This window comes from Bactrocera dorsalis, chromosome 2 (assembly GCF_023373825.1).
Source record: "Bactrocera dorsalis isolate Fly_Bdor chromosome 2, ASM2337382v1, whole genome shotgun sequence".
NCBI classification, from domain to species: Eukaryota; Metazoa; Arthropoda; class Insecta; order Diptera; family Tephritidae; genus Bactrocera; species Bactrocera dorsalis.
In genome coordinates, this window is record NC_064304.1 from 105,811,127 (window position 1) to 106,054,919 (window position 243,793).

The 243,793-nt window shown below is 35.7% G+C and overlaps 24 protein-coding genes across 49 annotated transcripts in view; 10 read left to right on the forward strand and 14 right to left on the reverse strand.

Moving 5' to 3' along the window:
* The window catches only part of LOC105227067 (mucin-5AC), a 39,128-nt gene extending 14,142 nt beyond the window's left edge, over nt 1-24,986 (forward strand). For 2 of the 6 annotated variants that reach the window (XR_007421499.1, XR_007421500.1), the window contains one exon: nt 1-792. This exon is cut by the window's left edge. Coding sequence is in view for 4 of the 6 variants with exons in the window: in XM_029550535.2 (XP_029406395.2) it covers nt 18,700-18,741; nt 20,301-23,072 (2,814 nt within the window). In the remaining 2 variants the exon portion in view is untranslated. The other 4 variants (XM_049447256.1, XM_029550536.2, XM_029550535.2 and 1 more) reach the window with 4 other exon arrangements.
* A 520-nt stretch (nt 24,987-25,506) lies between these two features.
* LOC105227065 (metallo-beta-lactamase domain-containing protein 1) lies at nt 25,507-26,329 on the reverse strand. The gene has a single exon (XM_011206233.4). It carries the CDS (start codon nt 26,254-26,256, stop codon nt 25,576-25,578), a length of 681 nt encoding a protein of 226 aa, XP_011204535.2. The 5' UTR covers nt 26,257-26,329; the 3' UTR covers nt 25,507-25,575.
* Nucleotides 26,330-26,558: 229 nt separating this feature from the next.
* On the forward strand, nt 26,559-41,519 carry LOC105227064 (8-oxo-dGDP phosphatase NUDT18). 6 transcript variants are annotated; one of them, XM_019990598.3, is made up of 3 exons: nt 26,559-26,662; nt 40,082-40,371; nt 40,434-41,519. In XM_019990598.3, exons 2-3 carry the CDS (start codon nt 40,095-40,097, stop codon nt 41,204-41,206), a joined length of 1,050 nt encoding a protein of 349 aa, XP_019846157.2. In that variant the 5' UTR covers nt 26,559-26,662; nt 40,082-40,094; the 3' UTR covers nt 41,207-41,519. The 6 variants fall into 6 exon arrangements, with proteins under 6 accessions (XP_019846157.2, XP_011204532.2, XP_029406393.2 ...); XM_011206230.4 differs by having other exon boundaries at nt 26,589-26,701; XM_029550533.2 differs by lacking the exon at nt 26,559-26,662 and adding an exon at nt 34,730-36,335.
* A 1,876-nt stretch (nt 41,520-43,395) lies between these two features.
* Nucleotides 43,396-62,321, reverse strand: LOC105227061 (putative tricarboxylate transport protein, mitochondrial). 2 transcript variants are annotated; one of them, XM_049447268.1, is made up of 5 exons: nt 62,300-62,321; nt 45,968-46,238; nt 44,969-45,095; nt 44,676-44,899; nt 43,396-44,612 (listed from the first exon to the last, which is right to left on the reverse strand). In XM_049447268.1, exons 2-5 carry the CDS (start codon nt 46,167-46,169, stop codon nt 44,209-44,211), a joined length of 957 nt encoding a protein of 318 aa, XP_049303225.1. In that variant the 5' UTR covers nt 46,170-46,238; nt 62,300-62,321; the 3' UTR covers nt 43,396-44,208. The 2 variants fall into 2 exon arrangements, with proteins under 2 accessions (XP_049303225.1, XP_011204528.1); XM_011206226.4 differs by lacking the exon at nt 62,300-62,321 and adding an exon at nt 57,102-57,261.
* Nucleotides 62,322-64,006: 1,685 nt separating this feature from the next.
* On the reverse strand, nt 64,007-66,225 carry LOC105227062 (tricarboxylate transport protein, mitochondrial). Its single transcript, XM_011206227.4, has 4 exons — nt 65,947-66,225; nt 65,749-65,875; nt 65,456-65,679; nt 64,007-64,641 (listed from the first exon to the last, which is right to left on the reverse strand). Exons 1-4 carry the CDS (start codon nt 66,059-66,061, stop codon nt 64,211-64,213), a joined length of 897 nt encoding a protein of 298 aa, XP_011204529.2. The 5' UTR covers nt 66,062-66,225; the 3' UTR covers nt 64,007-64,210.
* A 1,155-nt stretch (nt 66,226-67,380) lies between these two features.
* On the reverse strand, nt 67,381-72,413 carry LOC105227063 (probable fatty acid-binding protein). Its single transcript, XM_011206228.4, has 3 exons — nt 72,163-72,413; nt 67,968-68,239; nt 67,381-67,899 (listed from the first exon to the last, which is right to left on the reverse strand). Exons 1-3 carry the CDS (start codon nt 72,233-72,235, stop codon nt 67,849-67,851), a joined length of 396 nt encoding a protein of 131 aa, XP_011204530.1. The 5' UTR covers nt 72,236-72,413; the 3' UTR covers nt 67,381-67,848.
* Nucleotides 72,414-72,971: 558 nt separating this feature from the next.
* Nucleotides 72,972-80,359, forward strand: LOC105227060 (methionine synthase reductase). 6 transcript variants are annotated; one of them, XM_049447264.1, is made up of 5 exons: nt 74,893-76,663; nt 78,522-78,689; nt 78,761-78,931; nt 78,984-79,052; nt 79,116-80,359. In XM_049447264.1, exons 2-5 carry the CDS (start codon nt 78,525-78,527, stop codon nt 80,109-80,111), a joined length of 1,401 nt encoding a protein of 466 aa, XP_049303221.1. In that variant the 5' UTR covers nt 74,893-76,663; nt 78,522-78,524; the 3' UTR covers nt 80,112-80,359. The 6 variants fall into 6 exon arrangements, with proteins under 6 accessions (XP_029406405.2, XP_049303220.1, XP_049303221.1 ...); XM_049447265.1 differs by having other exon boundaries at nt 74,897-76,663; nt 78,761-78,922; XM_029550545.2 differs by lacking the exon at nt 74,893-76,663 and adding an exon at nt 72,972-73,541 and having other exon boundaries at nt 78,984-80,359.
* LOC105227059 (tetratricopeptide repeat protein 1) lies at nt 76,840-78,170 on the reverse strand. The gene is made up of 2 exons (XM_011206223.4): nt 77,414-78,170; nt 76,840-77,329 (listed from the first exon to the last, which is right to left on the reverse strand). The coding sequence occupies exons 1-2, from the start codon at nt 78,010-78,012 to the stop codon at nt 77,041-77,043; spliced, it is 888 nt and encodes a 295-aa protein (XP_011204525.2). The 5' UTR covers nt 78,013-78,170; the 3' UTR covers nt 76,840-77,040.
* An 864-nt stretch (nt 80,360-81,223) lies between the features above and the next one.
* On the reverse strand, nt 81,224-112,768 carry LOC105227058 (serine/threonine-protein kinase PAK 1). Its single transcript, XM_011206222.4, has 3 exons — nt 109,645-112,768; nt 81,634-86,031; nt 81,224-81,460 (listed from the first exon to the last, which is right to left on the reverse strand). The coding sequence occupies exon 1, from the start codon at nt 111,806-111,808 to the stop codon at nt 110,093-110,095; it is 1,716 nt and encodes a 571-aa protein (XP_011204524.1). The 5' UTR covers nt 111,809-112,768; the 3' UTR covers nt 81,224-81,460; nt 81,634-86,031; nt 109,645-110,092.
* Nucleotides 112,769-113,522: 754 nt separating this feature from the next.
* LOC105227056 (angiopoietin-2) lies at nt 113,523-116,313 on the forward strand. Its single transcript, XM_011206221.4, has 5 exons — nt 113,523-113,911; nt 113,999-115,298; nt 115,410-115,739; nt 115,801-116,011; nt 116,093-116,313. The coding sequence occupies exons 2-5, from the start codon at nt 113,999-114,001 to the stop codon at nt 116,280-116,282; spliced, it is 2,031 nt and encodes a 676-aa protein (XP_011204523.2). The 5' UTR covers nt 113,523-113,911; the 3' UTR covers nt 116,283-116,313.
* Nucleotides 116,314-120,594: 4,281 nt separating this feature from the next.
* Nucleotides 120,595-125,622, reverse strand: LOC125776217 (probable serine/threonine-protein kinase DDB_G0275165). Its single transcript, XM_049447258.1, has 6 exons — nt 124,986-125,622; nt 124,793-124,900; nt 122,304-123,246; nt 122,157-122,235; nt 121,425-121,570; nt 120,595-121,350 (listed from the first exon to the last, which is right to left on the reverse strand). Exons 1-6 carry the CDS (start codon nt 125,597-125,599, stop codon nt 120,601-120,603), a joined length of 2,640 nt encoding a protein of 879 aa, XP_049303215.1. The 5' UTR covers nt 125,600-125,622; the 3' UTR covers nt 120,595-120,600.
* A 486-nt stretch (nt 125,623-126,108) lies between these two features.
* Nucleotides 126,109-242,183, reverse strand: LOC105227053 (uncharacterized). 5 transcript variants are annotated; one of them, XM_019990601.3, is made up of 7 exons: nt 134,286-134,699; nt 133,219-133,663; nt 129,707-131,267; nt 128,480-129,632; nt 127,966-128,391; nt 127,697-127,857; nt 126,109-126,658 (listed from the first exon to the last, which is right to left on the reverse strand). In XM_019990601.3, exons 3-7 carry the CDS (start codon nt 130,851-130,853, stop codon nt 126,153-126,155), a joined length of 3,393 nt encoding a protein of 1,130 aa, XP_019846160.2. In that variant the 5' UTR covers nt 130,854-131,267; nt 133,219-133,663; nt 134,286-134,699; the 3' UTR covers nt 126,109-126,152. The 5 variants fall into 5 exon arrangements, 3 of the variants coding, with proteins under 3 accessions (XP_019846160.2, XP_011204513.2, XP_049303211.1); XM_011206211.4 differs by lacking the exon at nt 133,219-133,663; XM_049447254.1 differs by having other exon boundaries at nt 133,219-134,699.
* LOC105227055 (bifunctional methylenetetrahydrofolate dehydrogenase/cyclohydrolase, mitochondrial) lies at nt 136,082-147,411 on the reverse strand. Of its 4 annotated transcripts, none has more exons than XM_011206220.4 (3): nt 147,148-147,411; nt 137,124-137,911; nt 136,082-137,062 (listed from the first exon to the last, which is right to left on the reverse strand). In XM_011206220.4, the coding sequence occupies exons 1-3, from the start codon at nt 147,162-147,164 to the stop codon at nt 136,920-136,922; spliced, it is 948 nt and encodes a 315-aa protein (XP_011204522.2). In that variant the 5' UTR covers nt 147,165-147,411; the 3' UTR covers nt 136,082-136,919. The 4 variants fall into 4 exon arrangements, with proteins under 4 accessions (XP_011204522.2, XP_011204520.2, XP_011204521.2 ...); XM_011206218.4 differs by lacking the exon at nt 147,148-147,411 and adding an exon at nt 144,563-144,916; XM_011206219.4 differs by lacking the exon at nt 147,148-147,411 and adding an exon at nt 145,042-145,199 and having other exon boundaries at nt 136,849-137,062.
* LOC125775261 (nuclear factor NF-kappa-B p110 subunit-like) lies at nt 139,576-143,588 on the reverse strand. Its single transcript, XM_049447255.1, has 2 exons — nt 142,025-143,588; nt 139,576-141,963 (listed from the first exon to the last, which is right to left on the reverse strand). Exons 1-2 carry the CDS (start codon nt 142,922-142,924, stop codon nt 139,828-139,830), a joined length of 3,036 nt encoding a protein of 1,011 aa, XP_049303212.1. The 5' UTR covers nt 142,925-143,588; the 3' UTR covers nt 139,576-139,827.
* On the forward strand, nt 147,819-150,418 carry LOC105227049 (pre-mRNA 3'-end-processing factor FIP1). Of its 2 annotated transcripts, XM_029550555.2 has the most exons (7): nt 147,819-147,933; nt 148,009-148,373; nt 148,438-149,425; nt 149,489-149,774; nt 149,826-149,976; nt 150,037-150,110; nt 150,167-150,418. In XM_029550555.2, exons 2-7 carry the CDS (start codon nt 148,038-148,040, stop codon nt 150,324-150,326), a joined length of 1,995 nt encoding a protein of 664 aa, XP_029406415.2. In that variant the 5' UTR covers nt 147,819-147,933; nt 148,009-148,037; the 3' UTR covers nt 150,327-150,418. The 2 variants fall into 2 exon arrangements, with proteins under 2 accessions (XP_029406415.2, XP_011204508.2); XM_011206206.4 differs by having other exon boundaries at nt 147,929-148,373.
* Nucleotides 150,400-151,321, reverse strand: LOC105227051 (hypothetical protein). The gene has a single exon (XM_011206208.4). It carries the CDS (start codon nt 151,222-151,224, stop codon nt 150,595-150,597), a length of 630 nt encoding a protein of 209 aa, XP_011204510.1. The 5' UTR covers nt 151,225-151,321; the 3' UTR covers nt 150,400-150,594.
* Nucleotides 151,549-152,243, forward strand: LOC105227048 (uncharacterized). Its single transcript, XM_011206205.4, has 2 exons — nt 151,549-151,709; nt 151,769-152,243. The coding sequence occupies exons 1-2, from the start codon at nt 151,651-151,653 to the stop codon at nt 152,049-152,051; spliced, it is 342 nt and encodes a 113-aa protein (XP_011204507.1). The 5' UTR covers nt 151,549-151,650; the 3' UTR covers nt 152,052-152,243.
* LOC105227047 (pre-rRNA-processing protein TSR2 homolog) lies at nt 152,545-153,397 on the reverse strand. The gene is made up of 3 exons (XM_011206204.4): nt 153,237-153,397; nt 153,018-153,156; nt 152,545-152,964 (listed from the first exon to the last, which is right to left on the reverse strand). The coding sequence occupies exons 1-3, from the start codon at nt 153,351-153,353 to the stop codon at nt 152,636-152,638; spliced, it is 585 nt and encodes a 194-aa protein (XP_011204506.1). The 5' UTR covers nt 153,354-153,397; the 3' UTR covers nt 152,545-152,635.
* Nucleotides 153,790-154,777, forward strand: LOC105227046 (DNA replication complex GINS protein SLD5). The gene is made up of 3 exons (XM_011206203.4): nt 153,790-154,026; nt 154,079-154,532; nt 154,595-154,777. The coding sequence occupies exons 1-3, from the start codon at nt 153,928-153,930 to the stop codon at nt 154,714-154,716; spliced, it is 675 nt and encodes a 224-aa protein (XP_011204505.1). The 5' UTR covers nt 153,790-153,927; the 3' UTR covers nt 154,717-154,777.
* LOC105227045 (cilium assembly protein DZIP1L) lies at nt 154,734-158,021 on the reverse strand. The gene is made up of 5 exons (XM_011206202.4): nt 157,611-158,021; nt 155,897-157,552; nt 155,674-155,815; nt 155,420-155,582; nt 154,734-155,292 (listed from the first exon to the last, which is right to left on the reverse strand). The coding sequence occupies exons 1-5, from the start codon at nt 157,708-157,710 to the stop codon at nt 154,873-154,875; spliced, it is 2,481 nt and encodes an 826-aa protein (XP_011204504.2). The 5' UTR covers nt 157,711-158,021; the 3' UTR covers nt 154,734-154,872.
* LOC105227044 (acetylcholine receptor subunit beta-like 2) lies at nt 159,197-182,107 on the forward strand. Of its 2 annotated transcripts, none has more exons than XM_011206200.4 (11): nt 159,197-159,415; nt 159,913-160,106; nt 163,563-163,691; nt 163,954-164,139; nt 167,884-168,016; nt 168,225-168,352; nt 173,174-173,349; nt 173,478-173,630; nt 177,576-177,658; nt 178,306-178,412; nt 181,385-182,107. In XM_011206200.4, exons 1-11 carry the CDS (start codon nt 159,358-159,360, stop codon nt 181,598-181,600), a joined length of 1,563 nt encoding a protein of 520 aa, XP_011204502.1. In that variant the 5' UTR covers nt 159,197-159,357; the 3' UTR covers nt 181,601-182,107. The 2 variants fall into 2 exon arrangements, with proteins under 2 accessions (XP_011204502.1, XP_011204503.1); XM_011206201.4 differs by having other exon boundaries at nt 159,198-159,415; nt 177,579-177,658; nt 181,385-182,106.
* Nucleotides 188,341-189,563, forward strand: LOC105227107 (uncharacterized). The gene is made up of 2 exons (XM_049447270.1): nt 188,341-188,563; nt 188,735-189,563. The coding sequence occupies exon 2, from the start codon at nt 188,777-188,779 to the stop codon at nt 189,434-189,436; it is 660 nt and encodes a 219-aa protein (XP_049303227.1). The 5' UTR covers nt 188,341-188,563; nt 188,735-188,776; the 3' UTR covers nt 189,437-189,563.
* Nucleotides 192,383-194,256, forward strand: LOC105227043 (tenascin-R). The gene is made up of 4 exons (XM_011206199.4): nt 192,383-192,613; nt 192,736-192,848; nt 192,928-193,902; nt 193,990-194,256. Exons 1-4 carry the CDS (start codon nt 192,461-192,463, stop codon nt 194,120-194,122), a joined length of 1,374 nt encoding a protein of 457 aa, XP_011204501.2. The 5' UTR covers nt 192,383-192,460; the 3' UTR covers nt 194,123-194,256.
* LOC105227042 (acetylcholine receptor subunit alpha-like 2) lies at nt 207,262-230,322 on the reverse strand. The gene is made up of 7 exons (XM_011206198.4): nt 229,056-230,322; nt 225,789-225,943; nt 221,900-222,080; nt 221,556-221,715; nt 215,239-215,833; nt 214,902-215,103; nt 207,262-207,838 (listed from the first exon to the last, which is right to left on the reverse strand). The coding sequence occupies exons 1-7, from the start codon at nt 229,287-229,289 to the stop codon at nt 207,644-207,646; spliced, it is 1,722 nt and encodes a 573-aa protein (XP_011204500.1). The 5' UTR covers nt 229,290-230,322; the 3' UTR covers nt 207,262-207,643.
* Nucleotides 242,184-243,793: the final 1,610 nt, after the last annotated feature.

The following is a 243,793-nucleotide window of genomic DNA, read 5'->3' on the forward strand; positions in this document are numbered from 1 at the left end:
CTAAAAATGCAGCGTGTTTGCGCAGTGCAGAAATATAATAGAAACTGAAAATAATAAAATTAGAAATCTTTATTTTATGAAGTTCGTTTCAAAATTTACACAAATTAAAGAAGAATTCAATATTTATTAATTTTTTATGTTTCTATAGCGTTTTTCATGCATTCGTAACACCCTGTCGCTGGTGTAGCACACTGCAGCACAACACAGGCACCGCCTGAGTTTAATTTTTTCATTTCCCTTCACTCATCACACGCCAACAACAACGGAAAATTTTATTCAGCTACATCGCACTGTCATTTTGCCATCGCCTGGCATATTTTTCCCCCAACACACATAAAAATCTTTCTTTCTTTCGATGGCAACTACGTAGCCAGTCAGCCAACCAACCAACCAGCCAGCCAGCTAGCAAACAAAATATAGCTTCGTTATACAGATAGATATTCCATACAATCAAGCTGAGTGTACTCTAAACCCTCGTTGCATTTGCCTTGCCATATAAAATATACCAGCATGTGTATCTAGCACACCCGAACGCACCGCTACACAACCTAAAAGCAGTCACTCTTTCCTCATCATTTCAATTCACCGGTATTGTGGCTGAATACTTCACATCACGCGCCCCGCTTCACCATTACAACCCTGCACTGCTAATACTCTGCTTGCTTGCTTGCTTGGCACTTTATTTTTATCTCCACTGCGACGACTGTACTTCGTATGTATTCGGCACATTGGTGTTCTTTGTGTTACACGTACATATACAGCTCTCTGCTCTGTTCATTGTTATTGCTACATATAGTGGTTGTTGTTGGTTGGTTGGTCGGTCGGTTGGTTGCCTGCCTGGTTTGGTTTGGTTGACTGGCTGTTGGTGCGGTGCCGTAGTTTGCGCTCGGTACATTGTGCTCGTTTTCTTTTTGTTAATTTGCTCGCTTGCTGGCTGCCTGATTGCCGCCACAGCTCGACTCGTTCGCCAACTTATTGGACTGCCTGGCTGACTTGCTGGGACGTATACACATATACACTTATATAAGTACGTATGTATGTGTGTGTGTGCGTTGTTGATCATGATGTCGGTGATATCGTTGTTTATGTAGTTGTTGTTTTTATTGTTGTTGCCGCTTTTGATGGCATTCCATTTGGTTGCTGCCGCCTTCGACGTTATACAGCGCAACAACAAAACGCAACAGCACGGACACATGCATACATACTGCTGACTATATAAGTTGTTTCTGCTGTTGTTGCCTGTTTCCATTTGGTTTTAATGCGAGTCAGCAACATTGGATGTGGAAATACTCCGTAAATTTAAGCTGTATTCCGTAGTGTAATAATTTTGCTGGCATACAGCGTGTTTTTCGGGGATCCTTTAGAAATTATTTTATTTTATTTTTTGTGTTTAGAAATTAATTTTTTTTCCAAAAATTAAATTTTAAATATTAAAATTAAAATAATTAAATAACTAAAATTAATAATTAAGTTTTATATTCATAATTACATTAAATCTATAAATATTTTGAGAATTTTGACTAAAAAATGTTTTAGAAAAAAAGTAAAATACTTAAATAAATAATAAAAATATACTTTTTATATATTATAAGTATAGTTAAAAATGTAATAATATATTAATATATAAAAGTTTTCCGAATTACATATTTTCTAAATATTTTTGAAAATAAATTTTTAAAAATTTATATTTAAAAATTCGAGTCATGTAAAATAATGCTATAAATTAGTTCACTGACTAACTATTTCGAAACAATTTTTAAAACTTGTTTTCGAAAAATTTTTAAATTTTACCATTTTTTGACTTAAATTCTTGTAAAAAATTAAAAAAACAAAATATTTTACTTGTTACTTAACCACAGTTCTTATAATTTATACTAATAATGAATTGTTTCTTTTCTTTGCAGGTACGTATTTTAAAAAAAACTGAAAAATTTGCCACTATGAAAACTGAAATTTGAGGTTAGTTGTTAAAATAATAACATTAATAATTTAAAAAAAACAAATGGGTGTCTCACATTACTCTTAATTTATGCCGCAACATTTTTAAAAATATTTTTTCGAACTTAAAAAAATATTTATTAAATTTGGCACAAATAATGGTAACAAAATCGAACTGAGACATCGCTATCGATCACTTTGAATGCGCCAAAATTTGACCACAACTACAAACAGGGTTCAATAACTTTGATCTAGAAACATAATCTTTCAAATTATAGACAGTTTTCTGTTTCGAAACTCCGTTGATAACAAGACTCTCACAGAATTTCCTCTACACCGAGTATTACATCAATGCGATTCTGAACTGCATACACCCTGTATAATATTTTATTTTTATTGTTATTTTTGTAGTGAGTGAGTAATTTTGTGTTTGCCATGAGACAAAGCAGAAACGGCCGTCGATCCGAGCGACCGACTTGCAAACAGGCAGGCACACAGACCGAGTCGTCAGGCAACATGAATCGCAGCCAACAAAAACACACATACATATATATGACATATAAATATACTCACACACACACTTGCACTCATATATGTACATTTTGATATTTCGAACGCTGCTAATGGTTGTGGCGGCAGTAATGTTGAATCGACCGAACGACAACGAAACGAGGGAATGGCGGCATACATATTGTATGAACAATATAGCAAACACATGCATGCGTGTGTGTGTATGTGAATGTGAAAATTTGTGTATGCAGGGAACTGAGTGAGGAGGGTTCAAAAACACGCCAACGCGCTACGGAGAGATCGAACGAACGTACGAACGAACGAACGATGAATGTAGCGAAGCGAACGACGAGGGCAAATATAAAATGTGTGTTTGCATGCATGCATATATGTGTGTGTGTGTGTGGTTGTGCGCTATAATAAATGTAGGTGATGGTATGCTGAGGCGATGGCGGCCAGCAGGGAATGCAATGATGGATGGAGCGCAAAAGCAAGGCGAAATGGGAATGTGAATACGAGCGAATGCATTTGTCTATGTATGTGTGTGTAGTACGTGCATAGGTGTGTTTGTGTGCTTGTGAGAAGTGAATGCCTTGATAAAGCTGACATGACGGCGGCAACAAAAGCAACAAAAACACAAAATAACAAAAAATCATGGCAGCAACAGTAACAACAACAGCGATGCGAGCAACGAACGTAATGAATTCACACAACCGCATATACATATGCTTGTGTTTGTGTGTGTGGCTGAAAGTTTGCCCGAATGTGCACATTAAATCGGTCGTTTTGAACGATTGGACAACCGCTCCAACGGCCATCAAAAGCGCTAAGCGGCCACAGCGACTGCTAAGCAGTACGTCGTACTTACAATTTCTGTGCTGCACTGGTGCTGGCGCTGGTGCGATCGAACATCAGCGCTGATGGCACTAAAAGTTACGGTGGAGGCAAACGTTTGGTTGCTGTTGCTGCAGCAGCGTTGGGAAATCACCAACAAATTCACCGATAGTTGCACGCACTAGTCGCTTGGCAAGGCATGTGACTGACGGCATTTTCATTGAAAATTTTTTTAGGTCTTCCATTTTGCCTGTTATACACCAATTGCTGTTGCATGCCACAGAATCAAAAATAGTAGCTGCTAAGCATTTTCTACAGTGTACACTGGCATTGTCGCATTTGGCTGTGAGAAAAGTCGGTGCTGTGCTGTTGGCGTTTTCATGTGCAGCTCAGCCAGCAGCCAGCACCACAACACAGCAGTGAGGCTAACGGCGCTACATTACACTTGGCGAACGCTGTTTGGTCGAAAAGATTTCTAAATGCAATGTCGAAAAAGAAAATATAGAAAGTTTGTGTGATCAAGTCAACGTTTCTTTCAAATGATTAGCAGCGCTCGTTGTTAGAGAGCGCGAGTAAGCGAGCGATCGCCACTTTTGCGTTCATGCTGTTAATTAGCTGCGTTCTAGGCTTGCTCAAATTAGACTTTGTGCGTTAGCTGTTATGCTTTTGATCTAGGAAGTCATAAGCAAGAGATAAGCAAGCAATGCTTCGTAAAGGCGCGCTTGAGTATATTTTTTTTAAATTCATGGAATTTATTTTAAGAATGTATAAACATATAACAATAAATAGATTTTTGGAACTTACTAGACGTATGTATATATATGCTTATTTAAATTACAGAACTGGAAACTGTGTGTTTGAAGATTTTGAATATTCCTTTTCAAAATTTTCTAACCTCAAAAATTCATATTTTTTTTTTTTTTTTTATAAATTGAATGAGATTTTTTAATGACAAAATTAGAAAAAGTGCATTTGAACTTTTAAAATTTCAATTTCTAAATTTTCTAACCTCAAAATTGCATACTTTTTCGATTGTTTATAAATTAAAAGCGATTTTTAATACTGGCTGGCATACTGGCTTAAACTCATAGTAAGTCCCTGTTTTAAATTTGGCAAAAGCGCGTTAAGCCAGTTTAGTGTAACTGTAAAGGTAGTCTCAAGCGTTTTGAAACTAATTTAATAAAAAATTATCGTTTCGTGTTAATATGTTTATGTAAACAAGTAATTTACAAATATTTTCCGATTTCTTTTTAAATTAATAATTCAATTTTTTTTTTAAATTAATAATTTCTGTTAATTATATAATCTAACCTCAAAAAAAATTATTCATCTAGCTGTTCGCTTTTACGCTAAAATTTTCAAGAGCGCATATTTTTACGTGACTTCTAATATTTTTTCTAAATTAAGCACAAATTAATCAAAAAAATCAATGCCTAGTCTTAAAATGTCCAAATAAAGCGCCAAAATAACGGCAAATTTCGCTTGAAAAGTTCATTTCTAATATATTAATATATACTAATGTATATACATATGTAAGTATATGCTATTGTATGCTTGCAAAAATTTTAAAATAATTCTTCCACATCGAATATAACGGCGAATTCGCGCTACTTTTGTTTATTTTTGCATTTTAAATTTAACGTTTAAAATGTTTAAATCGCTGCTTTTTGCGCACAACGAATCAGTCCATACAGTATATATGTACGTATGTATGTACATATGTATATCTATACGTATACATGTGTATGAAGAACGTAAACGCTGTGGTGTGGCGAATGAAAAGTCAGCGATTGACGTCATCGAACGCAATGCAAACACTTGTTTCGCCTCTAAGTAAGCGTGTGTGGGTACAAAAATACATACATATGTATGTCTACAACGAATATAAAAATACAAAAAATATTGTATTTGTGTGTGTGTGTACGTTGTATACGTAGGATTGCCTTTTAGCCGCTTATCACAACTGACTGTAGCCCATACGGCAAACGATTGATAAGCGCTTCTGCTCGGCTGCGTAGGCGTTAAAGCAGAGTTCTAAAATAATACAGTATAATGCCGCAATGACGATGGCAAATAATAATACAGCATTACAAAAGAACGTACCAGGAGGTGGTACATACATATTTACCGAAGCAGACTCATAGACAATTGTATGTGAATGTTTGTATGCACATGTCTGTATGTAGTTAGTAAATAACTCATGTCTCTAGTAAGCAGCTAATCATTGTCGATCGCTTAAAATTGCTAGTTGCTGATATCTTGATATCTTATCACTAAAAATTGCACCTAAACCTTCGTCTCTACGCTCAGCAACAAAATTAATCAGTTTTTTCTGTTTTTATGCGAAAAAAATGTACAGAATTATTGTCAAAAAAATATAAAAAACTATAAACAAAAATATATGAATACATATTAATTTTGTAAAATTAAAAATTATATAAAAAATATAAAGATTAAAAAGGCAAAAACAAAAAATATAAAAAAATTAAAACTGCAAAAAATAACAGAAAATTAAAAAAATACCATAATGTAAAAAATTATAAAACTTATACAGTAAAATAAAAGTAATAATCTCAAAAGAAAAATTAAAAACAAAATTTCTAAGTACTTATGTATAACATGTGTGTATGTATAAAAAAAATTTAAAAAAATAAAAAAAAATTTAAAAAATATAAAATGTATGTACATACATATTAAAATACAACCTCCAAACTCAAAAGAAAACAAAAAAATTAAAAACAAAATTTACTTTCAAAAGAACATCCAAAAAAATGTGTGCCATGCAAAACTACTCATATATAATTTTTACCTGCGACGACTCAAAAGATAACAGAATCCTAACGGTTTTTTTTTATTATGCAAATACACACACACCAAATAATCCGCACCTTTGTTGGCGAAAAGTACAAAAGCAACAGAAAACACATAGAAAATGGACGTCTTAAACAACAAGCAGGCACACATATACACACAAAAGCGTTGTTTCCTTGCCGCTTTTCTGCTTCTCACAAGCATAGCTATTACTTTACAGCGAACAAAAAAGAGCATTTGCATTAATGTACATGTCCTTTAACAGAAATTCAATTACAATAACTTTTTCCGCCAAACAGCACACACAGCAACCCTGCCTATAGATACCGTGTGCCTTTTCTTTGCCTCGCTGCGTATGTATGCATGTGTGTATCTCAGTCCCTTGGTCAAATAGCCTTTATGCGCCTCTGCCTATGTTGGTCACACAGCATTCTATGAATTGTGTACAGGTACTTATGTAGGTTAGGTCGCCGATAGTTAGATCAATAGGATCTACGTGTCCTTCATGCGTCGCTGTGCCTTTATAGCCATTTCGTAAATGTGTCTTAACGATTATTTCTCAATCGTCGACTGTAATTAGAATGTTTGCATGCGACAATACATTAATGTGTGCTATGAACGAAGAAAATTGTTCGACGAATTTTCAAGCAAAAATACCCGAAATGCAAAATGTATGCTATACGCTTTGGCTAATTTTCAATACAAATACAAATGTATGTATTTATATGAGTGTATGCATATGTTAAACGCTATATGTTTGTATTGGGTAGTGTAAATTTGCTGTTTATGCTATTTTGGTGCGTTTCCTTTGCTCTGCTATGCAGGCGCTATTTTCAGACATTTGCAATGAAAACTTCCAACAATATCAACCTTACAATATGCTGAGGACTATGAAATTTTTAGAAAATATTATATGTACATATGTACATATGTATTTATGCATGCAGTCGTTAGGCATTGCTGGTTCGTTTTATTGTATTTTATGGACAAAAACTGTGTAAATCCTATTTTTAAATATTTTTCTGGTTAAGGATAAATGTTTCTAACGGTATTTGTAGGTACATAATATTAAATATTTGACTGGCCCGTCACCTTTTAGCTATAAATATATAAATTTAATTATAAATATATAATTTAACACTACTAGTGAAGAGTAATTAATAGTGTTTAAAACAGGTAGGAGCTTCTATGACTTTATTAAGACATAAATTAATTATAAAAAGTAAATTTACCTCGATTGCGCTTGATTAGACCAAATGTGAACATACAAACCACTGATATAACTCTCTTACTTTGATAAAATTAAATATATATACAGACAACTGGTATAACTGGCATAAACTGGTATAATGAAATAGTTAACATACACGTATACTTTAAAGTATAACTTTCGCTTGGCTTTGAAGTAAAGCGAATCGAACAAGCAACTGGTATAACTCGCAAAAACTGGTATAGTCGAATTGTTAGCATAAACAAAGTACATACGCTGTAAAATGTTAAATTTCACTTTACTAACTCTGTTGTTGCTTTCGCACATCAAAATTTTGACAGGAGAGCAGTGCTGAAACGTATGAAAGAATTTAGTAGTTTTAATAACGAAATAATACTACCAATTACTATTAAAACTAATAATTACAGTTATTAAATATTTCTACATACATACACATGTCACCACGTCTCCTATTTGTCTTTAAAAATTAGGTCAGCAAGCACACATTTTATAAGAGCAAAGTGACGTCATACCTGAATTGCGCACGCACACACAACAATACCATAAAAATTTCGCTGCCTTTTATTGCTTTAAAGGCATTAATTTAATAGCAGCAAAGGTTGCAAGGGAATTCCCAACTATTTGTCTCTGACCCATAGACGCACTTGCTGTCAACAATGCATTGCGGCCAAAGCGTTTAAGGTACATGGCAATTATGGGCGTGAGTGCAATACACTTTTGCGCACATAAACAAAAATGCTCACACATACATACATACATACATTTGTATAGATATGTGCATGCCACGAGCCCATTCTTAACTCAAGCGTTTTAATGCTGCTAAGCTGTGTTGCACACACTTTGCGGTTGCCAGTTCAGTGACCACAATAATGCAAGCGCAACAAAAACTACAACAGCAACAAACATCTTCATATGATATGTGCATACAAGCAGGCAAACATATGTATGTATGCACATTTATGTTAACATACAGACATTAATTATATGTTGGCAGCGAGCAAGGGGTGCTGTCAAAAAGCATAAAGGCGCCTCGCCGCAAAGCATCACATCACACACATATACATACATATGTACATTCATATATGCATTTAAGAACATACATATGTATGTGTGTATGTTGGTTTAGTAGCTATTGTGGCATAAACCTAACTAACCAACAGCAAACAATTAAGCAAACAAAAGTCTGAGATTCGCCAATCAATAACACGAATAACAAGAACAACAGCAAGCACACATATGTATGTTTGTCGGAATTTCAATGTCAACCAGCTGAGCAGCGCGATATGGACGCTAGTCCGTTATTGTGTTGTCTGTCGGTCGATTTTCGCAGCTCATTAAGTGCATCATCATCGCTGATGCGCTTCTTTTAATGGCTTTTGCTCGACAAAGAATGCCACACACTTAAGTTCAGCGAGTATATAGCATTGACACATGAGTATGTATGTATGTATGTATGTGAAGCGCCAACAACAACAACATTGGTAACCTAATTAATGACACAAAATCAGCTGTTTTGGCGGCAATACTACTATGCGCGTATTCGTAGTAGTATTCCCGTGCTACGCTGTTGCATGTACACTTTTGTTGCAACAACTTTTTTCTACGGCTTGTTGCAGCATCCTCGCGAACTGTGGCACCCTAGGCACCACTTTGTTGTGTAAATTTGTGTAACGAAATTGTTGAGCAAAACGTGTGGCTTTTTCGTCAATGACTTGCTTGCAACAACATTTCACACCAAAGTTGCACAAATGATGCCCAGTACAAACAAAATACATGCATATGTTTGTAAATCGCGCCGCGTTGCATGTGCCTAGTAGAGTAGAACAGCAATAATTTAAAATGCAGCATTTATTTTTGTGTACTTTCGCATCTTGTCTATTGCCTAACGCATCTGTAACAACAAAAACTCATAGCAAACATTTATTTTATACTTTCCATTTTTAATGCGACCAAATTGTTGCATATTGTTGTTGTTGCCAAGCTACTTAGCTTAGTCGTTGTTGCAGCTGTTGACGCTTCGTGATGTTTTGCTGGCGTATTAATTATACATATGTATGTATGTGGGTATGTATATAGAAACAGCAGATACTTCATAAGGCTCCTCCAGCCATCAGCCTGCTACTCATACTTACCACATACTATGTAAGTACGCATTTCTACTGAAATTTCAAAGAATCTTCCAATTAAGCTCGCGCACACACACACATTAACTCTTAATGTTTTTAAAGCTTAAAATTTTATAAGCAACATTTTTCGAGGTTAGTTCCTCCTCCCCCTAAAAAAATCGCACAGAACTTACACCTTTGCTACATGAAAACGAGTATAGAAAGCATGCCACATTAGCCAAGGGTCTTCCGCACCAAAATCAACTTTCTAATATCAGAATCTGAGTTTGAATCTCGCGCCAACAACATTGCAGCGCTCAGAGCCTACAAGATCCACCACAAAAGTCGCGCTTACAGCTGGGCTTTTACTGCTGTGTAATTTCAACGCTGTTAACACTTTGACAATTACAGCTGCTGCAGCTAACGGTGCAAAAAAAGCGTACAAACTCAAAACATTTGCTGCTGCGCGTGTTGCATATATAACTATTATTATTATGGTAGCTTTCGCCGCCTAATTCTTCACATTGTTTTCATTTGTATTTTCTTTCATTTTTTCGCTTTTCGATTGTGTCGAGTGAAGTGGGACTTCATGGCCGTCACACAGATATATGTATGTGCCTATGTATGCGTGTATTTACGGTCGGCACAAATGAAGTGAAGCGCGTGTTGGAACGGCATTTGAAAAGATCCAATCAAAAGCGTAGACCAACGGGCCAGCAAGCAAAGCTATGAGACAGTGAAATAGCCAGCCAACCAAGCGAGTACTTTTCACAGCCAGTCAGTCAGTCCATCAGTCAACAGTAAAGTTGGTTGACAGCAACGACGAAAACCAAGACTTGAGTTGGCTTGACTTCGCTTTTGGCTTGGCATGGCATCGCCTTCGAATGCGTTTTCGAAGCGCACGAAAGCAAAGATGAAAACTTGACTGGCTAAGCAGGTTTGCGCCGATATGTTGACTATGTTGCCGTTGTTACCTTTTGGATTACTTTCTTGAATACGAGCAAGCTCGCGCTATACGAAGCAATGTTGTTTTGCTTAAACACTTAGTTGATGGTCCGTAAGCCAACAACATATCGCACTAGCCAGGCGTTGGCACAAAGACGTAGAGGCTGTAAAAGCATAAAGCAATAAAAATAAAAAATTATACAAGTGACGACGGCACTGGCAGCGCTGACTCGAGCAACAACTTGCTGCTGCGTGGCTTTCAAGTGTTTCGTGTTATAACTGTAGAGTTGAGCCGTGTCTATGGTAGTTTGTAGCACGGGCTTGGTTGTTTGCTGCTGCAAAACTTAGCTTTAAAAGCTGCATATTGCTGTTGTTGATTTTATATGGTGTTCGTTTTTTTGTGTAATATTGCTTCAGTTTGTTTCTTTTTTGAGCGCACATCGGAATTTGAAGGTAAAGTCAACAGCGACAGTAGACACTAACGCAGCGCATATGTACATAGAAATAGCATTTTATTGCGTACAGCTTAAGCGCGTACACACAGCGTGTTGGTCGCACACTGGTTTCTAGATGTTAACCAGCGCTCGGAACGAACTGATCAACTGATCGTTGCGCTACAAATACCAAAGCGAGCGCTGATTCAGCACTATGCAGTTAAGTATGTACGAGGTGGTATCAGGGCACTTAAGTCTTTTTGGACCGTTCGTGGCGACGTTGTGCTTGGCTGCGTCTTTGAGCTTTTACGGCCAGTTTTTATTGCTGTTTTGTTTAGGGTTTTTCTTTGGATACACCAGCTGCAGGCAGACAATTCTTAGCGGCACTATGGTGCCACCAAAACAAAGCTTATATGCTATTGTTGCTTGATTTTTTATTGCCGGCATTAATGCTGTTGGCAGCAAGCAACAACGTCTCGCCCTCAATTATGCCAAAGCCACCGCCGACAGCAGGCACTTCGCCAGCAGGAGAAATACTTATGTAATAAGCGTTTAAGCGTTGACCGAACGCTTTAAGAAGTTTTAGTTTTATCCGTGATTTTTAAGCGCTCCACGCGCTTACTCCATTTCTTGTGAGTTAATGTATGCAAGTTGCCGAAAAATCTGCTGTTAATACATTTTTGCAGCTTCTTAGTTACTTATAAATTTGAAAAATGTTCAAATATTTGCATTATTTCACTCTGTCGTTTTTTTACTAATTATACTGCAGCTTTTGTATATAGTACATTATAATTGACTTTTACTGCTGCCTAATGTTTGCCGATATTGATTTTTATAATTTCAACTGTTTACTATTTTGCTTCATTCCGTTATTTACTTCAAACGTAAACAAACGCTGCTCTTAACAATTAACAATCGGACCAAATCATTTAATGATGTGCCAGTGATTGCCGATAATCATTTTTACACACACACACACTTAAACGCATGTATTTACATTCCACTACTGAATTCATTAACTTTGTCATTCCGAAGGCAAGCACACATACATATGTATGTATGTTACCGGCGGCCGCACCGCAACATCTCCCATTCAACAACACTACTCATGCGTGTGTATGTAGAAATGTCTGTCTTGCTGCAAACACTTATATGCGCTGATGGGATTTCCTTAATTGCCACCACCTGTTTCGTCATCGTGCCATTTGTCTATGCTCTCTCTCAGTTTCGTTTTCAACAATGTGCTCATAAATTTAATCAGCTGTCAAAGTTGTGGTGCCTTGTCGTAGTTTGCTTTCCTGTTAAACATACAGACATTTGTCTACTTAAAATACATACTCGTACATATATTAATGCCGTTATTGAATTCACAATGTGATGCGTAACATTGGCAATGTCATTAACAATAACAGCTACGAGTCATATACATATGTACATATATGACAATATAAACAAACTATGACGTTTGACTTTTCTTAAACGGCCAACAGTAACAGCTGTTCTCTTGTTTATGCCTGTGCCACAAATTCGTTGAAAATATATAAAATTTTATTACCATAAATTAATGTGCGATTAATTAAGAGATTGTAGGCAAGCAGTCCGTCGCGATTTGAATTATTATTTAATTTTAATATTCGCAAAGCAGCAATGCCTGCAGTTGGCGTCGCGCAAGCACGTGCTTCTCAGGTTTTGTCTTGTTGCAGCTGAGCTACCGCCGGATTTTTTTTTTGTTTACTTTTATTTACGCGGCGAGAGTTGTCTGAGTTCTGTTTGTTTGTTTACTTCTTTTTAATTACATGACTTCATGCAGCGTTTTGCGGTTCTTATAAGTTTGGTAGGAATTATTTTACAAACTGTTACTGTTTTGCTTCTTCCATTTTGAGCTGTCAAAATTTTGTTTGCTAGAGGTGTGCATTCGTCACCTTTTATCATTTATTTAATGCCGATTAAATGCGTAATTGGTTAAATATACGAATAAAATTATGAAAACTATACTTTATTAAAGAAAAATATGTATGTATATGCTTTCATTGAAGTGTAGTATTATAACCACTATTTGATAAATTCATTAGGCACACATAATCAACTTTAAGTGCACAGACATTAGCTTGCTAAGAGCAAATAATGACAACGGCAATAGTTAGCAACACATTCCGGGTCAAAATGCACCTTAGACAAATATGTACTTACATATACATATGTACTTATATCACCTGCAACGTGTAGCTTGCAACTATTTAAATGTACTATTCTTCACATTTTTCTTGCCGCAAACTTTTCATGACTCAATGACAGCTTATTGCAGCATTTTACATACAATGTAATGACGTGCAAAATATTACTTATATCTTTACACTATTTCAGCCCTTTACTTTTCAACACTTTTGTATTTTTATTTACTTTTGTTTTATTTCGCTTGAATTTACAAGCGTTGCCATCGCGCTTACTTGCGACGGCGCAGAGACAACCCAAACCCTTTCAATACATCATTTCTTGTTTGTGCTCGATTCAATCCTCTTTTATCGCCGCTGCGTTATGACAAATTTATGCAACGACCTTCAAAAGATTTGACGTCTGCGCCGGTGTGTCTCTCTCGCCGACGTTAACTTAAAGGCGCAAGATAGTCATTATAATTGGTGTGAGAATTATTTATTTTCTTTATTTTTAAATACTATGGCTCTTCGTCAACGCTTTTGTCTTGATTGCGCCATCATGCGCCACTGGTGCAATTTGTAGTTTGTGCACTTCCTTTTTTCGCATAGTTTCCCAACTAGTCATGTTGTTGAATTTTACATTGTCTTTGTCGCCGTTGCTTTTTGTTTAACAAAAACAAGAAAGAAAAAACACTTGTGGCCATACATACTTACATATTTATATAAAGTGTAGTGAACGTGCTTAAGAGCTTCATTTGAGAGTGGGAGAGCATGCAATTGCTGTGTAGGTGCCTGAACGTGTGTGTGTGCTTGTGTAAGTGAAGAGCGAGATTTCGCTTCCTTTAATTACATTTTTCTTTCCGGGTTATTGACTTGGTCGCTGCGCTCACAACTAGCGCCCACACAACATTCATTGACAAAAATGAAAGTGTTGCAAACAATGTTGAGAATAACAACAATTACTACAACAATATGTATGTAACAACTAGATTTTTGAGCGTGATTTGGTAGACAGAAAACAGTTGTAAATATAATATAATCGACCAAAGTACGGCGATTTTTTGGCAGACAAAGTTTAAGGTACATGCTTCAGTACATACTCGTACATACATTTGTAAATATGTATGTAAAGCTTGTGCCAAAAAGTCATAAAAATATTAATTTATATTGTGACGCGTCAGTTTTTTAACTTTTTTCGGTCAACTCACTGTGTGGCGAAACGCGCGGATGTAGTAAGCATTGGTCTGAGTAGCAGTTATTAATGAAGCTGCTTTTTGGTTTGTATGTTTTTCTGACGCTAAACGCCGATTAGGTAGGCACCTTTTTCCTTGCTTATAAACCATTCATAAAATTTGCGGCTTAAATTCTTTTTTTTTTTCTTTGCGCTCGCACACTTCAAGCAACACGAAGTTTTCATGCACACATATATTATTATCTACTAATATTTTGTGGTTTAATTTGCATTGTTTACTTTTGTGCCGCTTTGCCATGCCTTAGCGATGCAGAACTTGTCACTTGTTTAAGGAAATTCATTCATCCCCGACAATACTTGTTTTCAATACAACAAAAGCAATTGAAGTTTTAGAAACAAAAATATGTACATACATATACATATGTATGTACATATGTACGTATATATTTCTTTTACTATTGTGCATTTTACTATTGTTCATGTATTTTTGTGTATGTGTGACAGCGCGTAAAGCTACCCTTGAAAATTGTACAATTTTTGTTTTATTATTGCACTTACTGAAACGGGATGCATGCCGAGATGACTGCAAAGATAATAGCTGAGGGTGGGTGATGCTGCTCGTACGAAAGCGTTGGGAGTGTGTGTGACGTCGTAGTAAGTGCAGAACACGTGCGCCAAAAATTGCTTTTTATTGTGCTCTCAGTGCTTGGTGCTACGGTGGCGCCTACGCTTTTGATAGCTACTTGCGTGCGCCCCCATACATACATACATATGGTATATGTAAGCTATTATTATTCTTATTTTTTTTTGTAGTCGCGTGAATATGCGCGCCGGTGATGTCTGGTCGTGCAGCAATAAATCAGCGTGAATCAGGATGACAGCCACATAAAGATGTACATATAGACATGCATACTGGTGCATAGTCACATTTGTTGCATGCATATGTATATGTATGTATGTACATATGTGTATGTTTGTATGTATTAAAGAGAATTCCGCAATGTCATCAGCGTCTTCAACTGCGTTTATTTCAGGCTCATTTTATTTTCGCAAGACTTATTCATGCTCCATACATATACTACGTACATATATGTATATATAAACTTAAACTTATAGCAGAAATTAAGAATTTCATTGGGCTGACTCGGCCACAGTTGCTCTGGAAATTGTGGAACCGCCACGAGCTGTGGGTAAACCCTTATTACAAAATCACTTAGAACTCTGTAGTCTTCTCATGGCAAGCAAAAAGTCGCCAGCGATTCGCAATAAACGCTGTGACTCAGCAATGACGCATATCAGGCGGTGGCGAAGAAATAAATACAAATAAAAACCGCGAAACAAAAAGCACAAATATTGAGAAATAGTATGAGAAAGAACTTCAAGTGAAGCAAATAAACGATGTTTATACATACATATGTACATATTTATACGAGTATGTACATACATACATATAAACACGCGAAGGTGTGCACAAGAATGTCGAAACGGATGAGGAATTGTGTGGAGAAATAATCGGGTGTGAAGGGAATAAATACAACAGCATACAATGGAGAATAAAACAAAAATATATAAAAATTAAACGAAAATATAAAAATAAGTAATACGTAAATAAAAAATATAAAAATAAAAAATATTGAAAAATTATAAAAACAAAATATATAAATATTAAAAATATATAACTAAAAGTATTAAAAAAATAAATAAAACATTCAAAAAATAAAAATTAAAATAAAACAGCAAAATACAAGTCAAATGTTCATAAATTTTCATTGAAGAAATCAATTAATTTTATTAATAACTTTACATTAAAGTTTATATAATAAATGAGATATAAATAAAACAATATTATTAAAAAAATAAAAACATTACAAACAATATAAAAAGAGTTTTGTATAATTTATAAAATTAAATAATAGTTATTTGATTAGATATTAATATTTTAAATAACTAATTTTGTATGGATATAATTTCTAATATTTGCAATAAAAATAAATGCTCTTGCAATTAAAAAAAAAATAAAATAACAAAAAAAGTTTTATAAACAATATCACAATGGTATAAGGAATTAAAAAAGAAATAAAATTTAAAATAAATTTAAAAAAATATGTATTTATGTACCTAATAATATCAAATACTTTTTAAGCACATAAAAAATAGTATTAAAAAAACAAAAACTAAAAATAAAAACAAAAAATACTTAAAACTAAATCAAAAATGTGTCATAAAAATAAATAAATAAAATATAAATCAATATAATTTTAAAATTTCAAATGTATTTTGCATAATACAATATATAAACTATTAGCTCTAGCATTTTCTACCAACAACCTAAATCAGCGCCAAATACTTGTATAAATCCACACTAATCACTTCCCACTGGCAACAACACTAAAACTAAATACAGCAATTGTGTTAATGCACTCCGCAGTGACATCGAAACAAACCTCGACCCAAAAGTCGCAAAGGCACCAAAGAAAAAAGTAAACAAATGACGAGTAGCAAAGTATTTATGTACATACTTATGTATGTATGTATGTTCGTTAGTTAGCCAACAAACTAAGTGCAGGCAACAACAATGAGTTCAAACGCTAAGGAACGCTTAGCCGCACCCACCCACTAGCGAGCATAAATGTACAAACTTTAATACAGATGCAACCACACCTCAGCAACACTTGGCTAAAGGTCTCATTTTGTATGTATGTAAGTATTTTGGGGAACGACGCACCACAGTAAACACAAAATATATGTATGTATGTAAAAATAATAGAAAAATGTGCATACATACATGCACAGAAAAAGTCTCAATAACTAAAATATACTACACACTTTTAACTTCAACAACGTTGCCGCCGTCACTGCTATCGTCTTCGCCATTGAGAATACACCAAGTAAACAAGAAATGCTTCGAAAAGAATCAAGCACGCACATATGAACACATACCCACACACATGCGCAAGAAATGTAGCATTCTAAAAAACAGGAAAAGAAAAACTGAAAATAAATTCGAGTAAATTTCGAATAGCAGCAGCAGCTATCAACAATAGCAACAAGGCAATGCAAAGCAAAGCAAACGAAAATGGAGCGTGGGCACCACACCAGCAGCGGCTATATGTATGTAGTTGGCGTTGGCGCTGCAAATTGAACCTGAAAATAAACCAAGAAACGACTGTTGGCGAGAGAAATTTTTCTATGTCAGCAGCAATGACTACATGCTTGAGTCATAACACATACAAACATACATTTGTACATGTATGCATGCGTTCATATGAATATGCATACTGTTGCTGTGCGATCATGCCACTTATAGCGCGCTGTTGTGAGACCGGCAATAATATAGCCTACATATGTATGTATGTATGTATGTATATATATGTATGATGATTTTGCTGAGAAAGCATTGGTGCGTCGAGGCAAAATTATCAGATCAACACTCTCGAAATTGCAGCTTTTAGAATATCGCATTAATATTTACATACTTATGACCTTCAGTAAAGCTACAAGAGCAAATTTCAAATTCAAAAATTATATTTTAAAATTACAATTTTTGAAACTAATTTGTGAACTAAATTTAATAAATTTAAAAGCTTTGTCGACTTTGTGTTGCCAGTACAAACACTCTCTACAAAAGCCACCAAATGCTGCAAAAAAGTCCCAAAAAAGCTCCAAAAAGCTTTTCTTCACTGCGCCGCTCTAAGAACACATCAAACTATTTGGAATATTTTGAATTTAAAGTAAGCTGAAAATGCAGCATTTACTTCCCCTTCTGCATAACAATTACAGCTGAGCGTTGAAGAACACACTCCAGCTGTTCGCAACATATTGTCAAGCACAAGCAGGCCTACATACTCACCGACATGCATACATATGTGTATTGTACATACAAACATACTGTATATTCTTATAAGTAATATCGACATATGGAGTCGACGCACAAGCACTTCAGCTGCACAATTCCAAACACACAAACAGACTTAAGCAATGACAAGGCAAATGCTTTCCGCTGTAATCCACAGCAGCGACAACGATGAGGGCGGCAAGAACGTCATACATGCCGGCGTGTACCCTCTTCAACATTTCCAGAATGCATGCTTAAGTACGACGACGTACCGCAGCACTGCACGGACGGGTCGTTCGCTCCATAAACACACATACATTTGTATGTACATACATACATCGGTACACATTTGTTTGCGTCTGTCAGTCTTCCTTATTTTGGGTTTCATTCATTTCATTTCGGGTTTCATGGAAGCGCACAAGCAACCGACCAACCGTTCAACGTGCAACATCAATGCCGCCACCATTACCACCACCACCACTATTACCAAAAAGGGAACGTACAGACCGAGCGCACCGAACGAAAAACACATTTATAAATATCAGATGCCAGCCGCCAGTGCGTCGCATTTCGTATAAATGCAACCAGACGCGCGCATTCATTTCTACGACGGAAGGACGGTGGGAGCGGCGGCAACGGCAACGAGGAACGTTGGTTGTGAGGCACGGCGACGTTAAAATAATTTTCTAAAAATATACGAAGTATACCAACATGCAGGCAGGCAAGCAAACGGCCAGCAGCAGACAGAATAAGGTAGGGAGCGTACGCTGAAAAGCAGAATACTTTGCGCTGGCAGGCAAGCAGATACACGACAGTAGACGACGCACATTGCAACGGCAGTTGTTTTTCTTATTTGTTGTTGTTATTGTTTTGTTATGCAGCGGCTTGCGTAGAGTCGTGTCGAGTCGAGCGGAGGCCACAGCGCATATGACAATTTAGCAAGCACCGGCAAAATAGCGCACATTTCATATGCGCTGCATCGAAGGGATGAAATGGCAGCAACTTCCACCACCACATTAACACCGATTGTCGTCCTCTGAATATCGCTTGGTAGCGCAATGCCTTTCGTTAGCACCACCGTCAACGTCACTTTCACAGGCGAAATGCACGTGCAACCCCGGTGTATTTGTATTTACAGATGTGCGCTGAAGCAAGCACTGAGTCAGAGTTTTTAACAGCACAGAAAAAATAGAAAAGGGACGCATAAATGCAGGAACCGGGATGCACCCTTATGTTGTATTTGTTGCGTCGCTATACATGCGTGAAAATATGGGTCCGGTTTGGAGTATCTGCTTGTGTGCGCGTACGCCGGATAAGACAGCATCAGCGACGACGACGACAAATGTCTGGCTAAGTGTCTGCAAGCGACCAGTTGACAGTTGGCTGCTGTTTCCTGCGTCTCCCTTGACACTTTTGTGTGTGTGTAAGTGTGTGGCGGAAGCTACGCTTTGAGAATAGCGCTAGCAGGCGGGTTAAGAACTCAAATGTGGAAAAGCTACAGCCCCAGCAGCAACATGCAAGGCCGGTACTTCATGGAAAGCTGAGCTTGGTGAACATTTTTGGATACGCTTTAGATTTCTAGCACTTCTAGCGAAGGAGAGAGAGTCTCTCAGAGCTTCTCTTAACTGTAAAAAGTCGCATAAACGCTTCAAACCAGTATTCTAATCAAACAATCGATTTTATACAGTAAATTCATGGTTCTCTGTTCACTTTTTGTCCCTCCCGCTACTTGCTATCATATCTACTCACATTTAACGTAGTATAAACTCTTCCCCTTAACTTCGCCATTTGCTCCGAAAATCTCGGAAGTTCGCACAGTGCGAGATTCTAATATAAGTGTACACTTTTCTGTCCTGATTGTCTTTGTCTCGGTTTTTTTAATTTTAAAGCAAGCGGACAGGAGTTGCAGATAAGTTTCGCTTTAGCGCGTCAGGATGTGGCACAAACCGGCAGCGTGAGCTGAAGAGTTGAGGATAGAGTTATAATAGTTTGTGTAAGGCATTTGTATACATTATGTAAGTCTTTTTATACCGTTAGAGTGAGCACGGTTTTAAATTTGTTGCCATTGTTTAGCCAAATTTGTGAGTTGAGTCTTACAGAGACGTCACAATGATGGGGTGAGTGGTCGCTTATGTTGTGAAGAGACACTTTGAAATATTTTGTGCGTTATTTGGTGTTTGAATTGAACTTTTCAATATTTCAAATGAGTTTGAATTGAAAAGTGCTTAACATAATTTTAAGGCTATGAACAATACAATAATAATACATTCCTCAATCAGAACTGATATTAAACTCTCTTCTATTGCTTACAGGTTAATTCAGCAATGGGTCTACAAGCTACAGCCGCTACCAAGCGGAAACATGAGATTACATTCGAAGCCAAGGATGCTAATACATATACCAACAGTCCGCCACCACTGAAGACAGGCAAATGGTCAATTAATAATAACAACTACATCGAAGCCATTGAGGAGCATCAACTGAATGGCAGCAATATTAAAGATACAAACGCCAGTTTGCGCGCACTAACGAGTGCAACAGAGAGCACGAAAAGCACAACAACAACAACAGTGAATAGCAATAGTAATAGTATTAATAGCAGCACTAACGGCCTCAATAGTATTAGCAATGGTAAAGAAGTTACTAAAATCGCTGAACACACGAGCGCTCCAACTGCAGCCACCACAATAGCAACATTGCCCTCCATGGTCGCCACGCTGCTGCCAATGTCCAGCGAAATGGCTGCCACGACGCCATTGCCACCCACCTCCACCACACCCGTACCAGAAGACAGTATTGCCAAGTTGGAGGAGGTCGCGGCCGTGCCCTGTTGTGAGCCCTGGACTAATGCGGCGACAGAACCGGTCGATTGCATTTCCAAATTGCAGGCTGTTGCAGTGCCGAGCGATCCATGGGGTAGCATTGCGACACGTTCTACTTTGGCGACAACACTGCTCAGCGCCGATGAGTTAGATGATGACGATGATGATTTTGAGGACGACTATGAAGAGGAGGAGAGCATAATACCGACATATTGTCCACTGCGTTATCATACTTTTCCACCGCCACCAGCAGCGAACACGACAACGCATCAACAACAGCGACTTGGCAGTTATGCACCCGCGCCGCATGGTTATGGCTCGCGTCCCAACTACTACTCGGAGCCATATCCACAACAGAATTGTTCACGTACCGGCAGTCCGCAACATATGCGTATGGCTGGCAGCAATGGTTTCACACAATGGCAGAGCACAAACGGTCCCTCCGGTGGCGGTCAGCAATTTTATGTGCCACCCGAAGCGTCATACCCGCCGCCACAGCAACAGACACCACAACCGCCACAACAGCAGCAGACTATACGTTGTGCAGAGAATGGTAAATCGTATTTGGAGTTGGGCTGTAGCAGCCCGCCGCCCCATGTGAATAGTTCGCCTGTTGTGCCACCACCGCCCTTCGGCAATCTTCATGTGACCGCCGCGAATCTCGACGCGCGTCATCCTTTGAAACGTTGCTGTGATGGGCGTGGCACATGGTGCAATACAAATAAGAATTGCTACAAGGATCTGCGTCTGAAGATACGCAACCTATCCATGTTTAAGTTGTCGCGCTTCCGACAAGTATCCGAACAGTCACTCTATCGCTCGGTGCTGATCTGCAATACACTGAAACGCATCGATCGCGAAATCGAAACAGAAGCTAAGGAGATGCATCAAGCAGCGGCGCAGGCAGCGGCCGCACAACATCAATACCATCAGCATCTGCATCCGCCGCATCATTTGCAGCATCACTTAAATCCGCAACAGCCACCGCAGCAGTTGTTGGTGCCACAGCAACCGCATACCATGCTGCATCAGCAGCACCAAGACTATGCGCCGCCAGTGATAAACTGTGCGCGTCTCGCCAACATGGACTATCAAGTGCAACATCAACCGCCAACGCTGCTGCAACAGCAACCGGCACAGCACTTCGCACAACATCTACCACACTACCAGAATCAGCAACCTGAACGGCTCGACACGCCGCCACCATACCTGAGCGCACCCACACAACACCTTCAGAAACCCACAAGCGGCGGTTTTACACTCAACAATAGCATTAGTAGTATTAATGTAAATAACTGTGATTCTACGAATGGTGCAGCGGCAATACACCCTTTCGACCATTATCCCTTCCGGGAATCGCAATCTGGACGCGCAACGCCATTTCCCTGCCAACCGCTAATGTCGCCGGCGCCGCCTTCAACAACACCAACCCCAGCGACGACGCAATCGCAATTGCATACCGTTGCAACGACACTTAGTGCATCCAATACAACAACGGCAGCGCCCATGCAAAACGCTAGCTCAACGGCGGCATTGACAAGCGCGCCCAGTAGCATTAGTACAACACCACAAGTAACTACCGCCACGACGTCCATTGCCACCACCGATAACAGCGATTCTGGTTACGCGGACGATGATTCAACACGCTCCATCAACTGGAGCTCGGTGCTCAGCTTGTCATCACAATCCGCGTTGGATCCACTCAACAACAACGACCTCTTCGCCATATTACCGCCTGCGTTATCGATAACCAGCCCAGCCACCGCGACACCAGTGCCCGTAACAGCCGCTTTAACAACGAACACCAGCGCGTCGGATAGCACAACGCAAGCATCGGCTGTTGCCATTAGCGGCACCTTCACCACCGTGCAATCCACGTCGGCCTCCAGCAATAGTGCCAACGCATCAACTACCAGCAGTAGCAGCAATAGTGCAGCATACAACACATGTACCTCTTCGTCGACGGCAACATTCACCACGCTTTCGACCATCTCCTCGGCGACGCATTCGCTCACCTCATCGTATGTGAGTAGCATGAGCGCTAATGCAGCGGCTGCGTCGGCATCCTCCACATGGGAGTACGGTTTTCTCGATATGGAATTCGGTTTGGGCTCAGAATTCACTGAACTTGTGCCCAGTTGTAAACTGAATTCAGATGAGCTCTTCAAGAGCAGCCTAACACCAGTGGTGGCCGCATCACGTTATTCCTCCGTACATGACAATGAGCTGGAACAACCGGCACACATTATGGTCGGCAGTTAGTATCAATTGTAAAGCAGCGAAACAATGCAGGAGACGTGGTGCCGAGCTTTATATTACTGTGACGGCGGTACGTACTGCAACGCCAACAGGTGGCCTTGCTGGTGTTTATGACCGCTAATTGGGGTGCTGGGCGCATGGTGCCCATGGAGAACAAGGCATTCATTGTGGCGAGTAGCAGGCGCGCTAAGCCACTGAGCAACAAGCAGCGGGAACACATAACAGCCGAAAATATGTGAAAACACATTGTACGAGCGTATGTGCATACATAGCAGCAATGTGGGAGTGAGCGCAGCGCTTCGGCGCTGTTTTACTAGCATACATATACATATGTACATACATATATTTATTAGAAATGTAAAACCATATATGTATGTATGCTTCTTTGTATTAGCAATTTTACTACAAGCTAAATTAATTCGCTTAAGTATGAAATGCTCAGGTTGTGAACTTTTTGTTTAAAAATTGTGAAAAAACTGTATGTGCAGCAAGTAGGGAGCAGCAGCTAGGGCGCATAGTTTGAAAAGAAATTGTCGCTTTTGCCATTAAAATGTACTTATTTGTGAATTGAAAATACTTAAGCTATCGCTAAAAAGTACTTAATTTACTATGTTTTAAAATACATAATTGCTAAAAGATATGTTTATACCTTAGCAATATTTTAGAGGCAAGATTTATTTTGCAAATATTGCAAATGTGTAAAATATATCGATAATTGATTTTTGTTGGTTTTATTTGTGAAATAATTCGCGCATATTTTTATTTTATTTTTGAATTAATTCATTTTCTTTAAAAGATATTTTAAATTATTTCCAATTACAATATACATATGTATGTATATACAAAAATTTCTTTCGAATTATGCGCCGAACAAATGCAGCTCTTGAAATCTTGTTAGAATAAATTGAAGAGAAATTATATCTTTAATTTTTTTTTTCAAGAAAAAACTCATGCTTATTGACTTTTTTGTGCAACTTTATGCTTTAAAAAGCGGTTGCATTCAAAACTCAATAATCTTTCAAAACAAAAAAATTTTAATTATCTTTTTGGACACTTCAGCAACTCAATTGCGTTAAAAACTTTTAACATTTTGGTTTCAAAAGTTATTTTGTCGTATGTGTCTAAGCAGAACATAGACACATACAACATTATAACTTTGAACTTTAAAGTTTTACATTAGTCTAAAATTTTACTTATGTATTTTGTTCATACACAAACATTTATTTACGTTTTTAACGTTTTTTCACTCAAAACTAACTGTACTACATACTCGTAAGACACTATAGGAAAACTAGCTGAATTCTAAAATGTATATAATAAATACATAAGTTATATATGTATGTAGTAAATAAATTTTATAACTATGCAAATACATATGTACGTTACATTGTATGTAATAAGATTTTGGCATAATTCTTAATATGTAACTGCGTTTATGCAAATAAATAAAATGTAAAGTATCTAAAGTAAAAATTCAAAAGTCAAGCTAATGATCAAGAAACGAATGTGAAATCAACTAGAATATATTTACTACTCATGTGTATTTTAAATCATGTGAGACTTACATATAGTTGTAATGAGTTCTTGTGTATATGTATCTATATTTAAAGACAATTCCTTGTACAATACATAAAAGGTTATGTTTTGGCATTTACTATGTCACTACAAGTGCGAATTAAGGAATATGCAGATCTTCATGATAATGAAGAAAATTATTATTATTTCTATAGAGTAATGCTAAATATTATTAAAGTATTTCATAGTTTAGGCATAAGTATTAGTATTTTTATTTGTAAATGGAACAAATATTAAGAAATAATAATTATAATGTTTTATAAAAAGAAAGTATAAAAAATGTGGTGACCAAACAAGCAAAAGCATTGCAAATATATGAAAGATTTGTTTTTTAAAATTTAACCATTTGACTTTCATTTAAATGGATTGCATTTTTCAGGAGCGTATTACACGTAATTAGCTTTATAAGTTGTTTTACTAATCAATATCTAAAGTCTATTTGAAGGAAATCTAGGATCTCCCGTGTTGTTTCGATGGAGTCAGACTATAGGGAAAACGAGTGTTAGATGAGTTGCTTTCGATCTAAGGTATATTATGCCATATTTGGCATTGAAAGAGATGTCATGGGGTTCGACAATTAATCAATTTGTTCGATCAAGTGAACTGAAATGATAAACCCAACAAATTGGTTCGCTAAAAAATATCATGTTCCCTTAAACAACGAATTGATTAAATCAATTGGAACATATTCCTTAAATCTTTCGAGAAAACAATTTTAGCTTTTGAGGAACTTTTAAAGGGTATAATATTCACATATTCTATAACAAAATATCTGATATCTGATTAAGTTCGCTTACTCCAGAGCTACTCGCTGAAACTATATGACAACCAGGATGTTGTAAATATAACTAAAAAATCTTACTAAATTTTCTAAAGCTGTCATGCATTTGTTTTAATAAAATCTTTAAATATACATCGTAATGTTAAGCGTTCATTTAGTATTGTTCGAATTCACTTGTTGTCGCAGTAGTTCTCGCATATTTTCTGTTACGGCAAAACCCTGACCATGACCTGGTATTATATAATTGCACATCTCAATCATTCGTAAACGTTGTATTCGCTGAGACTCCGCATTTTCACTACCTGCTTCCAGCCAAATGGTTGGATCCATAATGTCCTCGACACGTTCGAATAAATCACCACAAACACCTACAACTTCCCCCAGATTAGTGCCTCGCACCAATACCGACACACAATTCAGTGTATGGCCTGGTGTGCGTACCACGACCACATCATCCCCACACAATTGAAAAGGTTCCGAATCACCACGGGATAATGGGCAATCTAAATACTTGTCACGATTGGAAACACAGGCGCCCATAAAATGCCATTGCGCTGAACGAAAGAGATAGTTACAGCCGGTATGATCGGAATGACCATGTGTACAAACAACAACATGTATATCCTCTGGCTTGAGCCCATGTAAGTTTTGCAGGGCTTCGGTTAGTCGTTCTCCATCCCAGGCGGTGAGTGTATCAACGATAATGTTACGTCCATTTCGTGTACGTATAAGAGTACAGGTGCAATTGGCACGCATGGCGCTGGAATCATTGCTATCCGGTCTGGAATAACCCGTGAATAAAATATGAACATCATTTTCTTTAATACTCATTATAAGGGGAAGTGGTTTCAGAAATATTATTATTTACTAGAGTAAAACACCATCTGACGTTTGACAAATTCAATATAAATAGTGTCGCTGAATAAACAAATTTATCGAAACTTAATTTATCGAACTCTCTTCAGAATTCTGAAACTTTTACATATACATTTAAAGTATATATAATTTTAAATTAATAATATACCTATACATTATTTAAAATTCTATTTGTTCATTAAAATAAATGGAATTGCATAATTAATTTCAGATTTCTTTTTGTAATGATTGTCACATATTCTTGAAAGAAGCTTACTCGATAATAAGTCGATATATGCAGATAGTTTCACCCACATACCTATCATCAGCTGAGAGTTTTATTGACATTTCACAAAAATAAACAATCCCTTGCAATTGCACGGTATGTAAAAACTATATAGGATAAATAAATAATCAAATTGTAAGTATATAATTTGTTTAATAAATTCTACTTTTTATAAATTTACAGTTAAGATTTTATAACATACGTAATTTGCTAAAAAAAATATTAAAATTAAAGAGCTTATGTGAAATTGTGCGATTTAAAAAAAAAAAAACAACTTGCTAAAACTAAAACTACTGCAAAAGTGAAGTGGTAAGCGTTCCAGTGTCCTTTATATGTATACAGTTGTGAAAACTTAATATATTTTTAGACTTGTCGCATGCCGCCCCATAAACGTATGAAAAGTTTACTGAACGAAAGTGATGCAAAAAACAGTAAGCGCCGAATACGATGTCTCACAATAGATGTGACGCCATCACATTTCCATGATTGGCTCTAATTATGGAAATGCCAGAACGCTATTTACTTTTATTAAGTAGGGGCATGTGACAAATCGTGCTACCAACATACGATGAACTCTTTTTACAATGTCTCGAACAAAAGACCCAAGCGAATTTGTACAAAGCAAGGCAAAAATACTCCATCATCGATGCTATTGAAAACATATCATACATGAAACATTGGAAGACATCGGTGCTGAATGCTGGAACAGTGGATGGTATTTTTGTCCGAAGGTAAGCTCAATGTGATGTTTGCCGATATTAGAATAAGAAATTAAAAGTATTATGTTTTTTTTCAGATTGGAAAAGAGCCAAGACATAATTCATAAATAGCCGATGAAATAACACATATTGAAATGCAGATGAAGAAGTTTCAGACCTGTCAGAATACTGCACTCCGGACTTCGTAAGGATGCATCTTGATGCCTTCTATCGAGCACCTGCATAGTGAGGCCCATATGTTCCCAGTTAAGGAGAACTCCTCTCCAGATAATTCCTGATGGAATGCTTGGAGCGAAACCGCCTCCTAGGAACATCAAAAGGTCCTCAACTACGTCGACGACATCAGACAATACGTCGACCAGACTTCGGACCCAACAAACTTCCGACAAGCACTGACCGCAATTCATAGTGCAGCTATCAACACCTTCACCGATTTCCTTCCAGTGAATGGCATACTCAGAGTCAAACCACCACCCATTGCAGACGAAGAGCTCGAGTGGCCCCGAGAAACGGGAGTGACCCTTGCGCAGTTTCGTTCTGGATACTGTAGTAGGTTAAACTCCTACTCATCTAGAATAGACCCCGACGTATTCAATATATATGGCCTGCGTGTAATGAGCCTCCGCATGACACTGGCCACGCCTTTGCCTGCCCCACCAACCCAACCCATTTGACACCTTTCTCCCTTTGGTCCGACACCGTCGAAACAGCACATTTCTTGGGCCTTCCTTCCTTCGACGACAACTTAGCTGATCGCTGATATGACTAGAGATGATATAAAAGAACAGCTGCCGAAAGCAGATTAAGCGAAGAAACAGAAATACTGCTAAAGTCCACACAGCAAATCAGTGGATCTAATTTTGAGAAACTTCGGTTCGAAAAGTCTACGGTACCATCAAATAAGAATGGAAATGATGGAAACATCTTTGCAAATACTGGTATAAAAGGAGTTGGTGATGAGATATCTCATCAAGCAGCAATAATCGAATTTCATCAAACTGAAGCCTTCAGTGAAGTTAAGCGTAAAACTGCACAACAATGCAACAATTATTACAAAAAAGAATAGCAACCAAGTGTAAAAGACTACTTGAGATAAGATAGCAGTCTAAATTTGTACAGCTAAATAGATGCAACTATGTTGTTGTTGTATCTGCAGAGTACTACATTCCTCAAATAATTTTGAGAGCTGCTGCCGTTTTGACAGTCATTGGAAGGATAATTTCCGGATTGGTGATATCAGGCGTAAGAATTCGGTCCTTTTGATTAATGGAAAGGAAAACCTCGTAACTCCCGGAAGCACCATAGGGAATTTTCATTGAATTATCCTCAAATGATTGTTCGAAATTGACGTCAGACAATGGAATTAATAGCATATGTTCAAAATTAAGCCTCTATCCCACCGATATTTATCGCCTAACCCTCTTCCCCACTAAATCTACAGGGCGAAAGAGTACAGACTGGACTTTGATATCACAGTCGATCTAGTTAAAATTCCTACTTTCAACAGCCTTAAGGTTTTAAACGTTGCACTTCACAAGTTGCTAGCCGGCAGTATCTGGGGAAAAGTTAAAGAAACGTTAATGGCAACCTTCAGGTAATATGATTGCAAGCTAAGAAGCTTCAGACGTGTCAGAACACTGCAGTCCGTACGATAAAAGAATGCTTCTTGATAGGTCTCGTCGAACACCAACATAATGAGGCCTGCATGCTTCCTGTTAAGGAACACAACGTACTGCATTCTAAGCAATTTCTGCGATGTTTTCGTAAAAATCTGCTTAAAGCGGAGGTGCCTACTATGAGCACCAAGAGGTCATTCCTTGATTATGTTGATGAGATTGAACAGACTACGGATGCAACTAACTTTAGACATCTCTGACTATCATCTACAGTCAGTTGGAGTATTTAACACATTTATCCACTCCTTCCTTGTGAATTACATACTTCTGATTTAACCAGTACCCATGGCAGACGAAAAGCTTGAGTTACCCCAAGAATCTAGAGCACCAAATATACTTATGTCCAATGATTACAGACATGCTTCTAGCTCCCTTTTTGGATGCTCATTGAACCACACTCATTTTTCTGATTCCATCGAAATAAAACGTTTCTGGCCCCTACCGTTAGATGACTTCGATGGCAACCAACTTGAATCTTACAACCTAAGCGGGAATTAGATAATCGATACAACAACAACAACAAAATGTCGAAGAATGCTTGTGGTGACTGCGTTCAACTTTTTTAATAAAGAATGGATTTCTTTTTTTTTTTTGTTATAAGGATTTTTTTAAGGCAAAAAATGGTACTATACTATTCCACGGTATTCGGGCCTCCGTGACTGGAAGGAACCTGGATTTTTTATCCTGCCCAGGACTTTCACCTCGACAGCAAATCTCCAATTACTTTAGCCTTAATTAAAAGCTTGATTATTGACAATTCGACGCAACTTCTGGAGCACCGGCAACTATAAAAATGTTTTGTAAACATTGAATAAATAAATAAAAGCTCAAAATCATATTTACAAACACCCACTGGTTTATAAATCACATCATTGCTGCGTTTGTGGCGAAGAAACAAATTTAAAATTCAAGCAACTAACAACATCTTCACGAATAACTATTTAAAGCGCATGAACGAGTTAAAAACAATGCGAAACTCGCACAGTACAAAAAGAATTACAAAGAGATGTTGTCAGCAACGTGATACTGAAATGCAATGCAAATCAGTTCGGCGGTCTTCTTCGATACGCGACGAGCTAGCTGACCTTGACCGCCAACCGAGATTTGTGCACGACAAGATATACATATGTATGTTTCTTTTTTTATAAAAGTATAAGTAAGCCACAAACTGTTGGCACGCGCAACACATGTGAAAATTACATTTCCATGCGCAGTTGTGTGTGATTGCGGTGAAAGTGAGAAATTCAGCGCATTCACTGCCAATTAATGTGATTGTTAACTTGCTAAATACTCCACTAGAATTTTTTTATTATTCTTAACAGTTGTGTGCGGTATTTAATTATAAAAATGAAAATATTATTTTACTGTTCTTGATTTTATGCATTTGTCTACAATTTTACCCAACTCACGTTTATAATTTCTAGAGTGCCAATCAGTTTGAACTCTAACGGGGAACGTGCAGAAATGTTTCTATACTCTTGCAACATGTTGCTTCAGAGTATTTTAGTTTTGTTCACATAACGGTTGTTTGTGACACCTAAAGCTAATCGAGGTACTTCAGAGTTATATGTAGATAAATAAATAATCCAGAGGACGATTTAAATTCCAATTGACTATACTTCCGTTGTTGTACCGGCAAAAACTACTCGTGATGTAATCTGGAAGGAAGGTGCTGAATTGACAGTGCGGGGTATAAATCCAGGTCCGTTGTGGTTATTTAGGCTCAGGTGTCCACGGAACGATCTGTCTCATATAACGGTTATATTGAAAACTCCTAAAAGTGCGTTAACTTAGTAAATAAATACGTCAAAGACATTAAATTTTACATCCGAGATGGTACGGAAGGGCTACATAATACTCAATGTAAACATTGGACAGTAGCCTTGAAACCCTCCACTTTTTTGCAAAATTTAATATCTCAGGAACTCGTAGACCAATACTTCGTAACTAAATTCGGTGTATAATATAATCATAATATTCTTATGTTACGATGTGAAAATTACTAAAATCAGGCAATCATCACGCCTATCTCCCACAGAACACTATATTTTTCACTAATATGCTCAGTATTTATACTATGAACAGAGTATATTAGCTTATCAAGAAGTTTGTTACACCTAAAAGAAGACGTCCAAGACCCTATAAAATATATATGTATGTACATATATAAATAATCAGCATGACGAGCAGCATCGATATAGCTATGTGCCTCTGTCCGTGTGTATCTACATTCAAGCTAGTCCTTCAGTTTTTGTGATATCGATCTAAAATTTTACACACGTTCTGTTCTTTCTTATTTGTCGAAATCGCCGCTATCGGACCAATATAGCATATAGCTACCATACAAACTGACCGTTCAGAATCAAGTGCTTGTGTGGAAAACTTTTTCATTTGACGAAATATCTTCAAGAAATTTAGTATGGGATATTATCTAAAACAATAAGTGAAGAAATCGCTAAGATCGGACCACTACTACCTATAAATACCATTCAGTCGGTCCGTCAAAAACGAGTTCTTATAAGGTTATATTTAGTATTTGTGAAGCTTCCGTGTAACCGAAGTCAACATTTTGTTTTTGTTTAAATTTCATTTAAGTTTATATCACATACATATATTACATTTAAGTTAATTAGTTGGTTTAAATACATATAATTACTCGTATTTGGGTTGTAATCCATTCCCTGGGATTTGATCTTTGCACATTGCAAGATTATAAAATGATTGGTTACACGCGAAACTTAGCACCTCCTTACTTTTTATTTTTACCTCTTGATGCTTATATATGTATGTATGTATGTATGTAGATACGTATGTATACGGGTTATGCATACCTTAGAAAATAATTGCTACAATTTATAGCTTTTCGAGTCCGTTGTAGGTACTCATAAAGCGCATAGAAAATAGAATCATCAAGTCTACTCAACTAAGCATAACTAGTGTTTATACGCTTCAATTCATTATTTAGCGTTTTATTATATTTATGTATATCATTGTGGTTTTAACCGAACTTTCCTTTTATCAGTGAATCGAAATGAATTTTTTCGTATTAAAATTTCGAATTTCTAACAATTCCTTTCTACCCTTTACTACTGTTATAGAAAATGGAAATAATATATTAAGATTTGCAAGACTCTCTTGAAAGCATATTTCACAGTTGTAGGTATGTATGGGTTAATATAGGAAGGTAAGCATATTTTGCCGCATGCCGCTGTATCTCATAGACGCGCTTTAATTAGAAACATTTATTGTTTAAATGTCTTATTTTATTAGTTCAGAACTCTGATCGTACCGCAAGACTCACACATAGCAATCATTAAAATGGTAACCGCGCTCAATCACCGTGACCAAGCAACGACTGTCAAACCAGTAATCTAACTCTGCAGAGAATAATTATTTCAATTAAACTACAGTGTTGTGCAAAAATAAGATTAGTGCAAAATCGAGACAAAGTGGTTTCACAATATCTGGGCGGTCCGTGGTCGTAATGTTGGCAACTTCAGCAAACCCTGAGATGTCTTGAAAATTTGGATCACCCAGGCTCCTCAATGTTCAATTTATTGTAAATGAGTACGTCAGGAGTTGATGATTTCCGTTTCCAGAGCAGTTGGGTCTACGTAACCTAGTTCTTTCTCTGGTCAAGGACCGTTAACTTAAGAATCTTTGCTTTAGAGGTTATATCCACTTGTGAAAGTCGAAAAATAAATATTTTGAATTGTTATACATATGTACATCAGATGTACAAATATGCATATATGAGAATCTTCTTCTTTGTTGGCGTAGTAGTTGCTTCCAAGTTTACAACAGCGCGCCAGCCGTTCTTCCTTTGTGCAAATTGGAGATTCCAAATATAGCCAGGTCCTTCTCCACCTGGCCTTTCCGATGGAGTAAAGGGCTTCCGGTCCTCTGCTTCCCGTCGAGTACTGCCTCGAATACTCTCAGAGATGAAGTTTTCATCCATTCGAACGACATGACCTAGACAACGTAGCCATGGTCTCTTAATTCGCTGAACTATGTCAATGTCGTCCTATTTCTCGAACAGCTCGTCATTCCATCGACTGCGGTATTTGCCACCTTCTCTCGAAAACACAGAACGCCGACTCATCACATGTTGTCATCCCCTGCACCATAGAGCAGGACGGGGATGATGAGTGACTTGTAAAATTTGGTCTTTATTCGTCGAAAGATTACTTCAAGAGTTATTCTGCGTTGGATTTCGAGGCTAACGTTGTTGTTGGTGTTACTGCTGGTTCCAAGATAAACGAAATTATCTACGACTTCGACGTTATGACTATCAACAGTTTTTAGGGAGATGACCGGAGATATTTCCTCGTGCCCTCGTTCACTACCAATCCTATTTGTTTCACTTCCTTATCCCTTATCATACTGCAGGGAGTCGCTTTGTCTAAACCCTCGTTTGGTAGGAGCTTTTGGTATTGCTCATCGTCAGTTTACACAGCCGCATTAGTTTTTCGGGGATACCAAATTTCGACATAGCGGCATAAAGCAAATTCTTCTTGTGCTGTCAAAAGAATCGACGAAGAATATGCGATGTTGAGGGGGCTTATCCCACGGTAGTTCGCGCTGAGAGACCTTTTTGTGGGCACAGCATACTTAAATTACAATCTTCGGGCACGCTTTCGCCCAACCATATTCTACAAAGAAGTTGACGCATGCTCCTTATCAGTTTTTCGCCGCCGATTTGTTGTTCTTCAGACGGGTAATTGCTATTCGAACTTCTTCATGGTCGGGAAATAGAACATCTGCTCTCCATCGTCATCGATTGGGAATCGGGTTCACCATCTCGTGATGTTATGCCTTCACTGCCATTCAGCATGTTTGAGAAGTGTTCCCTCCATTACTTTAGTATGCTCTCAAGTTCCCTGGATAGACCCCACCAAATATTTATTACTTCTGTAACTCTCTATACAGTATACATCTTTCAGAATACTTATAGAACAGTTTATTCAGGCAATATAGTAAGAGATCTACATTTTCTTTAAATTCCGAAGTATAAAACATTTTGTACACGTTTGCAACTAATTAGCTAACTTTTCATTAGAGAAAGGGAATCAAACTCACAGGTGTCATCTGAAAAATTACAAAAAGAAACAATGGTACAAAAGAATTCAAACAAAAAGGTACAAATACCTTCTATTTAATTTCTGACTTCGCATTCCAAGCTGTCATTCGCATACTCAGCTCTCTTCTCAGTCATTAATTTGTTAATATTTCGAGTAAAACACACACGAACTCCCATGACATACATAAGTACATATATGCACAGATCAAAACAAACTGAAAACTTGTTACCAAAGCACAACAGGTATTTACATATATACATTCATATGTTGTTCACAACAACTAAATACTCCACTAACCAACCAAATAACCTGCTAGCCTGTGATACTTTAGACTCCCTTGTAATATAGTTTATTCGCTTACAACTAATGACGGCTTGCCGATCGCATTTGTGGAGCTGCAACGAGCATAAGTAAGTCATGTGTGTATACGGTGGCTTCTGATAAATTGGTTCAGCTGAGATTTACCACTTTTTATATAAATTTAGTATTATTCAGTCTTCCATATTTAATGGAACCGGTGAAAAGGGGGTTCTTTTATTTCTAACGATTTAAATATTTTTATTCGTATCCTCCATTTTACACATTTTTTATACCTAGACCATGCCCGGGTAGACTTTAGTTCCAACAGTGATTTTTCTTACGACCTCTATTGATTTATAAGGAATACAAGGACTTAACTAGAAAATATCGCGTTGTGAATAAGTTGTCTTAGCGATGAGATCTTGTTTCGTCATCGACTGTTACTTGTATGTCATCTACTCCTTTTTTTTTGAGTTTTTGCTTTAAAAGCTCAAAAGCTTTCCAAATCGCGAATTCATAAATGAAGTTTCTCGAAAAAACTATTGCTCTATACAATAGTACTATCATACTTTATACTTGTACTCCATATAAATCACGTTTGGGAGAGGAAAATGTTTTTAAGTGATATTTTATTTTTTTAGAAGCCCAAAAGCTTTCCATATCGTGAATGCACAAATATGTTCTCCCTAAATTCTATGATTTATGTTGAGTTTTTTTCTAAAGCGTTTTTTATAGCACATAATTTCGCAATTATCACAATTAATACGGGAAAGCAATTATTTTCTTTGCACTGCTTAGAGGGGAGGTGAAAATATATTTTTTAATAATGTTTGTTTCCTTAAAAGTTCAAAAGCTTGTTAGCCTGAATTCACAAAACCTTTCAACAAACCAAATCGACTTAACCTAGACAACCGAATGAATTGTTGAGATATTATCGCGCTCTGTACAGGGCACTGCAGACTCAGGAAGCACTTGTCCATAGTCTCTTTCGCAAACTGTCGGTTCTGTTACATGGAACAGGAAACCCCAGAACACTTGATTCTGGATTGCCCAGCAATTTGCAGAAACAGCCTAAAGGCCCTAGGTTCCATCTAAATGGAGAGGGATCGCATCACCTCAGTCGCGCTAGTTATATCGTCACAACAACCCCCACCAAAACCCACAAGACACCAATAAAACAATAACAACAAATCATTAAATTTATTTTCTTATTGTACTTTATTATTTTTATTGACTCATCAAATTTCTTTTACTTATTTACCTTCATGTAAAATTAATTTAAAAATGAAGATTAGTATTGGTGAAACCTTCAAGGAGATAAGGTGTTTTATTTAACGAAGGAACATAGTAACATAACTCGCTCAGCAGGCTTCTGGAATTGTTCAGGATGCTGGACCTTGGAGACCATATGTGATATAGGGGAGGGCACAATACAGCGTAGGTCGCGGTGCAAAACCTCAATTTTTTTACTATCTACTACCTTAGGAGACCAAACAGTATTTGTAGCACCTCCGGAATGATATGACAAATGGAATGAAAAATGTTGAATTTTATAAAATATGACGTCACGTTAGTAGCATTCTCTCTGAGAAATTAAGCGACATGCTATAATAAGAAAGCATTTGAACATGTGAAGAAGCGAAGAGCAGCTTATAAAGCTTCTTCATATGTGCACATAAGACATTTCCATAGCAAATTACAACCGGTATTTTACACTGTTACCCTATGCCAGCAGCAGCGCTTGGTGAAGAAGCAAACAAACCGCATAAACAATTGGGGAAACAGTCACGATTCAACATTGTACCGTGTCTCGCGCAGAGCGCGCACCGCAGTGAACCAATACGCGCAATAGACGGCAAAACTTCGAAAACAAAAAGTTAACAGGAATTATTAAAGTCACCCAGAAAAAATAAAAAAAGAAGGAAAGAATTTATAGAAACAAAAAATTAAAAAATAAATTGTGCTACAAACAACAAGAACAACAGCAAAAGCGGTGGGTCTGCATGTAAGTGTTATGTGTGCATTGTTAGCAAAAAGACGTTAGCTACGAACGCGGGGCATGCCAACGAGTTCGATTGATTGTTTTGGTGCGATGTTATTTGAAATTTGCATAAGAAATACCAAACATTCTACAACAAATTGTGTGGGTATAACATTCCTGCGTCTAAGCTTACCTGCATACCTGCGCGCTTAAGTGTAGATGTATGTATGTGTGTAGGAGTTGTCATAATTTTTGAATTTTTTGGCAAGCAAATTTTGATGTTTCTGCTGTTTGAAAATGTTTGAACTGAATTTTCATTTAAACACTTCGTTTTGTGTGAAACTGCTGTGGAGAGGTTACTGGCCGCTGGTTTGTGCGCACTTTCACATATCCACGTACATACATACAAACTTAGTGAAAATTGTGACAGTCACATCCTAATGCTGAGCGACAGACTTTGTCGTCCGTCTAATGACTTTCTTCTTTCACTGCGCAGGCGCACGTACGCGGGACGCGCTATTCTATAACATGTTGTTTCTCTATTTTCTTACGATTTTTTTTTTGTTTTTCTTTTCCTACTTGCATTGCTTTAGCATTTTTTGCAATTTTTTTGCATCTTTTTTGCTTGAGTCACAACGCAACATGCTGTCGTGCTGACCACAACTGCCTGCGGCAAGTGTTTACAAAAGCTCTGTCATCCAGTCTGCTGAGTGCTTTATTTACCGCTTCGAGACCATTCACATTGCAACTGCATCCGCTTGCAACAGTCTCAGCTAAATCGCTGAAACCGTAATTATCGTTAAAGCCACAAATAAACACGCTAAACGCGTCTGTCTCCTATTTCTTTATAGCGCACACGCAGCATGCAGTTACAACTCCTGCAGCAGCCAGCCCCTGCCAACTGTCACATATTTTGTTTTGCCTCACAACTCACCTTTGTGTCCCTCCTCTGCGCACATTTGTAATTTCTCAAGCTTCGTGTGTCAGTGCCACTTTGGAGTCACTACTTCGTTGTTAATGGCAGTTTTCTTCGCGTAACTGTTGTTGATCTCTGTCGCTTTGCTGTGCTCATCATTTCTATCTTTCTTCTCAACTAATTAGTATGTGCACTCACCACTTGTCTATAACCATTTAGTGAAATATATCTATAGAGCATCAACTTCGACACTTCTTGTAATCATCACCGCCATAATTGCCGCTTATTCTACTTACTATTTTATCCACCTCCCATACGTTCTTTATATTGTAATTGGTTATATTCTCAAATTTTCGCATAGTTAAGCGTGTTATTGCCGCTTGGAGGCACTGAAAATAAGGCGAAGTGTGTCATCTCCTCTGCGTTTTGTTTTTGTTTCCATTTTTTTGTAATCACTGCCTCTTTCTTTAGTGTGTTAATGTCATCTCCAGCACGAATAACAAAAAAAAACAGAAAAAAAATGCTCATCATTATATGTATATTATGTAAATATATTTATAAATTTGTATGTTAATTAGTTTGAGACTAGTTTTAAGTCAGTTAATGTTCGCTTAACACGAGTCGATTGCTTTAGTAATTTGTATTTCACTCAAAATAAAGCGTGTGGATTCGACAAAATTGATCAAAGTGCCGGTTTAAACCACCTCGAAAGAGCCGATTAGAGCAACATTTTCACGAAAGTATATATATAGTGAGTGGTATTGGAAATTTTTCAATATTAGTCAGTGCAGGTATCTGAAGGCCAAATAATACTCAAAACCTTAGTATACATATTTACAAAATTACTATTTTATCGCTGGAGAGCTTAATGCAAAGTCGACATCAGAATTACTGCAACGGAATCGTAAACACTACTTACATTTTCAGCCGCCGGCCTTGTGTTTACATCGTTATCACTGATCACTTTGCTGGTGTCCATCTTTGACAACTCAAACTATACTAGGCGAAGCAATTACAAAACTGCCAGAGAACTTTTTCCAATACGAAATCGTTCTAACGTCTTACCCTGCTTACCCCGATCGCATTTATACAAACCGACATACGTCTATTGGGAAAATATACTACATACTATACATATGTATGTATGTAAGGTTATAAAATCTATCTGACCAGAGATCGACAAGCCGACAATTTCTTCGGAATTTGGCAATTGCCTTAGACAATAAATTTCTTGAATATATCTCGGCAAATGAAAAAAGTTTTCCATACAAGCAGCTATATGCTATAGCGATCCGATCTAAACAATTTCTTCGAAGATTGCATATCTCGCCAAATAAAAATGCTTTCCATATAAGCATTTATTTCCGATCGTTTAGTTTGTATAACATCTATAAGCCGTAGTGGTTCCGAGCAACCTTAACATCCTTATGGAGAGAAAACAACGTGTGCGAAATTTCATATCGATATGACAAAAGCTGAAGCCCGGTTCGTGTCTATACTGACGGACAAACTGACGGGCTAATAGACTTTCTAAATCAACACAGCTCGTCATGCTGATCATCTATAGTATACATATATAATTTTCATAAGGTTGGCAAACTTTATATACCTTGATCAGGGTATAAATATGTCTCTTGTATCCACTCAGATAGAATCAACAAGAAAGTAAATGAGTTGTCCAAGATAGGAGTAGTATGGTATAAGACAATTCAGAGAAACAAATAAAAGGTGATCCATTTCGAGGTTCCTTACTTTTTTAAAGAAAAGAAACTTCAAATTTAATGGGGAATGTTTGTTAATATTCACAAGAACATTCTTTGGCATTTATTATTTGAATTTCGATTGGTAACTGTCGAATGACATGGGTGACGTTTTGCACCAAGGTCTGAATCGAAGCAGGATTGCCCGCATAGTTTTTAGATTTTACATACCCTCACAAAAAAACGTCTAAAGATGTGATATCAAATGAATTTAATGGCCAATCGACCGGCTCAAAACGTGAAATTATCTGCTTACCGAAGTGTTGTCTCAATAAATCCATTGATTGATGCGATGCGCGGAAAGTGGCGGCATCTTGTAGAAGCTAAATATCACGAGCTTCAATTTCAGTCATCAAATAACGGTCGGTTCTTTGGAGAAATAGGGACCGATGGTTCCAACGGTCTACAAACCACGCCAAATCGTTGTTTTTTCTGGATAAAATGCCAGCTCTTGAATATCTACAGGTTGTTCTTCGTTCCAAATGCACCAATTTTGCGATGTCGCTTGGGAAGATCGAGCGGCTTCAGTTCTTGCACGAGCTGTATTTTGTTCGCTTTCAATTTGAGATCTCGACGTAAAATGCGCCAAGTCGTTTCATACGTCACCGAATCGACTCTCCAATGCGTGCAGGACGTGATCTATTCGGTCGAATATTATCCCATAATGAATGTTGAGTCTAAAAATGAGTGATGGTGTTACGAATAGTACGTCAATCACGTCAATACGTTAACCATAAGTTGAGCGAAGCGCCCGAAACCCATTCGTTACAGAAGAGTTGCCAATTTTCTCATCCAATTTTTATTCTTCAATGCTTCGCCGATTTCCCATAGTTATAATAAAATAATTTTGCGATTCACTGCTGTGTTATTGTGCTATTCAGATAATAATTTATAAAAAGAAAATTTTGTTATTCGAGGAATGGATTTTTGACATACAGTTCTCTTTCGGTCTCTCAAGGTAATTTCTTGCAAGCATATAGAACCTATTCAAATTAAATTTGGGATAACGGGATGGGATATTCTGATAAATTTCATTTCGTTTTACAAATTAAATATTTGAAATAAAATAATTTATTTTCTAGCCTGCGCTTCAAAATGCCCCAAACCAACTCCCACAATGCCGCCGACAGCATTGAGCAAAAGCTGCTCGGAATTCTCGCTGCTCAAGATCTGGGCGATATAACGCAGGAGCTGTGCGATTTCTCACTCGAAGAACAAAATGCCACAGCCGAGGCGCAGGGCATACAACCAAGCACCTCCGCAGATTACATACCTGTACTCGGAAAATCGGTGACATACATAGTCGCTAGCGTATTGTTCAACGAGAGGGATGAGGTGCTCATGATGCAAGAGGCTAAGCAATCATGCGCCGGTAAGCAATCATGTATGTATATTTACCGTGATAGTATTGACTCTGTAATATTCTCATTCCAGGCAAATGGTATCTACCAGCTGGGCGGATGGAAAAGGGCGAGACCATCTGCGAGGCTGCTGTGCGTGAGGTTTATGAGGAAACTGGTCTAAATGTTGATATCACAACTCTATTAGCCATCGAAGTGGCGGGCGGCTCATGGTTCCGTTTTGTGCTCACCGGTCGCGTCACAGGCGGTCAGTTGAAGACACCCGCTCAGGCGGATAACGAGTCATTGCAGGCAAAATGGATCGGCAGACTGTCTGAGTTGCCGTTACGCGCTAATGACATTATAAATTTAATCGACATTGGCCGCTCATATAACGAACGCAACTCATCACCGCAGGCACCACCCTATCACCCGGATGTTTTGCCAACAAAGTACTCACATCACAAAAATTATTTGCGTGTCGTCGCGGTGATACGCAAACGTGCCACCAATTCGTTGAATGTGCTTGTTAGTGAAAAGAATGTGCATCATTTCCCCACGGTCGAGGTGCATCCACAGCGCAGTCTTCACTCGACGCTACGCAAATTTATGATCGAGCTATTCGGCGCGGAGTTGCCACAACATCGGCCCCACGGCATTCTCAGCGTCGAACACTGTCCCTCGCCAATGCCATACACGAGCGATGGTATTTGCCTGAATGTGTTGGTAGTATTTCGACCGCCTTTAGAGGAAGTGGCGCTTATTGGCAAATGTACATGGCATGAGTTGAGTCGTCCGCTCGAGGAGAAATTGGGGCGCATACTGTCGAGCAAACATTCCACAATCCCTTTGAATGTCATACGGTAAACAGATGCGTTGGTGTGCTTGGGGTTACGTTTGGGGTCTGGATTCGGGAAATGCAAGTGAGCAGGATTCAACAAAGAATAAAACAAATAATTAGGTGTAATATTTGCGCACATTATTAAAGTGAGCTAAATTACAAACAAACGTGTTTAGTGGAATCTACGGAGCTGCAGTGCTGCGCTACAACTTATACTACTTATTTGCAATAATATTTATTTTTTAAATATTTTGATTTTATATACACCAATCATTGTTTATTAAGTTGCTGTTATACAAATTTTTATGTTATAAATAAAAATTTCATGTTAACTACATACTCACGTCGATAACAAGTAAGGAAAAGCTATGTTCAGGTTCATTTTAATATATGTGTACATATTATATATAACACTGACAGACACATAATGTTTGTTAGAAAAAAGAAGATCATTATAAATAGTATATGGCAGTTGGGTTAGTATCGATTAACATATCACATACTAAAAAACAATTCATATAGAGTAAAGTTCGAAAATCTTGGTAATAGTTATATAGGGGCTAGGCCAAGCTTTCGCTCAAATTTCAAACACTGTCTTACGTTCCCTCATTTTCATTGAGATAACTCAAATATACTACGAGTATATGCGATACAAAGGCACCCGGAAGTTCAATTATCTTTTTATTATGTATATAGGGGCTAAGGGAAGTATTGGTCTATTTCAACGCTTTTTTAACATACAGACACACCATTGTCAGAGAAGTATTATCCCTTAATTATAATTATATATCTCATACATTAACCGATATTTTCGATCAAAAATCAACTATATAGTACTTCCAAATATTCGGTACCTAAGGAACATGCATGCGCTTCATCAGGATCGGGAAGGACCTTTGCGAGCAGTTCGATACCAAACGAAGTTTCAGACAAGGCGAATGCCTATCGTGCAACTTTTACTCTACTGCTGGAGAAAATAATTCGAGCTGAAGAAATAAAGGGGTCAGTAGGGTAATATCGCCCAATTTTTTGCCATTTTTGTTTTCATAGAAATTTTTATTCGACAATAGAACTTTTTTCACATATCATGAAGTATATCGTGGAATATACAAAACAATTTTTTCGGAATTTTTTTATGACATCTGTCGGAGAAATGGCTGGGTGAATGAGATGCGTTATTACACTGGCGAACACGATTTCTCATGTTTGGATCATCTGAAACACAAAAACCCAAATTATTCTTCAAAAGTACGTGAATGGTTATCGTCCCTTCTAGAATCGTTGATAAATGTTGATAAATAAAAAAGTAATTAACGTTTTTTTTTTAATTTTCCTCTTGTTTTTTATATAAATATTGTCATAACATTGTCAAAATAAAATTATAAAGGGACGATAGCCAGGCATTTTGTGAACATTAAAAAAATTAAGTAAATCTGTTGAGAAAATCGACCGGAATCATGTCCGTCAGTTTAAAAAAGTTTGTTTTGAGTAAAACGTGTTTAAAGTTTGAAGTGTGCACTCCGAGCGCTCCGAACGTCGGGCGGTATTATTATTTTGGGCTTTTTTCGAAGCCTTCCAATGGTAAAGTGGGTTTCTACATTAATTCTAAGGGTATAAAGGAACAGAAAATGCAAAAAAAAAATTGGTCCAAGAACTACTTATGCCCCCAAATACCTGAATATTATCACGCCTTTGATTTCTACAAATCGCTTAAAAAATGGCTAGCTGGAGAAAGATTTCACTCACAAATGGAGGTGCTCAAAATGGAAACAAGCAATAATTTGGAAGATTTCGAATTTTTATATGATAACCATATCGCATTACCGTAGGTCCTCTTTTACTGTACTAGGATAGACACCGAGTTTACAACAGCGCCTCTTTCGTTTATTCTTTTCGCAATTTGACGCCAATTCGAGATACCAAGTGAAGCCAGCTCCCTTTCCACCTGATCTCTCTAGCGGAGTGGAGGTCTTCCTCTTGCGCTGCTTCTCCGGCCGATTTCGAAGCAGACATTGTGGTTGGTGATTAGGTGGCAGAATAATGCCATATATTCTTTCAAAAAGCTCTTTTCTTTATTACAGAGTGCAAAGGGTTTGCAGGCCAACAACATATAAGTATGTACATCGGCTTCCCTACATATTTATAAATTTATTATATATTTTTTTAATAAAAGCAGTTTTAATATATTTTTCTTTTAATTTACAATTAACAGACATAGATTTGTGTCGTTTATTTTACAAATGTTTAAGTAAATGCATCATCAAATCAAATTACACCATATAAATAATTATAATTTACAAATGCAGGAGACTGTGTACTATTATATAAACACATATAGATTTATAAAAAATCGCTAGAATGTTTCAAGTAACTAGAGACACGTTTTGCTATGCTTTCGTTTATAAATATTTATGTATATGTGTACATATACATACATATATGTAGACAACAATTAACGGTTGAAGTGGCGTAATGACACTATTTAATTTTTAAGCTACATTAATTACTAAAATGCAACTTCTTCCAGTTTTGCACTGCGATCATGTATGTATATGTAAGTATATATGTATATGATATATGTGTGTATATTTGGCCCAAGCTAATGTTCAGTTCAACTGTCCTGCATGTACATATGTACATAAGTAAATCCGTTGTAAATTCTTCATATTTGCTTAATGACGAAAATGTATACGTTAATTTGTCCATTTAAATTGTTGTATGAGCCCGTTAGTTGGCTAAATTGACTAGGAAGTAATTGCTGTATATATTCACATCTGCATATACATATGTATGTCTGTAAGTATGTAGGTGTGTAACTTCCATTCATTTAAATCTACTCTACATTTTAGCTAATTTACAATTGTATCTTCATACACTTATACACATGTTTGTATGTATGTATATGGGAGAGCTACAGCACGTGATCGCATATATGAACATGTTCTAGTTTACTAAATTATTTTACAACAACTTTCTGTATATAAGTATGTTCGTTAAGTTGCTAATGCTGGTGCCATTTTGTTGTCTATTATTTCCAAACCTTGTTGAAAAGATCCATGAAGGAGTCGTAAATCATAAATGTAATGGCCACATCCAAGCAGACGCGACCCAAACGTGGCACCGTGCCCTTGTAGAATGCCGTTACACCCTCATTGCGCCAAATTTGCAACGCACAATCAGCAGTGTTTTTGTACTTGGACGCCTCCAAACCCTGCATACGTGTCTTCACCACATCAAGTGGTGTATTGCCAAATACCGAGGCGGCACCAGCGATCGCACCAAATGCGCCCACTACCAGCTTGGGCACGGTCTTTTCGTGATCACCGCGCTTGTAGAGATCCTTTAATGATTCCATAACGAAGAAACGTATCGCCTGATTCGAGCCCTGTTTAAGTATGGTAGGTGTCAGACCCTTATATACACCGCCCAGACCTTGAAGGGCAAAGAAAAGTTATCAAAATAATATAGAACAATAAAATAAATTTTAATTCTCACCTTCCTGCTTCACAATTGTACTGACGCCATGGAAGAAACCGCGATACTGTGGATTTGCGCTCCGCTGATCATTGATGAATTTCACTTTGACAGTCTCCATGGGTGTGACGGCCAAAACAGCTTCGCACACGCCAGCACCAAGACCACATAAAAGTTTGCCCGAATTACTGAGCTGATTATTGGAATCGGCCATATTGCTGCGCAGGAACTCGAATGCACCAAAACTGTAACACAAAATACATTAGTAAAAGAAGAAAATGTAGAAAAAGGAATTGACTGTAATGTAAACCCACCGCGCTGCAGATTTGGGAATACTGCCGTAGATCAGCACACTCAAGCCACGATACAAACCAAAGAAACCATTAGATTTGATAGTCTTCTTGACGCAGTCGGCAATGCCATTGTACTTTTTGTTGGCACCTGTAATTGAGTAAGGCATATTTAAAGTTTATTGAATCTTGTTAGGTTTTAGACCTTATATTGAGGTTATGTATTATATATAGAGGTAAATTCGCCGCGATCTGAAAGTTAACACTACTTTCTCAGAACCTGGAATTTACAGAGAGTATATGTAAGAGCCCTAGATAAGTGGCACACGATCATGTCAGTTTTTTTATGAATCCCGTTCAGTTACCGCGAAACGGTTACCAAATAGGATAAACTGACAAAAGTTCAGAATTTCGTATTGACAGACAGTAATTACTTTGAAATGGTGTGAGGGGTGTCAAGTTTGCTCATTCCGGACTACAAGTGCATGGGTGAAACCAATTCACAGTAATAATAGTTGGACTTTTTCTGCGAACCTTCTCTACAAAAGCCTAATTGGAATGGAGATAAACACAGCTTCCTGGGATCTACATCGACTAGATGGTAAATTGAGAAAGACAAAATGAACAAGCTCTACTATACCGAATTATTTCACCGATTCTATGCCAAGTTACAGAAATAATGGGGATTTGGGGAAAGGAATATGCTTTTCTACAATGAAAAGGAACTGGTTCATAGCTTGATCTTAAGAGACGCTATATTGGGAAATATGTAAATCGCAATGTTAAAAATATGTTCGTATATTTTTTGCAGGCTATGTACTCATCGGAACGACAGAAAGTCTTGACCCTTCTAGTACTGAAGGCGCGACCACTAGTAGTGAAAAACAAAATTTAAAAGAATTTATTATTTTTATCTTGGTTTTCAGCACCCAACTTCAAGCTATCACATATTGTCAAATGACGCCTGACACAACCATTCATGGATACCATTAAACCTTCAGCCAAACGTTCACTTCAACTTACCCTTTTCGTCCAACTGCAATTGTGTCTTCACATATTCGGTGGGAAATGTAATACAAATTTCAATTCCGCCAGTAATACCGCCCGCCACAATACCCTTCAAACCTTTGTTACCCGCTGAAGGTGCTGCTGCGCCAGTATTTGCCATCCAGGGTCGCTGACCGAAAGGGTTTACAAAGGCTGTTGTTAATCCTCGGCGCTCCATGATTGATTTGTGGCTCTGCGAGTTTTCGAGTTATAAAGGTAGGTGTTTAAGTGGAGGGGGATAAGTGGGCTATAAAGAAAAGAAACGAGTGGATAATAAGTAAAGTGTAGATATGTACAAGAAATGAACTTCTCTCTTGTTTTTTTGCAGAACATTTCTGGCTCTCGGCCAATTTTTAAATTATACGTATTTTTGTTCTTGTTTATGATTACTTATTGTTGTTTTCCTGCCTCTACAATCTAATAGAAAAAGAGAGATGAAGAGAAAAGTTTGAATTCATTACTTTCTAAATTTATTTTCAAAAGTAACCTTGAACACCTAACCCGGAAAACTGCCTGCCAGCTGAGCAATATTTTGAATTTAAGAGTTATGATTTTCTGTTTGTTTGCTAGAAGAATTTTGCTGCAGTAATATAGACTTTGACATATACTAAATTTTAACGCACCCATTTTTCAATTTTCGTTATATTTATTTATTTCCCAATGTCTTAACAGAAGAGCATTTAGATTGCAAAGAAAGTTACCAGACAAATAATTTTATATATTTATTTTAAAGTCTTTGAAATTCTTAAATTTTTAAAGGATTTTCGTAATTTTACATATTGTTATCCTCCCAGTGGTATAACTATCTTTAACAGCGAAGATACGCGCCCGCCTCTGTACAGAAAAAAACATCAGCAAATATGTTACAAGAAAACTTCTACCTCGAGAAGCTGTATTCACAACAGACAGACAAAGAGAGAGGTCGAAATGCATGAGTTCGAAAAGCTTGACAAGCTGGCCTAACCATGAAGAAGTTCGAACAACAATTACCTGACTGAAGAATAATAAAGCGGCAGAGGTCGACGGATTTCCGACCGAGCTATTCAACTACGGCGATGAAAAAATGATAAGGAGCAAACATCAGTTTTTTTTGTAAAATATGGTCGGACGAAAACATGCCCCATGATTGGAATTTAAGTGTGCTCTGTCCAATCCACAAGAAGGAAGACCCTACAATCTGGGCTTACTACCGTGGGATAAGCCTCCTCAACATCGCATATCGTTATATCGAACGTATTGTTTGAAAGATTAAAGTCCACCATCAAAAAACTGATTGAATCTTAACAGCAACTGACCAGATATTCGCCAACGCGAATCCTCCATTAGGATCGGGAAGTACATCCATTCATTCGATACCAAACGTTGTTTCAAACAACGCGAATCGCTATCTGGGGTTTATTCAATCTACACCAGGAAATAATAATCCGAGCTGCAGATCAGAGTCGACGTTACGAGTTTTCAAGAAAAAATTTCTGCGAAAGATTTATAGTCCTTTTCTGTATGAGATATACGACGACATTAACATAGTTCAGGGAATTAAAAGACAGCGGCTACGTTGGCTAAGTCATGTCATCCGAATGGACGAAAACACTCGAGCTCTGATTCGACGCATTACCTGCCGGGGAAAGCTGAGGAAAAAGAAGACCAGGTGGAGAAGGACCTGGCTTGTCTTAGAATCTCCGATTGGGTATATGGATTCGAGAACTACTATAACCATAAACTATAAAAAAGTTGTTATTTATCAAAAAGACATTGAAATTTACGTCGAATAATTAAACTTTTGCTAAGTTATTAAACACGCTTTTACTAATCTTTTAAAGTGCTTTATTTTCAATTATTTACTTTTTTCTTAAAACATTATTTTATATGCACCACTTAGTATACAAATATCACATATCAATTCACATAATTATATCAATTTGTGATAATCTTAGAACCCCTTATTGATTTCGTTTAAGTGTTGTTTAGTACGGCAGTAATATACCGCAGTTATACAGGGTTATACTAAATAAAAAATATTTTTAATTTTTTCTTGCCCAAACAGAGAAAGAAGACATTATGGTATATTATGTATGTATATATGTATGTATATATATATTAAATTATTTTTAAAAACTCATTGTGGACAGAGAGACACTACTAATTTCAGTTTTCTCATAGTTCTCTTCATTTTTCGTGTATACATAACAATATTTATTTCATATTTGTAGTAGACAATGTACGAAACAATTCCGAATACAACCACGCCCACTTCCCATATAACAATAATTTTCAAATCATCTTAAAGTTTGACAACTTTTCAACAAGCACTGCTATCACGGAAATGAAGAAGCAGTGAGAAATATGAGGCGTTGGTGCGTCATTTCAATATTTGGTCCGTGTGGCAGAGCTCTATCGTTGAAAAATTCATATCTCATAAAGTGCTTGAACAATGTAAAAGGAAAATTGTGACGATAAACAATATGATGCTAAAATCAAGCCCTTTTTCTATATGATAATGGCCGATATGTGCTGTATAAAGTCACTCGGAAGTTCGAAAATCTTTATATTAGGTCCTAGCAGCCCGGGGTAGACAATTATTTATTTTTGGAAATTTGGATATAAAACACTTTTTTCATAAATACTTTTATTTGTATTAAAAAAAAATCCCACAGTTATGTTTGTATGTAAGTCTATTTATGTTCAATTTCTTTGATGGTTTAAGTGGCGGCCACTTTTGAAAAATTAAAAAATAAAAATAATAATAATCAAAAAATTAAAATAACAGTAATAAATAATGAATTCAGTCGTTTTACATATTAAATAAAAATACTAATTATGAAAAATTAAAAAATAAAAATAATAATAATCAAAAAATTAAAATAACAGTAATAAATAATGAATTCAGTCGTTTTACATATACATATTTTTGCCACTGCACGTGCTCAATTCTGCTAAATAGCAGCGACAACGTCGAATTCCTTACTTTGATTCTATCGGCTCTGCTAGCCGCCAAATTGAACATCATACAGAATTCAATTTGCATCTTCTCTACACTTTACATTCTCTGGCCCGGCGCGCTTTTCAGAATGCATCGCAAACAACGGCCACGGCGCTATGGCGGTTTTGTTTATTTTATGAATTTTTTAATTCGTAATATCTTTTGAAAGGAAAGCCCAATTTAAAAACTATTTTATAGGTAGTTAAATGGTCTTGACCATAAAATAATTTATTTGGATAAGGATTAATATGAGCACATAAATAGCATGGTTTGAATTTGGTTAGCATTTTCATTAATGTTAATGTTAAATGAAAAAAGTGGTTTTAGTGGCATAACTACAATAATTGGACATATGCTACCTCGGAGTTTTTTGTAGACATTATGATGTTCTTCAATATTGTTGTACATTATTTTGTTCTGTCGCTATTAGTTTCGGCAGCGCATTCGACGAAAGACATTTTAAGACTAATTTTTCTACTCCTTCGGTTACATTGTTCAAATTTTACCAAGGATCCCGAATTTTTTTCAATGTGAAATGTAGCCTATGTCAAATTGGAAGAATGTAGCATTCTATTGGTGAAAGAATTTTTTAAATCGGCCCAGTACTTTTTGAGCCTATTCATTACAAACATACAAAAATAGGTACAAATCTTTCCTCTTTATAATATTAGTATAGATATGGAGCCTAATCAACCCATTTGTAGCACACAGAAATACTACTATCAGGTAATGATTTTCTCTGAATTTCAAATATATTTATATATAATATCATCATTAACTGATATTTTCGGTAAAAATTCAACTATAGGCTCTGGGATCCAGATATTCGGTACCAAGGACCCTGAACAGTTTTAATTCTATTTATAAAATTTTAGTCAGAAGATGGCATAATTTAAATGCATTATTCGTGCTAAATTTTATGCCATTATATTAATTGCTTCTTGATTTGTACACAGGAAAGTGAAAGAATTAAGTAGAACTTAAAATTGTGTTATATGGAATAGGAATGCCAGTGAAATGCCATAGTACACCGAATTTAGTTAATATCGGTAGCACGGGTCTCGAGATATGTGATTTCACCTAAAAGTAGGCGGTACCACGCTCATTGTCCAATTTTGATCCCGGTTCAACTAAAGCCCTGCCTTACTAAGGGTAAAATTTAATGCCTTTGGCATATTTAGTTATTGATTTACTTTCGCGTTTTTAACAGTACCGTTATATGGGGAATAAGCGGTGTTATCATCCGATTTCATCCATTTTCATACTGTCGGTATCCAACCGAATTGGAAACTAAAAGGTCTATATTGACACATTAATGCAGGCACTTATGGATGGAAATCAATAAATAAAAGGTATATAACAGATGAATATATGTATATATATATACAGTGTTGTCAACTGAATTATTGATTAATTTTCTAATCGATCGCTAAATTTAATCTGTGAAGTACTGCAGAAATTTAATGAAAGTTTACATATACAGTTTTATACATATTAATAGCGAGGAGTTGTTAGACATATAATTTTGTAAGCAAATATCTTGAATAGGTTCTAATTTTCGACTATAATCGCGTAAGCGATGCCTACGCCAATTAATAAGAAGAAGGTTCGAATTTTTATAAATATTACCATAATTTCTATATTTTACACTTCCCTATAAACAAACCTCTATCCAAACATCATCTGACTTTATAGAATAAGTTATCTTATATTTACAAAATAAATCAAAGCAACATTAACCGTCTTAACGAGAAAAATTAAAAACAATATTTACTCTACTAAGCTCTTTTCAAACCCGAAAAAAACTATCTACACAACACACCTGTTATCGCAATCTTGTACAGCACCTGTCTGCAATGACGAAAAACAACCCAGAAAGATATACTATAACAAAATAAGTAGTGGAGAAATGGATTAAGCTACATATTATAAACGGAAGATTACTTTATTAGTGGACTTTATCGGCTAAAACTAACAGCATTGCGATAATTTACAATTAAACGAAGTGTTAATTGGCGCTACAAACATAAACTTAATATGTGCAATTCGGCCACTTGTTAATTGCGTCTGTATATAAGACTTGGAAAGCTTAGTTCACAAAGGAGAAGCCAAAAATTTAGCAGAATTTGTGTGTTACTCTAGTTATCTTAGTCAAAATCTCAACCCAATGACATTGGAGGATGGAGCCCTGTGTAGAAGTTAATATACGAGTAAGTGAAGAAAGTACTCTGAGCGCCAATGACTTGGGAGTAGTCAGAGCGATTCTTTTACATAAGACTCAAGCAGCTCCCGACTTCCGGTCTCAGACCAAGTATCCTGTGGGTAGCCAAAAAACATCCATTTGAATGCGACGTAAGTGAGAAGGCGAAACATCCCTCTCTAGAGTTTGCGCTGGGTCCCGCCACGTAAAGAACATCCCCAACCAAAAGGACAAAATAGCTTCGAATACAATTGGACAATCTTCTACAAGAGTGTACATGTGCGGGCGTACGCCTGAACAATGAAGCAAGGCAATGGGTAAATGGGCAAGACGAAATATCTCCTGTTATCAAACAAACAGTCTTCGCACTCACGACTTGGCTCCCACGGCACTGTTGACAGTCATAACTTCAAAGTCGTAGGTAATTTTAATCTTGGAACCAGAATTAACACTAACAATAACGTCAGCCTTGAAGTTCAATGCAGAACAACTCTTGCCAACAGGTGTAGCACCTGGACTGAGTACGGACTGAATATTCATCCCCGTCCTGATATATAGTGCAGAAGCATGGACGATGACAATAGGTATACCATGACATAATTCAGCGAATTAAGAGACAGTGGCTTGCTGGCTAGGTCATATCGTCCGAATGGATAAAATCACTTCGTTGGAAATACCGGATTTAGAAAGACCTGGCCGCACTAGGTATCCCGAAATTGGCGCCAAATTGCGAAAAGATTAAGCGACTGGCACGCTGCTGTAAATTCGGCTATAACCGCGTAAGCGGCGTCTACGGCAACAGAGAAGAAGAAAAATTACATTAGATTGCACTTAATGTTAGCTCAGGAAGATACGAACGTCGTTATCCACAAACGTATCAAGAGCATTACATTATTCCCACTACAAAAAAACTGTCGAAGAATTCCATTTTCGAAACATTTATGCCGAACTTCATTAAGGATTACCATTGTCAACAACGGCTTATTATTTATGGCAACGAAAAATATTTTAACTTAGCTGTCGCATCTACGTAAACGGAATTAACCCGCTTAAACTATTTGTAGAGTTATCTATGGGGTTATGACTAAAAGAACAACTCAACTATGCCGTCTAGAAAGTTTCGGTCAATAGCCATAGATGTCAAAAGAACATACATACCTATGTATGTATGTTTAAGAATTCTAAAAGACACCAAGGTAAATAAATCAGATGGTGCTTCATACATATGTATATGTATGTATATACTTGTGTACATACATATCTATAAATTTTATTTGTTCTCGCATTTTACAATTCTCGACATTGCTGAGTCACTAATCAGAAAAGGGCACCTCTAACGATCACTTCTACGTGGCTCAAATAGAAATTCCAGATCAGTTGTGATACTCCGTTAATAAAAGTTGATGGCTGCATAAAAATTAAAATATTTCATATTGAGCGGCTTCTGTGGATATTTTCAATTGTCTTTTATATTTTTCCGTAATTTTCGTTGGTGAATTTTTCACAATTTTTACCCTCACTAATAAAGGCTCATTACACAAATAATTAAAAATATATTCATTTTTTCATAGTATTTACTTTTTTTCTAAATTATCTCACCTGAGAGTGACCTAACTAGATCTGGCTTTCAAACAACCTTACACTAAATAAAATCAATGAAAGTTTGTGCTGTTTGCAGCCTTATAAAACATAGAGTTTTGTTTTGTTTCGGTAAAACCTGCCCTACTTTTTTCCTTTGAAACAGCTTTCATCAGTTCATTATTAACGTTTATCTAAATTCGTTTATTACTGTTATATATTTGTTTTAGTATCATGGTGATTTGTTTACTGTGACATTAGCTAATATTTGTTTAATTTATTCAGCATTATTCAAATGCACACATACAGCTTATCCTTACAAATACTAACCGCTTTAAAAAATTCATGGAAATTAATTTGTCTACGTGCATTGACGTGCAGTTTAAGGTAGAGTTGTTTGGAACAGAATAGTGAGAGCACATAATCGAAGATTTCTACTCAAATATGCAGAGGACGTTAATGAGACTTTTGATAAGCATTAAAAGCCAAAACTTTGGTTATCTCCTTCAAAAACTAGTCAAGGTTATTTAATGTGCATATTATATAACTAACCAACGACAAAGTTTCGAAGAGCAATAATTTAAATGGACATTTTTTGATTTTGTCGCAAATCAGCATCGACAAAAAACTGAAGCAAATAAACTTAACTGATAACGGGCACGCAAAATTATGTGTCTTTTCCATGTGACATACCTACAGAGGTACATAGTATGTACATACATGTTGGAATAAATATGACCATCTATTTACTAAAGTAAACAGACATACTTTCCTAGTTGTACTATACATATGTATGTGCGTAGGTAACTGATTAAACTTACATTGATATACATTAGGGCGGATCGTTAGTAAACAGCAGTCAAACAGATTTCAGATAAATGTTTGTCACCAAACCCCCATTAGCAACATTTCATACAACAATTAAAATGATGTTTAGATTGCTTTTAAATGCAATAGAAATAAACATTACTTCGATATTAAATATTTAAAATATAATATGAAATTACTAAAATAATAATTACATCAAAGGAGAAGTTGGCGAAGTTTAAACACTATTCTGACTATGTTTTATATGAAATTTTGGAACTGCGGCCGCCAAGCTTTTATAATTTTTGAAATATTGTTCAATAATGAAGTGTAACGCTCCATTTTTACTAAGCCCTACCTGTGAGCTGCCAATATACATACCTATATTTTTAGAGTTGTCAACACTTTTCTACATAAATGGCGACAAGTTAAAAGCTTGCGTTAATTTTAGGATACGCTTTATAAATAAATATCTTTTAACACAATTACTGACAAAAAAAATTTTTTTAAATCCATTTTATCCGCATAGTTTGTATCATAAAACCTACTGAAATCGTTATAGTGCCTTGAATATGTAACCAAATTTTTGCGCGTAACCAGAAAATACTATCAAATTCATTTCGTTATACTCGTATGTATGTCGCGTCACACAAAAAGCATTACTAATTTTAATGTCGAACAACCCGTGTAGTACGATTTCCTTTGACCCGGCAGCCAATCTGTTAAAACTTGTTCGAAACCTTGTATGCTTTTACCAAGAGTATAGCCACATACCCACTGATTATCACGCCTGATCTACTTCTCTCGCTTTTTCTTCATTTTATTTATAGAACTTCTCGCAAATGAGATTGAAAATTATAAATTTATTATATTTTTACACAAAAAAAATGAAAATTTATAGATACATTTTATTTGCATTATCAATCAGAACCAAAATTTATATGTGAAATGGTCGACTACATTTGTATCGATCTGCTTTAAAAATATTTCTTTTCACCTTAAGCACCACCCTAATACTTGTATGTAGATATGTAAAAGTTTATAAACAGGGTTAAGCGTCACAACATACAAAAATCGTAAGACTAGTTGATACATTTATTTTTCATTGCTCAGCTGTTTGCTTAACAGTTTTGTTTTTATTCACTTTTTTGTTGGTAAAATACTGGCCGACTGTTTGAACGAACCGCCAAAGGACGGCTGCCAAGATAAGCTTAATGTAAGAAGCTATTTTGTGCAAGACGAAGCTATATATTATATTTTATATTCTATAATATTTTTATTTTTTCGCATTATATAATTGAATTGGAAATTTAAATATTTATATGAGTATACAATATACCGCATGTGTACATATGTACATACATACATATATATGTACATACATACATGTGTTAGGTAGTTATGAAATATGGCGCTCATGCTGAAAAAAGCTACAAAGTACCGTGGTCATGCAATTTAAGGTAAAATTTTATTTTATTGATTTCCTTTTCATTATTTTTCCATTTTTATTATTTTTCATTTACCATTTCACGTTTTTCACTGTTTTACTTTTCTCTCTCTTAGCCGTTAATGAATTATGTTGTCTGAGTAGATAAAACATTTCAAATGAATTTAGTCTCTGTTTGTTGAATACAAATATTAATTTGGAGTTGACAGTGGGCAAATGACTAAATTGCTGGAATTTTACAATGCATATCTATGTCACTCTACCAATGGATATGCAGACATACAGCATAGCTTTATGCAACTACGAGAATTAACAGCGACATGACACTTCTGTGGAATACTCAAGAATTGAAATAGATATTATAACCTTTTGAGCTCTAAACAGTCTTTTCTCATCTTTTAATCCTGAAGGATCATTAAAAATGCTTGACTGATATGGATGTGGTTCTCTGCAGTAATGCATACATACGTATGTACTTATATTACAAGGGCAGTTGAAGTTAGATTTTGGTAAATATTATTTTTCCGCAGTTCAAATATTACGGAAAAACATACATATATTTCCCTCATTTATGTACATATGTACATATGTATATTTCGCAGCAGGATTTTGCTTAATGGTCAGTGGTCAACTTCAACAAGAAGGCGTGCTTAGAATGGAGTTAAAAATCGTTTGAAAATGTTACGGCCGTAAAAACGATAACTTCACAGATGCATTTCTTAGTGCAGCTACTTATATGTCTAATTAAATTCTTTCTAACCACGTTGTTTAATATGAACAACCTTTAAATCAAATGAAGGTTACTTTATAAGGAAAAACAATATTTTATGAAAGTTTTTATCTTGATTTTGATCGGTCAGTTGATATGGCAGCTTTGTATATGTTACAGTGTCCCGATCTTTGAAATTTGTTCGGGAATTATAGCGGTGGTTTGAACAATAATCTATTGGCGGTTCAGACGAATTAACAGCTTCTAGGAGAAAAGAACATGTTCCAAAATTCAACTCAGCTCGTCAAGCACATCATTTATGAGTACATATGTATATGTATATAGGTAGTTTACAGGATCTCTGACGTTTTCTACTGGGGGTTACAAACGTTCGTGGCAAACTCAGTATACCCAGTTCAGAACATAATTACATAATTAAAGGAAAATTACTTTACAACTATGGAATAGTTTGTGAATATCTGCTTCTGCTGGAGCCAATTTATGCTTCTCTTTAAGAGTGTATATAAAAATTAATATCTAGAAATATTAGTGATTCGATGACAAGAGTAATTCTGCACTTTGCTTAACATTTACATATTTATAAGGCCGTTGCAATTCCTGCAGTAAGCGGAAAATCTCCACTATATTTAGTGAAATTACTAAATTACATTTTTTCTTATTTTTTATTCGCAATTTGTAATGATTTATAGCTATATCGGCACCTAAAATGCAAAACAACGTATCATCAAAAAATCTAAATTGAGTTTTTTATTGCTTACGATTCACTGCATTATATTTCATAAATGTAGCATAAAATGTTCAGCCTCCGCTGTCAGATAAAACCAATACATTACCATTTTCTAACCAAAACTCAAATGTAGTAGTTTCTATTGTATCGTTTTTCCTTCGCGTGCAAACTTATGAAAAGTGATGTTACGTTATTTTGCACTTTAGGTGACGATATATTCATAATAATTCTCATTTTATTTTTCTTGGCTAAAATAGTCACGTTTTCTGTGAACTTTTCAGGACGTCTACAGAACTCGTTAAATAAAAAAAAAAATATTCAAATATGCGCTCGTAAAACAAAAATTACAAAAAAAAATTACATAACGTTTCAAATACATTTCGCAAACGCGACACTTTGTACCAGATTGCAATGCAAATTTTCCGGTTTTGTTATCACTCTCATGCAGAACTAAGCAATGTACTAAGTACATACAAGTATGTGTGTATGTATGAGTATAAGTAGAACTCAATTATTTTACACCTTTGGTAGCTCTATATTGTCTTTCACTCAAAACGGTTGTCAAAAACAAAAAAAAAATATTATTGTAAATTTGTTTATTGAAAAAGTAAATGATAAAAATAAGAATACTTTTCACACACCTTCCAAAGGTTGATTACGAAAATCAATTTGAAATCCGTCCGAACAAATTGCGCGCGCTTGAGTAACCAAATAAATAGCACACGCACCGCTAGTTTTGGCGATCGTACGATACACTGTACTTGTATGAAAGCGACTGTTGCTGCTAAGGTCCCCACACCGCTTTGAAATTGGAAATATTCATACGAAACTCTCCATAAAAATATATACATACATATGTATACATGAGCGCTTGTACATAGGTATTTGTGTAAGTTTGCATGTGTGGCAGCTTGTTATTATTATTGTATTGGTCAGCTCTTTCCAATTCCAAATCGAAATTTAAACACTAGGGCGCATGCATACATATTTACACTCACGCACTCATACATGCACATATATATAAGTTTATGTTTGCTTGTATGCTTTTCTCTACTCACGCTGAATTCGATGCAAATGTGTGGTCACAAAGCCAAAGTGACGACCACTTAATACACGAGTATGTGCTCATGGAAAAGGGAAAACAAAAATGTCAACAAAAGTCCAAGTGGCTCTCAATTCGATAGCCATATGCGCCCCAATTTGCCATAAGCAATCATACATCACACATACAATACACATGAGTACACACAAGTACATATGTATGTATGTGATACATACTCAGGCAAAGCTACAAATACAACAAAAGGTCTGTCTGTATGAAGCGACTTGCTTGTTGACTTGCCGGTCCAAGTTCAACAACTCAAAGAGCAGCATGTCAACGAGCGCATCGTTCCTATGAGAGAGTAACACAAATCGACTGGCAAAAGCTACCTGCTGGTTGGTGATCGTCATTAGAAATACTGTAGTCGACAGCACGTTTCAGAGTTGGTCCGGAAAGCTTATACTTTAGCAACCAGAGCCGCTGGAAAGAGCATAGTGAGTTCGGTGAGATATATGTAATACAGCTGCCCAACCAAAACTTTGTTTTTGTAATTCCATTGAATGTCTCTACTCAGTCGTTGCATTTGCTTTTAAATATGTGTTCAAGTTTGTACGAGTTTTTGGAGAAAATAAGGCGTGCTTTGTGTGTTTAAATATTAAAGCTTTTTGCTTTATTGCACAGTAGCACATTTCGTAGAAAACTGTAATAAATTTTTTGTTCTCTATGAATCTGAAATATTTCCAAAATAAATTTGTATCTTCTTTAAAATACATATGTTATCAGTATATGAACAACAAAGAGAAAGAGCAGGAAAACGTAGAAACCTGCTACGAAGATGGACGTAGGATATTCTATCGCTGGCCATGCTTCTTCGCAATAAGTGCTGTGTGTCCACTGCTTGGAAAAGGGTCGATTCGTCTCCAAATTTCCAGAAAACATCATTTTCTACTGTGATAGCACATTTGTTCATACCTCCGAGCTCGCCAAGGTCTCTCGTGCAACAACATTATCTCAAGTACAGCGTCTACCAACAGGGATGATGTGATTTTGACAGCTTGTGGTGGCCATATGTTTACGCATTTGTGTCAAATTTTGTCAATGTGTTCAGTTCAACAAGAATGTTCAAGAATATTACGCAAACTTACGTTCTCCGGTGGTCCCCCAAGATAAGACACATTTCTGTCTTAACAAGCAAAATTGCCGCCATTGCGATGAGTGAAATCCTCGTGTGGTTCAGGAAACGCAATTGCATTCTCAAAAATGTACCGTTTTCCGGCCCCTATTTCTTTCGAAATTAGGCAGAAAATGCCATTACAGTCAACAACGAGTGCTATAATACGATGTTGACCGACTTTTTTCTCGTAATTTGGTTAAATCGACGATCTCTATTTCCAACAAGACGGTGGGCCTCTTTCATGTCTAAACATGGACACATTGCGTACAAATTCTGGCGACTCGTTAATTTCGAAAAATGACACACTAGGGGTATGTTAAATCAAGGCTTTACGCTAAGCAGCTAGCAACGCTCGAGGAGTTCGAAAACAGCATTGAGCGCAATATAGCCAAAATTACTGCCGAATTGCTGCACCGGGTCGTTGAAAACTGGCATAAACGGGAGAGATATGCAAACGAAACCGTGATGGTTATTTGGCCGATATTTTGTACAAATCATAAATGGCTTAAAATTATGTGCATAACCAAAAAAAGTCAGAACTCTTTTTAACTCTTTTTTATTAGAGTTCGTCGTATGATTCCTATCTAATTAGCCTGATTACCCTCCAGTCATGAGTGGGGAGATAAGGATAGCAGTATCGCGAGATCTATTTTATTTATTCAAAGGGTTGAGGGTTGAGCTGGGAACCAGATACTACTCTGGCCTCGCTCCCTTCCAAACTTCTTCTACACACAAATGGCTCCATTTTCTCTATTCTACATATTCAGTTTGCAAGTTTGACGATTTTGCTAAAAGTTAATGCAGCTCCATATTTTGGCTTCATAACGAGAGATGATTCCTTCTAATGCGTCTTAACTAAAGATTCAGACTCGTACAAACCTGCAATTATGTCGTCCCCTCTGCTGCTCAACATTTCAATGCACTGACATGCCCCTCAGATTCTCTCTCACTCTGCCTGCTACTAAAGTGTTCTAAAATCTTAATAAATACACGACACAATTTTAATTTCCCGTAATTTTGAAACAACTAGTTATGATTCAGTTCCAGACAAAAGTGGGGTTAAGTAGGTTTCCTTTTATATAGGTAGTCGAAATTTGTTTCGTGTTTCGTCAATAGATGTTGTTGCAGTCGTATATCTCCAGTGCTACCAAACACATACCATATAGTGCGGGAAAGGTGAAAAAAATTAAATTCGGGGAAGTTGAAAAAAGTTACAGCTGTTCAAAAATGAGTGAAAATAATGGAGAAATTCGCTGTATTTCGAAATTTTTGTTTAAAAAAGGGAAGAATGCCACGCAAACCACCAATGAAATTTGTGAAGTTTACCTAGACGATACTGTATCAAATCGCGTAGGAAAACAATGGTCCACTCGCTTCCGTTCTGGAAATTTCGATGTGAAAAGTGCATCTCGCTCTGGTTTTCTGGAAAACAACGCTAAGGAACTTAACATTCATCATCAAACGATTTTAAACCATTTAAAAAAGGTTGGCTACAAAAAGAATCTCAATATTTGGGTACAATATGAATTGACTGTCAAAAATGAATCAAATACGACGGTGAAGCTCAACAAATGGTCGCAAAACCAGGATTCATGCCTCGAAAGATTATGCTGAGTGTTTGAAGGGGATGGAAAAGAATCATCCACTATGAACTGATCCAGCCTGGTCGACCGATGCATTCTACATTTTACTGTTAACAACTGATAAGATTAAAGAAAGCAATCGAAAAAACGGGCGGAACTAATCAACAGAAAGGGCTCCGTCGACCATCAAGACAACGCTAGATCACACACATCTTTGATGACTCGGCAAAAACTGAGAGAGCTTGGCTGGGAAGTTTTGAAGCTTCCACCATATTGCCCTTGCACCATCGGATTACCATTTGTTTCAGTCAATACAGAACACCCTTAATGAAGTAAAGTTGGCTTCAAGAGAACCCTGCGAAAATTACTTGTCGCAGTTTTTCGGGAGAAACCAGAAAAGTTTTACACTGATGGAATAATGTCGACCAAAATGGTACATATTTAGTTCATTAAAGTTTATTATAAATAAAAAAAAAAATAAGTTGAAATTTGATTAGAAACTACCCAATATTTTAGGACTTTGCAAACCTAATATTACAATCTGACAACTTGATCGTAAAGTTTGTCATTTTTAATGTTAAACATACTCTGAACGTTTTGACATACGGCCGCTACTTGTGTTGTTAACAGTAAATTAAAATATTCACCTCGGCCAAAAAATGGATTAAATCGGAAACGTTTTCGCGCTATTATTTTTTGTAACGAGGATTATTCCAGCAACAGCGCATCGATGAAATTAATTCTTTTTTTTGCCGATGAAGCTTAATCAAAGGCCAGTGTTTATCGATGGTATGGCGTAATCAATCGACGTGGCTGATCACTTCAAGAGGGATTTCTTGAAGGTCGCCCATGATCAATTCTTGCTCCGAAAACTACTGATGCTATACACAAAGTAATATTGCCAGATCGTCATGTATATAACTATAGGTATTAGTGGGACCAGCATATATTCAATATTGCATGGCCATTTGAATATAACAAATATGTTCACGGTGGAGCCCACACAATTTGGCGATCCCTCAAACGGCTCGGGGGATTGCTCGAGAGAAATGTTAAAAAAGTACGATAGCGGTGCTTCGAAACACGTCTATGAAATCGTGACAGATTATGAAACGTTGATTTGCGCGTATGCGCCCGAAAGTACAGAGCCGACGACCGTGAGATCGATTATCTTCTTTTTATTTTCGTAAATTTTCATAAATTTCCGTAAAAGGTAAACTAATAGGGCAACGTTCTTAGAGACCTAAACAAATATTTTGGAGATACCTCAACAGAGTGACAAAAGTGCTTCGAAAATTGGTTCAAACGCAAGCAGATGAACTTAGATCTTAATGGAGAATATTTTGAAAAACAATAAAGCGATTTTCGATTACTAAAATTTGTTTTTGTTCCCTAATTCCGAAATACAAAAGGGAATCTACGTATCAAGGTGTCTCTTCTTACCATTGAAGGCGAAAATAGTTCGTCTTTAGGAAGAGTTTCATAAAAGGACACGCAATACTGTATATCTCAGCCAAGTAACTGTGATTCCAATGTATTAAATTAAAATTTTTTTTATGATATTTTATAAACTCGATTACTAGAGGCTCATCATAACAGTAATATATTTAATATAATTCAGTCTACAAATTCACGAGCAACACGTTAACTATCAACTACCCACTTAAATTGCACAACAATGCAACCAAAATATAAAATGCTTAGAAAGTAAGTCAGCACAAGGGAGAAATAAATAACCGGCACTAGAAAGACAGGCAACGCAATCCAGAGGACCGCGACAATAAACCAGTCAAGCACTCATAATTCACTTGGGAAAAATTAGCAACGCATAATTGCACATTTAACACATACGAGTATGTATACATTTGCATATGTGCTTATGATTAATATTCGCATAATTAGAAAAAAATTTGCAAATATGTATGTATGTCGGCGCTCTGATCAATTTCAATGCCAATGTCACGTTACGTATACGCCATGACAAGTTCTTGCTTATGTGAAACTGTAACATTACACTAATTAAAAGTTTTGGAAACTTACTTCTATTTTATTTTCACCCGAAAAAATATGAAAAAATGTAGAACCGCCACGCAAATCCAACCGGCAGTTTGATACTAACGCCTACAAGCAATGTTTATAGGTGGCCAGAGGTAAGTTATGCATGTAGGTAAATGATGAGTACACTCAGTGATTCTCAAACTGTAGCAATGTATGCGCAACTCAAAAAACGAATAAACGAAATGCGCTCATCATAGAGCGTAGTAATGTTAATAAATATTTTGAACCCCTGCAAAATGTAATGACAGTCAAATCACATACACTTTTAACTCTTACAATATGTAAATGTGTATAAACTAATTTGAAGACAAGACGGCGCATGCGTTAAAATGAGGAATACAGCTGATTACTTCACGGACCCAGTAGCAGCAGCATGAATATCAATCAGTAAAAATATCCTCAGAGGAAGCACATATGAGCTAATCGCCGAAAGTTTACCTAATATTATAAAAAAATAAATCTAAGCGATATCAAAATAACCGGAGTAGATAATTTTCGAATTCTTACGAATGAAGAATAACTAAAAAATACATTTAAAGCGTAATTTTTTTGCTCACTTATTGTAGTATATTTTGATAAAAAAATTCTATGCGCGGTGCGGACACATTCATTATTAAAATGTTTTATTTTCAAACTTTTCATTAATTAATTCCATATATCGATTATTAAAAACTTTTTAGTGCAAAAATTACATACAATGGTAAAGGTATTTTTGAAGCTAAAATTATATTGGAAGTCTTTCTTGGGATAGTTTTCTGTTAAATAATTCTTCAAAATTAGAGTTAAACAATTTTCATATTAGGGTTCAATTCAATGCTCCACCAAAAGATCTCGTACGATTTTTCGTAAACGTAGCCGTTCACAAGATTTTTTTGTTTTTCAAGCTTAACTCAATCAATGAAAAAAATCATAAATCGGAAAACCTAGTTTTGTAGGAAATTTAACAAGTAGTAAAACCGGTAAAAGAGAGTATAAAAAAGGCAATATCGTTAAGGGGGAAATAGAGTTTTGATTTTCTTAATATTTTTTATAAGCATTTTAGGCTTTAAATCTCAATATGATTGTGTCTAAATTTCAAGTCGATTGGAGCAAAATGGACCGTGTAAATCATATTTCAAAACTTTAAAGTGTTTATCCCACAATTCACGTTTTCAAAACTGATGCCTCTCATAACTTCAAATATTTATAATATTCAAAATAACTGTCCGCAATTCTGAATTGTGGTCGCTAAAGTGATAACAATCTAGTTATACTAATCTTATGCCTATTTGTCATTTCGATCATTCCTTGCTAGCAAAAACGATTATCAGTGGTTTGCTCCGGATCATCTGCGTCTCTGGATGCGCAGTTCCGTTCCCCCGACAGTCGGGTCTACGTATCCGGAACGGACCCGGATTTTTATTCGGCCAAGGACTATCAACTCGACAGAATTCTCCGCTACAATAACAACAACTGTTCGTGGAAATAAGATCAATACAGCTCCAATTCTGCAATGACAATAAACATACATATATATAATATTTATAAGCTTTTACGCTTGGTTCTAGTTACCTAAGTATTTTTCTTTCTTTGTTTTTATTATTGTACCAAAAAATAGTTCCCATGCAGTATTTGTTTTTTAAACATCATCATTATAAATTTAATATTTATTTATAATTTAAACATTTGTATCTAGTATCAAAAATTCTTGTTATCAAAAGCTACAGCTTTGTGTATATCCAAAAATTAAATTTGACATTTATTTTTAATTTTTTTAGCACTAAATGAATTCAGCAAACCACTGTTTGAGTATTCAAACAATATAATCTCGCAATATTCTAACCATTAAACAACACAAATATATTACAGCAGGTCCAACATCGGTTGGAACTCAAAATTAAAGTCAACACCTAATCAACTTTTCCCTCTGTTTCCTTTCAACATTTCTTCCAATGCATCAAAAGCTTCCATATATACATCGTAAAGTGTAAAAATTACGCTAGCTTGTAGAGATAAACGTATTAGTCGTGGCACCATGCCTTTATAGAGTGCTAATACTCCCTCGTTACGAGATATTTTCAAGATGCAATCGAATATGTTTTTATATTTAGACGCTTCCAAGCCCTGCATGCGTGTTTTTAATGTATCAACGGGAGTATTGGCAAGCACAGCAGTACCGCCGGCCATAAATCCCACCATAGCTATCATCCATTTAGGCGGCTTCCGAGTTGGGTCATCACCTTTATAGAAATTTTTAAATGTTTCCATTATAGGGAATCGTATTGCATGATTTGAACACTGTCGAAGCAACGTCGGTGTAAGACCCATGTAAATGCCATGAAAACCTATTTATATGAGAATTTAAATATTAAGAAGGAATTAACAAATATTCATACAAATATACATACATATATATATATATATACATATGTATATAGTATGCAATAAATAAAATGATTCAACAATGTAATAGAAGAGATAAAAAGAGGACAAGGGAGTAGTAGCTAAGGGTGCATTGGAAAAACGTAAAGGATTACATTCTGATTGGTTGTCTAATATTCTTCTTAACTCAAAACCAAACTGTTTATTCCAACTTTCCAAAATTTGGCATTGATTATAGTCCAAAGCACCGGTACAATCCCCAAATATATTGTTCAGATCAGATTAGTATAGCATGTAGCTGTCTTACAAACTGATAGATTAAAATCCAGCCCTAGTAGGGGAAACTTTTATATCTGGCTTTTCCTTAGCAAAGGTAAAATATCAAAAAAAAAAAATAGTTCACATCGTACTACATTATAGCTGATATACAAACTGGCATATTAAATCAAATTCTTATATGTAATGTTGTTGTTGTTACAGCGGCAGAAAACATTCCTGATCTAATTTGGAGGAATGCTTACCATTTGACAGTTCTTAGCCAGATAAAAATCAGGATCCGTTCCGGTTACGGAGACCTGACTGTTGCTGGAATAGTCTTATATGGAATCGTTACTTATGAAGGGAGATTATTGCTTCGGTTGAACCTAAGTTCAAGTTTCTTATTGTTTTACGCTATAATTTACTACAGTTAATAATAGTAAATCAACCATAAACAGAATAACATAAAAAGTTAATATAAATGAAGGGTGATATATTTGCACATATGTATGTACATACCTTCTGTTTTTATAATGAGACGTGCAGCATGAAACATTCCATGAAATTTTGGTTTCTCACTACGCCGATCATTTATAAGTTTGACTTTCAAAGTTTCCATTGGTGTTGTCACAAGTATGGATTCCACTATTCCGGAGCCCAAACCACATAAGAAGCTATTAAATGTTGAGAGCGACTTCTTTTCGTCAACAAGATGTGACTTGAAAAATTCAAAGGATCCAAAGCTACAAGAAAGACATAAATTGTTTTTATATGCACATATCTTGAATGAATTCTACCTACTGTTTGCTTACCATACGGCAGTTTTTGGCATGCTTCCATAAAGCAATGTGCTCATTCCACGATATAGCCCTAAAACACCATATTGTTTTGTAGTTTTCCTAAAGCAATCTATCACCCCGCTATATTTCTTTTTGTCACCTGGTTTGAAAAGACTTCTTGCTTATAAACATATTTAAGTTCCGTGAATTCCTTGGTGATATTTTGTATACCTTTTTCATCTAATTGCAGTTGTGTTTTTATGTATTCTGTGGGAAATGTAATAAGTACGTCAGTACCACCAGCCATGCCTCCGCATAAAACACTTTTCCATCCTTTATCACCCATTGAAATGCATAATAAATTCACTTATTTTTGAAGTTGTCGAAATTTTTTTACTAATACTTCATTTCATAATTTACTTATATAATTTTAGGAGTGTAATAGTGATAATCCATAGGACCATTTATAACATTATATTTGTTATCACAGTAGAGTTTTACTATTATCTAATATAAAAACAAATATGAGCTTTTATGCAACGTAAACAAAGCACAGCTGATTTGCTTTTGTTAGTGATGGCAGTTAATTAAGAATAAGAGAATGCAATTTACAGCCATGTACAAAAGTATTGCATAACTCTATATTAATGAACAAAATTGTATTGTACATTTAAGAAAAAAGAAAGAACACTAGTGCCGCCGGCTTAAAATAATTGTTGTTAAGATCGATAGAAATCTGTTAAAAAAAATCGATTTCGTTTAATTCAATTAACTTCTTCAAACTTATTGCTGAAGACGTAACGTAACAGTAACGGTAGCGAATAGCATATTAACTATTATTGTTAACAATTTAATATCCTCAGTTATGATTGTTAGTAACTAAAACAATATACACGACATAAGAACAGCGTACAAGGACATGTATTTGACCATTTCGATTGTATTTATCTATATGCTGCAGCTATCCGATATCAGCGACTCAAAGAAATGAGAACATGGTTTAGAGACGAAAAGAGCGTGTTCAAAGGTTCAAAGTATCTTAACAAGTAAGGAAGGGCTAAGTTCAGGTGTAACCGAATATGTCATACTCTTACAACTTGCCAGGGAAATACCTCAATGTGCACATAGTTTGTAAGTTATGTGAGGTCCAAGGCAAGATTTTACCCCATTTAAGCACAAAGATGCATCGTTGTTAGAAAAACAAACTCTCGCAATTTTATTAAAATAACTCACACATATGTATGTAGTCCGATATTTACGGGAATAAAGTCAATATTTCAATTAGGCATATGGGGGCAAAAGAAATTATATATATATTGAGCTATAGGTTTTCACCGAAATGTGGGCGGTACCACGCCCATCGTTCAATTTTGATCCCGGTTCTTATAAAGACCTCTTGTATTATCCTTGGTGTGAAATTTAACGTTTTGTTCAATTTTTACAGTGTTTTTGTTGTTTAATTTCATTTTGTTTGGTGGCCGTGGTCCAATTATGCCCATGAAAGAACACATCTTCACTTTTTGGCCAAGAAGCACGTCTACCACGGGCAGACGAACAGACAGACATTCACTCGGAATTCAACACGTCTGTTCAGGATAATAATAATTGGATTGTTTGAAAACTTTTTGCCTATTCACGAATACAATAAATTCTAAAATGCATAAACTCTTTCCCATTACCCTTTGGCTTTTTTTATTTTCATTAAGATAAAAATTTTTTCTTTTAATAAAATTTATTTTAATGCAAAAAATTACTCACGTTTTACTATCGTAAGTTTTGTGCTTAAATGTTTAGCAGTAATACAATTTCTGAATTCAAATATAAATACATTAAAATGTATTAGCAAAAAAAAATAGTTAACATTCTTTAAATGCTTAACGGTACAATAATTGGTAATTGTTATTCAATAACAAATTCATAATTTAGTTACAGTTATGCATTAGAAAAATTAAAAACTTTCAGTCCAAAAAAATTGGAATACTCAAAAACCAAAAATATATCTTGATGTATGCATACGTTGTCATACAAAGTGCAAAATATTACGCATGATATTTAGTATTTCAATTCTTAATTATCGCAAGATGTGGCATTATTAATTTAACTATTTGTTGCTATGGTCTTTGAACAGTGGATTTATACGGCCTTGTACAATCTGACGGATTTGACGCCGTTAATAGTAAGGGTCTATGGGAAGAAGAGGCAAACATTAGTTTTATGAAAATTGTATTTATTAAGGCTTTAGCAAAACTTACAGTCACCAGTTCGGAGTCGGTGAACTCACGAATAATGGTTGAAGGTTTGTCACCCTTCTGTTCCTGCACCAGTTTGTTGCCCTCCAAAGTAATGACGCTCTTCACTTTACGACCATCCAGTGTCTCTTCATCAAATTCCTGGCCCAGCTTGAAGTTGATCGACGATGTCTTGAAGGTTGAGGTAGTGGTGAAAGTGTAGGTCTCACCATCCTTTTTCAACTCAACGGTGGGACTGACGCTATTGCCCATTTTACGCATAACCATACCGACACCTGTAATATACGGCGAAAGGTAAGATTTATTCATCGCGATATTTATGTAAACATTCAATTTGTATTGATTGCAATTCAAGGTGAAGGTGTTGGCATATTAAAATACTACATTGTGGTTGCGGCAAAATTTATGTAGATCAATTTCACAACTTTACTTTGTATATAATAGGAGTACATGCGTGCATAAGTATGTAACTATGTACATTTAAAGAAATTTGATAGTACTGTTAATTGATATACAACGCATTGAAAAAAATAACAAATTTAGCTTATTCTTTAATTATAAGGGGTGTTCTGCCCTCAAAAGCTTTGTTCACTTATCATTCAACAAAGTAGCATGCAACTTTTGTTTGTATATATGTACATACATACATACATATGTATGTACATATGAATGTAGCCTACATATTGTTATACAATAATAAAATTAACCCAAAATTGGCTGCGTTAAAGTTCAAAGCGATCAAATCAAATTCAATTATACGTAATCATCACGAATAAACGCATAAAACTACAAAAACCACTTTAGAGAAAAGGGCGAGTGTCAGTCTCATACGTACAGTTTTAGTATACTTATATGCGCATTTATATATGTACATATGTACGTTACGTACACGCACATATTCACATTGTCCCACAGTATCAAGAAGTATGTAGATACATATTTATGTGCACTTGTTGCATTAAACGAGAAATAATTGAGTGAAAATGGCGCGGAATTTCGATTTCAATTGAAATATACATTCACATACACATATGTATGTATGTATGTGATTTCAATACGTATGTAGATATCTTCAAATTAAGATGTTTGAGACCTTATTTAGGATGTGATAATACGCATTTATAAATATATAGACGCATTCTATTGGTTGTTCCTTTTTTATACCCTGAACAGGGTACAAAAATCAAATTCTTGTATAGAAACTTTTTTATTTGTGCAGGGTATTCTAGCTTCGAAGTTTGCATTTTATCTTATTTAATAAATCATTGGTCGAAAAAATATAAAAAAAAAAATATGTTGAACATATGTATGTATGTATTTCAAAAATTCAATTTTTAAATAAGCCCCGTCCTTTAGTACAATATTTATACCTTTAGAGGTTATGATTGCAATATTCATAAGAGCAGTTTTTAATTAAACATATCATATTATTTGATTAACGTTTTCTTAAGTGAACGCATTAATAAGTGGAAAGTCCCATAAACTAACAGGTAAAGTAAAAAAGCAGACATAATAGGAACTCTTAATTTAATTGTACCACATGATCCCGTAACTTAAAACGGCAATTTATTGTAAATGCGCTTGCAAAAAACTCAAGAAATGCATACAGTTCTTCATATGCATACGTGCTAGCTAGGCAGATAATTCACAAAATATGTAAATTAAATTGAACTCGCTTGACATAAGATACTGCCACACCATATGCCACCATAGTGTGTACATTGAACGAACATTTCGTTTCGCCAACTCGCAAACTCATACATACATATTTGATATGTGCATATGTATATAGCTTAACTGGGGGCTTGGCATGCACTTGACGAAATATTTTTCAGATTAAATTGTAGATATTTAAGAATAAGCATATAAAAATGTATATGTATGTATGTATATAGAAAATATTACAAAAAAGTAGCAAGCTCAAAATTATTTGTTTGCATTTGTATAGTATGTATTATGAAGACTCATCTCGTGAAATTGGTTTAACTATATGTATGTCCAGAGAAAAATACAATTCTCAATAGGAATTAAAAAAATAAAAGTTTCATTATATCTTGTACATTACGTTAGTAAAAGATAATGTTTGGATGTGTGATAAATGTTGAGCGAGCTACTTTTAAAACTATAAAGTATGTACATATGTACATATATCACAGTGTAGATCAAAGTCGAAAAGTCAATTGAATACAGGTGATAAGAGTCTAGTACCAATGCTTTAAATCAAGATTGTGCATTAGAAAGCAATACACTTGTATTTATTATGCATATTTAAGTGCATAAATTAACGCAAATTTATGTATACTTCAGTGGGAATATCTGAACGTTGCTCGGCCGGCTGTGTCATTATATTGCTGATAAGACTCTCGTTTTCGCACCATAAAAAACAAATGTACAATAATAAAATATATCTGTACATATGTACGTATATATGTACATACACGTATTCATTGCAAATATACACTTTGCCTAAAATATAAATAAATAAATTTAATAATAGACAGCGTGAAAAAATATGTATGCATACATTTTTAATACCGAACAATTTGCTGACTTTGGTGGTCACACTATTACTAATAAAAACCAAAGCCTTTGCATACAATTTCAGCAACTACATACATGTGTACATACATATATTTGAATAAGCACTTGTAGCCAGTAAACACTTCAAATTCACTAAATGTTTTTAAATACATCTCATACAAAATGCCATACAAATTGCAAAAGTAATTAAACAAATACGGCTTTTATTCATTTTAAACTTATACTGAGTAAAGCTTTGATGCATGTAGCTTCCATGTATGCCTCTTATTTGGTAAAGATATATTCACATATTTTCATAATGTTATTGATCACGCAATACAAATACCTACTAGGGGAATTTATGACTTCAGATTATTGCTTCTAAAAAAATATTTATCATTTATATGTTATTAAAGATACATATTTACAAATATCCATATAATTTTACATTTATACAAAAACTAAATTCTGACACAGCGTATGTGAACGAGGTGGTCATAAGAACTTGCAAACTGATACCACACGCATTTAGAAATGTATGTGCATACATATACATATATACAGGCACTTATAAATTAATTTACAATTAGTACTTCAGCACTTGAGAATGAGTATTGCTTTTTGACTTTGATAAATGTAGAATACCCTTACAATATATTTTTAAGAGTATATATTGTGTAGTACATTACAACGCAAATTCAATAAATACAAACAGTCGAAGTCAAAATATAATTTATTTCTCTGTCAAACAATTTAATTTTTAAATTAGCTTCAAACTTTCATAATAATTGTTTTATTTACTAATTTATTTTATACTAAATAGAAAACAAGTTATAGTTAAGCTGTTCGGTAATTAAGGAAATATAAAATGTGTTATCTTTATAATTGTACAAACATACATACATATGTATGAATGTATATTTATGGTTCTATATAAATTTTTATCCATTTCATTTAATATTTTTATCTCCCATTCATATAACTTTCAGTTCGAAGTTCAACTTTTCTTTGACTATACATATCTACGCTTGCACTTTGTACTTATGCCACCGGTGCCAACAAATAAATACAGAAAACAACACATATAAATTTTATACTTTTTGTTGCCTCTAAAGAACTGAATCGTAATCTTCTTTCGATTTTTTTTTAATTATTTTTTTACTACCGCAAATTTATGTACCGGCATTTTTGGCAGTATTTAGCAGAAACCTTAAAACCGGTTTAGTTATGTGTGAAGTAGAAGCCGGCTTTTGGCTGTACCCATAGAGCTTGAGAAAATGATGCTGAGTTTTAAGCAGACCAAGAGAAATGTGGAATGCAAAAAAAAACTAAAATCGATTTTCTTTTTACAGCAATGCGTTAAATTTTACTGTAGGCCACATGTGTTTATATGTGTATATGCAAAATTCTTTCTTATGTACATATGTATGTAAAACTCCTGAAAATCACGCCACTTGTGCCATATTAACCACCACTATATAGGCATATCCGTTTGTGCATTCTTAGCACATTTTCAGATATATGTACATATGAATCATTACAAAATATTGAGTTTTTAAATATAAGTATATACATACATATGCATGTTGATTTATTAAATTGTACAAGCGAGGATTTCTCAACGGACATTGCTCCGATTTTAACGGTATAAACAACACCACTATTATATGAAACTCACCCAATTCCTTCATGTACTCATCAAAGTTTTCACTCTTTTCCAATTTGTATTTCTTTCCTTCCCAAACGGCCATTTTTGGAGATTTAGTAAAGTTTTACTTTAAACTTGAAAAAAACTAAAATAACTGGAGCACTCAACAATATCAGTGGACGACACTTGATGACAGATGTCGGCGCAGTTGGAGCTCCGCTTTTATATCAGACAGCAGCAAAGAACATAGAGCAGTTTGTTGTTGTATGTTCTCGGCAGCAGCGACTGAATGCCGGCAAATGCCAATTTGAACAACAACAGCAACAATTGCGGCGACATTAATGATTATAGCGTTGCCACCAAGCGCGAATTTTACAAAAATATTTGATATGGATCATTTACCGCACAAGAAACGCGAAACTGTTTTTTTGGTTTGAAATAAGAAAATTAACTAAAACAAGATTGTTTTAAAAATGTTGATCTGATGACTAATTAATTTAATTATAAATTAATTTTTTAATGAAGATAAATACAAAAATATTCGTATATATGTATATATTTTGTATATAAAATTTCATACTATATTATATACATACATAATTGCATACGTGTCTATGACAATATTTGTAATAATTTCGCAGACTCGTATTTTTATATCACAAATATAGTTGTGATTTATTTCTTACAATATTATAGTAATAATAAAAATCCATATACTCATGCATATACAGATAAGTAAGCGGACACATACATACATATGTACTACTGTGCCCAAAAAATAAGGTGACATTTGAATTTAAACTGCGCGCGTCGAAGGATTTGGAGAATTATTTTTTTTAGGTTGGTAGTACTGTCAGTCACATTTATGTCAAATTTCAAGTCAAAATATTCATTAGTGTTTGAGATAAGTGTCGTTTTGTGAGTTGCTAGAAGTGAGTTTTTCGGTTTTTGCGATGTCGAAATTTGTTGAGCAAAGAATTTGCATTCAATTTTGTTTACGGAATCAATTTTCTGCTGCGGATACGTTGAGGATGGTGCAGAAAGCCTTTGGTGATGAGGCTATGTCTAAAAAAAATGTTTACAAGTGGTATAGTGAGTTCCAAGCCGGCCGTGAACGTGTCGAAGACGAAGAGCGTCCAGGGCGACCATCAACCTCAACCGACGAAGCTCACGTTCAACAAATCAAAGATTTGGTGTTCAAAAACCCTCGATTAACAATTAGAGACCTTGCTGATGAAGTTGGCATATCGAAAGGCTCAGCCAATACCATTTTGACGGATGTTTTGGGCCTCAAGCGCGTCAAAGCTCGTTGGCATATGTGCATTGCATCGGGAGGGGATGTAATTGATTTGGAGGAATAAATACAGAATTTTCAAAATAAATACAAAACCTTATTTTTGGGCACAGTAGTAAGTATTTATGCGCGCCGCCAGTACATGAATGAAGAATACAAGAATGAGAATTGGACAATGCCAAATTATTATTGAAAAGGTTCATATGTATATACAAAGGTAGATATAGTAGACAGAACATCGCTTTGTAATCTAATCAAGAGTAGCAATATACATATGTTAGTTAGTTTTCAAGCTAAAATTAAAGTGATGCATATTTATTTATGTAAAGTGTGCGAAGATGCATGCTTTATTATATGTTCATTTGCACTTACCTACGTATATATACATATATGTACAGACACACCCCATACACACATAAAGTGCAAATGAGTATGAACTTTTAATAATACATATGTACCACCTTTTTTATTTATTAAATTGAGCTTTTCATTATAATTGGTTATGGTGAAATTTTAATTTTTTTTTCATGTAAATTAATTTATAAGCAAGCATTTTACATAAAAATTCTTGGGAAAATTTTGGACACGCCCTAATATATACATTTAATTCATGGTTTCAAAGTCGGTGCCCCTTATAATTTCAAAACTACTGCCTTTTTTAATGTTGGGGAGCGTTTATTTCTTTAATTTTTTAATATTTTTCTTTACACAGCAAAAAAAGCTTTTTTCGCGAAAATCCGGTTTTTCTTTCAAAATGCTCAAAAAATTTCAAAATTGGAATTTCAAAAAAAAAATCATAAAAATAGGCCTTGATGTGCTTGAATTAACCCTATTCCTCCTGAATATACAGATACTTTCAAAAACGAGATATACATAAGAAACTAGAGGAATTAAGCGCTAACGTAGGAAATAAGAGCATATTTGTAGAATGCAAAAACATCTGAAGTGGTAACATTATTATCCAGTAAAGAACATTACTCTGCATGATAGCCTTATTTATGGAAATTCACGAATCCCCGAAAGATTTCCAACAGTTTAAAACTCAGACACAGGTTATCATTTATTTGATTAGTTTTGTAGCCTTATGCTACCAGAAACTTTTTATTATATAGTTCTTCTGCAAAAGTGAGATTAAAAATCGTCTAATAACAACTATGGTAGTACTTCTACTCCAGATAATTTAAAATTTTTCCAAATATATACCATATACGGCTAAAAAGATTACAAACCCATAAAAATACACATGCATTTATTGGTATATTGATTATATGGATATCATGTTTATAACATCGACCATAAAATTTATTGATCATAGCAACAAGTTTCTGCAAGAATTAAATACGTGATACTCTGGTTGCTTAATTTATATTTTACGACTTGCACAATGCATATTTGTCGATAACTACAGGCTTCTTTGACTCACAACTTCTTTCACAACTATTTTTTATAACGTTAGTTATATTTTAGAAAACAGTGTGTTATAACAATGTTTAAAAACTAAGACTTTTTTTTCCATAGGAGCAATCAAAGTGTCTCGTACAATTCGAAGATCGGATAAACTCCGTTCACGTATAACCGGCTGCCGTGGGAATATACTGATGAGTGTTTTTGTTGTTGTAACGGTTATCTAATCCCCGCTTGGGTGGCAATGTTCAAAGTTCGAAGTTATCTAACGGCAGGCTCAGAAAGCGTGCCGTTTGTACGGGGCCGCACAATAGGAAGAGAGGTGTTATATACATAAGTGAGCTTTGCTTAACATGCCAAGAGGTGGTTAAAGTCATTCTGTATAAGAGGGAGTTCAACCTGCTCAGTATTCAAAACAAAATTGTACAAGGGTCACTCTAGATTTTCGCGGCAACTCGAGCTCGTCGTCTCCATTGGGTGGTGGTTTGACTTATAGTACGCCATTCGCTGCGCAGGAGTCGGTGAAGGTACTAATAGCTCTACTGTGAATGGCGATCAGTAAGTGTCTAAAGTGAGTTGTGTCCGAAGTCTGGTCGACGTAGTCAAGGAAAGACCTGAGATGATGATCTTAAGAGACGGCTCCTCTTCAAGCAGAGATGATTTCTGCGAAGACAGAAACTGCATATAGAGAAGTTCGTTATGTTTCTTAATAGGAATCATATGGGCGTCGCTGTGTAAATTTTGACGGGAGATATAAAGGGGTATTGCCCGTCGTTAATATCGTACAATAAGCAGCGTACTAGATTATGGAAATTGCCGCTAGTGGTTGAGGGAGTTTCAAAATATAGAAATTAAACAGTAACAGGGAGAGGACACGAACTTGCGGGATCCCCTGTTCAATTCTTCTAAATTAAATTTTTGACGGGTTTCCAATAGTGGAACCACTCTTCTAATTTTCCACACATCGATTATTTGAAGATTTGTCAGCGACGGTTTGGGGACATTGGTTAGGAAGATTACTAGCGTCGAGCCTTGGTTCTTAAGCATCAGCGTAGTTATCATTAGTGAAAGTAAGTGGAGCGTAGTCTCTTGGAATTTTGCGCAGACGTCGAGTAATACATCTTTTGTCAATCGAACGGTGCAGTGTGAACTGCCGGTTAAAAATTGATTTGAATTTTAACTCAGTCATCGTATCTCCTCAGATTAGACAAGGTCCTGAAGTACTACAAAGTTTACTCACACCGGTGGAGAAGTTGCAAGACTTTACTACTAATATCAGACTACATAACCGTTACAACAACAAAAACATTGTAATATCAGGCGAACCCATAAGGCATTGCTATTTATTGTGCAGAAAGTCGCATAGTCTATCTATTCCATCAGCTCCCTCCCCCTACGATCAGTTGTTGGCAGGAATGCCAAAGATCGCCTTGCGTATTAAATCCGTCTAATAGCGCACCTATGTTCGGGTGATATTCTCTTGGACATTATACTCGTATAACAGGAGAGATGCTATAATAAATATTTCGAGGTCGACATCGCATGACTGAATTGCTATGCACTGACGTTCGGTAGTATCCCTGTGATCGATGTCGTCATCGATGAGAAAAAGTTGCCCAGCGTTGTGTAGTATGAAGGCTTGGCCTCCACCATTATCTCGCTCCTTGTAGCATTGACACTGATTCACAACTCAGAAAATCTGATCTTCTGTTTAACCTGGTTTTCTTGAACGGCAGTTAGTTCTCTCTCGACTGTTTCTTTCGTTGCCTGTTCCCACGACAGCCGCAGTACGTGAACTAGATGCAGTAGTGCATTACAAAAACAACAATAACGGTAATGACCATTTCACCCACAGGCCTCATAACAAACACTTATGAACTTATAATTATTACTCATTTACTTGCTATTACATATATTGTATGTAAGTAGACACGAAATGTTCATTATACGCATTTGCTTTATAAAACCAAGTTTTACTGCAAAGTTATAAAATATGAAAGTATATAATATAGAATTTTATTAGAATATTTTATTATTTTCTAGAAAACGAGCCGTAATATTTGTATGACTTAATTAAAACTTTAAAATTTTAATTACAATTTATTTACGTTTAATTTAAACAGTAATCTATATATTCTTATATTAACGGCTTACAAAATATATTTTTTTAAATATAATTGAAGCTTGTACGCTATGAGCGTAAACATGAACTATCTAGGATTTTGTTGAAAATTCACGGAATAAGAGCCTGTGCTGGGATCTTGCTGCATCTGGAAATTCTCCGTGGATAAACCGAATGGTTTAAGGAACATATTACCAAGATCTTTTAGTTTGGAGAGCATCTCGGTTTTCAAACGCTCATTACGTTCATTAATTTGTTCCGGTAGTCGTGTGACAGCTTCCCGCGCTTCTCTTTGGCTTGGTTCTAACTCACATACACGTTTATAATCCGCCAATGCGTCTTCCAAGCGATCTTCGTTTTCACACAACTTTGCACGCCTTTTAATTAAAAATTATTTAGTTTAATATTGGTTAAATATAAACATTTTTACAAAAACAATATAAAGACAAATTAACACTAACCTCATAAGTGCGCGTACATAATCCGGCCATAACTCAATAGCTTTTGTGCAGTCGTCTAAAGCTGATTTTTTAGAGTCCAAATTAATTTTAGCAGCAGCTCGGTTGCCATACAATATGGCACGCTCTTTGGTATAGGTTGTGGGACAAATCTGCAGAGCATTTGTGTATATTTCAACTGCTTTTAGTGCCTCACCTGTCTTGAACAGCTCGTTTGCTTCTAATTTCATTCGATCCGATTCTTCTTTGTTTTGTTGTAATTCTTCAGAACTCATAGTCTTTTCTCGATTTTGCAACTCTTCAATATCAATATCATCGCGAAACATTATTGATACCTCGTCAGTATCAATTTTTTCTGATTTCTGTGCTTTTCCATCGTTATTTTCCTCATCATCATCAGGAAGTTTGAGATCCTCCTGCTGGCGTGTTATTTCTTCAATGATTTCTTCATTAGTTTTGATGTGTGACGAATTACACTTTGTATTGCTGACTTCATTCGCAACGATTTCTGAGCACATATTTGCTTCTTTAACACCAGGCACCTCAGTGAGTGCGTCGTGAAATTCATCATCACTATCTTTTGCGTCAGTAAATCCGGACATTGTTAATTTATGTTAATAGTTTTAGAAAATGTAACTCAATGAACTAAAACTTTGAATTATTCAGAAATGTCTTACCACCGAAAGAAATAGAATAACAAAAACATATGACAAATCCATAACATGCTGCCACCTTAACAAAAAATATTATTTACTTCTATTACCACATTTCATTAACGCAGCACAGGCAACATTGCACGCAATAGCAAATAGAATAGCTTTTCATTCACTTATGTACTATTTAAAATATGCAATTTATTAATATATAACGTTAAATTAAATTACGGGTTTGCATTTATTTATACTATATGTATATTTCTCTTGTAGTGAATAATACGTGAGTTGGCTGCAATCTGCACAAGTGCTCACATAAAAGCAGAGATTTTAAAATATCGAATTTATTTCATATTTCGAATTTTTGCTGATGAAAAACACTAACGTGTATATCGATTAAAAATTCGAATGATTTCTTAATAAATCGATATCTTTCGTTCTCTCCTTTGTATTAACAGCTGATGGCTTCAAAACATATTCGAAATATGGTGTGTCCAAGTAAATCCACTGCTTCCGGTTTTGATATCCTTAATATCGAGGACTATATTTTAGAAAAATATGTGCCTCCAAAGCTGTCGGATCCCATTTACTCGGTTGTCTTTGTGGACAGCATTGTTGAAAACAAGGTTAGTAATGAAACAATATATATATATACAAGTACTTATATGTGTATTAATGGCAAAAAATTTTCCTCAAGCTCACAATTAAACATTCACAGCTCCGATGTACTGAACTAATTTGGCCGTTCAGCAGAACAGGAGATATGCCACTGCAAGTACCTATTAAAGCAGCACAGATCTTGGCCGAAGCTGACGATGAATTAAAAGGAAAGCGGATATTGGAAATAACGCTTGATATGGTATCATATGTAAATATGATTGTGTTAATGTTTTAAATAATTTTCATTTGATTTACCTTAGCAAACAGCCGAAGACTATTTTCAACCTGGTGATACAATTGGCATACTACCAATCAACAACATAAAGGATGTACAATTACTGCTGAAACACATGCATCTTACAAACAACATTGATGATATATTCCAATTGCAGATTTCTACAAAGTGTAGCAAAAAAATTGCAAAACTGCCAACATACATTCCTACTCATTGTACACCATATCGATTGTTACGCGATTGCTTAAGCATACATGCCATACCGAAAAAACAATTCCTTAATGTTTTAGCCAATTGTTGCGAGAATAATGATGAACGCGCCTTTCTCAGCTCTTTATCCTCAAAGGAAGGTAGTTGTTACTACAACGAACTGATTTTAGAACGTGGCCTTAAACTTCTTGATTTTCTGGAATTATGTCCTTCCTGTAAACCTACATTAGAAATACTTATTGAGCATCTACCGCGCTTATTACCTCGTCCCTACTCAATAGCGAATTGTCCTGTTGGGAATGATATGAAACTTATATTCTCAATACTCCCGGAAAAACCTGGTGTTACAACAGATATGTTAAACAATCTGGCGGCACCTTTACTCAACGCTGCGAATCCTTCAGAGTTGCCAAAAATTACAATGTATGCACGACAACCAAATCAATTTCGTTTTACCTCACAAGAAGCCAACGAAAGAAATCACATTCTAATCGGTGTAGGCACAGCTTTAGCACCTTTTTTAGGTTTTCTAGAACTAAAGGAACAACTACTTGCGAACGGAATATTTAAAACGTTAGGCGACACATGGCTTTTTTCAGGTGCCATAAATGAAACGCACCTACCACACAGAGAACGTATATTAGCATATGAAGAAGCTGGAGTGCTACAACGCTACTTTGAGAGTTTTTCCCGTGCGCTGAGTGCCACCTATCACTATGTTCAGGAACAATTATTGGCTCATGCAAGCGAATTTGTAGAGTTTTTGATGCAAGAAAAGACTGTGCTATACATCTGTGCTGATGGTGGATCGATATCGAAGTCAATAGAAACGGCAGTTATGGAATGTTTGGTACAAGTTAAACATATAACACTCGATGAAGCGTCTCAAGAGCTAAAATTATTTAAAGGAAATGGCAAATATCGTGAAGATTTGTGGCTGTAATTGACTTGAATTTCATAACAAAGACAACACATTATGACTATGAGTAGGTTAAACAAGGGCAGTTGCATATTAGCATGCATGCGTATGTGCTTATGCACTAGTGAATTTCTGTGTATGTTTTTGTAAAGAGTCTCTTGGAATGTGTTATATATGTACATAGAAAAAATGTATAGTAAATTAGTAGTCGAATAATAATTTTTGGTAATGACGTTCTTTAAAATAAAGATCCTAGGAACAACAAAATTATAGTTTCTTGTACAACTTTTTAATGAATGTTTTTTTGAATATTTTGGGAATCTACATACATTGTAATTATGCCAAAAACACTCGAAGGAGTAAACTTCTTTTCTCTGAATAGTTATTTACGGGGTTGCGAGTTTTTTAATTCACAAACTTTGAATTAAGAATTAGATTTTCAATTTTTAGTCCCAACATCTTTGATAAAAATTTTAATTTTCATTTTTTAAATTAAATTTTCGAATCCGATTTTGGCATTACAAATTTAAACTATAATTTCGAAAAAATTCATTTAATTTAAGAACCAACATTTTGTTTTAAAAAATACATTTCGCATTAAAAACTGAAACTTTTATTTTTTATCAGTAAATTTAGTGCCAAAATCAATTAAAAATTGATAATATATATGTAAATCGGTGGCTGACGAGTCATAAATCATTTAGCTGGCTCCAGAGACTATGTATGACGTCCATTCGCCAATACATACCATCCGAAGTACATCGTTAAAACAATAAAGAATCGCGGATTAAAAACGATGATATGACAACCGACTAGTAGTTGTTTCGTGAGAAGCGGCTATTTCCTTGGACTTCGGGCACTTTAGTTTCTTTCGAAACACCTTCACCTTAGAGTCTTGTCACTAACCACTAGATTTAATTCAGCTTTTATCTGCCTGACTGATTTAAAAGGATCCGACTTGGCGATTTATACAAAAATTAACTCAAATATTAATTCAAATATTTTTCTAATACATTTTTTTTTTTAAACATATACATACAAACCGAAACCAAAACAAAATATAGAACATTGTAAGTGTAGCTAAAAAAAATCAATCAAGTAAAGGTAGAAAAGATTTCGACTAAGGTCTCCGCCGTTCCCACTACACTCTACATAACCTGGATTAATACCTGACGAGCGGTCACAGACAACACATCTGCGGCGAAAAGTTCCTTTAATTTATTCCAAAAGGGCGTTCAGTTAGTGTCTTTCGAATTATGTATCCTAGCTACAATGCAGATGAAAGAGTTTAAAGTTTGAAAAGCATCTCTGGGTGCTCTCCGATTCTTGACCAACACTTATTCGACGTCGACGGCTTTGTAGCTGTAGATTTTCTAGAGAAAAGTTTTAAGTTTTAACTAAATATTGTTATACATTGTTATTGCTGCACAGAGTTGACAATCCTTGGCCAGATAAAAATCTGAGTCCGTTCCGGTTACGGAGACTCGACTGCCGTGGGAACAGTCTACCATAAATGGCGTCTTCATATAACATTTTTAGTACTTACTTTTTTATCAGCATTTAATTATAATGTTTCCCACTCTATTTTTATTGGACTTGAAATTTCGATTAGTTGTTCAGATATTTGTTTGCATCTGTATGTTCGTAATTGTTTTCGTTAAGTGCGACCGACTCATATGTGATAATAAAACGATGTTTATTTTTAAATTTATATAATTTTATTAATATTTTATTTATTACTTATTTTTGGCGATAAAATTTGCACACTACAGAAAAGTTTTCTATCAAAAATGTGTTCTTATCAAAAATTGATAATAATACATACAATATACAGTACCTACATTACGATAATAATAGTAATAAAAACCCGATTTTAATTATTAATAATACACGGATATTGTGTCGGCATTTCACTTCGCTTGTCGCCAACACGTTGCGTATCAAATATTTGTAATAAACCCATGCATACAGTACATAAATGCGAATTTTTGGGTTGACGCTCCGAATGGTTTGCTTACAGTTTTTTTCGATTACGATTTCCACCTCTTCTTATTTTTTGTTTGTATAAAATTTTTGCTTTACTTAATTCTCTGTTACATTAAACATTTATGTAAATACTGTAAAATTATTGGTTTTCTTTATCATTTATTGCATAATTGTGGGATTACTATGCTACTGTTAAAACTATGTATCTATATGTATATATGCATATAAAGAAATGGTATTAATATCGTTGCTTACGCGTTGATTTGATTTTTCCCTCAATTGGGGAGTTCACAAAAACCAATATTTTTTATATGGAAAGTATTCATATATTTATGTATGTATGTAACTATGTACACAACATAATAAAAGTGGAATAAATAGAAGGTTACAACTGAATTAGGTATACTTTGTGTGCATAAGATATATGCTAAGTGTGATTGCTAGCTTGCAAGAAAGTTAACTAAAATGTAAATTTAAAACGAAATAAATTTCGGAAATTTATTAAAAGTTAGGGTTCAGAAATGTTAAGTGAATTCTTCAAGAAAAGCTTAAGTGCAGTGCAAAAACAGTTTCTTAGCTACTGTAGTGATTTATAAGAAAATAATATAATTAAAGGAAAAGCAAAATAATTTAACCTCTTTTTCAAAATTGTTAACCAACAAGACTTTGCGTACAATAAAATCTGTAAAGATTGTTTGGAGGGAAATAAAAAATAGATGTACATATCCTTTGTAATAAGCCCACCAGGGTGTTCGTTATTTCATAAGTTGCATGTTTTCTGCAAATGCTACCTGAATTTTCCGTTTTTGCCCAACATACATGCTCTTTAAACCGTGCCTAAAGCACAGTTCTTTGCCAAGTATATAACTGGAGATTTTTTAGATATTTTGCATGAATCAAGTAAATCTAGAACTTCGAAAAAATTATATGCTAATACACTTTCTTTTTCACTCTAAAAAAATCTTCATAAAAACTTCACTTTAAAAATCTGCGCAGTTAAAATTATGCATCATTGTGTGTTGCTCACACGAAATGGTGTACCTTTTGAATACAGTACATTTCTGCATAACTTTATCTCCGTATAACTGTTAAAGTGACATTTTTATAAAGACCTTTTTTGTAGAGCGGACATTTTGTATTAGAATATACATTTTTTTCAAATTTTTAGCTTTATTTGCTTAAGAGTTAAGAACCATAATGCAATGTTACAAAAATCCCATAAAAATATATGAAAAATTTAATTGCTCTAGACGTGGTTTAAATAGAAATTAAAGAGTGTGTTTTCGTTGAATCCTTTCTTTATCGCAAAAACTGTATCTTCGAAAGGTGTTCGCAAAAAAAAAAAACAACTTATGAAATAATGGACACCATAAAGCACATGTACTTGTTTGTGAGTTACGTTGTAACTATATTCCCGAATTTAATAATTAGCTATAATGAAGTATTGTACTGTATATACTACATATGTATTTATATAATACGTTTATATGTACATATATATCAGTAAAAGAAATGCATTTAGTTACCAATTATTGTTAAATTGTGCGTTTTATAAATTTGTTAGAGACGCTGCTGTTTTTAAAACATTAAATTGTTGCTAAATTTATCAAAACCTTTAAATAGTTTACTGTAACAATCACAGAGGCATGAAAATAACTAATTTTAATATTTAAATTGATACTAATTGTGATTTGGAATAATATTTCTTGCATACTTAAACTCTGTGAGATCGTGCAATAGCAGGAAAAGAGCAAATATGTTTTGCTTTGAAAAATTCAAGAAGTATACGTGGTGGTTATAATTTTTTGGTGTGCCACTATATTTTTATGTTTCAAATTAATTAATTTTCAGCAGTACAAAGTGTATCGGTGTCGACTGGCAAGCGCTTGCATAGCAATCATTTTAACTTCGAATAGAAAAATGTGTTTACAAATCAAAAATAAAATTATTTGAAATTTATTTCTATGCAGCGATACTTTGCGATATAATGGTGTTAAGTGTTCCAATTTATTGGCTTAAGATTAAAATTTAGAATTTTTAAACATTTCCACGGTGCTAAATCAAGCTTTTTAACCTACAAGCAAGTACTTGTATAATACATATTGTTTTAATATTACAATCAATGAAAAAAATAACCTTTTAAAATTTGTACATATGTAATTATTGTGTATATTTAAATTGCCTGTCTTTAAAACTAAAATTTGTTGTGTGAAAAATGCCGGTCGATAATGTTTTCTATAATACAAATGTGTTCTTCGTCATTTAAATGCAGGCGGAATCTATGGATTTGAAACTACGAATTATAATAATGCCTTTTTAAGGAATTTTTACGAAATTTCGCTTTACTTAGCTAAGTTAAATACAAATTGTGAACTTATTGCTGAACACTATTGTTAACAACAATAATAAAATTTCGATTTTTTCTAAACAATTTAGTCCTAATGGCACTTTAGCTTACAACAGTATATAAAAAAAATTATAGAAGGCTTACGTGTATGTATATTTATTTATTTCAATTAGTTTATATGGTTCAAAGACAGCAAAAATCAATTATCAGGCATTACAACTTGCACAATGTAAAGACTAAATTATAAATGCGCGTTGTAACAATATTTTGCCCATTCATACACGTCCTAATGCCCACATATTTACTTTTATTTATTACTTTAATTGCTATTCCTACGTAGTATGTGTTTATGTATATGTATATATTTAATTGATGTCTCATTCTTTTAGTTTGAAATACAATCTTTATTTTTAATATGTTTAATTTTTCATATTTGCAGTACTTAATGCGTAAAAATGTCTCATTTAATTTAGTTTTTGCATTTGAGAACCTACAACAACATCGCATAGAACAACTTTTTTTCTGCATTTAACGTAGTTTTTAAGACATTAGATAGCTTTGATAAAATCGCTTAAATCACATTGATAGTAATTGATTATAAGTATTTACGTTTTGTATTACGCTCAATTGTTTAACGTAACATATTGGTAAATGTATATATGTATGTACTATTTTTATGCAAATTAACGCGTTTGCAAGTTACAATAAAAGTACAATTGCATTTTGTACAATCAAAATAAATATTTAAAAAATAAAAATGATTGCAAAAATTAACTTAAAAACTAATATAGTTACATATTAAACAAAATACATACATATGTATATAAATATAACTAGGTATATGTAAACAATATTAGTGTAAATATATGTACATACAAGTTCATATACATATAATTAAAATGAAGTATAATAACAATAAATTTTGGCAATGAAAATATCGCTAATCGTTCGTATATATGTATGTATATTTATTTTATTTTTTCGCAAGTGTTTATATACATATTTGCTTATGTATTGAAATGTGACTAATTTTTATTAAATTATAATTTTTTTAGTTACTCAGCTCTCACTTTCACCTAGGTGTAAAGTGTAAAATTATTGGCATTGTTGAGTAAAGTAATGAAGCAAATATTCTTGAAACAATGGAAAATAGGAATAAATTACTTTGTTTGCATGTTTTAACTTTCTGCTTCTAAACTATGCTCTTTTACATACGAATTGAGATGATCAGCTGAACAAGTACAACTACTGTAAGAATCTAAGACCAGACTATAGTCTTTGCTATTGAAAAAGTTGCGCGTGTTTTATAGTTTCGTTTGTAATGATTATTTGTTATTTTTTTTCGATAATTAGAATTACTCTATTACTACTGTTTGTTGATGTGCGTGTGTGTTTAATAAAAAATATGGAAGTCAGACTTTGCTGATATTTCTCATAATGATTACTATTTAATTGTAGTAGTAGTAGTTGCTGTAGTATTAATAATAGTAGTAGTTGTAACGGTGTTATTTTTTGTCGCTGCAGTTGATGCTATAGTTACGTTCAGCAAACTCCGGATGTTGCATTTCATGTAAATTGCCGGTGGTGCACTCAAAATTATCGTCTAATTATCTGAAAGAGATAAAATAATATTTATTTAAATGCTGTGCAAATGAAATTGTATAAAAATATAAATTAATTAATGTTTACTACAAGTTCATATATGTATGTACATATGTATGTTTTAATGCAAATATATTAAATATCTGGAGAGTTTTCATAACCATAAAAATCGATTTTCTTTATTTTATTTTCTTAATGTATAGTACATACACACAGAAAATTTTGAAAAGAGAACGAGTGCTAGGAAGTTCAAGGTCAAACTTTAAACGCGTTTTCCTCAAAATGGTGTTTTCAAAGTTGGTGACCAACATTACTCGACAACGGTTAAAGCGATTAGTCTCAAATTTTAACACGAGCTTCTTAAATATATACATTTCAATACCGGCTCGATAATGTGAAGTCGAGGACCTCAAAATAATGGTTTGTTTCCATCTTTCCCTCCACATCCGAGTGTAATCTTTTTCCAGTGATCCACTGTTTTTAGTTTGGGAAATAAAAAGTTGTCGTTGTAGACCAATAGCGTAATTCCCTCAATTTGACGGTCACATCACAAGTTAAAAAAACGCTGAAGCCAACGCACACAAAGCTTTATCATTTGTAAAAATACGTGAATAACTGATACGATTACGACCACATTAACTGTATTTAACGGTTGAATATGCTGGGGAAGATGTGTCGCAACATTTATCAAGCCATTACTTAGAAAAACTAGCACTAAGAAACTTCATGAGAGTTTTTATGTTTGTGGTGTAACCTCTCGATCATGAGAAAGAATTTTTGCCCTACGTACATATGTTAGTATATACTATGTAGGCTAAGGATCTGATTATGCTACTCGCGTTATATTTTCCGTTATGAGAAAATATTTTTTGATCATTAATACCAAAAACGTCAATGTAATACCAAATCAAAATAAAAGACAGCTGACTTGATTATTGCCATTACACGTCAGTGCGGTTTAACAAAATGAAAAAAAAAACAGCTGATTTTATTTTTCCCATTATCATTAATTGCCATATAATGAGTTTCATAAGTTTTTCGACTAGCAAAATATTACTAAATTTCTGTGCCTAACAACTTTCATTACTAAAAAGCTGCTGTAGTGAAGCAAACTGCTGTGCGCTTAGAAAATATATGTACATGTATAAATGCTTATATGCAGGTCGCGGAAATTCCAGCGCTAACTAGTAGTATAGCTCGATAATTTTTACAATAAAGCAACGCGTATTTGCATTGTTATATTTTATTATTGTGTGTCAATAATTCACACAACCGCAGCATATACTATAGTATACTATTTACTAAGTAATCGCTTACAGTGTGCGATAAATTATTGAGTATACAGTTCTTTAAGCAGTAGATTTAAAAAAAAACTGCGTTAGAAATTTGATACTAATTAAGGTTCAAATCTAATTAATAATTTTTTAATTAGTTTAGTTTTGGTAGCTCAATCTCCATATATTATTTAAGAATAAGTTTACATTCTTCAATCGATGAAATGGGGACTGAATGGATTTGAAAAAGAGACCGAAGTCATCTAGCAGCTACATAGAAGTTCAGTCTAAATCAGTCTAAACAGGTTGTGTCGCAATTTTAATAAAAAAAAAAAATATTGCAAGAAAATGTAATAAGAAAATATTTATATTATATGTATGTACATAATTTTTATCGAATTTTTTATGGCAATTTTTTTATAAACACTTTCTTGGTAATTTTTCGATTAGAGTTTAACCTTTTAATTATAAGGTCATCAATAATATATGCAACTTGATTTTGAATGTTTGCCCAGTAGCTGTAAGTATGTTACATATTTTTACAAATACATGAAATTTGATTCTGTTTGCCTTACTCATAGGTTAAACTATAGAAATTAGGTCTTTTCGAACGTTGTAGACAACCTTTTTGAGCGCTTTAGACCCGACCTCACAAGCTAATTTAGTCAGTTTTCGTTCGTAGTAGTGCAAAGCTTTAGAAAAACATGAAAACACGTTAACTTCAACAATGAAGTGTGTTTTACGTAGGATCCTACTGTCGAACAGCTTAAATCTACGGTGCTCAGAAGCTCAACGGATCAACACAATGCGTTGATCAGCGCCCTGAAAACTGGGTAAACATTTTCAGTACCAATCGGCAGTGTGGCATGGACACACTTACCACCTTGGAAGGGTTCGAGGCCCATCTAAAACCTCTACCGTACTATGTGCACGGCACCAGGTTGCAATGCAACTCCACATTTGAACTGACAAAGTCAGTTCTTCCCGCGATTTGGGTTTTAACCACAGCCACCACGAATCTCCACAAAGGGCCAAACTCAATGAGCAGATTGGAGTTACCTCCAAGGGCTACTGCTCCCCGTGGTACCAGGTTAAATTGTCCGTTACATTTTTTTCCATACCGTGCAATTAAAAATTTGAAATAAACAAATTTTTATCTTAGTAGCTCTGAAATAAATGCCAAAGAATATTATGTATCCGTTAGAGTCAATAAAAATTTATTTAACGCGAAAATGGCAAGCGAAGTGGAAGTGCGCGAAAAAATTATTAAATTTTTTCAAAAGAAACCCTAAAACCATTTCTCGCGTTATTAAACGCTTTAAGGAAGATGTGCGTATTGACAGGAAGAAAGGTTCTGGTAAAAAGACGGGGCCACATGATCGGGAGAAGGCGAGCAAAGTTGTTACCATTCTCAAGAAGGACCCAAGCATTTCGGGCAGGAAATTGGCGAGGAAGGCTGGCTGCTCAGAATCTTTCGTACGCAGGACGAAGAAGGAAGCTGCGCTGAAGACGTACAAGGTACAGAAAGTTCCAGATAGAAACAACGTCAAGAACGAAACCGCAAAACCACGAGCGAAGAAGCTGAGGAAAGATTTTTTCAACAAATTGGAATGCTGCATAATGGATGACGAGACCAACGTTTTAGCGGAGTTTTCTCAGCTACCGGGACAGGAATTTTATACAGCCGATTTTCGAAGAAATGTTGCGGAAAAATTCAAAGCCAAAAAGGTGACAAAATTTCCAAAATTTCTTGTGTGGCAGGCAATTTGCAGTTGTGGCAAAAGGAGCAGCACATTCGTTACATCGGGTACAATCAACAGCGAAATCTATGTGAAGGAATGTTTACAAAAGAGATTGCTCCCATTTTTAAGCCAGCATGAAGTGTCCACGTTTTTCTGGCCTGACCTCGCTTCATGTCACTATAGCAAAACAGCCTTAGAGTGGTTCCAACGGAATGGAGTGATTTATGTACCAAGAGAAGCAAATCCACCTAACTGCCCAGAACTAAGGCCGATTGAGAGATACTGGGCTTTAGTAAAAAGGGAGATGAAGGCAACAAAAAAAGTGGCCAAAGACCTTCAAAACTTTAAAAGAAAGTGGTCTTCAGCAGCTATGAGAGTATCGGACACTACCATAAAAACACTAATGGACGGGGTTCCGGAAAAAATAAAAATATTTATTAATAACACATAATTCTTGGTTTATTCTTCAGTTTTTCAAATTTAAAATAAATGTTTTTAATAAAATATTTTAGTTTATAAAAATCGGACAACTGGTTTAAAAGATTTTTTCATTTTTGTAACGGACAATTTTATTCGACGCAGTCCTTATGACCTTGTAACCGAAGTTACTACCAGTTGAGTTTCCACACAACTGGACTGGGGGCCAGGATCTTAGTCGCCTCTTACGACAGGCACGCCTTACCACGGGTATATTCGTCAAGTGAAAAGGTTTCCATAGAAGCATTTTATTCCTATCGCTCAGTTTGTATGCCATCTATATGCTATAAGTGGTCCGATATCGGCGGTTCCGACAAATGAACAGCTTTTTGGGGAGAAAATAAAGAGTGCAAAATTTCAGATCGACATATCAAAAACAGGGTCTAAATGGTGTATATACAGACGGATAGACTAACGGACATGGCTAAACCAATTCAGCGTTTTAAATCTTGAACGCTGGGCATTGAATTTGTACTAGAGCATATCCCAGCAAAGTAGCGCAGAGAGTTCCAAAACGGCATATAGAAACATATTAACTAACATCGCTTGTATAAATTGTATATCTATATGTACGTTGTATAAATTTGTATGTTCCCAAACGAATGATAAAACTCCCACAAATGCGCTGCACATCACATAGGAATGTACAACTCAAAAACAAAACGATTATTTTCACCAATTGCCGTTGAAGTTTTTCCACTTTTATATACATATGTATGTATATTTACCTATATGTACTTTTATATGTATTTGCAATGCCCTCAACTCGAGGCGGCTCATAGCTGATAAATATAATTATAACGCTGATAATTGACGCTGGTGACGCCGATGCCATTGTTATATGGGATATTACTACACATACAAATATACATATAATGTATGTATATATGTTTGTACACAATGAACACATGAATTGGAGCGCTTTGCTTTAAATTTATATAACAAGAGGTTCGCAGTTTTCTAACGCTCATTACTAAATATTTTTTGTTATTATTGTTTTACAATTGAGTGGTTTATATTTTCGTGTTATAGCACCAATGATCCCCAGGATGATATGATTTCTTAGTGTCATTTCGGCCATTTTTAAAATGTCAAGACTTGAAACGCTGTGGATATTTCATATTTTACATTTGATCAAATCTTTGTAAGTACTAGAGTAGAGAAGATAACAAATAGGACAGTCAGCTACCATAGTTGATCAGTTGCTATAGCGAAAATCGTATATATGCCTAAAACAACAACTAAAATTTAAGATTTACCCGCCCCAAAATAGAAAATAAAGCAATTTTCGACTTATGAAATTAGCCCATACGCTTTCCAGACATCCATATAGCCTCTACAATCTTCTTTCCGGTGTTCTGGTTAAGTATAACCGTTGAAAGATTTTGGTTAATAAAAAATATTGAATTCATGTTCTTATTGTATTTCTTATTATAAATTTATATATGTAAATAATATTGGGCTGCCTTTGATCTTACCCCTGCCTTAACTGCTTTTTAAATAGTTTATTATTTGGTTTTAAAATGTTAACTGATGATGACAAAAGCTCTGCTTACCTACCTATTTCATATATGAATTTTAATGCATATATTTTTCCCCTTCTAGGCAACTTTAGATAAACTTAGTGTACACATGCATTTTATGTTCCAATTGTATAAAATCCACTATCAATAAACATATGACAAAGTGGATTTACTTTTTTCATACATATCTACTATTAGTACAAGCAATGGCGGCGGAAACATTAAAAACATGAATAATGGTCTAGACCATTGGGCCACAAGAGAGATATCACCCAATCTAATTTGTCATTCAGAAAACAACTACGAGAACTTTTAGAAGAAATTACAGACGATGTGAACGAGTGGTATATTCAATATTTGTACAGTAGCGATGTAGATACCATACATTTCACAACTATTTTCTAGTTGCAAGTCAATAAACATACATATGAATATATGTACAACACATTCATTTGTCAACATTAATATTATTGCCTTCAAAAGAGTTCCTTTTTGAACTCGATTTTTGCGATAACCTTTAAATCTTTCAGTAAATTTCATATATCTTGTAAAACGATGGCCCTTTGAGGTTCGGTTTAGAAGCCATATCTAGCGAATATGGTGGCTGGGGCATCTTTACAGTTTTGTTTTTGGCCAAAAATTCACGAAACAAGCAACGAAAAGAGCTTATATGCAACGAAAATCTCCAAACTCATAAAAACACTTCAAGCCTTAGAGACTGCTACAGGCAAAGTAAGCAATGAATACAGCTGAAATTTTTGCCGTGCTTCAAAATAATACAAAAAACTAGTTTTGACAATTGGACTCCTCAAACCCGCGAAATTCAAAATTATTACTATTACTTTATTTACTGAACACATAACATAACATAACAGCTTAATTGCACGTCGAAAATTGCAAAGTATTTGCATTAAAAGGAGAAATTGATTAGCCAATCCACTTTTAATGAAATAAACATTATTTGATTATGGGAACTCCCATTTAAGTTCACAATCACATAAGTTTAAAGATAATGCATTTGTGATTGAAATAGCAATTAACTAATTTCCTGATAATATTTGAAGAAATTTTTACATTCTTCCACTTAGTTCAAGGGACGAAAATTAAAAATTCTTACGACAAATTCAACAGTCCCATTTGTACAGAAACCTTTACTAGTACATACAAATATTAGTACGCAAAGCGATATTGTCAGCTCAGTTTAGTCAAGCAGTTAATAAAATATTATAGAAATTATTATAACTTGATTTGAACTTTATGTCTCTTTTATACACCAACTGAGAAAGAACCTTATACCTAGTCATTTCTGACATTTAAATGTAAGTACTTTCAAACCAAAAAGGAATTTTCAGTAGTAAAATCCAGGGTTGCAAATTTCTGTTTTTTGTACTATTACTTATGAGCAAAACATAGTAAGACTTTGTTCATAATTTTAAAATTTTTAATTTATTCTTCAAAATCTATCTCTTCCCCTCAAAGTAATCCACCTTGGCAACAATAGACTTGTGCCAATGTTTTTTCCAATCCTCGAAACAGTTGTTGTAACGATTCACGGTTAATGTTTTCAGCTGATTCATAATGGTTTTCCCGGAGCGATCGTTTGAGTTTGCTGAATAGCCAGAAGTCAACCGGAGTTAAATCAGGCAATAGTCGGTCGCGGCACGATATTGATTGAATGTTAGCGAAAACCTCACGAAGAATCAATGCAGTATGCGACGGTGCATTATCGCGGTACAAAAACCAAAATTAGTCGACCCATAATTCCGGCCTTCTTCTACGAAAAACTTCACGCTAACGACACATAACACTCAAATAGTATTTCTTGTTAACAGTTTGGCCGGGCAGAAGGAATTCGGAATGCACCCATCGATAATAGAAGAAAACTGTCAACATAACCTTAATTTTTGACCTACTTTGAAGTTGTTTGTTCGGTTTTGGCTCACCTTTGCCACGATATTGGGCCGATTGATCGTCTGTTTCAAGGGTCGTAGTTCGTCGTCAACGCGTTCTCGACCCTAATTGAATAATTTGCAACAATCAAAAATACTTTGCTCGATATAAACATTATTTACTACAGAAAAACAAGGGTATACTAAACAGTAATGTTTATTTTTATGTGAAATTAAATCTATAGAGTATCCAACGTTTCCCGCTGAGTGTTACAAACTTCGCAGTCAAGGTGGCAAACTAAATTCGATTTATATCTTGAGAATATAAAAATACTAATTCGAGTTAAGTATTTTGTGTAAACAATTTGTGAAAACTAAAATAATAACGTTTAAGGAACAAAATATACATATGTATAATCTTGATGAGTGCTTTTCAAAATTGATATTTGTTGCTACAGCATGTTGAAGGTCATTCCACCGACTTCGTTTGAGTAGGATTAAAATTGAATTGAATTTTACACTATGCTACCTAAGATTCTTTTGCGCTGAGTTCACAAACGTAGTCGGCATAAGTGTTTAGGTAGAATGGAGAAAGCAATACAATCCATTTACACTGTCTGCAATTAAAGCGTAAATTACCCTGTGGCATTGTTTATCTATTTTACTACCGCTGCGTACCATATGTCTACCATTTAAATATATTATATTTGAATATATGTCGATGTGTGCATGTATGTACATATAAGTAATCCGTATATTCGTTACATTTTACCTGTCAGACACTGTGTACCACATTCTTTGACCAAGTCTTAAGTACCGAGGATGTGATACCTGTATGAATGAAATAATGTACGAGTATGTATAGGAGTATAATCCTCCATACAAATTGTTGTACTGTGTGTCTACATGTTAAAACAATAAATTCTGTTTGTATATAAACACGGCGAATTTTTTGAGGCATTCTCACAGGTGACCCTTTTAAACACATTACATGTGTGTAACATGTGATATTTTATTTTGTTTAATACATTACAATTACAATAACTTTGCTTACACATGTAGACAATGCAGCCGCACAACTACAGCCAAAATGTTAGAAATTACTTTTCATCACTCTCATTTGATAAATAAAAATATTTAAAAATTTTTCAGTCAATAAATACTTATGAAATTCATCTTGTATTGCGTACTTTTCGAAAACACAATTACATATAGTACGAGTATATGCATTTATTTTTAACACTATTTATCCGGAGTTGTAGCAGTTGTTTCTATATACATATGTATATGACCCTGGCCGTAATAACTTGATTTTTTTGCTAAAAACACCGGTCCTTGTAAAAAATTTAATTTTTAAAAGTCAATATATAAACTAATTTATTTCTTTTAGGTCATATCATATGCTGTTAAATGTTTCCGTTATATAACGTTTCATCGATTAAATTCCGAAAGCTACATACATGCAGATAATATAGACACATATGTACTTATGTATACACACATAAAACTAACAACAAACTATCTAATTCCAAAACTCTTATCTATTGCAGTCTGCATTTCATTGTTGTTGTGTTACCAACACTAACAAAACATAGCCAGATCAAAGTGCGGTTAGTACTCGCCATAGTTGTATATATGTATGTACATATATACACATATATTTTATGTGTTATTTTTATTTAAGTCTTAAATTGAAATTAATAGCGACTTATCAGTGTCCTTATCAATTTTGTTAGAGATATTGACGGCTGATTAGAGTGTGTGAGAAATGCAAGAATGAGCCACTATGGTGGATGATTCAATATACAAACGATTTCTACTAAAAAATACATAAGAATAAGTGCAAACACATGAAAAGTCACATGTTTAAGGAATTGTAATGAATTTGTAGATATTTTCTACATTTTTGGTTCTTTGGTAAATAAAAAAAATTTAATCGAAAAAGAGAGCATATAGCGTACTAAATACTGAGCATGAGCAGCAAATATAAAGCTGAATAAATATTTGCAGTCAAAAATGCAGCTGAAACTCAACTGAAAGCAATCCAAACAAAAGAAGCACATACAAAAGACTTACGCTATGAGGTAGGGTCAATTCAGAAATGTGCGTTTTAGTTTTATTTTCATATTTTAGTAGAATTTAAAGTTTTCTATCTTGTATTTTAAAGTTCACCTATTTCATTTTCATCTGACAAACAACTGAGAGGGAAGGCTCAGGATCAGAAATCTGACAAGAAAATATGTATAAAGTACGATGGCTCAAAATTCTTAAAGCTCTACTATTTCTTATGAATATCCAAACTGGCAAAATATATATACATACATACATGGCAGCTTTAAACATTTATATAATTTATTTATTTATTTTTTGAATGTATTGATTGATCATAATTTGTTAAAAACAGATATATTTAAAATTTTGGAAGTAACAATCAACAAGAGATCTCTCTACAGAATTCTTTGAGCTAACAATAAAAATTTTTTAATGAAAATATGGTTTTATTTTTGCGTTCTCCATCCAAACAATACTTTACAAAATAGGAGTTTGTTTCTATTTTGATCTCCTCATTTGAGTGAAATATTTTAGGAACGAGCCACTTTTTGAGTCTGAGTAATAGGAAACAGCCGCTGGCCACTAATGTGGCAATTCCTCCAATTTATCGGTCGTATCACAAAGAACTAGAAGGAAGGTAAACTGAGTGAGTCAACCATAGGCAGAAATACTCACTAAATATTGTGCCAGAAACATACATTTAAATTATTTTCAAGTAAATTAAATTAATATTTTGGCGTATTTACTGGGGCCATTTTATTGTGTCTGTGATAATATTTTTTTGGTTAAATTCATACGTCTAATTTCGTGTCGGAATATGTACCCTGTATTTGTAATACTAAAAAAAAAACTAAAAAAATTTATACAACTTAAATCAGTAATTAAAACTCTGCATTTTTTTAAATAACTTCTATAACATGAAATACATACATATGTGAATTTTATAAGTTTTTCTTTTCAAGTTTAAGTGGTGAATAATTTTGGTTGCAGGTTTATATGGCAATTTAATACGTGCTTTAATATTGTCTCTTTTGTTGATTAATATTTCCGAAAAATTAAAGCTATCAAACGCAAAAACCGCAACCGAAAGCGAAACCAATATTTATACACCGTTAACTCACAATGCTTCTAAAGCTTTGTGAGGAATTTCTTTGTTTCCCCAAATGCTCATAATGTGTGAGATTACATATGCATGTATGTGTGTATGCGCAAAACAGTATATATAGGAAGTGCGCATATGAAGTGTAAAAATTTCCATTAATGTAGTAAAATTTTTTACATAAATACATACTAATAGTATGTAGTCACAAAAAATACTAGTTTTGGTTTAGATTTTTGGACAATTTATTAAAACTTTAAAATTAAAGCTGAAAAATGTTTTCTACTAAAAATTGAAATCGGCTAACGGTGATTAAATATGAATCAATAAAAATATCAAATTACTAAAGGATAACAAGAAGCCAAAGACCGAGCTTCTGAAAAACGGCTATAAAAGCTTATATTAAGGATTTATTTGCATTATATAACACGACACATACCTTATAGATATCTACATATGTAGGTACATATGTATGTATGTATGTATGTACACAGGCACATAACTTCACCGCAGACGGACAAGTTTCTTTAATATAGCAACTGTCTGACTTAACCTCGGGCAAGCATTTGCACACATTTATATACATATGTATGTATATATGTATGTATTTCCAAATGTAAATATGTATCCACGCATGACCGACTGTATACTTAAGCATGACTGTTTAAATTCGACTTTTACTCTTGCACTACTTCAAATGAAATGTGAAGAAATGAAATGAAACGGAACAAAATGATATACGCGAAAGCTACATATCTGTGAATGCATGTACATACATACATATACGAAATGCTAATCAACGTTGAGGCTAAATAATTCACACCCAAAAACAACAAAACATTAACGACGATACAGCAGCTATAATAAAAGCAGTATTACTTTACGGCGAAGATGGCAGCCAACAAAGCAGCTAAAGCAACATTAGCAATACGACTAATGCACTGAAGCAACCAGAAGTAATAGTATAGTAACAACAACAGTACAAAGCCGTGGCAATGGCAAGCAGTGACAGCAACCAAGAAGCAACAACAACAGCACACATTACAGAAGCAATAAATAAAAAAATAAAACAAAAATACAAAATGCGTTGTCTGCGTCAACAGCAACAACAATAACAATTGATAGAGCAGACTACCGATCAACCCACCAATGATTAGTCCGAGGCACCAACAGACCAACAACTGGAACGGCAGCAAAGGCCAAAGGAAAATCAGAAGAAGAAAAAATTGTGGAAACAAAAACATTAACATAGACAGAGCGGCAATAACAAAATTAAATGCAAATAAGTGAAAAAGAAAAATATTAGCAGCAACAACGAAATCGACAGCGCCACGGTGTGGCGATTTAAAAATCGAAAATAACCAACCCATGGATATTAACAAGTTTACGGCGTTGCATTACCGACTGACTGACTGACTCTGAGTGACGGGCAGCGGCACAAAAGTGCACAGGCTATTACAAACGTACATTCTATTTGTTGCTTGCATGCATGTGTGTAGCGTGTCTGTAAAAGCGTGCAAGATTAATACAATATTTTATGCATACATATAAATCTGTACTGTATATATAAATATGTATGTAAATATGCACACATGTAAGTGGATGTTAACACTCATGCAGAGATTAACGCTTGCGCTGAGTTGGAAATGCACATTCATTCACTTTGCGTCGCGATTATGGCAATAATATTTAATAGTGTATGAGAAAAATAGTTGTACTTAAATAGCAGACAACAATAACAACGAAGAAAACATTTTTAAAAATAACTTCCAGAAATTCGTAAATAGGCATACACTCACAAAACGCAGCTTAAAAACGAGCCATTAAGATTACAACATACGCATATGTGCAAACACATTTACACAATTACCCGTTAAGTAAGCAGCCGAAATGCAATAAAAAATCAAGTCAAGGTCAACAAACTGTGGTCGCTTGCTTAACATATTTTGTCAATATTTTCCTACATAAGTTAGGTTAAAAAGAACATGTATGCACACTTGAATATACTTATGCTTTCACAATGTCACATACATACATATGTATAAAAAAAACTTAAATAATTTTCAAGTTTTTTTTTGTATTCAAGAAGAGAAAGATTATGTATTGAAAAGCTTTGGAATATTCTTAAAGTACATATTTTGTAATTAAAATTAAAAAGTTTTACTCTTTTCAGAACCTCTGTGCCACCCGGAAGGAATCGTCGGAGACCATAGAACAAATATATGTATCTACTATAATGAACACTATGGCGAGTCAGTTTAGCCAAGTTCGTCTGCTAATCCGTCTGTCTGTATATATGTACATATGTTCGTTAACTACTCCCTCAGATTTTGAAATGTCGATCTTAAATTTTGCACACTCCCTTTTCTTTTTAAGTACATACATATATACTCATACACATACTATATGCCGGACAATTATAGGGATCGTTTAAAATAAAGTCCATGTTTTGAAAACTTTTTTATTTGACAAGATATCTTCACGAAATTCGCTATACATTATTGTCCAAGGCAACGCAACAATATCCGAAGAAAGATCATCGGACAACCATAGCATAACTTGCCTTACAAACTGACCGATAACTGTGAGATAAAGATATTTTTATGAACTTTTATGCTATAACACCAAATACACCTGTGAAGAGTTTTTTAGCTTCGGTGCAGCCGAAATCAAAGTTTTTCCTTGTTATACCCTGAACAGGGTATATTAAGTTTGTCACGAAGTTTGTAACACCCAAAAGGAATCGTCGGAGACCCTACAAAGTATATATATAAATGATCAGTATGTCGAGCTGAGTCGATTTAGCCATGTCCGTCTGTCTGTCTGTATATATACGAACTAGTCCCTCAGTTTTTAAGATATCGTTTTGAAATTTTGCAAACGTCATTTTCTCTTCAAGAAGCTGCTCATTTGTCGGAATAGCCGATATCGGACCACTAAAACATATAGCTGCCATACAAACTGAACAATCGGAATCAAATGCTTGTATGGAAAACTTTCACATTTGACAAGATATATTCACGAAATTTGGTATAGATTATTTTTTAAGGCAACAATGTAATCTCTAAAAAACTTGTTCAGAACGAATCACTATAACATATATGTAGCTTCCATACAAACTGAACACATAGTTATTAACAGAAATGCACCTGTGAAGGGTATTTAGCTTCGGTGCAACCGAAGTTAACGTTTTTTCTTGTTTTTTATTAATATATACATATGTGTTTGACATAAACAAAAACAATCTTTGCATAAATGCATAATACAAAACATGTAAGGTATGACTCATGACTCATCGGTTTTTAATGCACGAAAACTTAATAGCCATGTTGGCCGGGGAAATGGGGTTGAAATGACACATAACCTTGTTTGAAATTTGATAGTCACTACATGTAACCACCCCATTTAAATTAATGTATGTACATATATCATTAAAGGAAGCAAAGCTAAGTGAGCAATGCGTTTGAAGCTTATTTTATTTCATTTTTTTTTTTTCATTATAATAATTTAATTTTTTTATTTATGCAAAATTAATCCGTAAGTTTACTTGATTTCTGCGACGAATTAACATTCCGTTATTTCCAACGTTTGTAAGAATATTTATTATGTTATTGTTGTAGCAGTACTATAGACCCTGTTTGAGGGGCTAAGCGTAAGTTAGTTGTTATCGAAACACTCTAACCGGAGGTACAGGAAACGGGCTTTTTCGACGGGTTCGGATCATAAGGAAAATATGTTAGATGAGTGGGATTCATTGGGTTTATTTGGTATGTCGAGGTCGATTCCGGAGTGGTGGGAGTTTAAACTGCTACATTATCCAGAACGAAGTTGGAGAAAAATTACTCTAGATTGGCAAAGTAACACAAGCTCCTAGTTGCTGTTGTTATTGTAGGAGCAGAAAACATTCCCGAAGTAATTTCGAAGAATAGTGCCGGGTCCGTTCCGGTTACTTAGGCTTGACTGTCGTGCGACCGACAAACTCCTCTTCTGTAAATCTATATACATACATATGTACATATGTAGGTAAAAATGATTGTTTGTTTGTTAGTAACGCGAACCCTCGAGAACGGCGGAACCAATCTTCATGAAATCAGAAGTGGATCTGGAAAGGGTTAGATATAAAAAAAAAACCATATACTTTTCATAAGGAAAAGTCGAAAAATTGGAAATTTCCGAAAAGTGACTTTTCATACAATTTTTTTGCTTTGTTTTTCAATATTTTGATTTGTAAGTTATTTGAATCGTTCAATTTCGGTCGCTTACTTTTTTATTCCGGAAAAATTATTGAAAATTATTCAGTGAAAACTTTATGTGTGTTTTAAACGAAGTGATAAATTACAGATTGAAATTTGTTACGAAGAAACGAAGACATCGCACTAATATCGGTCGGCGTTCTTTTTGCCATCAACGTATGGCAGCCCAAGACAAAAGAACTACATGAGACTCCCAGGATGCGATGACATATGTGTGGAATTATGGATCGCTGTCAATCAGCAAGCGATCATCACGATAATACAGCAAGACCTCATGCAGAGAAGGATCCATTATTCTACGAAGCGATGAAAACCAATATGGTGCATGGACCTTGCGGACACCACAATCCCACTTGCAATAAATGCGCGAAACACTATCTAAGTGCTTTTCTTTCGGAATCGCAAACTGAAAATGACGGATATCCACTCTATCGTCGTAGCTCATCAGACGACCATACAACTTAGAGTAGTGAATATCGAAGTTGACAACATATGGATCGTACTATATTCTCCACTGTTGTCTAATTCACATTCGAAACTCATATCAATGTTTAGTATTGCAGTTTGGTGTAATCTATAAAGTACGTTTATAAGTACGTCACCAAAGGAACCAATATGGCGGTTATTGGTCTTGAACGATACGGTCGATACGTGAACTGCAATAAAGCGCTTTGTAGGGTATTTACTTTTGCAATTCATGAACGTTTTTCGAGTGTTGTGCGTCTCACAGTTCATTTGGAGAATGGCTAAAGAGTGTTTTTCAACCCAGAGAATACAGTACAGCCAGCGGAAACACTTCCAACAACATTGACATTTTCCTCAAAAATAATACAATTGCTAAGCATTTGGAATAGAAGAAAAGAACTGCAACCAAATACGCAGTGAAATAGATTATAAATGGTTCAGTCGTTGAGTATGTATTATACCACGTGCATCCCTAAAGACTGATGTCACAACCTTTCCAACCGACTTTTTCGTTTTTCCACGCCTGAGAACCATCATCACCAACTTCATCATGTGCAGTCCACTAGAATGACTGTCGATTGGACTCCAGCGGGAAATGATGGAGCTATATTTCTATCACCGACGCAAAAATTCGGCTTTATTGCGATTAGAAAGTACTTAAACACTTCTCAGAATTAGTTGTTTTTGTTGGATTATGAACTTGCGAGCACCTACTTTGCAACTCAACGGTGGATTTCCCTGAGCCCAAATTCAACAGTATTTTCCACAAAAAAGCAATGCTTTATTGACACACGAAATGCTTTATGATCCATTTTTTTAAACTAACACAAGTTGCTTCAGAAAAATGCTATATCTCATTAACTAATAGTTATAATCCAACTAATAGAAATCATATAGATGATAGTAGTAGTATTATCTATGTAAGTATCAGCCACAGTGAAGCGTGGACGGGTGGGTCCTCTAGTTCTTTATAAGAATTATTATTTTTTTTTTTAATAGAACTTCAACCATTTAATCGCGACAATGGCTAATTTTAACAAATCACAAAGATGCAGTACCTTTCAATTGGCAGTAGAACTTTAACCTTTAACTTATGAGGTCAAATTTCGAAACGTAGATTTAGAGGTAGTAGTAAATTTTACACCATTTTGATTGTTAAAATTTATTAGAGATTTTTTTATTATAATACCTACAAATTTTATCAAACTGATTTAAATTAATTCTAATTACAGTATTTGGAAAGAAAATTTTAAACTCTTTGTATTTTTTTGAAAAATGTGTCGTTTATTTTAGAAGCCTTTTTTATGATTATGAGAAAATCAAAACACAAGGTGTAAAATTTACTACCACGTCATAAGTTAAAGGTTAAAAGTCCTTGCGCTTGCACTCAATATTTAAGATCGAAACAGTAACAGAAAATAGTCCTGAAATAATTCCAAATATTTGTTGAGGTGGCAGAACTTGTCCCGATATAGGCCCGTGTACGTTTCGGTTATATGGATCCGACTGACATGGGAACGGTGAACGGTACAACAGATTTCATTAGTTCTCCAAGCAAGCGTTCCACCAAATCCAAAATTAGCAATGTTGTACAAACTCTCTGTGAAATGTAGAGCGAATCTAATCAAAATTCATTCACTAAAAACTGATGCAGATACATTATTCTAGCTAAATTTAACCTAATAGTATGAAGATATTTGCATCTCCAGAAGTTTCATAAAAAAAATTTAAAATAAATAACTTGTTTAAATTAATTATGAAAATGATTTAATCACTGATACTCGTAAATATTTTCAAAATATCTCAATAGTTTAACAAATTGGGTTAAACAAATGGAAACAAACATAAAATTCATATATGTACATATGTATGTACATACATATGCATGTACTCATTAATATATTTTGCCAATTTATAATCTGCGCGGACACAAATATATAGATACATACATACATACATATATGTATGTACATCCATAAGTTGAACGTGATTCATGAATTTTTCCACTTAAACAGAGATAAATTGAAATATTTTTGGTCAATTAGCGGATTTATTTTAAATAATACTGCTTTTCAAGTGTATATGTTGTTATCATAAATACAGTTTTTTGTATAATAAATATAAAACCAAAAACAGTATAGATTATTTCCCTTGACTTGTTCATAAGAGAAGAAGCCGGGAGGAATGAACTGTTTTCTATAAAACAGTTTAGATAAACAAATAACTTTATAAATTGTATTTAGTGCTCAAATACATTCATGCATATTGCATACACTCAGACATACATATATGGATGTATATTTGTCGTTTGCAAGTTTGTTAGTTGGCTTGCTTTCCACTGAAATTTTGCAACTTAAATCCGGCTAAAAAATAAAATCAGCGAACACGTCTGAAATAGCAGCAACACTTGGTTGATGATGAGTAAAAGTGCCTCCGCAATGAGTGAATTAAAAACAACAACAACATTAACATAAATCATTGCAAATTTCACACACGTTTTAGTGGAAGCGATTGTGTACAAATTTGATTTGTATGGATGTGAGTAAAAGTGCAAACAACGCTTGTATGTAAATTATGTTCAAAACATACAAATATGCATACATACATATGTATTTACATACATACATATATACTATATATAGGTAAACGAACGTCCACGTGAATGCATTTTTCGTATTCACTCAAGTGTAGTTTCCCATCATGGAGATAAGGTGCCACTTAGATAGATAGACTCCTATGTATGTATATATGTATGTACTTACATTCATATGTATATACAATTAAAGCAATCACCTTCGGTTTTATTGTTAATTATCCGTAAACAGCTGGCACACAACTGAGGCCAAGGAAATGAGCGCTTAGAATAATTAATATGAAAGAAATATACGTAATTACAGCGAACAAATTCTTAAAGCATACTTAAATAAACGTTTTAATAACAAACTAAAAAAATAGGCAAAAAATCAAAATTACGTACGAATAGCAGCAAAAATTGAAAAAAAAAACCAACAAGTATAAGTAAATAAATAAACAAAAGAGAATCAAAAAGCAACAGACAGAACGTGAATGCCGGCCGCCATGGCCACCACAAGCGCCATGCCGCAAACACTCACACCACTTTGGGGAAGTATAAATGTCTGGCGAAAACGAAATTACACAAAACTTATTTGATTAAAAAAGGAGAAACGTAAAAGTCAAAGATGACGACGAGTCACTCACTGGATGCCACGATTATTAGTGTTTAAGCATTTGCAGCTGATATTTTGTAGCATATACTATTTGCTGGCCCACTGCAGCTACACTTTCATAATTCACACCAACTTAACCTCATCTACCAGGAAAAGATGGCCGAAATGCATGGCGGATGTTTACATTAACCAAAAAAATAGGTGATAAATATACTTATATTTTTTCACATACATTGAGACAAAAAAAGTACCCGGAAATTGTAAATAAACGCAAAATATTTAATTATTCATCAATATTTGTTTTGTCGCCTTCAAAGTAATCCTCACCAGATGTAATACACTTATGCCAACGAATTTTGGAATCTTCGAAACAATTTTCATAAGCACTTTTTGGTATGACCTTCAGCTCCTCCAGCGAATTTTGTTTTATCTCTTCGATCGGCTGAAACGGGATCTACGGAGCGGCAATTTTAGTTAGAGGAACAAGAAAAAAGCACACGGAGCCAAATTTGGTGGATACGGTGGTTGATCGATGGTATTTATTTTGGCTTTAAATTCGGTCGCAATCATACTCTTTTTGAAAAAAAAGAAAGAGCAAAACGCGTTTCATATCCAGAATATACTCTTAATTTTTTTTTTTAATTTTCATCAGTTTTAGGGTCGAAGGTTGCCAAGAACGAGACATGTCTTCAACCATCTCTCAACCGTCTTTGAAGGCTTTGTACCACTTGTAGGCTTGTGTTTAGAACACACAACATTTTTCAACATTCGCAACCATTCTATACACGAAATTTGATTGGAAATACAAAATCTGAGACAAATTCTTTCTCGACATTTTGATCAATTGTAAAAATTGAAACGCACTACTAAAGAGTACCGACTTAAGCAGCTGCTATAAAAAAGGACAGTGCTACCAACTTGACAAAATACATTTTTTTTAAATATCATTTACCCGCGGAGTTTAATTACAATTTCCGGCTGCTTGTTTGTCACAATATATAAACTTCTCTCATGGTGGCGGTCAGAATTACACAACGCTAGCTTTAGATTCTGGGCATCTGGAGTAAGTTTAGCCGCATTTACCGATTTTAAAATGAGTTAGTTTGGGAAAGTACAAGACCGAAGAATGCGAATGTACCGAAAAACAAGAAAAAATGTTAAAAAAATGCGTTTGCAGGAAAGGTATATGCTATAATGGTCCGATATCGGCGGTTTCGATAAATGAGCAGTTTATTGTGGAGTTAAGGACGAGTGCGAAATTTCATATCGATACCAAATATTTAGGAACTAGTTCGCATATATGTACATATGTATACAGACAGACGAGCTTATAAATACATGTACATATTTGTGTACCTATGTATGTAATTAATCGGGCAGACAAATGCCAACCTCCCCTTCAACAATTGAGAGAATAGTTTCCGTACTCTTCCCTACCCGACCCCCACTCCATCAAGAGATCGTGAGAGTTCCACAAAGACAGAATATACCGGCTGTTTCGAATGAAGAAGTCCGAGAAGCATGCAAACGATTACACCCATCTAAAGCCCCGGGACCAGATGGAATTCCGAATGTAGCGCTAAAAACGGCGATTGCCAGAAACATAGCCCCTTTTCGAACAATGTATAATATATGCATCCAAGAAGGCCGCTTTCCCACCATTTGGAAAAGGCAATATCTTATATTACTGCCGAAACCCAATAAACCAATGACAGAACCGTCCCACTTCCGGCCCCTCTGCATGTTAGACACCGCTGGAAAGGTTCTGGAGCGGATCATATACCAACGGCTAAATAAGGCAATTGAAGATGCCGGTGGATTATCCCCAAACCAATTCGGATTCAGAAAGGCAAGATCCACAGCTGCAGCGGTAACTCTAGTAAAGACCCTGGCCGAACGGGCTATAAGTGGTAAGAGATGGAAAGGAGGCACAATACAGTACTGTATGGTGGTAACGCTGGATGTAAAGAATGCCTTTAACTCGGCATCCTGGCATAGTATATTGAGGGCACTAAAAAGCTTCTCCGTGCCTCTATACCTTTACAACATTATTGTAAGCTATTTCGAGGGAAGAACTCTAAGCTACAACACAAACGAAGGCTCCAAAAAATACAAAGTCACCGGTGGAGTACCCCAGGGATCTGTACTTGGGCCGCTACTCTGGAACATCATGTACGATGGAGTACTGCGACTGAAGGTACCTAAAAACGTACACATCATTGGGTTCGCAGACGACATCGCTGTTGTGGTTACAGCAAAGCACATACACGATTTAGTTACGATTACCAACAGGACAATAACGTTAATAAGCGAATGGCTAGAAACTAACGGACTGAACCTAGCGGAGAGCAAGACCGAGGCGGTTCTCATTACTGGCAGAAAAGTTCGGGAAGTTGCCACGTTCAGCATAAAGGGTGTAAGCATCACTACACAACCGGCAATTAAATACTTGGGTATTATTCTTGATGCAAGGATGTCCTTTAAGGAGCACTTAGCGTACACATGCGAAAAAGCCACAAAAGTGTGCAGAGCCCTAACCCGGTTAATGCTAAATACCCGCGGGCCAAAGCAAAATAGAAGGCGGCTATTAGCTGGTGTATTAAAGTCAGTCGCGCTGTACGGCGTCCAGATATGGGGAAAAGCTCTCGATATAAAATCTTATCGGCGTGGCCTCTTTTCAATATATGCCACCTGCGCGTTGAGAGTATGCTCTGCATTCCGCACAGTATCGGAAGATGCTGCACTCATAATTTCGGGCCTACACCCATTAGACCTCTTGGCCAAAGAAATCCAATGGCTTACAAATGACAGGTTATCGCATAACACACTAAAAGAAATTGCAAGGACAGAGACGGTGAATCACTGGCAAAAACGCTGGGAGGAAAGCGGAAACGGGCGGTGGACATTCCGACTGATCCCAAACGTCGAACCATGGCTAAACAGACCGCACGGCGAGGTAGATTTCCATCTAACCCAAATCCTCACAGGACATGGCTGCTTCAAAGCATACCTAAAACGATTCGGACATGAAGATAACGACACATGCGATCATTGCGGAGGCGATACCGTTGAAAATGTAGAACACACATTTTTCTATTGCCCGAAATATAGTGATGAGAGGCAGCACTTAAAAAATGCGTTCGGTGTAGAGCCAACTCCTGATAACTTGGTAAACCAAATGGTCGAATCAGCAGAGAAATGGAAAGCGGCTAGCGAAGTGGCAGCAAGGGTCATGAAATCCCAACGTGCTAGCGAACAGCGGCGGAGAAGAGAGGTGTTAAATATAACGAACAACCACGACCCAAACACACTAACATTGACGTGACGGGAATGGTGGGCGACGAACACTGTACAAGGGGGGGTATTAGACCAACAGAGGTGGGGCCAAGTAAATGCAACTTGTAACTGACTGCATTTTGACCATCACGTACGCTTGAGTGTCACTCAACCATCCTCCCGACGTAATACTTGACGGTGGTACCGGGGGGAACGGTACAGGACGGTAGGAGGTTTAGTTCGGATTAAAGTTCCACACTGACATGGGGTCCAGGCTTTCGATGCTTCCTCCTCGTATAAAAAAAAAAAAAAAAAAAAAAAAAAAATGTATGTAATTGATATTGTGTGTAAAACGAACAAAGACTATGAACTAGAGAAATGCTTTTTTGGTCGATCTAAATGCTTAGACATACAAAGTGTTTACATATACTTTATAAACTAAAAATTACACTTAGATTATTAATTATAAGTTGCAACATATTAAAAATAAGTGACAAACATTAGTTATTTTTTTTTAATTTTTTAGCTCATGTAATGGCTAGCAAATATATGGAAAAAATCGCGCTAATAAAAATTCAAAAAAGAAATAAAAAATATAATAAAACTGCACACGGATAGTGGTTGTTGTTATTTGTGATAACGATTTAACAGATAACAAAAAGTTTTTACAGTCTATGCGCAAGAGTAAGCTTATATAATACACTCTAAAATATACATACAGACACATATAACTTATCTAATCTGATATAATGTTACCTTTGCAGTATTTCTTTTATATTCAAGAACAAATTCGATTTACCTAATATTTTGCTATGCAGAAGTGTCTTTAAGTTTGCGTTTATACAATCGATGGGGGCCTAAAAACTTGAACACCGCATTTGCTTAACATTCAGATTAAATAGTTAAAAGTACATAAATAATTATAGTCTCCGTAAAAAATAAAAAAAATGCAAACCCCCGTTGTTAAATTTTTATTTATAATTCTTTAATCTAATAACCAAAATTATAAATTGAGACTACTATATAGAATAAATTATATGAATCTGTTTTCGAATGTTCAAACTTGGCTACAATTTTTACAACTAATGCCGTTTTACACGTACACCTAACGCTATCATGACTCTTTATACAAATGTACATGTTAATACCCATAATACCAACTCATACACCAGCCATCGCTTCCCGATCGTGATTGTCAAAAAACGTAATCGACAACGAATGCCAATGAGCTTCGCTTACCAAATATGCAAGGGGAAACACTTTCGTTTATCACTGCGCATTTTGATAAAAAAAAAAAATAAATAGCAAAAAAATAAAATACATATGAATAAGCTTTTTTATAGTGTCTGCGTTTTGAATTTATTACGATAAGATGGGTCCATTATATTTGGTGAAATCAGTTATTTACTTACTTATCTACAATTTGTATCGTTACCAGTAATAAATTGGTGAAAATTATAATTGCCATCCGTCAAGTGAAAATGTGGTCTAGTTCTTATGTTAAATAATTCAGTCAATCACTTTGCAGTCAATAACATTTAGGCTCAAGAACGTTTACGTTTTTACGTCTTTGTTCAAATCTACATACATACGAGTATATACAATTTTTAGGCAAAATCGTATTGACTTCACTAGCATGTGTTTGTTTTTTATCAAAAGACAGTTGACTTTGCACAGTACGTGGATCGCCACGCCAATCGCAAAAAAATTGCGACGCATAAATCAAAGAAATTTTATGCAAATGAAACAATCAATACAGTTTTAACAATAACATGAGGCAACATCAAGTTTATTGTTAATTCATTTGGCTAAAATTTATACATGTGATCAATATGTTTACTAATAAAAGCTACTCACTTTAAATATCCAACGATGGTTTTCTCTTCGATGTATATTCATAAGATTACATAACAATCTAGCGAAATCAATTTACAACCCAAACAATACCCAAATTTTCTTACATGGGAGCATTCGCACTTGTTAAAATCTATTGATATCACAATTGATTTTAATCAGTATGGAAAGATAGTTCGTAAAAAATGTGATAAACAAGAAAAAAACGTTAACTTTGGTTCAACCGAATCTATATTACCCTTAACCGTGTGTTTTTTATAACATAAAAGTTTATAAATAGATATTTATATTAACTTTTTTTGTCATAGAGAGTTATAGAAATGGTGACAAACTTAATTTACTCTGTTTAATGACAAAAAAATTTCTTAAACTCATTTTTGTAAACCGTAACGTAACATTTTTACATTTTCTTGTCCCCATATGTTCATAATATTCTATTACAGCCGGATTTGAATACTTTAAATTAGACATTACTACGAAAAAAAAAACAATACATAAAGTTTGTTTCAACAAAAAGCTTACGAACTTACCTTTCGACTGCAATACTGTTCGACCAGCGATGTTCTCGCACGCTTCATTTAATGCACCAAAATCCATAAAATTTCTGTTGCGCTTTTCATGTCTTCTATAGCATTTTTCTGTCAACAGCAATACACTTCGCCTATCCCCCTATATTCCATTTAGCATTCGCCTTCACCCTTCTGTCACACTTATTGACTTAGCTTTAAGACTTTGTGTTAGATCTCAAAAGAGTTTTCGTACTCTATATTCCTCATATCCAATCGAAGGCTTTTCTTATACATACTTATAGCTATGTAGTATATAAATAGGCAACTAAAATACACAACGTTCTTGCACAGCTCATGAATACAACTGCACTAATGCAATATTACAATTGCACGTCAATCTATCCCACATGATCAGTTCTTTTATATAGACAATTGTTGTTTTAATCTTCCCACCCCTTCACATGCGATTTTACACCATACGCCGCAGCACTTTCTTGGCTGCTTTTATGTTCGGCACCAATGCTTTAACTTCACTGCAATCGTCAAGGAACGGATGCCGTAGCAATTCATCAGCTGTTGCACGTTTGTCGACCTCCACTTGCAAGCAACAATCAAGAAAGTCTTGTAAACTGGGACTCAGTTTATCCCAGCTCTTAATGTCAGGTCTACCATTAGCCGCAATAAGATAGAGTGCACGAAGCGGTGTCTCATAAAGATATGGCGGTTGACCTTCAATCATTTCTATTGCCATAATACCAATTGACCAGATATCTACTTTCTTTCCATACTTCTTACGTGTAACGACTTCAGGAGCCATCCAATATGGTGTACCGACCATAGTTTGACGTTTTTCATCACCTTCAATATTTGCACAGAAACCGAAGTCAGTCACCTTTACCGAACCATCCATACCTAATAACACATTATCCGACTTAATATCACGATGAATGATACCTTTGGAATGTAGAAAACTTATTGCATAAAGAACTTCTCGGCAAACGCACGCGATCTGTCTTTCCTTCATAACAGTCTCCGTGACAACGTCAGTTAGTGGACCACCATCCATATATTCCATTATTACCCATAACTGATCTTCTGGTTCAAGTAGATATGCATCCAGGAAATTTACTAAATTTTTATGATTGAAGTCCTTCAATACACGTATCTCAGTAAGAATGAGATCTTTTGAGGACTGATTTTTAAGATCGATGGTCTTAACTGCAACTTGCGCCTCGGTTTGCAAATCGCCTGCAATGAATACAATGCCAGAAGCGCCCTTACCCACCTCTTGCGTAGTGTGATAGCGTTCTCGAGGGTCGTCCATATTGCAAATAGCTCGAAGTTCTTCATAAACTTCAGCGTCTGTCTTCTGTGCACGTTTATCTTTTGATCTACGCAAAATTGATTCCTCAGCTGGTTCAGTATCAGCATCTGTTGGAGCCACAGGATTGAGGATAATCGTATTAGTGTTGATCTTGTTCAAAGGTTCCTCTGCATTGATAGTTGTAAGATCAGAGACTCCGCGCGAAAGCTGTTGAGTTACCGCTCTGGGCTTTGGTTTTAAAACTGGTTTAGGGGGTAAGGTTTGCAATTTTTTGGCAGGCAATGGAGGACGGTCATCACCGGTGAATGATGAAATTGGTTTCAATGTTTCGCGTTGCGCTAATAAATTTGACTCAAGTTCTTTGATCACTTGATTCAATCCAGTCATACGGATGGCTTGTTGATTGTCATTGAAACTACTACTATTGCTATTTCCACTGGACGATGCACCACTTTCTCCAGTAGAGCTTCCTCCTCCATATAACTCATCATCATCGGATTTATCAGGATCATGTGATTTGTGTTTATTTTTGTAATTCACATAGTTATCTATTTCTTTTGATTCCTCGTGAATTGCCTCCTCAGTAATGAACGGCTTAAATACATCATTGTCCTTTTTCTTAATGGAATAGTTATAGTATTTAACGGCATGGTAGGCAGCATCAGGGTTTTTATCCTGTTCATCGCGGGTAATTTGTGCATTCATAAGTCTTGTCCAGGACGCAGGCAAACCTTCAAGATGCCCCGTCTCTTCATTTCTTGACACATGATAATGCCGTTGGAAATTGGTTGGATTACCGATTTCTGAGATAGGTTCCTTCTTGCGACCAAACCAACCTTTCAGACTTGTGAAACTAGTCATTTTGACAATATGTTTGTATGATTAAAAGAGAATATTTAGAATTTTATTCTTTCTTTTAATAATTTTAATTAAAAAATTTTTACTGTGCTCGCAATTCGTTAGTAGCACACACCTAAATTTGTTGGTGTTTGTTGCTACCCTTAATTTTCTTCTCCGTCAGCTCTAGTGCTGTGCTGTTGCTCACTAAAATGCGTGACTCACGCGTAGCTTTTCAATACTATGCATGGTGGCGATCAGTCTTTAAGACTCGAAAATATATAGAGTGCAGTATATCAACTACTCCACGACTAAGTTTTATTTTCGTACTTTTGACTCCAAATTTTTAGTTTATTTCACATGTACTACTTTATATAAAATACATTCTCTTTGTGTATGTTATATTCCACTTTTATCATATATGCACATTTCTTTCGTTCTTAAAATATTTCTGCAGTTTAATTAATCACCAATTACGTTTCAATTATACACAAACTCGTTTCGTCATTCACATGAATTTCACATGCACTAGTTACATGTTTTCTTATCTACCAATTTCTCAGATGCATGCAATTCACTTCTCTTCTCGTTTTACACAATCACACTGCATCTTTTTCAAAAAACTTTTATTTCTGACTCCACATTCCGTCCTTCCTTATATTTTTAATTTATCTGACTTTTCTTCACTTATGCACTAAGTACTTTTGTCTCCACTGCTGGCGCATTCGTGTTTTACACAAAGGAGTGGCACTTCACCTTCTTTACTTCTATTCCTTCACTCACGTCTTGTAATATATTTATTACATCTTTATTCCTTAATTTTATTTCATTGCTCGTTTATTAACTTTTTGTTTTGTTTTATTTCATTTCAGCAGAACATAAAATATAGGAAATTGGTTGTTTTTGGAGATATGTTGTGATTTATTTCACTTAAATTTTACGCTTTTCTCGATTGAATGTCGACGAACGACTGACACCGCCAGCGATATAATTTGTTGTTGTTCGTTGACTACAGGGATGCATATAATCAATTTCATACTATATCTAAAATATTTATCGTCCCTTACGTTTAGTTCATCTAATGTTCACAGAATCTTATATAAATATAAATTTTAGCTAAAATTAATTTTTAATTAATAAATAAATTAAAATAAAAGAATTATAAAAAGAGGGTTTCTGAAACTAGCAACCCTGATATTATTTGTTAAATATGCGTCTCACTTTAACAAAGGCGATCAGATACCATTTAGGTGATGCAGAGTTCCTTCTCGCTCTTGTCGATAATGAAGTTTTCCAAAGGTGCATAAAACCAGCGCAAAAAATTTTGTGGAATGGAATATTGGAATATTTAGCTGGTTAAGCAGCTCTTATTTCCACCGACGATGTAGAAAGAACAAAAGGAAGCGGATATATAAATAATAATATTTATTGTTAATATATCGATGATTTTTAATTTTGAGCGAATGAAGTAACGTACCATATACAACAAACAAAAAAGGAATTTCCTGCAAGATTAATATTAGTATAGCTTATTAACGGTTAAAACAACAAAATAATAACATAATTAATATTCATAAGTATTGTGTATTTGAAAATCTGTGGCGTCTTTGGATGCTCGATTTATGTAGAAATATTGTTTTCATCCTATGATCTTATCTGTACTCCAATCGTATAGGTACATATCTATGTATGTACATATATTCATTTATATATGTCGAAAATAAATTAATTTAAATAAATCGATAACAAATATATCTGGATATGTGTACAATTGTTAATATATTCACATTAATATTTTTATATGTGTAACTATCAACATCTGGAAGATATTTTACTTTCGCACATAATTAAGTATCTTTCTCTATCTTCTGGACCTTAGTCATACACATATGTAGCGCAGACATATAGATATGTGTCCATATGTATATTGATATTTATACAAGAGCATATGTTACCCTGCCTAGAAACTTTTTATACTCATGGGAATATTTAAACTGCCTCTGAATGAGATGATGAATTTAACAGATGAATATAGGCATTTAAAATCTGGATATCATTTGGCATAAGACTCAGTTATTACGAGTACTTTCAGTTTAATTGAAGCAGTCGAACTGTACGGAATCAAGTGTAATAATCTCCTTAAAAAACCAAACCATATTGTTATATGTACATATATATTTTAGTAATAATGTTAAATAATATATTAATTTTCAGATGTGGTTAAGCACGATTTGTCTGACTCTTACCTTTTGCATAATGCGGTCGGACTCGGCAGCTGTACCCAATTCGACTGCTGAAGAAGTGCTAAAAGAACCATCAAATGTATCGCATGATTGTACCAATGCCTTGAAGATGGAGCACATCAATCACGTTTTAAGTCGGATTGATACCAGCGTACAGAGTCTAGGAGAAAAAGCACACAATTGGGCAATCTTCCGACACCATATCGATGCGTGGAATGAGCAAATCAAAGCGTTAGAACACAAATTAGATTTAGTTAGGCGTACACAGGACGAACAGCAAGCATATGGAAATAGATTCATCAGTCTGGAATTCACACTCAATCACATACTAAGCAAAGTCGTATATCTGAGTGATGCTTGCAATGCGCAGCAAGGCGTCGCCATACGATCACCAACACCCTATAATACCCGTGCGAACAGCAATGACAATGACAATGGCCGTGACACTACGCAACAACAACAACAGCAAAATCGAGATACCAACGAGCTGCTATATGAGCATATCGCCTTGCTGGGGGACGTAAAGCATGCCATCGACGTTGACAAGCAGCTGCGTGGAGAGCTATCGACACGTCTCAACAACATATTGCGACATGTGCAGAACATTGAACGCGATAATTGCCGTAGCGAACGACGCCACACAACAGCGAATGCCAATAAAGTCGCTAAGCTAATGGCGCCTATTGGCGGTTGCAATTCAAATCAAAATGTTGAAAGAACGCTAATATCTGTGGATCAACAGTTAACGAGACTACTAACACGACCAACAACACCACCAAAAGAATTAAAACAAATACACACATTAGCCAAAAAAAGTACACAGCAATTGGAAAAATTGGAAAATTGGATGAATAAAATCGATAAACAATTGTTGCAGTGGCGTGATGAAAGTGCCATGGGTTGGCAGCAATGTCAGGCCATGTCCGGTGAGCTAACCACGTTCACTGAAAGTTCGGATTTGCTACTGAAACGCATCGAATTTTTGCTACACGAAGTCGATGAAAAGCTAGCGAAAGAACCGTTGCACAAAACGGGAGATAAAGACGATGAAGTTGATGCAGATGAGCATGACGAAGATGGTGATGCAGTTGACACGAAACAAGTTGATAAGGATCCATCTAACGGTAGTAATGATGTTGAGCATGAAACATCAGCAGAAGAAAACGCTGAAGATGAGTCGACGGTAAATGTTGACGAAAACTTAGATGAACCTACAAATGCGGATGTAGAAGAGCAGACAGAGCGGATAGACGTTCGCTTCGATATTGTTGGTGAGTATGTACTAGGGTGCTGAATCTTCAGAATGTACAATTTGTATTAGAAAGGTCAAGAGAGACTTAAACTTAATTTTTTTACATTAAATTTTTTTATAAATATACTAGATTTTGTGCAACCCAATAAGATCGGTTGTCATGAGTTGTTTGGTCCATCAGTCGATGGGGTTTACAAATTTTCGACACCTGAATTAAATGAAGCATCACGTGATTTCAATGAACGTTACTGCGCATTTGCAACTGACAGCGCTGCTTGGACCGTCATACAAAATCGTGGTCCCTATATAGAGCATGAGAATTTCAATCGTTCATGGGTGGAGTATAAAAATGGATTTGGTATGCTCGACAAAGAATTTTGGTATGGTAATGAATTCATACATCAACTGGTTGATCGGGATGACTATGAACTACGGATTGAATTAACGGATTTTAACGATGGTAAGTGAATTGTTATTATTGTATGTATGTATGGACATACTATTTCTTTTAAAATTAACAGAACATTTGTGGGCCGAGTACTCATTATTTCGTTTGGACAGTGAGCGCTACAACTACAATTTGCTAATTGGTGGTCATAGCGGTACAGCACCCGATGCAATGAATTATCACAACGAAATGGACTTCAGTACATATGATCGACGCAACGATAAGAGCGTAGATGCGTGTTGCGCATGCGCTACCGGTTACGGAAGTGGTTGGTGGTTTGACAAGTGAGTGTGCCTAAAATATGTAATTTGCTTAATGCAAATATATTAATAAAAAATTATTTTTTCCATTTATGCGCATTATAGCTGTTCAGAAGCGAACTTAAATGGTATTTACCGTCAAACACCCAATGGACACAATTTCGTGGGCATCATTTGGGAGCAATGGCATGGTGACTACTCACTATATAAAACGCGCATGTTAATTAGACCAAAGAATCCATCGAAACAAGTAGAAACAGGCGAGGAGCGCAATGTGCATAATGAAGATCCATAAAAAAAACATCTTGTGAATAACGTTCATGAAACGTTAAATTAAAATTTAAAATTTTTTTTTTTAATTTAAAAAAATAAAAAAAAAATAAAACTTCAGTAAATAAAAATTAAAATAATGAAATAAAAAAATAAAATAATATAAAAAACAATAAAACAAAAACCAAAAACATAAATAAACACAAAACAAAAATAAAAAAATAAAAAAAGATTAAAAATAAATTTAAAAAAAGATAAAAAATAAATTTAAAAAAAGATAAAAAATAAATTTAACAAAAGTTAAAAAATAAGTAAAAAAAGAAAAATAAAATTAACAAAATTTAAAAAAGATAAAAAAAGAAAAGATAAAACTATTTTATTTTTAAGTGCAACAGTAGATCCATTAAGTGGAAAGTATGTATATGTGGATTGATGAGTGACGATCAGTAACTATCTATAAAGAAAATCTGGAATTTCTATATCTTTTACAATTTTATTTTACGTTAATAATCTGTATCATTTCTTATTAATAAGTAATATATGTTTACATATATGCTTTTATTTGTCCATTCATCTATTTTATGGTTTCTTTCACAATTTTGCCAAAATTTAACATTACTTACATGCAGAAATGTAATTAATACATATATAGATACAAACATATTTGTATATGTATATCGTCTATATACATAATTACTGTTGCATATATGTACATGTTCATATATCCTTTCACGTTACTGTGCATTAATGCACAACGTGTTCAAATTATGGTTCTTCATTCTTTTTTAATAATACGAGATAATTTTCGAACTTTAACAAATAATAAAGAATAATGCAGTACCACTGATTTTATATATATATATATACAATCTTTACATGCATACTTTACCCAATCATGCAGCTAAATGTCATTCATACAAATATATTAATAATTTTTTTATACAACTATACTCAATGTTTTATGTATACCTATAATTATTTTTTATATACATACATATAAACTTTTTTTCATGCAAAATTCAATTTGCAACATTTTATTATCTGACCTTTTAAGTGGACTAACAAGATTTTATAAAAATTTGTCGAATACAGTACATACGAGTATTTTAAACTGCATATTGTGAGAAAGACACTATTTGTCATTAAAGAAACGATTTTTTTAAGCAAATTGTAATGTAATGAAGAATGTGCAAATTTCGCGAATATACTAAAAATGACATCAGAAACTTGATTATAGAATTTTTATTTTTGCTTTAAATTTAATGAATCATTTTAAATATTGTTGTTAATATTTTAAATCATTTATGTATGCAAATTTCGCAAATATACTAAAAATTACATCAGTTATAATTTCTTACAAAATCACTTAATTTCAGCACTTCAAAGGGGGGAATATTTAAAACTTGATTATAGAATTTTTATTTTTTCTTTAAATTTAATGAATCGTTTTAAATATTGTTGTTAATATTTTAAATCATTTATGTATGCATGAATCTTCTGATCGTGCTTCTTTTAAATTGACGCTTCTGTTTCTCGTGCTTCTTCTAACAAATTGGTCAAAATAAGAGTTTTATGTCACCTCTGAACGGTTTTTGGAATTTATGTAAAACTCTTGCCAATGTTGGCATTAAAAACGATTACACTGCGGCTGTTGATTATAATCTGTTTAAGATATGCAAGTATTTCGAAAAATCTCGAAATTATACTGCGTGTTAATACATATAACAGTATGTTTTATACACATATTTTTTCATCACTGTCACTGAGTTTCTATCTCAGAGCAATACTTCCTAAGTGCTTTGGTAAACATCACACACGGGCATGTATTTTTTTATGTAGCATTTAATGATATTATTTTCGTGCGCTAACAGTGCACTGACTCGAATAGAATTGGTGATCGATACTAAATGGTTCAAGTACAAGCAGTTTCGGGCATTTTTAGGTACATATAAGCAGCAACTAAGTTAAAAGCAAAAAAATACATAATAAAAAAGCAAGTATAAAATTAGAAATCTCGAAAAAAATAAACGTAAATAATGAGACTTTTTTAATTAATCGCATTTATTAGTTGAATTGTTTGGAAAAGTTTCATTCTACTGCATAAAATTATTTTTAAAAAATCCCATTATTTATGCTTTTTTTTCTAGTTAGCTATTGTATAACAAAGTATCGGAAGAAAACTTTGAAACTTTACCACTTAATACCGATCTTTTTATAATCATAGGTAATATTTCAAATTATAATTATTTACCAGCTATAATTTTAAAACTTAATGAATTTATTTGCAAAAGCTGTACTTAGTTCTTATGCACATATGCACATGCAACACATACATAGGTGTTAGTTAATTCTAAATTTGTTTTCTTTTATTTTATTTTTTTGTATTGCGTTTTGAAAATCATTTTTTGAATACATTTATAACTGACTATAAATATACATACATATTTGCAAATATTTACAGCAAAAACATTTACACATTACTTTTTGCGTTAATTTTTTGGTTTTTAAGAATTTTTTACTAAAATAAAAAGCATGTTATTCTAATACGTATCTTCTTAATTCGATCAGCAAAGTTTAAGCGAATTCATCTGCGTTCATAACTACACAACAAATGAAAAGGAAGCGACCTAATAAAACTAAATTTACTGAAAATTAAATACATATTTGCCTGAATAAATGTTCGAACCGCTAAAATGGCAACTTTTACCACTGCTGTAAGTTTATTGTCTTACTCGCGTTTATATAACAGCAATAACCGATTTCCAGAAGCATGTCTGCTTTTCAGCAGAAGAAGTCGCAAAAAGCATGCTGAAACTCCAGGTTTTTTTACCGTTACCGCCAATAATTCTCATAGATAACGTAAGGAAATAAAACCACCGAATTACAAGTTGACTTGCAGAAGCCAATTTATTTTTTATTGAAGCTGTTATTTGTAAACTGCCTATTCTAAAGCCTAACAACGACGGTTCAACAATATTTTGCGTTTCACAGTTCACTATTGACAAGCATTTAATTTGGTGGTTTTACGTGAGTTTACGTACATTCTCTGCGAGCGTATAATTAACATATATTGAACCATATAATAAACGCTGCCAGGAATTAAGAATTTGAAATATACCAATAGATTGAATGCATTTGCAAAGAGATCGCTTCGAAATCAGAGAACTGGTATTGGTGAATATCAATTTTCACTGTTACAAACATAATTAAGACAGTAAAGTTGTAAACCAATCGGCATGGGTAATAATTGCGCAATACACTTTGTATTCTATTAGTCAATTCGAAATATTGTAACTAGCTTCTGCGTTTGTGTTTATGTGTAACCTTTTTTGTGTTTTACATGTGAATCTTAAGTGTATATACTAAATTTAAGCATAATAATAGTTTGTATGTATATTTAATTATAATTAAATGTTAATATATTAGTTTTTGTTTTCTATAGGTTATGCTATTGACAACTATATTTATTTAAATAGAAATTGATATATTTTTTTTTCAATTACTGTGTTTTCTTCGCTTTTTGTTTTCAATATGAAATCTAATATAAAAGTTGCCGATAAAAAATTAAAAGCATAAACTTATTCATAATTTTTACAATGCGTACTTCCTTCGCCTCCTGTTGTTGTGCGCAAATGAGGAAGAAAACAGCATAGACTAATTTTAAACTGTGCCTTTAGAAAAAAAATGCCTTCAATTATTGTTAATGCTTTACTTTGTTTTTTCATTTTTCTGTGTACTTTTACATTTTATTAAGACAGCAAGAAATTAATATAGTATTCCTACATTTGTTGTTGCCGTTAAATTCCACGAAAATATTTGCTATTGTTTTATATACATCTGTAGATATTTTAAAATACATGAAAGCACAACAAAATTATCATTCATATATGTAAGTATGTATGCAAAATATAATTTTTCAAATTAAGAAACCCAAACATTTACATATTTATGAATAGTGTCTTATAATCTTGTAAATTAGGTGAAAAATTAAATAGGTTATGTTATTTTAGATTAAGTAAGAGCAACTATCTGAACTATGTTTTTCCTTATTTCATTAGATCCACATTACATACATTCAGCAAACACTCTTACTAATTGTGTTTGCTCGCAGGCATTGTAATTTTTTACATAAGATATTGTAATTAAAACTGGGAGATGTATTGAATTCTATGGCTTTACCACGAACAACAAAGTATTTTCCACACTAAATATTAATGCAACGCAGCATGAAACGACATTTTGCTAAATTAAATGTGAAAAATATTCAAATATTACAAAAAAAGCGTAGTGGCGACTTTCTCAGGCGTCTTTAATATTTTCAAGTAAGTTTTTATTTATTCTCGCTACCTCACAGTACGGCGTTGTCGTTCATTGCCGCCACCGCCACCACGATCTTCACTTTCGCCACGCCATTCCGGATCGTTCGGATCATCGTCGGCGAATGGCTCGCTGTCCGTGGAGTCTGCATCGCTATCACGATGACGCCGGCCTAAATAAGCCTCGTACTCATCGTCTATATCCATCATTCGGTCACGTGCGCCACCATTAAAGGGCCCAACGCAGCCAGCACTACCTGCACCGCCGTCAAAGAGATCATCATCGGGAGCCAAATGATGTTTTGGATAGTCATAATCATCATCCTCCTCGGCTAAAAACATCATTAAATCGACATCATCATCATCGTCATCATCATCCGCTTCCTCAACTTCGTCCGCTCCACCACTATTCACACAATTGTTCACCGCTTCATTATTAAATCTAACGCGTGTGTGATTACCGCGTCGCCTTCCCCTGCCACCTTTGGAACCTTTGCGTATCTTACCACCATTAACTCGCTGTCTTTTATTTGTTGTAACATCACAGTTTTGTATTGATTTTCCGCGTCTGTTAACCACAGCTGAACCATCACCACGCCAACTGTTTCGATGCCGTGGATATTTGGTGCCACCAGCAGCAGCACCAGTGTTGTTGCAGTCTTCTAAATATTTTGCGTCGAAATTCAAATAGTGAAATTCGACGGGCATTGCCTTTAGCAATCCTTCAAATTCCTCATCGGTAAGTGGGAACTTCAAAGGTTCATATGGAGGCACAAGCTGCAGACGAATATAGACAATAAATAAATTTTAAAATTTAGAATCGTGCCAAAGTGATTTTATTCGTTATTTACCTCTTTTGGGTCTGGCGTAGAACTGCGTCGCTCCGTTTCGCGATCTCTTTTAGTTGATGTTGTGCGACGGCGTTCCAAACGTTTATTTAAATCATTATTATTCGCACAATTTGAGGTGCCGCCAATGCTGCTTGCTGGAGCATTACCTGAGTTAATTAGTTAATTAATGAAAAATCGCAAAAAAAAGAACAAAGGTTGCACCGGAGTTATAATAGCCTTCCCAAATAAATAAAGTTCCCATACAAGAACTTGGTTTGGTCGTTCAGTTTGTATGACAACTACATGAGATACTAGAGTACCGTGATATGAACAAGCTATCAAATTTTGTAGCGTTGCTTTATACAATAATAGACGCTAAATTTGGTGTAGATATATGGTTGGTAAGTAAAAGTTTTCTATACAAGAACTTGATTTTTATTGTTCAGTTTGTATGACAGCTATATGTTATAGTTGATGCGATATTGGTTCCGACAAATTAGTAGTTTCTTAGTAAGAAAAAAATGTTTTCAAAAGTTCAGATCGATATCTCAAAACCTGAGGGGCTAGTTCGCGTATACAGAGGGAGAGACAGAAAAACCGACATTACTAAATTAACTCAACTCGTCAAGCACCTCGTATGCATATGTATAAATATATATTTTTTAGTCCTCGACGTTTCCTTTCGGGTATTACAAACTCGGTGGCGACCTTAATATACTCTACAAATAACACTTGAAATCACATTACACTTACTTAAACCATTCTCGGTCAATTCCGTAACCGTGTCCAAGGGGTTAAGCGGTGTAGCCGGTGGTGCAGGCGATGGAATACTCTGTAAACATAAGAAAGCAGAATTTGTATGTACTATTACCACTAAATATTAAAAAAAAAAACATTTACCTCATGATCACCTCCACCTAAAATGGAGGTTTGTGGCGCTGGAGAAGTGGGATCGGGAGTGTTGGCACCACTAGATTCTGCCCGACTGTCAATGCGCCGATTGGCGCGCGAACGTGTGCTCCATGGATATTTTAAATATGTTTGGAATTTTCGACGTTCCTCAACCAGCGCACGCTCATGTCGTAACTTAACGGTTTCATCAGAGATATCCTCTGTCTCGTTAGCTTCATCAGCAGTAGCATCATATTCAAAGTTATCTTCCTGAAATGTATCACTGCGTTTCAAACGTGCCGTACGCTTCAAAGCCAAAATTGACTCAGAAGCTGTTGTTTGAATTTCTTCGAATTCTCCTGTAGTAGGATCGTCTACAGTATCTGTTTTAGCCGCAACAGTGGATGAAGCGTCCTCATGTTTTAATTTTTTCGCTGCTGGCTCGTCTGATGATGCTGCATCAGTTGTTGTTGCATCGGCTTTGATGTTTCCACTTTCAGTTTTTGCCGAAACATCATGTGATAAAACATTATTCTTTTTATGATCTAGCACTTTGGAAGTTTCTCCCATCGGAGCATCAATTTCATTTGAGGTATGATCTAGCACTTCGGAAGTTTCTTCCATCGGAGCATCAATTTCATTTGAGGTATCTGCTTCATCTACTGGCTGTGCTTCCTTTGTAACATCCCGTTTTTCAGATGCCTCTGTTCTATTTTCTGCCGTTGTTGCTGTTGTTTTATCAACTGACAACGCTTTTTCTGTTTTTTCTTTCTTAGCATCTTCATTGGATGTTGCTGTTGTTATATCACTTGATGTCTCATTTACAATGTCACTCGAATCATTTTGTAACCTCTCAAAGCCATCAGTTTTCGCAGTAGCGTCATTATCCGTAATATTAGCCGTGTCCGTTGACCCAACAGCAGATGTTCGATCGTCTTCAATAACACGCCATCTGAAAATATTTTGAACAATATGCAATTAACCTCAAATAATTAAAATAATTTCACTACTGGAATTCTTAATGATTAGAGAAAATCTCCTTAGTTAAAAAACCGAATAATCAATGCACTGCTTGAAAGAATTCTTCGAATATCTGTCATATCTATGTCATGATTCAATTATGTACTCTTGTTGAATCAGGAATCATATCAAGAAAAGTAAAAGCACGTAATATAGTGAGTAGTGAAAAATCAAAGAAGAAAAGTATATATTTCCTTCCAATCGGTGCATAATTATTCTGAAGATTCTCTTTTAAAAAGTAATTGTGAAAACATTGCAAAAATTGTATATGTATAAAAAGCGCAAAATATGAATCTAAATAATGTTCAATGTGCACTATAAATTCATATTTTTTTTTATCTTGAGCAACATAATAACAACTTAAGTCGATTTTAAGAAGTATTAAAACGCTCATTTTTTGCGTAATATATATATATATTTGAAGTCCTAAGGGGTTATATCGATATGCGAATTTCAAAAAATACATTTTTTGTTTTGCATGTACAGTATATCGAATGTACATATGGATATTTGAAAATATTCTTCGAAAATTTTAAGTTGATCCGGCAAATAGTTTGGAAGATATCATATTAATTTTTTTTACGAAACGCTATTTTCAGCGTGAGCCAAAAGAATTTCTCCGAATCGGCTACATGGCTTTCTTAGATATATTGTCAGGAAATGCTCATAATGAGTTTTTTGATAATAATTTCGATTTTCTGAAGATCAGTTACGGTTACGTGGGAATTCAGAATTTTTTTTAATAAATCGCCGATTATAAGTACATCAAATTCTTTATATATACATTATTAAATAAAAAGCCTACTAAAACCACAAAAGCAAATGTTTTTTCTGGCATGCAAGTGGATATAACCCCTTAACTTTGTTTTTTTATATAATATATGCTTGTATTTTTAAATTTGGAACAAGAAAAGCATGATTTTGCATTACGCGCTCAGTTGTGTCGTACGACGATTTCGGCTGTCATTTGGTGAACCACAATTATCTTGTTCAGTTCAAATACAATTGTATTTCTACATATCAAAGTAAGCTTGAAAAGAATTTTTTTTTGCTGTCCCCATAATTATTGCTGATACTTTAAAACGTTTTACCAAAGAATTATTCAAAAAAATAGTTATCCAATGAACGTTGCACTTTGAAGAAGGAAAAATTCTATATTATTGTGTATGGTAGGAATTATTTGCATATGTACATATCGCTCATTTGCTGCAAGACCGGCATAAATCAATAAACGTGATTTTTGAGTTAATGCTGCAGAATTGTTCGTTATATCATACTTCATGTTGAGTGAAAAATTCATATGAATACCTCTTATATGATCCGCTTGAGAAGATGTGTAAGGTTGGAGTCACCGTGTAAGTTTGTAGTCAGTTGAAAACTTTAAACGCGTTTTCTGGAGAATCGATTTTTTTGACTTATGCCGGTCTTGCAGCAAATGAGCGATATATACAACTGGTTAATAAAAAGTGCCAACTTACTTGGGTGTAGGTATTTCCTTGTATTGTAAAATTTCAACACGTGTCGCTGCCGCAACACTATATGGTATAACAATGTTGTCTATATCATACGAAGTACGATTTTTAGATCTGCAATGAATTAGAAGCAAACGTGATTAAACAATTATGTACTTAACATAGTTGAGGAGTACTCTTACTCCTTACTAATATATACCTTTCATATTTGTGATAGTTGCTGTTGCCGACGGACGCGCTTGCATGTGTTGGCGACGATGTGCGACTACGTGTCGCAAAACCATCCCAATTCGCCTCATTCGATTCACCGGTGTAGTTCGATGTCGCATAATTATTCTGATGTTGAAAATGAGTGTTATTGCTGCTGCTGCTATTGTTGTTGTTAGCATTGCCCATTGATGTGCTTGACGCTGAGCTTTTACGATGTTTATTATGTTTTTGGTTGCCAATACCACTACTACTGCCACCGCCACCGCCATTTAGGCCATTACTGTTGCTGGAGATCGATGATGAATGTATTGGGTTGGGACTGTATGGATCGTAATTTTGCGGAGGATTGTCGCTTGTTTGATGAACCGAATTGCTGTGGACGCTTTGTTGACTGTGATAACTGCTTTGACTGTGACTGCTGTGATTGGTGGCGACCGGTGATAAGGGTCGTGGCGGTTCCAGCAGCACACCGTCGCCAACTAGATGATAGTGATGCAGTTTTTTTGATTTTTTTGCCCCTTCTATTACAATATTAGCAGGGAATTCCAATATATCAATCGTTTTAAAACGTTTTGTAAATATGTTTTGTGTTGAAAAAATCATAAGATCCAGTTATCATTGCATTAAAGAAAACAAAAGTCGGTTGCATAAAATATTTTGTTTTATTTCGAAAAGTATTTTCATTTTCGAATAGATGTGTTTGTTACGTAATTGATTTTTTTTTTTTGAAATATGGTTGCAGCAATCAAACAGATAAATTAAAATATTAAATGAAGTTTCATGAAATAAACGAAGCGTACGTTTTATTTTTTTTATTATTATTATTATTATTTTGTTTTATATCGTTTAGAGCGATAATTCAATCCATTTAACGCCATTTATTATTGAGTGCGATTTTTCATTAATTAATTGCATTTGGCGGCAGGCGGCATTTGAGTAGCGTCAAGAACGTTGATACAAATGTCAAGCATAATAATTCGATCAGTTAGCAGAGCAATTCATAATCAGAATAATCAGTGTTATGATGCAATCGATATGGTAGAGTCGTTTCAAGATGTAGCAGATCAGTTCATATTGCAACACACAAAATGGAAAGAAAAAGAGATGCAAAATTGTTTTTGTTTTATGTTAATATCAATTATCGAATTTTTCATGTTTACAATAATTTACTGTTGGCCACAAGTGGCGTTGTTGGAGTAGACGTAGACAAAATGCCAGTACCGTTTCCACCATCGCTCGCCGGCAATGACGTTGTTGTTGCTGTTATCGCTGTGGTTTCATTTGCGCCAGCTGCTGACACATTCGTTGCCGCTCCACCATTTTCGAGTCCGACTCCTTTTGTTAAATTAGCCGATGAATCTGTTGTAAAACCAATTGTTGATAGTGACGCATTTGCAGAATTTGCTGTCGTTGCCGTAGCCGTTGCCGCTGCCGCCGCCGCATTCTTTTCATCCATCGCCAAGCGATCCTTTTTCTTTGTGTAGCGGCGTTTCACGGTCGGTTCATTGTATTTCTTGGATGTGTTAAGTCCGGCTGCACGTTCGGCTTCTCGCTCAGCTTTCCAGACGCTTTTCGCTATACTTTTAACTTGACAACGCATAACTCTGTGCTGCCAGTCTGGAATTCGAGCAATGGCCTCCAGGTGCAAAGTGCTGCTGACGTCTAGAGAAGAATGCGAACAAGTGTCTTGTTTATTTCCAAGGATACCGGTGAAATTACTTTATATAATATATATGTATGTGCGAAATGATAAATATTTCCCTTCATTTTTATTTACAAAATTGAATATTTTGATTACTTTTTCTTTGATAAGAATTTGAGACTGCATACTTGATTTAAAGTTATGGTCACAAGTGAACATGCATACATATTAAAAATACATGTAAATTTAATGGTAAAGGGGGCGTAGTTTAGAGATATGAAATTGTTATTTAAAATAAAACACAGAAAAGCTGGGGTTTAGAATAACATCCCCCCTAGTCGGTGTTCAACCCTTTCCCATGACAATAGGGTATAAATAACCGGAACGGAACCGGATTTTTATTCTTTTAAAATTTTCTGTAGCTACAATCAGAATTCGGAGTTAAAATGGGTATGAGCGGATAAACGAGGTTCTATAAATTAAACGAGTATATACATATAGTATGTATATAGTAAATAAAGTCGTATCTCACTGATCAGCAGTAACTAGTTTAACATCGTTAACTACAACAAAATGCAGTGCATCGGAGTTGGTGTCACATTTAATTACTACCACGAAAATTTTTCTTAGTTACTAACGCTGAAAATTATTTACAGCTAAAAATATAAATCTATGTTTGCCACAGAACACGACTTTTGGAAATAAATTCCATTGATTTTTAAATATTTTTCCTTTTATTCAAAGAGTTATGGCGCTTTAAAAAGCTTGGAGAGATACTGCTATGAAGGAGATGTGCATTAAAATAACCGTTATTAAAATTCTCATATCTTTGCTATCTTCTTCGACAAAATTTAGTTTTGCGTTTAAAATATACATATTTATATGAAAATAAAATTGAGATTGACTAAAGAAGAGCTTGAGGAATTCATGACAAATAATTCTAACCTTTTTTTAAATATCCGCGTAGCTATCTAATTAACTTTCTAAATAATAACGTTGCCAAAAAAGTACCAATAAATGCAATACATAATTTAATTGTACAGAATAATTCCACATACCTTCACGGAAACTTAAAACAGGATGATAGCCAGGATCAAGTAGCGCTATTCTATCCGCCATCATCATTGTATCTGGCGGATCTCGAGGCGCTGTCGGATCTATGCGCCCCGTACACAGTGCACATGGATTAAATGGCCACTGGCAACCACATTTGATGTTACTGAAATTATTAATAAGCACAAGAATTAAAAAAGTACCCCAAATGTTCTTCATAATGCATATCAAAAGCAAAAAATTAACAAATTAACAACAAAATTATTAAACTCACCTTGGTCGCGCAGCCTTCTTAGAAATTGTGTGCAGACTCTGTGTTTGAAGGAGTTTACGTTTACGGAAAAGCGATGGCACAAAACCGCGGGTGCGAGCAGTCCCCAACAGTCCCGTTCCATCCGCTTCGCTTATATCAAGTTTACTGCTTGTGTTGCCTACCAGATTCCCTTTGTAACCATTAACAGATGTTGTTGTTATATTGATTGCGGAGACTTCACTTGTTTTGTGACTACTATCATTCGTAGCAACGTGCGGCTCATCTTGACCGCATACCACTGACCCCTTGCTTCGTACAATTTCCTGTCGTAGTTCAGTGTGTTGCCGTATTTTTATTTCTAAATCAGCTATTTGTGAAAGTAGCCAAGACCAACGCGCGGCTATCGCTGCTCGATCACGTGAATACCGCCAAGCTGCACGCTTTGCACTATAAAACAATAATAAATACATTTTCAAAGTTCACATTAATAGTTTTTAGACAAAAATGTGCTACAACATATACAAGGAATACTCACATGGCTAATGGCTGTTGTATTTGATTATTATAGGTGACCATTTCATCGGCAGATTCACCACCAGAACTTGATTCTGTCGCATCGGAGTCCATTGCCGTCTGCACCTCCCGCATTTCTGTTTGCAGCAGTCCAGCAACCTGAGCCAACTCTTCGCTGACATTTATATCGTAATTGGGAACCACAATTTCTCCTTTGCGTTCAACCGACGTCGATATTGACGTCGTCGCTGTGGACGCTGACGCAGCCGTTTGCATATCTTGTAATAATGCCTTCTTAGATTTACGCGACATTTGCGTACTTGCTACACTCAAATTGCTATTTGTGGGAACCATGCACAGCTGTTGGGCATTCGAAGACTGTTCTAACCGCCGTAACATAGATGACATTTGTGTTGAAGCCACAGGATTCTTTTCATCTGCCCAATTATTGGCGGGAGGTCTCGCTGCTATGACACTGATTGCGGTATCAGGACATAATAAATCCGAAACTCTATTCATGGCATTACCTTTACCAACAGATATACGTGCCGTCCACTCAAACAAGCCAGCAATTTCTTCGCTGCAATGTTTGCTCATATAACGCGATTGTATTTTTCGCAAGCGCCTTAAAAGAAAATCGATTTTGCGATGCATCGCTTGTTGATTCCGCTCGATTTCACTTTGCATTTCCTTTAAGGGGCTCGGTTTGTTCGATGTAGTTGCTACCTGGCTGCCGACGTCTTCATATAGTGTGTACTCTTCGTTAAATAGTACATTTAAGTCGCAGAGCGTATCAGCGCCAGCGCTGCCATCGAAACCTTTAAGAACTTTCAACACCTCCTCTAAATCTTGATCCTCTAGTTCCCCAGCACCACCCTCTTTCATAAACGCTGGTGGCAAATTCGTGCTATTCAATGTATTCACCGACGATGTGCTACTTTGCGGCGTAAAAGAGTGTTGTAGCTGGCGTACTTGATTCGATAATGGTGTTGGTGGGGTTTGTTGCAATTGCAGCTGCAACTGCTGCACCTGTTGGTGATGTGTTTGATGCTTTGTTGGTGTACACGGTGGCGTTGTTGATACAGGGAGGGTTACAATGCTTCCGCTTACTGGAGTAATGCCCTCATCACAAGTTGGTGAAGCCATGGCCGTACCATCCAACTGACTTAATCGCTCTGAATATGAATAATTATATTGAAAATAATAATAAAATTGATAGAAGATATTTCGAAAGAAAAACACAACTTACCTTCAAGATTATCCTCCACTTCAGAGGCAGTCATAGTTGAATCTGTACTTATTGGTGGCAGAACATCCACCGACAAAATTTGAATACGCGTTGTAGCATCTGGTTTTAAAGTTCCCGAGTTTCCCTTCACAGACTCAGCATTTACTTCTTCAGTTGGAATAGTCGGTGTTACCTTTGATAGCCCCTGCGTTGTTACAATCACGTCACTAAATCTTTTTTTCTCATTGCTTATTGTTATCTTTTGTGCTTGCGCTTTAGAGGAGGACCCTAAACAATTTTCGCTTTTTTCATTACATTCAGTAAGTAACTCTACTTCCATATGTTGGCGTTCGTCTCCTTGTGAGGATTGTGCGATACTCGAACTTACAGCTGCGTTTATTTTATTTGCTTCTTTTCCACAAATTTTTAGATTGGTGAATTCTTTCGTCTCCGAATTTGTACTTGTTAGAACATTTGATTTATTTGAGCCGTTCTTCCCCACTGCGACTTCTTGAAGATGTTTACGAATACAAACTTTCGTTGTTATACTCTCTTCAATATCATTTGTCAAATCGGCTAAAAGCTGTTCCGTTGAATTACTTTTACAGCTTATACTGGTATTGTTATTATTGTTGATATTAGATTCGGTTTCTTTGCAGGGCGTCTCACTCGCCTCTGCGTCCGAAAATATTGCCTCGACAATATTTTTGTCATTACCAATACTAATGCCCTTATTATGTGGAATTACGCTTAGGCCCATTGGCTCATTACTGATGGTATCTTCTTTTTGAGTCTCCCTTTTCTCACCGTCTGCCAAACTTGTGTCTATAACCGATGTGTTTTTCTTGTCTGCCAAGGTGTTGATTAATTGTTTTGATTTTTGCACAACTAAAGAAGTTGGCGAGACTGCTTGTTCAAAGACTCGTTGATAAGCGTCCTTGGATCTGGTTATTCGTGTCGAATTAGATGTCGAAGATGATGGTGTTGGAGTAGAAGTCGAAGATCGACGGTATCCTTTCGCTTTTTGTTCACTATTAGTGTTGAGGGATGCCGACGTTGTTGAGCCTGATTCAGCACTCTTAGTCGAACGAGATGGTGGTGCGACTTTTGCCGTCGAGTTGGAGAGTTTTTCCGTGGGGCTCATTGGCTCGTTGAGCGCTGGTGCCATAGTTTTACTACCAGAAGCAGCTTCATCTGGCTTCTCGATGATCGCGGCGTCAGCGGCCACGATGCTGTCATACGCAGCGTCTGTCAATGCGCTGGCGTTGATTCCACTGTCCACCGCCACCGTTTCGTTCTCAACACCACGACCACTGCCAACTCGTTGACTGCGCCTGCGTATTGCGCGCGTCGTTGTATCAATTAACTTCTCAATTTTTAATGTTTGTTTTTTTTCTTTCTTGGTCTATAAATTAAACAGTGGTTGCTACCTGTTTATAAACTTTTCTCTGTCGATGTGAATATTCCTTTCTTTCTTGCACAAACGAGCTGATCTCTTTCGCATATGTAGAATTGAGGTTCGAAGGATAATTGCAAAATTGTCCTATCCAGTAAAAATCGCATAGAATGAAGAGGCTTCCTTCTGAAAAAATTATATTAAACCGATTTAATTAATTAATCTGTACATTTTTTAATTGCTCAGTTCATGCCAAATGAGGACACAAAACTATTAAAAAGTCTTACGAATATAAAGATAAATAAACGTGAGGATAATCGTAACAACGCGCAGAATTGTTTTCAACCACAGGAAATTCTAATATATACAGAAACTGCTCCCTCAAACATTTATAACTCACTAACCCAGTACATTGTTTCTAACTTTTTTCTAAATTTTAAGATATAACGTACGAGCCAGTTAATATTCGGCTCAAGACTATATTCAATAATGCAACACAATTACAACAATGAACATAATTTTTTTTGGTTATACTAATGGGAATATTAATGAACAAGCATTAAGTTACATAAAATATAGCCAATTACACGCTTCTAAAAACTATATTCGAATTTGTATAAAGCCTGCTATAATTTCAAACCAGGGCCTACTAAACTGGAACAGAGCAGCAGTATGCATATGCGGTGAAAAACTGAAATTCGAAAGCATTATCCAAAACAATTTGTTTAAAGTTTCACCTTAACAAATCGACACGAAAACCTCATATACTTTACAACGAAAGACGTAATAATAATTACGGAAATGTTAACTATTTTACAGTAGTAAATTGTCTTATTACTAAAATTATATCTATTTTGCGATTTTGATTGTGAAAAATGGCCCTAGTTGACTTTATGAGTTAAATTTCGGTTTGAGTAATCTTAAAAATAAATATTTCAAAAATAGTTTTTGCTGCAAATAATTTGAGTAAAATATCGGACGGAAATGGAAGACACTACACCCACAATTTGTTATACATAAGAATTTAAGGTTGTTATGTTATTTATAAGAATTAAAATTTTGATTAAATTACACAGTAAATATCTATAGTCAAATAGTCAAGCAATCTCACTTTATAAAAACATACTGTAAACCATCTCGAGAAAAATGACAAACGTTTAGAATACGTTATAAAAAAACATTTACGAAAAACAAATGGGCTGTAATAGTTATTAAACTTACGTCTACAACAGCTATATACAACGAAACTAAGTAAATTTGTATGATTGTCTTTAAATGCTGAGAATATCTTTTAATATCTTTTCATTAAGTTTCCAAGTATTTCGTAATAACACACATGTTCAACGTAAGCTTAACATCATATATTTTTACATGTTTATAAAAATCTTAAAAAAGAGGGTATCTATCAGAATGTAATTTCTATAAAAACATATATTATTAAATTTTTTATTTGTTTCTTCGAGATATTCTAATTTCTTCAACCAAAGTCTTTAAACGTACACAGAATATCATAACCACACAAACATCATATAGTACAGACGCGCATTTGGATTTACAAGGCATTAGACATACCCCGGTACCTACGATTAAAAACAAACACACCAACTCAAGCAAAGTAGTGGATCATTCACAATTGACATGGTTGTCCAAGCACTCATGGCTACAATTGTTATTGCGAACTAGGTAATATGGCAGCAAAAACTAACGAGAAGTAGGCATTATAACGAGCTAGAGCAAAGCAAACCGAAACAACAATGACAGGCGCACGTGAGCGAAAGAGAAGAATAAAGTACTACGCAACGACGGAATTGCTTTAACTTTAATACAATTGTCATTAAACTGTTCATATATATTTAGTTACGTTACAATTCGAGATGGTATGGCACAATATTCATAACAAGCATGGTAAGGGACGTAATGTCTGGGTACACTCTGCTTCTTAACACTGACATCGCTGCTAACAGAGGCAGCGCGCAACATCGTCTTCCTTTAGTGGTAAAGGGTATGGGAACACTGGTTTAATTCCGCGCACATTATATGCATTCACTTGTAATTGGAATTTCACAAAAGCTTTCTTATTTTCAATATATTTTCTTTAATTATTTCAAATGTGTAGTTTTATAAAATATTTACGTACCTAACACAATACATTCGAAAAATTTGTTGAAAATTTATAAGTGCGCGAGCTTTTTCAATACTGCAAATTGGGAGTATATCATTTAAATTTAAACTTTTTGACGAAATCGCAAATTCATAATCGCGCCATACTGCTAGCTAGGGGTTTAGCTAAGTATAATTCTTCCTCTTCTTTCACCACGAAACGGGAACAGAATTTCGATTTGGTACTTTCATACACGACTATTTACTTTGAAATTTTTTTTGGTTTTAGGTTTTATAATGTACTCAGTAAACTTTAAAACCCACATATGCACTTCAATTAAGTTCTAAATTGAAAACTTCATATCAAACATTAAATATTCGCAACTATTTCCAATTATTATTTTTTTTTAATTATGGCCGCGTTTATTTTTTCCGGATTCTCTTTTAGATTTAATTAGAGTCGGAATGAGCGAGTATGTTCACTGTAGAATTACAAAAACAACGGTAACCACTATATGGATAACAAAAGCCAATTCGACATTTGTGAGAAAACTTTTTTCCCCAACAAATTCTTATTCCGCTTGCTTTGAATTTTAGTAATTTTAAATTTTCACTTTGTTATCCCCGCACTTCTCCTATAGCAAACACTAATGCCGTTTTCATACTGTGTGCACTAAAACAATGGCGGCCGCGATAGCGATTTTTTATACTGCGCTTTTTAAAAAATATTTATTCACTATAAAGTAATATTTTTTTACTCTGCACATCCGAAATCGAACGAACACAGCACTACTAAAACCGACGTGTATCTCCATCACACTGTGAATTAATGGTTGCTGTACTCGTTTTTCCATTTACTCCTTCGCCATCAACACACATTGCGCGTACTCGTTACCCGATGTAGCGAGTGATCTGTCATCCTGCTCTCACACAAAATACACACCGACTTTCCCTTTTTCTCACATTGGCTCGCATTCTACGTACGACAGTTAAAATTCACTCAAGAATTGTAATAAGGCAGTATAAAATTTAATATTAAAAACACTAATCCGCCATATTGCTACCAAACAAACAAAATAAATGCTGGTTATTTTACTTATTTACCAAGAAAATCGTTTAGATAAACTCATTTTATTGTGATGAACACGAATAGCAATATTTACTAGGTATGGCATCACTTTGTCGGTGAAATAACACACACTTCATACTGCAATATTTCAGCGACGAATTATGTATTTAATTATTTCTGCATCCTCTTAATGAAATCATTTTAATTCAAATAAACTTCTAGAAAAACTCGTCAACTAGAAATTACTTTTTTTCAAATCCAATGTCTAATGGTACAAACTTATATTCATTGATCAAGTGGAAATATGCAATAGTCACGCTTTTCTTCTACAAACCACTGCCTTATCTACATTTCAGAGTTGCATCCACAATAACAATAGCTTATATCAAGAACATGATGATTTTGAAACTTTCCTCTGAATTTTGAAGATTGGAATATTTTTAGTCCTTAACGTTTAATTGTAAATGCTTTGAAAGTATAATCTGGGATTTCTTTAGTTTCCGAAAAGACGGCTTTGTCTATACGCGATTTGGGACTGCCTTTGGTTTCCAACCAATTTTTCCTAATAGAGCAAATAAATATTAAAGACTCCTAAGCCAAATATATGCTTACATTTCATTGACTTTATTGAGTTCTCCTTCCATTTGACCACGCACGGTACCTTGAGAAGTGTTCATGCACCAACCACGTAGTCCAAACAATTTTGCTTGTTTTTCGGTATGCTTTTCCCGGAAAAGAAGAATAATGTAAAAAATTTAATAAAAATAACGCTAATGAAACCATACCTTTCTGAAAAATACTCCTACGCGCCGACATTTTGAAAAATGAAAATATCAGTTATTTAGTATAAAATAACAATTTCATGCATTCATATTTACCTTGTACTTTTCCAAAGACTTCAAAATTTGTGCTAAATATTTGTTTTGTAGACATTGCGATTTCTTTATATGAATTTATAGACGCTATTACTGATTGAGGCTTATAGGCAACACAAAATATTATTGTAACAACAAAAATGTTTATGAAAAGTAATTCAATGGAGCTGAATAATTTACTAGCTGCCATAACAACACAGTGAATTTTTGTATTTTTATGAAAGTTAAAAAAACGAAATCAGCTGTTCAATCATAAGGAAATGTTTGACAGTGCTCCATGTTTGCTAAAGTAGATACATATATAAAATCTTAACCCTTAACTTTACACATCAATGTGAAGATGATAAACAAATTTGACTTGGTAATAAACTAACTTTTAGATTACTTTACAGATGTGTAAATAATTTTTTGACATAATTTTTTTACCTAGTTATGCCAAGGCATTATATGGACACATTTAAATAAAAATGCCGATACAAATTATAATTTATATGGTTTCCTCTCTCATCCGAACTTGTATTTGTTATTTGGCTTTATTAAATTGCTTTACGAGTTCAAATTTAAAGCAAATAAGTTAAATATATTCTGCCATTTATTTGTTGTGCAGCAACAAAATAATATCTAATTGTTTTGTTTTATCTAGTTAAATTGGCAGCACAAAATTTCGTTGTTTTCAATGGTCGGATATATATGCCGTTACGTTCTGGTGCGAACAAGCACATCCTTTGATTGTTAGTACTGACGAGTAAGTACAGTCTATACAAACTTATTTTAAATAATTTTATATAATTTGGTTTATATATATGTATGTATGTTTCTTCTATTTGTGTGACTTAACTTGTTTTCTTTCAAAGTCGACAATCTCTAATAAATCTTTGAAAATGTAACTTACATTCATCTCAAGTATAGTTATCATTCAAATCCACTTGATCTCTTTTTTGCATGATTTTTTTACACGGGTTTTTCATTTTAATTATGCACTTTTTTCAATAAACTATAAATTTCATACGTAAAAACGTGATAAATTCTTATAGCATGATATCGTAATACGAGTTTGAAACTGGCGACGGAACTAGATCATTTCCTCAACTTGGACCGATATTTGAAACTTATTATTATTTTACCATTCACAGATTATTTTTTGTTTGTTCTTTTTAACAGCAATATACATATATGTACGTTCATATATAATACCATGTGAATTCTTTTGGTACGAATAGATAGTATTACATGTAAAATTAAATTTTTTTACACGTATTTCTTTTTTTACACAGACTATTTTTTAAATAGTTTCATATGAAAATGTGATTTTTTTTTCACCAGTAATCTACTGTCCCAGTTCACCTTGCAAAAAGGAGATATTGGAAAACAAACAAAAAGGAAAGTGTATAATTTCTTTTTTCAAATTTTGAAAGAACTGAGCGCGGTGAATTTTGTAAGAAGAAATTAAAGTTATATTGTTAGGTATAGGAAACTTCATCCTTTTACACTAGGTCAGCTCTACAAAGTCTAAAAGTTTAGTGAGAATTATAATATTTAATATTTTTTCACCTAATTAACGTTTACATGTTCCACTATAACATGCATGTATTCCTTTGTGTATAAATTTTTCTTTATTATACATAGGTATGTATGTATACATATATCCTATGACTACATACATACATTATACGTATCTTTTGTTATACATATTTAGCATATTAATTACATATAAAACGATAGTAAATTAAAAAAAAAAAAAAAATACTTTAGTAGTAAACTATATTTTTAAATAAATTCTCTACTGCGAAGAGTCTAATCGCTGGCGAAACAAGTGGAAAGTTTCGTCTTAGCGAGCGTCTGTGCTACCATGAATGTGTTGCTCATTAACATCGCAACTGTCATCGGTCCAACTCCGCCTGGCACTGGCGTTATGTGGCCAGCCACTTTACGCACTTCTGTAATGGAAAATATTTAAATTAAATCTTAACTAATAAATACGTCGAATTCGTTACTCACCTTCAAAATCGACATCACCGACAAGCTTGGTTTTACCTGGCTCTGCTCCGGGTATGCGTGTTATACCAATATCTATGACGCAAGCACCAGCTTTAACCATATCACGGCGCACAAGTCCCGGCTTGCCAACAGCGGTAATTATTATATCAGCATTCTGACAATGTTTTTTAAGTTGCTCAGGTGGCGTATTGCGATGACATATGGTTACTGTGGCATCCATACCCTTCGACACATGTCGACCATCTGTATGTAACAGCATCGCTGTTGGCATGCCTACATTTTTGGAACGTCCAATTACCACTACATTCTTGCCGAATGTGGGTATTTCGGTCCGTCGTAACAACTCATACACACCTAAAGGTGTTGCTGGTACAATGCTCTTCATATCGAGTGCTAAGCGACCGACATTTATCTCATTAAAACCATCAACGTCTTTCGAAGGCGCTATAGCATTACAAATGGTATGCTCATCAATGTGATCCGGTACAGGTAACTGAACCAGGATACCATCAACAGTCGTATCTTCATTTAACTTCCTAATGTACTGTAAAATCTCCTCCTGGCTGGTAGTATCGGGCAAATCGATGGTGTTGCTAATTATACCAACTGTTTTAGCAGCAAGCATCTTATTTTTTACATATGTCTGGCTAGCTGGATCCGTGCCAACTAAAATAGCGGTAAGCCTTGGTGCACGATTTCCCTGTGCTACATAATCCGAAATCTTTTCCTTGAGCTCATTCTTAATTTTATCGGCAATAGCCTTTCCATCGATGATTTTCGCCCCATGACTGTAAATGAAAAATAAAATATGACTTTTTACAGTTATTGTTTGAACAGTATTTTAAAAATAATTGAATATCGAAAAATCAAAATTTGTAACTTTTACATAAATAATTAATAGCATACTGTGCCTACCTAAATGTATACAATGATTTTAAACCATTTTATTATTTATGATAAAAGAGTGCTTCATATATAATAACTGAACACTGTATATACATATGTATGTATATGGAAATATCCATTTTAAATTGAGGTTATCTGAGGTCGTAAAAAAATCCCCAACGTTGTCACGTTCCTATACCATACAAAAACCTTTCAACATATGTATGTATACAAATACTTATTTATGTATAAATTTATATGTTTGTATTTATTAGAATTGTGACATGAGAAAATCTCATGCTGCTGAAGGGACTTTTATTACAATGTTTTATAGAATTCTTATATCATATTCCATAATAAGGTGCCTGATACATTTTAAATTAGTAACATAAGAGTGGCTAAGTCTAATGTTCTCTTTTCAAAAAAGTTCTAAATATATTAATATCGTTTTTAACACGTTTTCTAAAGTTGAAAACTTACAAGTCAATAAATTTGAAAATATTAAGTTTTTCACGATGTTTGTAATACCTAAAAAGAAAGGTCGGAGACCATAAAAAGTATGAATAGCTTCTTGGGGGGAAGAACACATGCACAAAATTTCGATTCGATATTTTCGCCTGAAGTTCACATACATATGTATGTACATACTATGTACTACATAGTGTTGATGTAACAGTTATTCAAATCGTTTTAAGCGTTTGTTTACTGGTTCTCATTCATGTTATCAGCGGTTTTTCCAGGAAATGCACTTGATATATGTGGGCAGAAGTGAGAGTAATATGTGTCTACATGGTTTTTATGCGACAAATAATTGTGTATGTAGAAGATAACAATTGCATAACTAATATTATTCATATCCTTCGTCAAAATAACCTTTTTTATACATACTCGTATAATACCATTTGCTTATAAATGTATATTTATCGGAAATTTCAATAGTTAAAATAAGTGTAAGCCCTAGCTGTTCATATTTTAGTTCGAAAGAATCAGACTTGCTGAAAAGTTGTTCAACAATTAAGAGCAAATGGCCCGCAACAAACTTGCATCGATTTCTGAGAAAATGTAATGTATGTATGTTTGTACGTAAAGAATGCGCATACACTCATACATAATGCAAAATCTACAATTACACAAAAAAGTATGGGTGTAGATTAACAGCATTCATGACATCGCGTCAATGAATAACTCAAGGGGATTCACATACTCATATATGTATTTGTTGTTCATTCGAAATAACAAACAGTCATTGCAAAATAAATAAGTATTTGCTAGTATATGTACATATATCTGGGGATTTACCCATGCACATATGTATGTTGTTCCAATGTTAAATAGAAATAAACAACATACATTTGGTGACGTTTTCTCGTAGAAATTATTGGGGGCTTGTAAGTAAACCCCCGCAAAATATGCGGAAGAGTTTGCGGAAAGCAAAAATATTTATTAATCATGCTACATACCTTTATCAATACCTATAGCCATTACGTACACTTACTTTTTATCATAAAACCCATTATCATATCTCATATGATCACATAATTTTTCGAATACTAATGAAACAAGTGCGTATGTTATGTACATCTGCGTAAATAAGTTTATTCATTATATATTAATCATTATATTATAGTACAATTTGGAATTATTTTTATTATTTATAAATAGAAGTAGGTAAGTTATACGAACAAATTATAAGTTGGCCAGTAAATAGTAATTAAAACTTGTTTGTAGTACTTGACATGTCAAAAAAACAAATAAGTCTAAACGCCTTAATAACGCATTTATAATTATAAATTAAATTTTCGTTTAAATATGTACATATTTATATATTTTGTAGCAGCTTTAAGATCTGTTTATCTACAAGGCCTAAGGCATTGATGAAAACGTCATATTCAATGTTTTTACGCATATAATCTAGCATATCGTCGGCTTTGTTCCATAAACAAAGTAAATGTTGCATTTTGCAGGGCACAGCTAGCTGCTTCCATTTATCTTGCACATTTAAAGCAGCAACTAGATTCCGATATTTTTGTGCATCGCACAACAACTCCTCAAAAGTAGTCGGCTGCTTATTTACGGCATTGTGATTGTCTACTTCATTCAGGCCCATGCCTTTAAATTCGTCCTTAACTCTGATTTTTCCCCTCTCTTTGGTTTCATCGAATGAATTCGATGTTCCTTCTTCGTCTTCTTCACCGGAAGTTGAAGACATTTCCTCTTCTTTAACAACTAAATTAACAGTGTCAACGGCTTTGTAACCTAACGATGTGAAATATGTGAGAATTTGCGTGCCCGCTTTTGTCTTAAGCTCTTTAGCTAAGTCACCGGCATTACGTCCAGCTGCATTGGATGCATGCATGAGTTCGATTACATTTTGTGTTGCAGTTTCTAAAATCAACTTAACAAACTCATAATCTGATTGTAATACGGCCATATGTAAGGCATTGTTTTGTTCCGTAGCATTTGGTACAAGTGCTGCTCGGTGATCATGTTGCAATAACTTTTTAGCCACGTCATAATTCCTTTGTCGAATAGCCAAATGCAGTGGTGTAAAGCCTTCGTCGTTCTTAATCGTCAAATTTAGGCGTACACCACTATTGAGAAAACTTTCAGTACATTTATCATGTTGTTCTTTAATTGCAATATGCAGTGCTGTGTTTCCATCATGATTTTGAATATTTGGATCGCAACCGAGTCCTAATAGGGGGCGTATATAATTGACTCGATTGTGCAAGCATGCAGTATGTAGAGCGCTTTCATTGCGTGCATTCAGCACTTTACTAAAAAGGTATGTTAGCTTGAAGTATTCCAATACATGACATATTTTTATGACCAATTTCGGATTATCACTGGCTATAATTTCATGGAGAATACTTTCACGAAATTCATTTCTTTCCGAATGCTCCATAAATATGTCATCGATTTCTTTAGCTGCTTTCGTTAATTCGTTTTCACTTTTATTTTTCGATGTTCTTATATCATCGAATATTTTAAATATTTTTTGTAAATAGCTATTGCGCTGTACATCCATAGGTGCTACTAATATAGATTTCATATACTCTTTACGTAAATCACTAGACATTTGTCGGTTTGAAAATGATGTCGTGGACACACCATCCTCTACAAGAGTTCCAGTAAGATTATTGGTTGGAGTTCCAGGTCCAGAGAGTTCATTATAAATATCTATGATACCGGATATGTTGCCAATAGAATCTATTCTGCATATATTTTCGAGTTCTTCGGAATTCATTTGCATACATTCTTTAAATGTATCGCTACCTATTAACCGATTGATTTGTAAATTTTTGTCATATTCTTCACTAATTGTTGGATTATTCATTCTATAATCACCACCTTCACCTCCAGTGTTACCAAGTTGCATTTGTATTTGACGGTTTTCCACTTTTACGTTAGCTGTTTGTTCCTGTACTGGTTTTGGTAATTCAAATGAACTTAAAGAGCTGCCAGAACCAGAACTGCTAGTGGACCTCGAGCAGGTTCGACGTCGTTTCCGCGAAACAATGACGTCACGAGGCTTATAACGGAAAGTTACCGGTGGATAGCTACGTTCATCATCGGTAGGACGTACCAATTCTATACAAACATCTACAGGCTTATCAATATCCTTGTCTTTGTATGGCGGAGTTTGACAAACAATTGCGTATTGGTGATGGACGTCAGATTCTCGGAATTTACCATATGCTTCCCACACTAGGTCTTCGTCATCGTTGAATTCATAGAAACGTACTTTTATGTTTTTCTTGCTAACTTTTTCAACTAGAAGAATTAGATCATCGCCGCCAGACACACTACCGGTAGCAATACTTAAACGACATATACGTAATTCACCAGTTTGTGCCGATTTACGGTTGTTGATAGGATTTGTATATACCGGGGCAGCTATACGAGTGTAAGTGTCATCATCCTCCACTTTGAACGCTTCAAAACATAAACGCACCTATAAGAGTTAAATAAGTTTTAAAAATATTAAAAAGCACACTCCCTACAATGTTGTTTACCTGATTGAGGTTCATTTCCTTTGACTCCTTTTCTGTTTCTTTATGTAACTCTTGTACTTCTTTTGTAGTTAATTCATCACGGGCCAATTCAAATTTCAATCTATTCATTTTCTTATTTAATAATTCATCAAAAATAAACTTCTTTGCTGTGTGTATGATTCCCATATTTTGAAATTGTGCCACGTACCCACGCTCAGGTGAAACAATCAAACTGTGTGGATCACAAATGTCAGTATCATCTTTACGCACTACTAATTGATGCGAGTGTGGACTTTCCAAATTGGTTTGAAAGAGGCTACATCGTATAACAGCTTTACCATTAAAATTACACAATTCTACTTCGGGGAATGTTTTTGGCGTACGCTTGGAATTGGCACCATTCAACGAACCATGTGTTCCGTGCATTTCAGATTTATAACGAAAACGAAATTTTTCCACAGGATGTTCAAGTATACGCAGCTCCGCAGGATATTTCCCATTTGATGTTATTGTTTTCATCGTCGCTCCAGAATTATTTGTGAACATGTGTGATGATTGTGTAGGAAGTCCACTGTATTGATGTTGTGGTAATGTAACCATTGCTGAAGGCATTCCCATGACCGGTGCGAAATTCATACAATTATTTGTTGCATTCAAGGGATGAGCATTTTGGTTGTACAACAGGGTTGCATTTTGTAATGTAGCGTAAGAAGGTTGATTGTGTGAAGACTCGGAGGGTAAGTTCATATTTGAAAATTCAGTTCGTAATTGAGACGATGGAGACTGTGATGGTGACGGTGGGGTTGACTGCACGCTACTATATCCAGGTGACATTGTTGAATATCCACTAGTACTGGCGTTTGATGATTCGCTTACGTAGCGAATACTGTGCGTATCCATATCTATGTACTCGTTTATCATTTTGAATATTTTGATTATGTTTATCTTTTCCTTTATATAGGGAGATAACTTTATTGTTATATAGTATACATATATATGTATGTGTGTGTATTGATATGTATAATATTCAACGTTGAATCACTTCTAATTTCACGTTGTCACGATTACGACACTGAATACTATAATGTTACTTTATATTGTCTCTAACACTAAGCACATTTCAAAGAACTTAAACACATGTAAGTATATGTGTCTTTAATATTTTAACTACTTGTCTTGAAGGTTGGAACTTTTTGCGCAATTAACAACTGACTTGATCAAGTGATCAAATTAAAATGAATGTTGTTGAATTCATTCGTTGTTCATCGTGATGAGGCACCGCCATTTGAGATGGGTTCTTCCCCGAGGTTGGTATTTCTCTCCAATTGCTTGTGGTCGGGTAGTTCGTTCGTAAAAATTGCGATCGTGCAAACAGGTAACGAACTTAATCGGTGAATCACATTTATTAAAATAAACACTAAATACGATTACTTCACACTATTAATAATTTCTCGCAATGTTCTTTCTTTAATAACATTACATTAACAAATTCTTTTTTATAAAAACATGAAAATTACTCGACGGTTAAAAAAATACGTCTGCAACCAAGCACAAATGTGCCTACATAACTTTCCAGAAGAGATTGGTAAAACTTTCAATAAAGCTTTTAACAACGATTACATTAGTATGGATGTCGTTATCGATACTTTTAATTGTTAAACAATCTGTAAATTTTGCGCCATTAAATATTCCTTTACACTTACCTACATATATGTATACAATTATACAGCTTTAGTATATTTTTATTATAGTGAATTAAACTAAATCAAAAAATCAGTTTTATAAGTTATGAGGATAACGATTATATCTACCTAACTATCGAAAGTGTCGATCACTAATATACATATACTCGAGAAATACTATATATATACACATGTATGTACATATATAATAGATACGGTTACCTTGTCAAACGAGCTTTTGTAGATAAAGTGTGAACTCGAAAATACGAACAAATTATAATTTGAACATCGTTACATCGACTTCTCTAGAACAAAATGATTCAAATTTCTACTCGATTCCAAAAATATAATAGACATTTCAAATATTTAGTTTTTTTATAAACACAGCAAGTTTTCACCAAAAATGTTTTTAACATTTTCGTGTTTTGAGTTCGAGTTAGTAAGCTCCTTCTTCATGTCAACTATCGATTATATTGTACGTTAATTATTTAAGACATATACATATCAGATCACTACTAATGTCTGTTGAATTCAATAGATATTAACAAATATGTTATAGAAAATATTAGTCTTGCGCCTTCTCAAATTTTGTTGAATATTTTCCATTATTGTTTGGCATCTGCAGATTTTAAAAAGATGTTCGGCATTTTTTACTATATTTATTAATATTAGTTAGCGGTGTTTACGCCAGTAAAGTAAGTATAATAAATAAGTTATATTTTAAGCTTTCAATAAAATTTTACGCGTCCCCCATAAATCAGGGAGAATCGAGTATATTGGCAACATTGTAGACGATAAAAATTGCAGAAAGAAGGTGTTAAATATGGCTACACAGTTTTCTTTCATTCAACTAGGAATATTATTTACACAAACAAACCTGCTGTAAGAAAAACTTTTTGTCACATGTTTGCACTTAAGTAGGCTCTTTGGTTGTGTTGTGCAATTGCAAATATGCAATGCATACCGAATTTTCAAACGTAAAAACATTAAATCTGCACAGAACTAAAACGACACACAGCTGTTTCTTGACATTTGACTACCATTGCATGTGAGGTGGAGTCAAATTGTTGTTGACCAACCTCGTGTTTACACTTACACAAACAGATAAATACAAAAACAATACGATACGATACGTATGCATATGTTTCAAAGCGCGCACGTTTTTGGTCATTATCTCACACGATTTAAAACACTTCACAGTAAAGATGCGCTATATCAATAAACAACATGCCAAGTGAATAAGCTCGTTAATGTATATTACATATTAGAATGTATCGTGTTATGATAACACATTTTTGCTTAACTCAATTTGAATTATTATTTAATACATTACTAAGTTAAAAAAATATCAAATACCTTATTTCAAATTCTGCCATTTTCACAACTTAAAAGCAAACAGTTGACCAATTTTACCCACACAATCAAAGTAACCAGCGCCAATAAACTATAATTCCACTTTACTTCACGAAGCAAATTGACAGACATTTTTACTCGTAGTAATTCTCTAAATTACGATTTCGAGTCAAACTATTCACTTGGCTCAAATCAACTCTCTGCATATACGTACATACATACATACTCAACAACCGAAACATGGCATTTGGATATGTACCACAAACACACATAAGAGCATGGAAATAAATTTTGCGTCGATCAGCCAGAGAACGTAAAGTATATACATATATATATATTCTACGTTCTCTGGATCAGCCAGAGAACTTAAAACAGCATTATACTCAAATTCATTTCACACTCAACTTATCCAATAGCAACTTAATCATGCAAAGTGAGTTGAGTTATTTTTTTTTAATTTTACAAAGTGGTATTGCCACATGAGACTTAAAGTAAATATATGTATAAGCATATTCAAATATATCAAAAAAATGTGCTGTGTGAATTTCATATAATAATATCCGTGGTGGAAAATTTTAAATTTTTTTGTTTGAATCTTTCTTAATAAATTGATAAAAATGGCCACTTTTGTTACCAATCAACGATTGTTGTTTTTGTTGATGATAAGGAGGTGGCAAAACAAATGAAATGATGATGAAATGCTATAAGATTTTGCATTCGATATTATAAGCACATTCACAAGTGTGTATATACTTATGAATGCTTTTACTACATAAAAAATTAGTATTACTTAACATATAGTTGTAACGACGTATGTAAATATGTATGTATGTATATGTATGCAGTAATAAAAGTAAAAGTGTAGAATACATACATACGTTTAACTCTAAAACATCTATACCACCAATAAGTCTAAAAAATTAAAAAAAAAAAATTTCAAATAATATTTGTAACTCAGATGATAATTTTAAAACTCAGATTGCTATAACTTCAAGAATGCCGTTCGGGAACCCTCTTTTAAAAATTCGTTTTAAAGGAAATATATGCATTAAAAGAATTAAACATATATAATTTTGACTTATGATGCTTTCAAAATTAATGGACAACTTGTGGCTTCAAATGCCTTAAACATGCTCACATAAATATATTCAGATGTAGGCAATTAGTAAAATAATCTTTCATCAGCCTTCTAAGGTCGGGGGAAGACATTGATAAGAGAACTACTACTGAGGTGAATCATAAATCGATTTACATATATACATATATACAAATGTACATACTTACAGATGTACATATGCGTATTCAGAGAAAACTGTTAATTTTTTATAAAAAAAATAGCTGCTTAAAGATAAAATAAACATTAGAAAAACAAATATTGCTCACCTATAGAATGCAGGTAATATTATAATAGGAAAGTATGTTTACTTTTTATTAAATAATAGTATTAAAGACGCTCTAAACACGTACATACATATGTACATACGTCTTCCGAGTAGCAGACGGCTAGACAGAAATGCACTCAGCAACAGATTTAAGTGCGTTGTTACGAAATTCTGCTGGAAAACATGTTTTTAATAACTGCACATTATTTTTATTACATTTTAAATGTTCAGACTGATAAGTAACAGATCATTCTGGCGTCATAGATTAAATAGGGTGTGCGCGAGCATATTCCGTGCGTCAGGACAACAACAAAGCAGGCTTTTAGAGAGGTCATTACTTGTTAAAAACATACATACATTTTTAAACAAAGCATATGAATGAAGACAAACTAAAACAACATGATTTTTAATATTAATACAGTTTTTGTTTTGTACAACGCAACTTTTAACATTTCTAGTGGTACTTTTATGCAGATACATACATATGTACTACATACATATTGCTTTTATTCAATCACAGCACAAAAAGAATTAGACAATTTATTTGGTTTATGGATTATATTGTTGCGTGATATTAATTGTTATTATGTTTTTTATTCACAAAGTTCTTACAATTTTGGTATTAATAAAACAACTTAAGTTTAATTTAATTATTAAATTCTTAAATAAGAATTGCTAATAGTATTATATCTATATAACAGAGTTTTGGGCATTTTCAATAACTTACCTAATTTTCAAACGCATTCTGCAAATTTTTCTTTTATAATTTATAAGCTTTTTGCTTTAATTACACTTACTGTTATAATTTTGAAACAACTCTATCTAGCAATTTATCGAAAATTAAAAAGCTTTAGAACATAATTTCTTAGCTGAACAATAGCGCTTTCAACAATGAATGAGAAAATAATGATTTTTAAAAGTAAAACCAGAAACAATTTAAAGCTTTTATAGAATGATAAGTCAAGAGACGTTAAAGCTGAGAGCAGGTTGATTAAATACTGATAGGCAACAATAGACACATTCGGCGTATCTCATAAAATTTATTGACAAATAACTAATAAATAATTTTTTTCCCTTTTGGAAATAATATTTTCTATCCAGTGATTTTTTATACTACATACACAATATCTAATGTATTGTTTTCTTACGTTTGTGCAAATAATAAATTCATTAGGTTTACAATAAAGTATGCAAAAAAGAAAGAGATTGCATGCATTTATAAAAAATTATAAACGTCAAATTGATTAAAAAATTAATTTCATAATCAATTTACAAACCAAATATATATGGAAGATATGTGCATACATTTACCAAAGTATATTCATATTTGCATATTGAAAGTACATTAAATTAAAGTATTAATAAAATTATCTTTTATGGATTTTTTGTTAATGATTGACGTTACGAAATAATACCGAAAGAACTTTTGTATGTATAACAGTTTCATAAATATTTACTGCGTTGAATTTGAATATATGGTCTCCCTGTGCCTCAAAAGGTTAGACGCATTTATGTAAGTATATTACTTAGGCGAGAAACTTTAATAAACGCATTTTGGTGACAGTGTACGTATTTTCATTAAAAATAGAGGACAAAAGATTAGATATATAGAAAATAATGGCCGATGATACGAATGAGGATAGCTGGCTCTATGGCACATCAAATCCTGATTCTACAACAAATGAAGAGAATGTTGAGGCGGCAGCCGGCATTGGCGATGAAAGACCGCTTCTTTCGCAAAAATCAGAAAATGAAGCAACAGCTTTGGGAGGAGCAAGTGAAGCAACAGTGCCACCACTTGGGGGGTCTCCTAATGAAGAGGAGCCGTTTGGGGAATTCGAAGATCCAGCGCAAGAAATGGAAGAGGATGAAGAAGCCGCAGCGGCAGCTGCTAGCACAGTGGCTGATACTACTGATGGCGATGACGATGGTGGGGGCGAAAACGCACAAAAGGTAAACATTTAAAAGTAACTTATTAATTGGCGTATTTATTATATTGATGTTTATAACCTTTTAGTCGAAAAGTTCGGAAGATGGTGAGGCGAATTCTGATGATGACGACGATTCCGACGATGATATTAATGTGGTAATTGGTGATATAAAAGCAGCACCCAGCACGTACAATATTAAGCAGCGAACAAATTTATTGGGTGGACCACCAGGATCAGGCCAAGAAAAGACCAAGTCTGGCGCGCCAGGCGGAAAATTCAGTGTTGAAGATTTTGAAGGCGTTGGTACTATAAACGGTGTTCCAGCACATGAGTTTAGTATTGATTCATTAGAAGATAAACCGTGGCGAAAACCTGGAGCCGATATAACAGATTATTTTAATTACGGTTTCAATGAAGAGACCTGGCGTGCTTATTGTGAACGACAGAAAAGATTTCGTATTCAAGAAAGTGGTGTTGGCTTGGCTAGTTTAACACAAAACATAAATCAATCTGGCGAAAGACAGCATGACGGTCCTGCAAATGGTGCACCGATTACCACAATGACACAAGGGATGGTGCCGGAGCAGATGCAATTGCCACCACCAGGAATATTGCCACCACCTCAAGGTATGCATCATGGACCGCCTCGTATGGGTATGGGTATGCCACGTGGACCAAGACCAATTATCAGTACGAACAGTAAAGAGAATCCTATTCAAGTAATGACAGCTGAATGTCGTGAATATTCACGTCCTGGTACGGTATCACAAATACCAACAAATTTTGGTGCACCACCGCCTAATGACGAACCGTATTTCCCGGAACCCGAAACATTTGACTATGGTTATGAGCCTACACAAGAGTCACAATGGAATAATGAAAATCCAAATTGGATGCCTTCAGGAATAAAAGAGTTGACGCCCGGGCCTAGTATGGCACCACCACCTGCAGCTGGTATGGCTGGGCCACCTGGTGTGCCACCCATGGGTGTCCCTCCACCACAAATCGGGGGACCGCCCCCACAAATGCGTCAACATCCACCATTATTACCTGGAATGCCTCCACCAAATATGGGTTAGTAATTTACTTTGTTCAATAGAATCTTTATCCTATGAGTAATTTAAATCTTTAATTCAGGCATGGGGCCACCTCCACCAGGTATGGGTATGATGATGGGTCCCGGAGGAGCGCCACCAATGAGAATGCCAATGGGGCCACCACGAATGATGGCTCCACATGGTGGTGGTGGGCCACCAAATCCCGTCCTTATGGATCGCGAACGGCACGAGCGTGAGCGTGAAAGAGAGCGGGAATATGAGCGTACGGACCGAAGGGATAGAGACAGGGATCGTGACCGTGAAAGAGATCGAGAAACCGAAAGAGAGCGAGAACGTGAACGAGAGCGAGAAAGAGAACGTGAAAGGTAAGAGAATTTAAACAAGTCAAAATTATATTATAACAATTTATTTTTTAGACCCCGACGTGAACGTTCACGTAGCCGTGAAAAACCCCGAAGACGTTCGAAATCGCGTGAAAAAGAGCGTGACCGCGAACGAGACAGAGAACGTGAACGTGATCGAGAATCCGATCGAGAAAGGGAACGAGACAGGAGCGAAAAACTTGATGTAAGATAAAGAAAATATTTATTGCAATTTTTTAATGGTTTATTTTTTTCTGTCATATAGGACTCTGATCGTGTGGTAGATGAAGAACGTGAACGAAGACGACGCGATCGGGAGCGAGATCGTGAACGAGAAAGGTGATAAGGTGTATTTATTTTAATTAACTGAAGATTTTAATGAAGTCCCGTTACAGGTCGCGGCGAGAGCGCTCGCGTAGCCGTGAAAAGACTCGACGCCGCTCCAAATCTCGTGAAAAAGAGCGTGAGAGAAGCAGTAAAACAAGTAGCACATCTTCAACAAATCGTAGTGACAAGAAAAAATCTCATCGTAAAGATAAAGAAGAAGAAGAGTAAAATACAAGATTCCCGTGTAGATGTAAACAGCCTGTTAATTAGAAAAATAAAATATTAAAAAAACACGCGAAAAGTTTTTGCCAAATTAATAATTGTTCGAAATTAGCAATTTTTCAATTATACTTATGACAGAGCAAAGGACATGGACTTAGAAATAATCAGAATAAACGCTACATATAAAATACAAGTTAATACATATCTATGAACTTAAATTTCTGTCCACTGAAACTTAAAAATATACGAATACGAATTAGATAGACTGAAGTGTTCACTCTTTAGGAGAGGGTAGTTCTTTTTCAGCTTCGGCCCGCTTTTTTTGATCCATTTTTTCTTCTATTGCTTCCAGCCGTTTATTCATGGATCCAAGCGACTCCAAAAGTCCGGTTTGTATTTCCCCATACCGTTTCATAGCCAAAATTAAACTTTCCTCTATTAACTCGGCTTGGTGAGCGAACTCGGTGTTATCTTGTGAATGCTGTTTCAATTTTTCGGTACATTCGCCTGGTATACTGCGGAAATATTCAGCGCCTAATGTCGGTTCAAGTTGTTTTACACGATCCAACTGTTCGAATTGTGAATGTAAGTCTGGGGCTATAGCATTTAAATATACTTCTTTTGAACGAACTTGTTGATTCTCTTCTAAGAAATTTGGATCCAAATATTTTTCAAGTTCAGGAGCACGAGCAATTGTTTTTGCAATTTGTTCACGGTTACCAATAACCCCACTTAACATACTATTCACTGTTAGCAATGAGTCGACTACGGTATCGGGTGCGGCTGGTGGTTTGTTTGAATCGGAGCCAGCACTTGCAGAAGCTGTGTTTCCTTCGTCGGCAAGCGGACCCAACATCCGAGATAGTGTATCAATACGCTTTTCAAGTAAATCTAATGCTTCCATTGTTGGTTAAGTGTGTAAGCAGTAACTGAACACAAATTGTAAAATTGCAGATATTTTCAATGAATGATGTCAACAAATTACTTGTCAAATATTTCGTTTGTGCATTTTTGACGGCACAGGGCGTACATTATTTAATAACTTTTAAGAATACCATTCCTTATTTTTTAAGTTTATCTTTTGCAAAAATTTTAACTTTTTAATAAAACACGTGATATGTACATATGAATTTGTAGCAAAAATAAATTTTGTAGAAAAAACCATGTTTCATGTAATGCTATTAAATTCTTTTGTTGTGTGTGGTAATTCCAATTCACATTGTGAACCCTGTTAACCATTTGAACCTCTGAAATTCATGAAGATCTTCGCATGTTTATATACACCATGATAAGTGCAAGTTAAAAAATAATTGATAATAATAAGTTAAATATGCAACCTTCAACAGATTCAGGGTCTGATGAACATACAGAGAACAAAGCTACTGAAGCGTATGTTAAAGTGAATTGCTGTATCAATACTTTGCCTAATATTCTTGGTTTTTTTTCAGGACTCTAAAAATCCCATTCGAAACAGCAAAGAGTGCAGAAATTGCATACCGTGTGCTAAGTGTGGATAAAGAACCACGTCGCAATTTTGTCAAAAAGGATCTAACTTTAGTGGGTGATCAAATAGAAGTACATTTTGTTGCCGACCAAGTAAAAAATCTTCGCACAGCAATCACATCATTTTTTGGTGCTCTTCTACTTTGTACGGATACAATTAAAGAATTTGAGCTAAAAAACTCTGACAACGACAATGCCGGAGCACACGCCAGCGCCAACTCCGCATAGAGCGGTCTATGGTTTTGGTTTTTATTTACTATTTCTTACTCTTTTCATTTTGTATGTAATGTGGGCATTGCTTCCAACAGAGAGTTGGGGTTTGCATTACTTACCTGATAAATACTTTGCTGCATATCTTCCAATACTAATACTTATGGGCATGTTTTTCTTCGAGCTCTTCGTATACCCTGGGATAGGCCTTGCGATGACACCCAATGTAGATCAACTGGAGTCTGTGATGGATACAGCTTTATTACTTCGACATGCAGAAACAGATAGAGATGCAAAATCATTTAATACAAGTTTATGGTCTAGAGTGCGACACAATATACAAGTGACTCCTCGAAAAGAACGTAAAGTGTTATTAAATTGTAGATATTGTCAAGGCACGCATCAACTACCAGCTGCTCATGAACAGATATCTACATTACGATTTTTAGATTTACAAGATGTTAATCGGAGTATTATGGATTAAAATAAACCATAAATAAATGTACCAATATTTTGAGTTTTCACTTTAAAATATATCATGCGTGAACTCGTTTATTTAACTATGTTAGTTAAGTTATGTGAAATTTGTTTTCGATTATAAACTATTTCCTTCTAGTACGAACAGTTGTCCAGCCAGGTTCAGGTTCTACGAATTCTTCCTGTTGTTTTCTGCGTGTTTGCGATCTTGTTACACGGCTACAACTGGCCAAATCACTATCATCCTCGTCTACCTCCATACCATCCTCTGAGTCACCACTCTCATCATCTTCGTCTGAAGATGAATCTTCTCCTGCAACTGGTGTATACACAATTTTTACATCTGGGCGCAACCAGTCTTTACCCTGTGGCAGTTTGCTTAATTCACTTTCAATTAGCGCATACTCGCCTTTAAGACAGAGCGTTTTGTAACGCAATAAATTACGGCAGATTTCTGGAAATATAACATTTTTTTTTTCCTCCAAAATCAAAATCTTATAGGCTCACCTGGAATTGAGTTGTCCTCACAGATTGTGTCGAATTCCTGATCTAACAAGTCTTCCAAAACATCTTGCAGTTCGCCTTGTGTTATATTTTCATTGCCTATGCAATATTTGTATGTGTAGTCCATAATTTCAATTGCTAGCTGTGAAAAATATTCGAATAATTCATTAGACATATGTACATGTAAATCTTTATATTTAAACGTATTGGCATTCACTGTACTTGTTGTCCATTACGTCCACCCATTCCATGTTCAACAGCTAGCCGCAAATTTTGCCAGTTGTTGAAGATTTTCTCCAAAACCAAACGGAAATTATTATGGAAATCTGCTTGGGTCATGTCTCCAGAGGTTTGTTTGGGAAAAAGATCTTCTATCGCAATTGTCAAAACAAACTCAAGCACATGTGTATGCAGGGTTGCATACAGAAAAGCAAAATTACTATCTAATCCTAATGTAAATAAATAAATTCGTATTATTATAAATAAAACTTAAAAAAATGTGTTTTAATAATTAAGAGTCGAATATTAAATAGAAAATAAATTAAAAACTATTTGATTGTAAGGTTAATGAAATAAACATATTGTTAAATTTTATGGGCCATGTATATGGTATTAAAATTATAAATCAAAAACATTTCACTTAGCAAAATATTCTTTTTTTTAATATTTAACAACAATGTATAACGTTTTGGAAGATTCTTTAATTTAAGACATTACTGTATGAATATTTGATTGAAACAGCTGATCTTAAGACACCATCTGCGATTTTTGAGACTACTCAAGGGTTAATCAATCACCCAAAACAAAACCCATTTATATATTATTTCATTTTTTAATTTTTATTTGCGCGCCATAATTTATTGAGGTATTGGTCAAGTCGCATAATAAATTTAACAAAATACATATCTCAATCATGTCTGAAGGCGATATTATTCCACCGCTAAGCGATACAGAGCAAAATGAAGATTTTGATGACGAGGTTGACGAGGAGGAATTGATTACAGCTCAGAAGGTGTAAAGATAATTTTGCGTCAACAATTTTTGTATTATATTTTTGATTTTAGGTGTTAGAAATTGTTGAAACGGCTTGGAAAAATGAATTATGTGCACCAGAAATTCTTCAACATCAAACCGACATGTTGGAGCTGATGCTTGGACAGGTAGCACACATGGAGGAGAATATGAAGGATTTGGATAAAAATGATTTCCGATTCATCGTACATCAAATGGAGTTGGAACGTATTCGATATGTCATGGCGAGTTATTTACGATGCCGCTTACAAAAAATTGAAACCTACACTAGACATATTCTTAATGAAGAGGAAACTAGAGAAGTAGCTGAAAAAAGGCTTTCACCGGAAGAGTTTAAGTATGCGCAAGAATTCGCTGAAAACGTCGAACAGTACTTTCAGCAAGTGGCGTTGCAGTATATGCCTAATATGCAGCGTGCGGAAGCTGAACAACGCATAGTGCGACCGAATCTAATGAGTCACGTATTCATTAAAGCTAATGTGGATGGTAATTTTGAGACTGCAGTAATTAGTTTAAGATTTTAGTAATATAAATTTATTTTTTTTCAGTTCCATCTGTTGTCGTTGGCGTTGATGATGAGGAGGTCGATTTGACTGCTGGTTCGCAACACATAATACCTTATCAACTAGTGTCCGATTTAATATACAAAAATCAAGCCCAACTAATATAATATTACACCTGTAATAGTTTAGGTATAATGATGTAAATATACAAATTTTATTTTTTTTAAATATGTATGTATGTATATATAATATTGGAGTTTTATATGTATGTCTATTTAATAGTCAATGGTTACATCCTCTCGCCACTGCCATCAATGTTTTAACTAAGTGTTTGGGCTAAGTGTATTAAACATAACACGTTTGCGCGTTAATGGTACAGGTGGAGTAGCATGTATTTGTGCAGTGGCCACCTGTTGATCAATGATATTCATATCGTCGTCAATCGGCTGTCGCATTGGAGAGGCGAGTATACGTTCTAAACGTTGTTTGAATTCGTCTTTTTCTCGCACAGTCTGTGTAGTTTGGATAGGTGTGGACGTCAGCTCAAGTGTTTCGAAGCTTTCTACTTCCGTCGCAACTTGTACGTCGTCGCGCTTCTGTCGCCCTACATTGTTAGTCGTTTGGGGCCTAATTGGTTTGGTGTGCATCAACATATCTTTAACGGGCGCGGGTAGTTTTGTTGAGCACAGCTTATCTACCAGCTTCTTGATTTTGTTACGCGTTACATAAAAGTTTGGATATTTCTGTGAGTAGAGAGAAAACAAAATTTAAATATTTACATTTAAAACAAGAAAATATGTTAACTTTGGTTGCACCAAAGCTATAATATAATACTGTTGATATAATACTCTTCACAGTTGTGTGACACACCTGCTTTAATTGTTGTCGTTTTTCAACCAGTTCCGAGTTCATGCGCTTCATGACTGCTGTGGATATGGCAGGCGCTTTTGGTTCCAAGCCGGCCGCAATTAAGCGTTTATTTACCATTCTCTGAGCATCGTTGCGTGTGAAGAGTTTCGGTTTTGGCGGTTCTCTAAGTACACAAAAATATGTACATATATGTATAGAACCAAATAATTTTAATAAGAAAATTGTAAAACTATTTATTTTGGGTATAGGTATACTTAGGGTTTTTCGCAGCCTCTACTTTTTTCTTTTCTTTGACATTTGCCGGTTTCTGAGTAGGTGGAGTTAGTTCCGTTTTACTGCTGCTATCTTCACTCTCACTACTCAAGCTCTCCGCGATGTCTGTGCTGTCGTTTTCGACTGTAAAGTTTTTAATTATGTGTAGATGTAGATATTTTTAATTAATTTTCAACATTAACATTCTTGGTAAAACACTCAAACCTTTATCATCTAATACCAAATCCGCATTCTCTGGCTTTACAAACGTTCTATTGCTCTCCGCGCTTAGCGAATACAATTCTTCGCCTTGTATATGCTTCTTATCCGGCAGTGTTGCTTCAACACTTCTGATTTTGCGCACTCTTGGTTTTGGCTTCACTGCTGTCGCCACCTGCTTAACCTCTTCATTCATTATTAAATACGTTTCATTAGTGTGCTTAGCCTTGTCTGGTGCAACGACTTCCGAAACCACATTTATGCTTCGTCTGATGCGTGGCATACGCTTCGCTGCTTCGGGCTTCGGTTCAACACTTAGACTAGAATCACTATCTGTGGGATTAAATGCTGTATATGTTATATCGTGTGGCGGTACATTCGTTTCAGCAATGGAAGCAGCGCGTGTGCTAGGTTTGGTTTCTGCATCTTTCGTTTCCTGTATTGCATCATTGCAAGCTTTCTTTTCGCTGACTACATTAAGTTCAGCAGCGTTGCGCTTCTTTATTTCGCGTTCAAGTTCGTCCAGTTTCTCCTTGTAGTTGGCTTCCATGTTGTGCACGAACTCTTCCAGCTTTTCAGCGCTTTTTTGCCCAATTTCAACCACTTTCTGCGTTAACAAGCGCTCGAGATCTTCCACCGAGGGGGAACCATGTCTCGACAAGGTGGCTGCATCTATGCATTCCTCCTCCACTTTTGCTTCGACAGTCGTAGTCACTGGTGTCACAGTCGGTGCGATTTTCGTCTCTTCCAATGTGTGCACGATTTCGCCAAGCTTCCGATTAATTTCAGCAATGGATTCCTCATTATTTGTTTGCTGCATTTGGCGCCACGCCTCAAATTCCTGTATTTTCGTCTGCAATTTATTCAACTGTGCTTTGCGTTCCCTCATCTCGCTGCTGTCGGTGCTGGCGCTATTTAAGGTCGCATCTGCGCCGTCGTCTTGTTCTTTAATCTCTAGCAACTCACTCTGTATAGCGATGCTTTTAACAGTTTTCGTTGGTTCACGTGGTGTACCGCGCCTGCTGCTGTTTGACGTTGTCAAATTGCGTTCACGTATATCGCGTTCCGCATTGTTAAGGCGCTCTTTAAGCTGCTTAATTTCCAGCTCCAATTTGATGGCGTTAATCAACTGTAAATCATTGTGCTCGCGCTCTCTGGTGCCGGCAGAAGTCTCGGCATGCCGTTCAGAGATTCCAGCATCGTTACTGTAAGTAGTTCTTCCCATATCTGCTACATTGTTTGTGGTCCGCATGCCATGACGACGACTGATGTGTATATTCAGCGCGTCGTTGCTGATGAAGCTCTTAGTGCAGAGATGACATGGATATACCACCTCGTGTATAGCCTCGATTTGTGTGATCTTCTTGTGTAGCTGCAAGATCTCATTATTCGCTTCGGTTAGGGATTTTCGCAATTTGGCAACATCCATTTGCGATTCGGCGTGCGCCTCGCGCAACTCACGTATAGTTTCATCGAGAAACTTGCGACAGAAGAGCAAGTATTGTATGGCGAACTGCGAGACTACGAAATACTTGGCTATGCCACTATCTAAGATATTTGTATCCAAGATTGTGGCCAAAGGCGCTTCGGAGAGATGCGCCAGCAATGAGTCCACCTGCTCGATTCGTTGATCCTGCAGTAGACGCTCAATTTCGATGGATCCTACGAAGGCAAAATGCTATTTGGAGTGCGTTTGTAATTATGGTTTATATTTGCTTACCTAAGATACGCCAGTCGATGGGCCCATCTTTGTATTGCCGCAGCTTAAAACCGGCTTCACGCGCGACTTGTGGATAATTGTAGTTGAAATTGATTGCCATTATCGTGTGGCGAATCAAACAATGCACATAAATGTAAATGACACACAAAAAACCATACACTTCCTGAAAATATAGACAAATCTGTTTTTGTTTGGCCCAAACGCTGTCAATGGTCGCCAAGCAACAATGTGGCTTTCAACTTTGAGGGGGTGACATAATAGGAAAGGGTAGTTTATAAAATGCTTACCGCTCAGCGTTTCTGCATTTGGTTAACAATCAGAGAAGATTGAGCTAATGTTCTACAAGGGGGGAAATGTTGGATAAGTTAAGTAAGGAATCTGCGTTGCGTGATGTAAGTTGATCGAAACGAAATCGAGACGAAATCTAAATACAAAAGAAGGAAAAAGTTTTAACTCAACGCATATGGAGGGCATTGGCGAGGAGGAAACGTTTCCGTTAACTTCATATACATACATATGTACGTATATGGGTGACATAAAATGACATCTACAGTTACAAGCTTTATCAAAATATTTGCTTGTTTCTGGAGTTATTCCTCAAAGAGTTATCACACTTTAAGGAGTTTGACAATACATGCGATGTGGGCGTCATTATTAATCGACTTTTTATTTCATCGAATAAGGCATATAGGCGCCCACGTCACTGTTGACAGTCATAACTTCGAAGTTGTAGAAGTTGTAATTTCGTCTATCTTGGAACCAGCATTAACAGCAACAACAATGTCAACCTCGAAATCCACCCAGAATATCTCTTGCCAACAGGTGCTACTTTGGACTGAGTAGGCAATTGAGTACTCTTACCCTCACACGATAAAGAGTCCGCTTTGCAGCAGCTTTAAAATCGATGAAGAGGTGGTGTTTGTCGATCTTCTTTTCCAAGATTTGGCGTATGGTGAATATCTGGTTAATAGTAGATTTTACTTCACAGGTCTAGAGCCACATTGAAGATTTTAATTTTTTCGTTCATGACGTTATGAACTTATGTATATACTATACATATATTACATGAGTTTAAGGGTTTCAAAAAATCGAACTTTTTATTGTCTTATTACATATGTATATTCTATAACACTTCTAGAGTATTGTCCTAAGTTACAGCCTTGAGAACTTGTGCGCTAGAGGCTAGCTAAGTTCAGTGCGCCGTCTTCAAACGCGTTTTTCTCGAAACTGTGTTTTTGAAGTCGGTTGGCAAGATTTCTCGAGAGCTACTCAACCGATCTTCATGAAATTTTACACAGGTTTCTGAGATACAAATCTTAAGAAAAAAATCCATTTCTTAGTAGTTTTTCCTTCGTCCAAGTTTTAAGTTAAGGTTTTGACTAAATCACGCATTTTTTCAAGCTTTCAAAAAGGTAAATACATATTTAAACATGTTAATTATTATTAATTTTTTAAATTCAAAATTTGTGTAAACATTTAAAATAAAAACCCGTTAATATTGCTGTCAAATCACTCATTCTGTTTTAAGGGAAATTTCCCTTACTTCAAACGTCATCTAGATGCCGATACAGCATCCGTATAGCTTGGCATATGCATAAAACGTTAGTCCTGCAAATGAGCGCATCCTAAACGCTCGAACCACGTTCGTCGTTAGCAATAATTTTAGTGTTAAAAAAATATGTGAAACATTTTTATACAATTTACATGTGTAAAATAATAAATTAGATAACGTTAGTTATTCGCGAAGATGTTAAAAGTAGTTTTTGTGCATATTTTACTCCTCTTTCCCTACAGCAGTGCAACGCGTGAGTGGCAAGAAGAAAAATGTCAACGAAAATTAATTAGTTTACTTATTATTTTGGGGTGTGGAAGAATTCTATGCATTTATATTCTGTATACTTTTTTGCGATTCGACAGCAAGGGGTGGTTTATACTGTTGACAGCTGTCAGTATGACAAAGCTCGTGCGCATGCGTCGATTTACTTTGTTTTGGGTTATTTTATGCGGGTGGATGCAATAAATTTACACTGTGGTTTGGGTTTGTTTGGGAAGATTTTTTGTTTACTGTTTACATATTGCTCTTGTTTTTGTTTACATTTGGCACGTGCTCAGCTGACGTGCTTATCAGATGAGTTCTTACCGGGAGACGCTTTTAAGTTTTTAAACGTGTTTATTTCATATACTGCAGAGCCGAGGTTTTACATCGGAGTTTTAAGCTGTACTTTTCTTTCTAATTAGTTTTGCATTTATTTATATTTTTTTTGAACTTAAAATAATTTAAAGAAATACGCTTAACTTTTAGCTCCTATCAGTTTCGAGGCTAATCCAGACACCAAACGTCTTTATGATGATTTATTGAGTAATTACAATCGACTCATACGCCCTGTTGTTAATAATACTGAGACATTGACAGTATGGTTAGGCTTAAAGTTGTCTCAGCTCATTGAAGTGAATTTGCGAAATCAAGTTATGACCACGAATTTGTGGGTGAAGCAGGTGAGTGGATCATCAAATTCGGCGAAAAAATACATATTATTGCAAATAAATAACAATTTTTTCGATACATAATCTACATACGAGGTGTGTTAAAAAATAACGGGACTTTTCTGTTTTGAAAAAATATTTATTCATTTGTCTACATTAATGTTGACGCCTTGAAAATAGTCCCCATTTGATATTTTGCACTTATGCCCGCGGTTATTCCAATCGTTGAAAGCTTTCTAAAACTCTATCTTTGGTATAGCCTTTAGCTCTTTCAACGTGGTTGGCGAATATGAAGGCTAGGTCATCGTTACAGTAATTATTTTTGGCCAACAATTCGCGAAGAAATTGTTTAAATCATTTCTTTTAACAAAAGAAAATCACCAAGCTCATAAAAACACGTCTAATTCTAGCGGATGCTACAGACACAGTAATCAATGAATACAACTGAAAATTTTGTCGTACTTTTGACAATTGGACTCTTCAAACCCGCGAAATTTCTATTTTAAAATACCCGTTATTTTTTGAACACACCAATACAGTACATGTAAATGGCGTTTGGTTTATTTAGGCCTCAACTCTTGACTATATATTTCTCTATTCAGAGGCCAAACCAAACGAATTTATTATTTATAAGCAAAATCTTCATCGGGTTTATAAGCGTGGGTTGTAATATTACAGTTCTTGCTTCGAACTCCAAAAAATACTGCAATATCATCATCTTATTATTGTAATTTTGAGTACGATAGCTATATCAAATTATTGGAAATCGTGCGCTCGGCGATGCCTCTGCCTTCTTAAGGATTGTAAAAAAGCTTTAAAAAGATGTAAAAACTTTTATGGGTAAATCGAACTTCTCAAACATAACCGTAGATGATAATCTTCTTTACTGGCGTAAAAACCGCTTACGTGGTTATAGCCGAGTTACCAACGGCACAGTTCTTACTTTTGCAATGTGGCACCAATTGGAGGTTCCAAGCAAAGCCTTCTCCACCTGGTTATTCCAACGGAGTGGAGGTTTTCCTCTTACTCTGCTTTCCCCGGCGTGCATTGCGTCTAATACTTTCAGAGTCAGTGGTTTCGTCCATTCGAACGACATGAACTAGCCAGCGTAACCGCTGTCTTTTAATTTGCTGAACTATGTCAATGTCGTCGTATATCTCATTCACTTCATCGTTCCATCGCTTGCGATATTCGCCGTGGCCAGACGCGCAAAGGACCATAAATCTTCCGCAGAACTTTTCTTTCAAAAACTCGCAACGTCGACTCATCAGATGTTGTCATCCTTTGCATCATATAGCAGGACGGGAACTTATAGTGTTTGGTTTTTGTTCGTCGAGAGAGGACTTTACTTCTCAATTGAACACTCAGTCCAAAGTAGCACCTGTTGGCAAGAGGTATTCTGCGTTGCACCTCGAATTATTTTACCTAAGAGGATTGAAGAAGTCACACGAAGGGGAGTCGGATTGTCTGAAACCTCGTTTGGTATCAAACGGCTCGGAGAGGTCCTTCCCGATCCTGACGGAGGTTTTACAGCCGTTTTAGTGTTGCGGAGATACCAAATTCAGATATCGCGACATAAAGGAAGCTCCTTTTCGTGCTGTCAAAAGTAGTTTTGAAATCGACGAAGAGGCGATGCGTGTCGATTCTCCTTTCACGGGTCTTTTCCAAGATTTGGCGCATGGTGAATATCTGTTCAGTTGTTGATTTTCCAGGTCTGAAACCACACTCATATGGTCCAATCAGTATTTTGGCAGTGGGCTTTAATTTTTCACACAGTACGCTCGATAGAACCGAATACGCGATGTTGAGGAGACTTAGCCCACGGTAGTTGGCGCAGATTGTGGGGTCCCTTTTTTGTGGATTGACAGAGCACACCGACCATATTCTACAAAAAAGCTGATGGATGCTTCTTATTAGTTCTTCGCCATTTGAATAGCTGGGCCGGAAATCTATCAGTCCCCCCCGTTCCGCTTTTCTTTAGGCGGTAATTGCTATTCGAACTTCTTCATGGTCGGGGAATGAAACGTCTGCTCCATCGTCATCGATTGGGGAATCCGGTTCGCCATCTCCTGATGTTATACCTTCACTGCCATTCAGCAGGCATCCCTCTATAATTTGAGTATGTTCTGGGCATCGGTTACTAGATCACCTCTGGGGGTTCTACAAGAGTATGCTCCGGTCTTGAAACCCTCTGTTAGTCGCCGCATCATTTTGCAGAATTTTCGATCATTACCCCTGTCGGCCAGCTTTTCAAGTTCTTCATACTCACGCAGTTCGGACTCACCTCTTCTTTTGTGTACAGCTCTCGATATCTATCTCATTCCGCACGTGTTATGGTCGATTATCGACGATTTTTTCTCCGCTGCGACATGGCACTCCTCGTACCAGTCGTTCTTTCGCCTTATCCGATAACCAATGGTTTCGTTTGCAGCTGTAAGGAGCTCGAGATGCCGTCCCACAGTTCCCTCATATCTTATTGCTGATGAATGTTCTCAGAGAGCAGAAGTGCAAGTCGAGTAGAAAACCGTTCGGCTGTCTGTTGTGATTGCAGCTTTTCGACGTCGAACCTTCCATGTGTTTGTTGACGTGGATATTATGCTGCACAGAGACGGGTGTTTATCTTGGCTGCAAAAAGAATCTAGTACAACAGATAACCTTATTACGGGATTGATTTTGACATCGTGGCAGGGGCAGCTCTCATAGGTGCGCTCCAAGCGCTCATAGAAAGTATTTTTGGTCCTATAGTACTTCTCTTCCGTCGATGGAATCTCTCCCCCACCACAAATCCCACGCTGGATTTGCGCTGCTTTGTATGGCCAATTTAGTAACGGGGCATCTCGACAGGATAAAATTTATGTCATACTAACTGCATTGCCGGTATTACAATGGTAATGTCACAAGAACCTACTCGTCTCAGTCCTTGTTATCGCACTTTTTGGACGGCGGTGATGTCAACCTTTATTTTCACGACGACATCAACCAGGAGGGAAGCGGCACCTTCTCATTTAAGATAATTAAGACCGTACATTCCAGGTGCATGCCCTCAAATTGTAATCCTTAATGAGTTTGCCGTAGTCGCCATCAAAAGGGGGGTCTCACGTCCTAGGCTGTTGGTTAGTTTTCACAGGGGCGTTTTTTACGTGGAGGGTCCCAAACCCAGCGCACAACCCTTAGTAGGGATGGTTCGCCTTCTCACATTGGCTCGCCTTCATACGGATCTTCTTTGGCTAACCAGAGGATATTTGGTCTCACACCGGAAGTCGTGAGCTGCTTGAGCCATATGTAAAATAATCCTTTCTGGCTACTCCCAAGTGAATGGCACTCAGAGAACTTTCTTCACTTGCGTGAACTTCTACACATGACTCCATCCTCTATGATAATTATCAAAATTATAATTATGAAAAATGAGTTACAATTTCAATAAAAAGTGTGGTATTAACCTGTTTTAATAAACACCAAAATTTACAGCGTTGGTTCGATTATAAACTGCGATGGGACCCTGAGGAATACGGTGGTGTTGAACAACTTTATGTGCCATCGGAACATATTTGGGTGCCGGATATAGTGTTGTACAACAATTGGGATGGCAACTACGAAGTGAGTAAATAATAAATATATATGAAAGTAAATACATGTATGTATGTACATATATGAATAAAGTATAATTTTTCACATGAATTGTAAGGCGAACAAATTTTCAAAATAATATACAAAATATGTACAATAAAAATAATAAAAAAAGTATTTAGAAAATGGTGTTGATTTTTGTTTACATATATTCATATTCACAAGCTTATGTAATATTTGTATGTACATATATATCTACATACATATGTCTGCGCATATATGCAATCGACAGGTAACACTCATGACAAAGGCAACATTAAAATACACCGGCGAGGTCTTCTGGGAGCCGCCAGCTATCTACAAGTCCTCCTGTGAAATGAATGTCGAATACTTTCCTTACGATGAGCAAATTTGCTTCATGAAATTCGGTTCATGGACATACAATGGTGCACAAGTGGATTTGAAGCATTTGGATCAGGTGAGTGCAAGCGTAGCATTTACACGAGGGGAGAGCAATGCAAAGCTACTGCAAGCCACATAGTAACTTTTATGTTTTCAGTTGTATTTTTTATTATGATTTAACTTTTGCTGCTCTTACTTTTAGTGTTTTATTTTTATATTTTATTATTATACTCTGACAACATGTTGCTACAGAGTATAATAACTTTGTTCACCTATCATAGGTCGTACGTATCAGAGGTCGGTGAGGTTCTTCCCGATCCTGATGGAGCGACACCTGAATATCGAATATATAAAGCCTGCAGTTGACTTTTTACCGAAAATATCGGTCAATGTGTGAGATATATAATTGAAATTTGGAGAAAATTCTTTCCTGATAATAGTGTCTTTGTGTACTTTCCTTAACATATAAAGATATAAAGATTTTCGAACTTCCGGGTGACTTTGTACCGCATATATCGGCGAATATGTGAGTGTGTTTCTCTAATAACGGTACATTTTTGGCGTTAGAATGAATAAAATCGGGTGAAAACTCTCCGTAGACCCCATATAACTAAGAAGCCCTATGTACCGGTAAGTATTACCTCGGCTGCATTCTTTGCAATTTGCAAGGGTATGAAATGTTCGGTTATATCCGAACTTAGCCTTCCTTACTTGTTTTTTATTAGTTTCTATGTTTTCTAAATGCATACAAACAATTGTAGATACATTTGTATTTGCTCACTTCAACTTTTAGCCACAGAGTCATATCACACCGCAATTTGCAATTTATGCGCCACAATCGCACACGTGCTGGTAAGATAGGTTAGGGTTACACATGTATGTTATGTATGTGTGTATGTACATATGCATCTGCGTAATAAATAAAATGGCGGAGAGCTTACTTCGGTGGAGTTTTTTGTTTGATTTGCTTGGGCCACAGGTCCCAGTTTAACTTTGCTTGATTGGTTTTCCCATTCATTACTTCGGCTTTGTTATAAATTTTGATCTCTACACTGACGAGCTGCTACTCTAATGGGGAATATGAATTCCTGAGCAATAAGATGTTGCCAAATTTGCAAAAAAGTTTCAAACCGCAGCAAAGAATGTATAAATGATTTCATAAATGTAAATCGAAAAAAATATGTTAAAGTGGCTAAGTCCACATTTGGGTAAAGGAGAGATTGTGACTGTGCAAACGATCCGATTTAGCTAATGATCTTGGAGCATGTCGGCTACTTAAAGACGGTCTCCGGATTCTTGAATCTTTGGATACAGCATTTCATTGTGTACAATTAAAGACTTAAATTAATCATTTATTCACAAGTGTGTAATTTTTTAATATTTTGGAGAAGTATATTTTCAGCAGTTAATTTTATTGTGGCAGAAAGTTGCTCCATTTTTTTCTTCTTTTGTAGATAGGTCGATCTTAACCGAGATCTCACATGGCTTAGAACGTCGGTCCGATATTTTACCTACTCCAAAATAATAGATCATAAGACCCTTACAAATCGACAAAGCGTTTTGAGCCAATTACAAATTTATTGAGAAGGCCAATGTTCCTTTCGGCTATATCTTCTTGTTTGCCGAAGGTAAGACTGCCGGATGTTTCATCCTCAGTTTAGCAAAGGTAGGACATTGGAGCAGATAGTGCCTGAATGCCTCGCCATCCTCCATACAGTTTTGGCAACTTGTGCCCATCAAGATTCTTAGTCTTACCGAATGAATGACGATTGGACATTGTCCAGTAAGAGCTTCTTCTATTGCGAATGCACAGAAGATCTCCTGCGTTATATTCCAGGTCAACAGGCTGCAGTTGTAAAGGAGCGGGTCGTCGATCAGCGCCTAAAAGCGCACGCGAGTTCCATTGGTCCAGTGCTTGAACGCAAGACGTCAACGGACATCCAAGTAGTTGTTGTTCAGCGACTTAGTGAGTTCTTTAACGAGCCGTGGACACAATATCATATATTAAAGTCCAAAAGTTCTGTGAGAGGAAAATTTATATATCTCGCCTTTTTAGTCGTTATTCAAAGCTGTCCATGGGTTGGCGCATAGTCATAAACTATAATACTTCATTTATGAAGGATCTTCGAAACCAAGGAAAGTCTTCATTACCGTCATGAAGAGCTCATACTGTCAACTTTGTTGTTTCCTCCCACGACGTTGGATTTATTTAATTAGCACAGAAAAATTCCGGTAGATATTTTAAAGATAATTAGAAATAAAATGAATTTAATAGTATAAATATGTGGGATCAAAGAAGAAACAACTATTTTACACAATTAATGGCACATCACTTTGATCATTTTAGAAACTATCACAAAATTTGGATTTATTATATTGAGCCAAGAAGGGCTGAGAAGTTCATATTCTCAACAAGGTAGGCACGCTAAAATGGTTCAGAAAATTGTTATTCCCCAGAAAGTAGTTCTATTTATAGTAGACACGGTTTACGCGGTTATAGCGGAGTTTACAATAGCGTGCCAATCGTTCTTCCTTCCCTCTGTTGTGCGCTAATTAGAGAGGGCTAGATGCTTCTCAACTTGGTCTTTATAACGGAGTAGAAGTCTTCCTCTCCCTCTGCTTCCCCCGGCGGGTACTGCGTCGAATACTTTCAGAGCTGGTGCGTTTTCATCCATTCGGACGACTTGACCTCAAAGTGGTTTTTATAACGGAGTGGAAGTCTTCCTCTTCCTTTGCATCCCCCGGCGGGTACTGCGTCGAATACTTTCAGAGTTGGAGCGTTTTCATGCATTCGGGCGACATGACCTCAACGTAGTTTTTATAACGGAGTGGACTTGACTCTTCCTCTGCTTCTCTCGGCGGGTACTGCGTCGAATACTTTCAGAGCTGGAGGGTTTTGATCCATTCGGACGACATGAGCTAGCCAGCGTTGTCGCTGTTAATTCGCTGAACTCTGTCAATGTCATCGTATTACTCATACAGCTTATCATTTCATCGCAAACTATATTCGTCGTTGTCAATGCACAAAGGACCATAAATCTTCCGCAGAACCTTCTCTGTTTGTTTGATGACACGAGTTATTCCGTTCCGTCCATTTGCTTCGCTTCAATATCATCGGCGTACGCCAGCAGCTGTACACTCTTATATAATATAATATTATAGAATGTGCGATGTTTAGGAGACTTATCCCACGGTAGTTGGCGCAGATTGCGGGGTCTCCCTATTTGTGGATTGGGCACAGCGCACTTAAATTCTAATCGTTGGGCATGCTTTCCGTTTTAGTTAGTGCGGCCGGCAATCCATTAGCCCCCGCCGCTTTGTTGTTCTTCAGGCGAGTGAGTGCTATTCGAACTTCTTCACGGTCGGGCAATAGAACGTCTGCTCCATCGTTATCGATTGGGAAATCAGGTTCGCCTTCTCCTGGAGTTATGCATTCACTGCTATTCAGCAGGCTGGAGAAGTGTTCCCTCTATAATTTTAGTATGCTCTGAGCACCGGTTACTAGATCACCACTGGGGGTTCTACAAGATTAGATTTCACTAATTATTAATTATATTTGAACCTAGCAATTGGCATTGGTATATAGGTATTAAAAGCAGAAATTCGTCAACACGCATTATATTCCAAACGTATTTGTATTCTGTCTGTGCTTTTATTAGTAATCAAGGTACTATAATACTTTGTCGATCATCGAATTCTACTAATTCTTCGGTTGGAGCTGACATTTTTGTATATCTTTGTAGTTATTATTATTGTTAATTCTTCCATAATTGATTGTTTAAATTTCTATTCTTTGCTTCGATCTTTGATTCATGCATAGGTTCCTGGCAGTAATCTAGTGCAAATTGGAATTGATTTAAGTGAATTTTACTTATCAGTCGAATGGGACATACTTGAAGTTCCTGCAACTAAGAATGAGGAGTACTATCCAGACACATTGGAACCGTTTTCTGGTAAAATGAAGAATATAATTATATTAATGTTTATTTTTCGATTCTACCCAAAGTATTAAGCTTGTCTTTTTAAAATTTTCTTTGAAAAGTTTACAATTTTGAATATGCTTTTTATAATTAACCATACAATTGGGTTATTGCTCTTTTTTTCAAAATATGTAATATATACCATAATATGAAGTCGTTTTGAAATATTTTTATTCCACAGATATTACATTTAAGCTCACCATGCGTCGCAAAACACTATTTTATACCGTTAATTTAATTGTGCCCTGTGTTGCATTGACATTTTTAACGGTGTTGGTATTTTATTTGCCCAGCGATTCCGGCGAGAAGGTAACAAATTCTGTACAAAATTTTGTTCTGTTTTTACTAGCTGAATACTAACAGGCGTTTACTGAGTTGGTAGCTAAGCTTTTACGATCATTTGTATTTGTTAATGGTTCAAATGTGTATTTTTTTATAAATAAGATTTTTCTTGTATTTTTTAAATATATCTCTTTCAGGTGTATATTAGTATTTTAAGCATGTTTTGCCTTGAAAATTTTACCTATAATCATTTGTACTTTACTATATTTGTATTGAAAAATTTCGTCTACTATCGTCACATAAAATGCAAAACAGCGTGTCATCAAAAAAATCGAAAATCACTTTCATGTCTAATAACTAATATATAATCGTTTTATAACTAAAACTCAAATTTTGTGTCAATATGAGTGTATGATAACCAATATATAACCATTTTGTAACCAAAACTCAAACTGTTGGAATTTGAGTGGTTCCTATTGTAACGTTTTTCCTTCGCCTGTAAACTTATTAAAAGTGATGTTAAGTTATTTTGCATTTTAGGTGACGATATATGGTTTACTGTACTTTTACAAAATGCTTTATAATGCATGCGATCTCTTATCAAACTATTTCTAATACACTTATACCCTTCAGAAACATGATTTACTTTCTTATCACACTATCACTGCATTAAAAAATCTAACTGAACATTTTTAAATTTATACTAATAGCATAACTTTTTCAGCAAATGTTTATTAACGGTATTTTTAACCAAGCAATTGCTGCGAGATTGAGGGTATTCCCGAAACATTATTATTCGTTACATGTTTGTATATAATTAGGTGTGTTAAATAAATGAAACGGAAAATTTATAGAAAAACATAATTTTTTACAATTTTGTTTAACAATATTTTGTTTTTATTTATTTAGATAAAACAAAAAAATAATGCGTTTAAATAAAAATTTTTCCTAGATTTTTTTTATGTATGAGCAATATGTTCATTAAAATCAAAAACAAAATCAACCCAAAAATACAAACTATTAACTCAAAAACATTTAAAAGTAATTTTTAACCTTTTCTACGTATATACATACATATATACAGAGTTTTATATATATATAATAATATACTATATTAAAAAACAAAATTAAAAATAGAAACAAAAGTAACTGGATTTTTCCGTTTTTATAATTTGAAGTGTCTAGTCATGTCATGTATGTTAGAAAACACCTTGAAATACAAGAAGCTGTTGCACATCAATTTTCATGAACACAACTGTACACATATTTTACAATGAAAAAATTATTCAAATAACAATAAAAAAACAAAAAAAGGCTAATAGTACTTTAAATGATAACAAATGATACATATTTATTTTTTAATAAATTTATGACTCAAATAGTAATGCACCAAATATAATATTTTATATAATCTTTTTTTAATTTTTGTTTAGATACATAACCAAAAAAAGTAAAAAATTAAAAATAAGTTAAAAAGCACCACAATAGCTAATAAAACAATTTTTTGAATAAATTGAAATATTTTAAGCTCTTCATACTTTACTATTTTGAAAATTTTCAATAAATAACTAATCAATACTAACTACTCCCTAATTAATCAAAAAATATTTTTCTACGTTTGCGTAGCTTAGTCTCTCAATTTTCATTAGCATATGCACTCTATACTCTCTTTTTGCATTTTAATCACTTACTAATGCCGCATACTTATTTCACAATTATTCCCACCTGAAAGCAATTAAGCATAGGCGTACTTTAAGTACTTTTAAGTACCGTGCCATTATCAGCAGCTTTTCCTGCGGAGATTAGCTAAACAAAGTACGCGCTATACTTAATGGAAGTAATGAAATCTCATAACGTAATTTCATCGAAAATCAAAAATTGCAACAAAAACGTCCAAATTCTTAAAAATTCAAAAATAGCATTGCTTACATAAATTAAGTGAAATACTCATCTTTTTAAGGGCATCGCCATCAATAACACCATACACACACACGCAATCGTACAGCACAAAATTTACACGCATAATACAAGAATACCAATACACATATGTGCTTGCACGCACACATACTAAACATACAAGTAAGCTGAGATCGGTTGGTTGGCTCGCAGTAGCGCCGCAGTTTTGATTGTAGTTTTTTGCTGGTATTTGCAAACATTTTGACAGTTTAAAGTTGTATGTATGTATTATTTTGGTTAAACCGTTTTTTGTTGTAAACAATTTGTCGTTTTTGTGTAGCAAATAAATCAATACAATTAAAAGCGGTAGTATAATGATAAAAGTGTGATACTTTGTATGAGAAAGATGAGATGTCGGAAATGGGGCTTTACGGGTAAAGTTTGGTGTTTTGTATGTTGAATTCCATTGCTTGTAAGTTTTCTTTTATTTGTGGTGTTATTGTTTTATCGGTATTTCAAGGTTTGTTTAATGTTGTTGTTTATATAGTTAATTATTTCGTTTTTGTTGGTAAAGTATTTGCATATACCGGATACGATCGATACAAGTAAATCGATATGAAATTTTAAATCTTCCTTTAAAAATGTCGGCTCATATATATTACTTTATGGAATTCAGTCTTCAGTCTCTACATGGCTAGTCTCTATTTTCGTGGGCGCCTTGTCATAGGCCGTCAAATATTGAGAGTTTTAAGTCGACTCCATGCGCTTCTTGTACATTAATAAGAACTACTGCTGTGGTGTAGCTACGTGAGATCCATAAAAGCATTTTCTTCATAGAATTTTTGTTTTCACAATTTCATAAAAGCTTAGTTTTACTAACATCCATTCAGTGAATCTCAAAAGCTAAGGTGTCTCATTTATATTTTTGCTATAACACCTGAATGCCTAAGTGTATGAGAGCCCATGTGTTTTTTACTGACATTCGAGTAGAATGTGTTGAAACGATTTGTATCACACTCTTCTGATAGCTGATGCAGCTTGCATGTGTCAGATACTGGATCTTACGGCATGCATATCGATGAGACAGTGCCTAGTTGGTATTTTTACAACTATTGAAAGGTGAACCTTGCTGTGAGCGAAGAGCTCCTTAGACCTTTTCCGATTTACCCCTGGCCAGAAGGGCTTTGCAATTAAAAGCAGCAGCTGCACAGCTGATGTTAGTTGACCAACGCTTGCGGGGCTGGACTGAGTCACAGCTGTAGTAAACCACAGAAAGCCAATGGAGCTCATACACGTTCCCATTTCACAGTTATTGAGACAGAAGTATCTGACCTAGCAAGCTTATTAGCATCCAAACCAGTCTAAGCATAAAGTAGTTTCATATTAGAAATAAGAAGTCTAGACACCGCTTCACGAGTATTGAGCGCACATTTAGCGAGCACAAGCCAAATAATGCCGCCCTTTTATTGGAGTGAATAGTCTCCATTTTTGTGGCAGTTACGTTCGTTAGGAATACGCTGTAGTGGTCAGAAAGCCTAAAATTGGAGTTGATGGAAAGTTCCTGACAGTGTACTCCTCTACCAATCGTCCCCGCAAGCTTTGATTCATCCATAAAAACCAACAGTTATCGGCTCATAATTCCGGCCTCTTTTTACGAATAGCTTCGCGAAAATGATGCATAACACTCAAATAATATTCCTTGTTGACAGTTTGGCCAGTTGAAAGGAATTTGAAGTGTATCACATCTCGACAATTTTTCAGTTCGGCTCACCTTTGCATCGATATTCGGCTGATTGATGGTCTATTTTCGGGTCGTACGAATAGATCTAAGACTCATCGTCAGTAATAATACGTTTCACGACATCGTGCTAGTCGGAAGGCATTGTTTCACAGAGGTTAACGCTAAAAAATGAGTGATTTTGGAACCATTCGCGCTGTCACTTTTCTTAAGCCCATATGATCTTTCAAACTGGTTTTCACTAATCTCTGCGCTACCAGTAAGTTCTCTGACCATTAATCGTCGATTCTCAAGCACCACTTTCTTTGTTTTATTGACATGTTTATCATCAGTTAATGTTAATGGCCGTCATAATTTTATAAAGCCGCAAAGTTTTCGGTAGCATTCAAATATAGATTAGTTACTTTGTTAATTTTATCTGTTTATAAGACCTATTGAAGTATAAAAGTAGAAAGAGAATAAATTGATTAATAAAGTGATTTGCTTAATTTGTGTAAATAACGCTATTTTGGGGTTAAAGAACCCCACAAACAAGCATTTTCAGTGCCTGTTACGAATGTATGTTTGTATGTAGATTTTTTTGTTACTCAAAACTAAATTTCATTCTTGTTAAACAAATTAAAACCATTTTTTGAAAACATAAACAGCTTATGGTGACTTTTAGCAATAAAAAAAGAAAAAATCAAATACAGAAAAAATTAAAAAATAAAATTTAATTAGCAAAAATATTTACTGATGCAAAATCTAGATTTTAAAATATTTATTGCTAAAAGCTCCATGAGTTGTATGTGCGTATATGTCACAGTTACTCAAAATTTTAACTTAAATTGAATTGTGTGCTTTCCTTTGTGTTATTTTTGGGTTTGTTCAGTCACTAGTTGGACTTAGTTTACCATTGGCAATGAATACATTATTCTTTGATAGTTTTTATTTGTTTTGTTAAAGTGGTTTGACCGTATATACCTACAGTATGCATATTTGTTGATTTGAGTGTAAAACGATTTGCTCGTTTGTTTGCTTGTTTGTCAGAAGAAAAAAGAAAAAAAATGAAAGAAAAAAAAAAATTAAACAAAAATAAGATAAAAACCAAAAAATAAATAAAAAGATAAAAAAGGAAAATGTATTTCAAGTACGCTTACACTGAACAAAAACAGTATTCAAAATGTTTGAGCTTGTATGTAGAAGAAAACTCTACACTTGAATTTCGTTGACAGGTTACGTTATGTATTTCAATTCTTGTCTCGTTGACCGTGTTCTTCTTGCTGTTGGCTGAAATTATTCCGCCAACATCATTGGCCGTACCGCTGCTAGGCAAATATCTACTATTTACAATGATACTGGTCTCGTTGTCCGTATGGACAACGGTCTGTGTATTGAATATACACTTTAGGTAAGTCAGATACAATTTATGACAAACAACTAAGAAATCAAGTGTTCGATAATGTACAAAAAAGCGTACTTACATTTTTAAGTGTGCTAATATTAAAACAAAAACATATTTTTATTGTATTAATGTAGATCCCCGTCAACGCATAAAATGTCACCGCTTGTGCGTAAACTATTTTTACACTTTATGCCGAAATTGATGATGATGCGGCGCACGCAGTATACGTTGCCAGACTACGATGATTCTACGCCCAGTAATGGTTATACGAATGAAATTGATGTACGGTAAGTTTACTATTTATTAATATCTATGTACGTATATACAGGGTAGGCCATTTAAAGTTGACCCATTTGTTTCTAAAAAAAAAGAACAAAAGAAAACAATGTTTTTTGTTCATTTCAAAAATAATTTATTTTGGTCCAAGGGGATTTGTTTCAGCTAATATTTAAAAATTAGATCGCGTAAATGGGCACCTTTAGCTTTGACAGCTAAATGCACTCTTTTTTCGACATTTTCCATGACTTTGGCCAATGTTTCGGATGATATGGCGGCTGTTTCACGTCGAATGTTGGCTTTCAGTTGAGCTAAGGTCTTTGGCTTATTAGCGTATACCTTGGATTTCAAATAACCCCACAAATAAAAGTCTGGTGGCGTCAAATCTGGTGATCTCGGTGGCCAGTCAATATCACCATTTTTCGTTTTCAGCCATTTCGATGGCCCATTTGCCAAAATTAAGGCGTCGCGGATAATCAGCTGGGTTTAGTTTTTGTGCCATTTGAATTTTATATGGAAACATCTTCAAATCTTTATGAATTATGCGTCGGAGAGTGGTGCGAGAGATGTCTAATTCCTGAGAGCGGCGATAACTCGATGTCGATGGAGTCTCCTCAATACTGGCTCGTACAGCTTCGATATTTTCATCAGAACGTCTTGTGCGTTGTCTGGATGCATGACTGGCATTACTGAGATTACCGGTGTTCACAAATTTTGCGTATAAAGACTTAATTGTGTTCTTAACTGGAGCACTTTTCACTTTATTTTTTTTGCGAAACGCACGTTGAGTTAACACAATTGAAAAGTTATTTTGAATATAAAGCTGAACAATTTCAGCGCGTTCTTTTGGAGTGTACTGTTCCATGGTATAAATTGTCTTCGAATGACGCTTCTAACGCGGTATGACATTAGCCGATTTGTCAGCGCTGTTAAAAGTTACAGCGTTGCCAGATGGGTCAACTTTAAATGGCCTATATAAAATATATATTTGAATATAGCTGATAGTTATTACAGTTTATACTTGAGCTCAGTCATTTGAAAGTGTGTAATTATTTTTAAAGTCAGGTGGCAACTATTTGTGTAATATAAAATGTGTTTACTAAATCTCCTTTAAACTATTATTATATTAGCTTATATAAATAAATAAATGATTACACCGCGGCTTAAGGTCTATTGTGCCCTCTCCTAAATCACAAAGATTCAACTAGCCTCAGCATATTGATAAAGTCCAATGTACTGCTTTGTCTGCAGTCCCTTAGCAAGTGTTCTGCTGTTTCAGGCTCCCGGCAGAACCGGCAATTTACGCAAAAAGCTAGGCCCATGTTGTAGAAGTGTTTCTTCAGTTTGCAGTGGCCGGTGTAGAATGCGATAAGTTGTCGGAATTTCGCCCTAGGTTAATTACATATTTATACCTTCCTTACGAAGCAGCTCTTTTATGAAATGGGGATCCTACCATGTTAGTGGATGCTGCGGACGGACGAGCTCATCAGCTAGTTCATACCCGGCTATATCTTTGGGACCGGGCCTCCAGAAGAGGTGCACTTGGTTACGTTCCGCTAGGCTATTCAGCCGTTCTCCTGTACCAGTAGCAATGTGATCTCATAAGCAGAGATTGCTTTTATTGTTGTTATACGTTCGTTGCGATAGATGCGTTGGAGGTTTTCTCTATGCAACAACTTACAGGGTTTGTCCGTAAAGTATTAGGACTGAGTCGATTTAAAAAAATTTATTGAACCAATTGTTACAATCCTTTAAACACTTTTAAAATAGGCTCCTTCTGCAATAGCCTTGAGAGCCGCGGTGCATATTGCTTGGATCCCATCTGCCGGCGTGTGCCACTCGGAAGATTGCTTTTTGTTTTGGGATCATACACAAAGACCCTTGACTCGTCACCTGTGATTACGTTAATCAAAAATTGGGGGTAGCTTGGCACACTCGCCGCAATTTCTGGTCGTCAGAAAGCACTTTTGGGATCATCTTCGCGCATACCTTGCACATGTTCAAGTGCTCCGTCACAAAGTCAGGAATCATAGATTTTGATAAATTTAACATCTAGGCAATTAAACTAATACTTAGTCGACGGTCTGAGTTCAAAACTTTGCGCACACGAGTCACATCGTTGGTGTTTGTCGAAGTCGTAGGTCTCCCAGTACGGTCTTCATCAGCGACTTCTTCCCGGCCTTTCCAAAAGGCCTGGTGCTACTGAAACACACCACTTCTTGTTAAAGCAACATCTGGGTAAGCCTGCTTGATCATATCAAACGTCTATGTTGCAGATTTACCGTGTTTCATACAGAATTTAATAGCGTATCTCTGATCTAACGAACGCTGCATTTTCGGGTTGCACCACTCACAGAAACACGTCGCGCGAAAATGTTTGTCCTGGCTCTCCAAGTGCTCGGACCAAACTGCTCGTTAGCTAGGAACGCCCTCTACCGAATCCAGTCGGTGTGCACACGCTCCGAAGTACAGTCGCGGCGGAAGAAAATCAGTCCTATTACTTCCCGGACAAACATTATAAGTCAGAGACTACTGACTGAAAAATGTTCAGAAAACTTTCCATAGGTATGGATAGTTTGGTGGGTGGTCGCAGGCTCATGCGCTAATTTCCTTCGACGTCTTTGAGCCGTCGGGGTACCACTTTATTGTACTATCCCAAAGTAGCAGCTTGAGAGTGGAATCATTCCATTCACCCCTTCACCCTTTTTCACCCTTGAACTTTGACGTTTACCTTTTTGCTAATGCTGGCCCTTGAGAGAAGAGCTAATAGCATTACACCACTTAACTTTTTCAACCGCTGGGATGAGCGGAATGCTGCTGTCATTTGTAGTCAGTGTGCGTTTGACTACCTGAACGATTACTAGGTGAAGTGGTGTGAGCTCAAGTATGACTTTAAGTGCTGCCATTGGACAAATGCGCATTATACCCGACATACAGATTCATGCGAGTCGTTGCAGCTTCGATAGTTGGAACCTTACCGAAGTCTGCACAGCTTTTGTGGTCCAAGTCACCGCCCCATTCTTGATTAGTTAAACTATTATAAATTATAAATATTTCTATCTGATTTTATTTTTTGTTTTCAATTAGAAACAACCTGGCAACCTATTTTTTAATAATTAAATTGAAAAAATTGTAAAACCAGCTCAGGATTTCTGATCGCACTCTATTATTTTCAGAGGTACAAAAAAATGCATTTTTACGATTTTTTTAATATAAGCAATCTTATATTTGGAAAATATAATAAGGCATATCAAAAGTACATATTTGAACAATCTCTCTAGAAATTATGATTTCAAAATGTTGAAAATTTAGCCGTTATGACCTCATCTGTACTCTTGGCGTGGACAGCATAACTCATTATTGGTTCATCTTAAATCAAAAAACTAAACATATTCCGTTAATACATATATAAATCTGGTTTTTGAACGAAGGAAATAAAAAATTTTTAAGGCTTTGAGAAAAAAATCTCATTTTTATTTGCTTAAAAACATAAGTTGTAATGAAAAGAAAAAAATCCTTCATTCAATAACTAGATAATGTTATTTTAAAGATGTGTATACAATTCGAACTAAATCATGTCCACCGACTTCAAAAACACAGTTTCGAGAAAAACGATTTTAAATACGGCGTAGTTAGCGTAGCTCGCCTCGAGCGCACAAGTTCTCAAAGCTGTTTCTCCGAAGATGTCACTCGGATCAACTTTAAAATTTAGGAGAATATTCTAGAAGTGTTGTAGAGAGAGTTTCATAAGATAAATAAAAAAATGTTACTTGAGCTTATTTTGTCCTCAGGTTATTCATACGCACTGCATAACTTACTATATTGGATACTTATATTTATGTAATTGTAATCATAGTATTTGTGTAAAAATATATACTTATTAACATATATTCTAAAACTAACTGTTCTATATTTTTCATCGTTATTTCATTACTATTATGCAACCCAAATGCAAGCAGCGATAGTATTAGCGATTTTCCCAGTGAGTTCAAGGACAGCCAAGAGGGACCGTACGATAATGGTGTACAAAATTCGATTGGTGAGTGTAAATAAAAATAAAAATGGCGCGGGTCCCAAACCCAGCGCTTAATCCTGGAAAGGGGATGTTTCACCGTTCGCCTTCAAACAGATGTTTTTTGGCTATCCTTCAGAAAACTTTCCTCACTCGTGAACTTTTGCACATGACTCCATCCTACAGACAACTAGACAAGTTTAATATTGAAGTATATTGCTTTAGCCAGTGAGGTCTTAACAAGCTTTGAGTTCATTGTCAGTGAACACCAGGCCTGTATAGCAGCTCTGTTTTCAGAGTGGATTTAGTAACCTTAACACAACAATTCTTACCGTTGAAACCCATTCATAAAAGCATATTTTTCAGCTACTGCTAAACATTGTCTGGAAATATTGTTGGATGATATATATTTCGCAATAATGATGACAACAAGATATAAATAACCGATAAACCCAATATTTGTGAGAATGTGAGACTTAAACAATTTATGAAGTGTGATTTTCATTACCACTGATAAATAATTATTTTTAGATTCTAAGCAGAAACTTTTTTGTTTACTTTTCTCACAACCCGGCTTAATTCTGGTTAAAAAAAATTTAATTTAAAAATTTCCTTTAACTTGTGTACTAAATTACGATATTTTCTTTTTGTTTGCTTTTATTCATTTTCGCCAGATTCTGACAACGTGATACCGCGCAATTTGACACCCGAAGTGCTGCAGGCATTACGTGCGGTGCGTTTTATTGCGCAGCATATTAAAGATGCCGACAAGGATAACGAGGTGAGTATTTGAAGGCATGAAAAATATTTACATATACATACATACATACATACATACAAGGCGCTTATGTTGCAAATTTTTTATTGATGGCTGAAGCGAGGGCTGCGTCTGACTTCGATTCTTCCACAACAAGGGACTTAAACATTCACTGATTTTACAAGCGTCTCTTTTTCTATTTATTTGTTTAGTTTCTTCTGGTTTATTGCAGTTTTACGACGCTTACTTGTTTATCTTCGCTTTATTGGTTTACTATTTTTTATTTCTTCTTCTTTAGTAGTTTGTGGCACTAATTTGTTATTGCCGTAATACAAGAGATTTATTTGTTGTTGTTATTATGGTGGTTGCCATGTCATACTCTCCGCCCTTTTTGCTATTATTATTATTTCTTATGAATAACACCCTGTGAATACAACAACAATATTCATGATAAAATATTAAATATGTTTGGGTGTTGAGAAGAAGAGCACAGCGGCATTCCGGCTGAAAGGAGATGAACGAATCGGGGTTGTTGTCGAAACGTTCGAAGATTTATTTTCATTCTGGTTGTCAGTTTATTGATTGCTTAAGGGGATTTCGATTGATGGCGCAAATTCTTTCACTTATAGCGACTCATTGTACAAAAACTAGGAAATCTACAAGCCCGTAAAGCTGCGTGCTTTAAACGTAATTTATAATTTATAGCCATAACTTTTCTTCTGCCTGCACATTCAAGAAGCACTTCATCTCTTTATTCGACCCATTTATCAAATGTCTATTGCAAATAATTTAAAGAAGTCAGACCCACTTTGCTTGCAGATGCATACTTGCCGTGAGTTGGTACTATCAACCGTTTTGACAAGTTCACGAAAGCATTTTTAATTGCTTCTTCGTTAAAAAGATTGGCTGCAACGTGAAAAACTAAGGGAACCACATTATTTCTCAAGAAAACTCAAAAAGGCACTTCGCTAATTAACACCTAGGCAAATCAAGTTCCCAAAATAAAATTAAAACACAAGAAAAATCATCAATTTCAGCAAACCTGAAACAATAATACTCTTCACAATTACAAAAGTTTCCTTAAAAGAACTTTGATCGTTTATTTAGTACGGCAGCTAAATGCTATAGTGATTCGATCACTTCAGCACGTTCGGAACATGATCTTTTTCGCACATTATTGTCGTATTTGATCCACTTTTTGTCTCCTGTTACCATTCGCTTTAAAAATGGTTCGATTTCATTTTGTTTCAGCGAAGAATTACGGATGTTAATTCGGTCCATCAAATTTTTCACAGACAATTCATGTGGTATCCAAACAGGGAGCTTCTTTTTGTAGCCATCCTTTTTTAAATGGTTCAAAACCGTTTGATGATGAATGTTAAGTTCTTAGCGATGGCATTGCTGCTTATGTGACGAGCGAACCATTGTTGTGCTACATGAAGTGATACAGCATCGTCTACGTAAACTTCCGAAATTTCATTTGTGGCTCACGCGGCTTTCTTCCCTTTTATATACAAAAATTTCAAAATATCGCGAATTTCTTTATATATATTTTATATATGTAAATATTCTACAATGATTCCGATGCTTTCTTCTGGGTAATAAACTTAGGGTACTCTGTTCAGGTTATAGAATAATTGTTTCAATCTTTGAGAAATTTATAGTGTTCAAGTTGGTATTATTTAGGTTTCTCCAAGTTTTCATTATAGATTTAACTTTTTTTTACTAACCATTCTCTTCTAATGCGAACTCTATAATTATCTAGTTGAGATACTGCTGGGAAACAACGTTTGAGGTTTGAGATATACATTATGTCTGGATTAGTTAAGAACGAGAATTGGTTTGCTGCTTCGGTTCGATTTAATAGTTCAACGGGAAATGGGAGCAAATGGCTTCCATTTGCCATTGTTCTTTCGCACGACAAAAGTTTTGCATCAAAATTTACTGATTGTTATGCTTTATGTCAACTCTTCGGTTGTCTTTAATAGTTTAACCGAAAATTTGTGGGCTTCCATTGGCTAGAAAAATTTTTCACCAAAAATTAAAGTGTTCAGAATCGCAGTGTTTAGGAATCTACTAGTCTCATATCTGATAATAATTCGCACTGTCTTGGAAATTCAGGGAGCAGGAGGCTTCTGGATGATATGATCAGGTGTAGGTGGCAACACCGTAAGGACGATAGTCCTAACGGCCGTGTGACTTATGAATACATTCGAGACGTTGGGTTTATTGAAGAAAATCCAGAATTCTCTGAATGCATTTTTGCATCAGAGTCACCTATCTGAGAGGTGGAGTTGTTTTTGTGGGCGGGGGTAGAGGACTGGATGCATATAATTGCAAAATGCGCGATGTACTCGGATATTAGGGATTTTGGTGATATGGGGATTAGCTAGACGGATGAACGTTTAGGTGTTAGTGGTGTGATTTCCATTAGTCGGAATTCCGAACTGTTAGGGCCATTTGTGCGTGAATTGTTTAAGCGGTGAAGACTCAACTGGTAGTAGTTTCGACTACGAGGTCTGACCGGAGACTTAATTCTGGTACCACGGAGAGCAGGAGTCCTTGGAGTTCGCTCCAACCTGCTCATGCGGACTGGCCCCTCGGGGAGTAAAGAGCTGGTTGCGGTTAAAACCTAAATGCGGGAAGAACTGACACTTTGTTAGTTGAATGTGGAGTTCCATTGCAACCGGGTGCCGGGCCCAAAGTACGGCAGAGGTTTTAGATGGAGTTCGAACCCTATCAAGGTGGTTAGTGTGTCCATTCCACACTGCCAATTTTTACTGAAAATCCTGGCCCACGTTAAATACACCGGTCTTGGATACTCGTAATGTCACTGTAGCGTCTGAAAAGGAAACTTTCCGAGATCGTTGTCATTTGATATCTTTCTTTCAAAGATTTGATCCAAGTGGTATGAGAAATATTACGACATTATTTCGAAATGTATATATGTATTTAATTTTCGTTTCTTAACTTGTCTTTCTTACTATTTACACCAGATCGTCGAGGACTGGAAATTTGTATCGATGGTATTAGATCGGTTCTTCCTCTGGACATTTACGCTGTCGTGTGTTTTCGGCACCCTCGCCATTATATGTCAATCGCCATCGCTCTATGATACCCGTCAACCGATCGATCGCCAACTCAGTGACATACCGTTGAGGAAGAACAATTTCATGTTGCCACCGGATATCGTACGGCAAATTGTTAATTAAAATGTTTTAATGTGAAAGTACGAGTTTTTAGTAATAAGTTTTAAAATGTTTAAGACTTAAATAAGGAATTAAGTGGAAAAAAATTAAAATCAGTTGTTTAGGATCGTGCGTATCCAAAGCACTGGATTACATATTGGGTAATATTGTTAATGAAAAAACTTATAGTCTGACACAAACAACTAGCAAAAATAGCGAAAGTTAGTCAAGTTAAAGAAGCTTATGAATAGAGAATTGCTTGCATCAAATAAAACAGATTTTTCAGATTTCAGTTTGTTTGTTACTAAAAAAACTTTGGTAAGAAATATAATGATGTCATACTTCTAGTAACTAAGACACACACTTATATAATGCTTGCAATCCCATATCTTTCACATCCAACATAATGTCATACATTCTTCGAGATATACATATAATACTTAGAAAATAAAATTAAATCACAGAAAAATGATACTTAATGTATAACTCCAAGAAAAAACAATAAAAATGATCACATAAAAACATGCTCGTAGTTATTTAATTTCTTAATTTTTCATTACTTTAGGCATCTAGAAGTTAGAAGAAATCTAAGAAACTTCTGAACTTTCCCACGCTTACAAAAAGATGTTTAGCTCAAGTGAAATATTCCATTATATCGTCTAAAAAGTCAATATTTATGAATATAGTAAAGATAGGAACTCCGGAAAACAAAAAAAGGCTTAGCTTTTGGAAAAATATATTGATTTTACTACAAAGCTGGGATCGATTTAAGACCATGATAAACTGTGTCGCAGAACTCCAATTCCTGCACCTGTAAAAATATTCTCATGAATCCAATAGTAGATTAAAAAAAAAAATATTTATGAAGATATCTAACCTTTTCTTATAGAATACAACAAATCTACTGTCCAATAAACTGTTATTTCGTGAAATCGGTGTCTTGTCAAAGTTACTTTTTCCTTCTAACAACCAGCCTTTTCCAGACTTTACTTGTTTTCACGGTAGATGGTACCACAAAATTAATTTTCAGTTAAACGCCTGTGAAAAATTATTTGACTAGAACTTGAAAGTCGTTTAGAATAAAGTAAAGTTATTCAAGAAACTAAATTTTACCGATCCAATACTATATTTTACAAGAATATACGAGTATAGCTGCTGACCTATGCTGACTTATGCTGAATATTGGGTTGTCAAAAAAGTCTTGCGGTATTTTTATTGAATTTTTTTTTATTGAAATTGAAATGAATTTTTGATGACTCATGCCCAGCTCTTGACCGATGCTACGGCTGCTACTATGCCGGTCTCTTTCGACCAATTCAGCGATTTTATCGCAATTATCCGGAGCGTGGCGCATCTTCGACCACCTCTACACCAGAACGAAAACGTTGAAACCATCGTTGTGCGGTGGAAATGGAAACTGTATCGGGTCCATAAACTGCACAAATTTTATTGGCGGCTTGAGATGCATTTTTGCCTTTATCGTAGTAGTACTGTAAAATATGCCGTATTTTCTCTTCATTTTGCTCCATGTTTGCGACGCTATGACTCACGAACGACTTAAAAGAAACGACAATCAATCAAACAAGTGTTAGCGCGTGAAATGAGCTTTCCAAAAAGGTAAGCATGGCATATATTTCGAATTTATAGGCCTATGGACTAGGATAAATATATTCTGCAACCAATATATAAAATACTGCGTTTGCGTCTTTTACTCTGTTGATTTGCAGAACATCGAAATTTTACATGGAAAAAGGTTCTGGCTTTAGCTTTGAGAAAAAGGCTTGCATTTTTTAACAGGTCAATTGAAAAGACCCCGGCCTGACACGCCTTCAAAGGACGCGTTATATCATTTTAAGTGAAGCATCTTTTGTTATTGTGAAAAAAAGATAAAAAGGAATTTGGCGTGTTGATAAAATACTGTTTTTGGAGTTGAAGCAAAAATTTGGCTTGATGACGAGTTTTCGGACACTGCCCTAGGATGACCCATCATCGAAGACGGGGAACGCAGTGGACGCCAAAAAGAGTTTGTTACTTGTTAGTGAATATCGCATTGAGGCAGGACTTTAGAACAGCTTCGAAAATTCAGTTTGAGTTCCTTTAGAAAGTTCAGCTTTGAGAGTCAGAGTCTGGACGAGAGCGTGGATAGGAAAGTTAAAATTCGATCTATCAGTTTGCAAAATTGCAAAGGTCATAGACAAAAAGGTAGATCAAAAATACACCAAGTTCCTGCTCATTATTGGTAGAAAAGACTGCAGGAAGCTGATTGGAATACTCACTGACCGCAGTATAATAGCGGCACTCGCTTGAAAAATGGGGTGACAGATTGAGATGACTGCGGGAAATGTTATGTGCAAGGCATCAGAGAAACAATGGATCATCTCTTTAATATTTGGGAGTTCCACGACATGAAACACTGTCGTTAGTAAGGCCGCAGAACCTGTTGAACGTCAAGTGCTGGCATTATGAAGAATTACTATTTCTCTTGAACTATGTAACGGCACTCCATCTGCTATCTCTATAGACCAAAACTGGTCTATGCGTAGTTCACGAGCCTACGAGACTAACCTAACCTAATCTAGTAATAAATTATATGCAAAAAAAATTATTGCTTATAACATTGGATATTAATTTTATGAAACGACAAGTACTGTCAGGCTCTTCCAAAAACGTATTGATTTACTGAGTTCTACAATCTCGTTGTTATGGCTGCAGCCAAAATGGAACCTGTTTGATCATACCAAACATTAACCATTACGATTTCTTAAGTAAGGTAATTGGTATCATTTAATTCGTTATCACATTCGGGTTTTCCCCTTAACGTTTATAAAAGTTTAATAATGCCGGCTTCTGTAACATTTTTTAAAGAAGAAGAAGAAGTTGTATAAGCAACTTAGTGAACATATAAATCAATTATTGTATATTAGGGATTTCCTTAATTGTACGAGGGGAATTTTGTGGTTGGAAATAGTGAATGAAGGCTATCAAGACAGAAAATTACCAGCTGTTTGAACTCAAAGTATTGACAAAATTGTGTACAATTACAAGGGGAAGAGGGTTCGGAAAGCTCATTTTTAGCGGAATCAGTTAAAAAAAATTTGAATCAAAAAAATTGATTTTACGCAATGAATAAAATATTACAATAAATACAATATAAGCAAAAAACTTATTTTATATTAAAATTAGTATAATAAAATATAAGTTCGACTTAAACTTTTTTACGAAAATCTGAAAATATTTTTAATGAAAGATGCCACCGGCTTAAAAATCTTCTTCGTTACTGGCGTAGACACCGCTTACGTGCTTATTACCGGGTAAAGAACAGCGGGCCAGTGGTTTCTTCTTTTCGCATGGTGGCGCCAATTGGAGATTCTAAGCCAAGCCTTCCTCCAACGGAGTGGAGATCTTCCTCTTCTTCTGCTTCCCCCAGCGGGTACTGCGTCGAATACTCTCAAAACTGGAGTGTTTTTATCCATTCGGACGACATGACCTAGCCGGCGTAGCCGCTGTCTCTTGATTTGCTGAATTATGTCCATGTTGTATAAATCGTAAAACTCATCGTTCCACCGACTGCGATATTCGCCGTTGGCAATGCCAACTCTTAAGGTCAATTTATGAGATGACGGAAATAATGAGGAGCTTGTAGAGTTTGGTGTTTGTTCGTTGAGAGATGACTTAACTTTTCAATTGCCCATTTCAGTCCAAAGTTGCACCTTTTGGAAAGAGTGATTCTGCGATTTAAAAGCTGATATTGCTGTTGGTGTTGATACTGGTTCCAATATAGACGAAATTATCTACGACTGCATAGTTGTGGCTGTCAGCAGAGACTTGTCAGCCAACGGCTAGGAGAATTTCAGCTGTGTACCTTATTAGTTTTGCGTGGATACCACGTTCAAATATAGCGGCAAAGAGGCAGTTCCTTTTCGTGCTCTCGAAAGTGGCTTTAAAATTGAGAAAAAAGTAGTGTGTGTCGATCTTCCTTTCAGATGTCTTTTCCATGGTGAAAATCTGGTTGATAGTATTAGAGCTATCGAAACACTCAAAAATCGGTGGCAGAGAAATTCAAAACCGAGAAATTGGTGAGAAAGAAATTGGTCTGGGTTGTCATGAAGAAACTAGACACAGTGAAGTAAACTGTAAGACGAGACCAGCTACATGGGTTGTCATGAGGAAACTAGACACAGTGAAGTAAACTGTAAGACGAAACCAGCTACAAATGGTAACTAAAGTCATTCAAAGAACCAAAAATACTAGCGTAAAATATACATTGCACATTTAACACTGTTTAAAAAAAGGGCATTCCTTCAAGTTTTCTCACATTACGGCTATATGTCTATATGTCTATATGTATTTATATGCTTTAAATATTCACGACTATAAACTTTGAAGGCCTACGCCTGTGCAAGGGTAATTAGTAAATATGTAAATTGCTAAAATACATGTTTCACCTTTAAAAGTGAGTTATTACAATAATAACCTAAAGATAGCATTGCTGAGGTAGTTCTAAAGAATTAAGTCACAGTTTTGAAGTCGTATTTTTAAAAGACTCAAATATATGGACACCTACTCTTATCACCATTGGAATTTAGGTCATATTTAACAATATTATATTCTGTGTGTACGAGAAGGTTTGAAAAAGTCAGTGAGTTTGAAAAATATTAGTATTTATTTACAATAAACTTTTTGGTTAAAGATTAAATTATTTCGTTTTTCAAATTCATATCTTCGAAACAAAGCGAACATCTTGAAGCTCATAGCATAAACCAATAATTCTGAAATTGTGCTCCTAGGTTGAAATAACTCCAATTTAAAAATCAACGAGTATTTGCTGTGTGCCTGGTTGGATTTCGCTTAGTCCCAGCTTTTATGGAATTCATATCCATTCCAATTGCGTAGAAGAGTCAAAGAAAAAAATCATAAAGGTAGTATTTCATAAAAAACTTTGAGCAAAAAATTTAGGCTTTAACTTCTATTTAATGACGTTAGATTGCATTCGGGTAGCGATTGTTGGTTCTTTTCGAGCAGACATTTACCGGTGTTCTATATTTTCGAGAGCTATTTGAACGACACGATTCGTGTATGCACCTGTCTTCTTGAAAATTCTTATTCGTTTAGGTTACGTTAATCTGATAGGCCAATAAGCCACGTATAGACCAGTTTTGGTCCAAGTGGCCTTTGTAGCCTGGCAACCAGTAGAAATGAATTTGTTTACTTCTTTCAACATTTTCTATTGCTACTCTGCTTCCAAAGACACTTCTGACCGATATGCAAAACGTGGTAACTGCTTTGATTGCTACTTGGCTGTCTACGTAAATGTTGACTCTGGAATTGCCAGCAGGTGTATTAAAGGCCAGCTCTGCGGCTATCGGAATAACAGCTTGAAATAAACTACAGTGGTCCGGCAACTTAAAAGGTTGCCATATGCCTAACTCTGGGAAGTAAATTGCCTGCACCAACACCATCGTCAATTTCCGAGCCATCCGTATAGATAGAGTGTTGCGCGTAGCTATGTTTACTTTGAACCTTCTTTCCCAGTTGATCATGTAATCTTTTTTTCTCTGAACCCTTTTCATTGGCTTTCGGCTGTTCACCATACTACCGCATCGTAGAGCAGAATTGGTCCAACAGTAGTTATGTAGCACTAGTGCATGAGGGAGAGAACCCCTAGATTGTACTGAGCATCTGCCTATACGCATATAAAGCAATGCTGGCTTTCCTCACTCTTTCTTCCACGTTGTGCTTCCACAGTAGTTTGCTGACTAAGAATATCCCATGGTACTTGGTTCGCTCATTGAGAGAGATTTCTGTTTCATTTATAGAAGGGAACCTCTATATCTGTAGAGAAATTTTGTGCTTTCTTGTGAACACCAGCAGATCCGTTTTCTCTGGATTCAACCCCAGACCCGCTTGCGATGCCAGTTCTGAACTGTATTGAGAGTTGTGGTCATAATACCGCAACCTACCCGTTATTAAGATGGCAATGTCGTCCGCATATGCCATTATCTTAGGGGCTTTTTCTTCCAAGTTTCACCATTAATGCCCATAGAAGTGGAGATAGCACTCCACCTTGGGAAGTACTTCTTAAGACTTCCTTGGTCATTTTAGCGTCGTTATATTCTGCTCTTATCCGTCCAGAAGTCTAAAGGCCTTTGATCCAGCGTTGCAGGATCAACACCTTGACTGGATACTATTCAGAATGAGACGTTGTTGAACGCTCCAGAAATGTTCAGGAATCCTTCAAGAACGTATTCCTAATACGTTTTACTTATCTACTCTTCATATATGCGTGCGGCGTCTTGGACAAGCTTCTAGGAGGCGCTGCGGTCCTAATGTGTGTCTGTAACGTTTTCAGTAGGAATGAAGTTAACCTTATAGGGCTAAACTCTTTTGAGTAGGATACGTACGTGCTACGTGCCTTCGGTATGAAAACTACCCCAGCTTCTTTCCATGAATCTAGCATATAGCTGAACGTCATGCATCCCCTAAAAATTGTTTCTAGCCATGGCACGAATTCTTATTCATTTGCTATAAATTTCAACTTACTGAGTCTTATTTCAATGCCGTGTGCTGTAATGTTAAAAGTTTTTATTGCTTTAGAATCGAAAAATTGGTGTGTTGATAGATCTCGTTGAATTTTCCAACCTATACGCGAGGAAAATTGCTTTCACTGATTTCTCAAACAGCCCTCTTTGCAGATTTTACTACGTATTGATAAGAATATTGCATTTAGCATATCCTCAGCTTAGTAGATATTCGATATTCAAAAGTACCGGTAGCGTTAGAGACTCTCAGGATTGAGGTTAGATACGCGACAGAGCATATCTCTTAAAATTTACGTGCATTTAGCATCTTTTCGCAATTTGGCACATCTAGTTAGTAATATTTATAAAATTATATATTTTTCTATGCCAGCATTAAGCATTTGACATTGATTATTTCCAAATAAAAAAATTCCAACAAAAATTTATATTACCATTGAGTGAAGGAGAGGTAAGTATTTGACGTCATACTTTCCTGGGTATATGTAATATAAATATGTACAATTAAACAAAAAATATATATTCGCGAATTTATCTAAATGCGTACTGTGTGTTGGCTTTGAATGTGAAATTAATTATTAGTATACATAATTAATTAGACTTTATTGTTTTCATAAAATAGGTCCAAAACGTGTGCAATAACGGGGAAATAAAATACAAAACAATGCTGTTATATTTTTTAATTATTTGTGCGACAGAATTTTTAATTGTGAATTATGGTAGCTATGCTGCGGGCATAATAAACACAGCAACAACAAAAAATGACGCTGATATAGCCACAGGAGCGGTGAAGTCACACAGAACCTACGAAACAACAAATTATGGTACACCAACAACAATATTAACGGCAGAAACAGCGATAGAAAATGTTTTAAGCATAATAAAAGGGCAAAAGCTGTCAACCGCAGGAACTTCGGCGCGCAAAGTAGCCAAAGCAACCCTCTCCAATCAAACCCATGGCACCTTTGCACCAAAACAAGCTGCTGAAACCGCGCTAAGCTCATTGACCCGCGAAGCCCGTACTTTGCGCCGGTTATTTCCACTTTTACGTAATGCCACGGATGCACTGGGTATCTTCGGCGACAATGGGTTACTGCCTCTGCTCTTAACCAATTTACTATCTAGCGATAATGTTGGTGTAATTGCGGCGGGTTTACTAAGTGCTCTACGCGATAGGGTGACAACAACAGCAGCAACTACAGCTGCTGCAACAGGAACAACGCCAGTAAATAATACAACCAATAATTTTTATAGCACTCCAAATTATCCTTATTATTATGGCGGACAAAACTATTACGCGCCTTATGGTTACTATTATGGCTAATTCGGTTTTATTTTGATTGTTTCAATAAAACTTTTGAGCACAAACATTCTTTATCGAATTCATTCATTTGTTGTCGTCTTGGCAACATTAAAAATATTATGTCTTTGGATCACCTGCAGAAAATATCGATGTTTCCGATGATGGTTTTGATTAGTAGTTATCAACGATAGAAAGACTGATTAGGGTCTTCTCTATCGAGAAATTTAATTCAATTTGAAAGTGATTGTCGAAGAGAAAACACTTTTTAGACAAAATATCGATACACATTCAAAACTTCATACTGGAAGAGTTTTTCCGTGCTAGTTCTTTCTTACATTTTACGACAGTTTTTATTAAATTTTATATATATTCCATAATCGGATTTCAGAGGTAAGAACTACGGAAAAAAACCCTAGACTATTACGCTCTTAATTAAATTAATCTTTAGATGTCTTGTATTCATACGAGGGCTGCTATACATATTTCTGGCCTAATAATGAAAATAGGCAACGAAAATGGTTTTTTTTTCGTTGGATTTGGATCGTCTTGAAAGACCCACACGGTCGGTTGCTGTTTTGTTTCGGGCTCATACGCATAGATCCATGATTCGTCACCTGTGACAATCTTATAAACGTCTTTTGAAGCACCGCAATCGTAATTTTTCAGCATTTCTTTACACCAATCCACACGAGCCTTTTTTTGAGCGATTGTCAAATTGTGCGGGATCCAACGAGAACAAACCTTTTTTACGGCCAGGTGTTCATGCAATATCGAATGTATGCTGGTGGGAGAAATGCATAGGCATGCCTCTATCTGAAGGTATGTAACATGACGGTCTTGCATTATCAGTTCACGTGCGGCATCGATGTTTTCTGGCACAACGGCTGTTTTTGGACGACCTTCACGGAATTCGTCTTTGAGCGAGCGTCGGCCACGATTGAATTCGTTGTACCAGTTTTTCACAGTGCTATAAGGTGGTGCTTCATAGCCATACAAAAATTTTAGTTCATCGATGCACTCTTGTCGTGATAATCCACGTCGAAAGTTGTGAACAATGATCGCACGAAAATGTTCACGAGTTAATTCCATTTTTTGGCCGAGATGAATTTTTTAATTCCCTGTAAATAAAACAATTCACGATTAAATGACAAAACGTTCTGAGTGATGTTATGCTAAAAAATGTCAAACTTTCCAATGGAAATGTCAGATTGCACCTGGCAACACTTAGTGTTGCCTAGTCCAGAAATATACATACATTGCATATAGCAGCCTATGTAACCACTGATTAAATTTATCCTTTATATTTTTTATGAGTAATTCAATATTCCAAAAACTAGTTATAAGTCTCGGCTGGGATGGCTATCAGTACGGTCAGCGAACTTGTAAACTTTCTTTGGATTCCCCTATTATTTGGAACGCCATTCACTAGATTTTGGATAGTTCCGATGTTATATTCATAAACTTATGTCAAACAAATGTTTCGACATCAGTAATGATACCTTTTATGAATGTAGAGTTCTTAGCCATCTCTTTTGCGACCTCCACTCCAATCTTTACTGAATGCAGCTACTACTATACTTTAAGTCATGATAAAGTAGATTCCCAAAAAACTTGTACAACATTTCGACACTTGTTCAAGATTTCGTAGTAGTGATTCTATTCGAAAAACAAAATTTTGAGTAAACCCATTGTCACATTTTATATTGGCCGCTTACGTGGTTACAGCGTGCAAATCGTTTTTTCTTTTCGGAATTTGGCGCCAATAGGAGATTCGAAATATAGCCGGGTTTTTTTTCAAACTGGTCTTTCCAACGGAATGTAGGTCTTCCTCTTCCTCTGCTTTCTCAAGTGGGTACTGCGTCGAATTCTTTCAGAGCAGGAGTCTTTTCATCCATACGGTCGGCAAGACTTAGTCAGTTACGCGCTGAACTATGTCAGTGTCGTCGTATATCTCGTACAGTTCATCATTCCATCGAATGCGATATTCGCCTTTTGGAATTGCTCAATGACAGCTTACACAGTCGTATTAGTTTTGTGGCGATAGCAAATTCAAACATGTCGACATACAGACAGTTTCTTTACGTGTTGTCGAAGGCGGCTTTGAAATTGACGAAGAGGTGGTGTGTGCCGCTCCTCTTTCCACGAGTCTTTTCCAAGATTAGGCACATAGTAAATTTCTGGTCATTTGTTTATATTCTAGACCTGAAGTTACACTGATAAGGTCGTTAACGGTGGTCCTGAATCTTTCACACAAGACGCTCGATAGAACCTTAAATGCGATGTTGATGAGGCTTATCCCACGGTAGTTGGCACAGATTGTGGGGTCTCCATTTTTAGTGGTAGCTACTGGTACTTCACTAAATTTGCCAAAATTAAAGGTTATATTGGAAATTGTTATATTTAAGATAAGTGGTAGGTATAAATCGAGATCTTTTACCGTTAACGCTAGAATTGTTAGAATAATAGAAGAATAAAAAATGTAATAAATACACCAGATCGGTAATCGTTTGACTAGTCTTAATTACATTTTTGAAATTCAAGTCCACATTCGTCATTCCATTACCAGAAACTTTAAATGGAGTTTTTTTCACAATCAGGCCTATGCGCCTTTAACAGGAGTCTTACTTCTTTCTTCTATTAAAATTTCAAAGATCGTGTCTAAAAAGTTGTTGTAATTGATTTGTTAAGATGGAATAATTAAAATATTACAATTCTAATTGACTTGTTAGCCTAAAATACCTCAAAAACTGATACTTATTTGTTAAAGACTTCGATCTTAAAATACATAAGAAGGCGTACTTTTAAGCTTCGCCACAACTTTTGTTCTACACAAATGAAAATATTGTGATGTGGGTTTGCCCAAAATAAAAACAAAAACATTTGACTAAAAAATCACCGGCGGCTACAGTTTAATTGCTCTCTCTTACTCACTTGATTTGTTTGACGCATATAAAAAGTGACTCAACGCTAAGCGCAAGCGGCAGTCGTAAGACAACCACTGCTGCAGTAGCATCTTCAACCCGTAGTGAAACCGGAAAAGCAAAAATGCGGACACACCTTCGGTGTAGACGTCATAACAGCGGAGCTTTCTTATCAGCGTTGTTGCTTTTGACCTTCAACGGCGCGACGACGTCACCGTCGCCGGGTGGTCATACAACCAGTTTTGAGCAGCTGTTCTCAACTGATCCGAATAATGCGGTAAGCGAAGTTTGATAGCATAAATAATGAACCGGCGTTTTTATTGCGTCGTTTTAAGAACACGATCGGGATTTATTACTTCTCTTTTTAATGTTGTTTAGTTTATTTTTAACTATTTATAGACCTTCACTCCACTTTGCGATGATGCGCAATTACGGAATGTGGCACAACAGGTTGCACAGCTCAAGATTTCTAGTGAGAATATTTTCCTACTGCTGGACTCATACAATTTGAGGTGAGTAGCCTTTACGAACTTTTCGAACAGGTTTCGCTTTCATTTACAAATAATTATGTATGTACTTACTTGTCTTTAGATTGGATTACATTAAAACGTTGTTGGATGAACGTTTACCGGAGGTAAAGTCCAATCCGCATTGGATTGATGTGCGTGGTGGTGGCGAATCTATATCCTCAACGCATACATCAACTGGTGGTGTAGTTTTCCCGACCATAAGTACACAATCTTCCGCCAGTGGTGCAAACATACCGGCTGCCAGCTCACAATCTTCAGCGGGCGGCGTCGATTTGCCTGTTATTACCACACAGTCCTCTGCCGGTGGTGTTAATATACCGGCTACTGATTCGCAATCATCTGCTGGTGGCGCCAACCTCCCTGCTACTGACTCACAATCAGCAACAGGTGGATCCGACATTGCTTCGCCTACCACTGATGCATCATCGTCTTGCGGTTGCAATGCGCAAACTTCATTCAAGTCGGGTTTATATGGCGCTCTTTGTCCTTACAGTAATCCCGTATTACCGCCCACTTGCGCAGAGGCCGTGAAACGCGCGGGTGCTAATGCTAAGAGTGGTATCTATCATCTTTATTTGCCGGATTCGGGTCTAAAACCTTTCTATGCATATTGCTTGCTCGATACTAATGGCGGTCCAGCCTGGACGGTGGTGCAGCGTCGTCAAGATGGTTCGATTTCATTCCATCGTCATTGGGATGAATATCAAGCGGGTTTCGGTAATTGGAATGGTGAATACTTTATCGGCTTGGAACGTTTACATGGCATAACACATGCAACGCTCAACGAATTGTGGGTGCAAATGGAGGACTTCGATAACGTAACGCGTTATGCCCGTTATGAGAATTTCGCCATTGGCGATGAGCATGAAGCATATGCATTGAATGTGCTTGGCAAATTTGAGGGAAACGCAGGGGATTCTTTACGCACGAGTCAAGGTCAAAAGTTCAGCACGAAAGATGCCGATCACGATATGTGGGATCGTAATTGCGCAGAGGTATATACGGGCGCGTGGTGGTATAATGCGTGTCATGATAGGTGAGTGCCAATAATATACATATTTCGGGCTTAAATTTACCTGATTTTTAGTTATTATTAATTAATTTCTTTTGCTCACATTTGCAGTAATTTGAATGGACAGTACTTACGTGGCAAATACAGTAAGGATAAGTATGGCAAAGGTATCGACTGGACACACTGGCATGGCCATGAATACTCTCTAAAATATGTGCATATGGCTGTTAGACCTGTACAATAAGAAATTAAAGTCTGAAAATGGATCAAAATTAGCATTATGTTACCCCATTATCATACATATACGAAAATATATTTATACGCATACATTTTTAATTGCTATAAGTAAATAAAGTGAAATACTTAATTTTGAACTGATTTAATAAAATCGCGGTGGTAAATTATTTGCACATAGTGAAGAAAATATAGCAGCCATAGCTAAGAGTGCACACGAAGATCGTGGAGAGTCGATTCGGCGCCGTTCGCAGCAACTCGGACTGACGTATGGAACGACTGGCGCATTTTACTTCGAGATCTTAAATTGATACCCTACAAAATACAGCTCGGGAAAGAACTGAAGTCGCTCGACCTTCCCAAGCGATATCGCTTCGCGCTTGAAAAGTTGCAAGAAGATCCGACCTTTCCGAGCCAAATTTTGTTCAGCGATGAACGTAACCGTCAATGGCGACCGTTATTCCGCCACGATTACCGGTCATTTGAAGCCTGAAATAGAAGCTCAGAGTTTCGGTAACATTTGGTTTTAACAAGATTCAAGGATTTATTGAGAGAACACTTTGGTAAGCAGATAATTTCTCGTTTTTGTCCGGTCGATTGGCCACCAAGATCGTGTGATATTAGACGGTTAAACTTTTTCCTGTGTGGGTGTGCAAAGTGAAGAGTCTATGCGGGCAATCTCGCTCCGATTCAGGCCTTGCACGCGTGTCATTCGCCAGTTACCAGTCGAAATGCTCGAACGAGCCATAGAAAAGGGAATTGAACGGATGGACCATATGAGACGTAGCCGCTCCGCATTTGAAGGAGATCTTCAAAAAGTAAATGCCAAAAATGTTCTGTTTCTTTAAGAAAGTAGGGCACCTCGAAGTTAATGACTTTTTAAAAAGATGCCAACGGTTCATTGGGTCACTTAACCAATTTATGAAGCCTACAAAGTTTGTCCGGAAAGTAATAGGACTCGTTACAATTCTTTAAAAACTTTCGAAATGCTTCTTGAAAGCCGAAGTGCATCCCTTCTATCGTCTCATATGCTTGCCTTTTATCGGCCTCGGTTAGATAGCTTCACAACAAAGGCGGTGTGTTACGGTGCGATGTCGTGGCGCAACTTCCAATCGGATGCGATGTCTTGTCGGACCCGATTGACCTTTCGTTTGAGTCTCTTGAGGACTTCCACGTAAAACTTGGCGTTGACGGATTGTCCAGGAGAGAAAAATTTATTGTGGACGATACCTTTGATGTAAAATAAAGACAATGAGCTTCGTTTTCACTTTGGATTTGTTGTTTCATCAGCGACCTCTTTCCGGCACTCCAAAAAATCCTTGTGCCACCGAAACACACCACTTACCTGGGTGAGCCTTCTTGATCATATCAAACGTCTCTGTGGCAGAGTTTCACACAGAATTTAATCGCGTACCTCTTTTGACCAGCTCGTTCGTTAGCTAGGAATGCCCTCTACCGAATCCGGTCGGTGCGCGGTCCAGGAAATCTCACTTTCAGTTATAGTTAGTTTTTGCAAGCCGGTTTAGGTTTATTGAAGATAAAGTTCTGCTCCAAAAGAATATAAATAAAAAGCTTGTTAAAAAAAAAAAACATGTAACTGAATAATTGCCAGATGCTGAAGTATGACTCTTTACATATGACAACCGGCATTCGCATGTGAACCAGCGGTGAAACAGCATCTTCTAGCCAAGCCAAGCAACAACAATGCGAATATATATTCCATACAAACGTCATAAAAGAGGAGCTTTCTTATCAACGTTGCTGCTTTCGATCATTAAAGTAGCAAGACTGACACTGGCGTCAAGTGGAGTTACAACCAGTTTTGAGCAGCAGTTCTCAACTGATCGTAATAATGAGGTAAGCGAAGTCTGGAAGCAAAAACAATGAACCGGCGTTTTTATAGCGACGTGAACACAGTCAGTATTTATAATACTTTTTGATGTTTTCTTTATTTGATCTTCTGTAGACCTTCACTCCTCTTTGCGATTATATGCAACTACGGAATGTGGCGCAACAGGTTGCACAGCACAAGATTTATGGTGAGAATATTTTTCTCCTGATGTAGGTGATTAGTCTTTGTGAATTTCTTCTCCAGCAGTGTTTGTTTTTAATTCATATCCAATAATATTCGTGTACGTTTGTCAACTTGCGGATTGAGCTGTAGTAAAACGCTGTTGCATGAAAGATTACCCGAGGCAAAAGTCCAGTCAGCTTTGGTTTGATCAATCAAAATCATCAGCATATACATACTATAATATAAAAGCATATTATACATAATTTCCACTGTTTCTATACTTTTCGAGACCATAACCAGAGACGCAAACATACAGGCCGCCACTTCATAATCTTACGGCGTCATCTTACTTGTTATATGCGTTAGCTTACTTGTTATCAGCACCCAATCTTCTTCCGGTGGTATTAATATATCGGCTACGAATTCGCAAGTGGTTATTGGCGGCGCTTACTTACCGGCTATAGGCACAGAATCTTCTGAAAGTGGTGCATTAACTGCTATTAACTATTTCAATTCACAAATAAATACTTTAGTGCATTATGTATTCTTCTTCTTTTTCTTTAATAGCGTAGAAACCGCATACACCGTTATAGCCGAGATAACAGCAGCACGCCAGTTGTTTCTTCTTTTCGCAAGGTGGTGCCAATTGGAGATTTCAAGCGAAGACAGCTCCTTCTCCACCTAGTCCTTCCAACGGAGTGGAGGTCTTCCTCTGCTTCCCCCTGGCGGGTACGGCGTCGAATACTTTCACAGCTGGAGTGTTTTCGTCTATTCGGACAACATGACCTAACCAGCGTAGCCGCTGTCTTTTAATGCGCTGAACTATGTCAATGCCGTCGTATATCTCATACAGCTCATGGCCAAAGAAACGTAAATCTTTCGCAGAACTTTTTTCTCGAAAACTCGCACCTTCGACTCATCAGATGTTGTCATCGTCTATGCCTCTGGACCGCATAGCAGGACGGGAATAATGAGTGACTTATAGAGTTTTGTTTTTGTTCGTCGAGAAGGGACTTTACTTCTTAATTGCCTACTTAGTCCGAAGTAGCATCTGTTGGCAAGAGATATCCTGTGTTGGATTTCGAGGCTGACGCTGTTGTTGGTGTCGATGCTGGTTCCCAGATAGACGAAATTATCTGTAACTTTAAAGTTATGACCGTCAACAATGACGTGGGTGCCTAGTCGCGAGTGCGACGATTGTTTGTTTGATGCCAGGAGATATTTCGTCTTGCCCTCGTTCACCACTAGACCCATTTGCTTTGCTTCCTTGTACAGTCTGGAGAAAGCAGACAGCGCGGGTGTTGAGGCCAATGATATTAATATCATCAGCATACGCCAGAAATTGTACCTTCTCGATTTCGTTCTGCAGCTGGAATTATTTTCTCCAGAAAAAGGTTGAAAAAGTCACACGAAAGATAGTCACCTCGTCTGGAACCTCGTTTGGTATCAAACGGCTCGGTGAGGTCCTTTCCCATACTGACGGAACTTTTGGTGTTGCTCAACCTCAGTTTAACCGTATTAGTTTTGCGGGGATACTAAATTCAGACATAGCGGCATAAAGGCAGCTTTGAAATCGACGAAGAGGTGGTGTGTGTCGATTCTCTTATCACGGGTTGTTTTCCAAGAGTTCGAATTTCTTCATGTTCGGGCAATGGAACGTCTGATCCATCGTAATTGGTTGGGGAATCCGGTTCGCCGTATTCTGACGTTATGGATTCACCGCCATTCAGCAGGCTGGAGAAGTGTTCCTTCCATAATTTTAGTATGCTCTGAGCATCGGTTATGTATTATAATACTTTAATGTGTTACGCCAAATTGAACTATTTCGGTTTAGAACTTAGCGCAACTAACGACTTTGAAAATCATATATTATGCCAGTGGCTATAAGTTTATAGGAATTTCAAATATCATCGTTCTGTACTTACCTTATCTCAGTTGACTCTTGCCATAACTCATTTACATATAAGCACCTCGCTTGTACTACAAATTTGTTATCAGTAATGTGAATGCGCGCTACAAATACATACATATATTTACACTACTCTGGATGTTGCTCACAAAAGACAAAGTAAATAGCAAAAACAAGCAAAAACATTAATTTATGTTGCAACGTAGCTAGAATGCCCTTAACAAATAAATAAGTCGTCATACAAGAAGTTGATTTTCATAGTTCAGTTTGTATGGCAGATATATCATATAGTATTATGATCGGGAAAATTTCTCCACAATGTCGAAATCGTGAAGTTATCTCGTCAAATGAAAAAAGCTTTTATACAAAAACTAAATTTTGAATGTTCAGTCTGTATAACAGCCAAGTGCTGTGTAGTGAATAACAAGTTGCCTACAAGTGTAAGTTGAGCTGTAATGTTTATGTTATGTTCGCTGTCAGTGTCATCAAGATTGGTTATGTTCCGCTGCTAAGCGCTTCGTTAAGTGCGTACTCGCAATAGTCGTGTATCACATGCCGCATAAGCATGAGTAGTTGTTATTGTTGTAAAACAATTCCCCCACTCGCAACTTATCTCTGTTTTTTTTAAGCAAAAGTGCATTTCAATTGAAAATAATGATAATCGCCGAAATCACCCGAGATTAGTGTCGCATAAAGAGCGACATATGCATGCACTTCAGAGCAGAGAGGAAGTTTTGAAGAAAAAAAGCATGTTTTCTTATTTGCAAAGTTTTGTGTTTCTGGTGTGGTGTGTAAATTAGGGTGGTACTTCAGGTATTATTAACAAAATCCTTAAACTCACGCACTTGTATTACTTTAAAGAGATCATTTGAGCCGAGCAACGGAATACTTTAAGAGGAGTATCACAAACATAAAAGATATATGTGGGTATAGTTGCCAAATTGAGAAATTTTGAATAATATAAGACCCACTAGTACCTATAACCGTATCTAGTAACTGATATGTCTCAATGATGCCTTTTAGTAAAATAGTACCCAACTAGTGGTTGATATTTAGTGATATTTAAATATTGGTTCTACTTAAATTTAAGTACATACCTAATGTAAATATATCAGTGAGCTATGTACATATATTTGTAATATATTTACTTATGTACAAATGCACTTCACTTCACTTAGGGATTCGTTATAAATCTTACATATTTTTCAACGTGATGAACAACGAAATGGGGAATCACTTAAGTATTGATACAAGCGTGATTTTGCATTACATAATTTACAATTTGTTTAAGTCTTGTGAGGTTGTACTTTCTCATCATCAGTTTTACCCAGCGATTATCTATCGATTGGTGCCAATATCTCACCACCCACTCTTTGTAGAACAGCTCCTTTATGGTGTGGAAAACCGCCGCGACACCTTGTTCTGCATTTACCATTATAGAAGTCCGCAGAACAGGTCCACTATTCACGGATACACTTTTGTGTCTCAGGACCAAGATACGGTGATCTCGGTTACAGACTGATAAGCTATTCAGCTGTCCAATGCACACCTCTTCCAATGAAGATGTAATCTTGTAAGATTTGATCGTTTTGAGTGCCACCTGAAAATCGCTGACTACTTTTCATGCGATAGTTGCGCCAGAGGTTTATTTCCACACAGAGAATTCCACTTGAAATATGCCAGGCCAATGTCTGCGAAGCTCCTAACGATCATAGTGAACATCCTGATAATGATGGCAACTTGAAGATTCCTGGCTTACAGTTCCAAAGATATCATAGGACAAGCGCCTTTAAAATTCAAAGAATTTCTGATTGATCAACATAATTTTAATCACGTGATACAAAACGAGTATGAGCCATTTTACTTGACTGCGGCAATCTAGGTCATAAGTTACATTATATTTCACTTGTCTTCCAATTATAATTTTCACCTAACTCTACTTTAGTTGGGTCGAGGACACCGGCGTTGCAATTTCATTTATTATTCCCTCTATTAGCTTGTTTTAAACATTGATCATATTAACATACTTCACATCAATATAAATTATTTAGAGTGTGCAGAAAAATGGCACAGCATCCACTTTCTCTAGCGGAAAACTAATACAACTGCAAGCAAGCTAACGGCATAGCGCTGCTCGCAAAGCCATTCGATGGCAGCAATTTTTGTTACTTGGCTTTCAATCATCATCACAACCAATTAGCATATTAAATTAAATAAATTTTAAATTACCAAAGCCATGCAAAGAAAAGCTAAGAAGCGAGAATAAAATACAAAGCGACTGCAAAGTAATCTACAGGATATGCTGGCGAGGCCACTACGTTGCATTACATAACTTACATAAGCTCATTTCGATGATATTGCGCTGCAAGTGCCAGGGTAAAGTTTGAGAGTGTCTAGAAAAAAAGTTCACAGCTGAATGCATAATGGAGCGAAGGTGGAATACCATCAATGGTGACACAGTGCAGCCAATGACAAGGCACTAATAGACACTAGGGCCTCGTATATTTTGGTTATGCAACGAGAGTTGCATTGCGATGAAATGATAAAGGAGAGCGCAAGAGAAAGTGTAAAGAAGAGCGAAGGAGGGTACTTTGTGTTTGTGTTAGGCTTTTATTGTTTGCTTGAAGCGCTGTAGTACAGTTTGTGTAGCCGACCACCTGTTTAAGAATGCAAAAAACCAACAAAACAAAGGCAATCTCAAAGGATTTCGCAAGTAGTTTCATAGTGAAAGACTGAGGGTTGCGGGTTGCCGGGTATACAGTGCAAAGCTTACTTTACAAGCGAGTGCTGAATTTTCCGAAGATTTCAAGCTTGAATACCTAAAACAACAATGATTAATTATTGAAGCTAATATGTATAGGCTTTAGTTATAAAAGGACGGGTGGCGAATTTCAGTTCCATATCTCAAAAACCGATAGACAACTTAGTACCTACGTATACAGACGGATACACAGACATGGCTAAAGCAATTTAGCTCGTCATTCTGATCATTTAGATATATACTTAATACAGCTTCTGACGCTTTGTGTTGAGTGTTACAATACTGTGTCAAACTTAATATACTCTGTTTAGGGCATAAATATGTACTATCTATAATCTTAAATGTATATACTATATGTATGCAAACATAGAAACAAAATAAGCTGTCTTCTTTAGTCTCAAACCTGGCCATAATTTATACAAAATTCACTAATCACTTCACGTGCAATGTGTGTTAGCTGGAAAAATTTCCGCAGCCTCGCTTCTGAATGGATATAAGATTGGTGTGCAAAACTTTTCTTATATGTATGCATATGAAATGGCCATAGCCTAAAGGCTTCTGCAGAATATTAGTTGTTTTAGACCACACACTCATCCATATTCGGATAAATGTTTAAATATCTGCTTGCGGTGTTTATCTATATGTAAATTTTTTCTCTGGTCAGTTAGTTTGATTCTTACTTAAAATAATGTGTATAGCGTTATTGTTGTTGTCGGGCAGAATTTCTTGCAATTTCTTTTGCGTAATTTGTTGCGTGATTGTGGAATTAATTTGGAACTTTCATTGCAGTTTGTTATGCCAAAGGCACTGAAGCGACCTCAAGGAATAATGTTCTTTTCCCAGGTTTAAAATACAGTTTGAAATATATTTCAAGTATTTAAATGAAAATGTGAAGATGAAAACGAACTCCGATTTGAAGACCTGCGCTTAAAGCTCACATTATCAAATCGTTATCTAAATTTTGAGGTTCATTGCTATCTGGACGGAAACTATAGTATATCGAACAATAAAGCCATATTTTTATTCAGAACATTTTTTTCTTTACAAGACTAAAGACTTTTTAGTGTCAATTCGAACAAAATGAAGTTAGCCTTTAGGGCTCCTTAGTTTTCGTATAATATGCAGACATGTTATGAAGAGAAAAGCTCAGAAAATATATAGAATATATATATTATGTTCAAAACTACAATAAGCACGATGAGTCAATAAATAATTGAGTCACAAAGATAAAAAATTACATCCGAGGTCATAGAAGGTTCTATTAGAGCCGTTGTCAAAATTGTATTAGTATGTCGGTCGATACTACCTCCAACTTCCATATTTTAAATTAAAATTTTGCCAGTACCTGAAAGAATTTCCCCGGCCTTATTTTTGCAAGCTGCTTTGGTTACATCCGAACTTAACCCTTACTTACTTCACGGACATTTTCAAAGATTTGAACCCACACTAATAGTTCTATTCAGTTTGCTGACGGTGGGCTTTAATCTTTCACACAGTATGCTTTATGGAACCTTGTATGTGGGGTCTTCCTTTTTATGGATTGGGTAGAGCACACTTAAATTCCAATCGTCGGCCATGTTTTCGTCCGGAGGAGTAGTGTTCCTTCCATAATTTCAGTATGCTCTTCACATTTTTCATGTTCTTCGAATTCACGTATTTCGGCCTTTCTCTGTTTTTGTCTGCAAAGATGTCTCGGTATCTATCCCCTCCCGCATGTGTTGTGGTTGATAATAACGTTGCGAGGTACGCTTGTCTGCTTTCTCTCCACTGCGACACGCCACTCTCATCGTACCAGCTGTTCTTTTGCCTTTTCTGAAAACCAATTTCTTTGTTTGAGGCTGTACGCAAGGAGCTTGAAATGCCGTCCCACAGTTCCCTTATTCCGAATTGTTGACGATTGTTGCTCTAAAAGAGCAGGAGTGCAAGTAGAAACCCGTTCGACTGTCTTTTGTGATTGCAGCTTCTCGACGTCGAGCCTTCTTTGTGTTTCTTGAAGCGATTTTTTTGCTGCACAGAGGCACTGGCGTATCTTGACTGCAACAGATAGTGGTCCAAATCAGTGTTAGGACTTCGAAGCGTACGCACGTCTAAAACAAAGGAAACGTCTTTTCTGTCTATCACAACATGATCGTTTTGGTTGGAGGCTGTTCGATCCAGTGACAGCCAGGTAGCTTGATGTATTTTCCTCTGCAGGAATTGAGTACTATAGATAAGCCACGGCGGTGAAGTTGATCAGTCTGAATCCATTTGCGTACGTTTCATTATGGAGGCTAAATTGAGAGACCTTTGTGCCAAAAATAACTTCTACACAGGGCTCCACAATCCACAATATATATTGGGAGTAAAGTGTAAGTAGATTATAACATTTTCAAAGAAGTATCTGGGAATACTATTTAGGTAGTTACAATTCTGAACATGTTCCAATTTCTTAAGCCCCATTGCTTTCAAAAAAAAAAAAAACAATTGGTTCCATTTCACAATTCATCAAAACTTGGAGAGTGGCGAATAGAACAAACAACTGATATAAATTAAATATACGAGCAGATTTGTTATAAGAAAGAAATTACACTTATATTTTTTTCTTGCTAACTCATATCGTAGTACATCCAGTGTTCAAACTTACTCGCTATTAACTACGTAGTGAACTTTTACTCGTTAAAAGTGAGAATTTGTACTGATTATTAATGATGTAATATAATTATGCCACATAATAGCACAAGAATGTAACTCGAATTGCGATGATCGCATTATTATGAGCACTTTAATTGCAAATTTGCCAATGACAACAAACAAGCTGATAATAAGTGAATCCACATAGACCTAGTATGTAGCTATCATGTGCGAGTAGCAGGTACTCAGGTAAAATTTATAAGATAATGCTCATGAATTACATTGTTATAAGCACACATACAGTTATCCACTTAAACGTGTGTGTATTCCCTTTGGCAAAATGATGAGAACACACTCTGTGCGAATGTAAATCAGCAATAATGAGCGTGAAAGTGACAGAGGAAAGTGCTTTAACGGTTTAATTGTAAATTTAATAATTTATGTTATTTATATGTGTTTCTTTGTAACCAGGGAGTATTAGGGTGAAACGAAATAATATTTACCTAAAAATGTGTATTAAGGTGAATGTCAAGATTTCAACAGTTCTAATTAAACAGCGCAAATACGGTACGAACTATTAAAAATAATGAAAGAGAACGAGATCGTCTGAGCGTATTATAGGGTAAATGAGTCGGCCTACTGAGCGTACCATACGCAACACCATCACCCATCTTTTGACAAGGCAGTGAAGAAAATAAAGCAGCCGTAGTTGAGAGTGTTCACGAAGACGGTGGAGACGCGATTCGGCTCTGTTCGCGGTATGGTGTGGTGTGTCGGCCGGTGGAAACGTAACCGTCAATGGCGACCGTTATTGCGCCATAACACGCGAATTTTGATGTCTTATATTGAAGCTCGTGATCTCGGCGACATTTGAGTTCAATAAGATGACGCCATTTCCCACACATCGCATCAATCAATGGATTTATTGAGAGAATACTTCGGTGAGCGGATAATTTCACTTTTAGGGCCGGTCGATTGGCCACCAAGATCATGTCACACTGTTATACTTTTTTCTGTGAAGATATGTAAAGTTTAAGGTCTATGCGGGCAATTCCGCTTCGATTTAGGTCTTGGAGCAAAACATCATGCGTGTTATTCGCCAGTTACCAGTCAAAATGCTCGAACGAGTCATCGAAAATTGGACTCAAAGGATAGGCGATGTAAGACGTAGTCGCGGCTAATATTTGAAAGAGATAAAATTCAAAAAATTAATGCCAAAAAATGTTCTTTCGAATGATAATAAACCTTCTCCATTAAATTCGAAGTTTCTGTGTTTTCTCTTTAAAATAGTAGAAATCTGGGAACGGATTATCCTTTAGAAATTTGGTGGCTTGGTTAGTGATTTTGGAAGAGAGATTTTGAGAGATAAATGTGGTCTTTCGTCATTGCAAAGGTTCGCACCTCGCTTTTACCAATTTGGTCGAATTAGGATATCAATTAAATGTAGGAATTTTTCAATTCTTTCTTCATTTCAGTGGACTTTTTAAAAACAGTTTTAATTGTTTAATGAAGTCGACCCTGCTTAATACAAACACATCTACTTCTTCATATGTAATTATTGTACACATTGACACAGTAAATATTGTGCAATATTATTATGTATGAATTTATCCACAATGACCTACATACATATTGAACTGATGCTGTTGATTAACGGAATTGCTCAGTTGACTGACTGTTTGATTGTCACAGTGACCGGACAAATTTCTGCTCGTTTGTTAATATATATTTATATCTTTATATATATGTAAACACGCATGCACATTCACACAATCATAAATATGGGTATGTATGTGTGTTTGAATTTGCGTAAACTCACTTCACGTATTTCATTTTCACGCGTTGATGACATTTTACAGGTGTAGCAAGGACATTTATGCAATTCATTGCTTTTTGTTGTACTATTATAACAACAAATTGTGGCAAATTGCATATACAAGTCATTATTATAACACACACAAATATATGTACATAGCTATATGCAAATGTACGTCTGGCGTAATGAACAATTAAAAACGAAATAGCAGGAATTGAGCAAAGTTGAAAGTGAAGTGAAGTGTGTATGGGTGTGAATGTAGGTAGAAGAATAAGAAAAAACGCTTACCAGTCTTTTTTGGTATCTCAATGCGTTTCTGGAGCTTTGCGTGAAAGTTCTTGTTAATTCATCAAGACTGAAGGCGATTGTGTTACGTTGGAAAATTAATGAGCTGCTCAATTAATGGGATGAAAGCGAGGGATGTAACTGTATTTGTAGAGATGTGTTTGTTTGTATTGTATTTAACGAAAGACAACTGTTAATTTTTTAAACAACCATTGCTATTGGTTCAGTGCAACTGAGTTATAGGTAGTTTGGAATTTTAAGTACCTTAAAATTAAAATAAAGTTCAGTTTTCTAAAATAATTACAGTTATAGTTCTTTTAAATAAAATCGCTATTGTTGTTGGCGTGGAATAATATAGTCTCAGTACCATCGAAGTGACAGTATTTGGCCGGATATGAAACCGACTTAGTTCCCGCGACCTCCCGTGCATTCTCCCCTGGCTAGAATCATCTCAGTATTTCGGTAGTTAAGTATTTGAACGCATAGTTTTTTAAGAATCTGTTACCTTCTAATTCGATACCTGCTGGAATTTTTTTTCACAGTGCCTACATTAGTTTAGAAATAATGTTTGCGTCCGATGGTTTGATTGTAGTAGTCGCTGGTATTGTTCGCGTCTGTATTTCTTTCTCAACAAAAAATAACTTTATCTATATTTTATCTCTTGGTCCATACAAAGTTCGGTATTCCAAAAAGCCGGTGATTTAATTAGCCAAGTCGGATTAGCATGACATAAGAGGAGTCTAAAGTAACCTATACTATATATTGTCATTGTACGGTAATGTTCTGTAGATCCTTATTAACTTATATATGTAACGAGCTGGAAAGAACTAATATCAAGAGATATTAAGTTGCTCAAAGAACACTTTCCAGCGAAGTCAAAGTCCTCTTTGAACCCGTATAGTACAAAATTATTGATATTCTTGTACATGATCTTTTCTTCAGACCTAAAAATTTTATCAAACTCTGGATGAAAATTAAATCCTCTATGGACCAATAAATTTTGTAAGGATATCACATAAGAAAATCATTGTTTCTAATGAATCGCCTCAGTAGGATACGATCTCTTCCAACTTCTGTGTTTGAAATTGGTTTGTTATCAGTCGGAGGCATCCATATAAAACGTTTCTGGGTAAGATCTAAGTTTAAGGGGAGAATCGTCTTGCTTTTTTGGTAACTATTCATACTTTTCTCGTAAATTTCTCAATATCTACCTTCAATTCACTTTGTATCACTTCTGGTCCTGAAGTTTGCATATTCGAGAAATCCTAACATGACATCACCCGCCGTAGATATAGTTTGACTCCGTGATTCTTTAAAGAAAAAAGAATTTTGATCCTACGAATACTATATTTCCAGTTTCCAGTGATATAAGGCTTGATGCAAAATTACTGTAAGGTAGTGTGAACTTTGGGAAAGTCGGTACTGGAGAATACATTAGAGGTCATCACATAATAGGGTCACTGACCCAAAAGAAAACTTCGTAAAGTACATACGGATACTTAAATGTTACAATCTTACCTCTCGTCATGCCAGGCCTTCAGCTGGTTGACTTTGAATACCTTTCAAAAAAATCTATGGAGCTGTTGATAAGTGCTAAGTTGGGACTGACTTTGGCTGCTGGCTTAGGTGCACTCCTTTGAAATCAGTCGTTCCCTCGACCCCGCTCAATGAACCAATAAATCAAGATTCTAGGTATCCTTACTTTCCATAATAAGAAAAGATCAGTTTACCAAATAAGAAAAAAACTTGACACATTTTTCTTTTTAATAAATTTTTATTGAAATGCTTCATATTTCTTAGGGGTTTATGTGATTCGAAGTGCTTACTAACTACAAATATTTCTCATTTATGTGATTTGTTTAATTTAACATTATTTTTTACTCGGCAAACACGCAGTATAACTTGCCATGTTCGCATTTAACTTTCTTTTTAATTAATTCTTATTAAAATTTTGTTTCTGGAAGAGTCAAGTCTTGCGAGAAAACCTTCAGTGCGCGCACGTTGTGTGCTTCTTGCTTACCATATTTCTAAGTAAGTGTTAATTTTATTAAGCTCAGCTTCTTTTAAGAAGTCTTTTACTTTAATTATTTATTATTTAATGATTTACGCGTTTATCTTTGCTTTCTGCTTCTGTGCTTATGACTTCTTTTCTGTTAAGTTATAAAGTTGCTTGGCAATCACCGACAACTCCACATCGATCGGCTTCGTATCGTCATACAACGAGGGTGCCTCGCATAGAATCATGAATGTACCAACCAGGGATGCGATCATGAAGAGCCATAAAAAGAGACGATCCAGTACCATGGCAACAAAACCCCAATCTTGATCTTCCTGTAAAGAAAAAGGGAATTGATAGCTGTTACTCCGATATAAGTTTTAAGGATGAAATTTTATTTTGGTATTATAGTATTAGGGGCTTGAGATTGGTTTTGGAAAGGTGCTTATACTTTCTGATTGTTACGTGTATTATGTGAAAGGATATAATTAGTAGATAGAGGAGCTTAAGAGTCCAATGCAATGGAAAAATTATATTACTAATTTCCGCAAGATTTCTTTTATAATAATTTTAGGAATCAATTTATTTCTTTTGGGTTTCTGAGATTAAAATATACTCGTACATATATATACATTAGGCAGCAAATGAAAGTGTATATTTCACTTTTCTTTATTTTGAATTACTGCATGAAGACGTTTTAGCATGCCACGAACCAATTTTTCTAATAATTTCATTATAATAATGTCAAATTGACGCTTCGTCTCTAAGAAAAGGTATTCCTAGTTTGTACGGCTGCTTTTTGGTATTTTGGAATCATAATTAACCACAAACGCAGAATTGGATTTAAATCCGGTAGCTGAGCTGGCCAGGCCATTTTTTCGATTAAGCCTTCTTCAAAAAAGTGAGTAGACAGGCGAGATGAGCGTTGCGGGTAGTTATCTTATTAGAAGATAAACGTTCTCAAGTTCACTTTTTCCGCATGTATTTTCAAATTTTCGCTAAAAATGTCAACATATGAAGCACCCGTCATTCGTCCAACGACTTTATCTAAACTACCAACACCAAATTTTGAGAAACAGTCCCAAATCATGAGAGAACATCCTCCATGCTTCACTGATGATTGTATGCACTGTGGTTTTATCAGAAGGTTTACACCACACTCTCTTACGTGTGTTTTAGCTTGAATTTGAATTCACCGGGCCAAATTATTTTATCTCCAAATGTGGTTGGCATATTTAGATATTGTTTTGCCAACTCTAGTTCTTTTTTACCTACTCGATATGGAAAACATAGGACGTTTTTTTGCGACATAGTTTTTAAAACTAGATGTTCGTGTTGTTTTTGGTGTTGTTATAGTTCCCTCTGCATTGTATGATACTAATGGAAACATCCAAACAAAACTTTCGATCAACTCCCGCGATAAAACTTCAGGGTTTTCAGGAGCTATTCTTTGTACAAGTCGCTCAGCGTGTATAGAAATTTTGGACTTTGGACCTCCAGTGTATTGAGTCTTGCATGTTTTGAAGTATTCAAAAATCTTTCTTGCCTCTCCTATCGAAATGGAATATTTTTCACATATTTTTTTATACGTTTCACCCCTCTTCCCATCTTCTACAATTAAGATCCGATTATTTCAGCTTTTCGTGTTTTTTACTAAGAACAGATTTTCACCATAACAGAAATTATACATGGGAAGCAGGCGTGGTTATTGTCCGATTTGGTCCATTTTCACAATGTGACATAAGAATATAAGAAGAATGCCACGTACTAAATTTTTTCGAATTCGGTTGGTCGAATCCCGAGATATGGGATTTAACCAAAAAGTGATCGGTGCCAATGCCTATCGTCCAATTTTCACACCGGCTCCCATAAAGCTTTCTAATACAATTTCGGTTCGGTTTTTAACAGTACGATTATATAGGGATTATCATCCGATTTCATTCATTTTCACACTGTCGGTAGAAGTTTTTATCAGATCTGTATTCAGCAAATTTGGTTATCAAGTTTCATCGAGATATCTCAATTTTTACTAAGTTATAGCTTGAACGGATGGACGGGCAGACAGACAGTCAACTGGATTTCATGAATCGCTACGCGCACGGAAGTCTTTTCCGGAAATTGACTTTAAAAACTGTTGCGAACATTGGGAGAAACGTTGGCACAAGTGAATTGGGACCAAGGGGAATTACTTTGGTTTCGAAGAATAAATTAAGAATTTTAAAATTATGAATTATGAAGTCTTTTCATTTTTTGCTCACAGGTACATTTTGATAGAAATAACGGTTTGTCTGTTGAAATCATGCTTAGAGCTCTTTTTCTCCAATTTGTTGAAAATATGAAAAACAGGAAAATGGGTGAAAGGAACACAGAGTAAAGCAAAAAACATTATTGACTAAAACACATGCACCAAATTAACAAGCAGCTGAATCAGGAACAAAGAACATTATCCTAAGCACTGTCTTCTTTAATTACACTTTCTTAATTATCCGCTGGGCAAGCACTGAGTTAACCACAACGATTTTCCATTCATTTGAAAAACATATTCCTCTACCGCTATCTCTCAAACTCTACTCAATAACCCACTCAAAAGAGTATTGGTTACAAAAACGCATTTGCTTTATCGCGCAAACTTTTTAGACTACTCATGGCAAATTTTGCACTGTCTTTTCGCGCGAAGTCTGCGATTGAATTGCCTCTTCTCATAATCCATGGATTTGCTGAAGTTATCAGCTGAATGCTAGCGGCCGTTCATCTTTCAATCATCGAAATCAATTGCCAAATGATCGATGTAAACCGCAAAAGTTGGTTATCGCTTGTTGTTATTGTTGCATGGTAGCGATTGACCCGCTTTATTGCTTTTGCGAGGGAAAAAGTCACTGTAGTCATTTGTTGTTGTTGTTGTTGCAAAAGAAGCGCCACAGCTAAAGCACTGTGGGTTGATGGCCCTCATAAGTGCATACTTTTGTCTGTTGCTGTGTGGGCATACACATACACACACCCACACTCAAACATACGAATACATCCGTTTTAGCGCATATTTATTCTCTTTATTGTAACAGCACAACATTGCCGAAATCCACTTTTAATTACTTTTGTGCAATTGACTGCCAGCGACCAACCGAATAGCAACAACAACAACAATAAGTCCACCAACTCTGACCAAAGAAACCGCTACAATCGGTGGCTCGGATTTTTTGTTTGTTTTGTTTTTATTTTTATCGGTGATTTGGCGGTTATTCACTGTCGCTGTTGCTGCAGCCGCCAACATATTTATTTTTTGTTGTTGCGATTTGTTGTTGCATATCTGACTGACATGTGCAGAAGCTCAATCAACATCAAACGGACGCGGAGCAGTAACGCTTAACTTTGTTGCCTTTTCACTTGTTGGCGGCTCAGCGTATGCGCGTCCGTAGGAGTGTGTGTGTGTGTGGCTTTGACTTATAACCTTATGAGTCGATGTGTTTTAGATGAGATAAATCCACGCTTATTTGAAGGATTGCTGACAGTTCGCTGAATGAAAGTTATTGACGACTTGCGACTAAATCGTTCCGCTCGTCTACTCAGTCAACTGATGAATGGATATTAAGTGAGATCTTTGTAATAATTGAGTTATTGAGAAAATACGAACCGTTGTAAGTATGGATTGTGCTTTAACAATTTTAATTTGGCTTTTACTAATACAGGATCTGCAAAATTATTCTTTAATAATAGAGAGCTTTAAATGAGTTAGGCGAATGACATGACTTGAGTTCCGAAAGACAGATGTTAGCTAATGGATATACGATTGCCTCAAGTAAGGAAAATCAATATATGCAGCCTTCAGTGGAATTTTCGGTCATGAACTCAGATCCCCTTCAACCGAATGAAAAGTTGGCAGTATTAACTATTGATAGAGTAGCTAGGAAACCTAAATCTTTTCTCGGACTGACAAAACAAAAACAAAAACATTTTCACGTGTTCCTTATTATCGATTTTAAAATACGCTTTCAGTGAATTTAAGTTTTTTCGGGTTCGGCTCAGTTTTGTAACGCCATTCGCTAGATTGTTGGGTAGTTTCGCCGTCATATTCATAAACCTACGTCTCGTCACCAGTAATGCTGTTTGCATGTATGTAGGGTCCTGAGATACGTTTCAAGTTTTACGCATCTCTTTAGCGACCGACTTGATGTCGTTTTTGCAAAAGATTCAGATGATTGTGTATGGGCCTAGCATTAACACGCAAAAAAATCCAAACATTAACCAAAATGTATTGTGGTGATCTATAAGAGGTGTTTAGATCCACTGCTTCCTTTAACCTTTTCGATGTTACCGTCATTAACAGGGGTAGATGATGAACGACTCGCGAGGAAATTTGTCCGTAACTTCACAGTATTTATTGAATGCTTTGTGCTCTTCATACACTTGAGTTCCATGATTCAGTTGGAAACCCAAAATATCAAGCAAAGTCTTTGTCTTTGCCAATATCTTATAGATTATTTTTTTCTTTTCGCTTTTGAATTTGAAAAAAAATTTACTCTTCAAACGTTCTTGGCAAATTTCGAATGAGATGTTTATGACCTTCTTGGAGGCCTACTTTGCAGACCGCTACAAAATTTATTTTGCTGAAGGATTGAAAAAGTTGGAGCTTCACGGGATCAAGTGTATCAAGTTAAATAAACAGGAGTAGTATGAAATAAACTTCAAATTTTTGTTTAGTGGTTCGTTTTTATTTCGTAAGCTAAATATGTATTGGACCTATTTCTGTAGAAAGTTAATATGAAGTTTAGATAATTGTGGCTTGTACAGCGATTTAAGGCCAATTGCATCCTCTCCTCTGTAACAGCGACTCACATAGCCCCAGCATACCGATAAATTCTAGTATTCTGCTGGGTGCTACTTCAACGATGTGATTCCTATTTAGATTCCTATTTAGATCCATGAATCCAGGGCCGTAATCCTGCGTCTAAAGGCTGCTGTGCAGTTAAACAGCAGGAAGTTTCCGGCTCCATGTTGCAGAATCGGGAGTTTGCACAAGTTTTAGCCTCCTTGCGCTTTTTGAGCTTACAATGGCCAGTATGGAATGCAACAAGTAGACGTAATTTAAGTAGAGAGTTATACATGTGTTGTTGTATAACGATTTTCAAGTAAAAGGTATAGCTAATTTGTCTTGGAATGGAATCAAGGATTTAACCTATTTTCTCTCCTTTCTTTTGATCTCTCTCCACCCAGAGTGTAGGCTAACAAAGAGCCCAATTTATTTACATCTGATAGATGTAGGTATGATGGCTGATCAAAGACCGCCCCTGGGCTGCTATATGTAGTCCTTTCTGAGGCCATAGAAAATAAGAACCGTTAGTATCCAATATAAATTTGTCTGAATGTATGCGTTCCCAAGTTTCCAAGACAGTCCAGAAGTAAGTGTTGAGTTGTTTCCACCTACTTTAACACAGCTTTTGCGGTTGGCATCTGGTAGGATTCCCAGCCTTACTGACGCCAATAGGGCAATTAAAATCCCCAAAACTAGCGAGAGGCTAGCCTTACTGAAGGCAAAGAGATCACTAGAAAAGCAGGTTTCGGATGCAGATCCGTTTATATTTTAGACTTATAGAAAATCTTGGGGTCCCGTGTTATCGAATTATCTTCAATACTTCGCGTAAACGGCAAATTTTCGTTCTTTATTAGTTTCTTTTATAGTTTTTGGTTTGGTAACAATTTTAGTTTCATTTTAAAGTACTTTACGATTATACTATTACCTCATCGATACGTGCAGGGGATCTCAAAAACTCATTTAAGTAGTTCAAAAATGATAAATTCATAATCCACAAAATGTTCGAAGCGGTAATGATACCCATAATGATGTTGGTCACTAAACCTCATTATAAATATTAATGTAAGCTTTCAAGCTTTTTGGAAGCTAAACTGTTTATCGCCGGCAGACAAGTAGCTGAAAAGGAAATTCGATTATGTAGGCATATTTGTGCCTCTAAATATTGAATCACTGGGCAAAGAGCAAAAGGCGAGCGCAATGAACCGAGTAATGGCGGTATTGAAGTATGTCATGGTTAGCTATGAGTTAAAGTGGGAGTTAAATGGTGGGTTTTAAACAAAAGTTGCAAAACGGAAAAGTTAAACAATTACAACAAAAACAATACCAGAAAATAAACGTAAATACACAATGGACAAAAACTAAAACAAATTTGTATCAATATTTGCAGCACAGCGCTGTATTGATTACTGTGAGTAATGACTGGACACAATCGAGCGTGAAATTAAAATTTTTTAAATAATAGCGAAAATTACCGAAAACCGCATCTGAAGTACTCTGTGCATATATTGTACATCGTATATGCATTTTCTTATGTATATAGTGAAAGTTTAATAATTAAAAAAGTTGTATACATATACTATGTATACGAAGTGAGTACATACTTAGGCATCATTCTGAATTTTGGTAAGATCTAAAAATTCATTACTGTTATTATTATTATTAATATTATGTGTATTTGGTAAAGCTAAATTAACAGATTATTAACTCGTTTAGACACGGACTTCGGTTGAACTCTGTGACTGCGTTGGAAACCTCCATATATTAAGGCTCTGGCCCGCCTTAATCTAGCGTCATAATTAAGTTGTGATAGATCTGAGTTAAAATGAGTCGCACTTTATTCTGAGCGATACTAAAAGCACTAGTTAATTGAAAAATACATGTGATAACCATTGTTTTGGACTTTTTACTGAGATAACCTTGATTCCATGATTGTGACTACCTTCAGGGAGGTGAATAGTGAATTTGACTGGATGTGAAGATGAGAGGAAAGAAAAAGGACATGTTGCCTTGGCCTCGTTGCAGAGATAACTTTGGATGAGTGCATAGTGGATTTGAGTGGGTAAGAAGATGAAAGCAAAGAAAAGTCGGGACCGATTTCAAAAATCAAAGTCTATATGGTAATACTCAATACCCAGCCGGATGGTAATGTTTCTCGTAAAAGAAAAAAAAGCACTGTAATCTCAATTAGCTGTCCACTGCTTTGTTATTTTTCAAAAGGTAGGATAACTTGACTGTAGCCTTTCGACCGAAAATATAGGGATACGGCTCTCGGAGCTAGCTCATATGATCACAAAAGAGGAAACGAACTCTCCAAAGCGGACATTTTCAAAGAGTTTTTGAATCTGTAAGCCAAAAGCTCTTTATGATACACATATGGTAGCTATATATCTGTGTGTACATAAATTTTATTTGAACGGACGTTTTCAATAGTCTACAGCATTCATCACTCCTGATATAAATAAGAAATCATTCAAATGGAATCTTAAAGCCTATATAAGAAGATTACATATATTTAAAATATATATTCGCATACGGATTTAATATTTATATAAACTTTTAATAGCAGTGCGAGTATATATGTATTCACTCACCGCATTAAATTCATCCTGTCGCTGCATGTGGTGCTGTATGAACATCACATTGTGAATAGCCTTTTCCAGCTCGAATGGATATTTTTTGCGTTGCGCCACATCGCTGAGTGAATCGTCTAGGCCGGACAGTACCGACGGCAAGCCATTGTAACCGCTGAGAGTGCTTAAGCCGCCACCCAAAGCGCCTACCAGACCGCTGAAGCTGTTTCCGCGGAATCAAAAAGAAGGAAAGCAGAGGAGAACACAGAAACAAACAGAATGATAAGTGAAATCCTTATATGTATGTAAAGAAGAAATAAATAAGTAAACTTCCAACTCTGTCAATAAAATCAATTACCGATTGGTTGCGCTGGTTGCATGTAGTCCATTGCAACCGCCACCGCCTAAGCCGCCCATGCGCCCCTGCATGCGCCGCAACGAATCCGGACTGGAACTGCCTGAGTTCATTTGCATCTCATCCATGAGCGCCTTGCCGAATTTGGTCTTACTAAATTTGGTGCCATAATTAATTTTACTAGCCGCTAAATCGCGTAGCAAATCTTTTGGCACACGCATCAGCAATAATTTCGGCAGTCGTTTGATGAAGAAGGCGCGCACCCACGGTGCCATCTTATGTGTGCTCGGCTTGCGGTAATGTATATTGAGTATGATAATCGTGATGACGACACTCAACCCCACCAAAAGCATAGTGAAGAGTAGATATTTGCCAAGCAGCGGTAAGGCCAGCGATGTAGACGGTATAATTTCCGAAATTAGCAGAAAGAACATTGTCTGCGAGAGTAGAATGCTTATGCAGAGCGCGATTTTCTCACCAGAATCGGCGGGTAAGTAGAATACGAGCACTGATAAGTAGGAGATGCCGACGCAGGGTATGATGAGATTGACGGTATAGAAGAGTGTTTTACGACGCAATGTTATGTTGAAGAAAATATCTGAAAGTATTTGACAAGTTTAGTGTTTATAAAATAATGAGAGAGAATACTAATAGAGACAAAAGTGCGGTTTCAAAATTTAACCAAATTTTAGGTTAAATTTGAGTGAGTAGTAAGAGTATAGGTTATGCTTAAAAGTGTGCTTAAATAGTCTTAAGAAATAGTGGTGAATTATTGGATATATATATATATATATATATATATAGAGGACACTATGGGTTTTTTTTAACCCAATCACCCGTTTACCACCACCAAGGGCGTGGCAAGCCTCTAGACTTCACCATGATCGATTTTGCCCTATCCAACGGACGGAGTATGTAAGCTAGATGTTCCGCACAAAATTGTAGAGTTTATTGGATGTTACAGGCTTCCATTAGCAGTATCCAGCACTTACATACCGCCGCTTCCAACGTGGTAATTGCCAAAAAAAAAACTTGCGTTTTACATGTCACCCTTTGATGGCCCTTAGCACTTAAACAGGGTGCACTAGACGACGCAAACAAATTGATTCTTCTAGGCGCACAGTTGAACTTTACTTTATAACAGACACCAATATCTTATACCGTTGATCATGTGAGTAGCAATCAACAAAAGACGAAACAGCGGAAGTGGGTTTCACCCAAAAAAATTGGATCTCTTAGGGGACACTATGGACTTAGACATATAGAAATGCAGTTCATAGAACTTTATAATCGCTTTAATGAAGGGATTGCAGGAGGAGGTCATCTCCGAGGAAAATGTTTAATTTTGGAGCCTTAGAAAAAACCTTTCTTAGGTTGGGAAAGCAGGTGGGTAGCTTTAAGAGAGTTGTTGGAAACGTTTGAGATCATCAGAAATCCGAACATAGAAAGGGTAAAGGTCTTTCCGATGTCTCATAACTGTATCTCTGCTATGAATGAAATGGACGATTCTCGTAAGTAGTCTGGTATGAAACTCATTTGGAGGGTTGTCGAATTAACAGTACATATACATAGGATGTGAAGTGATAAAACTAAGTTTTCATAGGATAAAATTACTTTTGACAGTTTCTCGATATTGTGTGAGCATTCGTCAAAGTACCAGCAGTATAAGAATATTTTACAGTTTTTCTTTGATAAAGAAGATTACGAAAAACTGGCGCCTGAAAATGTGAATAGTTTTCATGATTCTTCTACTTCTTGGCGGTTTAAATAATTCAATTCCGACAATTTTAATGTATAAGCGCTCTAGCAGGCCAATTGCCGAAGTCATGACGGTCTATGTAAGCAAATTGAACAAAACCCGTTTAGAACCATTTAAGGCTGGATGTTACAAGAAGTTCGTATATGCGTTACAAGTTTGGGCATAAAGACTTCATGAACCTAATATCCATCTGCGTATCGAGAAGGTCCAATTTCTACCTTAGGTGAGCGCTCGAAAATGTTGCTGAAGCCAGGATTGAAGGTCTGGACTTTCAGGTTTCGTAATATATTTGGTGGGATTGGTCTCCTGCCCATCTCCATCTACAATCACCTGCACTGCCACGATCAAACTCTTATTTCCGACCTGTAACGTTAAATATTGGATGGACTGAATTAAGCAATTGCTTAGAAGTGACCAGCTCAAAAGATAAATTATATTTCATTAGGACAACGTCAGACAGCACACACCGATAGTGACTCAGCAGAAGGTTTCTGAGCTTGGTTGCGACTTTACGTATGAATCCAGATTATACTTCATTCTGTCGCGATTAGTATATACTTATCTATCCATGGCAAATGATTTGCTGAGCCAGAGCCAGAGAGGTAGATGGGTGCCTCTTCTTTTTTTAAACGGAGTATGGCACTGACTTTTTAAGGTAAGCAAAGGCGTAGAAAACATCCAAAGTGGACATTCGGGAGGAAAATTTTCAAATTTTTGGGAATCTCCAATATAATATTTTTGTTTAATGAATAGGGACATAAGTCAAAGAATGAAATCTAGAAAAGCTGACAAAGTCCTGTTAATGGAACAAAATGACTGGATCACACTGTAAAAAGGTCTGAAATAGTATTTAAATGCGAGCGGGGTTGGACTTGTTACGAGATGGTTAAAAAATTTGTATAATGTGCAACGGTAAATTGTTGACTGAAGGCGCATTAATGCTGGACTACTGGCGGCAGCAATTAAACCCATTTTGGTCTCGGGTGGTCCAGCAACTCAGTGGAGCTCATCCAGGTGAAGGTTGTAGGATCTTTTTGGACTGTCCACCATTAACGCCACCCCAACGCAGCTTTATGGTGTACCCTTTGTTGCTTGTGTTCCAAGACCGGATACGTTCCTCTATGATAGGGTCCATTGTTTCAAACAAACGCTGAAGGAATTGAAAGACCTTGGACAGCTTAGTGGAATTGTGTCTTCAGCTGCTCTCGAGTGAGCCAGCTCGCCTGCCTTTTCATTTCCGTTTATATGACTGAGTACACAGATGATATTGAGCGAGCTACCTACTGAGTCTATTTATAGCCTCTTCTTCTTTATTGGGGCAGACACCGCTTAGGCAGTTATGGCCTTCTTGCATAAATTAATGCATGATTCTTAGTATTGCCGCAACGGATACGGATAGCCTTAATCGCACTTGGCTATCTACTAGAAGGTTTATGAGTTTGCTTGGCACTTGGCACCCAATGTTGTACCCACAAGTTCGGCCTCAAAGACTGAATTGTAGTCATTTATGTAGTTTGAAGCTGCCTTCTGTGTATACACTACTACAAAAGAAGCCTGCTCCTATTCCTGTCGCATTGTTTCAATTTACTATTGTCTTGTATCCTATTGCAAATAAGATTTCTTTAATAATCGCGCAAAAAGATGCTTTTCTCTCAGTGTAGTACATGAAAAATTACCAGATCTCAGCAACGATTAAAAAATCTAGGCATTGAAATAACCAACTAGAGACTCATAAACAATTTACACCTTACCGTTGGAAATTACATTCCAAAGGCAGTCAGTTTGACAGGCGTGTATTATTGAAAACCAAAGTGAAGGGAGAGCAAGCGACGCAAATAAAAAACGAAAAAGGTGAAAATGCAAAGAAAAAATTTTAAGAAATAAAACAATAGGTATACGAAATGTACGCTACCGTTAATCGGTTTAGCTTTAGCCGAATTGAATTTTGAAATGAAATGAAATAATCAACGAGAGACTCATAAATCTTGGCTGCCGCCTTTGCCGCCTGTGATTGCTGCCTTTGTACTATAATTTCTGCACACATTTTTATTTTTTGCTTTGGTTTTGGTTTTTGTTACTCGCTTCTTGCTTTTTGCTTATTTTTGTTGTATTTGTTATTATCCTTATTTCTGATTTATGATGTGTTAGACTTTTGAGGCTTATAAATTGCAAGCGCTTTCCATGTGCTATGCTGCTTTTGTCGGCAGCATACATGTATGTTATGTTATACATACATATGTATGTAGTAGTAGTGTGGAGTGTGTGCCTTGCTGGTGTGCGTGCTGGGCGCGTTTTGGTCATGTTGACAGTTTGATTACACTTTGCATGCAAAATAATAAAGTCTTAGACAGCCATGCGTTGTAGCGTACTGGGAGTATTTGTCAGCAGGCACACAATCACATACATACACACATAACGACACGCATATAAAAGCACACACATACCGGCACAGTTATATGAAATAAATGCATATATCCTCTCATTTGTGCTCTAAAAGCTGTCACAGACTTGCTGCATATGTGCGTGTGGTTATGTTTACATGTGTGTGTTCAACCGTATAGAAATATTTAAAAGTTTCATAAATGTTTTAGCGCATTGTTGTTCAATTTTACTGTTAATTTAATATTTCGGTTCTTTGAAATGGAAAATGCTTCGCAAAATTCCTACAGGACTCCGTATTTATCAGCACACACACGCATGTACATGCGCATATTTTCATATAATCCAATTGTAATATCTGCATATATGTATTCGGTGTGTATACAAACACACACACATACAAATAAAAATTTGCTGATATTTATTTGTCTGCAGAATCGAAAATTCCCTATAGTATCTTACTCGATTTCAATTCATAGCGCAGTGCCATTGTAGGCTTTTTGTGTTGGTTTGGGACTTGAAAGACCGAACACGTTGCCGAGTATACTCTCAAGCCAACAAAAGCACAATAAATTAAGTTAAATACTGAAAAATGAATTATTTTCGGGATTAAGGCAAAATAACCATGCCTCGGTTAGAAGATAAATGTGTGGAAATTAAATGGCTACAGTCCGACTATTTGATAAAGAATTGGTTAGAGTAATGATTACATTATTATTGCACTCAAAGTGCAAGAAAAGGAAGAAAAAGGGACTGCAGTTGAATATTGACTATTTTATGACAGAAATATTACAACATTTATATACATGTTGTGCCATGGACAGTTGGTTACTACAAGTAATATACAGAAATATGAGGATATACCCGAAAATTGGTTGGTAGTACTTTAGAAAAAGGACTATGCCAGTATTATAGATCAAAACAATGCGTTGATCAGTGTTCTAAATAATATCTGTTTCACCAATATCAGTTCAAGCTGAGTTTTATAGCACTATTTCTGACAAGTCTATGCTGAAATTTCGAGGCAAGCCAAAAAAAAAAAAAACTGCTGGCTCACCAAGGCAATGCACCGTTCCACATGTCAGGAAAAAAGATGGCTATGCTGCCATGAATTCTTTGTAGTCTCCAGAGCTGGTCCCCAGCGATTATTTCTTATTCTCAGATCTCCAAAGAATGCTCGCAGGCAAGAAATTTTTATCAATTGAAAAAATGCTCACCTAAACTGAGGACTATTTTGTAGTAAAGTGCAAATCGAACTACAAAAATGGCATTGAAAAGTTTAAGGGTCGCTATAATCAGTGTATCACTCTTGAAAGGAAAGAATTTTGTTAAAAAAATATTTTTGCTATGGTATGGGGGCGGTAAGTTTGGAAATATGAGCGTATTTGCGAGAATTGTTTAATTGAATCCCAAAACGCTATTTTTTCGCAACGTTGTTTTTAGACTTGGTCAGAAAATTTTCTGAATCGATCGATCGAAGCCGTTCTCATGACTGTCGGGTCTAAGTAACCGGAACGTACCTGGTCCTTTATTCAGCCAAGGTCTGTCAAATCGGCACCATTCCTTGAAATTAATTCGAGAATGTTTTCTGTCACTACAACAACAACAACATCGATCGAATTTCGCACGGCCTTCTTAGATATTACATATTTGTTAGTCAATGGTAGTCAAGCCACTCTGAAGTAAAGATTTTTCACAAATATCGAAGCCGCCATTTTGTTAATAAAAATCTAAATTTTGCTAAGTCCTTCGATCAATACCCGCATTCATCTTTGTATTGTAATATATTTCTTTAGATTTTTTGATTAGAAATAATTTTAAGCAGAAAAATCTTCCTCACAGACAAACATATTTTTTGAGAAGTCCTCTTTGAGATTAGCTACGAGATCAGGAGAATCCAAAAATTTTAAAAATGAATTACCGATTACAAAAGTACATTAAATTTTGTAAAGTGTTGTTAGTTCCAAACTGAATTGAGGAAAATCTCTAAAACTACAAAATATAATCGTTTTCATCTGTATGTAGTCTCTCTGAAGCAGCTCTTGAAATTTTTAGTGCATGCCCGGTACCTCATCAGATTTTCAAAAGCCTGTAAAGTCTCTACAGTAAAGTTAAGTTCTATGATTTAACAACTGAAATTCCAAGAACGTTCAACATAATTATTGTTTATTTTTTGAATTACCTGGATATGGTTCAGCACAGCATGGATAGTATTTCTCATGCCGCTCTGCTGGTACACCTAAAATATCCCATTCCACGCTGGGATAGTACTCACGCAAATCTATACCGATCTCGACTTTATTGTCCTTATCATTTCGCTGATTGATGTGCTTTAAATCAATCTAAAGAAGAGTGTATAGTGGAGAAGATATGATAAAATATATTAACGTCCTATAAAAATAGATGGGAAAAAAGGCTTAGACAGTAATAATATTTATTTAAAAAAAAAAAAAAACATTTTTACAAACTATTTTTAGTTGGGAATCTTCTAAAATTATAGCAATACATATACTAGTTACGACTTACCTGATCACCATCATAGGTCCACGAGCCGAACTTCATGAAGCATGTTTGCTGATCGAACGGAAAATAGCGAACATCGATTTCGCACGATGATTTGAAAATGGCCGGCGGCGTCCAAACAACTTTGCCGGTGTAATGGAGTATAGCTTTTGTCATGGTTGTGACGACATATTCGCCGTCAGCGCTGTAGAAAAATGAAAACGCAGACGTATGAAAAAACTCTGTCATTATTAATTAAGGGATCGAATTTGGATTTGGAAGTAAAATTTTTCAACACCAAATTATCAAAAAATTTATTTCAGATGATATTAAAAATTACGCCCATTATTTCTGCAGTAACTACTCGATAAATACAAAGCATGTACTTTGTTATCTTCTCACTTATTTGGAAAAACGTCAACAACCTATGTTGCAAGACAAATTTTAGTTAAAATTTTTCTATAGTCTTCAAGTTCAGACTCCATGTTCGACCGGAGAGTTTACGATATAAAGCTGTAATAGTTTTTTTATCTTTCGATCTTCAATACACATTTACTTAAAATGGTTAGATATCCTCTAAAGATTTTGTACTAAGCCTCATCGAAAATCGAGGTTCCTTCCAGTAAAAGCGGATTATTCGAGAATGAAATGATACCCATCGTGCTGGTGGTTATCTCCGATGATTATTCACATGTACTTCGGTGAAACTCTATTTCTATATCAAATTCAATCCATTTACTTGGGAAATCCAGTAATTGTTGGGACATTTGTACGCTCCCAGTTAAGGGGCATTATGAACTCTTTTCCAAGCAGTTTATGCTGAAATCATCCTTGCAGTCACCTGCTTGGAGCGGAACCGTCTCCTAGGAGCATCAAGAGGTCCTTCCTCAGCTAAGTCGACGACCTAACTTACCATCTTTTTTTTTTCCTTTCTTTTTTCTTACTTATCCAGACTAGACCCTGACATATCGGATGTATGTCCAGCGTGCAATAAGTCCCCGCAAGACACTAGCCACCTGCTAACACTACACATCTGACATCCTCCTCCCTTTGATCTGACTTCGTCGAAACAGCCCGTTTCCTGAGTCTTCCGTTGGATAACGTCGATGCCAACTTATCTAATACCTACCATCTTAACGAGTATTAGGTACTCGTTACAACAACAACACCAACAAAATTTGAAATTCGAGTTATTGGATAATTGCTGACGTACCTAATAGGATTGTAACGATACTAATTTTATTCCATACTTAATTTTCCAAATGACGTAAAATTATTCAAAATAATCATTAAATTTGACTTTGTGATGTTTAGAAATTTGAACTATTTCATTTCCCTTTTCTGTTGGTTTAAAATTCCTTTTGAATATGAAAGCGAAAAGTGTGTTCAAGTGGAATAATTAAAAAATGAAAAGCCGTAATTGTTATTTGTGATTGCTTTACCTAACAGGGTGGTACGAAATCAGAGTCAATAAATATTTTCAATATGAAAACATATTCAATAAAATATTTAAAATGAAATTGCAATTAATATGAAAAAAAATGAGTTGTGAACTGAAATCGGAATAATATGAGGTTTGAAATTTTGGTGTAACATTTTCGGAGCAAAACTTCTAGCAAAGATTAGAAGGCTTCAAAAAGCTGTAGAGTTCATTTGGGAGCCTTACTACATTTTATATCGTGCCGAAATCACCGTTTTCGCCTGATTTAGCGCCGTGTGACTTCATGCTATTCAGCGAACTCAAACGATCGCTCCGCGGAAACCGTTTTAAGTCAATTGAAGGCATTAAGCGTGAATCGCTATGCACATTGAGAACTCTTTTCCAAGCATTCCGAAAATTGATTTGAATAATTGTTTCGAGGGTTGGAAAAAACACAGGTGTATTGGGGCCGATGGGAATTATTTTCAGGAGGAAGACATAGATATGAACGAATAAATTAAGAATTTTAAAATTATAAACAAAGTCTTACAATTTTTTGCTTATAGTAGTAGAATTGATTTCTTGTGACTCTGAAGCTTCAAACTAGTGAACAAATTTCACGGTCATTCTGTAAAGACTATAACGAATACGAAATTTAAAGTCTCTTCTCTTGGCCTTCGTTTGGTTTTGGGGCTTACACTAAAGATGTTTTTTTGATCTTAGTCTAGAATAATAAGATGACGATGGCTTCTAAAACGATTAGCTAACAAAATCGGATTAATTTGGTTGATGTAGATGAGTATTTTTGTAAGTTCGGTTATTAATAGCTGATTGATTATAGTTGAGTTTGACGCTTAAAAAACACTTGACCGTAAGCGGCCACATTTTAGCCATTTTTCCAAGAGACTTTGAAATAAACAAAATTTCACAAATCGTTTTTCGAACCACAATAACCAATTCTCTTTTTAAAGTGGGTTGTCTACTAGCCACCCTATACCAAATTAACTTTGAGCTACTGCTGTTTCAAGACTTGCGATTTTCGGTTAACATCCATTGCTAAGAGAGCCTTTGAAGTAGTTATCGCTTTTAGGGACTGCGGTGAGATTGCACAGTGCGTTTTTTCTAACTCCTACATAACTAGGTATAAAAGCAAGCTTACTAAGGTAAAGGTTCACCGATTGCCTGATTAAATATCAGTGCACTTAGGTGTAGAACCACATCCATCGGATCACTTGATCTTGAGCCCACTTTACATTTTGGCACCCCGTTAAGATGGTAAGGATTAGATAAATTGTTGTCGACGTCATCCAACGGTAGGTCCAGGAAAGGTACTGTTTCGACGGAGTCGGACCAAATCTAAGATGAGTAGGGAGGTGGCCAGTATCATGCGGGGACTCACTGCGCGACATATAATCGATATGTCAGAGTCTATACTGGAAAAATAGGAATTTAACTTACTACATCATTCAGAGCGAAGCTGCGCAAGAGTCATTTTCGTTTTTCGCGTCAACTCGAGTTTTTTGTCTGCAATGGGTGGTGGCTTCATGACAAATACGTCATTCACTGTGAGGGAGTCGATGAAGGTTTTAATGGCTCCACTGTAAATGACAGTCAGTGCTTTTCGGAAGTTATTTGCATCCGCAGCCTGGACGGCGTAGTTGAGGAATGATCTCTTGATGCTCGTAGGAGGCGGTTCTGCTTTAAGCAGGAGACTGCAAGGATGATTTCTGCGTAAGCACCCCAACAGTAACTGCTTGAAGAGGAGTTCATTATGCTCCTTAACTGAGAGCATACGAGCCTCACTATACAGGTTTTCGATGGGACACATCAAAAGGTATCCTGTTGTAGTCTGGAATGCAGTGTTCTGACAAGTTTGGAGCTTCCCATCTGCGTTTCATTGCATCCAGGCGACCACATTGGTGCGGCGTAGTTAAGTACCGACCGGCCGATTGCCTTGTATGTTTCGAAACGTCTTCGTCCTTTCCCCATGTGAAGATTTTGTTGTGGTCGTATTAGGAGTGAAGGAGCACAGACTTACGAAAGTCAAACCTAAAATTTTAGGATTATTGACAGTCGGAATCTTAACTTCATTGACTGGTCTAGTTTGTACTCCAGTTTGTGACTATGGTCGGTGTGCATTTAGCGGGGGGGGAGCGTTAAGTTCCGTACAGCGAGCAAGCGAGAAAGCTCGGAGAGATAAACTTTTGCCAGATTTTAGATTTCTTTGAAATTACTGTTGATAACTGTATCTTTCTCTACCTATGGTAGACGAGAGGTTACTTTTTGTTTTCTCAGTGATGTATTTTTCACTTCGACTTCGGAAGTAACGATGGATTATGACCAGTATAATGCTACTTTGGCAAATTTGAACCAAGCCATCATATTAACATATTTTAGCTATATTTCATTTTAGCACCCTTTATTGTATCTTATTAAGATTAAATATTTGTGTTTGCCCATTCTTCAATCAATTCTACTCTATTCAATACTCACTTATTATAGAGCACTATATCGGGCAGCCAAATATGCTCGGATGGCACATACAACTCGGTAACACCGCCATATTCCGAGGGATCCCATTTGAATTTGTGATCCTGCCATTCGTGCTCAAGCCAAACGTTCGTCGTTAAGATTTGGTCTTTCAAATTCTGCAAAGAAACAAAAATTAATTTAGATTTTTGGTCTTCTTTTTTATATTGCAAGTTAAATATCGACACAGTGATTGCATAAAATGACTGCGCGCCAAAGCAAGGTGAGCGGTGGCGGCGGGAACAACTTGAAAAACTAAAGTTGATTGAAAAGGCTGCAAACACTTGAATATTGTGTAAAATGTTAAAATAGCTGCAGGCATTCCAAGAAACCCGATGGCAATCTCACTGAATTGCCAACTGTGCTGTTGAACGCCTGCGAGCGCCTGATTGTATGCTTTGATTTTTGCACATTTTTTGCTTTGCTTCATTTTGCATTCACCATTTCATTGCTATTTCTATTTTGATGTGCTTCATAGTATATATGTGTGTGTATGTGTGAGTGTGTGCTGATTTTCTTTCGCTATAATTGCTGACCTTTTGTTTCAAAGTGCGCGCTTTTAATTTCGCCCGCATGTCCTTCTCCATTCATTATTGTGCAAATGAAAAGTCTAATTTCTTGACTATTAAATTTATTTCCTCATGCAACTGAAGAGAAATGTGTACCAACCATTTTTTACAATTCCTTTCCAGCCAACACTTTTGCATAGTAATTGCCTTGCCTTTTAGGTATACAGTGCTTGTGTGTGTGTTTGCGGCTGTGTCTGTCGGCTAGTTGAGTTGATTGTTTGTACCGGTGTGTAAGTGTGTGCGGGTCTATTTGACACCATCAAATTGCTGTTGAATTGGCACTTTTTCATGTCCTTTGTTGGCAATAAAAAGGTTGACGTTGATATTATTTCGGCGCTAGTGGTGAATGAGCTGATTGACTTAAAGGTGTAAGGCAAGTTTTTAGCGTACCTTTGTGATTGCCCAACGATATGGTTGGGGTTGCAGGTGTGCGCGTCAAAATTGGTGTCAGCAGAGAAATGTACCCAATTTAATTTTGAAATTACTGATAACCAGATAGGCAGAGGAGCAGGCAACCGGAGCACACTAGTTACTCAGACTTTGAATACAATTAAAGGCGCCAGTGTTTCTATATATGCGTGCCAAATGATAGTGGTTTGAATATGTTAAAAACTGTATATATTAAAATGAAATTGTTAAAATATTATTGGAAAATATTTAATGGGTCAATTGCATTAACATATGCACTGAAATAGCGACATCTGAAAGCAAAAACTGTGTTGGTCAAAGCAAAACGGTAGACACTCGCTGGCAGTAGTTTCGAAATCTGTGTTTCATTTAAAGCGTAGATGTGTGAGAGAAGGCGCTTGGTAGCAGAGCGTGGACCCTGTAGTATTTGAAGATCGCAAAAAACATTATTTTGGTATATTTTAATGTTTCGCTAAACACGTGAAAGAAAGAGATATTTCTATTGAAAGCCCAGCGATTTTTTCTACTTCCTAAACCAAAAAATTCTCCGGAGGAACCTATATCATAACGACTTGACTTCTGTGAATGCTCGACACAATTGGTAAAGTGAACGAAAGCATAGTGAGAAACCGCTTGGAGTTAGTAACCCAGAAAGCTGGCGGATTATCAGAAAGACAATACAGCGTTGTAAAAAAAAGGTCCACCATTGACGCACTGTACAGTGTCGTTGACACTGCGAAATGCGCAGTAAGTGGCAAGCGAAGTAAAGATAAATATTGCGCGCTGATCACCCTTGATGTGAAGAATGCATTCAACTCAGCACAGTGGGCAAACATAATCAAAGCCTGGTATGATCAATACTTATCTAACATATGAAATTTATTATGAGTTTGAGATCGGTTGTGTTATATGCGGCATTCGTGGCTCGACAGATGACATGGGGACCTGGATGGTGTTGGACATGGGTGCTTTAGAAGCTACCAGTACAGATACCAGCACGATATTAGTCTGAAGAGTGCTTTGAAGACTCTGAGCATGTATTCTTTTATTGCCCTCGATATTTAAGTACAAAGGAAAAACTTAAAACTACACTCGGTGTTAGTTTTACTGTAGAAAATTTGACGACACTTTGGTGACAGCCCATTGAGAATTGTAAAACTGACAGCGAAGCGGCCGTTTGAATCAGTAATCGCCAGTAATAATACGCTTCATGACAACCTGATAGTTAGAAAAAATTTCCGACGAATAGGTTTTCCCGCGAAATTAAAAGGTTTTACTATTTTTTGCTCACTATACTACCAAGATACCGACTCACTATACAACAACCGCATTAACGGTTGAAAGAGAGATAGACTTGGAAAGCACCATTCATTGTCCTGTAAAATTGATACATTATACAAGTAGAATCGATTTCTATAGCTTTCAGATCAATATTTTGGAATTGGAAACAATTCGGACGACATATACAAGTACATATGTACATTTATGTTGAAGAAAATTAGTGTAGAATGTCGAGTATATTCGATTAACAGTAGCAAAATTCTGACTCTACCAACACTGTTCTTAAATTGTTATGAACCAATAATTTTTGGGTTGGACAAAATTCTACAAATAAAATAGAGATAAAATGGGTTTTAAAAATAGTTTATTATAATAATTTGAACGTTATGGGAGTGTTTCAATTGAGAACTTGGAACTTAGACTTATAGTTCAGTTTTAATTCCTTAAGTGTAAAAATTTTTTTGTTTATATCCAGCGCTTAACAAGATGGCACTTTATCATGCAATTGTTCTTCTGTCCAAGACCTACTCGTCGTCTATTATTCCTAGACAACAGGTAGTTTGAATATCTTACAGGAGTTCGTGAACTCGAAGATTAAGAGTTACATCTTATTATGATATTTGGAATTATTCGAGAGGAAACTTATAAACCTGGCTTCGGCACACAATGTAGACTATTTAAATGAGGTTTTACTTTTAGACCGATTGCTTACTTTCTTGGGTAGGGAAATATATATTTAAGGCACCTTTATTATTTACCGAATTGTCTAAACGATTAAAAATGAAACTTGCTTGTTTTTCTGATTAAAGAAACTATCTTAAATACATATGTATGAAAATACACCTTCTGCCTATTTAAAAATTAAATCGTCTTCTTAAGTGGCTTACGCGATTATAGCTGAGCTAACAACCAATAAAAATTAAATACATCAATGTAATAAACTTGCTCTACCTCACCACTCAGTCATACTTACCAAATCGATCAGCTGTGATAAGCGTAGACCGAGTTTTACCAGAACCGTGTCCGTATTATTGCTAACAGGTCGTATGAGCCGATTATAGTTGCTGAGTAAGTCATCGTAGAGCCGTTTGGCATCTGGATTCGCGTGCACTTGGACAACGCTTTCGCAGAGCAATAGCAACACAATTAAAAGGCAAATAAATTTGCAATTTAGCCAAAAAGTGGCTAAATTGCGTAGTGAAGACATTTTCTACAATTTGCTTAGTTTATACGTATACTCGTTTAGTTGCATATCTTGAAAGGTTAAAAAAAAACTTTTGCGCGCTTAAATGTAGGCAACGATTGATTGTTACACAAAAAGCAAGTCAGTGCATATTTACGGGCGCTTATCGGATATGCTTGCATGCACAGGCATATTAGATTTGCTATGGAGTCGGTTGTGGTGGTGGTTACCGTGTTTTTTACTACACCCGCCTTACGCTTTACTTCGTGTTTTCTGTTTTTTTTTTGTTTTTTTTTAGGATTTCTTCTTTTATCACTTTTTATTTATTTTGTTGCTTTGGGTTTTGTGTGTGCTTTTAGTACACTTTTCTGTGACGTCTAAACAGACAAGTACTAAAAGTCCCTTTTGACACAAGCTGGGTATAGAAACGTCAGCAAATCGAACAGCTGAATGAATACAAGCGGCTCGTGAAATGACAGCGCTTAACTGTTGCTGAGAGTTTGTCGCGGTGAGAGCGTGTGCTCGTGTCTAGTGTGCAGCGCACGATTGGGCGTGCTCGGCGTGAGCGGTATGCAGTGTTGTTGCTATTGTTGTGGTGTGCATGTTTTGTTGCTGAATTTGTTGTTTTTTTGCTGATTGCTTGCTCCGGCCTTTATGTGTGTCGTGATGTTATTTTCTATATTTTTTTACGACTTTACCCTGTGTCATTGACTTGAATGTCGGTGGTGACGGCGGCAACGCGCCTAAAAATATGCTTTCTGTGTTTTTTTACAATGTTTTTGTTCTCAATTTTAGCGCTTTGACAATAAGTTATGGAAAAATGTTTTCTTGGTAAATATGTTCCTCTGAAGAACTTTATTTTATTTCGGAAACTTAAACTATTACTTGAATTATACGACTTTGTTTGTCTAACACCTTTAGAAATAACATTTATTTACATTTAACACATTTTGTAACATTACTCGTTGCACTGGCTATCTAAACTACGTTCGTGCACTTGAGGCCCGCCGTGTCAACACAGTTCCTTGCGCAAAAATATCAAAAACGATACTGAAGCGCTGAGCATTGTTTTTGTAGCATCGCTGGCACTGCCGCTAGAATATTGCGTGCCACAATGCGGGATGTGATTTGTCACTTCGTTCACCGAAAACAAAATTCTCAACTCAGAAACGCATGGAAGCTGTTGGAGGCTGCAAAGGCGTCGCGTACCAAGCTCGCTCTCCTTGGAGCGGAGCTTTTAACTGCTTGAGAGTATGAGAGCGTGTAGATTTCACATACTAATATCGCAGTCAGTCTTATTCATACCCAACGTATTAAGTTTCAAGTTTGTTGTAGTTAATTTATTACATTTTAAGGGCGTGCTCGCTTTACATTGTCTCCTGTATTTAATGTTTACTAACTGCTGATATAGTGTGCTATGTTGACAAACATTCGTGGCTGCGCGCTTTGAACGAAATCGAAGCCTGCCTGCGCAATTCGAGGGAGATTGGAGTGAAAATTTTTTGAGCTTTGAAATATGAGGTTTGGTTAAATAACTGTGGTAATTAAAGAAAAAAAATAGCCATAATAAAAAGTTTTCCACGAAGTTTGTAAGACTCAGAAATACGTTTAGAAAAGTTGGCGACCAGCTAAAGTATAATACGATATATAAGGTTTTTGAGGTTTATTACTTTTTGAAAGAAAAATCACAGAAATTCAAATTGATTGGGAAATATTTATTATCATTCCAAACAACATTCTTTGGCATTTATTGTTTGATGATTATCTCTTTTATGGTGTTGGCCGCGGCTGCATTTTCGATGATCCATCGTTTAGTCCAATTTTCGATGACTTGTTTGAGTATTTCGACCGATTACAGGCGTATGACACGCGTGATGTTTTGCTCCAAGGCCTGAATCGAAGCGGTATGTTCGAATAGACCTTCAGAAAAAGTCAAACCAAACCAAATCGTTGTTTTTTCTTGATGAAATGACAGCCATTGAATCTCTTCAGGAAGCTCTTCTTCCCAAATACGACAATTTTGCTTGTTGACATACCCATTGAGTCAAAAATAAGTCTAATCGCTGAACAAAATTTGGCTCGAACACGTCGGATCTTTTTGGAGCTTTTCAAGAGCTCATAGAGCGGAGCAATGTCGCTCGGGAAGGGCGAGCCGTTTCAGTTCTTCTACAAGCTGTATTTTGTATGCTTTCAATTTAAGATGTCGACGCGTAATGCGCTAAGTCGTTTCACAAGTCTGTCCGAGTTGCTGCGAATGTGCGGGTGCTGGTGTTGCGAATAGTTTGCTAAGTAAGCCGATTATGTTGACCTTTCTTTACGGAACGTGAATTTTCGTAATAAAGATGAGCGATGAAACGTGGTTCCTGCGGGAGTCATTGAAATGTATAACAACTGAACGATAGCTTGACACGACTCACGCGTTATCTGGAAAAAAAAACTTTTGAAAAAAGAACCTCTTGGATTACCCGTTATAAATGATCAGCGTGGCGATCTTAGTCATTTTAGTCATATCCGCATGTCAAATTCTCAGATTCTCTCTTTTTCTAAGATTCTTTTACTAGAATACGAGTATTAATGCAGCTTTCTCATATATTTGAACTCTCATCATCAAGTTGACGGAATCGGACTATGTTTTTTGTAGAACAGATATCGAATGGGAGAATCTCCATACCTTTTCTTGATATTAACCCGTTAAGAGTTAACGACTTTTGAATAAATCTTAAAAAAAAAATAATGGACATTCTATTTCTGACAATGAACTAGTCTAATAAAAAGTGAACAAAATCAGTTCAGAATTTCTCCTGGTCTTCATGTAGTATAGTATCAGGTCAGCTTATTGTTTTAAGGTAGATGACATTGAGTAGAATATATGTATCAAGGTGTGCCGTTATTCTATTAAATTTTGTTCAAAACAATTTCAATAATTAATTTTATATACTCTCTACTTCTAACTACAAATTTATTCCTCAAAGTATCAATAGCATTTTGTTATAAATTTAGCTGGTGATGACATAGAGTTCAATTTCAAAATAATTCTTCCAAGTATATCATTTCTTTCTCACTCGTATATTTCAATATAACGGTTTGATCTATGCTTACATATTTTGACATTTATTTCTAAACTCTCTCCTGATTTTATAATTGTATCTGTTGGCTGTTGTGCCTACATTACTCTTACATATGAAGCGCTCTTTTCTGTTAACAAAATGTCAGTCGTATGTAGAAGTCTCCAAAATAACATTTTTGCAGTTTTTAACAGCAGGAGGGCAGACTCTCAAATGAAATACATAGTTTTATGAGATTTTTGCATGCTCAAACCTACTGTTATTAGTATTGAAGTTTTTGTATATATTTTTTATGTCTAGATATGGCTTTGGTATGAAGATTGAAAGGAGTGGACTTTTGAAAATACAATTTTTTTAGCATGAAATATTCGTATGGTTTTAAAATATTAAGGCGTAATGCGTAAATATACTCAAAATTTAGGTGCTCCAGATCCAGAGCGTACTTTTTAGGAATTAAATTATACTAAAATATATGCATAGGTATATTCTTATGGGCGATACAATAAAAACGTTTTAGTTCTAGGATACTAGTGCTGACATCGAACTAAAAATGTTGGAGTTGAAGTCCGTTGTGTTGCGTCCTCTTCGATAAACATCTCAACATGGGTGATGGGCACAATAGACCTTAGATCACAGTGCAATCCTCATTTATTTATTTATGAGTGACTATCTAAGAGCACTAACCTAGCAATATATATATATATACATATATATGCAAATTTTATTAGCTAATAAAATTACTTATGTCAATCTCAACTTCACAAATATTGAATGAGCCGTACTTTTAGAAAAATTTCATAAATTTTAACGTTCAATCATCTAGCATAAAAGAGCATACTTTTTAGGAAAGATACACTGTTATCAGTAAACCACGCCATTTTTTGCAGTCCTCGAGACACTTTTCAAAAGCACTTTTTGGGAAGGCCTCCAGCTCTTTCAGCAAATTTTGTTTCATCTCTTCGATCGGCAGAAAACGGGTTCCATTAAGAGATTGTTGACATGTTGCATGTTCAACTCATAAACCTCATTAGCAGTTATAATGCGCTCCATGAATGTGGGATCGGAATTCGCACGATCAAACATATTCAAAGAAACTTGTTTGCGGTACTCTTTTTGAAAAAAAATTAGCTTTATAGGGACGAGTTGAGCAAAAACACGTTTTATACCCAAAACACCCAAAAGACTCGCGAGAGATATCGAGCTTTCTTGCCATCTCTCTAACCCTTACCTGACGCCCAGATTGCAGATTTCAACTTTTCTCGTCAACCTGAAGATTTACTATATATATATATAAACCAATATCTATATCGCTTAGTTTTAGGTGATACGTACAGTCTGTCCAGTAAGAGCGTGGTCGTGTTAATTTACAAAAAAATTATTTTATGAAACTTTCATATTTATATATACATTGTACACATTACAAACAATGATGCAATTTGAACATATTATTGACCAGTCACTACCGGCATCGATAATTGCCTGCAATCTTCGAGACAAGCTTTCTACTAATTTGACGCGTATTTTATTGGCAAGGAGCTCCAGATCTGACCAATTTCGTAAGACAACTGCCTCAAAGTGTATGTGCGTCTTCCACGAAGCTTCTGTTTAATATTTGCCCACACATTTTTAATAGGGTTTGCATCCGGCGACTGCGACGGTCAATCCAATGTAACGATGCCAGATTGAGTTTTCCACTGAGTACAGAGCTTGCTGCGGTGTTTAGGATCGTTGTCCTCCTGCAGAATCCTATCTCCATTTTTTCTAATGAATCATCGTTTGGCAGATGGAAGTAAAGCCTTTTTGTAGATTTTTATCATTTTCTTGGCATTTAGGTTGTCAGTAAAGAGGTACGAAGTGCCGAATCCCTGCTTGGAGATGCACCTTTATTCCATGTTTTACGGTTCGCTGAACAAGCCTATTGGCGGAAGTTGACCAAGCTCGCGTGAGGACAGAACGTGCCCATAGAGAACATTCATCAGTAAAAATGACATTTTCAAAATCTCTATCAATATTCTCATGCGCCCAAGCGAGTCGCTTTGTCAGAAGTTTTTCAGTCAACAGAGGCTTCTTCATTGTGTTGCGTCATTTCAGATCATGAGTCTGAAGAAGGGTTCGTATAGTTTCGTAGGATATATCTAAACCTTTTGCCATTAATTTTGCTTGTCCTTGCCGCAGTGTTAAAGAAGGAATCCGCGAAAATAGATTCACTATTCTATTTTCATCTTTGTTGTCCATTTTTTCTCATCAAACCACTTTCTGGTAAATCATCGAAATTTTTAGCCACTATATATCGCTGTATCCACTTATGCACAAATGCCTTCGACTTTCTCATATATTTAGCAGCCGCTGATTTCGACATTTTGGGACCTTTCGGGTGGATGCAAAGGAACACAGCTTCGTAGCGCGACGCCTACTTAGCACTCATGGCATTTAATGTGATTCTCTTTCGAAAGATCAACGACAACCTAACCTTTGTAGACAATGCATCAAGGACAAAGCTTCCCTCTATCGGCTCTATCTCCATCGAAGGAATTAGAGCGAAATCTTTCATTAACTGTCAATAAAACGAGGCACACAAATTTTGATGTTTCTAATAAGATTAAGTCCTGTATTCTATTTAAATATTTCCATGACACTGGTCACTGAGAATTGGCTAACATATTCTCTAGTACCCGAATAAATTAATAGATTTTATATCTTTATATTTAAATTTAATTTTTTTGCGTTTGAATTTAAAATTCCACCCGCAATTAAATGAACTTTTCCTAGTCACCACACACCCATCTATTTGATTGTTGATCTCAACAACACTGCGCCCACATACCAGCTGATGAACTTATGCGCAAAGTTGCAAACATAAATACCATGCCTGAGTCCATAAAGATCTATGCTTTGTGATAATTTTACGTTTGTCCTTTATGTTTTCGAAACTTTTGCTCGTGAACTGCAATTAATTACATGGCGAAACTACAAATTACATAAGGCGCAAAGGCACTTGAAATGCCGTTATCAGCGCGACAAACAATAATACAACTAAATAACAATATTTACACGTGAACAACAACAACAATAAAACAAACAAGTGCCATTCGCTGAACACTAATTGACAAGGTGTGTCATAAAAGTGACAGCCGATACCGTTGTAGCTAAGTTGTTATAACGGTAACTGCGTAACTGCGTAAAAGTCGACACTTGCCGACGAAAAGGCCAACAAATGAAGGTTAAAAGGTAGCCGATGCGGAAGCGCTGGGAGAGGCGAAAGCAATGTAAGATGCTGAAGAGGCAGACGAAGTGGCGCAGTGGAAATGGGGAAGAAATGAAGAAGAAGCAGCGAATGTGGTAACTACGCTGTGCATTTGTTTGTATGACGTTTGCCGACGCTAGTGCCGAGTGGGTGTCATGGGCAGCATGGCAGTTAAGCTGCGCGCTGAAAAGTATGCAACGAATAGTGCGTTAATAATGCGTAAGCGTCTACAAAGAAATAGCAAATTAACAAGATGAATGTGGAAGCATAGGCGTATAGCCGGAGAGAGGGCGTGGCAAACTCTGAGTAGGGTTCCAGACAAATGTGACGGGGTTGGGGTTGGGAAAAAACCGAAAAAGGCAAATGACTTGCAGGCTGACATAGTGCGCAGTTACACACTTTTAGCGACACGTGTAAATTTTTTTTTGTTGTTGTATGCTTGCCGCTTGCTGCATGCTCAGTGTGTTGATGTGCGTTGGGAGCACAACGAAAACTCAATTAAAATTTAAATTTTGCAACGCAACAAAGTAAATGACAAAAGTTTTGGCGTGATTGCTTGGCACAATTCTACGCAGTAAAAACCAAAAACAAAAGCAACAACAAAAGGCAGGAAAATGTAAAATTGAAATATAAAAAATATATATGCAAAGCAGGAAGTGCAAAACTATCGCATAAATAAATAACTTATAAAGGTTATATACTTACACATGAATATTCTTATAATTGTGTGTGTGTGTGTGCAGGGTCCTGAGAGCATCGCACCGCAACAGACAGTAAACCACTGGGAAAACAAGCTCTAATAATCTGCACTTTAATTGCGTAGCTCCAAATTTTATCATTATGCTTGCTGTTGTTGTTGTTGTTAAGGTAAAATGTTAAGTAAAGATTTCGAATGGCTTTGATGCCTCAACCCAAGTGCAACAACAATGCAAAACTTCAGCAAAATTCAAAGTGATTAATAATTCCCAATGTGTCCATTGCCAACTTCCGTCTGCGGGCGAACTCCTCTTTTGTCAGACGCCGCAAGGCAGCAAGCAAGTAAGTAAAGACAGAAAAAACAACAACAACAAAGTATGCAAAGAAAGCGACGATATGATTGTCGGCATACAGCCGAAATTGTTTGCTTGCCAGTATTTAATGTGCTACTGCGCATGTGTGTGTGTGTGCGTTTATGAGTTCGTGGTAGATTCATTTATGCTTCTCCGCATCTCTGCTTCTTCTGCTTCTTTTGCGTATGGCACCCGCAAGGAAATGAGAAAAGTTTCACTAGTTGGCGCTGAGTTGCGTGAAGTTGAGTTGAGTTAAGTTCGGCTGCGTTCATTTGGCTTGACTTGCGTTGATTGCATTTAATAGTGTGCTGTGATGTATTTAGTCGTGTCTGAAATACCCGGTGGGAAAAATTACCTTACGCAAAATTTCGATGTAAACAAATACCCGGCTCTCATCTACGTGAATAAGCCACATTCCCAAGGCTTGCAGGTAGATAAGGTTGGCGTTAATCCGAAGCCCTTAAATAGCTCTAAAGAATTCAGGTTTGTCAGCCTCGGCTCGCTTTTGTAAAAGGCGCTGAAGAGGTTTATGGACATGCACGTCAGGGGCAGTAAACCCAGATACATGATATTAGAGGCTTAGCAGGAATACAGTAAAGTCAGATCGGTCGTCAATGCTCTACCCGCTGTTGTGACGGGTGACTGGCGGAAGCCCTTATTTGTATAAGGAATATGTGCACTACGAAAAGTCAGTAGAAGTACGCCGCCCTGATGTACCCCTTTCCTCATTTAAGAGCTTTCGGCTTCACCCTTACGAAAAGTTGGTGTACTTGGGAGCTATTGGGAAGCGCAGGGGAGTCTTACTAAAAGTTTTCATTGCCTTTACAAAACCGTAGTTAAGTCAATACTTTTCTATGGTATATTTGTCTGGTGGAGTGCGTTCGGTAAAGCCACTCTCGCTAAACAGCTAGAACGTATTCAACGAGCGGTTCTCATTGGCAATAGGGGTGCACTATGTACAAGACCAAAATTGGTATTTAATGCCTTCAATATATTGTATATAAAAGTTGCTATTAGATTCCAGCAAGCTCGACACATTAAGGGTTCCAGAGTGGGTCATTCCATACTTCGATTGCATACCTGATAACTTGGACCACAGCGCCATGGAGCCCACTCCTAGCGGCAACTTCTCCGTGCGTATACCTCCGAGCATTATGTGGGTGATAAATATTCGCAGGAGAAGCGGTGCAGTGAGTTTTTTCGCGGATGGATCGAAGCTCAAAAGGAAGGTTTGCCAAGTAATCTTCGGGAGTTCTGAATAAATTAGAAGGGACTTCCAAGCAGAAGCGCCAGTTATTAAGGTAGTAGGAGATGTACTTCAACGTAGTGTGGCTGCTTTTAGGGAGGCATGCATCCACTCCGATAGCAGAGATTATATACAGGTGTTGAGCTCCAGTGGAACCCAAACGGTCCATGGAAGTATTAGCTCTTAGCAAAGTTTGGCGAGGAAGATGGTGTAAAAATGTGTATACATTTTCCCATTCACTGTTCAGTTCTCGCCAAACTAAGGTTGAAGCGTCTTGGTTGTCATATTCTATACGAACCCTGAGAGTTGGAGTACACATTAGCCAGCTCAATGAATTTTTGACTGGTGCTAGGCGCTTTGTAGATAACTACTTTTTCAAGCATGTTAAAGTGTAATATCTGAACTGTTAAGTTATCTTATACATTTTTCAGCCAAAGAATTTCTAGGACTTTACTTCTTTATGTACTTAAATGATCAAGCATGTCCAAAGAGACCTATTTCGGTGCTCTTTTCGAAAAAACAAATCAACTTTATCGGGACGAGTCGAGTAAGTACGTGTTTATACGCAAAATATCCACCAAATTCTTTCGTGCAGACTCACGAGAGATGTCGAGTTCTCCCGCCATCTCTCTAACTCTGCCCGACGATTTTCAAACACCATATCCTTCACTTTTTTAATATTTTCATAGGTTGAATAGGTTTAAAGATTACTGAACTCTTTAAAATGTGTCTTTCCGAAGGTCACAATGTTAATTTGACTAATATTTGTGGTATATGCCAGAAATTCATCCAACGGGTTTTACGTACTCGATTAGATACTGTTTTTAGGCCCAATTTTGTTACTCTGGACTTTTTGTGGAATTTCTTGAAACTTCTACGACTTCAAAACTAAATCGCATGCCTATTTAAACTGTTTAGTACCGATATTGTCTAAAATTTTACTCTTAACGTTATTATTTGGTATACAGTGTCCACGAAAGTTGTTATTACAAGAAACAAAGACCATTAAAATTCTTTTCTTCTGCTGATTTTTTACGTCATTATTTCCTACTGGGCTTCTTTCAAGCGCCAGCCAATTTATTGTTGCTTTTGTTATTTTAGTAGGTACACTTGAAAACAGTTTTTTTTGTTGGTTTACTGCAATGTATACAGCTTACTTATCTCTTGTTCTACACGCTCCTCTCAATGTATGAGTTGCAAATTAGGAGTAAATAATTCGTCTCTTCTTTTCAGAACGAAAAATTTCCATCATTTGTTAAAGAAGATGGTGTCATCTCATTTACATACTTAGTTATGTATACATACGAGCGTATATCGGATGGTTGAATTTTGCATAAAGTCATGTTGCTAAAATATGTGTGTGTGTGCGTAAACATATGTGTGTGTATGTATGTAAATATGTGTGATTGTTGTTCTGATAAAAATAAGTTTAGAAAAGGCGACGGCGAAAATTGCTTTTTTTGTTGTAATATGTGCATGCGTAAGTTATGCATATGTAGTTGCTTGATGTTTGTTACACATACTTACACTTATTACCACATATTATTATGTGTTATCAGTATTTTGCGAAATCTGGACTTTTTTTAAAATACGCTTCAAATTTTTGACGTTTATAAGAGTTTTTTATGGGCTCGTAGGAGCCTGTGGCATAATTCTTTTGCTTGCTTTTGATATTTTTGCCTTATAAAACTGTTTACTCATCACTTTTACAAAAACATTTTAATTTTCAAATTTTTCTAGGCAGAAAACCAGCTATTAATTATGCAAATATATGTATGAAATTCTTTGAGAAAAAATTCAAAAATTGCTGAATCAGAAAATGTTTTGCTAATCATCCCCAACGTTCCATAGTTATAGAAGTTTCATTCTTCGAAAAGAATATTTTTAGATCCACGTTGAAATAAAAAAATCGAAAATTTTTCACAATTAATTCTGGCTCACTGCGCCTTTTTTCCAGTGACTTCTTTTATGATTTCAATTTTGTTAAAAAAATGCTCGGAAGTTGTAAATAAAACGCAAAATATTTAATTATTCATCAATATTTATTTAGTCGGCTTCAAAATAATCTAGACCAGATGTAATACACATATGCCAACGATTTTTCCAGTCCTCGAAACACTTGTCATCAGCACATTTTGGGACGGCCTTCAGCTTCATCAGCGAATTTTGTTTTATATCTTCAATCTACTTAAATTCCACGATTCCACCAAGCGATAATTTAAGTCTTGGAAACAAGAAAAAGTCATACAGAGTCAAATCTGGTGAATATGCCGGTTGATCGACGGTATTTATTGCGTTTTTGACTTTAAATTCAGTCAGAATCATAGCTAGCATCGAGCTCGGTGCATTATCATCGTGTTAAATCCATGAATTGTTCTTCCACACTCAAACGCCTCAATATGGCCATATAGAACACCAAACCACGTATGTATATCGAAAAAAACAATGAGCATCAACTTGATGTTTGAGCGGGTTTAACGTCGTTTTTTTGGTTTCGTCTCGCTTTTTTCTTCCATTTCAATGATTGTTGACTTGTTTGCATGTCAAAATTATAAACCCATTTCTTATCGGCAATTAAATTCTCTCCATGAATGTGGAATCGGAATTCGCTCGATCAAGCATGTCCAAAGAGACCTTTTTGCGATACATTTTTTTATAAAAAATTCAGCTTTATCGGTACGTGTCGACCAAAAACGCATTTTATACCCAAAATAACGACCAAAACCAGTTTCTGGACTCGTGACACTATTTCCATCTCTCTAACACTTGCCTGACAATTTTCAAGCACCATATCCTTAACCCTCTTAATATTTTCATCAGTAGAGGTCGAAGGTCGTCCGGAACGAGTCGTGTATGTGTGTTATAAAAGGAATCTCCGTAAGCCAAATTTTCCAATATTTCGAATGCGCATTCGAAATGTACTGGAAGATTTGATCTAATGTTATAGATCCGGTATTGTAGGAAAAGCTGAGAATATTATAAATATCACCAAGGTGTCTTCACAGTCTAAGCATTCCAACTGTCAGCAGCGGTGTATACTTAACAAGTCAATTGATCAATAGCCCGATCTGACGCATAGATAGAACTACTAGAACTAAAGTTGATAGATATTGGATTATATCTCTTTGAGTGAAGCAACCTTTATTAATGCGAAAACATTGATAATAAGCAATTTTTATGTTTATAAACTATTGCTTTCCGAAGGGGAAAATACAGTTGAAGCAGTTTGATGACGAGTTTCTAGACACTGAGTCAGGAAAGTCAAGCATCAAGGATTGGTATGCCAAGTTTGCACATGGTGAAATGAGCATCAAAGACGGTGGACGCTCAAAACAGATTGTTAACATATCTAAAAAGTCTACAAAATATTTTTAGATGGTCGTAAAGTACATCAAATCATTTACAAATATTTGGGCCTGAGAAAGCTCTGTGCAAAGTTTCTGCTGTGCGAGCTGACTTTTGACAAAAACAACGATGTTTCCGCTCCAAAGCGTGAAGATAAGATAAGATTGTGGTGTATATATTTTGGGATGCGCTTGAAATGATTTTTATTAATTACATTGGAAAAGGAAGGACTATAAACGGCTAATGGATCGGGTATTCTGGAGGGGGTATTCCAGTCTAGAAATTTAAAAAAATCGAAACTTTTTTTTATATTTTCAAAGTTTAACTATTCAAGAATATGTGTACAAGAGGATTTTTCAAAATTCAAATTATTTTCGGAGATATAGGCATTTTTCTGACCCGGCATCCAAACTGGTTCAGCGGGAACGCGAAACTTTAAACGCGTTTTTCTCAAAACTGACTTTTTCGGAACGATGCCCACGATTTCACAGGTTCTACTGGACCGATTTAGTTGAAATTTTTATAGAGTCTTCTTTATAAGCTTGTCTATGGTTGGAACTAGTCCCATCCCAAAATTTTTATATTTATTATTTTAAAAAAATTCGAAATAGTCAGAAAAAGTGGTAAAAAAATTTTTTTTTCATGCAGTCGCCATTTTGTGAAAAAAAATGTTTCCCACTTTTCCGTAGTTCCGACCATTGCGACATTATTCTAGATTAATAATCTTTTTTTGGTTTCAGATAACTAGGAGGGTTGAAATCATGGGCATGGTCACATGGAAATTTTTAAAGACCCCCTACTTCGTCAGCTCATAATTTTTGAAATTTTTTACTTTTTTTAGTTTTTAATTTTTTTCTGTACTCTTCAAAAATTAATAAATAACTAATAAAAAAATGGAATGGAAATGACGCAATATAAAGATATTAGAAATGGTAAAAAGCCCAAATTTCGTGTTGCATTTTACTTGAATAATTTTGTAAATGACCAAAAATAGCTTTAGTTTCTGAACAAAGTTTCTTAAAAGCACAGAAACCAACAAGTTTCATTTGCTAATCACAACGAAAAATGACTCAAGGGGAAGAATGTTTATAGCATAGGAGAAAATCTGATGCACGTTGCTCTCCCCTATTGACGAACAAACTAATATGTTGTTGTGAATGCACTTAAAGACATTGCTGCGGTGTTGATAAAAGTAAGCTGCTGAAATTGTAGTTGATTTAATGAATATCTGTATATGTGCTTACCGTTATAGAAGGTATATTTGCTGGCGTCAAGTGTTAAATGAATAACGCTACAAGTATGTAAGCATATCGTCACCTAAAATTCAAAACAGCGTGTCATTAAAAAAAATTTAAAAATCGCTGTCAGATATAATAACTAATATATAACCATTTTATTACCAATATGAGTGTATGGTAACCAATATTTAAACATTTTATAACCAAAACACAAATTTCATTTCAGTTTGAGCGATTTCTATTCTATCGTTTTTCCTTCGCCTGTAAACTTATGAAAAGTGATGTTACATTACTTTGTATTTTAGGTAACGATATATAACAATTCTTAAATATTCCTTGAAAATGTTACGTATACGCCAAGTCTACTCACTTCAAAGTAAAAGTTGAATATTTACCATAGTTTTTTGGTATATGTAGTTTTGTTAATACTATTGAAAATGAAGTTTTTAACTTTCTTAAAATTATTCTTCATTTTTAAATAATGGAATTATGAGAACAATGCAATTTTTTTACACATCGTTAAATTAGAAAATTGTGTGAAATAAATATTTTCCATTCAACAAATTGCATTAAGAGCTCTAAAGGTTTTACTGAATTTTTTGTTTTTCACAAAAAATAATTTGAGCCGAATTGCTGTATGTTAGTGGGAGTTAGATAGGTAGATTTAAAAAAAATATATTTTTCAGTTCTTTTTTTGTTAATTTTTTTACATTTTTATAATACCATGTCCTTACAAACACTTAGTTACTACTATATTTATTGATTTTGTTGATATTTACAAATTTTCATCACAATAATTGTACTTTTTGTGGGCGGTACGAAGTAAAACTAAAGAAAACCCGCAATTGAAAAGCTGAAAACTCAGAATAGCAAAATAATTGCCAAAGCTGTATGAAATACCATGAAAAATATACAAATTTGAAAAGTAAAAGTAATAAAAATTTTTTAATGAAAGTACTTATTTCCATTGGTTTAAAGGAATATATAAAAATAGCCGATTTTTTTAAATTTATTTTCTTAATGTAAAGTAGTTTTCAATAAGTGCGCTACAAAGGTTTTAAATAAAACAAAAACGGTTTGGGTTATCAATAAAATTTTTTATTCCTGTGAAAGTACATTCGTACAGGCATAAATCGGCCGATACTGCTGTAATTTCAATTGTCGCTGGCTTGCTGGCATAGACTATAGGCATGATGTAGCCCCACAGAAAATAGTCTAACGGCGTCAAAGCGCATCACCGAGGCGGGAAATTGAGTGGGCCGAATCGTGAGATAACACGTTCACCAAACTTGGTTTTCAATAAATCGATTGTGACATTCGCCGTGTGGCTTGTAGCGCCGT

What these genes read in the sequence shown, in the direction of transcription:
- LOC105227065 (XM_011206233.4), bottom strand. Translation starts at nt 26,256, where the DNA reads ATGAGTATTAAAGAAAATGATGTTCATATTTTATTCACGGGTTATTCC.
- LOC105227064 (XM_019990598.3), top strand. Translation starts at nt 40,095, where the DNA reads ATGCCCCAAACCAACTCCCACAATGCCGCCGACAGCATTGAGCAAAAG. An exon ending in GGCTAAGCAATCATGCGCCG is followed by an intron (nt 40,372 to 40,433) that starts GTAAGCAATCAT and finishes TTCTCATTCCAG; the next exon opens with GCAAATGGTATCTACCAGCT.
- LOC105227061 (XM_049447268.1), bottom strand. Translation starts at nt 46,169, where the DNA reads ATGGAGCGCCGAGGATTAACAACAGCCTTTGTAAACCCTTTCGGTCAG. An exon ending in ATTGCAGTTGGACGAAAAGG is followed by an intron (nt 45,096 to 45,967) that starts GTAAGTTGAAGT and finishes ACTCAATTACAG; the next exon opens with GTGCCAACAAAAAGTACAAT. An exon ending in ATTCCCAAATCTGCAGCGCG is followed by an intron (nt 44,900 to 44,968) that starts GTGGGTTTACAT and finishes TTTGTGTTACAG; the next exon opens with TTTTGGTGCATTCGAGTTCC.
- LOC105227062 (XM_011206227.4), bottom strand. Translation starts at nt 66,061, where the DNA reads ATGGGTGATAAAGGATGGAAAAGTGTTTTATGCGGAGGCATGGCTGGT. An exon ending in ATGCCAAAAACTGCCGTATG is followed by an intron (nt 65,680 to 65,748) that starts GTAAGCAAACAG and finishes TCTTTCTTGTAG; the next exon opens with CTTTGGATCCTTTGAATTTT. An exon ending in TCTCATTATAAAAACAGAAG is followed by an intron (nt 64,642 to 65,455) that starts GTATGTACATAC and finishes TCATATAAATAG; the next exon opens with GTTTTCATGGCATTTACATG.
- LOC105227063 (XM_011206228.4), bottom strand. Translation starts at nt 72,235, where the DNA reads ATGGCCGTTTGGGAAGGAAAGAAATACAAATTGGAAAAGAGTGAAAAC. An exon ending in TGAGTACATGAAGGAATTGG is followed by an intron (nt 68,240 to 72,162) that starts GTGAGTTTCATA and finishes CGTATATTACAG; the next exon opens with GTGTCGGTATGGTTATGCGT. An exon ending in CCGACTCCGAACTGGTGACT is followed by an intron (nt 67,900 to 67,967) that starts GTAAGTTTTGCT and finishes TTCTTCCCATAG; the next exon opens with ACCCTTACTATTAACGGCGT.
- LOC105227059 (XM_011206223.4), bottom strand. Translation starts at nt 78,012, where the DNA reads ATGTCCGGATTTACTGACGCAAAAGATAGTGATGATGAATTTCACGAC. An exon ending in TATGTACGCGCACTTATGAG is followed by an intron (nt 77,330 to 77,413) that starts GTTAGTGTTAAT and finishes TTTAATTAAAAG; the next exon opens with GCGTGCAAAGTTGTGTGAAA.
- LOC105227060 (XM_029550545.2), top strand. Translation starts at nt 78,525, where the DNA reads ATGGCTTCAAAACATATTCGAAATATGGTGTGTCCAAGTAAATCCACT. An exon ending in ACAGCATTGTTGAAAACAAG is followed by an intron (nt 78,690 to 78,760) that starts GTTAGTAATGAA and finishes ATTTTCCTCAAG; the next exon opens with CTCACAATTAAACATTCACA. An exon ending in CGCTTGATATGGTATCATAT is followed by an intron (nt 78,932 to 78,983) that starts GTAAATATGATT and finishes GATTTACCTTAG; the next exon opens with CAAACAGCCGAAGACTATTT.
- LOC105227058 (XM_011206222.4), bottom strand. Translation starts at nt 111,808, where the DNA reads ATGACTAGTTTCACAAGTCTGAAAGGTTGGTTTGGTCGCAAGAAGGAA.
- LOC105227056 (XM_011206221.4), top strand. Translation starts at nt 113,999, where the DNA reads ATGTGGTTAAGCACGATTTGTCTGACTCTTACCTTTTGCATAATGCGG. An exon ending in CGTTCGCTTCGATATTGTTG is followed by an intron (nt 115,299 to 115,409) that starts GTGAGTATGTAC and finishes TAAATATACTAG; the next exon opens with ATTTTGTGCAACCCAATAAG. An exon ending in ATTAACGGATTTTAACGATG is followed by an intron (nt 115,740 to 115,800) that starts GTAAGTGAATTG and finishes TAAAATTAACAG; the next exon opens with AACATTTGTGGGCCGAGTAC.
- LOC125776217 (XM_049447258.1), bottom strand. Translation starts at nt 125,599, where the DNA reads ATGATTTTTTCAACACAAAACATATTTACAAAACGTTTTAAAACGATT. An exon ending in AACTATCACAAATATGAAAG is followed by an intron (nt 124,901 to 124,985) that starts GTATATATTAGT and finishes AATTCATTGCAG; the next exon opens with ATCTAAAAATCGTACTTCGT. An exon ending in AAGGAAATACCTACACCCAA is followed by an intron (nt 123,247 to 124,792) that starts GTAAGTTGGCAC and finishes AAATATTTTCAG; the next exon opens with ATGGCGTGTTATTGAAGACG.
- LOC105227053 (XM_011206211.4), bottom strand. Translation starts at nt 130,853, where the DNA reads ATGGCACCAGCGCTCAACGAGCCAATGAGCCCCACGGAAAAACTCTCC. An exon ending in AAGAAGGCTGCGCGACCAAG is followed by an intron (nt 127,858 to 127,965) that starts GTGAGTTTAATA and finishes TAATAATTTCAG; the next exon opens with TAACATCAAATGTGGTTGCC. An exon ending in TGTTTTAAGTTTCCGTGAAG is followed by an intron (nt 126,659 to 127,696) that starts GTATGTGGAATT and finishes ATTCTTCTCTAG; the next exon opens with ACGTCAGCAGCACTTTGCAC.
- LOC125775261 (XM_049447255.1), bottom strand. Translation starts at nt 142,924, where the DNA reads ATGATAAACGAGTACATAGATATGGATACGCACAGTATTCGCTACGTA. An exon ending in AGGAAATGAACCTCAATCAG is followed by an intron (nt 141,964 to 142,024) that starts GTAAACAACATT and finishes TAACTCTTATAG; the next exon opens with GTGCGTTTATGTTTTGAAGC.
- LOC105227055 (XM_011206218.4), bottom strand. Translation starts at nt 144,672, where the DNA reads ATGTTTTTACGTTTGAAAATTCGGTATGCATTGCATATTTGCAATTGC. An exon ending in AAAAGTTTTTCTTACAGCAG is followed by an intron (nt 137,912 to 144,562) that starts GTTTGTTTGTGT and finishes TTTCATTTACAG; the next exon opens with TCATGGGGCGAAAATCATCG. An exon ending in CGGTGATGTCGATTTTGAAG is followed by an intron (nt 137,063 to 137,123) that starts GTGAGTAACGAA and finishes TTTCCATTACAG; the next exon opens with AAGTGCGTAAAGTGGCTGGC.
- LOC105227049 (XM_029550555.2), top strand. Translation starts at nt 148,038, where the DNA reads ATGGCCGATGATACGAATGAGGATAGCTGGCTCTATGGCACATCAAAT. An exon ending in CGAGAAAGAGAACGTGAAAG is followed by an intron (nt 149,775 to 149,825) that starts GTAAGAGAATTT and finishes TTTATTTTTTAG; the next exon opens with ACCCCGACGTGAACGTTCAC. An exon ending in CGAGATCGTGAACGAGAAAG is followed by an intron (nt 150,111 to 150,166) that starts GTGATAAGGTGT and finishes GTCCCGTTACAG; the next exon opens with GTCGCGGCGAGAGCGCTCGC.
- LOC105227051 (XM_011206208.4), bottom strand. Translation starts at nt 151,224, where the DNA reads ATGGAAGCATTAGATTTACTTGAAAAGCGTATTGATACACTATCTCGG.
- LOC105227048 (XM_011206205.4), top strand. Translation starts at nt 151,651, where the DNA reads ATGCAACCTTCAACAGATTCAGGGTCTGATGAACATACAGAGAACAAA. An exon ending in GAGAACAAAGCTACTGAAGC is followed by an intron (nt 151,710 to 151,768) that starts GTATGTTAAAGT and finishes GTTTTTTTTCAG; the next exon opens with GACTCTAAAAATCCCATTCG.
- LOC105227047 (XM_011206204.4), bottom strand. Translation starts at nt 153,353, where the DNA reads ATGACCCAAGCAGATTTCCATAATAATTTCCGTTTGGTTTTGGAGAAA. An exon ending in GTGGACGTAATGGACAACAA is followed by an intron (nt 153,157 to 153,236) that starts GTACAGTGAATG and finishes TATTTTTCACAG; the next exon opens with CTAGCAATTGAAATTATGGA. An exon ending in TGAGGACAACTCAATTCCAG is followed by an intron (nt 152,965 to 153,017) that starts GTGAGCCTATAA and finishes TTATATTTCCAG; the next exon opens with AAATCTGCCGTAATTTATTG.
- LOC105227046 (XM_011206203.4), top strand. Translation starts at nt 153,928, where the DNA reads ATGTCTGAAGGCGATATTATTCCACCGCTAAGCGATACAGAGCAAAAT. An exon ending in AATTGATTACAGCTCAGAAG is followed by an intron (nt 154,027 to 154,078) that starts GTGTAAAGATAA and finishes TTTTGATTTTAG; the next exon opens with GTGTTAGAAATTGTTGAAAC. An exon ending in CATTAAAGCTAATGTGGATG is followed by an intron (nt 154,533 to 154,594) that starts GTAATTTTGAGA and finishes ATTTTTTTTCAG; the next exon opens with TTCCATCTGTTGTCGTTGGC.
- LOC105227045 (XM_011206202.4), bottom strand. Translation starts at nt 157,710, where the DNA reads ATGGCAATCAATTTCAACTACAATTATCCACAAGTCGCGCGTGAAGCC. An exon ending in CATCGACTGGCGTATCTTAG is followed by an intron (nt 157,553 to 157,610) that starts GTAAGCAAATAT and finishes TTGCCTTCGTAG; the next exon opens with GATCCATCGAAATTGAGCGT. An exon ending in TTTGGTATTAGATGATAAAG is followed by an intron (nt 155,816 to 155,896) that starts GTTTGAGTGTTT and finishes AAAACTTTACAG; the next exon opens with TCGAAAACGACAGCACAGAC.
- LOC105227044 (XM_011206200.4), top strand. Translation starts at nt 159,358, where the DNA reads ATGTTAAAAGTAGTTTTTGTGCATATTTTACTCCTCTTTCCCTACAGC. An exon ending in CACATTGGAACCGTTTTCTG is followed by an intron (nt 168,017 to 168,224) that starts GTAAAATGAAGA and finishes TTTATTCCACAG; the next exon opens with ATATTACATTTAAGCTCACC. An exon ending in GTATTGAATATACACTTTAG is followed by an intron (nt 173,350 to 173,477) that starts GTAAGTCAGATA and finishes GTATTAATGTAG; the next exon opens with ATCCCCGTCAACGCATAAAA.
- LOC105227107 (XM_049447270.1), top strand. Translation starts at nt 188,777, where the DNA reads ATGCTGTTATATTTTTTAATTATTTGTGCGACAGAATTTTTAATTGTG.
- LOC105227043 (XM_011206199.4), top strand. Translation starts at nt 192,461, where the DNA reads ATGCGGACACACCTTCGGTGTAGACGTCATAACAGCGGAGCTTTCTTA. An exon ending in CAACTGATCCGAATAATGCG is followed by an intron (nt 192,614 to 192,735) that starts GTAAGCGAAGTT and finishes AACTATTTATAG; the next exon opens with ACCTTCACTCCACTTTGCGA. An exon ending in TATAATGCGTGTCATGATAG is followed by an intron (nt 193,903 to 193,989) that starts GTGAGTGCCAAT and finishes TCACATTTGCAG; the next exon opens with TAATTTGAATGGACAGTACT.
- LOC105227042 (XM_011206198.4), bottom strand. Translation starts at nt 229,289, where the DNA reads ATGTCTTCACTACGCAATTTAGCCACTTTTTGGCTAAATTGCAAATTT. An exon ending in TATCACAGCTGATCGATTTG is followed by an intron (nt 225,944 to 229,055) that starts GTAAGTATGACT and finishes GTTTCTTTGCAG; the next exon opens with AATTTGAAAGACCAAATCTT. An exon ending in GATATAGTGCTCTATAATAA is followed by an intron (nt 222,081 to 225,788) that starts GTGAGTATTGAA and finishes ATTTTTCTACAG; the next exon opens with CGCTGACGGCGAATATGTCG.